This window comes from Caretta caretta, chromosome 6 (genome assembly GCF_965140235.1).
Source record: "Caretta caretta isolate rCarCar2 chromosome 6, rCarCar1.hap1, whole genome shotgun sequence".
NCBI lineage: Eukaryota > Metazoa > Chordata > Testudines > Cheloniidae > Caretta > Caretta caretta.
Genome location: NC_134211.1, coordinates 110,152,085 through 110,430,585, shown reverse-complemented (window position 1 = coordinate 110,430,585; position 278,501 = coordinate 110,152,085). Strand labels below are relative to the sequence as shown.

Below are 278,501 nucleotides of genomic sequence, written 5' to 3'. Positions count from 1 at the left end.
TTAACAATACCTCTATGCTTGAGGGACCAAAGAGTCCTCATTGAACTTCCTTAGATCTATGTTCAAACCAATTTTCAACGAGGGAACCGGCCTGTTCCTAAACTATAAAGCATTGCATCATTTTCTAACCTTTTCATATTGCTGATATTTATTAACCGCATGTGTGGGAGGATGAAAAAGACACCAACAGTGTTATCAGTGGACGCTTTGTTACAAGGGACAATTTCTCTTTTCCAAAAGGAAGCCTTGAATGTCAGCTAATCAAAGTAGCTCGAAAATGTGTTTAGGGATGGGAGGGGTAGATTTTGACCCCTCTGTCCTATGTTTTACCTTCACCAAGGCCAAGTTAATGTACCATTGTGATAAACTTTAACACTTGCTTAACGCTGTTAAGCAAACAGATGAAGCAAACAATTACCCATGGTTGTAGACCACATCTGGGCAAACTTCATTGCAGGTTAAAAAACTGCTGAATGTGCAATACTGCAATAGGGAATTCTATAGGCACAATGAGGAGTTTATTGGGGTCTGTTGCACATCAGAACCAAGCATGGTTTTTGCCTAGTTTAACGCTAACACATAGCAGTGTGTGGCAAATTGCAGTGAAGTAAGCTCACTCACTTCCCCCTTCACTTCTTGAGTTAGAGAGTACAGATGACTCTTCCGTCAGAGTGTTTTGCTTCTATGTTTTTGCCATGCCTTAGGCTTAGAGTGTTCAAACCAGATGCAATCCTGTCTGGTCTCCCTAATATGTCCAGTATAATATTTATAATAAACATGTATTTAAACTGAGGGCTATCTTTGCGCACAGAACCCAGGAGCAACCCAGTCCCTCCCTCTCCTGTCTGTTTACTTCTAGACAGACTCAAAGGGAAAACAACCCCACCCCCCACTTCTCTGTTTTAAAGAGATAAATACACTCTTGCGTCCCCTTTGACATACTGGGCTCAGTTAATCCCTGGTGTAACTCCAAGGAATTAAATGGTATTTCCAAAGGGATGAATATGGCTCATTCATTACAAGTATAGAACTCGAGACTTAACATGTACTGGACTGCAGACCTGGTCAAAATAAAGAAGAGGCAGTGAGGTGGGCTTGAGACCACTGCTGAGAGGCAGTGTTATGGCTAAACCTGAAAAATCCCCCCCACCTCTGCCCCACAGCTGGCAAGCAGGAAGCACAGTATTGACAGTCCCCACCTCATGTGATATTTTCCCTGTACCTTTTTCTGATGGATAACATGCAGGACTGGCCCTAGACCAAATGGTGCCCCAGGCAAGGAGTGTCTATGGTGCCCCCCAAATTTGTTAAACTTTTGAATACCTTATTTTTTATTGCATTTGTAGCCCATTTCACAACTTTGATGCATGATTTATCCCTGTCATATAAGACAATACATTTGCACTCTAGGATCTATAAATCTCTGTTTATTCATGCCGTATAAAAAAATGCACAAAAAATTTGTTTCCTCTAAGCTTATAGACACTTTTTAATTTTAAGAGTAACTGAAGTTGCAGTGGGGGATGTTTAGGTTGGATATTAGGAAAAACTTTTTCACTAGGAGGGTGGTGAAACACTGGAATGCGTTACCTAGGGAGGTGGTAGAATCTCCTTCCTTAGAAGTTTTTTAAGGTCAGGCTTGACAAAGCCGTGGCTGGGATGATTTAATTGGGGATTGGTCCTGCTTTGAGCAGGGGGTTGGACTAGATGACCTCCTGAGGTCCCTTCCAACCCTGATATTCTATGATTCTATGAAATGTACTAACGTCAAGAAATTATACTGTCCTCAAACATTACATGTTAAGCATGGCAAAAGAAGTAATGATATGTATTTTATATTGTTGAGTAGATAAGGGTTTGATAGATATCTCTGGCATCTTATTAAATACGTCCTTTATTAGCCACTACTTACACCCTTCAAGTCTTAAAACACAAGTACACTTTCACAGTTACACAATGAAACAAGGGTCACAATATCGCAGCTGGGCTCTCACTTCATTCTTATATCTCACTGCCTGACTGATGACGCCCTGCCCCTTATATATTTGTGAGGGCCTTGCTGACAACATTCTAAGAGGTTCAAGGACAATATAGTTCTCAGAAAGTCTGGAAGGTTCTATGATATTCTACAAAGGTCCAGAACATTCTAGATAAGTGAAAAATGAATCCACATACAGAATATCTGAAACATTTTACTTCAAATATTTTAAATTCCCTTTTGTCACTAACAACAAAAACAGCATCCCGAGCCTGGCGCCCTCCAAGCCCAGCACCTGGGTTGTCTCCGCTAAATCCAGTCCTGGGTACGTGCACCAAAAATGGGACTTGGGGGCACTTCAGAGGGGAGCTACATCTTATGGGCTTATTTAGGTTTCTCTCAGGCTTTTAGATGTGGCAGTCCTGTTCTTTGTTAAAGGAGTGGTTCAGCAACCTCACTGCTTTGGGGATAATAGGTCCCCACCTCTCAGGAATATTTTTTTTTTAGTTTTTTATAAAGTGACAGGAGATACATGAACAGAACGTGATGTAGAGTTGTAATATTTAATCATTATTACCAGTAAGTCACTTGGAATAAAAATATATGCCGTGTGGACAATAATCCTCAATAGTGATGCAACAATAGTTAATAAAATTATTTTAATTTATTCTACAATGTTAAGTTGTTCTAAACTTGCCTGTGTTGTTATTAAACTTGAATACTTGTATAAATGTGGTGCATGGAAAATGACAGCTTATATATTTGGTTTTAGTTGCTTGTTTTATTAAATGAAGTATTCAGGCTTACTAAAGAAACAGGAAACCTTTGCTTTTTCCTAATAAGTGACAGGCACAAGAAGCTTCAAGAAGAATTCCTCTTCCTTGCCCATAAATCTGTACCTCTCACCTCCAGGTCCAATTGCAGAGCCTGGAATGCAGTTTCGTAACTTTTTTGTTATATTAATTTATATTATTTACTTTATGTAATGTAAGAGAGTTTTGAACGTTAGTTATTGTGATTTGAGTTTTGTACAGAGTGTTCCAGTGGGCGTTTTTAATTATGAATTGAGTGTGAGGCTACTGTAGATTATAATCTTGAATACGGTTTGGTTAAAAGGCAGACACTCAACAGGAGTGCTTTCTCAAAGAGCCAGACACTTGCACCTTGTAAGGACTGTGAAGATATTCTTCTCTCATCTTGAAGAGAAGTGGTATATAAGCTTGTGGTTTGTTAGGGCCACAAAAAGTAGAAACAGAAGTCTCCTGCTCTCCCTTCCCACCCCTTTCTCTCTTCATAAAGAAAAAAGTCTGTTTCAAACTCACACAAAGAATTCTAGGAATATGCTTACTAGAAACTGATTTGTTGTATAAGCCCTCTAAGGTCACTTTAAGGAAAACACATGTACAGCAGAAGTGTTTATTTGCAAAATGTTTTTGTACTTATATGCAAGCCTCCTGATAACTGCCTGATACCACTGCTATATAAATAGTAAGATGTTTTGTGCACAAATATAGTAATGTCATTTAATATCCTGGTTACTTACATAAGAAGCCTTTAAGAGCAGAATGTCTATGGGCATTAATTAGTCATCTGGCAATGCCTGAGCAACTTTCTGGCTAAAAAGAGCCACCTCTCCAAGAACTGTAAAAAAATCAATGCCTTCTTTGAGGACTATTTAACTAAATACCCTTTTTAAGAATCATGTAATTTTTTTAAAAAAACTATTTTAAAGCTAAAAGGCTTTCATATAAAAAGTAATGCTGTTTGGACTGGACTTACCTGAAACCAAATTTCAACTCCTATTAAATGCTAACAAAACTAAAAGAATTTCTCGGAAAATGGACTAAATACAAGAAAAAGTTAAAACACTAAACTTTAAAGATATTCTGAGAGTTAGTTTCCTCCACGAGAATAAGGACAGTTACCACCCTGTGGCATATGCAAATAGATTCAGCTCATGAATGAGCTGAAGGTACCACCATCCCATGAAGATCTTAAGCCAAGGGGAGTATGTCTACACAGCCCAGGTCAATAGACTCAGGCTAACAGGGCTAGCACTCTAAAAGTAGCTGTGTGGACAGTGCTTTGAAGTTGTGGCTTGGGCTAGAGCTTGAGCGCTGAAGGCTAGGGAGGGGGTTGGGCTTCAAAGTGCTGTCTGTTTAGCTATTTTTTAGAGCACTAGCATGATCCCCGCTAGCCCAACTCTGTTGCCGCCGGCTGGGTAGACATACCCGGAAAGGGTAAGCAGTTAATAGTTAAACCGAGACAAGGCTTAACAGAGGTGTGTCTTGCACCGCCAGTGAAACCAAGAAAGAAGAGTGTAAGTCTCTCTGAATTAAGCAAGCAGCACACTTTGCTCCTATTTCCCAACTTCAAATGCTGATCTCAACAGTCTGACCTCGCCTGGGCCTGTACATCTCATCTCTTTCAGGCAAGCAAATAGCATAAAATAAACTGAGAAGCCACCCCACAGCATCAAGAAGAAGCAACCTTCCAGTACAGCACTGCTTCTGCCACATACTGCTGTCACCAAGATGTCACCATTCTGGGTGAGAAGAAGTTTGCCAAAGCACAGTCAAAGAGCTAATTTCAATTTTTCTGGTCATAAAGTTAATGGGATCTTGAAGTGCTACTGTAACTTAACCACTTCTCCAAAACACCACAATGATTCAGACTACATATTCCTGAAGAGAAGACATACACTAACCTTGGTAAACAGAGAAACAGCAGATTTAATTTGAATATTAATACTCATTAATTTGCCCATCTCAAGACAGCTCCTTGAATAGCTAGTTTTAAGTAATGTAATTTAAATACTTTCTTTGGTTTCGTAAGACTTAGTTAAGGTCACTTACCTTTTCCCATTTATAAACTGTTAGGTTATCCATGATAAATCAAATAGGACTCACATACCCTTAACCAAGATGCCTTTGCCCATCTACAAACTGTTTTAGTTATCTATGATACACTGCGACAGGACTCACTACTGATAATATATTTTGGTCTTGACTTATCTAGAGAAGAGCACCCCCACCAGAGATACACCTACTTTCAAGGGGGTCATCTATGTCTGTATGTGGAGAGCTTTTAACAGAGAAAAGAGATTGTAACTGAGGTGACCGTTGTTTATTTATTTGTGTTTGTCTTGCTTTTATTTTATTTTTGTTCGTTTAACAATAAAATAGTCATAGTTAACTGTGATTATTTTGCTTGTTTTTAAATTGTGGTGTCTCCTAAGGCATGGAAAAGAACACCATGTTACTATAATAGAATCATAGTGTCATGCTGGAAGGCACCACGAAAGGTCATCTAGTTCAGCCCCCCCGCACTGAGGCAGGACCAAGCAGAGACAACCTGTACCTGCTGATAGTGGGGGGGCAGAGTGAGAGCAGTGGCTTCAGCATATTTTACTGCACATAGGTGCTGGAACTAGGGGTGCTGGGCGTGCTGCAGCACCCCCTGGACTAAAGTGGTTTCCGTTATACACAGGGTTTAGTTTGGTTCAATGGCTCTCAGCACCCCCACTATAAAAATGGTTCCATCACCCGTTACTGCACATGCTTAGTCCATGTGAGCATCTTCAGGACAAGACAAACAGCAAATTTGGGGGGCATGTGACCCTGCATGCCCCCATCACATGTCATCTCTGGGACCAAGTAAACCTAAACCATCCCTGACAGGTGTTTATCTAACCTGTTCTTAAAAACCTTCACAGAAGGGGATTCCACAACCTCCTATGGTTACCTATTCCAGTGCTTAACTCTCCTTATAGTAAGAAAGTTTTCCCTAATATCTAACCTAACTTTCTCTTGCTGCAGATTAAACAGATTAAATATTAGTAAATAAACACAACTATGACATAGCTGGCATCACAGAAACCTGGTGGAATAATACACATGACTGGAATATTGGTATAAAAGGGTACAGCTTGCTCAGGAAGAACAGGCAGGGAAAAAAGGGAGGATTTATTGCCTTATATAGCAAAGACATATATGCTTGCATTGAGGTTGAGATACAAGTGGGAGGCAGACGTGTTAACAGTCTCTGGGTAAGGATGAAAGGGGTAAAAAACGAGGGTGATGGTAGGGTCTATTACAGACCACCTAACCAGGAAAAAGAGGTGAATGAGGCTTTTTTTAAACAACCAACAAAATCATCCAAAGCACAGGACTTGGTGGTGATGGGGGATTTCAATTACTCAGACATCTGTTGGGAAAATAACACAGCAGGGCATACATTATCCAGTAAGTTCTTAGAATGTATTGGAGACAATATTTTATTTCAGAAGGTGGAGAAAGCTACTAAGGCAGAGGCTGTTCTAGATTTCATTTTGACAAATAGGGAGGAACTGGTTGATAATTTGAAAGTGGAAGGCAGTTTGGGTGAAAGTGATCATGAAATGATAGAGTTCATGATTCTAAGGAATGGTAGGAGGGGGAACAGCAAAATAAAGACAATGGATTTCAAGAAGGCAGACTTTAGCAAACTCAGGGAGTTGGTAGGTAAGATCCCATGGGAAGCAAGTCTAAGGGGAAAAACAATTGAAGACAGTTGGCAATTTTTCAAAGAGACATTATTAATGGCACAAGAGCAAACTATCCTACTGCGTAGGAAAGATAGGAAGTATGGCAAGAGACCATCCTGGCTTAACCAGGAGATCTTCAATGATCTAAAAATCAAAAAAGAGTCCTACAAAACGTGGACACTGGGTCAAATTACAAAGGATCAATGTAAACAAATAACACAAGTATGTAGGGACAAAATTAGAAAGGCCAAAGCACAAAACGAGATCAAACTAGCTAGAGACATAAAGGGTAACAAGAAAACATTCTACAAATACATTAGAAGCAAGAGGAAGACCAAGTATAGGGTAGGCCCATTACTCAATGAGGAGGGAAAAATAATAACAGAAAATGTGAAAATGGCAGAGGTGCTTAATGGCTTCTTTGTTTCGGTTTTCACCAAGAAGGTTGGTAGTGACTAGGTGTCTAACATAGTGAATGTCAGTAAAAATGAGATAGGCTCAGAAGAGGCTAAAATAGGGAAAGAAGAAGTTCAAAATTACATGTCTTCAAGTCATCAGGGCCTGATGAAATGCATCCTAGAATACTCAAGGAGCTGACTGAGGAGATATCTGAGCCATTAGCGATATGAAAGTAGAATGAATTATATTGAAATTATAATTCATTAAAGAAATGCTACTTGAAGGATTTGTTGAAATATAGTTGTCAGGAAGAGAAACATTAAGGAGTGTGAGACAATGGGTCCTCAAACTAATTAACTTAGAGCTCCTACTGAGCTAGGAGATTGGTAAACGTTAGTATGCAAATAAGATATGTATGTATATTTATCAGTTTCTGCTTTCTTTTGTCTCTTATGTTAAACTGGCTTTGGCTTAGCTGTATAAATAAGTTATCTTGAGCCTCAGAGAGGGGCTCACATCTGGGTGCATTAGCAAAGCACTTTGCTAATAAACAGAGTGGTCTGACAAATTGTGTGAGTCCTGAATCTGACTTTGACAGCGATTATCTTTGAGAAGTCATGGAAGACGGGAAAGATTCCAGAAGCCTGGAAAAGGGCAAATATAGTGCCCATCTATAAAAAGGGAAATAAGGACAACCCAGGGAATTACAGACCAATCAGCTTAACTTCTGTACCCAGAAAGATAATGGAGCAAAATGGGACCGGGGGGGGGGGGGTAATAGGCTCCTATATAAGAAAAATGGGACATCTGGTCACCCTATCCATTCAGGAAGTTGGGCAGGTGGCCTAGAGAGAAGGGAAGCCAGCAGCATAAGGATGTCAGGAGTCCTGGTACAGAGAGGGGAAGGATCAGCCATGGGAGGGGGCAGGGAGATCTGCTCATTGGGGAGAGAGAGGAAACCCTTACTTGGTTTCCATCACGAGCATTCATCCTGAAACTTGGAAACTCCCTTGCTGCTTATTTCTTTCCCCATCAGAAGCCTCTGTTTGACAGCTAGTTGCTGGGGAAATGTTACAAACAAAGGCTGAGGCAGAGCACTTTCAGTGGGGAACCAGCAGCATCAACTGAGGAACTCAAACAAACAGAAATATTTCTAAAGAAAATGTTTATCTATGCTTTCCAGGAGAGGTCAGCAGCAGCTATTACTCACAGCAGCCAAATAGCACAGTCTAGGATTGTCACTATACTATTCATGTTATATAATTCACTCCCAGCTTCTATACACGGTTTAACCAAAGGAACAGGAAATCTCAAAGCCCCACCCAGTGACAGCCCACTGCCAAATGACAGCCATCATTATTATTTGTACTACAGTAGCACTTAGAGACTCAGCCAAGATCAGGGCTCATTGTGCTAGGCGCTGCCCCTATATATAGCAAGAGACCATCCCTGCCCTGAAGAGCTTACAATCTAAATAGGCAAGACAGCCAGGGAAAGTATCATTATACAGATGGGAAATTGGCAGCCAGAGAGATTAATGACTTGTCCCAGAACCAGGAACTGAACTTAAAACTCCTGTGTCCCAGTCCAGTGTTTTAACCACAGAAGCCTCTCTTGCTGGTAATAGCTCACCTTACCTGATCACTCTCGTTACAGTCTGTATGGTAACACCCATTGTTTCATGTTCTCTGTGTATATAAATCTCCCCACTGTATTTTCCACTGAATGCATCCGATGAAGTGAGCTGTAGCTCACGAAAGCATATGCTCAAATAAATTTGTTAGTCTCTAAGGTGCCACAAGTACTCCTTTTCTCTCTGCAAGCTATTTCCCTCACACAAAAAATTGATTTTGTTTACACTGGGTATTTTTATACTACCTTTGCAGCTCCAGTCTGACTAATGTATAAAGATTCCAGAAGGTATACGCATAAACAAAAATCCCACATCCAGACTACATCCCGGAGCTGTAAGGGCTTTTGGGTAAGGATCCAGGTTTTGTTGGGACTTGGGCCCAGGTCTAGTCTCCATTATGGAGTTTGATAAATGCTCAGTGGCCAATGTCCTATCCACTTGAATGCAAGGATTAGTATAAAGCACATACTGTCAAGCAGTTTTCAAAACTGAAGTATGCAAAGGGTTTATCTTCTCCTAGAAACCAATGTTAAACTTTAACAATATTCAACATGGTCATTTATAATGGTCAATTTCATGGTGTTGTTTTTAATTATATAGAATGCCATCTCCTTAATTCAATCACTGGTTAATTTGATCCCCCATTCAGTTGGATCATAACCTAAGGAACCGAATCATTTATATTAAAAGAATAACACATCTCTCCAACCTTTATTTGGATCAATTTCAATCACTTTACGCAGGTTTTATTAAATCAATGGCTAGAGAAAATTGTCATTTAACAAAGAGCCAGAATTCTGAATGAGATTGAAAAAAAAAAAGTAGCCCAAGGAAGGCACATGGTAATAAAAGATTAGCATAACTAAGGCCAGGTCTACTCTATAAATTTACATAGGTCTAACTAAATCACTCCAGGGTATGAAAAATCCACATCCCTGATTGACACAGTTATACCAACCTAACCCCCAGCATAAGCAGCGCTTTGCTGATAGGAGATCTTTTCTCATTGACAAAGCTACCGCCTCTATGAGAGGCGAATTAACTACACTGACAGAAGAAGCTCTCCCATTGGCATAGTAGCGTCTTCACTGAAGCGCTACAGTGACGTAGCTGCTCCAGTGCAGCTGCACAGCACTCTAAATGTAGACCTGCCCTAAGAGTTGTGTTATTCCAATTTAGTTACACTGATGCTATAATCACTGTCATGTGCTACGGAATCTGAGATACGCACCAAATGATCATATATGTAACAAGATCAGCTACTTAATTCAAAGTGATAAAAACAGGCTAGACTGAAATAACAAGGCAGTGTATGTGTGTGTAAAATATATATTTAACAAATTAATGATATCATGGTTTGTCACTAGAGCTGGGCAAACTATTTGCAAAAAAACAATTTGTTTGGCAAACTTAGCTCACTTTCCTGTCTGCGCATGATCAACCAACAGATTGCAATTTATAACAATGTGTTCATTATTCAAAGTAATTGGACAAATACTTTGTACAAACAGATAGCCTATGGGTTGCTTACAAACTGTTCTCGGTATTCAATAGTCTCAATTCAGTATTTCAGCTGTGTGATTGGACACCAAAGTCACATGGTATTGTTTCTTTTCCCCACCTGAGTGGATGGCTTGGCCTTTATAAAGCATCTCAGCTTCTGCTCAAAATACATTTGTTTTTACTACAAAGCAAATTCTGTTCAGTCACAAAACATATCTCTTGTCCATGGACTCAAATTTGCTTTCCACAAACAAAACTTTTGTAAAAAAAATGAGTAAAACTGGATGGGAACATGGTGCTGTCAAGGTTCCTTCCCCACTCTGAACTCTAGGGTACAGATGTGGGGACCTGCATGAAAAACCTCCTAAGCTTATCTTTACCAGCTTAGGTCAAAACTTCCCCAAGGTACAAAATATTCTACCCTTTGTCCTTGGATTGGCAACTACCACCACCAAACAAATACTGGTTACTGGGGAAGAGCTGTTTGGACACATCTTTCCCCCCAAAATACTTCCCAAAACCTTGCACCCCACTTCCTGGACAAGGTTTGGTAAAAAGCCTCACCAATTTGCCTAGGTGACTACAGACCCAGACCCTTGGATCTTAAGAACAATGAACAATCCTCCCAACACTTGCACCCCCCCTTTCCAGGGAAATGTTGGATAAAAAGCCTCACCAATTTGCATAGGTGACCACAGACCCAAACCCTTGGATCTGAGAACAATGAAAAAGCATTCAGTTTTCTTACAAGACGACTTTTAATAAAAATAGAAGTAAATAGAAATAAAGAAATCCCCCCTGTAAAATCAGGATGGTAGATACCTTACAGGGTAATTAGATTCAAAACATAGAGAACCCCACTAGGCAAAACCTTAAGTTACAAAAAAGATACACAGACAGAAATAGTTATTCTATTCAGCACAATTCTTTTCTCAGCCATTTAAAGAAATCATAATCTAACACCTACCTAGCTAGATTACTTACTAAAAGTTCTAAGACTCCATTCCTGGTCTATCCCCGGCAAAGCAGCATATAGACAGACAGACCAGACCCTTTGTTTCTCTCCCTCCTCCCAGCTTTTGAAAGTATCTTGTCTCCTCATTGGTCATTTTGGTCAGGTGCCAGTGAGGTTACCTTTAGCTTCTTAACCCTTTACAGGTGAGAGGATTTTTTTCTCTGGCCAGGAGGGATTTTAAAGGGGTTTACCCTTCCCTTTATATTTATGACAGGTGCCCCTAGTTCATGGGAGCCGGAAGGACTGCAAAAGCGGAGATGGGGAGGAAGCAACCAAAATGAGCCAAATCTGGGTGGCATTATGACCCCATGTGTCAGATTGCAACACCACTCACGCAAATTTGGCCCAGCCACCCTTCCATAATGACAGAGGGTCAACTAGGCCAAATTTCAGTGAGCTGCATTATGCCCTGGTACATGGGGTAGCAACAGCACTCACTCACATTCACTCAAATTTGGCCTAGCCACCCCTCTGTCATGCCAGCAGGGATGGGGCTACACTGTTATACCACCCAGCTCCAATCAGGGCCAGAGGAAGGGCTGGACCCCCTTTTGCACCCCTGCCAAGTTCAAGTTCTCAAAAGTGAGGGGGCATGGCCCCCTTTGTTTACAAAAAAAATGAGGGGAATGGCCCTTTGCCCCCCACCCCCATCCAGAACTCATGCCCTAGTTGTCGGTATGTTGTACACCAGAGCCACTTACAACATTGTGGCAACAACAAAGATAGAACTCTGATAGTTCTGCTTAAAAAGCAAAGGCAGTTTGCCTGATTGCAATATAGGGCCTATGAGACCCAGTTGATCAGTTCTGATTCCATCTAGCAGAGGGAAGTGATACACATTTACATTAGACAACTCATAATATATTTAATTCAAAATTGCTCAAAATAAAGGATGTAGGTTTAGCTATTTTAAAATAGTTATCATTTTGATCCTGAGCTTTTGTTCAAATTAACCAGTGACTGAATTAATAGGATTGAATTGAAATGTCAGTGCAGTGTAATTAGCAGGAAGTGTATATACACGAAACTGAATACAAGTGACGAAGGATACTCTGTGCCTCCTGAGATGCCTCTCTAGCTCCCATTTTATTATATATTACAGTGTTTATTACAGTGTTGTTAGCATACTGTGCACCTCACATACATTTTGGGATTAACATACTGTGGGCAGAGAGGCACCACCAAAATCAAATGAGTTATAGAATCATAGAATCATAGAATATCAGGGTTGGAAGGGACCCCAGAAGGTCATCTAGTCCAACCCCCTGCTCGAAGCAGGACCAATTCCCAGTTAAATCATCCCAGCCAGGGCTTTGTCAAGCCTGACCTTAAAAACCTCTAAGGAAGGAGATTCTACCACCTCCCTAGGTAACGCATTCCAGTGTTTCACCACCCTCCTAGTGAAAAAGTTTTTCCTAATATCCAACCTAAACCTCCCCCACTGCAGCTTGATTTAAATGTTATGTTATGATTTAAATGTTGCTCTCCTAGCTGCATAGAATATGGACAATAAAAGGAGCACTTGTTTTTGGCAAACTTATGTTGTTCATATGGTTTCGGGGGAGGGAATACAGAATGCAATTATCTGTTTCAGTCTGGTTTAGTTAACTGAAAGCCACAAAGAAATGGGATGTTACATCACAAACTTGGCAATACTCCCTCAAGTGTACAATACATGTATTTAATGTGGGGAAAGCTGGAAACGCCAACAATTTTTAAAGTTATGAATAGAACCAGTGCTTCCCAGGCTATGACCTCTCTGGCACCCTGAGAAGGACAGAGAAATCCCATCTGCCATCAGCAACCCCACTAGCCAAATAAGGAATGGCATTAACAGGCTCCAAGGGGACAGGGGAATCTTATCAAGTTCTTCTGGACTGCAACACAGAGACACTGGAGGTCAAACGAGCAGAGCAAAAGCAGGAAGGACCCCATAATCCTCCTTCGAGGGTAAAGAAGGAAAAGAATTCCACAAGAGCAAAAATAACGCTGGTAACCAAATATAGTAAACCCAATAATTATCTGTAATTAGCTGTAGCTCACGAAAGCTTATGCTCAAATAAAGTTGTTAGTCTCTAAGGTGCCACTAGTACTCCTTTTCTTTTTGTGAATACAGACTAACACAGCTGCTACTCTGAAACCTAATAATTATCTGCATTCATATAATGCCTGGCATCCCAGAATCTCAAAGCACTTTACAAACATCAATGAATTAAGCCTCACTACAGTCCTGGGAGACAGGCAGTGTGTCAGCATTATATACCTATAATACTGACTACTTAGCACTTTTCATCTCAAAGAGTTCTACAGAGGTGTGTAACTATTATCTCCGTAACACACACACACACACACCCCTTTATACAGCTGGCTGGAGACACCAACACTCTGACCCTCCCCCCTTGTGGGGTTCCGCCTGGGCTCCCACTAAAGCCACAGACGGGTACAGTGCGATTTTATAGAATCATAGAATATAAGGGTTGGAAGGGACCCCAGAAGGTCATCTAGTCCAACCCCCTGCTCGAAGCAGGACAACCATAGCCATGCACCCCAAAGATTTCGAGCCCCAGTCAGCTGATATGTGCCAGCCACTGATGTTTTATTGCAGTGTGAACATACCCTTGGGCTAAGGAAGTAGTCTAGGGTCACACAGCTGTGCCACACTTCCCAATACCCAGTCCCAGGGTGTATTCATCAGACCACACTTCTTCAATTTGTAACTAACAAATTACTCGCACAACCAAATGGCAACTGACTGGGCAACAATAGGGTGACCAGATAGCAAGTGTGAAAAATCAGGACACTTTTTTTTCTGGAAGGGGTATAGTTGTCTATATAAGACAAAGCCCCTAATATCGGGAAGTCTGGTCACCCTAGGCAATGACAAGATTAAAAACTTTAACTACAAGCACGTGCGCCTGCCCAGAGTTTAAAGGACATAACTGGCTCAAGGGCAGCATCAGCTATTTCCTCCGTCCCCCTTCGGGGACCCTCTCGTGCCCCTACAGGGGGGCGGGTAAATAGGCGCTTTCCTTCCCCTAACTCCCCACCTGCCTTTAAAGAGCAAAACTGGACTTTGTCAGAACGAGAAGAGTGGCAGACACCCCTTCAAAGAGACCCCGCCCTGCCCTGCGCTGCCCCCTTGCGCTGGCCAGTCCCAAACCTCCCAAGAAAGCGTTAAGGAGGGGAGAGGGCGGGGGAGGGATTTTGCTGGCCCAGCTCAGCTGCGCTCTCTCTGGACTAGACAGACACCCGGCCCGGCCCTGGCACGAGCCCTCCCGCTTCCCCACCCCTCGCCGTACAAAAAGCCGCCCGACAAGTTTCTTGGAACTTTGCCTGCCCTGACGCAAACAATGGTGCAGGGCCCCCATCCTCCCGGGGCAGCCAATAGGCAGCTGGGAGACCCGGTTGCCACCAATCAGAGGGAGCTGGACAGTTCCCCGGTCCTGACTGACCTTCAGCCGGCTGGCGTAGGGGGGGGATAAAAGAGCCCAGAGGCGGCAGCGGAGGTTTGGCTGCCGCAGCTGCCGCCCCTCCCGCCTTAGAGCCAGGCAGACCCGGCGGGGACCCGGCGCGGCCCGAGCCAAGCGGGAGGCAGCACGAGCCCCACGGGGAGCTGGCCCGGGAGCGGCCGCCGTGGCCGAGGGCTCCCGCGAAGCGCCCCCCCAGCTCATTCAGTGAAGCCGCAGCAGCGCCTGGAAGCCGGGGCTCGGCAGCGGCCCGGCCAAGCCGCAGAGCGGGCGCAGAGAGAAGCCTCCCCGCCCCCGGGTGGGCGCCGCTGCCCTGCGAGCAGCCAGAGGTGAGCGCCGAGCCACGGCTCTCCTCCGGCGCCTGCTGCCTGGGCTCGCCCGGCCGCTGCGCCGCCCACTGCGCGCCGGTCTCCCCGGCCGGGAGCGCCGGCTCGGCCAGGGGTGCCCGGGAGGAGGGACCTGAGGCGGGGAGGGGCAGATTCCGGGGAGGCTGAAGGGAGAAGATGGAGACTCGGGCAGGGAGCGGGAGGGACGGGGCAGGAGAAGGGGCTGGGCTGGGAGGGCGGGTGAGGGCACAGGAGCCGAGAGAGGGGACGCGGGGACAGGGAGAGGCAGCTTGGGGGTGGGTCAGGATCGGAGCTGGGCGAGTGGGGGGAGGGTTGGGGACGGGGCACAGGGAGCTGGGTCACGGGGGGTGAGATTTGGGGATGGGACACAGGGAGCTGGGTCACGGGGGGTGAGATTTGGGGACGGGACACAGGGAGCTGGGTCACGGGGGTTGAGATTTGGGGATGGGACACAGGGAGCTGGGTCACGGGGGGTGAGATTTGGGGATGGGACACAGGGAGCTGGGTCACGGGGGGTGAGATTTGGGGATGGGACACAGGGAGCTGGGTCACGGGGGGTGAGATTTGGGGATGGGACACAGGGAGCTGGGTTACGAGGGTGAGTGGGGGGACATTTGGGGATGGGGAATAGGGAGCTGCGGTATGGAGGTCAGTGGAGGAGATTTGGGGACAGGGCACAGGGAGCTGGGTCACAGGGGTGAATAGGGAGATTTGGGGGGTGGGGAACAGGAAGCCGGGTTATGGGCGTGAAATTTGGGGACAGGGAGCTAGGTTATGGGTGTGAGATTGGGGGGTGGGGAACAGGGAGCTGGGTTACAGGGGTGAGATTTGGGGATGGGACACAGGGAGCGGGGTGAATGGGGGGATATTTGGGGATGGGGAACAAGGAGCTGGATTACAGGTGTGAGTGGGGGGAGATTGGGGGGGAACAGTTGAGTTAGGAAGACTGAGACTTTATAAAATTATAAGTTATATTCGCCTCTGATGGACTGAAATTTCTCAGTCAGATTTATCAGCATATTGCATTTGAAAAAAGCTTGAATCCTCTGAAGCTGGTAATTTCTTGTTAAATTAGATTTGTTTGCTTGTGTTTCCAGCTCTGGACTTCCTATCTTAGCCTTGCTTTGTTTGCCTATAATTCAGACAAAGGTGAGGCGGGTTAGTGCATCTCTACCATTTTGTATATTATTGAAAATATGTGCCCTCCTGAGCCAAAAATGTACAAAGCTAGAGGAACCCCAGAACAGTTCTTTTCCACTTAGTACCTTCGTCAGGATGGCAAAACATAAGCCTTGTTTACAAGGAAAGGCACCGTCTTAGTCTCTTGGTTGCCAAAGTGAATCATTTGACACATGCCCTACCACCTTGAAGATTGCCTCAAGGCTGTTTAAACAGGACAGTGACTGTGAGGAGATCTCTGTGGCCTTGGGAAAGAACATTTCAGTTTGGACCAGATTGATAGTTCAGTTTGCTGAACTGATCAATCTGAATCAGCCTTACCCTCCACATAAAAGTTAGAAATTAACTGTGATTAAAAGCACAACCAGAGTTGCGGGAAAAAAGAACAGGGCTTTGCTGGGGAGAGGTATGTGTGTTACTGTGCTGTCCCCAGGTTCACTGGGGAAGGGGGAGTGACTGACTGACTAGCAATCATTAAATCGTGTTTTTGGTTTGTTTTTTTGGGAAGTGTTTCTGTAGGTCTTGGACCTAATGAGGCATTTTGACAACAAAGTGGGGAAAAGCCCCTCCTGAAGCCCAAGCTCAGCGATGCCCTGGAACGTCAAATGGCTGAACAGTTACAGCAGCCACAATTCCCAGTCCCAAAAGCAATGTAAGAAATCCTCCTTCGCCTTTTACCAGGCAGTGAGGGACTTGGTGCCTGTGTGGCTTCTGGAGGACATAAGGACAATGGAGGCCTTTCACTGGGAAGAAGGAGGAAAGGTGAGCACCTATTCTCCCTCTGAGGCTCTTCTCTATGCCCTGGTGCACAACCACCAACCTTACGCTCAGTACCTACTGAGTAAATTTCCTCAGAGCGCCCTGGCCATACCCAGCCAAAACTTCAGCTGCTGCCAGTCATCAGCTCCTCACCTGGCCATGGCAGTTCGCTACAACCGCACCCACATCCTCTTCAGAATACTGAAAGCCATCAGAGGCTTTCCAGAGAAAGAGAGAGCCAGCTACTTGGACCGCAGGGGATGCAGTCGCGTGGAAGGCAGCAAAACTGTCTTGCACGTGGCCTGTGAACTGTTGAGACCTGAATGTTTGCTTTTATTGCTGGGTCATGGGGCATCGCCCTGCTTACGTGATTGCACTGGGAATACCCCCTTGGACATCTTGCTCCAGCAGATTTCTCAGACCCCTGCGGTTAACATGCGCACCAAGTTCCTCTTGCTGGACTCCCTTTTCCTCTTCATGCCTCAGGAACTCCAATTTTCAATGAAACAGCAACTGCTGGACAATCCTCAACACTGGGAGGACCTTTTGGGAGAGAACAGATTCCAGTGGCTGGCAGGTTTAGCTCCTACATCTCTGTTCATCACAGCTATGCGTGTCTTAATCAGGAGCATTTCACCTGAACAATTCCCAGAGGCACTGGAAAATCTGCCTTTGCCACAGTTTCTGAAGCCTTTAGACTTGAAATTGAAGAGCTAGGGGATGTGCCCAAGAACCTCCAGCTTGTGTGGTTTCAGTATAAAGAGCTGTTAATGCAGAAGTGGGGCAATTCTCTTGTTTTAATTAGTACATGTTTTTAAAAGGATTGTATCTGGCACTTTACATATCTTTTTATTTAAAGATCATTGTGGTGAGTAATTTTCACACCACTTTTTATAAAAGTATTCTATGGTATGTGTAACTTAGGATTCATGGGTGTATATATCTGTAAATAGGTATAAATAGACCAGTGGCAGATATGACTGAAATAGAAATCTAGCAATTTTAAGCTCTGAAGTGACACATCCATGTGAGAGTGGTAGAGATAGGGCCCTTTGGTTTTGTCCTATCTTTCATTTAACCATGGCACAATTCTGGAACAAAATAATTTATTTTTACAAGTATCATAGTTGTCATGGAAGAATATAGACACATTAAGGAACAGGTGAAAAATTCTTGATCTTATACAAAAACCAAGGTATTTTTAAAATAATCTAATTAAATTAGGATGGCAGGAATATACATCTGAACAAAAATGGCCATTTGTATGAAAACTGGATTATTTTCCCATAATGTTGTGTGTTCCCTTTGTCCTTCAGTGAAATCCGAGGGGCCTAGTTGTCATTTCTTCTTTTTACTGTGGAGGGAATGGAAGGAGCAGAAAACATGCTCTCTTTGGCCAAGTTTCGGTTAGAGGGAGGAAGGGGGTAATACATCATGGTTCCATCCTCTGTCAGTCCTGCAGAAGCCCCTTCACATGAACACTCTATGTTTGAAGTGCTATCATCTTTGGGGAGTGACTAGGAAAAGAAGGAGCAGAGCTGGGCAGAGCCATTCTCCTTACTATTGTCCTCCTGCAAACCCACAGGGACTTTTTTGTGCAAACTGATGTCTGTATTCTGTCATGTGGATTCTTTGTTGTCATTCCCCATCCCTACCCCAAACATGTTGACATAGGTTGTTGAAAAGCCTATGGCATCCTTAGTCCCTGTGAGTATTTAGGGGGTAGCTTGGATGCACTGGACCTCCACCTGAATATCTTGACCCTGAGTGGATGACCAGAGATCCATGAAATATTCCCAGAGATTCTCCAGACATCTCTGCACTGGGAGGGCTATGCCCTCGTCTGCTCTGCAAGGAGCAAACCTTGCCTTCCCCCACCAGTCATTGTAATCTTCATGGCTTCCACAGAGTTTTCCACCTACCTTTGGCCCTACAGGACATTAGCTGAGCTGTCGGGTTGTTTTGCACTAAGACTCTTGCCATGGAGTCAGTTATTGCATTAGAGATTTCAGCCTCCTAGCTCCCTACAGGGTGAGCACGGAGCAGAAGTGAAAAGCCCGAGTTTGAAACATAAATCCCTTTGATCACGAACAAGTTTGGTGGGAAAAACTATGAAAAACACAGAGCAAGCAACTGTAAATTGTTCACAGTTCAGCTGAATAGATTCTAGAGAGTTTATCCAGTGTGGAACTCTCCTCTTTTTAAAAACATACAGTTCTACTGGATATATGATAAAATAGGAAATATTAGAGGGTTGGTATGCTTCAGAAATTTGAGATACAAGAGAGGGAAAAAATAGCTTGTTTTATGCTGAGGTAATGCCTTCCAGAAAAAAAACCAAGAGGGTGATTGCTCAAGCTAATTAACACAGGAAATGCAGATCCCTTGCTGGAAGGGGGGGGTCTTGAAATAACCAAAATATGCAATCTTTGATCCTTGAGACCCGCCCCTTCCCCCATTGCCTCAGGGATAACAAAATACAGCCCTGTAGTAGAATTCACTGAACTGCTCAAAACCAAGAATGCCTCTCACAGCAGTATAAAAACCTATATTACTGGATTCTTCATGCAACTATATCTTTCCCATTATTCCAGGAGCACTACTGTATAAGTTTATTGCATAAATAAACTAGAAGATAAAGCAATCAGTTTTAACTGTGCTGACACCAATCCTTTGCTGCCCACTCCATGCACACACAAAAAACTAGCCTTCATAACCATGTATCATAGGGATAATATACCATGGGCTGGGGAAATATAGGGTTTTGAAAGGATGCTTGGAAGTAAAGAACTGATTATTTTAGCACGTTTTCTATTCCACCCAAAGGTGTTTACTGATGTGAGACAGCAGAATTTGAGTGGTTTGTGCTCTCAGCAGAGCCTGTACATGCAGGCAACAGCCTCATTCTGCAGGGTTATTGTATTAAAAAAACTAGACTATTTTATTCTCTTTCCTCTCACATCTGCTTTTCCTGCTCCCCCAGCCCTCTCAAATGGTGCAGTTGCCACTTTCCACAGCAATTACTCACTGCAATGCTAGCATAAAACTTTTACTCACCTCCCTCAGCAAGAAGAGAGGGTGTATTATGCAGAACATTACACATTCTTATTGCTCCTTCCCTAGTGAAAACAAAAGAAAAGGTTAACATGAATATATTGTATCATGATCATTTCCCAGACTCCTGTAACCGTGCCTTAGTGGGTCACAACTGAGAATACCGAATTCAGGACAAACTGCTGAGAAATAGGGCAGACACACCCCAAAACTGGTGGTTATTCTCCCATAAGATATACCAAACCAGCAACAAAAGTAAACGTTCACCACTCTGGCTAACAAGGAGTCAGACAAATAGTGGATTGGATCTGTTCTTGCAGCATAATTCCTGCATGTCCTATGTGATCTTGCCATGAAGCTCTGGCAAATGTTTGGAACCCAATTAACGTCAAGTCAATGTAGATATTAATGTTCTCCATAGTGTAGGTACCTTGGCATTTAGCCATGAAAACAATATGGTGGTGTACCTCGGTTTCCCCTCTCATACAGCATATTAGGTGTGTAATGTTTTTTTTCCTGTGTACAGTTTCAAGACTGGTTACAGGCAGTAACTGTGAAACATCAGTATTACAAGGTCTTTTAACATAAAGTGTGTTGTCATGTAATGAAACAGTATAACCATAAAGGCTTCTAGCACATAGCGAGTTCTTATGTATCACTCCCAACATGTTCAAGAGTTTTTCCAAAAGATCATGCACATTGTACATTCTTACAGTTTTTGGTATCAGCAACACATTAGTCACAAAAGTTAACATTAGCATGAATATTAACATCAAATCTATTACAAGTGTACATTTACAAGCATTTTTGTTATGTCATGCCTTTGGCTCAATACCCTTGGAGTTTTGGCACTTTAGGGTTAACCTGTGGTTTCCATTTGCAGGATTAAGTTTTTCCCTTTCTGTCCTGTAGGGTCAAATCCTGAGCTCTCTTGCTTAACAGAATTCATTGGCTGGTTAGGTATGTCCTTTCTGCTAAGAGCTATGGGCAAGTCTTTCACCTCTCTCTCCTCTCCCCCCCCCCCCCCCCGCGGTCAGGTAATTTGCATCAACACAGACACTAGCTTGTTTACTAGTTTTCAGATTCTTAACTTTTAACAATTCCAAGGCTGGATTCTGTCTTAAAGAGATACCACCCATTTTCACTAGCATGTTGGACTTGAGGTTCTTTTGTCCTTCCATTACCACCCTCTGCTTCCACAGGGAATCAGATGTCAAGTCTACTAAGAGACTTACAAGACATATCCAAAGTGTCTAGAGATGAGTTTGCCTGCCATCCCCTGTATTCTCGAGAGATCAACTGAACAACTGTCCTGCTCTGTAGATTCAGCTACACAGTCGTCCCTCTGAACCTGAGACACAGACTGTTTACTTGAAGAATCAACATGGGGACATTCATGTACCAACAACATTGCCTCCCCAAAACACTGGTCAAGCACAGCCACTTGGTCATCATAGGGCTGTTCAAATTCCCTGACAATTTTCATTCCATATGAAACCTTCTCAAAGTTATCCACACTGGATCTTTCTAAAGCTGGATCAGTGGATCCATACACATCTGAAAGACTGGCAGTTAGGAACTGAAACTACCTCAATCAAATCACTTCCACACTCTTCAGTTACAGCAAACTGCGTGCAAAAACTATCAAGAGGATTCCTCTCCCTTGGAGCTTCTTTAAGCGACCACTCACCTTTACCTTGCTCCACAGAATCATTGCTCTACTGAGCCACAACCAATTCCTTCTGAAAAAAGAAAAGGAGTACTTGTGGCACCTTAGAGACTAACAAATTTATTTGAGCATATGCTTTCGTGAGCTACAGCATCCAATGAAGTGATGCTCACAAAAGCTTATGCTCAAATTTGTTAGTCTCTAAGGTGCCACAAGTACTCCTTTTCTTTTTGCGAATACAGACTAACACGGCTGCTACTCTGAAAAAAATTCCTTCCAAGTTTCACTTACACCCAGAATCATCACTGGCCCATTAGGAGGATTCTTACACAACCCCCTTTTAGGCAAGCTGCTAGACTCCACAGTTAAAATGTTAGAGGCATTCTCCTCCCCTTTGCAGTCCTTGCTGGCAACATACAGGTTACCAGGCTTAATACACACATGCTTAGGGACCATTCCCTTGTTACAAGTTTTCACACTGTCAGTGGGTAACGCAGTTAAATCACCTTCATACTCTCCTTGTGCCCTGACCATGATATCAACCTGGTTAAACAGAGTTGTCATATCTTTACTCAGCACCATACTAGCAATAGACAAAATAGAAGCACCAGAATTGCCTAGTCCTTGGGACTTTGTTATGAGACTAACTGGATGTGAGCTAGTTACAATTTCATTCTCCCTAGCAGACACAAATTTAGGAATACTTCCTTCCTGGGCTTTAGTTAAATCCAGAACCAACTCGGGCAACTGACAGATTCTCAAGTAGCATAAGCGGAGAAGCACTTTCTGTCTGCTCCACAGACAAAGAACTAGAGACACACCCTTTTGCAGCAGACACTGCTATTCTTAACAGACAAAAACTGGAGATATCCTTTCCTTTGTCCCAGCACCCATGGCTGATTTCAGACATATACTTGGAAAGTGGGACAGCTTCCTTAGTAGGCAAGTTGCCACTCCCAACAGATAAACTGCCATTCTCCACATTACAATGAGCAACTTTAAGCAAATCACTTCTACCTTGTTGTTCAGGCTTACTTTCGCAAGCTTCTCTTGCCAAGAATCCATTACCCACAAAAAACTACCCTTTTCGTCCTCAATTAGGGCTTTAACCTGACTTTAATTCAACTTTAATCTGCTCTAGAGAAACATTTTCCTGATCAATGAGTTCTCTCTATGCTTTATCTAATTCCAGATTCACTTCTGAGATATTAGACAGATATTCAGAAACTTCATTCACAAACAGCATTTTTTGCACAAACAGCTATTTTCCACCTTCCCTAGGTTAGAGACACCCTTTCCCTGGCCAGAGCAAAACTGGTTAAATACAGACAACTTCTTAGAGCCATACAACATACCAACATTGTTATAAACTGGACTTCCAAGGTGATACAGTTTCTGCTGTTCTTCCATTGCTTTTTTGATTTGGAGCTTAAGTTTGTCCACTTCTGTCTTAGCTTGCAGCACTTCCATTTGCCTCCTGTATGCTTTTTTGGTTCTTTCTTCAGCTTGCTTAGCTCTCTCTTCAGCTCTTTTTCCAGCTGGGCCAAGGCTTGCTACTCTTGCATTCGAAGTTCTGCCAGTCTTTGTTCATGTTCAAGACACAGACTCTCTCTCAGGGCTTGCAGTTTGATTGCTTCTGCAGATGCCTTCTGGCTCATGGTCACTGATCTTTAACATTTAAAATTCTCAATATCAAAATTCAAATTTTGAATAGCATGGGGTTCTGATCCAAAGCTTAACTGACTTGGTTCTGTGGATCCTAGCCAGACTACGCCACTGTAACCAGGCCTCTGTGGGTAACAACTGAGAATACCAAATTCAGGGCAAACTGCTGAGAAATAGGGCAGATACACCCCAAAATTGGTGGTTATTCTCCCATAAGATAAACCAAACCAGCAACAAAAGTAAACTTGTTTCACCACACTGGTTAACAAGAAGTCAGAAAAGATATTCCAATCCTTGCATCACCACCAAAAACACTAGGCTTAAAGATAAGGGGTTCTTTAAAACCAATTTCATCCAATAAAAGATTTTTGTGATCCCAAAGGACCAGCCACACACCCAGGTCAATATATAACTCAGATCTTACCCAATAATCATGCTGTTGCCAATCTTTTAGTATCTAAAATCTAAAGGTTTATTTATAAAAAGAAAAAGAAAGATGAGTTAAAATTGGTTAAAAGAATCAAATACATACAATAAATGCACAGTTCTTGGATCAGGCTTGTAGCAGTGATGGAATAAACTGCTGGCTTGTTAAGTCTCTGATTGCTTCCAAATCATTGGAAGGTCCTCAGTCCCTTGAATGCTCCCATCAGGAAAGTTCATAGTCCAGAGGTTTGAGCAGGAAAGAGGCAAATGGAGATGTTTCCAGGGCCTTTTAGAGCTTCTCTCAAGTGAAGAGAAACCCATTGTTCTCACTGTGGAAAATTACAGGTGACAAGATGGTGTTTGGAGTCACATGGGCAAGTCACATGCCCACGCATGATTTTGCTTAGTCATAGCAAAAGCCATTTCCCACACTCTAGTTGTTCACATGAAAGTCCATCAGCCGTGAATAGGCATCTTCCATGGTCCATTGTGAGTTAAGTGTTCATTGATGGGCCACTTAACCTGACTAGTTTCAGAGTAGCAGCCATGTTAGTCTGTATTCACAAAAAGAAAAGGAGTACTAGTGGCACCTTAGAGACTAACCAATTTATTTGAGCATAAGCTTTCGTGAGCTACAGCTCACTTCATCAGATGCATCCGATGAAGTTAGCTGTAGCTCACGAAAGCTTATGCTCAAATAAATTGGTTAGTCTCTAAGGTGCCACTAGTACTCCTTTTAACCTGACTAGTCCCTTCAAGACGTGCAGGCTAAATACCTTGTGGCCGTTACCCCAGGAGCAAACGTATTTGAAATACAGGTATAGAGCCAATTCTTATAACTTCAAATACAACGATACATGCACACAAATAGCATAATCATATTCAGCAAATCACAACCTTTCCACAGACACCTTACTTGACGTACTTTGTACAAGATTTGTTGCAATTATATAACAGTAATAGCAACAATGATTCACATGGTCATATTTTAATCAGATACCATCACAACTCTTCATTGCTCAACCAAACACCCATATGGGTCATGTCCATATTCCAGTGTATCCAATGACTGAGACCCGTCAAAATCAGCCCTTTGCTCTGTGATTATGTTTGTAGAATGTAAACAGCTGGGGGAAAATTACTATCCAAAGTTACATGAAAAATGACAATAGTAAAGCATAAATGATGGGACACACAATAAGAAGATAAAGAAAAAAGAGGGAAATTAAAAAGCCTCTCAGTGAAAGAATGGACTCAGTAATCCACCATCATTAACTAGGACATGCCACTCATAAGGCTGACCATTCATTGTCATAAAGACAGAACAGTGATCAGAACATTCACAGCTTCCATCGTGATCCCAAAAGGGTCAAATTAAGCTCGATGAAAAAGTTTACCTGTTCACTTAGATGCTGTGCAAAGAGGGTCTAAGGACAGACCCAACTCCCACGGAAGTCAATTGGAGTTCTTCTGGTGACTTTACTGGGAGTCAGATCTGACTCCTGAAAATAAATGGCAAAGGAATCCCTACTTGTGAGACTCTTCCAAATCCTATCAGAATAATCCAGTGTGCTCTAGCAGGCTGTGTTAGAAACATGGATAGCTACAGTCCTGATTCAGCTCCCATTAGCATTAATAGACTCCCATTGATTTCAGTGGGAATTGGATTGGGTCTTAGGTTGAGCCAAATACAAGTGTATGAGATATTACCAGATATAGGCCAGAAAAAAGGAAAATATTTAGCACTTATTAGACTGTGAGTACTTAGGGGCAGGGACTGTGTCTTCCAGTATTTGTGTTGAGCACCGAGCACACTTTGGGCGTTACAATTACAACTACAGCTGTGTAAGTCTCAACTTTAGTTTGATTTGCTCCCACAAGAAATTTGATTTTCACACAATTCCACCACATGCATCAGAAATCTACCCCAACACAGTCTACTAGAAAGTTCCTAATGTGTGAGACATCCTATATAGCATGTTGTAATAAGCCTGCAAAAGGTTAAAGGTCAAAGTTGCCTCTGAGAGTCCTTGTGGATGGCCCTCTCCCGGGCTGCTGGGTGATTAATTTGGGTAAACATAAAGGCTCCCATCAATGTGTTATTATGGGACTGAAGTCAGGCCCATTCCTGTGGACCTGCTGTTTTTACTCTAAGGTCACTGAGACGTTGTTGCAGCCTGTTGATGTGTCTGTAATACCTAATCTGATAAATGGAGACTTTGGGCAAACTGTACTGTTGTTATATAGTCTGATAACATACTCTAATAGAATTGGATTTTGTTCTTTTAACTGAGTCTAGTGTTTGTAGAAGATGCTGGACTGCCAGCCCTGGGAACAGAAGTCCTCTCTTTATTTACAGAATAACTACAATAGCAGCATGAGGTTTCCTCCCAATGACTTGCCTCAGCCCCACATTGGAGAAGCCTTTTGCAGCGATCAGCATGTATAGATGGTGTTCAGTCTCCACAGCCTATTCAGCCCTTGGCCTTTATGTAGAGACTGCCAACAAAAATGTCAATTAGTGCCAGTTGTCTAAAGCAAATGATGACAGTTCTATCAAGTCTCCACAGGACCAGAGGTGCCATGCAAGATTTTACAAGTCTGTTGCAGAGGCCAGGGAAAGCAGATGCACCTAGTCAATTGTAAGACCAGGGTCTTAGGCAACAGGGGATTGAGTAGGAGTAGCCTGGGTACATATTTAAGCAACTCCTTTCAGAAAGGAACAGCAAAAGGATGAGTTACTGCATCTTTGTGAAATGCTTTCAAAAGTATCAAGGGTAACACACATACCCAGCATTCCAGTTGTAGCCAGTGCCTCCAACAGGTAATTTTGACAAAGGTGGCACACAGGCCATGTACTCAGCATTTAAACAATGCTTTAGATTTCTAAAGAGCTGTACAAACCGACTATCACAGCATCTCTGTATTATCTCCATTGATCATCCTGAGAAACTGAGGCACAAACGGCCCTGTTAAATTTGTTTTTAGCCAGGAAGTTTAGCGATGCAAATGTTTGTTACTCATAACCCTGCTGGAGTCAAAAGGAATAGCACTAAAGCGCAGCACAACTAGAGGGCACTCTCCTTTCTTGGCATTGGAGTTTTATCCAGCAGGGGTGGAGTGGGGGCAGGGCTGGGACAGAGCAGGGGTGGGGGCCATGGGTGCCCCAAATTTCCTGGTGCCTTATGCAGCTGCGTACTTTGTGTATGGGTAGGGATGGCCCTGCATTTAAGTAACCCCAGCCACAGAAACACTACCTATTACTTTCTCAGAATTTATTGAGCAACCCCTTCTTGCCATACACGGTGTTTCACCAGTGGCTTAACTCTATAGTGTCGCATGGTTCCTGCTTGAAGAAGTTTGCATGTTACCTTTTTCTTTGCATTAAGTATGCACGCATATATACATCACACGAATGCACATCAGACAGAACCAGAGAATGTAACCCAAAAACATTAGCAGAAGAGACAAGTACAATGGTTTATGAAAACATTACCAGAAGTTCATTAATCCTAATAAAAGGGACCAATCCAGGTTCTACTGAAGTAAAAGGGCAACCTCTTTGGTTCCCATTTATGGATCCAGTATTTCTTTGCCAAATTAAACTTATCTGGAATATCATTATTAGTTGGAGAGACCATATACCCCAATTAAGTGCATCTTTGAAAGTGGGCAAATCTAAAAAATTAGAGGCATGTAACTTTCATAGACATTTATTTTTAAAGCTATTGTGATCATCTAGTCTGACCTGTATAACACAGGGAATAGAATATCTTCCTGTAATTCCTGCATGAAGCTGATAATTTCTGGTTGAGCTAAAGTAGCTCTTTTAAAAAAGAAATCCAGACTTGATTTAAAGACTTCAAGAGATAAAGAGCTACAATCCTTGATAAGAAGACTGTTGCAAAGCTCAGTATTGAACCCAGATCTCCTTAATCCCTGTCCCTTGAACACAAAACCAGGCTTCTCCTCCTTCCTCTGCTTATTTACACACAAAAACAAATGTTCACATTTTAATTTAATGTATTTTTTTAAGTGAAAATTAGTAGAATTGGTAGAATCAGCACAAACCAGTGAATGATCCCCATATAATAGCACATGGTCAGGAAACATATTCATGACCTCTTATCCTAAACTGGGACCTGATCCCAATTCACAATGAAATCAGTGCTAGTCATTCCATTTCAAGAATGAGATCAGGCCCTTGGGGATGATCGCATCTAGAACCAGAGATAGGCCTGAGCCAAAAACTCATATCAACATACCCCAGGACCTTGGATGAGTTAAAATATGGATCTAGCCTTTGTGGCTTGGGCCCATCTTGAACTAGGTTAATCCAAGACAAAGTCAGCATGCCTCAGAAATACATTGTAGGTCAACTCCTTTCCTTCAGTAATATCTCTTCTCATTTTGCATGGTTAATGTAGAAAAATTTAAGGGGACAAATTCATGCCTGTTATAACTCTACTAACTACTATGGAGTCAAAATGAATGAATGTGTATCCTATTCTTAATGTTTTTTGGGAGGAGGGATTATAATTATGTTTTTATGGTGTGACAAGGCTACATTGAACATGTTAATTACAGTATACAATATTGAGCTGTAGCTCACGAAAACTTATGCTCAAATAAATTTGTTAGTCTCTAAGGTGCCACAAGTCCTCCTTTTCTTTTTGCGAATACAGACTAACACTGCTGCTACTCTGAAACAAATATTAATCTTTATAACTCAGTGTAATCTCGATGAAATAATGTCCATGGCAGCATATTCAAGTGAAACCTACAACTCACAGTTACAAAGAAAGTGAAGTCACTTGAGGATCAGTCTCTTTGGATGCCTTTTTCTCCATATCTGAAAAACCATGTGTTATCGCTCTCCATGTGTGGAGCAGAAATATGCCACAGTTGTAGCCCAAAGAGAAACCTCAGCCTGGCAGGACTGAGCAATACAAAATCCAAACCCTTTGATTTCTGTCCTTTGTGAACAATGGACATAAATGTGCTAAAGGGAAATAGGGATGCGGGCTGGACAAAATAATATTATTGTATCTTTAAACCAAAACCCACATGATGTTGTAGGCTTCCGAATTGTATTCTCCTGTATTGGAGCTGTGTGGCTGGATCCGGCAAGAAGATGTGCAGGTGTCTTGTAGAGAGAAGGGTAGGCCCCTAGGTGTGGTTATGCCTGCTCTGCCATGGAGGAGATCTGGGGTTGACCCTCAGTCCATTCTGTCCCTGTTACCAGCTGGGGCCGGGAATGCCGTTAAAGCAGATCACTCCACAAGGGAAGGAATGCATTGGTTCATTCATCCACAATCTTCAGGGTCCAGGTGGAGAGCAGCACCTACAGGCTGTAAAGGAGGCCTCACCTTGTTCTGTAAGACTGTACCTTGTACATACCTGATAGAACGGGTATATCAAGAAGAGTTCATGGCAATATATATGGTCAAATAGTGATACTCTCATTTAGGAAAACTGCTGAAGTCAAATGGGAGTTTGCTGGAGTAAAAGCTGAATTGAGGACCTCAGGCCTCGAGTCTCATGCTTAAAAATCATCCTCCCCTCCAGCAGAAAAGCATTTATAAATACTAAGTATTTCTAAGATTATCAATAGCCCATGGAAGGAGGGACAGAGGCCAAATGGTTTGCCCCAAATTTTTAATTTTTCACACACAAAAATAAAATAAAATCTTATCCTATTCTATATAATCCCTGAAGTATTGTCAAGGGCTAACCCCTAGACCCACTAAAGTCAACGGCAAAGCTCCCACTGATTTCAGTCAGACCAGGATTTGCTCCATTATAGTGCACAGATTAGAATAGATCCCTGGAGGAATAGAACCCAAATGCTTCCTACTAAAGAAACAAACAATAGGATAGATAAAAATGCAGGCTGTGCATAGAGGTTTTTCAAATAACTCCTTCCATTTCCAGTGCCAGAACAGAACATTTACTTGGTTTATCGCTTAAACCTTACTGAAGAGCTTAGTGTGGAATGTGGCCTCCTGCTTGTTAAGGAGAGCATCATCCCAAGAGCATGTAACACCCGTGCTCCACAATCTGCCCAGACTGCCTGTTTGCTTCTGCCTGGAGTTTAAGGAGCTATATGTAACCTAAAAAGCCATAAATAGTCTGGCATTCAGTTCCCTCTCTCTCTGTGCAATACCCATTGCAGCTGCAATTAGCGGAGGCACATGAGCTGAACCTCCTCCCCTCACCCAGGTTAAGCTAGGTGGGGGGTTCAAAAGGGCATTCTTCTCAGCTCCAGACCAAGCTTCCTTCTGGTCTGCCAGAACCTGGATTCATTAGCGTTCAGCACAGACCACAAATCCCATTCTTTTCCTTAGGTGTTTCAGGAGGGAGCTGGCCAAGGGATATGATGTGGTGGGTTTCAGGTTAGGATGATTACCTTCCTTGTAATAGTATGTGAAGCACTAGGGAGAACTCATCACAGAGTCATGTTGATTTAATTCAGACGGTTTGCGTTGTTCACTCTTGTGAAAACACCCAGAGGAATGGATGGGCACTTTACCATCAATGGTCTGTGAAATCCATTACTGTACCCAATACAATGTTTCTAAATGGTTTCTGTTCTGCAGAACATTCACCAGTCTTCACATGGTCTAGGCCATTCTGTAAATGGAGTAATCAAATAAAGAACCACCAAAAATACTATACTGGGTAAAGTTAGGAGGATTTATACTAGTATCAACTGTACTCTTTGTATACTCGGGAGATAGAAGGAACAGATAACTTCATGATCATCTCCCCCATCAGATTCCAACATCCCAGCTCAGCTTTGACACCCTTCATCTTTCCTGTCACTAAAGATCACAGCCTGGCTGCTCTAGGACTTATTTAGCAACCGAATTATCTGGCAGAAAATCATTTTCTGAGACAGAGCCTGATGTCTGAGACAGAGCCTGATGTTGTGAGAGCTGGTGGGGGTGATTCATTGGCTTATTCATTCATTGGTTCAACCATTTTAACATTTAAAACAGATTTGTAAAAATAATCCAACTCCATAACATATTTCCACCCTCTTTCTGTATATGTTAGGTAAAACGCTCTTTGAATACCTTGACCACATGTGAGCACTCTGTGCAACAAGTGAGCTATGCAAAGTGCAGGCCTTGTTGCAGCCACAAAACCCTGCACCTGAATGTATGAAACTCGTAGTGTGTCCCCCTCTCTGTGCCCAATCCACAGAGGATAGGAGTTGTTATAGCCCTCAGCTACAGAGCTTGGCTCTTAAGAGCTAAACGCATGAACTAAAGGACCCTGGCTCAATGTCCCACTGTGCTTGGCCAAGAGGGCAGCTGTCACAATTGCACAGGCAATCACCTGATTTGCATGTGCAGGCCAACTGGCTGAGCACACAGTCAAGTGGTCTTGCAACACCCCTCTCTGTATGTGCAAACAACTTGTTTGCTTATACATATGTGGTGCCTAGTAGGTATATTTTGCACAGTTCACCGACTGCACTACTTTTAAAAACATGGTCCTGCAGGCAGCCACATAGCTTGAAAATGAAGTCAGAGTTACACTTCTGCATTAAAAGGGTATTTACCTAATCCTGTGCTCAGGCATCGTGACTTTGCATAGCTCCCATTATCTTTCCACCAGCCCTGGTGAAAAACAACATAAGGAATTAAGGGGAAAGCTTTTTTTAATTTTCCTGGTTAATGTGGGAGCATGAATTGATTTATTGCCCTTGAAAGTGAGAGAGAGTAACGCTGCTAGCTAGCACTAAGCAGGGAAGAGGATCCACAAGCTGCTATGCAGCTCTGCCGATCTTAAACCCCCAGCAGCAACACTCCAGTTATTCGAGTGCTGCACCTTTCTTCAACGGAGGCTGCCGAGCGGAACTGTGTGTTGGCTTTGTGATGTGACATGTCCTGGCTGTTACTCTGGATACCGCATTTGCTCATCTTTTTAACATTTGTAGTGTGCATGAAGGACAGGAACAGCACAGAAGTCGTAAGAAATCTTGAATTCTGAGCTGCGAGTGTACTCAGAAGTCCTTTGTTCTGGAGTCAAAAGAACCCTTGCCTGCCTTCCACTTTGGGTTTAATGCTTTCGAAGTAGTTGCCCAGATACCAACAAAATCTTATGTAGCCTCCATGCCTGTAACAATACTTCATTCAGATTGCTGCAGGCATTAGCTAAGCAGGCTAGGGCTGAGATGATTTTAGATACCAGACTTCCAAGGAAAATCCCAGATACCAATACTGATGACCCAGTAGAAGGCAGCCTTTCTGATGGGGCAGCATGCTGCTGAAAGTGCCATTTGTATGATGAGACATTGGCCTTGAGGAGCCCTGACCACTCATGGTCATTAAAGATAGTACAGCACTTTTCATTAGAAAAGGGGCATTGATGTAACGCATTAGCAAAGCATGTGCCACATCCCTCTCTACTAACCAGTCTGCTGGAGGATAACAGCCCACTACCACCTAACGGTCCTCAGCTCAGTTGGCAGAAATCTGTGCTGGGAGGCCAAAAGTTCTGACTTCAAGTCCCCTGTGCTGGTATCGTTACATTAGTTCAAGTATGCTAGTCACATTCCAATATATGTAATGGCATTTTACTCACTGCCCATTGCTTCATTTGGATAAAATAATTGTGTGTGTGTGTGGGCAGGGGGAGCGTTTAGTGTCAGGGAAGCATGCACTAGACAAGTGCCTAGATGTTGACCAAAATTGCTACAGGATGTAAACCTGACCATTTTCTGATTATAATTCTGCCACATTGTCATACTCTAGAATTAACAGAGTCCTAAATTAATCCTCCCTCCTCTTAGACTCTTAAAACCTATTAACACAGCTTGATTTTTAATTAAATTTTTGTGTGTTAACTTTTTTTAGCGTGTAACTTTCTGCCTGCTTTCATGTCTCCTCTGCTAGAGGGTCACAACTTTCATTGTGCAGCTGAAAACCATGAATGAATCACTGCCACGCGTACATTTAAACTTTACCTGAAGTCTCCATCAGGAGTCTGGGAGATGATCAGAAGTGCTGAGCACTCACAACTCCAGGTGAAGTCAATGGGAGCTGCATGTGCTGAGCTCCGCAAAAACCCAGGCCATTAGTTATCATCATTTAGACCTTACATGGAGGGGGGAAGATCCATGCTAGTACCTATCTTTAAAAAGGGAATCAAAAAACACTTGGGGAATTATAGACCAGTCAGCCCAACTCCAATATGTGGAAAGCTACTGGAACAAACTGTTAAACAATAAACTGGTAAGCACCTCCAGAGAATAATAGGGTGATAAGTAATAAGCCAACATGGATGTAAAAAACAAATAATGTCAAATCACTCTAATTTCCTTCTTTGACAGGACAACTGGCCTACTGGATAGGGGAGAAGCAGTAGACCTGATATATCTGGATGTTTGAAAGGCTTTTGACACATCATATTTATGTGATTTTCTTTTGAGACTGTCATGTGGGGTGTAGATTAAATTATGAAAATTACTATAATTTTAACTCATTGAAAAACCATACTCAAATGGCTTGGTGTTAAACTGGGAGAACACATCTAGTGGAGTCCTGCAGGGGTCAGTCCTGGGTATGGTACTAGTCAATATTTTCATTAATGATTTGGCTAATGGAGTGGAGAGTATGCCTATAAAATTTGCAACTGACACCAAGCTGGGAGAGGTTGCACACACTTTGGAGGACAGGATTAGAATTCAAAATGACCTTGCCAAGTTAGAGAATTGGTCTGAAATCAACAAGATGAAAGTCAATAAAGACAAGTGCAAAGTACTACACCCAGGAAGGAAAAATCAAATGCACATCTACAATTTGGGTAATAACTGGCTAGGTGGTAGTACTGCTCAAAAGGACCTGGGGTTATAGGAGATCACAACTTAAATATGAGTCAACAATGCGATAAGGTTACAAAAATTACTAATATCATTCTGGGGTATATCAATAGCAGCATTGGGTGTCAGATACAGGAGGTAATTGTCCCACTCTATTCAGCAGTGGTAAGGCCTCAGCTGGAATCCTGCTTTCAGTTTTGGGTGCCACACTTTAAGAAAGCTGTGGACAAATTGGAAAGATTCCAGAGGAGAGCAACAAAAATGATAAAAGTTTTAGCAAACCTGGCCTATGACGAAAGGTTAAAAAAACTTGGCATGTTTAACCTTGAGATAAGAAGACTGAGGGGGGGACCTGATAACAGTCTTCAAATCTGTTAAGGGCTGTTATAAAGAGGAAGGGGATCAATTGTTCTCCATGTTCACTGAAAGCTGGACAAGAAGTAATGGGCTTAATCTGCAGTAAAGGAGACTGAGGTTTGATATTAACGTAACCCAGGCTAATGGAGCTGATGAAAAAGAGAGCCAAGTTTGCTGCTGGGTAGAGAGATGGGGAAGACGGCAGTGTTTACCTTGCCAAAGATGTTGAGCCTTGTGATTGGGCAAACCCTGGGGGGATGGAAGGCTGACTAAGCCAATCAGAGGAATGGGATGAGAAGAGGCCAGCTCTGCCTGAGAGGAGTGTGGGCTATCCAGCACTTTCAACAAGTGTTCTTAATGCTCTTCCAAAGTGTGACCAAACACTATCAAGTCATCCAGATACACCAGAACAGCCAGAAGATTCATGCAACTGTCTGCTTCATTAATCTCTGGAATGTGGCCGGGGCCCCCCAGATATTCCCTGGGGCAGTCTCAGAAATTTGTAGAATCCAAGTGGACAGATGAAGGATGCCTTCATCATATCAACTGGTCCCATGGGTATCTGCTTCTCAGATCCAAAATAGAAAACCAACAGCTTCCTGTTAGGCAATCTAAGGCTTCATCCACTTTTGGGGTGGATTGGTCAGGGATTGTACACCTGTTCAAAGTATGATAATATATGCACTTGCATACATCTTCATTCTTTTTTATGGCCACAACAATTGGGGAGGCATAAGAACTTCCAGAGTTCCTGATGATTCCTGTGGTCTTCAACTCCTGGATATGTTTCCGAACATCTTCAACATATGATAGCCTCCTCGATCTTTCTTGGAAAGGCCCATCATTCAGCCAGATGTGGTGTTCAAATCCCTTGCCACAACCCACATCCCACTCCCAAGCAGAGAACACTTGGGCTCATTGCACTAGTTTTCATCTCTCTTTCCACACTGGAAGAATAGGGGAGTTCCCAAAGTTCAACTTATATGGGTGTAATCTTCCTGCTGGGGGCCATATGGGCCACAGTTGCAGCCAAGTATATCTGTACAACACATTTTCCTGAGGGATAGTGATTGGCTACTCAGTTTCATTAGCCACCAGCAGCTTTATTGACACTTTTGTATGAGATGAGGTTTTGGCTATACCCTTCGTCACCATCAATCCACCCAGCAGTGCATCTGTATCTGGGGCTTCAACCAGGATTAACTGATTGTTGGCCTTCTGATCCACTTGAGCAATTTCATCCACTACATGGGTTGTCCTTGCAGGAATAATAACTGGAGGCCTACATCTTAGTTTGACCATTCCCACCAATCCTCAAGTCCACACTGGTCTCACTCTCCTTCTTTAGCTTGATATGCTTCTGAACGTAGTGCATGGATATTCAGGCTGTGTGTGCACTTAAGTCCAGCAAAGATTTTGCATAGCTGAGCCAAAGCTCCAAACATGGCTGCATTTGTTCCTACAATTCAAGGCACCTGGTTTGGATGCCCAGTGGATTGACCAAAGCAATCTCTGCGTCTCTCTCTTTCTCAATTCCAACCACATCCTTTGAGACTTTAATTTCACTGGCACATATTCCAGTTATGGGTACTGGTCATCTCCTAACCCCCAACCCAGTTAGAGGTTGCAGGAGCAGATGTTGCTGTAACAATGCGGCCTCTGGCAGGGCATTACTGCGAGTATCAGTTCAGGACAAATTGCTTAGAGCAGGGCAGTTACAGCCCAAAGCTTTAGTTCCTTTACTATTAAGGCACGCCAAACCAACCAAAACAGAGAGGATTTCGGTTTTACCCCACTGGCTAACCATAAGTTAGCAATTCCCTCAGATACTCCAGTTCCCTTTTATCACCCCCAGCACCGCTCCTTATAGGGATGAATGGTTATGAAAACCAACACCGCAGTAAAAAAAAAGGTGCTCCCGATCCCAAAGGACCAAACCCCAGAGGTCAATATACCAGTCAGATCTTACCCACAAATCACGCTGTTGCCAATCCTTTAGAATCTAAAATCTAAAGCTTTATTCATAACAAGAAGAAATATAGATGAGAGCTAAAATTGGTTAAACGGAATCAATTACATACAGTAATGGCAAAGTTCTTGGTTCAGGCTTGTAGCAGTGATGGAATAAACTGCAGGTTCAAATTAAGTCTCTGGAGTACATCCCCAGCTTGGATGGGTCATTCAGTCTTTTGTTCAGAGCTTCAGTGTAGCAAAGTTCCTCCAGAGGTAAGAAGCAGGACTGAAGACAAGATGGAGGCGATGCAGCTGCCTTTTATAGTCCTTTTGCCATGTGGCTTATGCTTCCTTTGAGTCCAAACACAAGCTACCCAGCACATGGCATGGAAAAACCTTAGAGTTCTGTCCATAGGCATGTCCCTGCATGTCTTCCTGAGTCTGTATCTGCTTTCTCTCAATGGGTCAGTTGTATAGCTGATGGACCATCAAGCAGGCTTGTCAGTTCTGATGCCAAATTGTCTGGGGTGTCACATAAAAGCGTAGCACAAGTTTGAAATACAGACAGTACAGAGCCAATACTTATAACTTTAAATACAAAAATGTTACATGTTTACAGATAGCATAATCATAACCAGCAAACCACAACCTTTTCATAGACACTTTACTTGACCTCCTTTGTACAAGATTTGGTGCCACTATATGACCTTGGTTGCAACAATGATCTATACGGTCACCGTTCATGTCAATAACATCACAGTCACCATGAAAAGGATTCAAAGATTATAGTGACCAGAGCGCCACTATCTAGAACAACTGTACACTCTCTTCCCTCAATAGTCACTCCAACCTGAGACTTTGGTCCAGCCATTTCTACAGGCAAGCCAGACACAGCTGGAGGCAAAGATTCAGCCTTCACATCTTCGAGTGGAGGGGAGCAAAGGTGGTTACGGGACCCAGGGTGCTCCCTTACCTGGCCCCTCTAATGTTTCCCACTATCTTATTGACATAGAGGGCCATAAATTGTTCCTCAGTTCTCCCAGAATTTACAGATTTAGAACATCCTCATGGGCAGTGCCCATCTTCTCCACTCTAATAACAGAAACATGGGCTCCAAGAGGCAGGGATTCCACCAAGCTCTATCATTTTCTTGACCCCTGCCTCTCTAGTATAGCTGTCCAACTCGCATTTGTCTGGGAGTCGAGATACTCCACCTCTTGTCATTTGTTGGGGAAGACACTCCTGAGTGCTGTTTCACTGTCAATACTGCTACTTTCTCTTGCAACTCAGCGATCTGTTTCATCATATGGTTACTTTCAGGAGAGGTGTTACACTGAGTGGCTTCCAAAGTACACACTCATTTCAGTCCCTCAGAAAAGCTTATCTCCAGAGTCCTGAGTTTCCCTCTCCCTGATCTCTTGCCTCAGTTTAGCGAAAGACAGGGATTCCCCTCTCTGTCCTCTATATGCAACTGGAGCAACATGAATCCAGCATGTCTAACACCCTTTAACACTTGCTCCAGTCAGAGGTGATCCAAATCACCCCCTGAAACTCTCCCATAGTGGGTTCTCTGTTGGGGTCATTCTATCCATGCCAGATACTGAGATTGTTCTCTCCTGGCTCCTGATGGGTGGACAGCAATTTTAATATACCATCCTCTCCACTTTCAGTGCTTCTAACCATGCCCTCCAAAGCTGAGAGGTATTCAGCCATAGTTGCCTCTGGGTTACGGACCCAGAGTGACCGGATAGATTCAGCAGTAGGTCCTTGTGGACTTTCCACTACGCTCTTTTGTTTGTCCCTTTTGAAGCAGGTCCATTCCTGTTCCATCTGAACAATCAGACTTCAAATTCTTCCTCCTGTGCAGGGGGTAGGTTTTAGCCCTGCAGAGTTTCTTAGTCTCTGATGGCTGCCAGTTCCAGTTTCCAGGCCTGCCATTTGTCCCATGGCCTGGGTAAAGGCCTTCAGGAATGAATCTTCTGTCAGAGGGTGAGAAGATGGGGCAGGAGGACTATACACTGCCCTCAAATTGTCTTCCTTCTTTCCTGTTCTCTGGATCAAATGTTGAATTTCTCTTTGAAAATCAGATGTCTCATCTGGTGGTATCAAACCTCATGGACCCAGAACAGAAGGCATCCCATCTCTCTTCTTCCTCTCAATAGGTTTTGCTGAGGAAGGTGACCTTTCCCAAGGCCTGTACAATCTGTGCTCTGGAGATACTCTTGCTAAAGCCTCCCACCACCACAGCCTATTGTGGATCTACTTCATCCCCTTCACACAACTCTAGGACCTGTCCTCTAGCCATGCCGACTAACAGCGGGGATGTTATGGGCCACCACTTGTAACACCGATGCCCCTATGAGGAATTCAACTGGAAAATCTCTGAAGTTCAGGACACACTTCCCCTCCCAGGGGGAGTATGTAAGCCATGCCTGCTCAGGTGTGGCACTTTGTCCCCCTCCAGTGGTGGCTACGCCAGCTAGAGAAGCATATCTTTTAGCTCAGACAGTAGAGACTCATGCATTAAGATCAAGAGGTTCCAGGGATGTTGGCGTTACATTAGGAAAAACTTTCTAACTCTAAGGATAGTTAAGCGCTAGAATAGGTTGCCAAGGGAAGTTTTGGAATCCCCATCCTTTAAGGTTTTTGGAACAGATTAGCCAAACACCTGTCAGGGATGGGCTAGGTATATTTGGTCCTGCCTCAGCACTGGAAGAAGGACTAGATGACACTTGAGGTCTTTTCCAGCCCCACATTTCTATGATTCTGTTTTAATTTTACAGGCAACAAGAAAAGACAATTTGCATGGGGAAAGCAATCAACTTGTATAATTAAAGCAGCAAATCATATAAAGGAAACACTGAAAGGCCCTTTTAGATCATCTTGTCCCTTCGTGTCAGTACAGGATTGCACCTTGCGGTATATTTTCCAGTGCTCTGTCCAGTCATAAATGCCTCAAACAATGGAACTTCCACCATTTCCCATGAAAGACAATTGCAGAGTCTAATAAACCTTATTGTGAGGAAATATTTCCTGCTAGTGAGCCTGGCCTTTTCTTTACTCCGGTTCATCCCATTTCTCCTAGTTAATTCCCTTCAGGAATGTACAAACAAATGTATTCTCCTACACTCACCCCATCAGCTATGGTTTACTCAAGCCATATATATTAGGTTCTTTAAACATTTGTTCATGAGTCATTCTCTGCAACCCCTTAATCATTTAGGACAGTCTGCTCAAATTTCTTTTAGGGACTGAAGTGCCCCAAGCTGTATTGAGTGTCTTAGGTGAAGTCTCCACCATGTCACATAGAAATAGAAGCTAAAAGGCCATATAAGACAAGATGATATAAGAACATTAAGAATGGGATCATTTACTTTGCTCCAACAGAAGTTTTACTGAATGGTAAATTTCTCATGGACTTCAATGGGACTCTAGTTAAGCTAATATTAGACATTTGTTAGAAGCCCACACTAAACCCTTATCTTTCCAAATAGAAGTTATCTTTACAGCTGCTTGCTGGCTTCTATATCCTATTGTGCTGAGTCCTCGCTAACCCTTGCACATGTAAACACTCAGAGCAGGCCTCGCAGACACCAAGGGAATTACCAGATGCTGACAATGGTTGTCATTAACTCCCAAGACCTCACTTTAAACTGGTGTTGAACTCAGGTTAGCTGTTGCTGTGGACAGGACAGGACAGTTCTCTGCACCCTTCCGGGAGCATTGTAGAAATGTTGGTCCATCAGGGTTCAGTGCTGCTCCCTGAAGGGGTGATAAAAATAGTTTTGCTGCCAGAATGGCCAGGAATCTATTTCTTGTGTGGTTATGGGAAGTGTGGATGAGACCTGGAGGAACATGGTGTCCTCCCTCATGCTTTCTGTAAGGTGCTGAAATGGTTTTGTCCCACCTGCACTAGCAGCTCAATTGTTTTCAACATCACTTGAGAAAGGGCCATGGGGCACCCATTGCTAACAACCACTCTCAGCACTGGGTCACTTTATTAGTGCAAATGGGGCCTTGCTGCTTTACCAGCTCCACACCTGAGGCCCTCCTTTGCTAAGCTGAAGATGTCAGCCCACATAAGTAGCTCTTGATCATCACCTATTGAGTAATGCCAGATACACTCATCCTGCCACCAACCACTGATCAAGCTGCCTCTAAAATGGATCGCAGGGCACATCCCTTGCTTACCTGGACCATGACAGAGACATTGGAGTACAAGCTGGACAGGGATAACATCACATCTCAGAACCCAGATGGCGTGAGGCAAAGTCTTAGACTTACAAATGCACTTAAAAACAAACCCAGGACCTACAGGAATCTGAGTTTTACTATGGAAGAACATGAGAGCAGGATTTGACCCTTAAAGCTGAGATAATCCCATAATTTCCAATGCTCTACTTGTCCAATTGTGTAATAAATAATTTAAAAGCCCACATTAAACTTTGCTTCTGAGCTTTCTTACCTTTCCATTTGTTTGTTGCAATCACTATGCTAAGAATATAACCCAAGGAAATGTCAGCAATCATTAACACAAAGATGTAATCCAAGACCAAAAAAAGCTTTGCCTAGAGAATTCATTACTTGAAAAAGAACTAAACATAGTATCTGAACAGTCAGTTATACCAATGCTAATAGATAAAAATAAGTTCATGTTCATAGAAGGTGCCAGGTGGGTATCTCCTTTAAAGGCCAGGAACACAATGTGTATGTCTGTACTGCTATGTAGTGGTGTTCTCTAGAATTATTTATTCTGATGAGTAGGTGTCTTTAATGGAAACCAATACAAAGAGAGAAAACAGCCCTTTGAGGCAGTAGGAAGCAAGATTCACAATGAGCAGAGGAGTCTGGGTGCAAGCTCAGATATCATGGAAAAGCCACCCAGATACTCAGGGATGAGAACACTATAAGGCTAGGGTCCTCGCCCAGCTTTCACTGAAAGTCAATGGGATCTGGGAGCTTCACTCCTTTAAGATCCTTTGCAAATCCCTGCCTTGCTGCCTAGACAGAATAGGCCTTGCACTGCTCCCCAGTACATTTGACCTTTTAATTGAGCAATTGCACATTATGGGTGAAATTCACCAGCATGCAGAGGGCCCGCCCTGGGCCTACACACCACTACAGTTCTATTCTGAGAGATTAAGGGGGATTTAAATCGTTCAGAGCTGGCAGCTACCTTGGCTGACACCAGGCATGGAACGAGGGATGTCTAGTGGTAAAAGCATGGGCCTGTGCACCTTGAGTTAAAGAGCCGGGCTCTAGCCCTGAGAGCCATAGTAGACTCATTTCCTGTGTAGATCAGACGAAGCAGCCAAGGAACACAACATGCTGACCAGGAGGCCCTCCGCACAGGGATGAATTTCACCCAAAACGAATTTCCTTAGGGCAGATGTTGAAACCCATGGCATGATTCCCAAGGATGCTCTTCAGAGACTGTTCCTCTTTCGGTTTCTGAGCCCTGCCCTGGTCTAGAGCCCTGCCCAGCTCTAAAACTGGCTTTGAGAAATCAGCGATTGCAAAACTCAGGGATTGAATGAAGCATGGCCTTTTAAACGAAAGCTGAGTCCATTGCTCAACGCAGCTCTCTCAGTTCACATGGCGAGAAGCCTGTCTCGCCCATGCACAAACTGTCTGCCACATTTCCAGTTAAATAAAAGGTTTTAATTAAAACAGGTCCCAGTGAGTCTCCTTGTTGGCAGCACATGGGTTGCTCAAAAGTGCCATGAAGCATGAATTAGCAGAGCAAGAGCCATAGTGTCAGAGCTAACACACCAGTTCCACCCTGGCTTTAATAAAAGGGTTAACAATCTGACACCACTTTAGTGGAAGGAAACAGCTCAACTGCCTTCCGGTATCCCTTGCTGTACGGCAGTTATGAGCAGTAAGGTGGGAGGGAGGAGAGAGGGAGACAATCCTGAAAGGAAGGAGCCTGGCACACAATAATGCAGGCAGCAGCTTCTCTCAGATGATCATTTGGTTGGATGTCAGTCAGCTGGAGTACAGTTACATTCAGAGTATTCCCCCTCCTCCAGAGCGCGCTCTACATCCCTGCCATGTAATCAAGCTATTTTTTTTGGGGGGGGGGGTATCTTTCAACTAAACAAAGACTAGCATGAAAAGGAAGTGAGCTTTCTCTAAAAGGCAATGGGATTCGGCTCTGATTTCTCTGGGCAAGTTAGGTCAGCCAAATACAAGTCTTTACCAATTTATTTATTTAAGATACATACTGCATGCTGATAACATTTGAAGAAATCATCCAGCTAATTAGTGTTGAAGTGCAATAAATCTCCTACACCTGTACTTTTGGCATCCCTGTTAATAGCTGATTAGGTTAGCATTTTAGTACTATAATTACAAAATTAATTAACAGTGATTAACTTGTCATTTTAAAGAGTTACCCTGACAATTTATCATGCGCTCCACAAACTTGAGAGAATTAGACTTTCACCACATGCAAACTATAATAAGTGCAATATTGATGGACAGGTCTTTGCTGGCTTATTTCTATGTATAGGTCACACAGCAGTCTCTTATAAAGTTCAAGCTATTAAATAAATGTGGGTATGAAATTGACACAGTTGATACACAACCTTAGGGGTATTTTCTCTGAAGGGCAGCTTTCAACACAAAAGTTGCAATCTCTTTTTTTATTCAAAAGAAATGCGGAAGTAGACAGTGGAAATTTAGAAATCCATAAAACACCATCTGATATATTTCACTAGGAAGCAGCTTTCCTTTCTCTGTATCTACAAAATGGAAATCCCGCATAAGATTTCTTAAACATAATTTCACTGTATCTACTGAGAAAACTACGCTACAACAATCACTAGCTTGTTGTGAGGAGACAGACAAAGAACAGAGAATGGTGTTTGAAGGCCATATGTAAAATTTAAAGAAAAAGTCCTCATATATTACAAAAAGGTAGAATTGAGAGAGTGTCTGAAAAAATGTGATTTTTTTTTCTCCTGCAGGCCCCACTTGCTACTAGTATACAGTAGCACAGGGGTGGCCAACCTGAGCCTGAGAAGGAGCCAGAATTTACCAAACAGCCACAGTAATAAGTCAGCAGCCCCTCCATCAGCTCCCCAGCCCCACCAATCAGCGCCTCCCCCTCCCTCCCGATCAGCTGTTTCATAGCATGCAGGAGGCTCGGAGGGGGAGTGGGAGGAGCGAGGTCACGGCAGACTCACAGGAGGGAAAAGGTGGAGTGGGGCAGGCCTGTGGCAGAGCCAGGGGTTGAGCACTCCCTGACACATTGGCAGCGGTCGCTCCAGCCCCGGAGTTGGTGCCTATACAAGGAGCCACATATTAGCTTCTGAGGAGCCGCATGTGGCTCCGGAGCCACAGGTTGGCCACCCCTGCAATAGAATAAAATTGTATGGCACAATTCTTGCTTTGAGCCTGCTGACTTGCATATGAACTAGATCATGTCTTTTAGACAGACATCCTATCTTGATTTAAATGATGGGGAATCCATTACAGTCCTTAGTAAACTATTCCAATGGTAAACCTGAGAATATCACCACTCTGCAGGCTGGCTATACGGAAGATTTTCAAATCCTGTAATCATTATTACTCTTCTCTGAACCCTCTCCAATTTCTCAGCATTCCTTCTTGAACTGTATATACCAGAACTGGACGCAGTATTCCAGCAGTGGTCACACAGTGCCAAATACAGAGGTAAAATAACCTCTCTACTCCTAAGGAAATGTCAGGCCCTTTGATCAGTATCACACCGGGTGCTCATTTGCAGTTGAGCATCCACATCACCATCCCAATTTTTTCAGAATCACTGCTTCCCAGGATAGAGTACCCCCTTCCAGTAAGTATGGCCTATGTTCTTTGTTCCTAGATATATACATTTAGCCATATTAAAATGCATACTGTTTGCTTGTGTGAGCTTACCAAGCAATCCAGATCGCTCTGTCTCTGTGACCTGTCCTCTTCATTATGCCTCACCCCCAATTAGTCACTTGCAAGCCTGATCAATAATTATTTTATGTTTTCTTCACCCCGTCATTAATAAAAGCATTAAATAGCATCGTGCCAAGAACTGATGGTTACCGGACCCCACTAGAAACACACCTGTTTGAGGATGATTTCACACTTACAGTTACCTTTTGAAACCAATTGAGTAGCTAGCTTTTAATCCATTTCTTATCTTTTTAGTTTTCAATCAAAACATCATGCAGCACCATAACAAAGTCTTATAGAAGTCTATTACATCGACACTGTTTATTAACCAAACTTGTAATCTCAAAGCAGGATATCAAATTAGTTTGACATTTACCATAAACTCATGTTGATCAGCATTAGTTACATTACCCTCCTTTAACTCTTGATTAATGAAGTCCCATATCGGCAGCTCCATTATCTTACCTGCATCTATGTCAGACTGACAGGCCTATAATTACCTGAATCATCTCATATACCCTTTTTAAACATTGGCAGAACATTAGGGAAATTCCAGAAGACTGGAAGAAAGCTAGAGTTCCAAGACTTTCTGGAAATCAGTGTTCATGGTCCAGAGAGCTCTTAAGCCAGCTCTTTTAAAACTCTGGTGCAAGTTATCCAGACCTGCTGATTTAAAGATGTGCAACTTTAGTAGTTGCTGTTTAACATCCTCGGAGATATTAGTGGAGAAAATAGAATAGAGAACAGGTTTGTTAAAAAAATTGAAGGCCTTTAACTCAGAACTGGATTTGCTACAAAGCATTTTTTTTTTATGGGGTGCTCCTTAAATCAATCCAGAAACTCAAGCAGGTGCAATCTGTAGTGGGTTGTTAAGCAGTGCTTCACTCTGGAAGAAAAAGACTCTTGAGCTTCAGGATCTGCATGGGCTGCCTATTGGTTTCAGGATGATTTAAGGGGCTGATTTTAGTCTAAAGAGCCTAGGACCTTCCTATTTGGCAACGTCTACACTGGGAAAATGCATTGGTTAGAGAACAACGTTAGCGCAAATGTGAAACATGACTTAGCATCTAGAGTAGACAGAAGCAAGCCATGTTTAAAAGTGTTTTGTGGTCATGGCTGTGATCAGGAGAGGCACTTGAGTGGAATCCCCCTAGATTTAAAAGTGAGGGGACAGCATTCCCCGCCGGTATGAAATAGCCAGTCCACTAGCCTTCAGGACAATCTTCAGCATTCTTCTACTTGTTGAGCCTGATGCAGAGAAAGGAGCATGATGGGGTTGGGCATGTGTGAGGGTGGGGAGTTCCATAGGGGTGAGGTTTGTTGGCAATTGTGGGAGTTTTCTTGTTCTTGCAATGTGTGTCAAGGGTGCAAAGGGGAATAGGGAGGTGCTGCTTTTTATATTTGTATAAATATTTGTAGAAACTGAAAACAAACCTGCAATTAAAAGTTTTACTTATTTCCTTGGCATCAGAAGAACTTTTATTAGGAAACAACAACAACATACATACATAATTTATCTATTATACAATTCTCCTCAATGCTTTTGACAGTTAATCTACTTCCAACAAACATTTCTCCTTAATACAACTTATTTTCTCCTGCTGTGAAATCAATATGAAAACTAAACTATTTTCATCTGCCAAGAGCGGTAATCTATACTGCACCCATCCCTGGGCACCTGACCTGTAAACCGTGACTTGACAATTACTCCTGTGTCATAGCAATGGATTAAGGTTAGAAGCAAAAGATACAATTTCCCTGCAAGATTCCGTAGAAGCTGGGTTTTCAGGACAAAAGCTATACTGATACTTATGAATACACTAACATCTGAATCTAGGCAGGAGAGCCAGGGTGGACTTGTAGGTAGAACCTGGGAGTCAGAAGCCCTGGCTCTGATGCTAATTAACCCTTGCTGTGCCTTCCTGTGTGAATCAACCTTTCTGTGCCATAATGAAATACCATAATGTCCAATATCCCTGGGAAGTAGGTGGACTCAATATACAAGTGCTTTGAGATACTGGGATATTTATAAATGCTAAGTATAATATTGAGGGCACAGATATTGTTTGAATCCTCTTCATTTGTGTCGTTCCTATGCAAGACCTTCATCCAATGTGCAAATGAAACTTCTGTACATTAGCAAAGAAAGGAGTACCAGGATATCACAATGGCAAATGATGATAACATATGGGTCAGACCAATAGTCCATCTAGCTCAGTATCCTGTCTTCCACCAGTGACCAGTGCCAGATGCTTCAGAGGGCATGAACAGGAGGGGACAATTATTGAGTGATCCATCCCACTGACTAGTCCCAGCACCTGGCAGTCAGAAGCATACGGACACCCAGAGCATGGGATTGCCTCCCTGACTATCTTGGTTAGTTAGCCATTGATGGACCTATCCTCCATGAACTTCTCATTCCTTTTTGAAAACAGTTACTTTTGGCTGTCACAACAGGTTCCACAGGTTGACTCTGCATTGTGTGAAGTACTTCTTTATGTTTTTTTAAACCTGTTGCCTATGAATTTCATTGACTGTCTGTTGATTACCTGTTACAGAAGGCCAAGATGAAAGGCCTGAGCTGTATAAAGAAATGGGTGATCAGCCTTTGTTCAGGTTCTGAATTTAAGGCAGATAAACTTGTAACCACAGGGAAAACCCAGTTGTGGGTTTTGAAGGTGCACCTCAGTCCCTCCTATTCTCTCTCTGTAGCACATAATAGTCTAGTCTCCTGTAGGCTGTAATACTTTGGCCACATTTTGGTTTTTGGGTTTAGTGTGCGGGTGCTGGGTGGTGTCCTGTGATATACAGGAGGTCAGACTAGATGATCTAGTGGTTCCTTCTAGTCTTACACTCCAGGACTATGACTCTGCACTAAAATCTACAGAACCCTAGGCTGAAGTTGGGGGTGACCTGTTTGCAATAAGGTAATATATCTTACACTGGGAATGTCTTATGTTGTACAGTGCTCAAAGCGCTTTGATGCATGTGTATAATGCTTTGAAAACAGAAATTGTGTTCTTTAATGTACCCAGCCCCCATCATAATGTCTGGCCCTTCTGGCTGTTGCTGGGTGCTATTTCATATGTATATTTCTCCAACATCAAGAGGAGCTCCCAGGATGAACAGACTATTTGTCAGTCTATTTCTATTTCTATTTGTCAGTCATAATAATTGAGGCTCTGAATACAGTAGTTTGAAAAAAGTCTAGTTTATTGCACTCTCTCAAAGCACAACAAAAATAAAACAAAATCAAAAGTACCGAAATAAAGGAAAGTAAGGAGGTTAAAAGTGTTTCAAATTACCACCTGGGTTCAGGTGGTAATTTGAAAAAAAAAATTACACAAAAAAGTCCCAACAATTTAGAAGGGCTTTTAACACCAATTAATATTAATGAACAAAGCAAAGTACAGTATTATGTGGTGTACAAACAGCGAGCAAGCTTGAGCCATTACCAAGACGACCTGTTAAAAGTGTAAAAGTGTCAGTATTAAATAAGACCGTTGTATCTGAGCATCTGGTCCTTGACAAGGAGTGGGGAAGATGTCTTGTCCCTCCTCTGAACTGCCTGACTTGGGAGCTGCCACAAGATACTTTTAAACTGAATTTCCACTTGCCAAAGGGTTCTCCAAACATGCTTGTATAAAACAAACTATCTTCAGAAGCTGAATCCACTACAGTGCAGTGCCCGGCAGACTAAAAAAATAAACTCGGTGGCAGTCTCCATATACAGATGAGAAAGAAATCAAAACAGATCAGCTGTCAAAGGGAAACAAATCTGACCTCTCCCCAATCACCCCCGATTTAAAAATCAGACAAACCAAGTCAATAATACACATGCTATATTTAAAAAAAGTGAACCAAGTTAGTTCTCTCTCTACAGTCAGATTTACATTTAAACCTTTCACTGTGTCTATTCCAAACCAAGTGCAGAATGAGCAAGAGCTATTTTGAAAGAGAGCAGAGGTTAAAAGGAAACATGTCTTTTTCTATGCATTGACTCCCAGGTTCACAATACTGAATTCTCTCTCCACATCTCCTGAAGCTGGCTCATTTACAGCATTGGTTAGCAGCTGTTTAAACATTCTGATGATGTATGAGTTTAGAATGAACACAAAAAAAATTCTTCTGCTTACATCAGTGAACTCAAGTTCTTTTCATCTACAATTCTAGTCTTTAAAAATGAGGTATCCTTTAGAGAACATTTAGAATATAAAGAAAAATAAACAGCACTGATTAATTTATTCAGCACGTTGCCCAGTTCATTAAAAACCTCTGCTGTAACATTTGTTAAGACACTTCAAAATTTAGCTAATGTAGCTAAAAATCACAATATTGTTAAGCACCTCCCCACAATATCACAAACTTTTTATGGGAGATTAGAATTATATATAATTCTATCAATTGCCATATTTTTTTTTAAAACTGTCTGAATTTGGTACTTTAAAAAATGAGTCCACGCCATAAAGCACTGGCTACAGGCACAAATACAGTGCATCAGGTACAAGGAAAGCTGCCTCACACAATCCTGCCAATGTACCAGAAACCAGACCCACAACTTTGCTGCTATTCCAGCCCTGGGCCTCATGGAGCAGAGTCAGTCAGTTTCTTGATGGTATGTGGGGTGGACAAATGTCCACCTGAGATTAGGGCAATTTCAAATGTCTCATCTGTGAATGAAACCAGGTATTGAACCCAAATGTCCAGAGATGGAAGGCTAGTGAAGCATTGGAGATTTTGAAATAAAAATGGTCCAAACAATGTTCATGTTGACACCTGTGCTGTAGAATACATTTTCAGTTCCTATTGGGATCATCTTAAATTCATACGACACGACAGACAGACGGCATTTCTTTAACTGGAGTTTCAAGTACAAGAAGAAATTGAGAAATATTTAATGTTTCTGCTATTGAGAAATATTTAATGTAACTGAAAGCCGTCTCAAAAGAAGTACATATATATTAGTGTGCATGCTGTTGTAAAATATTCACTTTCATTGCTAATAAGGTTAACTTACAATTATATTTCCAAATGAGCTGCTAGGGTAATACAATTTAACAATTTCAGTATGCCACACTTACTGTCTCCCAAGAAATACTGGAACAAACCTATGAATGCACAGTTTGGGGTTATTTGACAGGTCAGTTTTTTAGTAAAAAAAAAAAAGTGCTAATATTGCATGTTAAATACAAGTGGCTTTAAACCCCAACATTCTCTAGGCATGTTACTGGAAATACAAGCATTGCTCTCTTGTTATTCCACCGCTTCACATGCTTGAGTGCCTTCATATCACTTCCCATTCATCTTCAAAATCATCAGGGTGAAGCAAAACAGAAGCGTCACTACTTTTTTGCAAGCTATGAGAGTGACTGAATGTTTTCGTGAGGCGCTGAAGGAGGTATCCTGAAGAACCAATCGCCCACAGTTCATCTAGAGGTGTCACTGCCAAGCAAAAGTTATCCAGATTTTAATTAAAGCAGTATGTTCCAGTTGCAAACATTCAAAAAGCAGCGTATATTTCACTAAATTTTTCTAACTGGACCCAGGGAAGATTTTCTTTTTTTCTCTTTTTTTTTTGTTTTTTTTTGGGGGGGGGAGGGTGGGAGGAAGAGAAGAAAGAGTGAAATTATAAACGCTAAATGGATGAAAGAGTCATGGTCAAATAACAAAAACAGCAGCACTTAAAAATAGTATTTATCTTTACTAATTCATTTGAGCACCATCAGGCAGAACACAATAGCTATCATAAGGCCAGTCTGTGAAGGTTTCAGATCATCATGAAGAACTGACTTGCCTGTTAAACAAGACACAGTCCCTGGAATCTTCTTCCAGTAGTCTCCTGCTGGGTTTTTGTCAGTAATGCCATACCGACGTGCTACATCTCCATTTGGACAGCATGCCCAAACAGTTCTTGTACTTATAGCCAGCTGACATGCCTGCAACCCTAAATGGAAACACATGAAGGAAATAACTAAATGCTTTCTTATATGAAACTATGTTACATACCGTTTAATAAGTAAAGCAGGTGAGATTGACGTATTTTTATATAAACCTGTAAATGTCTCATGGGAGACGTCTCTAGCATTAAAGGTACCAAGGCTGCCAAGTTTTCCACATTTCTTTCTTGACCGTCCCCTTGACTTTAAGGCGGTTGCTCAAGCGCGAGGGCAGAATTTGGTCTTAAAGAGTTAAGATGGACATGATAACTTCCTCAATATTATGAAAGTGGGAATAATCTTACGTTCATTTAACTCCCTTTAGTCAAACTGAGCTCAAAGGATTGTGCAGAATAACTATGTGGATGTATATAATTTCCCCCTTCCCTGCACAAGGGCGGATTCCCCCCCCCAGCTCGCCCTCCTCCTGACAAAAATGCAGTCATTTCTGGAGTGGAATGTGGGAACTTCTTAAAAGCACACAGCAACACTACTCAGCCATTTAGGACAGGAGGTCAGGAAGAATACTGTATCCAACTTAAACCAAACTTTTTGGCAGGCAGATGGAATTTGTCCAGGACAAGGGGATTAATACATGTAGATTTGAAAAATGAGGAAGTTTTTAATAATAATCACATGGGAGCAGGACCCTGGTTTTTAATCACATTCAAAGACAGAACTTCCAGGTGCACAGCAGGCCCAGACACCTTGCTGAGCATTGCTTTAGTACCATCTCAGAGGTAAGAGTGCACCACTCACTCCTCTGACTGCAACAACTTGGAAACGGTGCAGTGCAGCCTGTTCTACAATGGAAGCACTTCCAGAATCTGAAATTTCTCATCAAGGGGCACTTACAACATTTAGTGAAAGTGAGACCATATTTAAGAGACACGTACTCAAGTTAAGGTAAGGATTATCTGGTAACCAAATCAGTCTTGTTAATCACAACAATCTAACACGCTTGGCATTGGAACCGCTCACTAACAAAAACAGAATTAAAGTGTTTCAGGGATTGAATGTGTGGGAGGAAGCACATAGGAATATTATTGTTATTTTTACCTGGTACATGTTCCCAGTCAGTGCCTACTGGCATTTCTTCTGTAATTCCTATTCGTACATGGACATTCCATTTGCTATCAATTGCCCATAGCATCTGATCATTTGGACTTGAATGAACACTGACCAAGTTTATTCCCACTGGCTAGAAACAAAAACAGTACTTAAAGTCTCAGCCAGTACAACATTTAAAACAGGACAATTCACTCTCTTACAGAGATCTGCTATGGAAGTAATAAAATATGTCAGACTACAGACAAAACAACCAAAAACCTAAACCCTGACAGTTTTCCAAATACGGACCACACTGCATAGTTACCGTGTAAAATGTAATGTTTCCTCTACGTTAACGTGTTAAGGTTGCAAAAAAGGAAATAATTTGGGCCTACATAAATTGATGCTACTTTGTTTTCAAAATCTAATTGTTTTATTAATTAAAAATGCATATTTTAATTTGCAACATCCAAGTTCAGTAATTGCAAACCTAAACTTTATTGTTCCAATGTTCATATAAGCAAATCAGTCAGCACTGCAATTCGGATAGGGCGAGATTAAAAATTATTTGTAAATTCAGAAGGAACCTTCCTATACAGAGCAACAGATGCACCAATTCATTATTTTCTTACTGCCTTCTCAAATTCTCCCAGCACATTTACATCTTGACCTGTATTGACAAAACCACACTGGACATTTTTAAAGAGTCCAACTGTCTCCATTTGGTGACTTGCCTCCACTGCTCCTACCCTCACTATTACTGAGGGGGTCTGGCTTTGCAGGTTATGTCTACACTGTGAGCTAGGGGTGTGATTCGACACATACTCACGCTAGCTTTCATTGAGCTAGCACAAGCATAAATAGCAGTACAGGTGCAGGATGAGCCATGCCAAATACAAACTCAGTTTCAGGCAGGTATGTACTTGGCTACCGTGCTACCGCACCTACACAGCTATTTATACTTGAGATAGCACAAGTATGCATATGCAAGGAGAGGAATCACACCCCTAGCTTATAGTGTAGACATAGCTGTAGATACATCTTCTTCGGGCCGGATCACCCACATTTTCTCTAGAAGATCTGAAATCCTAGTTTCCCGGGAGCCCAAATGAAACATTTCCCTCACTCTATTCCCAGGCATCAGTCCTTACTCAGTGAAGACTCTCACTGAACTCTGGGGAACTTTGAATGAGCAGGGGGGAAACTTATCTGCCCTTCAAAACCAAATGTTTCTGACTAGAATATTTGGTGCGTATCATGTAAGGGGTTGTTTTGTAGCAAGGTAAGAGTCAGGAAGCTTAACAAATGCAAATATAATCTGAAAAAATTGCATATCAAAGCAAAAACAATGCTTCCCTCTATATGAGCTTTAAGAGGGCTTCACTGAACATGACAGATACAGCTTTAAAAAGGTCAACATCTTACAAGAAAATGAGGTATTTACTATCATGTATTTACAATAATTTGTAAGCACCTAGAGTCTAATCAGGGTAATAAGTAATAGCCAATAAGGATTTGTCAAGAACAAATAATGTGAGACCAACCTTATTTCCTTCTTTGACAGGATTACTGGCCTAGCGGATGGGGAAAAGGATGTAGATGCAATATAACTTGATTTTAGTAAGCCTTTTGACCCAGTCCCACTTGACATTCCCATCAGAAAATGAGGCAAATGTGGTCTACATTATATTACTATGAAGTGGGTGCACAACTGGTTGAAAGACCATCATACTCAGAGTATATATATCAATGGATTCCTGCCAAACTGGGAGGATGTATCACTTGGGATTCTGCAGGGGGGTGTCCTGGGTCCAGTACCAGTCAATATTTTCATTAATGACTTGGATAATGGAATGGAAAGTGTGCTTGTAAAATCTGTGAATGATACCAAGCTGAGAGGAGTTGTAAGCACTTTGGAGAACAGAATTAGAATTCAAAATAACTAAGAGAATTGGTCTGAAATCAACATGATGAAATTCAGTAAGGACATGCATAAAGTACTACATGTAGGAAGGATGAAAAAAAATCAAATGCACAACCACCAAAATGGGGAACAGGCTAGGCAGTAGTACTACCGAAAATAATCTGGGGGTTGTAGTGGGTTATAAATTGAGTCTGAGTAAACATGATGCAGTTGCAAAAAAGGCTAGTATTCTGGAGTACATTAACAGGAGTATTATATGTAAGACACAGGAGATAATTATCCGACTCTACTTGGCACTGGCAAGGCCTCAACTGGAATATTGTGTCCAGTTCTAGACACCACAGTTTAAGAAAGATGTTGCCAAATTGGAGAGAGAGTCCAGAGGAGAGCAACAAAAATGATAAAAGGTTTAGGAAACTTGACCTATAAGTAAAGATTAAAAAAACTGGGCATATTTAGTTTTGAGAAAATATGACAGGGGGGGCGGGGGTGGGGAGGGGGAAACACACCTCATAGCCCTTAACATATTTGAAGATTGTTGTTATAAAGATCAATTGCTCTCAATGTCTACTGAAGGTAGGACAAGTAGTATTGGGCTTTATCTGAAGCAAGGGTGATTTAGAAAGGCCAGATGTTAGGAAGAAACTGACTATAAAGGGAGTTAAGCTCTGGAACAGGCTTCCACCAGAGGGTGTGGAATCTCCAACACTGGAGGTTTTTAAGAACAGGTTAAACTAAGTCCATCCCTGAAAGGTGCAAGCATTCCTGGCCCTGCCTCAGCACAGGGAGCTGGACTACCTGGCCTTCCAAGGGTCCAGCCCAGTGATTCTATGTTCTCACATATGTGCTGGGCTGCATGGTCAATGTGAGATACACACAGTTGCAAGCATCTCTGCAAGTACGTAATTTAGGAGCACGCACATACACGCACAAATCTACACATAGCCCTGTGCCAAACTCAGCTCGTGCACATGTGGACTTGCCTGCTTTGCATTTAACTTTAAAATTCTGTCTGGCTCCCTCTCTCACCCCCCACTTCTTTCCTTTTCAGGCTAGCTTCATAGCGCTCTCTAAACCAGCTATGCTTTTTATCCCTGTAAAGACAGTCTCAAGGTGCCTACTATAGTATCTGCTTTTTGTGACATGATTTTCATGTAGGCTAAAAGGCCAGGGAAGATCAGGCCTACACAAAAGCATACTCTTTCTCCACTAGCTGGGAACTTGGCCTTTGCAATCTTTAGCTCCTAGGAGATATACCAGGAGAGGCAGCAGGCAGGTCTCGTGCAACATTTCACCTACCAAAGAAATTCTGTGGCGTTTCAGGAACTTAAATCAAGCTTTTTTCACTGGAGGTGACTCATCAGGGTGGACATACCATCAACTTGACCATGACGTTTTTCACACCTACATGCTATATGCTCTTAAATGCCCTTTAATCTATGCACAGAACAACACTTAACTCACCCTCTTATCCGGTCATCTGTGGTTTTGTTTTTTTTTTTAATATATATATTTCTAGAAGGCTTTGTATACTTTATACTTATGCTAAACTGTGAGCCATGCTCCCAGGGTACCTTGCTGTAATGCCAATATACTAATAGGTGAACTCAACCTCTCGTCTATGTATCTGTAGAATGTCAGAGAAGATGTATGTTGTGTTGAAGCTTGCCAGATATCAGTGTAATACGTATAGCTCACAGTGTGTACTAAAGAAGATGGATGATTTTGTTGACTCTTGACCAATATGCCTCTGTACCAACCTATTGCAGTACAGAATATCTCCAATTTTGCTGACTTTTTGTAAACTATTTTCAAAATAAGATAAGCAACTGGTAAGAACTCGTGCATAAGTCTTGGCTAATGTTTCATCAATCTTAAACAACTCCTGTATAAATACAAATAGGCTTGAACTCATACTTTTGAAGCAGCCCTACGATGCAAGGTATTATACTGAAAACTGCTTCCGGAAGTGGGTAAAGTATGGCTTCTTTTCATGTTGTGCTGTTTTAGGTTTGACTAATAAAGCTGAATGAGCCTGGATTATTTGACATCTCATCAATAATCTAAATCAAACCCTAACCGTTCATTTTACCAATTTCATCCCTGGTGGAAATCTGAGTGCTAAGATATGCACTTGGAGAGATGAGTATCTGCCCTCATAAGAACGTCTTTCCCACCTCCTATTACAGACCTGAAACACATGCTACATAATTGTGTTTGCCACAAGTTAATTACACAACTGAACTCCTGAGTAACTCCTTACCATGGACTTTAAGAGAACCATTTATGGAATCGTAATGGAGATGTAAACTTTCTAGCACATCTTGTTAAACTTTTCCATTGTGTTTGAGTGTAACAGAAAAAAAATCACAGACAAAAACATTATAAAAACCATGACACTAACATAGCATTTGCCAACCATCACTGAGTTTGTGTTGCATCCCTTTTCTCATTCTATTTATTTATGCTGTCAGCTCTTTGATACAGACTTTCATGTTTGTGTATTGTACTGCACAATGGGACCCTGATCTCTGTTGCAAACTCTAGGCAGTATTGTAATACAAATAAATAATATCCCACAACCTGTGTCTCATACTTTGTGAACAAGGGAGGGAAATTAATTTCCTAACTATGAGACTAGTCAACCCTCCATGGAGATGGGGGGAGGAAGGGAAAAAACACACCTTTCCTCATTTCTTTCCCTCCCCTCCTCTTCCATCTTTCCTTTCTCTTTCAACTATTCTCCTTTTCCAATATTGTCTTCCTCTTCCCATGACTAGTATCAATCTTTTTCTGCCTCCATTCCCTTCCTCTCCAATATTTTATTGATATACTTACCATTTTTAAGCCAACAGCCCAAGCCCTACCATCTGGGGCCAACAGCCTGAGCCCTGCCCATTTCTCCTGATTACCCACATTTTTGATCATCCAATCTGGCTCCAGTCCCAATTAGATCAGATAATTGAGGTTTTACTGTATATGTTTATTTTTCCACAAAACATAAAAACTAAAGATTGCATGGCAAATGGATTTCTGGGACTGATAATGGTAACTAGATAGTTGTGCAAGATTAGATGGTGTTCTTTTCCCATTACTACTAAGAAAAGTATCAGTGGAGGTATATAAATTGGCTTATGTTTCAAAGAGCAAAAACCTTGCAATTTTACACTAAAACAGTCAGACAATTCTCCCTAATGTTTGCTCAATTTCCATTAGCATTAATGGGATTTATACACACTTACTGATTGTAAAAGATGCCATATTTGTAATTTGTACAGTGGTTTGGTATTTTTGAAAGAGTAGCATACAAGTCTCCCAACTTTCCTGATCAACAGCAGACATGCCAAAAACTTATTTATAGGCTTTTATGTGGTGCTCATCACGATAGTCCCCAAGTCCCTCACAAACACTAATGAATTTAGCCTTATCACTCCTGTCAGGTAGGGGAGTATCATTTTTACAGATGGGGGCAACTGAGTCAAGGAGAAAATCAATCTATTTCCCAAGATTGCAAAGGAAGTCTGTATCTGAGCCAGGATCAAAAGCAATTTTCTCCCAGCTCCCAGTCTTGTGCCTTAACCACACCATCAGTATGTCTTCACCTATTGGGACGGAGGTTCTCCCACTCTTCTCAGATACTGAGACTAAAACAGACTGTGTGGTTTTCAACATTTAATCCAATGTATCTATAAACCATGAATATTTGGTTTTCTCTCTGCGCCTACAAAATCATTTTTTGAAAGCAAGATTCTGTTCTAAGCATCTAAGTGCTTGGGAAAAATCAGTGCTAATCAAACAGTTTATAAATACAAATAAATTAAAAAGGAAATACATCAACTTCCAAACATTCATTGTGAAACAACATCAAGAAATGACAAGACATAAAATAGACACAACTGAAATGTTTTTCACTAGCTCAGTAGTTCCACTTAAGTTACCAGTTATCTCAGTAAAAAAAACTGCAGAATTAATCAAACAAGCTTGAAAATTCGAAGTCTTTTTTTTTGGCTCCTCTCTCCTGTCACGGGAAGTGAAGGTAGAAAAAAGTTCTCCACATCTGTGTGTAGAGTTCTGAAGATTCCATCTGTTAGACCCTGCTACCCTTGAGGCTCTGCTTTACAGCTCTACTCATTCAGATTCAGGAGGACTGAACAGGACTCTCCTGTCAAAGCCAATCATCTTGTCAAAGCCAATCATCTTTAAGACAAATTGGTTGCTACTCAGTGGCAGAAGGCTCTCCACGACTTCTGAGGACTAATCTAGGAGTCTCTTCAGCATGTGTAGCCTAGGCTGGAATCAATCCCAAATCAGACACAAGTGTCCCACATTACCAGTAGATTGGTCTTTTTTGAGCCGTTTCTGTTACCTGGAAGTCTGAATATTGTTCTGGGTTCTATTACCCAGAAGTCTCCTACTGAGTAATGTCTATAATAAGTGTCCAAAATAAAGGAGGTAAATTAAGGAGAGATATGTGGCAGAGCTAACCAGGTGTGTATAATCCTTTCAAATAAAATTCTGCAGTGGCTAAGCACTTCTGGCATTGGAAAAAGGAAGAAAGTGTGAGATACACAATATAACAGGTCTGTCAAACTTTTTGCATTCAGGTTTTTTAGCAGCAGAGTGGACAAGAAGTTTGTTGAATTTAATGCTTATTTGTTATTTGCAGAAGAGGATCAAGCCAGATACACAATGGCAGGAAAGACTATGAAGATTTGTTCTTGGAACCCACCTGTTTTTCCTGTTAGAAAGAGCAGCACTATCAGTAATGCCAGAGAACAGTCAAAGCAACATTAACTCTATTTACAGAAGAGCTAGAGCAATCACTTATTTTCTCAGTATGGCTTGAAATCAGAGTGTTAACTAGTGTACATATGTATGTATTACACACAATATTCATATTGTGTGTATAAATGTTGGGCAATTATCCAGCTGAACTGCATTATTTTTCCCACAATGCTGTTCATTCTTGTTCCCTGGTACCTCTTAGATACCTTGGCACAGGACAACTCATAATTTGACATAAGTGGATAGGAAACAGCCAAGGGCAAAATATATTAACATTCTGCCCCTGCATAAGCAGAGGAGGTACCTTCATGACCAGTATCTAGAATGCTAGTATCCACAACAAAGATTAGAAATGCACAGAACAAGTTAAGAAACTGGTACAATCCGGTGGGTTGGATCTCAGGTGACATATACAGTACAGTGCTTTCTAACTTGTTTCTATGGGATCATTGTTTACAAGTGGCTTTGGGGGCGTATCTTTGAAGTACACCTTCTGTGTAAGGTGAACATGCTGAGAGATAAGAATTGCTTCCTGGAAGGACAGTATGTATATCTCCTTTTCATAATGTACTGTTTTACCTTTACACAATACATTTGGCTATTTGGTCAACCATTTTTCATAATGAATCACAAGTGTAGTAATACGTGTAGCCATCTGACAACAGTATGAATCGTCCTTCCTAACTCGTAAATGTACCAGATTTCTAGAATTTTTTGGCACCTAAGCTTTAAGAACTCCATATTACGTTAAACATACATCTTGGAAGGAAGATGGGCCAATACTCTTGACCTCTCCTATACCCATTTCAAACTTCAAGCTCCAAAACATATCTCTCACAAATATTTTAAGGTACAACATATGAGACCAAAAAACCCACAACAAGGTGTAGTCAGCCCAAACCCAATTAACTGTAGTCAAGTTGGTCATGCCTAAGTCTACGATTTTGGCATTGATGTTACTAATTGTGAATTTAAATCAAGTCAGTGAAATCTTGCAGAAGACTGGAGGTGGGGGAGACTTGGAGAGCAAACCCACCCCGTACTCATGCTGCAGTGGTAGCTCCCGTCCTGAGCGGCTGATCCCAGCTTTCCACATCTGCCCCTCTGTAGATTGAGACAGAAGGGCAGACAGGCCAAATCTGAGTGGCACTCAGACAGGAGCCACCACTGTAGGGTGAGTGTGGGATGAGTTCTCCAACACCCCCTGCCACTCCAGCCATTTCCAAGATTTCACAGGCTTTATTTGGGCCACTGAGAACCAAGCTACTGAGAAATGTATTTTCCTAGAGGAAATCCCCGAAGAAGCATATGGAGATCTTCAAAAAGAGCAAAGCTGCATGGCTCCTGCCAGGAAGGCTAGTGCTTGCTCTCCAATCCCTGCCCGCCCACGCACCCCTCCGCACCTTTTCATTTTTTTTCCCTGCACTTCTGCTGTGAAGTTTACTTAAGAAAAACAAAAACAAAAAACTGTGCCAAAATTGTAGTCTTCCTGCTCAACTAATCCAAAAGTTTTCTCAAGAATATTCAGTATAATATATTTCTCAAACTCTTTCCTTACAAAACCTCATCAGGACCACTTAACATGCTTTAAAAACTGTCCATACCACACATCCATGCTATTGGCTTGCTTATTTTCTATATGCTCAAGATTAAAAGTGGGGCAAAGCTAGAATAAAACCCGTTAAAGCCAAGCAAATTAAAAGGCGTGCCAAAAAAATTTTCAAATGGTTTATACTGTGTATATGTACTGGCAAAGACACTCGCACACAGCAAAATACAGCGTGGGGTAATAGAATGCTTTCAGGGGCATAGCTTCATTACTCAGCCATCACAAAGGTGAGAGTTATACAAGTCACCCTAAAGGGCTGCCAATAGAGTCCTTATACCACCACATAGCGCGTATTTCGTGTATGTTAATATTTTACAGAAAAGCCACTATGAATATTTTAGAGAGAGTTTTAAAATATTTTGCTGGTATTATATTTGAATCCTTCCACTTCTAGGTCACCTTAATGCTCTAGCGAAATAAGAGTGTTAAATGCAGGTATATGGTTGCAATAGAAATACTATTTGAATATGAAGTTGTTTTATTTAGTTTTAGTACTTGATTATCAAGGATCAATTTTCCAAAAGGTAGAGTACTTTGGCATGCAAACACACATGCATATTTGTGCATGCAGATCTACAGTGGCACATACAATGACTAAAACTGCATGCACAATTTGGGCACTAAATACCTAAAAATCTATTTGCATGCCCAAATACCAGATTTGCACCTACAATTACAGTAACTGCACTTGAAAATATAGGGATTGCAATACAGAAACTAGTTCATATGTGAACCTCAGTCCTTAGCATTTAAGCTTCTGAACCTCAATAAGATCACCTCCATAGTTTTGGAAAGTATAGGATGCCTCATTGAAAAAGGAGGTTTCAGAGTAGCAGCCGTGTTAGTCTGTATTTGCAAAAAGAAAAGTGAGCTCCAGCTCACGAAAGCTTATGCTCAAATAAATTGGTTAGTCTCTAAGGTGCCACAAGTACTCCTTTTCTTTTTGTGTAAAAAAGAGGGGATTTTTCAGAGAAGCAAGCACTCTAGATTCTAGTTTCAGCTCTGTTCTATGCTGTCTGTGGTAATGGTCATCATCAAAGCAGTTTTTAAAAGTGTTAATCCATGTTATTTAAACATTCTTAAGAAGTTTGTGCTGCAAATGCCATAATGGAGCCAGTGAACAGAACCCTGCTAATTTTACAAGCCAACACAGTAGTTTCTCACTCTCCAAACTCACCAAAGTAAATACAAGTGACCTTGCAAAGCCATTTATACAGACAGAGCAAAACTAGATATTCTATTAAAAATCACAGATTATTAAAAAAAAAAGTCTGTAGCTTGGTCTGCCGAATTAGGAACAAATGCTTTATGTCGCTGAAGTGCCTGGAATCCCACTCTGCATATAGCTAATGTTTCTAACATGGATGATTAATACACAGAAAGAACAGTGTCAGATCACATTTGGGCCAAAATACAAACTTTTAAAAATGGAGTTTTTTACTGAATATAAGGTCAACAGAAATGTTGCCATGACTATTTCATTTTCAGTTGGAAAAAAAAATCAGTAAGCATTTCTCTGGAGTGTTTGCAACACAAGCATTGAGCTAAGGCAGTACATTGAAGTCAAAAAGTGAAGTTGACTAGAAACGGACCACAAACAAAATTGGAACCAATTCATTTATGCTCATGGTTTAACAGAGAAATATAAAATGTAGATAGTATCAAATTAAAATTTTAATAGTTTTAATAATCTGAATGTTATTTATAACAAATATGCTTTTTTCAAAAAAATTTTAAACTTGCAAGCATCTTCTTTAAACAGCCATTGTTCCAGGACTGAATATAGCTCTGAATACGAGACCAGCATCATTTCCATACTTTAACCTGATTCAAATCTGAGGGGACAACCAGAAGAAGCCTCGGAGAGGGGTTTTTTGTTTTAATTTTTTTTTTTTTCATCTTAGCTGCTTGAAACAGCTCACATGTTTGAGCACAAGTCCAAGTGGAGAAGCTGAGGCATCCCTCAGGTGCACACTCGTGTTTAAGTTTAAGCACATGAATAGCCCCATTGGTTTCAGTAGGACTACTCACAAGCTCAAAGTAACAGTTATAAGTCTGTTTATAGTATTGGGGCCTTAAGGTATGTCTACACTGCAAAAAACCTCACGGAAGCAAGTCTCTTAGCCTGTCATTTGAGACCAACATGGCTACGATACCACCGCACAAAAGAAATTCTACTGTAATACACAGACACAGCAGGGCAAGGATAAGGTTCGTGTGCTGAACTTCCTGTCTTTGGTGCAACAACAAGCAAAAGACTATGTTAATGTGACTAAAGGCTGAGATTTTAAAGATTAACATTATGAAAAAAATTCCTATGTCAAAAATGTAGCATGAGTGGTGGACCTTTAAAGAAACACAAGTACTGCTGGACAGGTTTTCTTCAAACTTTCCAAAAAACAAAACTCCCCAACCCATTTCCCCTTACATGAACAGTAAAATTTTTGCAATTACCCTTTGAACTGAAAGTTATAAACCTTTAAAAACAGGACCTTATAGTAACCCTGGCATCTCTCTCAACCACAGTTAAATGCATATAAAGACAGTTGAACAGGTATAGTAAGTATTAACAATGTGTTCCACCTAGAACAGTCACAATGCCTGATCTGGCTATTGCAGAATACAGAAAGTTGGTGAGTAAAATACATTGTGATTAATCTTCCTAACAAAAACAATGAACCAGGAATCTGTGTCTGTTATTACTAGTCCGATCTGAAAACTACAAGCAAATGTTGCTCAAAAGATACTCTTATTCTACAGACTTTGTCCCTTTGAAGGTCTCTCACTTCAGGTTGACTAGATCCAGTCCTTCTTGGCCTTTAAAACCAGATGAGTTTAAGCCTACTGTGAAATGAGCTGCACTGACTCTCTCAAGCATCCAGAAACTGGTGCTACAATTACAATTTTGTGTGAATTTATGCCAGGATGAATCATTTTATATCTGTATCTCTAAATCTTGCATGAAAAGCCTCTATTCAGCAAATATTCCATCACACACCTAACTTCAAGCAGGTGAGTAGTTCCACTCAAGTCAAGGCATGTATTTAAGTACCTTGTTCTAATCATTTTATAGAAAGCTGTGCCAGAGACAAGTTAGAAGTTGAAGATTATCTTTTCAGTTACGTAACCCTGAAAAGAGAATGGTTAAGGAATATTTTTTTTAAAAAAGAGCAAGGCATAGATTTATCTGACGGGAAAAAAATATTCACAGACTATATTGGTGAAAATATGTCAAAAGATGGATGCACAGGTGGATACATTTCAAGAACCCTGATTTGATCTGAAGTAACAAGCAAATGGATATTTGAAGGAGGAATGACTCCCAAACTTCATGTTTTGAAGATATTCATTAAAAATTACTACAATGAACAAGCCTGTTGATTTCAAGGTAAACACTTGCTTTTTGGGCAAATAGCTTAAAGAGAAGAAAGTGAAAATACCAGTTTAAGATGAATGTTTTTAAAAGAAACACACAGAACAACATCATACACTACAGTAATCTAGTCCCAGAGTCTTCAGGGTATGTTGAAAACATTTTTGATACCAATAAGAGTAGCTATCAAACACATGACAGGCTGCACTTATAATTCCTGCACAGTGACAGTAGCAATAGCTTAAAACAAAAAATACTGAAAGGCTAGAATTCTTAGCAAAAGCAGCTTAGAGTATGTTAATATTGGCTTTCTTGACCAATAGGAAGAGGAAAATTCTGTGTCTCACTGGACAATGGAATCAGTTTGAAACAAAGACTTTAAACAGTTTTTATTAAAAGTGTTGAAAGTGAGAGTGTGTATGTGCGCGCACACATATATGAATGATTGCCTGCTAATTAAAATGTTTCAGTTACAAAGATGGTTTCAACAAAATAAAATCCTGATATTAAAGAAAAGCAAATACTTGAAAAGACACACTATGGAATTCTACATCATCTGAATAAGCCACTTTAGTGGGAGCCTTGATATGCTGTATTTATCCAGTTTCATTTATCTGTAACATGCACTGACTAAAACACTCATGTGGAGCATTCCCAAGTCATGGTTTGCCCTTTCAACCCCCCCAATTGAAAAAGACAGTTCTCTAAGAAAATCCTCTCCAACATTACTGCCTTGAATAGGTCCCACGTGGCTAAGGAGGGCTGGCACCAGTTCCTCCAGAGGCTATCTGGACTAGGCCGTACGTTAGTCAGACACAAGTTACTAGAGTGTACTACCTTCCTGGCAGCATTCACAGTAGCACTGGAAAACATCTCTGGGATAGTCAGGCAAAATAATCTATTCGTATTGCAAATGAAAAAATCTTAGACTTGAGATGAATACTTCTGTGCTCCACTGTAAATACTTTAAAGACTAAGTCAAAATTAAAAATCACCCCCAATACAGAAATTGTTAAAAATGACAATAATACTGTAATATTCACTTCAGAAGACCTCTTCCCAAAATTCCAATTAAAGTTCAGAGTACTCAGTAAAGGCATGACCCAAAATTAGAGTCTGATATTGTGGAGTTCTCAGCACTTCCTGCCATGTGCTGAGCATTCTCAAGACCACTGAAGTTAATGGCATTCAGTTTATTTCATGGGACTGAAAGGGAAGAAGGGAGAATTTGGCACAGACCAACAGATTTACATGCTACATGTTTAACCTTAGAGTGTCATTTTGTTTCTTTTGTCTTTTTGATAAAAAGGTCAAAATACCTGAGGATTAGTACCAGTGAGTCAATCATGTTTCTACTTCATCTGCAAAGAGACTAAACAAGAACCAATATTAAAGAACCAGGAAGGTACTTGAAAGAAATGGAATCAGCCAATGTTATTTTGTTCTGCAGAAACTTTGCAAAAATGTTGAACAGCCTTACCGGGTCAGCCCAATGGTTCATCTAGCCCAGTATCCAGTCTTCCAACAGTGGCCAGTGCCAGATACTTCAGAGGGAATGAACAGACCAGAGAAATTATTGAGTGATCCATCCCCTATTGTTCAGTTCAAGTTTCTGGCAGTCAGATGCTTAGGGACACCCAGAGCATGGCGTTGTGTCCCTGACCATCTTGATAATTGCCCTTGATGGACCTATCCTTCTTGAACTTATCCAATTCTTTTTTTAACTCAGTTATACTTTTAGCCTTCACAGCATCCCCTAGCAATGAGTTCCACTGGTTGACTGTGTATTGTATGAAAAAGTGCATCCTTATGTTTATTTTAAGCCTACTGCCTATTAATTTCATTGGGTGACCCCTGGATCTTGGGTTACGTGAAGGAGTAAACAGTCACTTTCTCCACACCATTTATGATTTTAGAGACTTCTATCATATTCCACTTTAGTCGTCTCTTTTCTAAGATGAGCAGTACCAGTATTTCTAACCTCTCCTCATATGGAAGCTGTTCCATACCCCAGTTATTTTTGTTGCCCTTCTCTGTACTTTTTCCAATTCTAATAAGTCTTTTTTGAGATGGGGTGACCAAAATTTCACAGTATTCAAGGTGTGGGCATACCATGGATCTATATAGTGGCATTATATGTTCTGTCTTATCTATTTCCTCGTGGTTCCTAACATTGTTAGCTTTATTGACTGCTGCTGCACATAAAACAGATGTTTTGAGATAACTATCTGCTATGACTCCAAGATCCCTTTCATGAGTGGTAACAGCTAATTTAGACCCAATCATTTTGTATGTATAGTTGGGATTGTGTTTTCCCATGTGCATTACTGTGTATTGATCGACACTGAATTTAATCTGCCATTTTCTTGCCCAATCACACAGCTTGAGAGACCCCTTTGTAGATCTTTGCAGTCAGCTTTTGACTCAACTATTCTGAGCAATTTTGTATCATCTGCAAACTTTACCTCTCACTGTTTACAGTAATGTTTCTTCTAAGGCAGTTTCAAGGATTGGTTACAATACACAATGAAATGTGAATGGGTCATAGATTTTAAACATTTGGCAGAAAATTATCTTAGAATTCTAACTGTGCTAAAATGGGTAAGTTTTCTGCTGGTGATAAAGTCAAGTTGAAAGACCAGACAAAAGTATGTAGATTTGTTGTTTGTTCTCCTGTGTGCTTAGGAGCCCTAATCATGGACCAGGACCCCTTTGTGCTAGGTATAGTACAAACAAAACAAAAAGCATGTGCCTGCCCCGAGGAGCTTATGATTGTTAAAAGTAGATTGCTTAGAGGAAATGAAGAAAAACCTTCAGGATTCACTAACTCAGACTACAAGAGATCATTTACAGCCAGTTACATGAACTTCAGCAGTACTCATCTGCTAATTAAAGAAAGCAGATGGCAGTTCACAAAATGGTCAAATAGTAGCCATCTAATTAGGTAAATCCTTTCCCTTCAATGATAGCCAGAGATTAAATGAAAAATTTGATTTAAACAAGGTAACTTCATTCCACCTTCTTCTTTCCATAACGTCTTTGTTATAAAGCAGAGTAGAGATTAGTAGGTGAATTGCTTCTCTCTGTTTATTTTGTAATTCTATGTCTACTTTATTATTTCTTTAGACTAGGTGTCTTTGAAACACTAAATTTGCATTTATAATTCATAAACATTCTATAACTGTATATCTGGACACATGATATAGTGTAGTGTTATCTTTGTACTGTATATAAGCAATACAATGAAAGGCTCTCTGTATTTGCTATAGTCAAATCATACCAAAAAGAGAGATTTCTGACCAGTCTAGTCAACGGCCTTATATAGCAGCTCCGTTAGGGCAAAGGTATCATTGACAGCTTTGAACATGTTTTGTAACTTTTAGAAGTGTAGAAACTACAAAATGGAACAGGCAGAAGTCTAGAAAACCACTGTTCAAGATTTTACAGCACTTAATCTAGTCTTCTCGCTGATCACAATTCTAAGGTGTTGGATAAGACAGGAAAGAATGAAACAAGTTTAGAAGAGACTACTAAGAGGGGATATGACAGTGATCTATAAAATTATGAAGGGGGAAGGGGAGTGTTATTTTCCCTTTCCCACAATACAAAAACCAGGAATCACCCTATGAAATTAACAGGCAGCAGGTTTACCACAAACAAGAGGAAGTACTTTTTCACACAACTCAAAATTAACTTTTGGGTCTCATTGTCATGGGATGTGTGATGGCCAGAAGTATAACTGGGTGGGAAAAAAAAACAAAAAACAAAACAGATAACTAGGTAAGTTCATGGAGGATAGGTCCATTGATGGCTATTAGCTAAGATGGTCAGGGATGCAACCTCAGGCTCCCAGAAGCTGGGAGGGGAAGACAGGGTTGGAACACCTCAACTGCCTTGTTCTGTACACTTCCCCTGAAGCTCTAGTACTGGCCACTGTCAGAGACAGGATACTGGGCTAGATGGACCATTAGTCTGACCCAGTACGGCAATTTTTATGTTCTTAAATTCAGACTTTTTTGGGTCCTCCATCTATCATCTTTTCAGAAAGAAAAGTGTTGAAGTTCCTTGATTTTCAAGGCAGATTGCTAAATTATCACATTTAAAAAGTTATGATTGACTGTTTTACCTGTGCAGGTGGTTCAATCATTATCCACGCAGGAAGCATCAAACTTGGGTTTAGAGGCTGAGTTCCTACACGGAAGTAAATGCCGCCACTAGTATCACAGGCCCAGATGTGCTGATTTCCACATGCCAAACTGGTCAATTTTATAGCTCCTAATGATGAAGAAAGAGACTGTTAATAATTTGGCATTATCTTTTTTAATTCAGCTAATAATCTCCACTGTAGAATTTGAAGTTTAATTTTACAGAAGTATTTCTAAAAAACTAACAGTCAGAGAAGTTATCAGTATAATCGAGAACATTTGCATACAACTCCTGCCTAACTATAAAGCAAATGGGGGGAAAATTAAGATCTTATTTACATTTCATGCATTTATTCTAGTGATTTTTTCTCATCTATCTAAAACGGCCTATTTCATGCAGTATCCTGCCATTGATCAACAACATTTTGACAGTGCATAATGTTCTATCGCTGCTGCTAGAGAACAATGCAATTCAAATGATTATCGTCAGCAGGGAGTAAGAGGCAGAAACCATATGAAATATAGTTTTTTTCTATGCTTAGAGAGACAAAACTTTCATGCGACCTAAAGTGAACTCTCTTCTGTAGCTAGTCATGCTTATACAATCTTAATGGTCTAGGTCTATAAATACATGTCAGCAATGAACATGGTAAATGTTACCAGAAAATGCAAAGGGTGGGTTAACATTTCAAGGTTAACATGCCTTCATTACTTGTGTTGAGTATAAAACCTATCTGAAAAGTATCTCCCTATTTGTGTCACACAACTTCCTTATTTTATAGTGGTCACAAGAAAACTCCTATCAATGCTTTAATCCTACGTAAAAACAAGCAACATGAAGGCATACAGCTCTGAAACAAGTGTGTTCCAGAGTTCTTAATTTTATTCTCTCTTTCACAACCGGATTACAAATACCCATCAAATTAAGCTGTGAAATGTCTGTGATTTACAAGGATGGGAAAGAAAGCCTATATGATACTGTAGACTGAAATGCTGTGATCTTGAGAATTCTTACTCTTTTATTCATTTACTTTTAAAAACATCCATACTATCCTTTACAGTTAACATTTGGATTTTTTTTCTAGTGTTAGGAAGGCATGCATAATGTTAAGTAGTGGAAGAGATGAACTAACAATGCTGTTAGGCTGTATACTGAATGCTTTGGTCAGATGCCAAATTAAAGAATCTGAGAATAAATCTCACTGGTTTATTAAATGTTCACTGTTTGGGATACCTGTTATTGGACATAATGTTCACTTGGGGGAAGTGATATCTGGCAACCAACTCTTCATAAAGCACATCACATAATAAAGTTGCATCTTCTAATCAAAGTGAAAAGTATCCCTTAAATTGTATGTGTATAGCATTTATCTGAGTACAGATACTACAAGCTTTTAGCAATACATTGTAGAAAAAAGACACTAGCTCTATACAGCTTTAACTTTTAGTTTGTTATAATGGTGAATGGATTCATTCCTATATCAAGACTATTTGGTATTTAACTGTTTTTGCTTATTGGCTCAAAGGAAAGATTTTACGGCTTATTTCTAAACTCCTTTATTTTAAAAATAATCAGAGTTCAAAATTCTATAGCAAGGAGCACAAATTTCTACAGCAGTTAGAGGTCTGACATACAGCTACAAAGTTACTATTTAAATAAAGCCTCATTACTCCTTGCAGCACAAAGTATGTCTGACAGCAATAGTTTTATGAGAGAGAAGATGGGTAAGGTAATATATTTATTGAACCAACTTCTGTTGGTGAAAAAGACAAAACTTTCAAATTCTAGAGAGCTGAAGAATAAATAAAAGATTACCTCTCCCACCTTGTGTCTCTCATTCTGGGACCAACATGGCTACAACACTACAAACAGTAATAGTTTTGTCATGTGATATCTCAGCTGTTTAAATGTTTTGATCCAAATAAGCATCAGCTCACTCAAACATGGAGTCATATGTCACTTACATGGCATTGCTGGTATTACTAACCTCTAAAGTAGAATATGACATTCCAAAATACAAACATTACGTAAACATTTTCAGCTTTTTTCCCCCTCCCCTCTTATTGCTTTTACCTTAGGGAAAGGTCATGCTAACCACCATTCATCCACAAAAGAGGACAGAGGTATCTCTATGCGTGATTCAGATACATTGTTTATTGTTGAATTGTAAAGGTCATTCTACTGTATTTAGAAACCTTGACACTGATAGTGTAAACCTTAATCAAAACAATTTACCAGATACTATTCTACAGTACATAGTATAGGGACTGGAGAAAGGTGAAACTGACATAATACAAAATATTTCAGCATTTATTCTGGGAACATGCTCATCCAATTCCAAAGTCTGCATCTCTTTTTACAACAGTTACATGAATGTTTCAAGACAGTTTACCACTTTTAAAACTTTTCCAGGAATAAAATTTGGCATCAAGATTTGACAATAATTATTTTATTATAGTTATTAAGTTTCTTGGGCCACAATGTAACAAGCTAAAGACCTGATTCAATAAATCACTGCATGTGGATGCATTGCTGTGCCTGCACAGAGCCCCACTGACTGCAGAGATGGACCTGAATACATTAAATTGAAGGACTGTGTCCCAAAATGGTAACAAGATGATGTAAGATGTTTTATTGCACCAATCAGCTACGGTCAATGATTTTTTTGCCTTTTCCCCCTCCCAATGGATAAATGATCTGTAACAGAATCATTTCTTAATCCAGTGGTCACCAACCGGTCGATCACGATCGACTGGCCGATCCTAGAGGATCTCCCAGTCGATCACGATCTCTGGTGGTGTAGTGGGGCTGCCGCTAAGGCAGGCTCTCTGCCTGCCAGCCAGCCCCACACCACATCACTCCTAGAAGTGGCCAGTGTGGCCCCACAGGCAGGGGTACAGGGGTCTCCCTCCACATGCTGCCTCTTTCTGCAAGCACTGCCCCTTCAGCTCCCACTGGCTGGGAATGGGGAGCTGCGGCCATGCAGAGCTGTGGGGGTGGTGCTTGCGGAGAGGGGCAACACACAGAGCCACATGCCCCCCGTCCCTTTCCCACAGGGGCTGCAGGGGGACGTTGGCCCCTTCCGGGAGTGGCGTGGGGCCAGGGTAGGCAGGGTGCCTGCCTTAGCTGAGCTATGCTGCATTGCCAACTGGTAGCTGCCGGAGGTAAGTGCTTCCCGGTGGGAGGCCATACCCAGGCCCTCCCGGAGCCAGCACCCCGAACCCTTGCCCCAGCCCAGAGCCAGCACCCCGTATCCCCTCCTGCACCCCAACCCCCTGCCCCAGCCCTGACGCCCTCCAAGAGCCAGCACCCTGTATCCCCTCCTCCACCCCAACACTCTGCCCCAGCCCAGAGTTCCCTCCTACACCCAAACTCCCTCCCAGAGCTTTCATCCCACACTCTCCCCTGCACCCCAAACCCCACCCCAAGCTCAGCCCAGAGCCCCCTCCCACACTGCAAACCCCTCAGTCCCAGGCCAGAGCTCGCACCCTCTCCCAAACCTCAACCCCCTACCTGAGCTCGGTGAAAGTGAGTGAGGGTATGGGAGAGCAAGCGACGGAGAGGAGGGGATGGAGTGAGCGGGGCGGGGCTTTGGAGAAGGGGTGGGGTAGATCTTGGGTTGCCCTTAAATTCAGAAAGTGATCTTGGGCTTAAAAAGTTTGGAGACCACTGTCTTAATCCTTAAACCGTATGACAACTATTTGGGAATTTTGTTTATAGAAATCAATACTAGAAGGTATTTCTGGTGATTTGAGTCAGTTAATGCACATATAGTGCATTACAACTATTGTAAGATACACTACAATAACATCTATAATTCACTGTAAAGATATAACTAATCAAATTTCTATGCAGCCACCAATGTATGTCAAGAAAGAAAAATACCAGTTTAAATACTCCTGACCCATCATGAGAATTCCTGTAGTCTTTTCAGGAGTTTACATATTGTAGCAATGACTGAAATGACTCCCAGCTCATAAGCCAATTTACATTTTACTGTCTATTCTCTAGCCCTCTCCCTGCTCACTGGCTCCCAAAGACAGGTTGCTCATGCTAGAGAATTATTTGCTTAGTATAGTCTGGAGTCTTCTACTACAAACCTCCCTGATCCCCCACCACCACCACCACATGATTTACATCTAATATGTCATTCAAGTCCTGGATATCTGAGAAGTGAGAAATGTACCAAAACAGATCAAGTGCAGCGTGGGCTACTGTATGTAGCAACAGAGTGGGACTGAGGAGACCTAAGTTCTATTCCAAGCTCTGCTCCAAGTCTGCTGGGTGATCTTGGGCAAGTTACTTCACCACTGTGTCTCAGTTTCCCTTTCTGTAAAGGGAGGATAGTGATACTTACCCCTCCTTTGTAAAGTGCTTGACATTTACTGACGGAAAAGCTATAACAGCTAGGTATTAACCATGAAATTGAAATATCATCACCTAGACTGCTAGAAAATAATAATCATGACTACAAAAGTGGTCCAAGCCCTGCTAGGCAAGTGAGGGAGCCTGTTAGTGACCTCACTCATGAACCAGTGAATGTGCAACAGCTTGAGAGGCATTCAAATTTAAGACATCTTGGCAGCTGGGAGCCAGTCCAATTTAAAAAAAAAAAAAAAAAAAGGATCATATTCCAGGCTGAAAACTTGAAGCTTTAAACATGGACAATGTTTTTTCTGTATATAACTTATGACTGATTTTTTTTTAATATGAAGATTAAAAATGTTAACTGTTTATATAATTATGTTATAGAAAATGAAGTCTGCTGCTTATGCTTGCCTAGCTTAAAGCCAGCTGAACCAATTTTGATCCAACTTTAAAAAAATTCAGCTTTGATCTTATGCCAAATGCAGAAAATTTCGTCCCAAAGGAAATGTGAAGTTAAGAGCCAATTTGGAAGTGATGTTAGAAAGGACTTCATTCAATTATGTCACTTTTGAATGAATCAATTCACTTGTCTCCAGGAGACTTGCATACAATATAGCGTGGCAGCTAATGAACAGTGCACAACATTAAAGACTTTAGGACAGGAAGTAAAGACATAGCCAACTGAGAGAGACCATCAAAGAAATATACATGTAGAATAAATTGGCTAAACTGCTAAGCAGCCAGGATACCCCATTGCTTATGGAGAGTGTCATATTGGGAGAATGTTTTAATGACCACAAGCAGTCAAGGACTAGGATTTTATGTCTTATCCAACCAAAGACAGCAACTTCAGCAGCACCACATTCCCCCAATGTCATGCTGAGGCATAAGTTCAGTATCAACTTGAACAGAAGAACATCACCAACTGAATCACTAGTGCTGCTTTCTGAAACAGGTTTCCTTGAAGGATTCCCACCCAAGTACTGACTGCTTTGCCTGATAAAAACAAAACAAAAAATACCCTTTACAAAATACCATCAAGTGAACAATGAACACTTAATACTACCTTCATAGCAAAAGGCTATCTAAAAGCATGCCAGCTATTGGAAAACCCTGGGATTTTTTCTGACATTTGATAAAGCTGGAAAATTCTACATCTTTACTAATACAGCAGTTATTTTCAGGTGTTATTAAATTCAATAAATCTTAAAATTTAAATTGGTATTTGCAAAGCCAATGAAAAATGCAGCAGAATATTTTTTAAAAACCTAAAAAGAAAAGGAGTACTTGCGGCACCACGAAAGCTTATGCTCAAATAAATTGGTTAGTCTCTAAGGTGCCACAAGTACTCCTTTTCTTTTTGCGGATACAGACTAACACGGCTGCTACTCTGAAACCTTTATAAAACCTGTTTGCTTAAAAATAAGTTGAGTCTTTTCGCTTACCACAAAAAGCCATACCTAGCTGAGAAAGGTCCAGTTTTGTCCAGTGCATCCCAGCTGGGCAACTTGGCGAAAGTGTTCTGATAAAGATCTGTCCTTGTTTATCCAAACCCCATATGGCATCCTGGCAGGCTGAATAACACACCATTTCAGCATCAGGCGGTAGCTGAACTGAAGAAGGATGGAACTGAGGATTCTGATCACTGACACAAAACAGATCCTTGTTGCTTTGGCATAGCCACAGAAAGCTTCCTATGGAGAGAACGTGTGTGTTATTGTTAAAATCACTCCTAATCTACTCTCTAATACTTACATAGTTGCTTCACTCTGTTTTTAAATGCGCTCTGCACTTAATGGTAAACTATCACTCTTCTGAAACGTATTCTTCGGTCAAGATTTTCTAACCTAAATTCCTAGATTTAGGCATCTAAAATAAGTGGCCTGATTTTCAGAAGTTTTGAGTATTTAACACTCTGAGAGTAAAAATTAGTGTTTTTACATATCCACACCCACACCCCTGCGACCACTTCTTTCTGTCATCCTACATTGCTTGCAATCTCTTCTCCCAAATTCAATTGCTGCTTTGGTTTTTCCCCTGTATGATATTAGCACTTGTTCAAAACCAGACACTCCTGCCTAAGCAAAAGTTGCTAAACAGGCCTATCCTAAACAAAGGAATGTGTGTGTGTTTACCTCAATTTACATATAAGTAGTAAACAGGTCCTCAAGATAGCAGGAGGAGGAGAAGGCAGGAAACAGAATAATTTGCATTTTAGTGAACAAGTGGGAGACCAAAGAGCACAAAACCTCCTTCACCACCAGACTGCATGTTGCCTTCCTCACTGTTTGGATAAACTTTACTTTGAGGGGTAACCTTCAGAATAATCCACTTCAAAGGTTCATTGGACTATAGAAGAAAGTGGCAGAAAACCAAGTTCTCTCTTTCACCCAAGACAACAAAGGTGCACTTTTGGGCCTCTGGGAGTGCTCCTGACCAAGGAGTGGATCAGTCACCATCTTGCTGGAAGACTGTGGGCGAAGGAGGCCATCTTAAACAAAGCCTTGAACGAAAACATGCTAGGTTAAATTTTAGACGCATGTTTTCATTTTTATTTGCTGGTAACGATTCTATCTCATACATGAATACACTTAAAATCCTACCTTCTTTCATTAATAAACTTGCTTTATTTTAAATCTAAACCAATCCAGTGCTTTATTTAAACTGAAGTGTTTGGTAACTCCAGTTAAAGCAGAAAACTCTTGAATATTAACTCCTTAAAGGGACAATGGACCTTAATATCCCTCTGACTGTTCCAGGACAGGGCTGGACATTTCAGAACTTATGTTTCTGGGAAAAGTTGGGACTGGGGAATCACTATGCCAATTGTTAACCAAGGCTGGTGGAAGCCAGTGGAAATCTGTGGTATTGCAGATAGGTTCTAGGATGGGCCTCCATCCTCCATTTTTCTTTTGGGTTAAGAAGTAATGGGAGTAAAAACCCTTCCTCATGTTGTGGAGGAACTTGTTCCACAGCACCTAAGTGTAGAAGACAGTTTACTTATTAGAAGGTGCCCATGAAAAGGGTCCCTGAACAGGGACGAGGAGGGAGGGAAGTAAAAGGAATCAAGTAGCCTGTGTGTATGATTTCTAGGGTTCACTTGTCAGTGATGATGGAAGACCACGTTGAGTAAAAGGGAGTCAGACAATCCCTGATGTGGAAGATGGATGGTGTCATCAGCTCTGTAGAGTGGGAAGTTCATTCAGATCCTTGACCAAGCCCACAAATTTGTTGCTTTGAGTATAAGATTAAGTAACTGAACTGGTAAGCTAAAACTATGCTAGTAAACAATTTTAACGCTAAGTGAGCTAACTTCATGACACTTCTGGGAACGCCATCTCAGGACGGTTGAAAAAGAACCGAGGAGGTCAGGTTGTGTGCACGCTAGATGAGGTGCCAATGGTGCTGCGAGACGGGGATCGTGCATGCTGAAATTCTCCAGTCAAAGGCACTGAGACGCACCAACACCTGAAGTGGAGTACCTCTGGGCATCACTTGAAAAAACACAAACAAACCAACCAACCAACCAACCAACTTGCACCATGGCAGTTTTCTGCTTGATATACAGTAAACTGCAAATTACAGCTTACTTAGTCTACTGGTGGCTGATCATGAATGGCGGAAACTGAGGCAAATACAGATAAGGCCTTAAGCACCTTAAATATTTCAGAAGTGTTTCCTTAACATGAATCCACCCACCTGCCTAACAATATATTGGACAGATTACTTTCAAAATGTATGCAACTAAGGGAAGGTTTATATGTTTTTTAGAGAAGTTACATTTATGCTTTAAAAATAAAATAGAATAATAGTTTTTTTCAGTCCCAGAGACAAAGAGGAAAGATGTGGTTAAGGCACTGGACCTAGAATCAGGAAATCTGGAGTTCCATTCCCAGTTCTAAACACAGGATCTTGATTGATTTGGGGCAAGTTATTCTCTCTCTCTCTCTGTTTCTCCTTGGAGATATTTCTCTCTCACAGAAGTGGTGGTGAGGCTCAGTTTATATCAGTGATGCTGTGGTGAAAAGTATATAAATAAAATACTTTTAAGAAACCACCCTATTTTATTTTTATGCCGTGCTGCAGTCTTCCAGTGATGATGATGGCAAAAACTGAAGGGGGTGTCAGTTCACTCGCTGGAGAGTGTTACTGACTCCAATAACCTAATAGGTTAGGCTACCTAGCCTCTTTCCCGCTAACTGGGTGGTGCTGCTTTAAATGAATCGACTTCCCTAGCACCAAAGAGTCATCATTAGCAGCAAGTGTACAGATTAGAAACCCAATATAGAATATGGTACTGAGGGCCAAAATTAGCATAAGAACAAATATGGTAAAATCCAAATGGTTGATGAGAAAATGTGAATTACTAAATTTCTCCCATCTTCATCCATTAAAGCACCTCAATGGGATTTGTGGATTCATCTTGTACTACAGCAATGTATGGAAAGCGTCTAGCATATTGTGGCACCACAGGACATAATAAATAAATAGGTCAGTACAAAATCTCGAGTCCTCAAATTGAGTTTTGCTACCAAAGCCTCCACTCTCCCTACCTCCCTGCCAATCTTTGGTGGTAGACCTACTGATCCCACCAACTCCTTAGCATCTATGCACACCACATCCATTACAGTAATATTTTTTTTCCCTCCACATTTAGTGGCTCAGCACCCCTCCAAATGAGGGATATATAACTTCAAAAAGACACTAAACGCTTTATTCCTTGCATGAGCCAGTAAGGATGCTCAAAAAGCAGCACACCTTATTCAAGGCCATTCCTCTGCAGTCCCACCATGATTTATCTCCAATAACTTAGACAGAAGGAAATTCTAGCTTGTTCCAAAAATATGGGATTTCTGCACACCGATAGACAAAAACTCTTGATTAGTTCTGCATTATGGAACCTGTTAGTACCATTTCAGCTATCAACTCTAATGCATGAAGTCAGTTTAATTATGGTATAAGCTTATATTGAAGATTCACTAACCTTCTTTAGTTGGAGCTGAGGAAGCTAACACAAAAGCCCATTTTGTGGCAGAAACAGTACCTCGAGGCACAACATTATTCCAATATGTTCCTGAAAAAGAGAGCAAAACAATCACCGCCATGAATCACACACTTTGCAACTTAAATGTTATGACAAAGTCTTTTGTTAGAAATATTTTTTAAAAGTTCTGAGGATTTCTGTTATAATCAACTATTAAATTTATTTGTTCTAATCAATATCTGATATTGCTGTGGCCAAAACACATTATAAAACCAAATGACTATTTATTAAGATTGATTTCCCACCAGTTCATGCTCATAGGTTTGAGAGACTTTTCTTGTTTAAAAAAACGCACACACACACACACCATTTTTCATTGAGTGCATTTATGTCACTAGACAGTTTGTTACATTATCATGGATGAACACCAAATCAGCACATAGATGAAGAAGTCATTGCAACAGGGATACTTTCAGGTTCAATGTTGAAACATTTGGCAACTGTTTATATTTGTGAATTACACCACGTAGTAACGAAATCTGAAGTCCAAAACAGAACTAAAATCTAGTGCAAAGATTGTATCTGCTGCTTCTCAGCCCTGTTTGGAGGTTCCCCTTTGTTGCAAGCTTACAAGAAATGATCCGTTAGAGGTCACCTTTTGTTCTAAGCACTAGCAGCAGTTTTGACCCAATACTTACAGCTGAAGGTTGTGCTGACTCTTCAGCAAAATACTTTGTTTAGATTTACAAAGGTCACATAGACAAAAGTGAGGAGGATGTTCTTTCCCATCAAATGCCAAGTTTGTTACTTGCAACCTTCTGCCCTTCCAGGGATACACAACTATAATTAACTTTACATGATCGGTAAGGCTAAGATTTAGTCATGGGTATTTTTAGTAAAAGTCATGGACAGGTCACGAGCAAAACACAAAAATTCACGGCCCGTGACCTGTCCATGATTTTTACTATAAACACCTATGACTAAATCGCTGCTCCTACGGCTCCACTGCTCTAGGGGACCCTTGCTCCGGCAGCAGGGGCTGACTGCCCCCAGCGGCCCACTGCTCAGGCGCTCCCTGGGGCCAACCACCCAGGGCTGTCCGAGCAGCAGCCAGTGCAGCTCACCCCAGGGCTGCTCCAACAGTGGCTGACGTGGCTGGACCTGGGGCCAGCTACTCAGGTGGCCCTGGGGTCAGCTGCACTGGATGTTGCGCAAGTCACAAAGGCTGCGGAAAGTCGTGGAATGTGTGAATTCCACGACCTCTGTGCCAGAATCACAGCCTTCGTGATCAGCAATGCCAGTCATTTATTAGTCTTGTGAAATGCAAAAGCCAGTATGTTGCCCATTCCCACTTAAATGACAAAAACAATGTTAACTTCTTGCGCTTATGGCCAAATCTCACCTAAACTGAACTGACTGGGTACCATCCACAAACTGAAAGTTCTGCAGAGCGAACAAGTCACACTTCTCATTGGGAAGACATTCTTTTTTTTATTAGACAAATACAATTCCATACAGATGTTTCCTCTTTAAAGTTGGTATAAAATATTAGGAACCCAACAAGTAAAGCATATCTAAAAGAAAAACATCTGCACAACCTGCAGAGATCTCTTCAGATGGCTTAGATGTCAACCAATAAGCTTTCCAGCATCAGTTTTCTGCAAGTCTTTTCTTATGCCTGTTTAAATACATGTCAAGCACTTCTATCTAGTTTAGTGCTTTAGGAATTATGAAAGCTACTCTTAAATCTTAATCTCACACACACACACACAGAGGGAAGGAACAGGAGTATTTTTTGACAGATTCGCTGTGTAAATACTGGGTACAGTACTACATAATCCTTCACATCATCTAATGAGAGAGAATCCTAAAGGAGTGGCTAATCTGGCATCACTTGGCTACTATGCTAATATGCTGCTATCAAGAGGCCATCAGGTAAACTTTTTTGGTAGAATAAGACGACAATTTCTATACCCAAGTTTAGTCATATAGCTTTAGGAACATCTCTCTCAAAAGGACAGAGAAAGAATACAGCTCTAAGCAGCCTCCAACAAGTCTAGAGAAATCCTTTTGAGAATTACTTTACTGTTTGATCAGGACTCTTCACCTGGTTCCTTCAAAGAGGGAAAGTCTACTTAGAGCAGTACATTGACAGAACAAATCAGAATGGCTTGAAGACACAGCTGAAAATGCACCTAGACCTGCAGATGAAGCCAGGACTGCATGAAATGAGAGCACAAAGGTTAGAGGCTTCTGGCAGTAGACCAAATCAGTCGTGAGCTACAACATTCATCAGCCAGGCTAAAGTCATTAACTTTCTTGTCTTAGTTGTCTTGTCTCAGCATGTTCTCTCATCGAATCATAAGTAAAATCTATTGCTCAGTTTCCTAGACACATTTCCCAAAGTGATCACTATATTATTATTATTACTTGTATACAGCACCATATATAGGTAACATAGTACCTAGTAGCCCTAGTTATGGACCAAAACTCCATTGTGCTAGGTGCTGTAGTGCATGATATCAATATGTAACTCTTTTTAATTCAAGATATGGGTGCATGCACTGAAAGAAGCAGTATGTTTGTGGAAAGCATAACAAGCTTGAGCAACAGGCTCCCAAACTTGCCTTCCTCACAGTACTACTTTTAAAAGGGCAATTACTCACACCAAATGTTAAGACAGCATCCCTCATTACTGTCTGCATCCCCACTCTAGTTTAAGGAAAGGAAGCTTTTGCAACTTGCTCTTTAATTTGCTGTGGCTGAATTTTACCATGGGTAGGCTAGGGGAATGGTAAGGGGTGCAGAGTGGATGTGCTAGTTAGTTTCTTTGATTTTTAAAAAAACCCAACAGGTGTAAAAATGCACCAACCTATTAGACTTCCCTTTGCTACATGGAACTCGTTTTTGCCTGAAGAGATCCAGACCCCACTACTGTTGACTCCAAGAAGGCTTGGCTGACACTGAAGCTGCTGTGACCAAAATGCCATTCGAAGTTTCTCCGCCACCTTCTCTACTGGAGCCTGGGCCGCTGTTGCCACTGTGTGGGTAGCATGGATTATCGTCTGGAAGAGGCTGCATTGGTCAAACACGACGTAATCTGTAATGCTTACCTGGAAAAAAAATGTTCTGGATAATCAGTTAAACTAGTGATGAGTTACAGGACCTTCCATAAAAAGCATGGCAAACTATATATGTTGCACAGGTGATGCATGGGGGGGAAGTGCCCATATTTTCCCCTTACCCCTGCTTCCTCCCCTGCAGAGGAACGTGCCGGACAAGAGCAGTGACTTAAGGCACTCTATGACGGTCGATGAGTTTGCCCACATAGGCTGCGTAAAGGGAGGGCAGGGGGCAGCTCCCGTTGACTCACCACACAATCCACGTGGGGAAACTGACCAGCAGGCACATAGCGCCTGGTGTTGGTGCTCACTCACTTCCGCCTCAGCACCCATGGGGGGCAAGGAGGAATGTTTTGGGGAGGGGGAGAAGCCAGGTGTTCTCTGCTAGCAGGTAAGCTTCCCCCTCATGATCAGTGTATGGGGAGGGCAAGAAAGCAGTGACCCAGGAGAGCCAGGCAGCTGAACTGCTTCCCAACCATCTGTGCAGTGTACAGCCCAGTTGAGTGACAGAGTGAATTACTCTTGGGGGGAACTGGAATTCTGCACCTGGCTCAGCTGCTGGTGGCCGGGAGGAAAGAAGGGAGAGAAGAGAAACAGGACTTCCTCTTCCCCTGGAGCAGCTGGCAGCAGGTCAGATTCACCCCAAGAAACCTCCCTGGCTGCAGGAAGCTCCGCAACCCTTCCCCGGTTCCTGTCCCTATCACTCCTCAGGCATGGGGGCAGGGAAGGGGTCACTGTCTGGGGAGCTGCCCCCCACATCTGCCCAACCCCTTTGCATTCAGACCCCTCCATGCACACACACCCAGAACTTCCTCCACTGAGCCCCCAATGCCCAGACTCCCCTGTCAAGCCGTTCCCACACACTTGAATCCCTACCCCATCTAGCCTCACCCTCCACACCTGGATCCCCCATGGAGGCCCACCCCCATACTCACCTGGATCCCCCACCAAGCCTCACTCCCCCTCACCTTGCCGCCCCAAATATAGACGTCAAACTATGCTTATGATAAAAAGATGCCTCATCTGCCTTCTGCATAGGGTTCAGGAGTATCAGAAACAACGTTCCTGAGTGAACCTCCGGAACCTCTCTACTGAGTGAGTGGAGGAAAAAACAAGCTTGATTCCTCTTGAGTTTTGATGGATTTAAGTTTTAGGAGCCTTGATTACAAACCAGAATCACATAACAGATAACAGCTTCCTATATAAATAAAACAAAAAAACAACTAACCAAAAACAAACACCTGCCCAAAATTTCTTAGTATTTTTATCTATTTCAAGTACTGCAGAACTCTGCTGCACCTGAAGTCCCCTCATCTGGGGAATGGTCAGAGAGGAAAAAAAGAATCTCTCCTCTGAAACTGTCCTGGAACCTGGCATATAGTCTTGGATCTTCATATAGCTTCATTTAGCTTCCCCAGAGGAAGACTATCCATGTGACTCACGTGAGCTGTTTGAATTCATGTTAATGGTTTTCAGCAACTGCTCCCTAGGGGCCCTCACCTTATACGGTTAATTGCCCAAGCTCCATTATAAGCAACTAAATATAACCATGCTTTGGAGCATTCCAAAAAAGGAGGCAATTCCTGCTTTTATGGGAATGTGCATGAAGGTAAGACAACTTACTGATTAAATTAGATGTCATCTCAAAATCATGTTGTCCATGCTGCTCCAATATAAGATTCCATATACATACAAAAAGAAAAGGAGTACTTGTGGCACCTTAGAGACTAACCAATTTATTTGAGCATGAGCTTTCGTGAGCTACAGCTCACTTCATCGGATGCATACCGTGGAAACTGCAGTAGACATTATATACACACAGAGACCATGAAACAATACCCCCTCCCACCCCACTGTCCTGCTGGTAATAGCTTATCTAAAGTGATCATCAAGTTGGGCCATTTCCAGCACAAATCCAGGTTTTCTCACCCTCCGCCCCCCCCCCCCCCCACACACACACACACACTCACTCTCCTGCTGGTAATAGCCCATCCAAAGTGACCACTCTCTTCACAATGTGTATGACAATCAAGGTGGGTCATTTCCAGCACAAAACGATTTGTGCTGGAAATGACCCACCTTGATTATCATACACATTGTAAAGAGAGTGGTCACTTTGGATGGGCTATTACCAGCAGGAGAGTGAGTGTGTGTGTGTGGGGGGGGGGGGGGGGGCGCGGAGGGTGAGAAAACCTGGATTTGTGCTGGAAATGGCCCAACTTGATGATCACTTTAGATAAGCTATTACCAGCAGGACAGTGGGGTGGGAGGGGGTATTGTTTCATGGTCTCTGTGTGTATATAATGTCTACTGTAGTTTCCACGGTATGCATCCGATGAAGTGAGCTGTAGCTCACGAAAGCTCATGCTCAAATAAATTGGTTAGTCTCTAAGGTGCCACAAGTACTCCTTTTCTTTTTGCAAAGACAGACTAACACGGCTGTTACTCTGAAACCTGTCATATACATACAGGGGAAGATATTTTTGACTAAATCACTCAGGAAAGACAGGCGGAGGAGTGGACAATCAGCCTCCTCCAGAGATGATCGGGGGAACAAAGACCCAGGAACATAAGTAAGGATGTAAACAACATGATCAGGGATTCTATACTGATTCCCGAGAATAAGCCCAGTAAGAATTGTTTTTGTCATCATTTTCCCTCACAGGCTCTGTGGCTGAAGAAAGCAGCCCTGTGTGCTTTGGAAATAGTTGGATTAGGTGAAAGAAGCCTCCTTGCCTTTTTTATTTTTTTAATTTGGTTAAAGGAAACTGTCCTGTCACTGTTTTAATTTTCCTCTGGCTGATACTGGAATGTTTTTAACTCCTTTCAGGGACCAGATTTAAAAGGGGCCTCAGCACCCACAGCCTGGTGGTTCCATTACATGTGGATTAATAATGCTTGTAAGCCTCCAAGCGATTATTTTTTGATATTTTTAGGTCGGGATCCCTGCAAGAAAACATCACAATGATGGAACGGTGGACTTTACTGAAAGCTGAATAAGGAGTACATACTTGCCACCAATGGTCATCATCTCCTTGTGGTTTCTTTGAAACCACACCAGTTCTGAACCACAGATTTCCATGTATGTCCAAAGCCCATAATGTCTGTTGGTCTCCAAGAGTAATACACACTGGTTCCAAAGCTTGCATTTCACTGCAAATGCAAAAGACATTTTAAAATACATAACACATTAAAACCTTCCTTAAAACCTTCAAATTGAATATGAAACTAGAGTGGAAAAGAAGTTCTTCATATGGTACTACCAACGTGTAAATTAAAACACATGTCTTTGAACACATCTCCAAGTTATCCAGTAACAAACTTTATTATACTTTGTTTCTCTCTATTGTGACTAGAACATCGAGAGCACGGACAGCATAATCTTGAACTGGTTATGACTATACAATAAAGGACAGAAGTTGACCTTGATTACAAAAGCCTCCTGTATGAAACAATCACACGTCTAAGCTCTGAGAAAACTGATCACTATAAACAGTATTTTTAAAAATCAAAAGTTAAAGTTGGCAATCCTATTCTGATAGTCACTTCCAATCTGCCTTCGAGAATAGCTCAGAAATCTCAATTTGCATTGATTTGAACGGTCCTAAAAGTCTGAGAACACGCAGGATACCTGGTTTATAAGTCAGTCTTGTGTATTTACATAAGAGACATTCAACTTTCTTCGATGTAATAATTGGATGCAAATTGTAGATTTGAACATTAGTCCCCCCCCCCCTCAAATCTTTAAAAAAAATCAATTACAAAGGTCATCTTAAAGTCTAATGTTAAAGTAATTACCTATTGGGAAAGAAATGGCATTGATTTATGCAAGAATGGACACATTTCCCTACATTTTACAATATAATACAGGATGTAACTACTCTCTGGATCAGAAAGGCATAACAAACTGGTCTGTTGCTGATAAAGCTAAAAAGCAGGAATTCTGGTGAAAATAGATACAGAAGTAAAATATACTACTACCCAGTGTATCTGAGGTGAATTTGGGGGTAAAATATCCAGTGCAACTTCTAGTCTTGTAAGTGACTGACTGACAAAGTCAACTGTAAACATATACATGTACTCTTGAAAAATAAATGATTAAATATTTGAAGAGCCAATTTAAATAATGGGAGCACCATTATTGCACAAATGAACGAACTAAACAGTATTTAGTATTAAAAAAGGCCTATTTCATTAATTCCCTGTTTTCCCTCCCATACACGCTTCTGTTAAACATCCCCCACTCACCACCAATAAATGTCTTCCAAGTAGTGTCCTTTTTTGCCCACTGACTGATTAAAGTGTGACGTAACAAGATGCACTGATAAGAGTAACATAAGGATTACAATTTGGATGCAAAATGCTTTATAAGCAAGAGATGAGTGGTTCAATTACCATAAGATGAAATACCCAGGAACGAAAGCAACGTTTTCTGTCATTCTGATTAAACACTGCCCAATTACCTGACAATATCACACTTCCATTGTTCTCCTTCAGGACAGAAGCTGCTCACTCCCTCTCGATAGAGAAGCACCCGCTGCTCAGTCAGTGCCCACACGACATTGTTTCTGGATGTAACTTGAGATAGCGGATACATGCAATCAACCTTTACTGCTCTGGCACATGGACGATCCACACTCAAGCCTGGAAACAAAATAAAGAAGAGAAGGAGTAATTAAGTTGTGTTGTCAAATCAGGTAAGTTAGAGTATAAAGGGAAAAATTCAACAAGCATGTTAACATTTCTTGTATATTCACTTTACTGTACTCTCCATTGACTATTAAGATTTACTGTAGAAAAGTTCAGTTTATACTTTGTTAACAAAGAAAACATTGTACATCAAGCTAGAATATTTAACTCAAACATTTTCAGTTTAGTAACTTCATGGAGAGCCCACCATTCTCATTCTGCAGTTTCCTCTCCTTCCCTCCTCCAAGTAGCAGAATCAGGAATCTCCATTTATAAGATGGTCATCAATAAACAGACTAGAAGTGACTTGAAATGATTCAACAGGTGAAAGATCTTGTAATATCAAAAGACGTTAGACAATTATTGTACACATTTAGACATCCATTCTTTCAGATTGCATACCTTCCTGACCAGAACTATACACAAATTTGATTTTCATGTCTGTGAGGGAAAGACTCAAGAGAGAACTAGCTTTTTCTCAAGTTCTCAGGCTTCTGAAGCAAGAGGTAGCTGACTGACTATCAGTCTAGGGGATACCAAAAAGGAAGTTATAGTAGTCAGCTTCTAACTTTGGGGCACAAGTTCCCGGTGCAACTGTTAGATGGGATGATTCTCACCCTACAATTACTGTCTTTCTTCCTGGTTGCTTTGTGTTAAAAGAGAGAGACACTGAAGGATTTACTTTAGCATCTAAGTCTATGAAATCCACAAATGATAGAATGCAAGCTGTTGTCGTTAAAGCACCATACAGCAGGAGAGGAAAATACTCATTAAAAATTCCACATAGCTCTCAGTGTATGGAACCGAACTCATTCGCTACCATCACTATCACTGCTGAATAGTAGTGCATGGTCCTGGGCAAGTTGTTTGATTTTGCTAACTAGTCAACCCCATTAACAATTTAATTTAAAAGGAGGATATCCTTGAAAATATGCTGGATATTTAAGTTTCCTCAAGTAGAGCAATTACAAAGAATTTATATATATTTAACTTTTTATTACACATACAGATTAGATATACATGAAAAAAATTGAACAAAGAATATGATCAATTTTAAGTGCAAGATAAGGCAGAATTGTGATAGCCATTTGGAAATCCTGTCATTCCGGCCCCTACCCCGGGCTTCCATGACTCTGCCCTCTTCTGGTTCCCCTCCTAACTCTCAAATAACTTCTTCAGAGTGTCCTTCTGAGGGCCCTCGTCCCCACTGCAACTTTCTGTGGTTGTTCCACAGGACTCTGTCCTTGTTCTCCCTCTTCTCCCCGTCTACACAGAGATGGGTTGTAATCTCATGTGTAAACACAAATTCAGCCACCATCTCTCTATTCCAAGCCTGTCTTCTTATGTACAAATTAAAATACAGGCCTCTTTCTGACCTCTCCCGTGGATTTCTAGCCACCAGCTCAAGCTCAATATGGCTAAAATAGAGCTCTTAGTCGTCTCCCTATTGCAAAAAGCCCCCTCTCAATCTCTGTGGACAAGCCCATAACCTGCAGGTCACCTTCATCTTGAACCTCCCTCTAGGGCCTCAAATTCAGGCGGTGTCTAAATCTTGCTATTCTCTCTGTATAGGGCCCTTCCTTTCCATCCACACAACTAGAACTCTTGCCCAGGGTCTCATCATCACATCTTGATTACTTGATTACAATATCCTTATCTCGGAGCTTGACAATGCAGTCTTACCCAACTCATATCCATTCAGAATGCTGCTGCAAAGATCATTTTCCTAGGCCATCATTTTGACCATTTCACCCTTCTCTTTGCATCCCTCTACCGGTTCCCCTTTCTCTATCAAATCAAACAAACGCCTTGTCTTTAATTTCAAAGACCTGGACAGCCTATCCACATCCTCCCTATTCTCTCTCATTTACTACCGAGAGGTCATCTCCCACCTCCGATCAGCCCATCATGCCAAACGCCACCACCCACTCATTAAATTTTCAAACATCTGCATGCTTTCTTCCTTGCTCTCTCACATGCTTAGGAGAAGCTCCCCGCAAAATGTTTGTAAAACCACCTCACTACTTACATTCACAACCGTGCTTAAAACCCGCCTTTACTTTGATGTCTACAAAAAGCCTGGCAATGGTTAAGGTGCTAGACCCCAGCCTATCATACTGACCAACACAGTGTCACATTGTTGCTTTGTTGTCCTGTCTGTCTGTCTCCATCTATTATCTCACCTTATATTCAGATTATAAAATACTGAGGGCAGGGACTGGTTTTTTTTGTTCTGTATTTGTACAGCACCTAGCACAATGGGGTGCTGGCCCACGATTTGGGCTAGTTGCTATGGTAATACAAACAATCTTTCTCTGGCTTGTATTATAACATCTCATAATTGATTCCCAAGATAAAGGATTTCTCTGCCATGAATAAGTAACAGTTTTATTCTGGATTTGGAGCATGGTTTAAACCAAATCATGATGATTTGACAGATTTACACACTTCTGATTTTCATTTACAAAAACTGTAAGGCAACAGTTTAAATACCTGTTTGCAGATACAGATCTCCATTAGTTCTGATAATCCAGGCAGTGTCATCACTTAAAGCTACGAATACTGTCTGAGGTAAAGCCTCATACCAGTGGCGCTTTCCTTTTATGGTTACTTTTCCACAGGCAAATGCTTTGTTAGTTTTCTGTTCAATCTTCCAGAGAAGAGCTCCTGTATAAAAATGAATGGTGGGTGATACCAAATATTGATTGGTTTCAGAGTAACAGCCGTGTTAGTCTGTATTCGCAAAAAGAAAAGGAGTACTTGTGGCACCTTAGAGACTAACCAATTTATTTGAGCATGAGCTTTCGTGAGCTACAGTTCACTTCATCAGATGCATACCGTGGAAACTGCAGCAGACTTTATATACACACAGAGAATATGAAACAATACCTCCTCCCACCCCACTGTCCTGCTGGTAATAGCTTATCTAAAGTGATCATCAGGTGGGCCATTTCCAGCACAAATCCAGGTTTTCTCACCCTCCACCCCCCCACCCCACAAATTCACTCTCCTGCTGGTGCTAGCCCATCCAAAGTGACAACTCTTTACATAATCAAGTCGGGCTATTTCCTGCACAAATCCAGGTTTTCTCACATCCCCCCCACCCCCATACACACACAAACTCACTCTCCTGCTGGTAATAGCTCATCTAAACTGACCACTCTCCAAGTTTAAATCCAAGTTAAACCAGAACATCGGGGGGGGGGGGGTAGGAAAAAACAAGAGGAAACAGGCTACCTTGCATAATGACTTAGCCACTCCCAGTCTCTATTTAAGCCTAAATTAATAGTATCCAATTTGCAAATGAATTCCAATTCAGCAGTTTCTCGCTGGAGTCTGGATTTGAAGTTTTTTTGTTTGTTATATCACATTGGTGGATGCGCAGGTGAACGAGCCTCTGATAGTGTGGCTGATGTTATTAGGCCCTGTGATGGTGTCCCCTGAATAGATATGTGGGCACAATTGGCAACGGGCTTTGTTGCAAGGATAAGTTTCTGGGTTAGTGGTTCTGTTGTGTGGTATGTGGTTGTTGGTGAGTATTTGCTTCAGGTTGCGGGGCTGTCTGTAGGCAAGGACTGGCCTGTCTCCCAAGACTTGTGAGAGTGTAGGGTCATCCTTTAGGATAGGTTGTAGATCCTTAATAATGCGTTGGAGGGGTTTTAGTTGGGGGCAAATATTGATTGTAACTTTATAGACAGCTGGTCTACTGTACACACAACAAAATGATTAACAGAAAAGATTAATGCCAGCCAAGTTAACAGGAAAATGCAAGATTTAGCACATCTTTATTAATCTTACATAACATTACATTTTAAAAATGTTTTAAAGGGAGACAGTTACCAGCTTTACAGAGAGTTGCTGAACCATATATATATTGCCACAGACTAGATCTTACTGAAAAATATTTTTAACTCATTCATTCTCTAGTCATGGTTATTTTCAAAATATCAAACAAACATTATCCAGTGCCAAATGAAAAATATTAAAAGGCCAAATTTACAGATGGCCCAATGCTAGCTTCTGAAACACACCTGCTACTTCTACAGATGTGTACACACACACACAGTCATACCATAACTAATCCTGTGACAAATCACAGTTGTCAGGTTAAAAAAAATTCATATGCAGCACAAGGCAAATTTCTGTAACATATATATTCTCTATTAGCTCATTAGCAGTAGTAAGGTTAAAGTTTATAATCTCGGTAGGTCAGCCACTGGTGAGTGACAGTCAAATACTTGAACAGGTGTGACATTCCACAGAGCAGAGGTCAGGGCTGCAAGCAGACAGAATTTACAGATGCAATTTCAGGGGCTAGTTTTCAAAATCTGGCCCAAACTTTGCTTTGTAAACAGTCCTATCATAAAAAGGTAACAGAGCAGTGTAATTGAATTCAAAATCTAAGTATGTCATGCTCATGAGTTCAAATGGCAATCAGTGCAGCATACGGATACATTAATAGCCTTTGCACAGAACAGAAAAGTACAATACCCAGAAATGCATTATTTGATTCTGTTTTCTCCTCTGGTCTGTTTACATATTCTTATAAATGCTATCATATCCCCATCAGGGTTCAGTCACTGACCATATGTGACAATTTAACAAGAAACTGAAGAAGTACCTCTTCCTATCCTTTAGACAGGGCAGTAAGGTCATCAGCCGCTTTAAGTGGCAAGAGACAGGAAGAGAAATCATGCTATAGTAGGAGACTAGAATGAGAAAATAGTTGAGAAACCTGCTTACAATCATGCCAACACTGGAGCCATCCGGAAAGGTGAACAGGGTACAAGTCCACATCCAAAACCTGTTAACCACGCCCCTGCCTTTCATTCCCAGCCAACCAAAAAAAAAATTTTTAGAAAGTCAGTCAAAATGTAAGAATGTGTACGCTGGGGGAGGGTTGGAGACAGGATGGAGAGAGAAGTGGGGGATGGAAAGTTCACTTTATATCAAAGCTACATTTTAATTAGAAAGTCTTCTTTAGGAGTAGGCATTTTTCTAATAAAACATGATGTTTTGTTCAGAAAATAACCTCATATTATATAGTTAAATTGTGAAATAATCTTGAATAAAAAGGTTCAATAATGCATCAGCGATAGAATTAAAACTGCTCAACAAAAACTCATATTCTGCTATTTTGAGAACAGCCATTTATGCTAGAAAACAGTACTTTAATATTCCAGGAATGCAGTCACATGAGCCAAGATTGTCTTTTAAAAGTTGTTAAAAGGCTGTTTGTGCAAGTGAATTAGGGAACTCAGTCCAGGTGTATTTCGTAAAACAAGTCAGATTACAGACAGCAGAGCAATCCTCACTGACTACTATAAACACGGACACACAAAGTACTGAGATGAGAGGGAATACACGCCACATGTAGTTATACAAAAAAGAGCTTAATTCGCACAAATTTATACATTTTAATTTTAAAGGTTAACAAAAAAGTGAAATGCAGTTTAACCAACCTGAAGGCGAGACTGCCACCTGCTGGACAGCATCTTCAAATTTTTGCCACCGCAGACCTGCACTAGGTAAAGCACTACAGAAGAGACTACCTTTGTAGTCCAGGCACCAAATATACTTTTCTGAGACAACCAGGCTGAGTATCCCATAGCCAGGGCCAGAATATCCCATCCAGCTTTCTGCAAACTAAAAACTGGAGAGTCAGAACAATGTCAGGTATCTTCAATTATACAAGAAACAGTCTTACACACATCATACAAACATAAAAACAGCAGAAGTATTTTTTAAGAATCAGAATGTAAACATTAAATTACACCGAAAGAATAAACGCCTTTGATAAAACAATCTTATCACCAGCCAGTTGATCGAGTACTTAGTGCTACATGTTGCTACCTGTATTTAGGAATAACTCATGACAGCTGGGATCTTGAGTCTCACCAAAAAATAAATTAAACAAAACCCCACACTATCATCCTCTTCCCTAGGGCAGTCCAAAGTCCATCAATATCACCCTGTTAACTGATAGAAGCAAATAAATTACTTATGTAAACAGCAACACCAAAATGGAATATGCAAAAGCTTTCCAATCCTCACTAATGTTTTAATGATCATTTAACACAGGGGAAAATGGCCCTTTTAGAATACATGCTTGTGAGTGAGGAGAGAGGATAAATTGCCTGCTTTGACACCCTTGGGTCCCTCTGCTATACAAAATAAATAAATATAACTCAAAGCTTGTTAATGGAATATTATGGATTTTACAGCCTATATTACCAAGCTTGAGTCCTGTATAATAACTAGCTCCACAGCCTGTACATCAACTAAAATACTGAAGTGCATTTCAAAACATTGCAGAAGATGAGGTTTACCCCTCCAGATTCTGAAATTCACAGCCTTCTTTCACTATTTACAGAGTGTATCACTTAAGGGAAATGAACACAGCTACATTTTTATTTAGTTTGCAGAGTATTATTTGGGACATCAAGTCAAAAATTATCCTTCATCTGAAAGTATTTTACCTGTTGATACAAGTTACACCAAAAGGTTACTGTAGCTGAAGGAGACAAGACTTATCATTTTTTTCCATTTGCTTACATTGTGTATTTAATAGCACTTTGAGCCTCACCCTGCTACAAATAAAGTCAGGGTTAAAACTCCCATCAGCAGTTCAGGATCAGGGCCTTCATAGTAAGTTTCACTCTTTCCACTGTACAGTCCATTAGTTCAAATTTGCTATTTCTGTGGCTCTCTTCCACACAGCAACAGTGAAGGGGGTGGAGGGGGGAACAGAGGAAGGAAAAAACTCAACATTTTAAATAATATGAAAACCCAGTTGTAACTGACAAGATCTCTTTCAGCATCAATGTGCTCACTGCTGTACAAAACATGAAAAAGACACACTAGTCCCTGCTCTGTCATCTTACGATTTAAGCAGGCAAAGATTAAATAGAAATGCATTAAGACCCCAAACCTGTGAGATGCTCAGCATCTTCCATTCCCACTGAAATCAATGAGAGATGAAAGTATCCAACATCTTGCAGGATTGGGCCCCGAGAAACTCAAATGATCATGCTACCTTAGAGCACTTTTTGGTATTGTACTGCATTCTGTTGGGTTAACAGCAGCATTTTTACTGACTTAGGACGAACAACTCCTTTTGAATAGGTGCTATGGGAGGAATGCCTGTTAATACACTGAAAACATAGCCCGCCGTATATTGTTTTGAAGTTTGCAATAATAATTTGCATTGTGTATTGGATATGCTTAGTCTCCTTATTTGAATTTTACTTGCTGGATCAATGAGAAGAAAACACTTCCATAAAGACCTGAAGAAAAACGTTTGTGGTTGCTTCTTCTAGAATACCGACACCTTACCTATTTTAACTATAAATAAAACACATACCTGATCTGATTTTAAGAGCATTATTTCATCTAGGCTTGTTCTGGTCATATCCTGGGAAGTAAAACTTCCCCCAATTTCTGTCACACTAGTCTCTGAAGACGAATATGGTAGTCCATGCCCATAAATATCCTCTTCATCACTGGATGCGGATTTCTCAGTCCTGGTATTGTGTGTGTTGGTTACCCATTCAGCAGCAGCACTACACTTAGCTTTGATTGCATCCTCCAAGTCCCAACCAGAAACCGCAGTCTCTTGTGAACACACATCTTGCCTAGAGATGTCAGGCTTGGGATCTGTAGGGTTTTCTGAGGTAGTATTTAATAAACAATGTGGCCACTGCTCTCCCCTGTGAACGTCATCAATTCTCTGTGTCAGTGATTTTTCAGCACCACATGTATTAAAACCTAAAGACACTTTGTCTGTGATCTTAGTTTCTTCAAAAGCATTTTCAGTATCCTTCAGACTTATTCTAGCTAAAGTTTCATCTACTTTACGTAGCATAGGAAAATTCTGTTGTTCCTCTTGGGGTAACAATTTATAATGGCATTCAGCATTTTCAGAAAGCAGGCTTGGATTACATTCTGTATCATCGCTACCCCCTATGCCTTCAGTGAGGATTAAGAGAGGGTTGGATATCAGAGTAGCTGTAACAGCTGGTGTATTCATTCCACTGTCATGGTTAGGAAGTTTTAGTAATTCAATTGTACCTCCATTTTCTTCTGAATCTGTTGCTGTACTAATGCATGGAGACTGAAGCACACTGAATGATTCCGAGCCATTATCTTCCTGCAAGACAGCATGTGACTCCACACTGAACTCACTTTCCTGATCTGGAGAACCTGTGCTCAAGTGATCTATATTATAGCTCATTAGACTAGAAGTCATAGACAATGAATCTGCATTTAGGGAATGTACACTATCACCAGAAAACTGACGCTCATAATTTGGTGTACTTTCCAGAGAACTGTGGTTTTTCCTGGTCACATTTTCTGATCTCAGAGAAAAAAGAAAAAAAAAAAGAAATATTCTTATTAACAAAATTTATCCAAGTTCTATGAAAATAAAAGAATGCAAATATTTCTACTGTTAATGAGCAAACAGGAAACTTATATTCTTAGAAGCTGGAGTTGGTCCAAATTTTGACACTAAGAATTATATCACTTCTCTGTTGGGTGGCACAAACTGACACAGTGAGAATGCAGGAGTATTGTACTCACATATAAACAGCTTGATTAAGGTTTTATTTGAATTGTCAGTGTAATCTTAAAAGGCAAGACTTCAAAATTGTAATACCAGTTCATTACTAGGAATAAGAATTGACACAAATCTAATCCATGGTACATAAAGAAATGCTTTTTATCTGGCAAAGCAGCGTTGCTTATGGGTGCTAATAATAAGAATATAAAAACAGTCAAATATTTTAAGTGTAACAAAGAAGAGATTAAACAATAAAACAGAATTGAAGCTATTAGCATCAACCCTTTTTTATACTCAAGATTTTTTTTCTGCTTTGCATAATGTTACAAATAAATGTAGAAACAAACTTAAAATTAGAATAGAAATAATAAAAAGAAAGTAGGTCTGCAGTGAGAAAAATGACACCCTCTTGTAAAGATACAAGTTTATTACTTTCTTAATGGGCTTTGATCCTCAAGTGAAAGGGCAAGACTACAGATCAATTACCATTAGGTGACAAGTAATGATGACTGAAAGACATATCATAAACGTAACACTGGTCTTTAAAACCAGACAAAAACTTATGTTTTTAGTGAAACAGATACCAAAAGGTGAAAATAATTCTAAGAAGTGGCAGAGTTAGAGCATGTGTTTTTTTTACCTTGTCTCTTCTTTTTCTTCTTTTTCACTTTGATGGGCTTTACAATGAGTTCCTGGTCAAAGTCTTCACAGCTGATTATGCTGAACCGTTGTGAAGAAGGTTGAATCTCTCTATGCACTTCAGACAACAGTTGGTCTCCACTTGTCAGGAGACTAGAGCCACTGTCCACAGAATTTACTGAACTGCTCCTGCTTCTTGATTCACTAGCTACTGAACAGCCTCTTTTTCTTGTTTCACTGCTTAAGTCCCCCACTCTATCAAGACTTTTCTCCGATACCAGCGTTATTTCCAGATCATCTTTCACTGAAGAGTAAGTGTCATTTTTATCACCAATAATTTTGGGGGAAAGAACCATTTTTATTTTTTGGTGTGTTTCCACTGAAGGGCCAGGCAATACAGATACAACAACAGATAGTGGACTCTGCAATTTGGGATTCAAATCTGGTAACGGACTCAGCAATTTTGAATTTGCATCTGAAACTGAGAAAACAAAAAAACAAACACTAAGTTGTTAAGTAATTAGAAGTATAGCTCTTGGAGAGCATCCTAAGAAAAGTAAAGTTTTAATCCCCAGAAGGTATTCTGTCTAAACCAACAACATTTCACATCAATTTTGTGCAGTAATCTTATATATCTGATCTATATTGAAATGACGTTATTTTAGCAATAGCTCAATTCATGCCCCAAAGTCTCCACAAAGCTTCCATTAATGTTATCCGAAGTTATGCCTATATATTGAAAGAGAGATATAGTCCTTTGGTTTCAGGGCCCAACTGTGTGGAGTGCTAAGAGACTCCTACACCCTCAACTCCCATTGTCTCCCCTGAGGCATTTAGCATCTTTCAAGATCATGCCCCTAAATTTAATCCCCCAGTTAAACCATTGTGATCAAAATCAAAGAAAACATGTTCCAAGAGGACTTCTTTCCCAATAGCACACAGAATTAGAGGTTGCATATTTGTCTGGATCTCTAGTCTTGCATCCAAGAGCATTTTAAGAATTTAATTTTCATGATTTTTTTTTACATTACTACTGTATCCAGAACATTTAAAAAAAAAAAAACACAAGAGGCCTGTGGGTGAAGCGCTGTTTCAATAAAGCTATTCTTGCACATCTATGCATTAAGATAAATGAGAGAGAATAAGTCTCTAGAATTTGTAGAGACACTTGTATATCCTTTTTAGTAGTATTTTGCTGGTACTGGAACAAAGATTCAAAACCACACACACAAATGGCATTAAGTAGCCCAAATGATATAACTATAAGTAATGCCTGAGAGATGTCTATTTCTCATTCTAAAGTGATATCTGCACTGCATGAGAGCATATCTGAATCTTTGTTTCCATCTGTGGACACATTTGATATTTTAAAATTGTTCAAGTGCATATTTCCTTCTGTTTTATTTTTATCCATTATTTTTCATACTGCCTTCTTCCACTACGGAAAGAGCACCACTAAGATGAACAAGTTCATTTCAACTCTGTAAGACCTTAGTCTGACACAATTTCATCCAGTGCTTACGATTGCTTCCCATACTTATGGCCACTTTTGTGAGCACAAGGAGTATAACTGTCATTATCCAACACACCTACAAGAAATTAGATAAGACTGTCAATGAAACATTACCAAGGGAAGGGATGATGCACAGCTAGAGTGTGCTCCACTCCAGCAATCACAACCTCATATGTAGTTTCTTGGGGACTGCTGCCAGATAGAGTAGGTTAGAGCAATTCCCAAGTCATGGCCAACGCAGAGCCACCCTCAGAAGCAAAGAGCTCTAACCTTTTCTCTAATGGTTACCTTTTTCAGCTACAAAAAGCAGACACTTGGCTCAGTTGAGAATCTAGGCCTTTTATAATCTTAAGAAACAGGGAGACAATTCTACAAAAGTTGCTGGAGGAAGTTTCTTTAAAAGAACAGTACAAGAACACTTTCCATGCACTACTTTCTTTAAAAAGGTACAAATTAAAGTTGACAAATCTATACAAACCTATTGATACAAGTCCTTCAGGTCTACTTGAAATTCTTATTATGTCTCTATCTCCCTTTAAGAGAAAAATCTCATTGTTGGTACATGACACAGACACAATATCACCAGATCCTTCCAAGCCACCTATCATAGCCTGTTTAAAACAAAACAAAAACCAACATGTGAAGAGCTTTAATTAAAAAATGACTACTTATACTTAGGGTCTTACCAAATTCATGGTCCATTATGGTCAATTTCACAGCCATAGCATTTGAGTATTGGTAAATTTCATGTTTTCAAATGTTTAAATCTAAAATTTCATGGTGCTGTAACCGTGGGGGTTCCAACCCAAAAGCGGATGGGGGGGGGGGTCATGGGATTGTCACCCTCATTTCTGTGCTGCTTTCAGAGCTGAACTCTGAAGGCAGCAACTGCAGAGCTTCCTGCAGCCACAGGCAGTTCCCAGAGATGGACGTGGGTCTGATCTCCCCCATGCTGCTGGGAGCGCCCCAGCCATGGGGATCCTAGCTGCTAGTCCTGGCTGGCTTGGGAGGGACAAGACTTGCTCTTCCTCTGCATGGCTGTTCTTAAGTACCTCTCCCAGCTGCGGAGAGCTCCGCACCATCCCCCCCCTCACTTCTTGCCCCCATTGCTCTGCAGCTGCAAGGGGAGGGGCCACTGTACAGGGTGCGCCCCCTCTCCCAGATGCAATTATTAGCGTATTTCAATAAAATAAAGAAAAAACATGTGAACTTGACAGAATTTATTGATTGACACTTTACAGAAGCAAACACTCAGGGCTGAACTCCCTGATTGGTAGATATGTGCATCAGACAGTTTTGTAGGATAGTGATCTCAATTGGTAGCCTCAAACTTGAGGTTTACTTAAGTAAACCACTGCCTTAAGTTAACAAAAACAAGTGAAAAAAAAAGTTCTGGTTTCAAATGTTATTAATCCAATGTCAGCATGGAGCATCCAGCAACTGTGTCTTTCTTCATTCCGTCTCTGTGCTGAACACACCTGTCCATGTTTAGACACTGCTCTCTCTGCATCCACGGAGTTGGTTGGAATTGCAAGGCTAGCTCGGCGCTGTCTGGCAAGATAGGGGATTCTGCCTCCAACTGAGTTCCAAAACTGTAGCACAGGCAAACTACAGTCTTTTTTCTTAATATTTTTGTAAGCAGGCATCTCCAATCTACAATTCTTATCAAAGCCAGGAATTGCATTAAGCGAGGTTAAACCACCATCAACAGATGCATTTGTGCAGGGTCAAAGATATGCACTGCTTTTAGGAACCCTGCTGCAGGTTGCTGAAACTTCTGTGCCATTTTTGCTACATCGGATGACTCTTCCCCATAGCACTATTGTCTGAGCTTCTTTGCCATGCAAGAAAACACTTGCCGAGTACTGGCATTTAACTCGGCATTGTCAGAGTGATTTTCATTTGACTGTGCTTCAGCCCAGAACAGTACATCCAACACTTTATTGTATGCTTGGTGGATTGTGACATGTCTCAAGATTCAAACCAAGTGGTGAAGTCCATGAGTCCTGTGGCATTTTTGGCAAACTGAACTTCCTCATTCAGCTGAGCATTGTTAGAAGGGTTGACAGTTCTGTTAAAACCTGCATTTTCAGTGTCAGTTCTTCTGAGATGAACTTAGAGTAGTACTTCAGGTGAGCTGCATGGTATTGTACAGCCCGAAACCAGGAATTCCAATGAGTAATTACTGGCTCTGGGGGAACTGCAATTTTTTGTTCTCCAAGTTCAGTTGTGTTTGCAACGTACTGCCTGTATCGAAGTTTGCAGCTAGGGCAGTGTTTAAAGATCTTTTTAATGTAGATGACCAGTTTATCAAATTTACCAAATTCACATCTCTACAGCTCACTGACAAGAGAAGTTATACATGCAATACATGTAATATAGACAGCATTTGGCATTAGACCTTGGAGAACCGATTTGAAAAATTTTATCATGTAAGTTGTATTGTCACTAATGAAAACAGAGTTTCAAAATATACTGCGAACTTTGTCAAAGTTTTAATTATTGCTTGAGAAACTGTAGTGTAGTTAGCATCCAGATAAATGCAGTCGGTGAGCACGGTTAGTACATCTGTTCCCGTCTGTACATCTTCAGCCTTGTCAGAAATAAAATCAAACTGAACATAGTTGTCTTACTCAGAGCATTCATCTGAAATAATTGCAAAAGACTCAAATGAATAATTTGAGACTGACACCTCAAAATGTGTAGCAAAAACCTTTGGAAGGTAGTTCTGTCGTAGCTTATTCACACTTGATAAGCAATCGGCATTTTGTACATTCCGTTGAATGAACTCATGCAGCTTTGGGTGATCAAATTTTTCAAATGGTGTATTAGCACTTGTAAATGCATCCACAAGTTCCATTCTAGCTAAATGATGGATCTCAGAGCTCTTTCTTAAAAAAAACTGTATTTTGTTATTTTAACTTTTTGTTTACCAGCAATGCACTACTTGCAGCCCTCTTTCTGCTTTGATAGGTTTCTGAGTCTAAGTGGCACTGAACCATTGTCCGATGTGTGTGATCCAATGAAACACTGCAGCTTGTACAAAATAGTGTGTCACCATCAGCATGTAGAATTTGGCTTCCAAATTCTTTCACACGATCCACTGCAGTAATCATTTTTGAGGTTTTTGATTTATTTTGGACACTCATTTTACAGTAATTCCACAAGTCTTCTGGTAGGCAGTCAATTGATATCACTACACTACAAAACCTCCTCAGTGTCCGTATCTATCAATCAGTGAGTTGAGCTCTGCGTGTGATTCGCTGCTGTAAAGTGTCAATCAAAAAATTCAGTCAAGTGCCTCACCTTTCTTTTTATTTTTATTGAAATAAGCTAATAATTGCACCTGGAAGCGGGGGGCAGTTTCCTGTACAATGTCCCCTCCCCAAGCAGCTGCAAAGGGAGGGGGACAGGAAGCAAGCGGGAAACAGGAGGTGAGGAGAGATTCCCTGCAGGGCTGCTCTTAGGTGAGAGCAAGTCCTGTCCTGCCCCAGCCCTGCCAGGAATAGCAGCTAGGAGCCCCCTGCTGGGGTGCTCCCAGCAGCACAGGGAAGATCGGATCCAACTCCACAAGCCTCCACCAGCTGTAGGAACCTCTGGGGCTGCTGCCCAGTCCCAGAGCGTCCTGCAGCAGGGGGAGGCACCCAGAGGTGGGTCTGGTTCCCTCCCACTCCTGCCCCCCAGAGCTGCTGTGCAGGGAATAGACAAGTCCCGTCCCTCCCCAGCCCAGCCGCAGCTAGGAGCCCACTTTGCCGAGATGCTCCTAGGAACAAGGGGACATCGGATTTCACAGGGATGGGCTTACCTCACAGTCCGTGACGCAATTTTCATGGCCATGAAATTTGTAGGGCCTTATTTATACTACTGATATGCTGGGAGGATCAGACAGGGTTTTTAGAATGCTTTTTTCTTATTATTAAAGGTTTATTGGATTTTAGGTAAGTCTATAGGTATACAAACAGAAAAAGAGGAGCCAGCACTCCAGAAAGAAAGAAAAAAAGGATCATGGAACAAAAGAAGAACAGATGGCCTCCATATGATGCTAAGTGAATGAACAGCATGTAAAGTGGAATTGCGATACAGAGTCCAATATTTTCAAAAATGGATGATTAAAAGACAGGCTTCTATGTCCATATTTAAGCACTTAAATAAGTGGCTTGATTTTCAATAGTGCTGAGCACCAGCAAAGAAGAGTTCATACTGAGATGTATGGAGACCCCAAACACAAGGAGTATTTAAAAAAATGCAAATGAAGCATACAGCTACCAGACATTATCATAATTTTATACTACTATGGATTTTGACACTCGAACCATCCGCTCATTCATTATTTCCTGTCCAAAGAGGTTTCAATCAAATCACTGAACTTCAATGAGAGTGCTTTGGGGAGGGAGAAGAGCTCTCCTGACCACAAATCGCCAATCTAATTTGTAGCCCAAATAATGGACTAGCCAATAATGGATAGCCCAATAATAATGACACTACTAAACATGTGTCTTCTCTCTCATATACACCTTTTAAATTGGAGACACCGCTTATAGCTTTCTCTTTAAAGAATGTAAGTGCAATACTTGGGGGGGGGGGGTAAGTTTTGCAAAGGGGTGATGAGGGTAATGGAAGGGAGAGGACAAACCATCTGATAATACATTATTATACATTGACAACTCCCTTTATATTTAAAGAAAAAAGTTTAAGCATAAACAATTAGAATTTTAGACATGTACATTTTCCTCAGTGTGTGGAATTCACCTTAGGCAATTAATTTCTGTACTTTGGACTGTAAACCTTAGATAGTATAAATTATTGTAGATATTAGATCTCTTATCTTTATGACAAAGTTAACTAAATCAATTGTAAAACCTTTTATTAAAAAAAGTGTAACACCTTTTCTTAGGTCACCACAACATAACAAATGCAGACAAATATGCAGATACAGACAAGAGTTAATACTGATACGTCGTCAAACTGTTAAGGAACGAAATATCCATCCATTAGATACACTTACCTGGTTCATAGTGTCAAATAAATAGATACTATATTCGTTCCAGCTCAGCACCCATCCTTCCTGGGAAAGGCAAGAAATGAGCCCAAGGTGTTTCTCTGGGAAGCTGTAACTTCCTTTGTCAGAGGACTCCAACCGAGGATACAGTTCAAAGGGCTTTATTCCTCCAGCAAATACATCTTTTAAAATAAACGTGGCCTGCACAGTTCCATGGACATCAGACTTCCAGAGGCGGAGCCCAGGCCTTGAGGCAAACAGTGTCAGGTCACTTTGCTTACACAGTCCAGGTATAAAACATGCTCCAAATTTGCCAGTGCTAAGATGTAAACAAAGATCTGTAAGAAACTTGTAAACAATTTAAAAAAACTGAAAAAAGGAGAAACGAAGGTATTTAGTCACTGAGTTTACAATCACAAATTGAACAAAACAGTATTTTCCTTTGCTTCCATCAACAAGGTATTATGGGAATCCATAGTCTGCAACACATGAGCTTGTGTTAACATGCATTAAACAAGATATAGCTTCAAAACACTGAACTGTTCTCTTTCTGTCTTCTCCAACCCACACTTTCCCTAGAGTTGAGAGAAGTGTGTCCTCCCAACATCTCACAACTGTGATGATGCCCTCCTTCCTCAACCCTTCCCACAAAAGAGATCCCTTATTGCAGTGACCCTTCCTCCAGAGGGAAAGTCTACACACTGCTCCCCTAAGAGCCAGGATATGCTGAACCTTCAGTTGACTGTAGAATCACTAGGGAATGACGATGGGTGACTTCCAGCCTCTGCAACCAGTGGGCAGAACTCAAATCTTGTATTCTGTTTCCCCACAAGCCAATGGCATTACAAGCAGTGGAATGAGTCCCCTCACTTACAGAAATAATCTAGTCACAATAGCTGTATTAGAATTACTATAGCCCAGATTGCATAGGATGCGAGAGACCCAGGTTCAATTCCCCGCTCTCCCAGGGATTTCCTGTGTGACTTTGGGCATGTCACTTATCCACTCTATGCCTCAATTCACCCATCTGTACAATGAGGGTCCCTGAAAGTGGATGGAAACCACCAGGACAAAAACTGAACATTAAAATGTCATGAAAATGATGCCCCTATGACCAAGATAGTCACGGGATACAAACACGGGCATATTCCTAACATAGGTGTATTATAAACATTCCTTCAACACTCAAATATCCTCAGGCTGTGTAAACAGATACAATTACTGACAACATCTTTCAGTTCCCAGACTGTCTTTTTTCCTTCCATATCCAATAAAGATTAAGCAACAGGACATGCCAGAAAATCATGTTACAGGATTTTTTTTAATATTATAAAAACAAAGAAAGTACTTTCAACTTAAGTCACCTTTTTAAATATTTGCTGTTTCCTTTCACTATTAAAGAATGAATCATAGCAGAAAGGTCTAACTGAGGCTATTCTATCACTTTCATGTTACACAGAAATTCTAAACGTTCACCCACAAAAATTGAACCCTCTTTGGTGACCGCTATGTTTGTATCAAGCCACAGCAGCTCCCAAGTTGGTGGGAAGAAAGTTAAACTTTTTAGTTTAAATGGAAAGAAAAATCTATGCAGGGTTGCCAGAGGGTTACACAGTCACAATCGTATTTTTCAACAAGTCAGAGTAATTTCATTGAAAAATAATAATTGAAGGACTGTATTAATTTCACTGCTCAGATCACTAGGTCTCTACAGTCTATTCTGAAAAGCTACAAATAACAATTAACCCTGCATTAAGATTTGAGAGTTACTTTTTTCTGGGTTGTGTTCCAACTTGCTTGACAGATTTTTCTTCTGTGTAAAAAAGTAGTGTTCTCTGTAAAGTAGAGACCAGCAGCACTTTCTGGCTATAATCCAATTGTACAACTGAAGATGGCTGTTCCAATACCAGACTGGAGCTGCAAATACCCTTTAAAGACACATGAAATTAAAAGTCAAGCCCTTTTCAAATTAATTAGTAATTGGTAGTAATTTTTTTTTTATTAGAAAATGTACTGGTTGCTTTAAGTACAAACTAGGGCTGTTGATTAATGGTAATTAACTCACACGATTAACTCAAAAAAATAAATTGCAATTAATCGCAGTTTTAATCACACTGTTAAACAGAATACCAATTGAAATTTATTGAATATTTTGGATGTTTTTCTACATAATCATATATATTGTATTCGGTGTTGTAATTGAAATCAAAGTGAATATCATTTTTTATTACAAATATTTGTACAGTAAAAATTATAAATCAAAGAAATAGTATTTTCCAATTCACCTCATACAAGTACTGTAGTGCAATCTTTGTCATGAAAGTGCAACTTACAAATGTAGATTTTTTTTGTTACATAACTTCACTCAAAAACAAAAAAAAACGTAAAACTTCAGAGCCTACAAATCCATTCAGTCCTACTTCTTGTTCAACCAATCACTACAAACAAGTTTGTTTACATTTACAGGAGATAATGCTGCCCTCTTCTTATTTACAATGTCATCAGAAAGCGAGAACAGGCATTTGCATGGCACTTTTGTATCTGGCATGTAAATACCTTGCAATGCCAGCTATGCTCCTTCATGCTTTGGTCACCATTCCAGAGTACATGCTTCCATGCTGATGATGCCCATGAAAAAAATAATGCATTAATTAAATTTGTGACTGAACTCTTGGGGGAGAATTGTACGTCCCCTGCTCTGTTTTACCTGCATTCTGCCATATAGTTTATGTTATAGCAGTCTTAGATGATGACCCAGCACATGTTGTTCATTTTAAGAACACTTTCACTGCAGATTTGACAAAATGTAAAGAAGGTACCAATGTGAGATTTCTAAAGATAGCTACAGCACTTGACCTAAGGTTTAAGAATCTGAAGTGCCTTCCAAAATCTGAGAGGGATGAGGTGTGGAGCATGCTTTCAAATGTCTTAAAAGAACAACACTCCAACACGGAAACTACAGAACCCGAACCACCAAAAAAGAAAATTAACCTTCTGCTGGTGGCATCTGACTCAGATAATGAAAATGAACATGAGTCAGTCCGCACTACTTTGGATTGTTATTGAGTGAAAGCCATCATCAGCATGGATGCATGTCCTCTGGAATGGTGTTTGAAGATGGAGACACATGAATCTTTAGCGCATCTGGCATGTAAGTATCTTGCGACGCCAACTACAACAGTGCCATCCAAATGCCTGTTCTCACTTTCAGGTGACATTGTAAACAAGAAGCGGGCAGCATTCTCTTTTTAATCACACAATTAATTGTGATTTTTTTTTAATTGTTTGACAGCCCTAGTACTAACAGATTGTCCCCTGAAATACATTCAAATGGATTTCAAACTCCAACATCCCACTGGTCTGTGTGAATTATACGTATAGATAGCTCCATACTATGAAGTTCAATTCTACTGGCATACTAGCTATCACATTTGTCTGAGTTCAATGGGAGCTCCACGACACATTGCCCCATCCACATTCCTCCATCCAACTGATGGAGTTCACAAGAGAATGAGATGCTGATCCAATTAGTGGCATTAAATCCTTTAGTTTCTGTCCAGACTAGAAAGAACTGAGGTTAGATTGGGAGAGTATTTCTCCCTCAAGTAGATTCAAATTAGTATCTTTATCCTCAATGTAATTGGTCAAGCTAAACCTTATGTAACACTTTACTTATACAGTCCCTCAGGAAGATTTAATTCAGTGGCAGTATTCTGCAAAGCCACCCAGTGGACCCCAGCTTCATTTTCATTGTACACTCTGGGCTACTGAGATATGAAGTGCTTCTGGAAAAGCACTGGATCACTGTGGTAAGGAAGTGCCTTGCATTGCTGAATAGTAACCTTACCAGAGAATTAAAAAGGGGCACTGGTTGGACTCTAAAGGAAGCTGCATCCAGTCCACTTCAGACAAAGTTGGTGGGCATGACTGGGTGAGAGGGAGAGAAGTAGATGCAAAAGTAGGTAAAAATGGGAGGAAACGAGTACTGTCTACATTTGTTGTAATGAAGAAACCACAGTGCTCCTCTTGCCTTACATATAAACAACTTGACTATGAAGAACTGAAGATTTACCCATCTGCTAAATATTTAAGTAACGCTCTTTCAGAAAGTCAAACCAGAATTCTAATCTCTAAAAGAAATATTTACCTGGTCTAAATCCAGAGCAGAATAAACAATTTTCCCTTTATCATCACCAGAGAATAATTTCATTCCATTGGGACTCCAAGCTAAAGCTGTGATGCTGCTTTTGTGGATTCCAGCCACATCAAATCTCCGAAGCTGCAAATTGACACCAAGGGAACACAAGAAAGAGTAATGGGGAGGGAGGAAAACAGACCCTGGGCATATTCAGTGACTCAGCTTTAAGTATTAGCTCTGAACTGACAAAGTTAAGGTTATCTTCATTCCTAATCAGCAATTTTATGTAATTGAATCATACATCAAGAATTGCATGGAAGCGTTTTTGACCAAGCACATTCTGTTTAAGAATGATACCGAAGAAAAAATTAATACTTTCATAAGATTAATACGTGATTAACAACATACTCAAGATATTTCATTATACACGGATTTCCTGATCCTCACTGTTTTAGATGTGCAAAATCATTATACAACCATTTATCAGGAAAGAACAGTTATTTGCCCTACAGTAACGGTTTCTTCAAGATGATGATGTAATTGTGGATCCCACTGTAGGTGTGCACACAAGCTCAAAACCTTTTTTCTAATAATGTCTGGTGGGATCACAACTGCACACGGGCATAAAGAGTGAAGCGGCCACAACCCTCTTTCAGTTCCCTTGCAAAATGAAGACTTTGTTAACTGATGACTCCAAAACTAGGGATGAAGGGCAAGTTGTGGAACCTACACTGACATCAACTTGAAGAACCACACCATTACTGTAGGGTAAGTAACCATTTTTCTTGGTTTGTGTGTCAGTGTGGATCCGGCAAGCAGTATCCTCTTCAGGATGGCAGGCATGAGGACTATCAGCTGCATTACTCAAACAGAGAGTGAAGTACAGCCCTCCTAAACTTTGGGGCTGATCTGGCAGCCAAATCTTGTGCACAATGCTTGACACAGACCTGAGCAGGTTGCACCACGTAGCAGCTTTTGGATATTGGTATGTTGCAAAAGCATGCTGAGGTTGCTACTTGGGCTCTCCTGGAGTGAAGATCACATCAGTCAGCTGACTGCACAGCAAGATTCAAAATGGGTAACACGGTTTAAGTCTTTGGGATAAAATGGCCTGACATTTGTACTGGCTAGCTATAGCCACGAACAGACCTGGGGACAGATTGAAAGATTTGGCCCTGTTAATAGAATACTGAAGAGCCAGAATGTTCCAAGATATGGCCTACTCCTGGATCAGAAGCTACCCTCTGAGGTTTCTCGAAGAGGAGTAGTTTGAGTCTTACATCTTGGAATTTCTGGTGCGGGATGAGAAGAAGTAGCAGGCAGCATATTTCTTGGGGATGTCTACTTCCCCAAAACAGAACAGGAATCTGCTATGTTCATCTGAGATGGGTATTACCTCATCGCAAGAAATGGCTTGAACCCAATGGGTTTTGAATCCACCACAGCTAGCAGTTAGCCTGAAGCACCTCACTCTGCTTCCCCAATCTGTCCTAACTGCTTCTTTTCCCTTTTGGGGGTGGGGGACAACAACCAATTAAAAAAAAAATCAAGTGAAGAAATTAATGAAAGGTAGAAATGAACTTGACATTTCTTCAACCAGAGAAGAATTCTGGAAATCAAAAGCAAGCGCCGTTGGACACAGTCCAGATTGCATCTCACTGCCGCCAGTGGTAAGAGGGAACTGAGGAAGAGCTTCAGCCATCCTACCCTTTACCTCCTCACATGGTAGCATGAGGCAGTACAGATGGCATGAGCAGGGCTGATGGACACTGCTAAACAAATGACTCCGAGCATACACATCTGCCATGAGAGCCACACAGACATATGGTCAAAGAAGATCATATTTAACATCAAAGAAGTTGTAACCAAATTTACTTGTTTGTTTCTTCCAGGTAACGAAGAGACAAGTTGAAAAATTGCAACCCGGCCTGAAGCTGTACCAACAGCAACAAGATCATCAAAGCAGCTCAACAACTTTACGGCAGTAATAGATTCAGTCTTCCCCTTTTGAAACAAGACAAACAAAATTACAAAATTAATTAAATAAATTTCCTGAGGGAAAGATCTGCAAGTGTTAATTTGCCACCAACATCTAAAAAAGTACTGAAAAACTTCTGATCACAAAGCCAGGCACAAAAAGTTAATTTTTACCTCAAAATTGTATTTTTTCATCTGGTTTAAATGTCTGCAGTACAGGTAAAGCATTCCAATGCTACTGCCCACAGCAATGTAGTCCCCATTGGTATCAAGTGCTGTGAGGTACACCACAATGGAGCGAAATCCCTTTTGGACCTTTGTAGGAATGGCATTGAGGAGATCGTATAGGGGACAAAACTCCTTAAATGTAACTGGTGGAGCTGCAGATGCCATGGTAAGGGTTAGTTTCCACAGTTTACAGGCTGGAATAAACACATTTACTTCACACTAAGGAAACCTGAAAAACAACAAACACCTTTAGTTAAAATGTATTCTTTCCAAAGGAGCTAACAGAATAGTTGTAGTTTGATACAAACAGCAACCAATTAAAAAAAAAAAGCCTCACTTAGTAGAACAAATCATTCTACAACAAGAAACTTCCGCTCAAATTGAGCCAATATTACCATCAGTGTCAAATGGTGTACATTGTAATTACCCAACAGATGATAAGCAATTTTCTCTCCAATCTTGACCAGCACATATCTTCCTAGACTGAGCCCAAATGCAGCATTTCACTCTCAAAAGAGAGGGAAAAGCATCAACTGACTGGTACAATTCATTCCTATTTGGTTACTGAAAGAGTAAAATCAGATTAGCATAAGATTAAAATAACTAAGTGCTCACTGCATGGCACAGAACAAAACATGCAAGTACATGCAGGAGAAAGACTCGTACAAACAATGGATCAAACCTAAAAGCACTGAGTGTTCTCAGTTTTCATGAATTATAATAAGAGCATAGGAAACTCTGCAAGCTTGGGTCCCTTGACTTTTATACTAAATGGTGTCTATATCCAATTCCTTAATCCCACCGCAGAACTGCAATTATATTAGGTATATATTTAAATTGTCTTAATATTTAGCAAGTAAATACAAGAACAAATATTTGCAAGATAATTTGTGGGAACAATGGGGCAACTGAAAAAGTGAGGAGACTCCCAATTTGACAGGCACATCCAGAGATTTGTTCAGTTATTTCATTTACAAAAGTGATGGGGAAAGCAGTAAAAAAAAATAGTGTACACAAGAGTTTGGGTTGCCAATTTCATGTTGCAATAAGAAGTTTATAGAATGTTTAGAAGAGAATGTGGTATCTTCTCAGGAATAAAGGAAAGGAAAAGCCATAGTTTGCTTCCCTTGGAGTTTAAGTGTATGATGATTTTAATGTACTAACTGCCTCAGTTGCTTTCTGAAACTGTCTCCCCATTCATGTGGTGTGTCAAGATACTAAATGATGCAATTAAAAACTGAAGCCTTTCTGCTTAAAAGATCACACAAGTTTTTTTTTTATTATTATTATTTGCAGCAACTATTCTCCTCATGGATGACTTTGAAAGATAGGAAAGAACAAAAGTCTTCAGGTTTCAAACTTTATTATACCAGAGGCTATTTTGATTAATAAGACAGTTTTGATCCAGCCAAAAATATTTGCAGCTGTTTAGGTCAGGAATTCTTGATTTCTGGGGAGAAGAAAGGTTGCTATATGATCCCAAAAACACAACTCTGAAGCTTAAAGAAAAAAATGTTAGTTCTAAGAATATAATAAAAACTGGATTTAAAAAATTCTTAAAATGTCTAAAACCTCAACTATTCTGTGAATCATTCTAGTGATAGGGACCATACACATGTACAGTATGTATCCAATTGTGTCTGTACTGTATGTTTTTTGAGGAAAGGAAATGTTATTTGTTTGGCACACTATTGGGAAGCACCATACACATTACAGTGCTATACAAACTCGGTTTTTAAAAAATACTGATCACCATTTTAACATCCCCATTACTATGAATGATTTTGGTGTCTCAATTTTCAAGATTTTATTTTGCTGATATTTTCCCACCAGAATTCAGTGTGCTATCTTTGGACCCTGAAACACTTACAAAATTCACTTTTTTTGGCTTGATTTCCATCGTTAATTCTCCATTTCAACCTTATAGCTCAAGGCCAACTATTGTTTAAAATATTATTGAAAACAAATCCATTAAAATAAAGAAGATGTGAGAAAACAGTTTATGCAACCTGTGATGGTGCACTGCATATGTTTTATGGAAATATGCTAATGAATGCGAATATAATGTAACTGAATTGTGCTTTATGCAAAACGCCTCTTGTAAAGTATCATTACAAAGTTTATAATCTACTGAGTGTGTTCATCCTACTTGTATGCACGTATCATTCTTGTATCTGAAACTACAAATATGAAGTATTACTCTGAGGTCCTATTGTAATTATGCAAAGTGTGGGCTATTAATGGTAGCTTAGACTCTTCATGGCTCCCATTAACTAGGACAATTGGTTGTCAATGGTTTATTTACCTGCAAGCCTTCTTGAGGACGTGGGGGCCAGCCTGTAGGTAAGAAAAGGAGGACTTGTGGCACCTTAGAGACTAACAAATTTATTTGAGCATAAGCTTTCGTGAGCTACAGCTCTAGTGAGCTGTAGCTCACGAAAGCTTATGCTCAAATAAATTTGTTAGTCTCTAAGGTGCCACTAGTCCTCCTTTTCTTTTTGCGGATACAGACTAACACAGCTGCTACTCTGAAACCTGTGGGTAATGTGAACATATCACATGATACTGGAATCCATCTTAAACCTGGTGCCTTTCCATTTAGAAGGAAGGGTGGGAACCCAGAGAAAGAAAGGATTCCCATCTTGTGCCAAAACTATAAAAGGGGGTGGAACAGAACAAACGGGGCTACAGTCATGAGAATCCCCCAGTTACCACCTGGGCTTGAACTAACAAGAACTGTACCAGGCGAAAGGATTAGGCCCAGACTAAGAAGGAGTCTAGTCTGTGAAAGAAACTTATTGGAACATCTCTGAGGGTGAGATTTACCTGTATTCAGTTTCTTAATGTATTAGGCTTAGACATGTGTGTTTTGTTTTATTTTGCTTGGTAACTCACTTTGTTCTGTCTGTTATTTCTTGAAACCACTTAAATCCTATTTTTTATACTTAATAAAATCACTTTTGTTTATTATTAAGCCCAGAGTAAGTGATTAATACCTAGGGGAGCAAACAGCTGTGCATCTCTCTCTGTGCATCAGTGTTATAGAGAGCAGACAATTTAGGAGTTTACCCTGTATAAGCTTTATACAGAGTAAAACAGATTTATTTGGGGTTTGGATCCCATTGGGAGCTGGGTGTCTGGGTGCTGGAGATAGGTAACCTGCTGAGTAGTTTTCAGTTAAAGCCTGCAGCTTTGGGGGTGTGGTTCAGACCTGGGTCTGTGTTGCAGCAGACTAGCATGTCTGGTTCAACAAGCCAGGGTTCTGGAGTCCCCAGCTGACAGAGAAAATGGGCTCAGAGATAGTTTCAGTACATCAGGTGACAGTCCCAAGGAGGTCTCCGTGACCGAACCCATCACACAACCTACAAAGCAACATCTCCTCCTCCTCCAACTGCTGTATTCCCATCCTGCCATGAGATTTTTACTAATTTACCCATCTACCTAAATCAAAGTCTCCTTGAGATGGGAACTGTGAGTGAAACCCCTGGCCCCACTTTAGACAATGGCATTTTACCATTGACTTCAACGGAGTCAGGATTTCACCTTGCATATTGTTATAGTTTGAATAGGGCCATACACACCCAGTGATGCCATATGAAAAATGTTATCTTACTTAAAAATACTATAAAAGTCTCCAGAGACTCTGTCATACATTCAAATATTAAACAACACTATCACAGATTATTGGGCCTTTGTGACAAACTGCTCTCATATGAGTTCTCCCACTGACTCCAGTGAAACTATTCATGAAAGTAAGGATTGGCTCAGGCACTATGTCTTAAGACAGAACTTCTGAGAATTCACTTTGGCTTTCTCCAACACAAGTCATAGTTCATTTTATAATTTAAGAAGTGTTTATAAAAAGTACATCAGCAGTGTTTGTGCTTGTGAGGTTTAGTTTATCATCTTACAATACCCTTGTGAGATATTTGAATATTATTTCCCCCCCACTTTATAGGCTGAGAATCTGAAAGTGGCCTTGATCCTGCAAGCTGTCCCACCTGAGAAGACCCCTGGGCCATCTGCATGGGTGCAGGGGTACACCTGCTTGAAATAAAGACCCCTGGGCCATCTGCATGGGTGCAGGGGTACACCTGCTTGAAATAGTTAGTACGAGCAGTGCCTAAACTAATTGTTCTGGACCATACAACAAGTAAATGGCAAAGTCAGGACTAGAAGAATTTTGGGATCCATGACTACCAGGGAAGTTTTTGTTGCTGTTTTAGTAGTGTGTGTTTATTTGTTTTTGAGCTGGAGGATAGTGGTGGCTTAATGTACACAGGAAGAAATCAGATTAGAAGTCTCCTCCTCAGTCCTTTACATGAATTCCTACCTCAACCCAAGATTGAAAAAAGTAATAGTTATCAGAAAAACAAATCTACTTTTGACTCTTTGTGCTACATTTGGCTTGCACAATTAAAAACAGTTTAGGCAGTTTCATTTTCTAGTAGTTACACAGTTCAGCTTCACTTTAAAGTACTACAGGACTTTGAGATACTCCAAAGCTGAAGAGTCCTCATTTGTTTTTTTTTAAACAATGAAAATATGTGTTTGTTTTGTAGGTTATTAAACAAATGGGTCCAATCATCACTGCCTTGCACAATCACTTACCTCTGTGAAAAATGAATGCAAAAGTATAAAACACTCCACAATCAAAATGGCCATATTTTATAACCTCTTTGCACAAACATAAAAGCTCAAGACAGAGGAGAATCAGGTTTCAAACATACAGCCTGAGTTTAAATTACTGGACAGCGATCTTTGGGCCACACATGCTTTCTTTATTGATTATTCGAGGACAGCATTTGTATCTACCGTGTATACTTGATCACAAGCCACTTTGTTTAGAAGCTGACTCTCCCCACCCCCCCATGGATAAGTAAAAATGGAAAAATTTTATGACCCATTCATAAGCCAACCCTATAATTCAGGGGTCAGCACACTTTGGCTCCCAGGCCATGAGGATAAGCCACTGGCAGGCCGAGATGGTTTGTTTATCTTGAGTGTCCGCAGGCCCGGAGGTAAACCTAAGTAAACAAAGTGTCCCAGCCTGCCAGTTCCTTACCCTGGCGGGCCGGGACAGCAAGTGGCAGGAAAATTTTTTTGGTTGTGGGGAGAAGCTGGGGGTCAGGGGAGTAACCCCTGTGACCACCCCAGGACCCCCACACTCTCCCCATCCCATCCCTTCCCACCTTATCTGGGGAGGATGTCTCTGGCCTGGATGGAGCAGCTCCAGCAGGCCAGACTGGGCGATGCGGCCGCAGTATGCTCCGGTGGGCGGGGCCAAGCAGCACAGCTGCAGCCTGCCAGCCCTGGAGCTGCAGCTGCTTCGGAGGCTGGGGGGAGAGCAGCATGGCCAGAAGCGGACAGACTCTGTTCCCACCTCTTCCCTTCTAGCTCTGCTGGCTGTGCTGCCTCTCCTTGCGCCCTCTGTTTGGGGGAGGGGCTGTGTCCCACCTCTCCCTCTCTGTACCCGTTCATAAGCCGACCCCCTTCTCTGGTGCTTCCCTTTTTTTTACTAAAAAAATTCAGCTTATGAATAAGTATACACAGTACTTTCCCCCTTCATTAATAGTAACAGGGAAACTGAAGACAAATGGTTGGCATAACCTGTTGTCCCAGACCAATTTTAGGAATGGTTCTGCATATTCAGTGGAATCAGCAATTGCCATTTTCAAGAACATGATTGCCATATGTGACAAATCAGAGCAGGGTAAATAAGAGATTTTGCAGTGGAAATATAAGAAACATGAAGTGCCTTACGATTAAGGCTGCAGGTCTGTCACGGAGGTCACAGAAGTCACAGATTCTGTGACTTTCTGGGACCTCAGTGACTTCTGCAGCCGCCGGTGCCACTGACCACAGGGCCAGCTGCACCGTTCACTGCTGGGGCAGTGTCAGGCCACCATGTGCGTCCAGAGCGCCCCTGGAGCCCCGCCTCCAGAGTACCCAAGATTTAGTCAGGGTATATATATTTTTAGTAAAAGTCATGGACAGGTCACGGGCCCTGTCCATGACTTTTACTAAAAATACCTTAACCTTACTTATGATGCATTGCACAACCCCATGAAGAAAAGGCGCTCACTCCTTTTCCATCCACAAAAACCACAGCCAGTATCTCTGGCCATTACTTCTCTACTACTACTTCTCTAGTCTCCATAATGGGGACTCTGGCTCAACAGCTGTGAAACAGTGAAAAGGAAGATATCTTGTAATTAAGACACAAGACTGGGAATCAGGAGATAAGGATTTGATTCCATGCTCTGCCACAGATTTTGGGACCGCAAGGAAATTATTGCATCTCTCTGTGCCTCAGTCCCTGTCTGTACAATAATATTTCCCCTTTTTCACCCTTTGTTTTGTCTATTTAGATTTAAGTTCTTTAGGGCATGGACCATCTCTTGTTATGTATATGCACAGCACCTAGTACAATGGGCCCTAGCCTCAACTGGGGCCTCTGTGCACTATGGAGTATAAATGGTAATAAAATAGTTTTCCAAATTATTTAAGGGGCAACTCAACTTGTGCCCCTACGCGCTCATTATTAGGTTTTCAGATTTGGCACCTACATTTTTTTTTTAAAATCAATAGTTTACATCCCATTTAAAATTAGTCTTCAAAACTCTTACAGTTCTAACATCAGGATACTGTCAATGATTTTAAAAGTGTCGCCTCAGAAAATTTCAAAAAGGTTGCAGACTTTCCATTGTTGTGTGTGTTTAAAGAGCCAGTGGAAGCTTAGATTTAGACAAAATTAATATATACAGATGTTACTAAGATTTTTATTTATGTTTGGCTTCCTAGTTATAAATCCAAACTATGTGTAAATATATTTTTATATAATACAAAATGCTCATTGACAAGAACTTTTAGAGTAGTCCACCTTGTACCCCCATAGGCAATGCATATTCACCATCTGAAACAAAGATACAGAGATTCAAAAAGCATGAAAGCGTAGAAATACTGTCCTGTTGCACAAATAACTACATCACCATCCTTTCAATTGGTTCAAAAAATGTTAACTGAAAAACTAAACTTCAAACTACTCAAGATTATTTTAATCTTAAAGAAATGAACCCTCACATTCACAAGACTGATACTGTGAATATTTGAAGGAGTCAAACAAATCACAAGTACGATTAACAGTCCCCATCTTTGGACACTTCCACAGTGTATTTAGATTCCAATCCTACTGAAACTTACAGAACGCTTAACTTTACTTACGTCAATAGCCTGACTGAACTCAGTGGAATTACTCATGAGCTTAAAGGTAAGCACATGCATAAGAGGTTGCAGGATCATGGCATTAGTTTGCAATATCACCTTTTTTCATAATCATTCATTTCTAAGGTGTTTATAAAAAAAAATAGCAACTTTAAAAACATTTCAATGTTATTGTGTTGCACGTATGATGGCAGCTGAACAAAAACTAAGCTTCCATACTTAAAATAATAAGTTACCTATAGCTCATTGTCCACTCTAATCCTCTAGCCCATGTCAAATTGCAATAGTTCTCCCCCACAAAATCTTTTTGCAGAGACACTAAGGAAAGTAACAAATGTTACTTAAAATCACTCATGTGACCTAAGAACTGGGAATTACATTTATGAAAGTGGGCATGCAAAGTTTATTTACAGTTTAGCTTAAAATAAATTTCCAATTTGTGGCTTTAACTACAGCAGCAACCTTGTTGTGATGTCCCAACCATGTTACAAGACTTTATTAACTAAATTTCTTATTTATAAAAATAAGCACAAGTCAGCACATTTTAAACTATTATTAAATAGCTTATTTATGCTCACATAAATTGGTTAGTCTCTAAGGTGCCACAAGTACTCCTTTTCTTTTTGCGAATACAGACTAACAGGGCTGCTACTCTGAAAACCTGCCATTAAATAGCTTGACATTCACTGTCCTGCCTCCATCCCCACACTCTGCAATCTGTTTTAAGACACACCGCAGAGAAATTTGGTTAGGAAGTTGATTTCATTTTCTTTGTATTTAATTCTCAAATTTAAAAAAAAGAAGTTTCCCACTCCACCCTCCAAAGAAATAAAAAGTGGGATGGGGAGCGTGAAGCTAGGCATCTTTCTAATTAGCAAGCCAAGAGAGGCGAGGTAATATCTTTACTGGACCAGCTTCTGTGAGTATTACCTCCCCCAGCTTCTCTCTAATATCCTGGGACCGACACGGTTACAACCGCGCCGCATACATCCTCCTAACGCCACCCCAGGTTTTACAATGTTTGCAGGATAAATTTACCGGATTAGCCGAATCCGGACCACCACACCGGTACCGGCCATGCGCAACAGATTCCCCATGCGGGGAGCTCGACAGGCAGCAAACCGCAGAGCAGCAGCGGCGGCTTCACAGGGCTGCTGACGGATGAAATGAAGCGGGGCTCCCAAGCGCCTCCAGGCCCTTTGCTCACCGAGGGAAGCAGAGTTCAAAGCGGGTGCAAGTATCCCCAGCCTCGCAGAGGGGCGGGCGAGCGACCCCCACCTCTTAGGCTCTTTCCAACAGCAGAGGGGAGCCCTGGGGTGGGGTGGGGAGTTTCCCTATTTCAGCCTCTGCTGGAGCCCCAGCGACAGAGCTGTAAGGGGGCAGGGGGACGTGGGGGGCACAGGAAGGGAAAAGGGGCGGCTGGGGGAAGGGCTGATGGAGAGAAGGGGTGGAGGCGTGAGGAGAAGCCCTGAGCGGCGGCTGCCTGACTCACCTCAGCAAGGGGCCGGGGCCCTCATGTCTCCCGGCCGGGCGGAGGCTGCCTCTCCGAGGCCCCCCGGAGAGGGAAGACTAAGCCGCCGGACCGGGCGCGGCTGAGCGACGGCGGCTGGGCCCAGGACGGGCGGGGCCGGACGTGAGCGCACTTCCGAGGGAAGGCGGGGCGCGGCCCGGCCGGGGGCCCTATCGCGGCGGGGCTCGGGACATGGCAGGTGAGTGAGGCCTGGAGCCCGTGGGAGGAGGGTGGGTGTCTGTCTCCAGCGCCGGGGGTCGGGTACCCGCCGCGTGCGCGCACAGGGGCGCTGCCTTCTCATGGTAAGCCCGGTTCTGGCGCCGCCCTTCCCCCCTTCCCGGGGCACCTGAGCCAGGCTGCACGCGCATTTCGTTAGTGATATTCCGTTACTACCGTTACATTTTCAAACGTGAAGGAAATCTGCCAGCGCGGGCTGCAGCTGTGGGGCCTCGATCTCGGGGAGCCGTCAGCCCGCGCAGCAGCGTGAAGCCAAGGGGATGGGACTCTTCCTATGCGTAACGTTCAGCGGGGTGGTCACACTGAAACTGGCCATTCTATTAGACTCATAGACTATCAGGGTTGGAAGGGACCTCAGGAGATTATCTAGTCCAACCCCCTGCTCAAAGCAGGGCCAATCCCCAATTATTTTTTTTTGCCCCAGAGGGATTGAACTCACAACCCTGGGTTTAGCAGGCCACTGCTCAAACCACTGAGCTATCCCTCCCCAGGCCACAGAGTCTTCAAAAATGAGGGGCCTTCTAAAAGTTTCTTCCCCCACCCCCCGCTGCTTCCTTGGCTGTTAATATTATATTTTAACAAATTACCATTAAAGCGTCAGCGTTGTTAGTTTTAATGTTCGTGAAGCACTTTGAGATCCTTCAATGAAAAATAATTTAGCTGTGTAGAGAATTAGCATCAATTGTATGTACGGTCACACTCAGTGTATGTTTATAAATAACATTATTATTACTGGTATCAGAGGAACAGCCGTGTTAGTCTGTATTCGCAAAAAGAAAAGGAGTACTTGTGGCACCTTAGAGACTAACCAATTTATTTGAGCATGAGCTTTCGTGAGCTACAGCTCACTTCATCTGATGAAGTGAGCTGTAGCTCACGAAAGCTCATGCTCAAATAAATTGGTTAGTCTCTAAGGTGCCACAAGTACTCCTTTTCTTTTTATTATTATTACTAGAGACACTACCTCTGAAATCTGAGCTTGCTTTGCTAATGTCCAGAAACTGTTTATGTGATGAACAGCAAAGTTGAGGACAGAAATAGGTTATCATTTGAATCTGCAATGATTGCAAATATGAGTAACTACATAGATGACAGGTTTCAGAGTAGCAGCCGTGTTAGTCTGTATTCGCAAAAAGAAAAGGAGTACTTGTGGCACCTTAGAGACTAACAAATTACTTTGAGCATAAGCTTTTGTGAGCTACAGCTCACTTCATCGATGAAGTGAACTGTAGCTCACGAAAGCTTATGCTCAAATAAATTTCTTAGTCTCTAAGGTGCCACAAGTACTCCTTTTTCTTTTTACAGAGATGAGTAGTTCCATCGAATCGATGTTCCATTGATGCTCACCTGTGTAAAATTAATCATGTATATAAATTTTTGCAACATCAAAGCCTTGCATTGTCATTAAAATCCTGTAAAAAATATAAGGTGACATTTTGGCCCTATTGAAGTCAATGGCAGAACTCCCATTGCCTGCAGTAGTGCCAGGATTTCACACATAGTGCTTCCTGGCCTGGGCAAACGTACTGAAATATTCATGATAGAAACCACTACGAAAAGGACTGAGTCCTAACAGAGTTAGTGACTTCTTGCCAAGAAGTGCTACATTAAAATTTGACTTCAGAAAACATAGCCATTACTTGTATTGGCAAAATACTCTAGGATTGCTTATTAGTGGTTTTACAGCATTAGTTAGGTGTTTTAATGGAATACCTCAACATGCAGTTTATTTTTTTCAATACCCTAAGAATGTGGTTATTTTACACTGATGGTGAAAGGCTAGAAACTTTATTTATGATTAAAGTTAGTAGGGTTCCTGTAAACTACATTTTACTGAGTCAGCATTCAGGAACAGAACAGCAAGGAAAATACTGCATGCAGCCACATACAGCTGTAATGACAACATAAAACAGTTAATTGATTTGTTATTGTAGATTTTTACCAGTTTGCATTTTCTCTCTCTCTCTTTCTTTTTTAAAGCAACAAAGAGTCCTGCAGCTGTTGCTCCAAAAAGACCTGTTTTATCTGTCAGTGCAAGAAAAATTAAAGATAATGCAGCAGACTGGCATAATTTAATGATGAAATGGGAGACCCTGAATAATAATGGATTTAGTACTGCAAACAAAATTGTAAACTTGAAAATTGGCACACAGTGAGTATGTTAACAGGGCTTGCAAATAATGACAATGTAGAGGTCACTTTTACTGTGAAACTAGTTTGTTTTCCTGATTGGGCAGCTTTACAAAAAAAAAACAAACCAACAGGGTGGACCGGCTTCATATTCTATACCACTAGCATTTTGTGATTGTATAAAATCAAAATATTGAAATTCAGGTAAGGCTGTTTAAGATAAAAATTGGATAACCTCATAAGAGCTGTATTTGCAGCAAAATGTTTTTATACATACAAATAATAAACAAATATTAAATATTTAAAATGCTGAATTACAAAATTAGAGCTGGAGCCTACAAACGCTTACTCGGGTGAGTTTTCTCTGACACACAAGTCAATGTTACGAGATATCACTGAGGTCAAGAGCTTTGCAGAATTAAAAAAGGGATTGGCCATTCACATGAATAACAAAATTACAATAGTAAAGTTTTTAAAAAGCCAATAACTTTGGAAGGGACATAATGCCTGCTTCAGAACGTAAGACAACCTGTAACTAATGGGCATTAGGAAGAAACTTTCCTTTTCCTGGTGGACAAACTATTCCTTAATTGCCTAAGGTAGGGTTCTTGTACTTTGAACCATCTGGTACTAGCCACAGTTGAACACTGAACTAGCTAAACCACTCATCTAATCCTGTATAGCAATTCCTTTGTACTACTCATGTGAGAAAGGGCTTGTAGTCTCAAGCCTTTTGTTAGTAGTATAGAGGATAGCATAGATTTTAAATTCCTACAGTCTATGTGAGTAAAGGTGTGCAGAGGTATTTGCACTAATATATGCTTTTGTTTAGATTTAAAGATAACAAGCTGGAGATAGAATGTGACAACATTGCCTCTGACTGTGGAAAGCTGTCTCCAGACTATAATGAAGAACTTGAGATGTTCTGTGCAGAATTGCTTGGGACCTTGGAAAACATGGTAATGTTCATTCGTTGATCTTTCAAACTGTATAGTCCCTAAAAAAATATTCTGCAAAATAATACAATGCCAATATTGTACCTATTGTCTATTCTTTCTAATCCTAAACTTTCCACATCTTCAAAACAAAACAAACATCAAGTTAGAAAGAGGATAGAACAGTTCAGACCTAAAATGATGTGGTAGCAATAAGCATATGTCTATGCAGCAATTAGAGGTGTGATTGCAGCACGTATAGGCTACCCAAGCTAGCTTTAATCTAGTTCAAGTAACAATAGCAGTACAACCCCACCTGGGACCCTGTGTACATACAGGACCAGCAATCCCATGCAGCTACAGCTTCACTGCTATTATTATTCACGCTAGCTAAATAAAGTTAGATTGGGTATGTCCACATGTTGTATTCATATTTCTGAAAGCAGTGTAAACACAACCTAAGCACTATATTTTGTTTGATTGGACATAATTCAGTTTCCAATCTTCCAGTTCTGTGTTACAGCTCCCATCTCTTTAGGGAACAGAGTGGATATTTGTTATCTAACCTACTTAATGAGTGGACACACTTATGAATGGTCACCTCAATAATTTTGGAAATAGCCGATACAGGTAAAGATAAGTGATGTTCCTACTGTAATAGTAGTTCATACCTTCAGAATGGTATAGTTAACCTAAATTAAAAATAGAGAAAAAGTAATACAAATCAAAAGAAAAAATGTACAGCCTTTTCACTTTGCAGAAATAATTTCATGTTAACTTACTCTGAATTTTATTTCTTAATTAGAATAACTTTAATATCCCTTAGCTATAAAGAAAAATGCCTATTAAAATGATATTGGTATGATGATAGATTGAGTAGCTCTGTGCAAACTTGAGAAAATTCCAGTGATTGGTATAAGCAGGAAAATACTCCAGATTCCCCATCAAGTTTGGTTCTCTGGAGAAAGTAAGAGTAATGCTTCTGTTTCTTAGTTTGAGTTACTGTCATGACTTAGCCCATTAAATGCACTGATGTAAGTAAGTTGTCGTTCCTGTTGAGCAATTAAAGTCTAAGCATCTTGTGGTGGATTGGACAATGCATATATACATTATTTTCCACTGTTTGTAATCATATGTACCATATATATTCAGGAGTTTACAGCATGACCATGATGCTACTAAATTCTTTACTGTAAGATGCTGCTACCAGCCTCAATGATGTTATTAATGGTTTCATAGATTTCAAAGCCAGATGGGACTATTGTGATCATCTACCTCCTGTATAACACTGACCATAGAACTTCCCCAAAATAATTCCTAGAGCATATCTTTTATGATTTAAAAGATCTTGATTTAATCTTGATTTAAAAAATTGTCAGTGATGGAAAATGCACTAGACCCTTAGTTAATTGTTCCAGTAGTTAATTACTCTCACCATTAAAATTTTACACCTTATTTCCAGTCTGAAGTTGTCTAGCTTCAGCTTCCAGCCACTGGGTCATGTTATACCTTTCTCTGTTACATTGAAGAGCCCTTTTAAAATATTTATTCCCTGTGTAGACACTTATAGACTATAATCAAGTCATCCTTTAACCATCTCTTTGTTAAACTAAACAGATGGACTCAAGAAGCTCAGTCACTATAAGGCAGGTTTTCTAATCATTCTTGTAGCTCTTCTCTGAACCCACTCCAATTTATCAACATTCTTCTTGAATGACATGCATCAGAACAGGACACAATATTCCAGCAACAGTCACAGCAGTACCAAATACAGAGATAAAATAACCTCTCTACTCCTCAGATTCCCCTGTTTATGCATCCCCGGATCACATTAGCTCTTTTGGCCACAGTGTCACACCGGGAGCTCACATTCAGCTGATTATCCTCTACAACCCCCAAATCTTTTTCAGTCACATCCTTCCCCCATCCTATAAGTATGGCCTACATTCTTTGTTCCTAGATGTATATACATTTAGCCATATTAAAAAGGCATAGTGTGCTTACACCCAGTTTACCAACCACTCCAGATTGCTCTGAATCAGTGACCTGTCCTCTTCATTATGTACCCCACCTCCAATTTTTGTGTCATCTGCAAACTTTATCAGTGATTATTCTATGTTTTCTTCCACATCATTGATAAAAATATTAAATAGCATAGGGTTAAGAACCTATCCCTCCAGGACCCCAGTAGAAACAGACCTACTGAATGATGATTCTCTGTTTACGGTTACATTTTGAGACTTATCGGTTAGCTCTGTCAGTTGTTACCTTTGATAATGCACAATAGTTAATTCCGTTCTACCTTTCTAATACTTCAGGACTACTAGTATGGAAAAGTGCACACACTGCAGTTAGCACTGACTATCCTAATTATTGGCAGTCTTCGGAGGGAGTAAAAGATTGAAATGGCATAGAGACTGAATTGTTTTTCCATACCTAGAGGTGGTCCTACCAGGTTAAGGCTGGGGGACGTTGGCAGAGAAGCTTGCACTTTCAGTGCCTGTGCTGTACCTGTTCTGTAGGAAAGAGCAACTTTCACTCTCAATCCAGCCCCTTTCACCAGTACTAAATTGTTATAAAGGAAGAAAAACAAGACTATTAAGATAGAGCTTTACCAACTTTCTCTGTGGTAAACTTGGATTTAGGATTGAAAAAGAAAACTAAAGTTAGGGAAATATTCAAAATAGAAGTAAAACTGTACATGCAATGTTTGAAACACCAAGTGTTTGTCACATAAAATCTCTATATTAGTCCCACTAAAAGAATCAGAATATCAGAGTTGGAAGGGACCTCAGGAGGTCATCTAGTCCACCCCCTGCTCAAAGCAGGACCAATCCCTGATTTCTTGCCCCATCCCTAAATGGCCCCCTTAAGGATTGAACTCATAACCCTGGGTTTAGCAGGCCAATGCTCAAACCACTGAGCTATCCCTCCCCCCATAATATAATAGCTATTGTTTGCAGCCATAAAAGTGAATTAGAAATTTCATGAATCTGGTTGAGGTAGTCACAAAGTGGTTTTGAACTTCATTAATAGTTAATACTTGTAAGATCTTAGTAGCATAAAATGTCCCAAATGTTTATTAACTTGAAACTCTCATCATTCTCAGGCAAAAATACAACTGAAAATGGAAAAACTATGTTCAACTACTAAAGGAATTTGTGACTTAGAAACATACCATTATGAAAGTGGAGATTGCAGGATACCACTCTTTCACACATGGCCCACTATGTACTTCTGTAAGTAGAATATTGTTTACTTGTAAGTTATCCATTAGTATTTCCCAATAAGGAGCATTTTAAAAGACATTTGATGTCATTTGAAATTGAAATAGTAATTTAGAAGAACTGAAAAATATGCCCGGTTAACTTTGATCTAGATAAGATTGTAACTTTGCCTTTTGTAGTGAGAGAGTCTGTCTTTCTAACTGAGTAAGCAATAGATAAGTTACTGCATCAATTAACTTAAAGCAGTGATTCTCAAACTATGGGGCGCACCTCCGTAGGGAGGTGTGGGAATGTGTCAAGGGAGATGTGAGTCTTTAAAAAAAAAAAAAAAAAAAAAGAACCCTGGCTGTTAGCCCCAGCCGCCTGGGGCTCCTGCAGAAGGGCTGTGCACACCTGGGAGAAGGGGATAAAGGAGCTAGATGGAGCCCCACTGTTAGAGCTCTCCTTCTCCCCTCCTCTTCCCCCCATCCCCAGCCCTCACTGGGAGGTAGCCCAGGTTCCGGCTCTCCTGCCCCTCCTCCCGCAGTCCCTCACCTGAAGATAGCAGCAGCTCCAGCTGTCAGCCCCTTGGTGAGGCAGAAGTAAGGTTGGCAATGGGGCATGAAGTCTGCCATGAAAAGTGATAGACAAATATCACTTTGCCACCTTTACTTCTGCACTGCTGCTAGCACAATGCTGCCTTCAGAGCTGGGTGCCTAGCCAGCAGCGGCTGTTCTTCATTCTCCCTGGGCAATAGTATATGTATCTAAGGGAGGGGGCACAAACAATTACAGCCACAAAGAAGGGGGCACAATCAAATAAGTTTGTGAACCACTGACTGAGGTTATCGCCGCTGACAGTTCATGTAAATTGCAAAGCAACTCTCACATTATAATTACAGTGTTAAGACATACAGACAGATCCAGTTAAAACAAGCATCTGCAGCTGCCAGAAGTGTCAAAGCTGCAATAGCTACTCCCTATACAAAGAGCGAAAATCTCTCCTGTCTGGAAGCAATGAGTCCTATTTTACAGTCCAATTTGTAGAATGGGGCTTATTCTTAGGTGAGAGATGGGAGTCCCACCTCAGTTAATTGTCAGTTACAGAAGAGTTTTAAAGGGGCTCTGATCCAGAGGATGAACAGACTGAGGAAGGAGAAGGCTCGTTGCTCTCTGTCACCAAAAATAGGGAATATAGATCCTTCCAGCATTCACTTAGTGACAAAGTATAGGTGAGGCCTTCTCTGCCCTTCCAGTTATTTAACAACCTAAAAAAACCTACCAGGCTTGAAGTGCATCTGTCTGACAAGTAGCATTACTGCAGTTTTACAACTCTTGGAACTCAGGAACTGGATGGCAACAGATGTGTTTCTCTGATTAATTGGAAGTAGTTATTTTGTGCAGTGTGTCCCCCGCTCCTCAGTTCACTGCCCTAGAATAGTGGGATTCTCATGTCTTGGTATCTGCCAACCAGAAGACTGGCAGGGGAAAGGGGATGTGCTGGACCCTCTCTTATTGAAAAAGTCCAAAGAAATGTGGTTGTAATAATTTTACCTACAATTCTGGCTGAATTCCATGGGAATTTTGGGTGAACAAGGAATGCAGCCATGGCCCCTTATTGTCAAATATTTTGTTCACTTACTGGGTTGAACAATTGAAGGGACAATAGCCAGATACATTTTAAAAAATATCCTTACCAGCATTACTAGTAACTCCGTACATTAGACAAACATTCCAGTTTCAAACTATTTTCACCATTTATTCTTCACTCTCACAAATAGTGTAGTTAGTTAAACAGATCAGTATTACTTCCTGATGCTCATGCACTCGCACTATTTGGGTTTATATAGTATGCAGATTATGGTTTAGTTGCCCAAAAATATCAAGGTATCCAGAACATTTATGCAGAATTTTTATTCAAAGTATTGTAAGACCTTTACATTTTTAAACCATGTCCCTTTAAAGAAATGGCTTAAAATAGTACCATTTTTATAGCTGGTTCTAAGACACTGCTGTTGAGATGTAGAAATAAAAGGAAATTTTATACATCTGTGTGTAGAAATATATCCAATACATGAGCAATAAATTTGGCATTTCATATTGCAATGAAAGGACTGTTAACTCTTGTTAAGATCAGGATGGCTGACTTACCTAAAGAAGAGAGGCTAGTTATAAAAGCTTGTATACTGTAATAGCTATTTTTTTAAAAAAATGATTAGTGTAACAAGTATTGATTTATTATTTTCAGAGTTGCTTATATATGATTAGAAATAGTGTGTATAATTGTTCAATCTGTTTCAGATGAGATTTCTTTCAAGCTCACTGAAATGTACAAGAAGGAACTACGACTTAAGCAAACGATTGCGCAAGAGATTGCTCATACTGCTGACCAAGATCTTATGATGGTTTATTTATCATCTTGGTTGTACCAGCCCTATATTGAAAACAGCAGTAAACTACTGCTAGAAAGCATGTTGCTGGAAACAGGACATAGACAAGTGTAGCGTTTAAGACTCCTTCTAATGATACTCATGTGACACTGAAGCAGCAACAAACTGACAGGTTAATTATATGTTGTATTTTTATAAGGTTATTAAAATCTGTTTTTCCTCTGTTTGTATTTAATTTGTTTCGTTTGTCACTCCTCCTCTTGGTTGATATAAAACAATAAGGTACTTGTATTACCTCCTTTGCTGTAGTATCTGAACACCTCACAATTTTAGATGTGCTATTATCCCCAGATTACACATAGGGCACCAAAGTAGAGAGAGGCTAAGGGCCAAATCCTCAAAGGTATTTATTTGAATTCAGTTGAAATCAATGGGAGTTAGGTGCCTAAATACCTTTGAGGATCTGTGCCTAAGTTCACATAGAAGACTGCAGTGGAACAGGGAACTGAACCTGGGTCACAGGAGCCCTAGGCTAGAGCCCTCACCCTTGGACCATCATTCGTCTGACACCAAATTTGACACCCACTGAAAGTCTTGCTACTTCTGTTTTGAACTGTCACAATACACAAAATCAAAAACAAAACATGTTCTGTATTTTCCTTGTGTACATACCACACAGATTTTCTGAAGTTTCAGGGTGGCATAGGCAATTACTAAGATCTGAAAGTGTACCACTGTGGCATGAGAGTTCTGCTGCTATTTAAACCAATGGCAGAGTCAGTTCCTTAATGAAGTAGGTTTTGGTATAGTGAATATATACAAATCTAGAAGTATCACTATATCCAGCTTATTCTCACTTTGCCCAAACAATAAAATGCCTCTGTTCTTACAATATGACTCTCCTATGTTGAAAAACTATAAGTTCTGAAACTATTACACAAATTGTAGAGCTGTTTATAAGCACCCTTAGATCTGCTTCTGCCAGCTACAATAAGATGACTGTTAGCCCAAAACTAACAGGTGAAAGAGGAGCCCTTATTCTCTGACATGCCAAAGATTGAATGATCATGGAAATATTTACTGCTTCACTCCTAAGTGGTCCCTCCAGGACAGGGATGGCCCTCCACGGGATGGGCAGGACAGCATGGAGAAGCTTCCACAGCCACTGAGCCTGCTGTGGTAACAGTTCAGTGCTCTCGAGCTGTCAAACCAGCCCCTTTCAAAAGCACTAATGTTTTAAAACTTCAAGATTATACATGACTAAGCTTTACACCAGGATTTTGATTAACCCCATTAAATAAGTAATCGGAAAACCCTTTGTGTTGACAGATATTGCTATACTAGAAATTGTGTATATTTTTCTCTTAAAGCTGCTTTGAACTTTCACTAGAGATTTCATAGTATCACTACTTCCTAGCAATAAATACAGTAAGAAGTGTAATAGGACATTTCAAGTTCTCATGGATGTTTACAATGTACTGGCAGAAAAAAAAATGGGTGTTAAATTTTCTCCTCCTACTATTTGGGCAGACGGTCTCCTTTGAACAAAGAAAAGATTGCACCTGACAGGCTTGTAAGCTACTATACTCTCACTGAAGTTCTAATAGTTAAAAAGAAATTCTAGAGCAGTAGAATGAGAAAATCAGCAATAAGTAGTTATGAATACAGTTTAGATACAAGTTAAACATGAGTCAGAGTAACACTGTTGCAAAAAAAAAAAAAAAAAAAAGCAAACATCATTCTGGGATGTATTAGCAGGAGTGTTGTAAGCAAAACACAAGAAGTAATTCTTCTGCTCTACAGCACACTGATTAGGCCTCAACTGGAGTACTGTGTCCAGTTCTGGGCACCACATTTCAGGAAAGATGGACAAATTGGAGAAAGTCCAGAGAAGAGCAACAAAAATGATTAAAGGTCTAGAAAACATTACCTATGAGGGAAGATTAAAAAATGGGTTTGGTCTGGAAAAGAGAAGACAGAGGGGTCATAACTGTTTTCAAGTACATAACAGGTTGTTACAAGGAGGAGGGAGAAAAATGGCTATTTTTAACTTCTGAGAATAGGACAAGAAGCAATGGGCTTAAATTGCAGCAAGCGAGGTTTAGGTTGGATATTAGGAAAAATTCCCTTTCGGGGGGTTAAGCACGGGGATAAATTGCCTAGGGAGGTTGTGGAATCTCCATCATTGGAGATTTTTAAGAGCAGGTTAGACAAACACCTGTCAGGGATGGTCTAGATAGTACTTAGTCCTGCCATGGGTGCAGGGGACTGGACTAGATGACCTCTCAAATTCCCTTCCAGTCCTATGATTCTAAATACAACTTACTAAAATTATGAGAGTGGATCTACGATGCTCATGGACAAATTATTGGGGGAAGTAAAGTTGAAGAAATGAGTTTTGCATGTAGTCCTGCATATGGTAAGGTCTGTAGATCGCTCTTATTTCTTGCAGCAGAAAATTCCAGAATTTAGGTCCTGTGCCTGTGGAAATAGTCTTCTGCATTCCTGAGCCGGCCTGCTGGTTAGGAGTTTTTTCTGATGGAATGCAGCCATCATGCAAGGTCACAGTTGCAATGGAAAAGGTGCTTTCTCAGGTAGCAGTCCTAACCACAAAGTCTTGACACTCAAAGTCCTCAAACTAGATGCTTTTCAATGGGGAGTTAAAGCAGAGCACAGCATAGGGGGAGAAGTTTTCATGGTGACCCAGGTTAGTAGGATACTGCATTTGGTAGTAATTGGGGCTTCTTTGAGGTATGTTTCAGCCTTAACAACTTGCAAGAATCAAACTGGAAGTCAAATACATAATTAGTGTCCAGGCCTACATCTGATAGGCTATGGCCAACCTAATTTTCTGGACAATCATAAATGAAGTGGCCATTGTGGGCATCCAAAACAGAGCCCAAAACTGCAGGCTAATCCAACAATCTGAATGATGTTAAAGAGGCAAGTTCTTCAGAGCACTTCCATCTTATTGTAATCTCTATCTTGATTGGATTCAGCTTTAGTCTGATGCTCTTCATTCAGGTGACTTTGCTGCCTTTGTATTGAGAAAGCTGAGACACAGTGCTGCTTATACTGGACTGAAGGAGAAGTCATCTACATATTGCAGGTACTTCTTTGTTCTCCATAACTCTCACCCAACTTCATACAGATGTTGAGAAACTTGGAGAGGACAGTGTCTTGCAGGCTTTAGAGGTGGAGGAACAATTACCCATTGTGACCTTCTGAGGTAAGAAAAAGAGGAAGGTCATTAGCTATTTAAGGATGTTTGTGGTCACCTAGGCAGCATTTTAGAGCAGACAGGCTTATTTGGGTGATCAATAGTAATCGGGATGAATATGAATGTACTTCACTTGTCTAGACAGGTGGTGGTCATCCACCAGAGCATTATATTTAATGCTGTGTCAGTACCAGGTCATGTTCTGAAGCCTGCCAGTGAGATAGAAGATACTAGCAGCTAATGGGCAGCAGAAACTTTGTCAGCTTCTCCCTTATCTTGCTTAGATAAGAGGTTAAAATTCAGTGCTATGTCTAGGAGAAAAACTTTTTTAAATATGATGAAGACTGGGCTGATCTAAGGGTAGAGGTCTGCTTTGTTATTAGCAAGACCAAAGCTTACTTAATAGTGACAGTCTCTGAAAGATGGTGCTTCTGTTTGGCCAAAAACATGGGGTCTTATACAAAGTTCTATCACAGAAGAAGAAGAGCCTGTGAGAGGAAGGAAATTGAAGAAAAAACTAGCTATCATATAAAAAATGCAGATTAATGTTCAGATAAGCATCTCAATTGGTTGTCATACAGCATCAGCACTATTTGACTTTACCTTGCATCTTAAACAAACCTGGTCAGATACTCTTCAGAACATTAGCAGGAATCAGATAATGCTTTGGGGTTCTACAGGACTGGTATCTTTGCCTGCTATCTTACAGAAGTCAAGCCTGGATAGTAGCCCATGCTGAGCTGTGTTGTGATCTTGGCGTTTATACTGTCACCTTTCACCGTATCATTTTTGAAAAACGAAAGTTTACTTGGAATACTGAAATGCTGATAAGTTATTTTTCCAGTTATACATTTGTGTGACAAGTCACGTGCACTAATAAAATAAGTTAACTTGAATATTCAACACACTGCAATTAAGATAAAATGCTCTAGTACAGGTAAGATAAAACCTCTAATATACAGAAAATACAGCTCCTTTTAATGTTTTTATTTTGCCCATATACAGGTTGCCAGTATACAGCAAAGCACTGACAACAGGCAGTGCAACACATTATATTGCATTTCTGTTGGGCCAAAGAGTAAAACAAAAAAGGTAACAGTGCATCAAAACTAAGGTTGACAGGTATCCACACGTCCCCTCACACACACTCAATTAAGAGCACAAGTTGAATCAAAAGTCATTCCTTAGAATTTTTGGTTGCAATACTGCTAATATAAACATAAGTTTTAAAAAAGTACATGTCATAGAAATGTTTACAAATAAGTTAATTTCAATATTCACATTAGAAAAATATACATTTGATATGATCAGTCTTTTCCAGAAGAAAGCATGTATAAATAAAACAGATGTTTATATTTATGGCTCCACTTCACTTTGCGAGAGCAAAATATCTTCGCTTTGGCCATCCGCTTCCATTGCCAGTAGTGCTTCCACAGTTTCCAAAGGAACCCCCTCAGGGGTGCGAATGTGCATTGTAGTACCATCAGCATTAGTTACAATCACAATGCCTTCTGCTTGAGACAGAACAGCAGTACCTGGATGAGATAGAATAAGCCCATCTGCAGTCTGAATAAAGATCTGTTCGTGTCCCTGAGACAAGAATTCATGGCTCTCATCAGCAATCTCAAAGGCTACAGTTTCACCTACAGTAACTGCATTCTCTAGCTCATGTTGTCCAGCATGTTGTTCCTCTAGCCCACAAGAGAATTCATTCAAGTTTTTAATTGAACTTTCAAGATTCTCCCGAATGGATATGGAGGTTTCCTGTACAGGATTCTGATGTGGGTCAGTTTGAGTCTTGTATGAATGGTCTACTGGCACAATACTTGTTGAAAAGACTTTTTCAAGCTGCTGCATCTGATCAGCAATATCAGCATCATTAAGTTGTTCAGACTGTTCACTGGTAATAGTGTAACTCTGGTTTTCTTCATCTTGAAGTTTCTGATATTTTCCATTATGATCACCTTCTTCGTTCATTGACAAGTTGGTACTCTGATTATCAATCACATCTTCTGATACCATGCAGTTACAAAATTCAGAACTTGTCAGTCCATCTGCTGTGTTCTCATTTACAAAATGTGCTTGAACAAATTCTTCTGGTGAGTTATCTGCTTCAGCATGCAACGGTACTTCAGTACATGGTGGAGATGTGTTACTTGTACTATCTGGTCCCTGTATACTTACGGGTTGAGAGCATTCCATTCTCATGGACTGAAAGATATCTGAATTTGCAGAGTTAGTTCTAGTTTCTAAATCAAATGATTTACGTTGCTCACCCGTATGCTTTGCACTTCCAGTTGTGCAAGGAGTAATACCGCGGTCTTCGGAGAGCACAGACACCCCATTTAGTGGATTAAAACCTGAACAGTTGAGGGGAAAAAAAAAAGTTACAGCATGTTGTACAACAATATGATTTTGGACTCTCAAAAGTAATTTTCTACAAGCATCTTTCTAAGATTTTATCTAGTTTTCCCTCCCATCAAGTAGTGTTGGATTCTTGGAACAGAATTATGCTATTGCCCATATGAATAACAGTACAAAAATACTTTCTAAAATATCAGAAGTATACTTCTACTCAGGTTCTAGAAGTAGCTCTGGTAGGTTCCATATTTATTCTCCCAATGGCTCCATATCAAATGATCTTAGTTTATGAGAGGGTGGTGGTTGTTTTTTTGTCAGAGTCCTGAAAACAGCCTGTGATCAAAGATATGCTGGGTTCTTTCCATCGTGCATGATACTAGTAATAAAAGATACAACAGCAGCCAAATTATGCCCCTTTTGCTTTTCCCAAAGCGTCAAGGTAATCCGCTGGCAGACTGCAAGACATTTCGTTTATGTTGACTGTCCACAGGCATGGCCGCCCACAGCTCCCACTGGCCGTGGTTCGCCATTCCTGGCCAATGGGAGCTGTGGGAAGTGGCATCCAGCATGTCCCTGCAACCCATACCACTTCCCGCAGCTCCCATTGGCAGGGAACGGTGAACCGCAGCCACTGGTTGCTCCGGGCAGCTGTGCTTGTGGACAGTTAGTGTAAAGAAAATGTCTTGCAGCCCGCCAGTGGATTACCCTGACGGGCCGCGTGCAGCCTGTGGGCCGCAGGTTGCCCACCACTGCTATAGAGGGTAGATGTTACACATACCGCATGCTGGGTAATAACATGAGAAGACTGTATGTTACTAAAATTAATCTGGCTGTTTATTAACAGAACTGTTTACAGAGATGATGCAAGTGCACCTAGCATTCTAGCTGTGTGTACGCAGACTGACTTCCTATGGCTCCTCCAAAATCTTGCCTCCTGCACCCGTGCAACTTTGTTACTTTAATAGGTTTTCACAGGTATAGTCGATTGGACCTTAGTAAAAAAAATCAAACTCAATAACAAATACTGATATGCCAACTCATTCAATTTTAGCTGTTTCCTCTTCATGGTTAACAAGAGTCAAAACTTGTTTTTGTCATTAACATATTGACTACACAGGAGACCTGTCAGGTAAGAAAGTGCCATTTTTATATAGTTAGTTTAAGGCACAGCTCCACTTTAAAACCTAACACAAACCTTAGCGGAAGTACTAATGAATCAGATACTGTTTAACTTTACTGAATTTTTAAACAAATGAAAGTACAGCAGAAAATCCTCTTGTAAATGAGCTAAGAGGAATGTGGTCTTGTGAGGGATCACAAAAAGTGAAAGGGAAGAAGGGGCAAAAATCAAATGAGCTAAAGCACAGAAGCTTGTACTAGTGGCAAAAGAACAGCTATATAAAAAGATATAGTCCTTACACTGATTTGATCTATACTCTGCCCCACATTCTGTCTTTTCGGTGTTTGTATGGTCCCTAGTACAATGGGATCCTGGTCCATGATAGGGGCTCCTAGACACTATGATAATACAAATAAATAATATTCTTAATTCAAACTTCTCAGCTAAACAATCATTTAAGGACCTACAGAAACAAGTCCAAGACTAAGTTGAAGGCATGGTCATACATCTTTAGAGACAACACAAGATAATGGAATTAACTGACATTCACCATAAACAGAACAGAGTTAGTAAGTTAAAAGTTAAATGTTACCGTCTTTTGTAGTCAGCGTAGACAAGTTCCAGCTCTTTTCCTCTTCTCCATTTTGGCTAGCATAAACATCTTTCACGTTCTCCAATATGCCTTCTACTCTGGTCCTTTTAGCTGATGGCAACAGTTCTTCATATGAACTCTGTCAATATAAAACCTAGCAGATTTGCTATCACTTGCAGAAACAGACAATTTGTAATCTTTTCTAGTATTAAGTGAAACATTACTCCCATCTACAACAGTTTTTCAAAGCTAGGAGGCCCTTAAAATAAATTCTAAACACAATCTAGAACTTTGTAAAGATGTTTTCTTGTCTTTTAGTTTTGAAATCTTTTAAGAAACCTGGCCTTGCTTCACAATTTGAGGGATGGGTCTGAGAGAAGTCTCACTAATAAGATCTGGGACAGCTCACACATAAGTAGTACCTACTATAGAAGAAAATCTCTCCTCCCTCCCCTCTTCAGCTTCAGTAAAGGGCAGTGAACTCCCTGACATGAGAAGTGCGAGTGGGGGTGGGAAGGCTGACAAGGTCATAAGTTTAAGCACAGGCAGAAAAAAGGGAAGATGCTGCCATCACTCCTCTCTATAGATAGCTCTGAGGGCTCGTCTACTGTATAAAATTAGGACGACTTATTTAGGTTGACTTATGGCCACCATGGTAATTCAGTCGGCTGTTGGTATCACATTGCCTTCCTTCAACCAGTGGAGCACATCCTCACGAGGAGCGCTTGCACTGACTAAAGTGGGGCATTGCAAGGCACTGACAGCCAACATGGCACACTAACAGCCAGGTGAGGCTCACAGCTGGAGCCCTGGCCTCGGGATAGCAGTCCCAGCTGTGAGTCCAACTGGTTCAATTTCACAACATGGAGCCTACCAGCAGGGAAATTGACATTCTTGTCCATTTCACGGCTGTTATTGTCTCTGACTCAGAGCAGTGGTGCTCTGAGAACACTGGGAGCTCAGCACTGGGCAAGGCTCCCAGCTGGAGACAAGTAATTGGCCAGGCTCAATTTCACAGAACCAAGACTACCAGCGGTGAAATTGACATTCTTGTCAATTTCACAGCTCCAAGTTATAAGCAGGTGCTGCTGACAGAATGACAGCCCAGAGGTGATGTAAGTAACAGTGTCTGCATGGACACTGCATCACCCTAACTACACCAACAGAAGTGCTGTGCCTCTCATGGAGGTGGACCTGTTATGTCGGTGTAACAGGTCACTTACTTGGGTGGAAGCAGCATTCTACTGTAGACACTGACATAATTACGTGGATATAAGCTGCCTTACATCAACCTAACTCTGTAGTACAGAGTAGACCAAGTCTGAACTGAGGCTGCTATCAGAGGAGAGGAAACTATCTGCTCACTGCTACAGCCACAGGCAACAGATTAAATATGCTAATCTGATCCTTTCAGACACAAATGGGCTGGTTTCACTCACCACTGTTAGCCTAATTAGCTGCAGCACTCACTTCTCCCCCACTACTTAAATTTGCATGCTGGCCAGCCCACTTTTTCCAACCAAGCTACTGTTCTCTTCCAACAGCATGATACTTCAGGTCAGCCTGCCAGATCCTGCTTTAGATCAGGGGTTCTCAACAAAATGTTTGGTGGCCTCAGAATGCGCCCATGAACTCTTGCTGGTGGCCACTCTGACAAATTTTCCTATAATACTTAATAATCTTTAGGAAAAACAAATAAATATGCACATACATGTCCAAATCATTGCAATTTATTTATGTAGGGGTCTTTTCTGCTGCCTCCCTTGGCCCCCCACAGATTCTCCTGGCCCTTCTCTGCCCCCAGACCTTGCTGCTTCCCCCACACCCCATTGCCCCGAGCTCCCTTCCACAGCCTTGCACCCCAGGTTCACTCAACTCCTCCTCTCCTGATCACAGCTCCCAATCAGGTCAGCCCTGCTGAAGTACCACTGCCCTGGGCTGAAGCCCAGAGCCAGAGCCCCATGGGTACAATGGAGGAGGGGGCTGAAGCCCAGAGCCCAATGCCGGAGCAGGGAGGGTGCTGAAGCCCACCCCCAGAGTCCCACAGATGAAGCTGGGCGGGGGGCAGCTGAACCCAGTCCCCAGGATTAGCGCATCCTTAATGAAAGAGTAAGGGCAGAAACACACTGAAAAGCTAAACTCTTTACCTAGCTAATTTTGATCTCTTCTTAAATACCCCCCAATCCAATATTTCAGTGTTATTGACTCAGAAAACGCAGTTATATCCGGAACCATCACTTTAATAGAAGTCAGGTAACACTGTTATAATTTATTTCTTGAATATTCACATTACCATATTTTAAAGAGGCTTTAACTTGTTTATATATTAAGTTCACAATTATTCTGTACCTCATTTGCTCGTTTTTTCCCTGATATCTCTGTAAACATTTGTTCACCAACTGTTTTAATTATACATTGTGTGGAGGAGTCTATAGCTTGTAACTTTTGTTTTCCAAGAAGCTTCTCTGTAATTCCTAGTGATTCAGCAACCTATAAAATAATTTGGGATAACAAAATATAAGTGTGGTTTCTCCAACACCAAATTTTCAATACTTATATAGTCAAATATGTCTCTAAACTGATCTAGAAAGACATTCAACACTGGGGTCCACTCTATCAGTCAAAACATATATACAGCTTCTTGAGCTATTTTAGATTACAATAACTTCTACAATTAGCCTCCATTCAGATTAAGCATCTCCTATATAACAGCTAAAAGTAAAAATCAAGAAGGTAAGCTTAGAGCAAGAACTAGGAATGTAGTGGATATGGCTCACAGTACCAGAGTAAGTTACTGAACAGCAGAGTTTAACAAAGGACACTAAAGTTTGCTCATGACTTAAAGTTCTCCCAGTCTTTATTTTTTTAAATCCCTTTGTATCTTCAGACTCCGAACACATTCTCTTACCAATTTTTGCTCTATTTTGTGAACGCATTGGTTTGTTAGTATAGGGTTTCTCATGAATGCTGGACTTTTTTTTTTTTTTTAAAAGCACATTACAGCATGTGTTTAAAAAAAAAAATCAAAGTATTATACATGGACTTTGCAAAAAGAAGCAAAAGAGGTAGGTCAAATTTTGGGCCTACCAACCTTGACAATGTCCCTTTAAATTGGTACAATTTCATTTCTCCAAAGAGGAAACATCATGATTGAGCAATTGCACGAGATAAAGTCAGATGAACACATGTAATAGTAATACAAGGCAAACTTTTGGTATATATTATGATTCTGCCACGATTTATTCTGAAAAACAAATATTCGATTAGCCAATGCTAAAACTGCATACTGTATTTCATTTTTACTGAGGATTACTCTATTTCCTTTCTTCCCTTCCTCCCCTCGATTTTCCAGTTTGTCCTGTCTTCTCTTGGTCTCACTCAATTTAAGATCTTTGGAGCAGAGACAGTCTTTTGTGCCTTGTAAAATACTGATCATGTTTTTTGTACTTTAAAAGTTTTGCCAGCAGTAATATGTACAAAATATTGTGTTATTCACTACTGAAAATTCAACAGTGATACATCATTACTTATAGAGAGTCATTTCATCCCAAGCATCAGGAACTGTAAGAGATGTGAGATTCCAATATAACTCTCTCTCTCTCACCGAATGCTAAGAAGTGAAGTAGCGTCTGGAAAAACTGAACTCTTTACACCAGCACACATTTGTATTATCATCATCTGCACAAACAAGCTTTAAAAACTGAAAAAGCTATTAAAGAACTAATCTTTGTTGTGTTACATGCCTCAGTTTGATTATGTTCTGTTAATGAGCTTGCTGAATTTATACTTTCATTGAAAAATTAAAAATAAATACATTTTCAAATGGTTCAATTATAGGGCATCTTTAAACTGTAATGTTTACTAGAAAATAAACTTTGGCAAATACAATGGATTTGTCTGCAGGAGGCTCTTTGCATCTCTGTCAGATCCTCAAATACCACTTATTTTAGCTCATCCCCAAGGGCCTCATGTCTTGGCCACTTCCTTTCTAGCCAAAGATGGGATGAGATTCTGTTAATGCTACTGTCCATCAGAGATTATGTTGAGTCACCAAAGTACCCCTGGCAGCGAAGCATAGCTTCACATTACTCTAAGCACCTGGGGTTTTGATTTGCATTTTGTAATTTGTAGTCAGATATCACCTAAGGCTGTGGTTTAATCAAATATTTTTTATTACTGATCAAATTCCAAAAGATAAATATCTTTAAATCTTTTGATATGTGTCCTTCAGTTTACACTTTATCTCCATTTTCTCTTACCAGGAAGTTGCTTTTCTGTTCACTTATGCTATATAATGCTTAGCAAGAGAGAAACATTGCTGAACATTCCCTAAAATACCTCCTCCAAAATGTGTCCTCTTACCTTGGGATCTTTTATTTCCACAGGCTGCTGATAACTCAGAAAATCAGAATTACTGAAATGGTCTTGAGACATTTTCTTTACCATATTATGTAACTCTTCAAATTCTCTATAAACATCTGGAAAAAAGGCTTTTGCTGGGTAACCTTTTTCAACCTAAACAGAAGCAAGCAAGAACATTAAATATGAAAGATAATTAATTAAATAAGCAACATATAGATTTGTTTTGCTTAGCACTTTTTTCAGTCCTCATTTTATTAACCTTACCAATCAGTCCAGAAAAGAAAGGATTGTAAAATCTTCAGAAATAGCACTGATGAAGCAGGCAGCAAAAATGAAAAGTATAATCTGGCAAACTATCAATCTTTAACTACATGAGACTCAAGCGTGAACTCTAAAATGTCTTCAGCCTTCATATGTATAACGCATGGAACTAAGATTAATTCCCAGAGAAGTTTTCATGGTGTACATGAATGATAAAATCTCCAATAATTTAATATATGTACATGATGAGAAAAGCTCACCTTCATCAGTAGAAATTCAAACACAGTAACAAGCTTTGTCAGGCGGGGAAGAGCCAGCTCCATTAAATCTTCATTGTCACATTGTTGGATTAGCTGGTAAACACCAAAATAGTTTCTTTAAGGGGAAAAAAGCCAATATATGCTAATCATCCCTTAATTCATAATGTAAAATCTTAGTTCTCCACTACAGGACCCAATAGTCACTATTACAGAAATGGCATGTGGTAAGGACCAATTCACTTTCTTTTACAGGATCAATAAAATTAAGTGGCTTTTAAGAATAAATGTGAATGTAAATATTTGACCAGAAAAGTTAAGGGTATGGTCCATTCTTTCAGCACAAGAAGTTAATGATCAGTCTCAGTAACAATTGTGTACTTATATGAAAAGAAAAGTAGACCTTAATGAATTAAGCAAATAAGCACAACCACAAGCTCAATCCACAGTGATGTGCAGGAAGCTCAGAAAAACATGACAATTACTTAGATCGTAAGAAAAGTATGTTTAGAATAAGATGGACTCATTTTTATTACACACAATTTTTATATATTAATAGACACACATAGTAGCAGTGGCACTACTAATTATTTTTCCCCAAAACAGAGCCAAGAGTGCATCAAATTACCAAGAGGTCAATAATTATTATCCACAGGGCCAGTTTCAAAAAAAAAAAAAAAAAAAAAAAAAAAATCTGTATCTTTTACCTATAACTTGATTTGTGTGTTTTGCTTAAGAACTTATTTAAAATTTAACTTTGGTATTTAAATAATCCCCAGGGCTCCTCATTTATGCACATACATGTCTAGCTATATGTCAAACATGCAGCAGCTCCTTGGAAAGCACACCCTCACTACATTTTGATTAAATTTATCAGATTTTGGCAGCAGGTGGGGGAAAAAAGGTACATATGAAATAACTGCAGAAGGGAACCGTACCTCTTTTAGTCCAGCCTTTCTTCTAAATATGATGTGTTCTGTTGCCACATTACTAAGCGACTGAGAAGGGGACCGACCAGGTCTACTAAGTCTTCCCGAACACATTGATCTTCCAGTCATCCTCGGTCGGCCACGTCTTTTAGGTCGTCTGGGTCTTCCAGGTCCATTTGGCATTCCAGGTCCCTGATGTACTAAATCAGTCTCATTTTGTTGTGCTGCCAACAAAGGTCTGTCTGCTGCAGATTTACCAGTCTTTATAAAAAAAAAAAAAAACAAGAATCATTAAAACAGTCTCCCTCCCTCAATATGCTGCTGAGAAAATCTCAGTTTAAAATATTTAGCGAAATTATTCAACCAAATGCTCTGAGTATCCCTAGCCTCTCTTTGCCAGAAGCTGGGAATGGACAACAGGACAATCACTTGATTGCCCATTCTGTTCATTCCCTGTGAAGCACCTGGCATTGGCCACTGTCGGAAAACAGGATACTGGGCTAGATGGACCATTGGTCTGACCCAGTATGGCCATTATGAAACTAACTTGAAGTTAAGAACATTTACTATGCAATTTCAGTATTATTTGATATGATAAGTATAGCTGCATTAGTATTTGCAGGATTAAATTAGGAAGAGGCTAGGGACACACCTGCTTCTGTAATTTGTTGTCACTATTTGTAATGTTAGTTCTCCTGCCGATCCATTAAATTAAGTATTATACACAACACAAAGGGAATTTGATCATAAACAAGAGTAGCCTACGGTCTTGTCAAAGTGCTTTCTGATTCAAAGATGGTATCTTTTATTTTAAAAGATGAAATAAAATGGTTTTATATTATTAATTTAGATTTAAACAATAGTATAATAGATCTAAACAAAAAGCTCTAGTTGCCCTGATGGTTAGTTTTACAATATCATAATGACCACTCAGAAGTATAGGTGCCAACTTTCCCTCTGCCTGGTGGGTGCTCGACCCTCCCCCACCCCTGGCCCCACTCATGCACTGCCCTTGCCCTGCCCCCATTCCACCCCTTCCCCAAAGTCCCTACCCCCTTCCTACCCCATTCCACCCCCTTCCCCTACCCCACCTCTTCTCCACCTCCTGCCCTGAGCGTGCTGCATCCCCACTCCTCCCCCTCCCTCCCGGAGGCTCCTAAGCACCGCCAAACAGCTGTTAGGTGGTGGGGGGCGGGAAGCGCTGGGAGGGAGGGGGAGGTGCAGGGATGCAGCACGCTCGGTGGGGGGAAGGAGGCAAGGAGGAGGGGGCTTGGCTGCCAGTGGGTGTGGAGCACCCACTAATTTTTCCCCATGGGTGCTCCAGCCCTGAAGCACCCACAGAGTCAGCGCTTATGCTCAGCAGTATTAAGTTCATATATGAATAACAGACTCAATGCAGCAGCAGCATTAAACAATCAAATGGAATGAAACAAATTAACTCAGCCAGCCAGAATACCAAAGAAACTATCTCCTATTCCAGACACTATACCTTCAGCTTTCCCTCAAAATACTGTCAAACAAACAGTTTCTGCAGTGAGCACAGGAGGTCAAGTTCAGGCTACCCTGAATCTTGTTTCCCTATTTTTAAGAACATAAGAACAGCCATACTGGGTCAGATCAAAGGTCCATCTAGCCCAGCATCCTGTCTTCTGACAGTGGCCAATCCCAGGTGCCCCAGAAGGAATGAACAGAACAGGTAATCATCAGGTGATCCATCCCGTCACCCATTCCCAGCTTCCGGCAAACAGAGGCTAGGGACACCATCCCTGCCCATTCTGGTTAATAGCCATTGTTGGACCTATCCGCCATGAATTTATCGCGTTCTTTTTTGAACCCTATTATAGTCTTGGCCTTCGCAACATCCTCTGGCAAAGAGTTCCACAGATTGACTGTGCGTTGTGTGAAGAAATACTTCCTTTTGTTTGTTTTAAACCTGCTGCCTATTAATTTCATTTGGTGACCCCTAGTTCTTGTGTTATGAGGAGTAAATAACACTTCCTTATTTACTTTCTCTACACCAGTCATGATTTTATAGACCTCTATCATATCCCCCCCCTTAGTCGTCTCTTTTCCAAGCTGAAAAGTCCCAGTCTTATTAATCTCTCCTCATACAGAAGCTGTTCCATACCCCTAATCATTTTTGTTGCCCTTTTCTAAGCCTTTTCCAATTCCAATATATCTTTTTTGAGATGGGGTGACCATATCTGCATGCAGTATTCAAGATATGGGCATACCATGTATTTATATAGAGGTAATATATTTTCTGTCTTATTATCTTAACCTTTTCTTAATGATTACCAACATTCTGTTTGACTGCCGCTGCACACTGAGTGGATGTTTTCAGAGAACTACCCACAACGACTCCAAGAGTAGTAGTAATAGCTAATTTAGACCCCCATCATTTTATATGTATAGTTGGGATTATGTTTTCCAATGCGCATTACTTTGCATTTATCAACATTGAATTTCATCTGCCATTTTGTTGCCCAGTCACCCAGTTTTGTGAGATTCCTTTGTAACTCTTCACAGTCTGCTTTGGACTTAACCATCTTCAGTAGTTTTGTATCATCTGCAAATTTTGCCACCTCACTGTTTACCCATTTTTCCAGATCATTTTTTAAAACTGTTGTTGTGGTCTCAATACAAACAAAATCAAGCTATTTAAGCAACCTATTTAACAATGGACATGCAGGACTACAATATTCACTACACCAAAAGAAGTTACAAAAATATAAATTTTAAAAAATAGTCTCAAAGCTACCATGGAAAAAAGTTGGCAAAACAGAGTCCAAGAATCTCTCACTGAAAGCCACTAGCTAGCTAGAATATTAAAATTAATGTCCCAAAGATTAATTACCATTTGAAGATATTTATAAACTGCCTGATCACATTAATGTTACAATAATTCAAGCGTCCTCTCAGTTCTATGAACGCATCTTAGTCCTAACCTTCAATACCTCTTGCTTATGCTCCAACAATATCCCCACTCTTTGCACAGATTTCGCAAATTTAGTGCAGTTTTACCTATCAAGGACTAGATGCAAATTACCAAATTCATTCGACTGCGACTGAAGTTTTTAATTTGAAGTGTGGGTCACTGGTGCTACTCTTCCTCCATAATCTACCTGTATTGATAATCCTCTTAATGTTTCTTGATAAAGATCATAACTGACAATGGCTTATGAACAAAAATAAAGTTATTTGACAAAAAAAAAAAAAAGAAAGGACAAGGGAAAAAAAGTATCTAGCCTGGTGACTGAAGCAGCAACAATAATTAAGTCAATTTATAGACTCGTAAGTCATTCAGTTACCAAGGGGAAATTTTGTGTGGCTCATATTTGTCAGATAGAAATTTCAGATTTTCTGTAGCACTATATTCAGCCAATCAACAGTCCTAAAGATTTTATGGCAAAATAAATTCAAAAGACCATTTTTAGGTTTTTCTTAAGTCCCCATCACAGGCAAATTAGATCTACATAATGAGTCAGTTGACTTCATGGAGCTTTCTGTTCTTTTAAGTTGTAGAAAACTCTGCTTTGTGTTTGTAATTATCTACTAACCTTGCTATGTCTCAGACTACCCACATTCACACTTCTGGAAGCAACATCACATTCACAAACACGCAACAAATATAACATTGCTGCATCCAAAAGAACAGTCTTCCTAAAAAGGAAGTTGTGATACAATTATACCTCCACTGTTCACAGTGGAGACTTTCTTTCGCAGCAAAAAGGTTACAAAGACCATTCATTTCTATTGACAAATGCACTTCACTATGAAATGGACAGTTTAAAACCAGTTTCTTGGAACCTCTCCAACTGAAACTACTTATTTTTCTAACTCAGGAAATTCTATTCTACCTACCCTAGATTTCCCTCTATAGTTTCAATTGCAGAAGTCATGCTTCACTTCCAACAGTACACTACACAGCATAGCTGTCCACTGACAGCTGAGTTTCAACCCAGCAGAGGCTGTATTTCAGTGATGCGTCAAACTGACTCCTGAATATAGAAGGTGGGTTTTTTTAAGCCTTTTAAAATGAAATATACATGAACTGCACAGTGTTTTTTCCTTATGTGAATGCTGGGAAATAAGTGAGGTTAGTTACAAAGTCTAAGTCTTATTCTCCCCATGCAGGTCACTACAATTTTTTGTTCATTTGTTATTTTAAACTTAACCAATGGTCATACATATTTATTGCAGTTTCAGACAAGGAGATTGCAACTTTTCCTAATTCATTCCTATTCTCTTTTGGTCACACACCTAGGCCACTAACTTCAATCTATGTAAAGAATTCCAATTGCCAGCAATAGGAATTCAGAATATGAATTAGTGTAGAATAAGGTTCTAAAACTGCAATAATATTGGAGTGAAATTGCCTTTATATTGTTTATGAAACTGCGTATTATGCAGAAAGCAAACTACTACTTTACCTGTTGCTCACTCTGTGAAGAAGCAGTTTCTTCCAAACCAATAGCTAGGGAATTTTCATTATTTAAAGTGACAGCAATTGGTTGCGAGAGCGTCAGACTCATAGTTTCATCTTCTGCTCCTCCAGAAATATCCAGAAACACACTTCTGTTAGTTTTATTCATAGAGACTTTTTGCTGTGAAGACTCCAATTGTCCGTGACCTGGATTAAGTTTATAATGTCGTGCTAATCCTCCTTTTCCTATGTAGGATTTTTCACAAGTCTGACATTTAAACATTTTGGGCTTCAGGTTATAATTCAAAGGATTGAATAATGCATCCGTTCCCTTTGCTTTCCCCTCATCGTCATCTTCTATGCTTAGTTCAGAATAGTCATCAGAATCAGACTGATGACCGTCGGCCAAATCCTCTGTTTTAATGAATTTATAATCTTTCGCTTTATATTTTGGAGGACGTGAAATCCGTCCAGAACGAGTCTTCACTTTCAAAGATTTTTTTAGCTTTAGTTCTTCTTTTTGCTTTTTCTCAAGGCTCGAGATAAGAGTATTTGCTGAACTGGCTGCCACCAAAGTAACATTTTGAGACTCAGTAGCAGACACTGCGGCACATGTAGTTTTTTGTCCATTCAATGTCTGGTGTGTGGGAATCTTATTCACTGACACTGGTCCATCAGGAGCTAACGGTCTCTGCACAAGTAGCTGAACTGGAGGCTCAGAAGAACTATGCAAGAAAAACTGTTGCTGCTCAGTTCCTGTTACAGGCTGTATCCTAATAATCTGGGGATTAATAATATTAAGTCTAGACAGACCACAATTCCTACCAACTGGCTGACTCGGTGTTATAGCTTTGGACTGGACTTCTGCAAGAGGTGGCACTGGCTTTTCATTTTCTTTCATCTGCCCCGGCTGCACTTGAACACAAATGGCTTCTAATTGCTTTAGGGGGAAAAAAGTTGAGAATGTAAAAGTACAATATTATTTATCAAGATTTTACATCTTTGTGTATAAGACCTTACAGTGAAACATGAAGAAACTAGATATATCATCCAGTTTTCTTACAACCCTCAAGGTACATATTTCCTTCCTTCCAGCTACTAAATTATGATACAGTTGCATTTGTTGCTTAGATAAGGATTTTCAGTTTACTTTGTATATCATATCATTGTTTTATTTGTAATGTCCATCAACCATGAATTTAGTTGCCAAAAACTAAAGAATAATTTCTGCAAATGGATCTGTTGGACAGAGCCCTGTTGAAGTCAATGGGGTTCACATGGGCAGATTCAGTTGCAAGCTCTAGACCTATGCTGAATTTGTAAACTGAACAAGCACATCTCACCCACAGGGCACCTACTGTCTATTAATTTTGCAGGCCAAGTATTAGGCCACAGTTATACTCTAATAAATGCACAGTTCAAAAAATCCGTAAGATGATATAAACAACTCAGGCCACCAGCCTATCACCTCCTGTCTGTCCTCTTCTCTCCATCCTATTTATTTATGGTCTTGTTTGTTTGTTTTTTTTAAATCACACCACAGGGTTAGCAAGGGACTGAGGAAGAGTCAAAGCCGGTCTATTGCTTCTTACTTGAAAAGTGTCCACTTCTCTAGCTGCAAACCACTCATCAAAGCACTTAAGCACATGCCAGAGTGCAAGCACACAAATAATCCCTCTGATGCTGTACAAACACATGCTTAAGTGCTTTGCTAGATCAAGGCTTAAATGGACAGCTCTCCATTTAAAAAAAAATTCTACAAGTTAATTGATTCTAGTTTTGTCAAATAATCCCCCCCCCCCCCCGAAATTGAGCAAATACTATTCCTCAAAGAAAAGACTCACTATTATTACTTGTATTACAGTGATGCCCAGAAACTCTAATCATGGACCAGGATCCCATTGTGCTAAGCACTGTATGAAAGGACAGAACAAAAAAATACAGTCCCTGCCCCAAAGTGCTGACAGTCTAAATTCAGTCCAGACATCTAATTTCAAACTTCAAATGTTCCTATTACAAGAAGAGTGTGAACAAAGATTTTTCTGTTTTTAAAAACAGTCTTCTGTAATACAAACACAGCTGAATGAATGTTACTCACTTTTTTTTTTTTTTTTTAAAGTTACTATTGGGCAAGAACCAAGCATGGAAAATCTTAGCCCAAAAGGAAAATATTTGGGAAAGTTAAAGAGTGCATGAAAACAAAAGTTATAATAGAAACAGCTTTAAAATCTCAAGTATAGCAGGCAGCCACTGTAATAAAAAAATCCCCATAGATCAATGGGCTAGCATGAATTAAGTACCCCAAACACTCAGTTGCCGGATACACTAGACTGACAGGTTACGTTGGCCCAGTCACTGTAAAGTAGTTCTTCCAAATCATGCTGGACACCTGTGCTTATTCTGACAGACTAGAACATAGGTCACGCTGACCAGCGCCTGTCACCTCCATTCAACAATGTACCTCTACCTTGTTACTGAGCTGCTCCCAACACCAGTCTTCCAACTAGGAGACTGGAGAAATCTAAATTCCAAAGTAGGTTAAACTGATCAGGAAATTAAGGTGAGCAGTGGAACTGGTGCACTGGCACTCACTACAGTTTCATCACTGAGAAAGGGCCATGACTATTCAATGTTCAGCACATTCTAAAGCCCAGGCCCAATTCCATATTGGGGACCACTTTCCCATTCACTTGACCCTTGGCTTTCCTAAGACATCTCCTCTTCCCCTTCGTTTACCTTGTGTACAAGGCACCTGGTGGTACCGATAGCTTTGCCCTGCTGAAGGGCAACCTGCTGGGCCACATTCTGCAACTGCTGTGCTGCATTGTGCATGATACTAGTCACTGGCTGGGACCTGGAGGCAGCAGTCAGGCTACAGCCCTGTGGGGATCTGCTGAACCCTGATGCTGGGGGCACGAGGCTAATCTCCTGGGGTAGCGAGTACCCCCCACCTCGGTGAGGAGGCAACAATAAGGACCCAATGCCAGCTCCAGAGGAAGGAAGAAGAGACGGTGGAGGCTGCTTCTGGGCCCTGCTCACTTGTTCGATGACCCTCTGCAGCTCCTCGGGGGCCAGAGGCGTCGCTGTGGCCTGCTGGCCGGGAAGCTGAGCCAGTGGCTCGGCCTGACTCTTCTCCGCCGGCAAATTCCCCGGCAGCCCAACGGCCTGGTTCTCGGTCGCCGCCACCAGCCGCTCCTCGGCGCTCAGCACAGCCCCCTGCACCAGGCTCCCACCCGGCTCCAGGTAGAGAGTGGTGCCGACAGCAGAGGAGCTGGCAGCCAGGCTCTGGGCCAGCACCTCGGTCACCGCCAGCACCTCCGCTCCCTCCTCGGTGGGAGATCCAGCCTCCGGGGGGCCCAGCAGGTCCCCGTCCTCCTCAGGCTCCAGCGGACCCAGCAAGTCAGCCCTGGCCGCGACCGCCCCGGGGAGATACCCAGGTCCCAGCAGGCCAACCCTCTCCCCGGCCGCCGCGCTGTGGAGAGCCCCGCGGGCGGCGGCCGGTCCGGGGGGCTCTCCCTCAGCAGGAGACGGCGGGGATGCCGCTGCCACGCTCTCGCCGCCCCCATCCCCGGGAGCCGCCATCTTGGCAGCTGTCGGGGGACGGGAGACGCATTCGGCCCCCAGGTCTTAAAGGTGTGGAGCGAACCTAGAGGAACCGGCAACGCAGGAACCAATGGTGGCCGTCCCTGCGGCCTGCACACGTCATCATGGAAGGGGCGTGGTCATATGGACGACGGGGGCCCAGCAGGGACAAGACACTTTCAAAAGCGTTTTCCTGTGCGATGGCACTCAGTGAACTTCAGTGTGATACAGTTGTATTCGGTATACATTCATTCAAGAGCAAAGAGTCCTGTGGCACCTTATAGACTAACAGACGTATTGGAGCATAAGCTTTTGTGGGTGAATACCCACTTTGTCGGATGCATGTAGTGGAAATTTCCAGAGGCAGGTATAAATATGCAAGCAAGAATCAGGCTAGGGATAACGAGGTTAGTTCAATCAGGGAGGATGAGGCCCTCTTCTAGCAGTTGAGGTGTGAACACCAAGGGAGGAGAAACTGCTTTTGTAGTTGGCTAGCCATTCGCAGTCTTTGTTTAATCCTGAGCGGATGGTGTCAAATTTGCAAATGAACTGAAGCTCAGCAGTTTCTCTTTGAAGTCTGGTCCTGAAGTCTTTCTGCTGCAGGGTGGCTACCTTTAAATCTGCTATTGTGGGTCCAGAGAGGTTGAAGTGTTCTCCTTCAGATTTTTGTATATTGCCATTCCTAATATCTGATTTGTGTCCATTTATCCTTTTACGTAGGGACTGTCCAGTTTGGCCGATGTACATAGCAGAGGGGCATTGTTGGCACATGATGGCGTATATTACATGAGTGGACGTGCAGGTGAATGAACCGGTGATGGTGTGGCTGATCTGGTTAGATCCTGTGATGGTGTCGCTGGTGTAGATATGTGGGCAGAGTTGGCATCCAGGTTTGTTGCATGGATTGGTTCCTGAGTTAGAGTTACTATGGTGCAGTGTGTAGTTGCTGGTGAGAATATGCTTCAGGTTGGTGGGTTGTCTGTGGGCGAGGACTGGCCTGCCTCCCAAAACCTGTGAAAGTGAGGGATCGTTGTCCAGGATGGGTTGTAGATCACTGATGATGCGGTGGACAGGTTTTAGCTGAGGACTGTACGTGATGGCCAGTGGAGTTCTGTTGGTTTCTTTCTTGGGCTTGTCTTGCAGCAGGAGGCTTCTGGATACATGTCTAGCTTTGTTGATCTGTTTCCTTATTTCCTCGTGTGGGTATCGTAGTTTTCTCAGGAAATTAGTGGTGTCACAGAGATAGCTGGCAGTGCTGGTGGCATAAGGTCTGAGTAGAGAGTCCGCATATCCGGACAGTCCTTCAGTGAGAGTGCAAATGCCCGAGATGATGGGGGGTCCAGGATTTCTGGGTCTGTGGATCTTGGGTAGTAGATAGAACAACCCCAGTCGGGGCTTTAAGGGTATGTTGATTTGTTCCTGTGTTAGTGTAGGGAGTGTCCTGAGTAGATGGTGCAGTTTCGTAGTGTATTCCTCAGTGAGATCTGAGGAAAGTGGTCTGTAGAATTTGATATTGGAGAGTTGTCTGGCAGCCTCCTTTTGGTAGTCAGACCTGTTCATGATGACAACAGCACCTCCTTTATCAGCCTCTTTGATTATAATGTCAGGGTTGTTTCTGAAGCTGTGGATGGCATTGCCCAAGAAAGACAAGCCCAAGAAAGAAACCAACAGAACTCCACTGGCCATCACGTACAATCCTCATCTAAAACCTGTCCACCGCATCATCAGTGATCTACAACCCATCCTGGACAACGATCCCTCACTTTCACAGGTTTTGGGAGGCAGGCCAGTCTTTGCCCACAGACAACCCACCAACCTGAAGCATATTCTCACCAGCAACTACACACCGCACCATAGTAACTCTAACTCAGGAACCAATCCATGCAACAAACCTGGATGCCAACTCTGCCCACATATCTACACCAGCGACACCATCACAGGATCTAACCAGATCAGCCACACCATCACCGGTTCATTCACCTGCACGTCCACTCATGTAATATACGCCATCATGTGCCAACAATGCCCCTCTGCTATGTACATCGGCCAAACTGGACAGTCCCTACGTAAAAGGATAAATGGACACAAATCAGATATTAGGAATGGCAATATACAAAAATCTGAAGGAGAACACTTCAACCTCTCTGGACCCACAATAGCAGATTTAAAGGTAGCCACCCTGCAGCAAAAAGACTTCAGGACCAGACTTCAAAGAGAAACTGCTGAGCTTCAGGTTTCAGAGTAACAGCCGTGTTAGTCTGTATTCGCAAAAAGAAAAGGAGTACTTGTGGCACCTTAGAGACTAACCAATTTATTTGAGCATGAGCTTTCGTGAGCTACAGCTCACTTCATCGGATGCATACCGTGGAAACTGCAGCAGACTTTATATATACACAGAGAATATGAAGCAATACCTCCTCCCACCCCACTGTCCTGCTGGTAATAGCTTATCTAAAGTGATCATCAGGTGGGCCATTTCCAGCACAAATCCAGGTTTTCTCACCCTCCACCCCCCCACACAAATTCACTCTCCTGCTGGTGCTAGCCCATCCAAAGTGACAACTCTTTACATAATCAAGTCGGGCTATTTCCTGCACAAATCCAGGTTTTCTCACATCCCCCCCACCCCCATACACACACAAACTCACTCTCCTGCTGGTAATAGCTCATCCAAACTGATCACTCTCCAAGTTTAAATCCAAGTTAAACCAGAACATCGGGGGGGGGGGGGGAGGAAAAAACAAGAGGAAACAGGCTACCTTGCATAATGACTTAGCCACTCCCAGTCTCTATTTAAGCCTAAATTAATAGTATCCAATTTGCAAATGAATTCCAATTCAGCAGTTTCTCGCTGGAGTCTGGATTTGAAGTTTTTTTGTTTTAAGATAGCGACCTTCATGTCTGTGATTGCGTGACCAGAGAGATTGAAGTGTTCTCCGACTGGTTTATGAATGTTATAATTCTTGACATCTGATTTGTGTCCATTTATTCTTTTACGTAGAGACTGTCCAGTTTGACCAATGTACATGGCAGAGGGGCATTGCTGGCACATGATGGCATATATCACATTGGTGGATGTGCAGGTGAACGAGCCTCTGATAGTGTGGCTGATGTTATTAGGCCCTGTGATGGTGTCCCCTGAATAGATATGTGGGCACAATTGGCAACGGGCTTTGTTGCAAGGATAAGTTCCTGGGTTAGTGGTTCTGTTGTGTGGTATGTGGTTGTTGGTGAGTATTTGCTTCAGGTTGCGGGGCTGTCTGTAGGCAAGGACTGGCCTGTCTCCCAAGACTTGTGAGAGTGTTGGGTCATCCTTTAGGATAGGTTGTAGATCCTTAATAATGCGTTGGAGGGGTTTTAGTTGGGGGCTGAAAGTGACCGCTAGTGGCGTTCTGTTATTTTCTTTGTTAGGCCTGTCCTGTAGCCTGTTTCCTCTTGTTTTTTCCTACCCCCCCCCCCAGATGTTCTGGTTTAACTTGGATTTAAACTTGGAGAGTGATCAGTTTGGATGAGCTATTAGCAGGAGAGTGAGTTTGTGTGTGTATGGGGGTGGGGGGGATGTGAGAAAACCTGGATTTGTGCAGGAAATAGCCCGACTTGATTATGTAAAGAGTTGTCACTTTGGATGGGCTAGCACCAGCAGGAGAGTGAATTTGTGGGGGGGGGGGGGGGGGGGTGGAGGGTGAGAAAACCTGGATTTGTGCTGGAAATGGCCCACCTGATGATCACTTTAGATAAGCTATTACCAGCAGGACAGTGGGGTGGGAGGAGGTATTGTTTCATATTCTCTGTGTATATATAAAGTCTGCTGCAGTTTCCACGGTATGCATCCGATGAAGTGAGCTGTAGCTCACGAAAGCTCATGCTCAAATAAATTGGTTAGTCTCTAAGGTGCCACAAATACTCCTTTTCTTTTTGCTGAGCTTCAGTTCATTTGCAAATTTGACACCATCCGCTCAGGATTAAACAAAGACTGCGAATGGCTAGCCAACTACAAAAGCAGTTTCTCCTCCCTTGGTGTTCACACCTCAACTGCTAGAAGAGGGCCTCATCCTCCCTGATTGAACTAACCTTGTTATCCCTAGCCTGATTCTTGCTTGCATATTTATACCTGCCTCTGGAAATTTCCACTACATGCATCCGACAAAGTGGGTATTCACCCACAAAAGCTTATGCTCCAATACGTCTGTTAGTCTATAAGGTGCCACAGGACTCTTTGCCACTTTTACAGATCCAGACGAACACGGCTACCCCTCTGATACTCATTCGACAGTAGTCCAGAGCGATTCAACACAACAAAGTTTAATTCAATTCAGTGCAACACCCCACAAGTAGAATTCAATACAATGCAATTCATAGGGTGTCAGTAAGTCTGTATAGATAGATTTGATACACCATGGGACAGACAAAAAGCATCTGAAACTTATTACAGTGCTTTTAAAAGTAAAAATAAGTGGTGGGGGAAGATCTCAAGCCCTTTTTTGTGAAGTAAATTGTATCCAAACCAAATGTCAGCTTGCTTTCTGAAACACACAAGATATAATCCCCCGATTAAAGGGTTTTAATGGAAATGCCAAGTCAATTTTACCCACAAAAGTATTACCTCACTGTCTTAACATTTTGGCTCTGATCCTGCAAAGATGTGTGCTTACCCTCAAATGTATGGGGTTATGTACATGCATAATTTTACAATGAGCAGCACTGAGTCTACCCTGATTTTTAATCATTTCATTAGGAATGTTTTCTTCAGTTTTTTTAATTGAAGTAGGGTAGTTTTCTCTGCATGACAATATTTTCTATAACCAGTTTTCACAGCAACATAAAATTATTCAAGAGAATCAAGAGAGACTAGTTGTCTATTTTTAAACATTCTAAAGCAAAGATAAAAAGACACTATTTGAAATTTGCGGAGGGACTATTTGACATCTACAGTTTACTTCTAAGCTCACCTAAATGTGCTGTGTTGTTACTCTTTTGCTGAATATATATTTTTAAAACTACTATTTTGTATTGCACCAAAACATGCACAAAAACATTAAAAATCAAATCTGAGTGTGCAGCTAGATGCAGGCATAATGGATACACTTGCAGAAATGGGACCACATTTCTGACAGCAGATAATGTAACTGTGGGTGCATAAAATTCTCAGGCAAAGGTTCCCCCTAAAAACTATGGTACTGCATTATCAGGTTATAGATCTTAAAAAAGCTTGATGGAGTGGTAGTTTAAACCTCTCCCTTTTGGTAGCTGATTGAAAGTAAAATAATCTCAGTCATTATTGTATAGCAACATTTTAATTTTGATGGATAAAAACGCAAATTAACGCGCTCATATTAAAACATATGAATGGAAAGTCGATGTTATATAAAAAATTGAGAATAAAAATATTACACTGTGGCCCGTACGGGGATCGAACCCGCGACCTTGGCGTTATTAGCACCACGCTCTAACCAACTGAGCTAACCGGCCACTTCTTGTTAAGATGACTGCACTGGTCTTCATAAGAATAACAGAGGAACTACTGTTGTCGTTTCTCCACCCTTCCTTTGTTGTCGTCGTTCTGAACGTTGCCTGTTCCCAAGACAAGTATTCAGTTTCCACCCAGACGGCGAGTTCCCAGGATCCATCCCTTGTAGGTTCAAGGGGCATGTTTGAGCCAGCGATTGAACAAGCCCGTTCAAAGGGTTTAGAATGGGGGCCATGAATATGCAGGAGCAGTGACGCTAAGGTACAAACAGCCACCGGCCTCATTCACTGCAGGCTGGATTCATAGCCAGTAATTTATATCCCCCCCCCAATAGCTTTTTAAAAGTGACTCCAGTTTTAATTTCATGAAATCAAAATATTTATTTTGCCATTTATTTTAATATTATTTATGTTTAATTCCCACATATTTTACATACTGCTTTTTAAACAAATATTGCATTGGTAAAATAGGAGTCACGTGTATTATTTTCGTTCTATAACGTTTGGGTTTATTGTAAATGATGTATTTATTTTACATTAAAATAAACTTGTATTATTTATAGATGGTCAGTCCAGCAGCAAATCTTGCCGTTTTCAGATGAGATTGCTACGTAAGCCATCAAACAAGAAAAAGAACCGCCAACAGGGGGAGTGCAAGTTAGTAAACCAGTAATTCTGTTTAACGTACATGCATGAAATCCACTAGTTGTTCTGCCTAATGTTATAGGTTCTCTGCAAAAGCTGATGAACTTCTAACTGGATTGTAGCCACACCACTTTTACCCCTAGTTGTTTCACAGTGAATGACAAGTTGTAAGGATCAACTGTAGGCTTAACATACCTATCTAAATATGACTCTGAAAAGAGAAGGTAATACTCACATTAGGTCTAAGAATAACAGCCGTGTTAGTCTGTATTCGCAAAAAGAAAGGGAGTACTTGTGGCACCTTAGAGACTAACCAATTTATTTGAGCATAAGCTTTCCTGAGCTACAGCTCACTTCATCGGATGCAAGTGAGCTGTAGCTCACGAAAGCTTATGCTCAAATAAATTGGTTATTCTCTAAGGTGCCACAAGTACTCCTTTTCTTTTTACATTAGGTCTAATCACTGTTGTTATATTTAATTTATGGAGTAAATATGCACCTATCTGTACAGTATTATACACTTAATATGCTACTAAAATTGTTCATTAAGCAGAAATTTTATGTGGCTGTAGCAACAATTCATAGATTCATAGGACTGGGAGGGACCCCGAGAGGTCTTCTAGTCCAGTCCCCTGTGCTCAAGGCAGAACGAAGTATCTGACCATTCCTGACAAGTGTTTGTCTAACCTGCTCTTAAAGACCTCCAATGACAGAGATTCCACAACCTCCTGAGGCAATTTATTCCAGTGCTTAACTACCTTGACAGTTAGTTTTTCCTAATGTCCAACCTAAACCTCCCTTGCTCCTTAATTCTTAGAGGTGAAGGAGTAGCATTTTTCTCCCTCCTCCTTTTAACAACCTTTTATGTACTTGAAAACTATCATGTCCCCCCTCAGTCTTCTCTTCTTCAGCCTAATCAAACTCAATGCTTTTGATCTTTCCTCATAGGTCATGTTTTCTACACCTTTAATCATTTTTGTTGCTCTTCTCTGGACTTTCCCCAATCTGTCGACCCTAATTGAACTGGCCTCATTAGCACTACAAAAAGTAATTTTCCCTCTGTTGATATTCACCCCTTCTTATCAGCTGTTGGGAATGGGCCACATCCACCCTGATTGAATTGGCCTTGTTAGCACTGACCCCCTCACTTGGTAAGGCAACTTCCATCTTTTCATTTGCTGTACATTTATACCTGCCTACTGTATTTTTCACTCAATGCATCTGAAGAAGTGGGTTATAACCCATGAAAGCTTATGCCCAAATAAACTTGTTAGTCTCTAAGGTGCCACGAGGACTCCCCATTAAAAAATATAAGTGTACTCTCTATGCCATTATCTAAATCACTGATGAAGATATTGAACAGAACTGGATGCAGAACTGATCCCTGCAGGATCCCATTTGAGATGCCCTTCCAGCTTGACTGTGAACCACTGATAACTACTCTCTGGGAACAGTTTTCCAACCAGTTATGCACTCACCTTATATTAGCACCATCTAGGTTGTATTTCCCTAGTTTGTTTATGAGGTCATGAGAGACAGTATCAAAACCTTACTAAAATCACGATATACTGTACCACATCTACCACTTCCCCCCTATCCACAATGCTTGTTTCCTTAAAACTTTTAAAACTTACTATTAAAACTTCATATTTCAAATTTGTATGAGACTTTTAAATTCTGATGTGAAAACACAATAGTGATACACTAGTACACTACTGTTAAAAAAATACAAGCCTAAGTCACTACTACCTTCTACAAGAAAATGTATGAAAGGGCCAAATAATTCTGCAAGTTCGAATATATGTAATTTCAATGGAATTCTTCCAGTAAGCCCCATTTTTCACAAACTGTTTTACAGTTACAGTGGGGGTGAGGGGTGTTTTTTATAATAGTTTATTTCTATAGCTTTGATGATTTAAAATTAAAAATATTTATTTGTACTACCACAGGCAAGCATGGTGCTTTACAAAAACACATAACAAGATGCATTTACAGTCCTGCTCCTGCAATGGGACTACTCAGGCAATTACAAATGTAAGTGTTACAGAGACAAGGTGGGTGAGGTAGTATCTTTTATTTGCCCAACTTCTGGTGGGGAGAGAGGCAAGCACTCTTGCAGCAGTCACTCCAAAGACATAATAGGAGTTTGTGTGAATGCAGGGGCCCAGGTGAATCGTGCAGGATCACAGCCTATTGTAGACACATCAGCCTACAGACAATGCGGGCATGTTGGAACACAGTTCACAACAAAGGCAGCTCAAAGAGTTTCCACTCGTGTAAGAGTACACCAAGCCAGACGATGGTGAGGTCCCAGGCTCTATTACTGCATGGTCACCTAGACTGCGTCGGCCTCAGCAAAGGACTTGACCAGGACTAGTCAACTGGTGGACCATGGGCCAAATCTGGAACACCAGACACTTTTGAAAGGACAGTGAAATCTTGTTCTTTGCTTATTATTGTTGTTATTGTAATATGAAAAAAATGTTCCTCTGGAGTCCACACCTTGACTATTCCTTGACCATGAAATTTGGACCTTGACAAAAAGTAATTCACTGCCGCTGAGCAGCGTGACCTTCCCCTTGCCCTGAGAGAACCCCCCACTGCCAGTCTAACCTCTCCCCCGCCCATACGGAGACTTCTCAGGGGCGGGGCGCCTGCCTGGCCCTCAGAGCTTCGAAACCTGAAACACAAATCCCTGCTGCGCTTGCCCATGTCACGGACCGAGGAGCAAAAGAAGTCTCTGTTGCACGTGCGCAGGCGGAGCCGTGAGGCGTACAAGGTTCTGGTTTGCCCCTGTGCATCCTTTGTCAACGACGGGTGGGGAGACGAGAGAAAGCGAGAAGGTTGCTGCGCCTGCGCAAACGGGGTCGTCAATGGCCCGGCCTAAAAACAAGCTGTACTACGCCTGCGCGACTGTGAAACTGGGTAAAGACGGGAGAGACCGTAATCTCGCGCCAAGAAGGAGACTGTGCTGTGGTTGCGTGCTGGGGGGGGGGGAGGAGGAAGCTGCGTTGCGCGTGCGCGGCTTTGTGCGGAAGCGGTGCTGACTCGGCCGTGCTCCTGGGCTGGAATCCTGAGCCTGAGCGGTTGCCAGGGTGACGGGACTACAACATGGCGCGCTGACAGTTCTGTCGGGAGGGGTGGGCGCTGCAGAGAAGGCCTCAGCCTTTCCCTCCCCGTCCTCACACCGCTGAGGAGCCGCAGGATGAACAGTAGGGGCGGAGAGGGACGGGTCCCGGTGGCGGTGTGAGGGGAGCGAGCCTCCCCATGGGCTGGGGGAGCGCGGGAGAGGGCCTCCCGCTGTGGGGAGGGTCCCGGCAGGGCGGGTGCTTCTGTGGGGAACGGGAGGGACAGTTTCTCTGTGGAGAGAGAAGGAAACGCGGAGCGGGAGGCGCTTCCGGGGTGCAGCAGGCAGGATGTGTAAGTGGGAGCGGGATCGCCGTAGGTTGGCAGTGGGTCCTGTTGCAGCGAGCAGACCCTCCTGGGGCAGGGAGAATGGAGATACAGTGTGAGGAGGAGGGTGAGCGGGTGTCTAAGTCTTGCTATGGAAGGGATGCATGAGGGGCTTGTGCCCCATTTCTGTTATGTGTGGGTGGGGCATCCTATGTGGAGGACCAGGCTCCAGTGTCAGATCCATTTGGAACAGAAATGGGCCCTGCTATTGGGTGGAATATGCATGTTGGACTATGGGTTGGTGGGAGGCGGACCAGATCCTACTCTGCAAAGATATATGAGGGAGATAAGTAGCAGGGGGAAGGACCTGCCCTCTTATTACTAATATTAGTAAAGTAGCACCAAAAGACCCCTCTCAACCTCTCGGTTGGTTTTGATGCTGTTGATCATCTTTTCCTTGACTTTTTGCCCCCTCTTCTGGTTTTCCTCCTACCCATCCAGTCATTCCTTCATCAGGTTCTGTCCTTGGCCTTTTGATTGTCTCACTTTACAGGCTGACCCTGGACAATATCTTCTCCTTACATGGTTTCAAATATCAACTGTGTGCTGATGACTTTCAAAACGTTCTCTCTACCACTGACCTGTCTCTTTCTAAACAATCCCATCTAATATCCCAAAGGAAATGTCAGAGAGATACATGCATCCGACAAAGTGGGTATTCACCCACGAAAGCTTATGCTCCAATATGTCTGTTAGTCTATAAGGTGCCACAGGACTCTTTGCCGCTTTTACAGATCCAGACTAACACGGCTACCCCTCTGATCAGAGAGATACATTATCTTCTCAATTTAAACTGAACATGGCCCAAAACAATCTCTTAAACTTTCCTCACACACCTCCTCTTCCCCTTTTTTTTATCACTGTTGGCATCACCACCACCATTCTTTTTATTACTTACACTGAACATGGGTTTTATTTTTAATTTATGCCTTTCTCTTGGCCCACACATCCAGGCCATATCCAAATCCTACAGCTTCTTCCTCCTCAACATTTCCATACTCCATCCTTTCCTTTCCATCTCCACACCCAAATTTCTGGTTGGGTTCCTCACTGTATCCCACCTTGACTACTGCAATATCCTTCTATATCATCTCCCAATTCAAACTGCAGCCACTAAAGTAATCTTCCTTGCTGTCAATTTGATCACATTACTCCCCTCTCTGAATTTCTACACTTGCTCTCCATCCACAGTTATATTTAAACTGTTGATCACTCCCTTCAAGGCTGTATTTAAATCAGCCCCTCACTACTTATCCTCGCTTGTTGAACTTTATGGCATCTCTACCCCACCAGTGTTCCCACCCTCATCTGAAGATTTGTGTGTCTTTCATATGGCCACGTCTGCATTGTTAGACCTCCCTGAATCTGCAAGACTTCTACCCTCTCGCTCTTAGAAACCTACTTCTCCCACACTACCTATAGTGTATTTTGTTGATTTGTATAGGAAATCATTTTGTTTTCCTTCCTTGACTTCTGTCTGCTTTTCTGTCTATCCTGAAATTGTGAAATTCTTGAAACAGGTTTCAGAGTAACAGCCGTGTTAGTCTGTATTCGCAAGAAGAAAAGGAGTACTTGTGGCACCTTAGAGACTAACCAATTTCTTTGAGCATAAGCTTTCGTGAGCTACAGCTCACTTCATCGATGAAGTGAGCTGTAGCTCACGAAAGCTTATGCTCAAATAAATTGGTTAGTTTCTAAGGTGCCACAAGTACTCCTTTTCTTCTTGAAACAGGGACATCCTTTCTTCTATGTCTAAAAAGTGCCTTGTTTGTTATGAAAAAAGAAAAGGAGTACTTGTGGCACCTTAGAGACTAACCAATTTATTTGAGCATGAGCTTTCGTGAGCTACAGCTCACTTCATCAGATCTTCATCACTACATCTGATGAAGGGAGCTGTAGCTCACGAAAGCTCATGCTCAAATAAATTGGTTAGTCTCTAAGGTGCCACAAGTACTCCTTTTCTTTTTGCGAATACAGACTAACACGGCTGTTCCTCTGAAACTTGTTTGTTATGGATACTACTGAAATCAATTCCTAATTAGGGATTAGGCCCTTTCTGTTCTAGATATACCTGTATACACCATTGTGGATAAAAATGATGTTTATTTAAAAATTTAAATCAAATTTTTATTTAAATGGTTGAAGTAAAAAAATCATTTAAAAAACATTTTTAGTTCTTTACTTTCTTTCCATTTTAAAGTCTTAAGTTGCTAATGTGGATGTTTTATACTTGTTTCCTAATTATTAGTAGAATTTCAGGCTTTATAGAGATTTTTTCCTACTGAAAGCTTCACACATAAAATGCGCATCTGTACTGAAAAGTCAAGTGTACATCCTCTAACATTGTTCCTTTGACACCACCATAAACTCAGATAACCAAATAGCCCTGCTGTTTGCAACCAACACCACCTTCCAACGTTATGAACTTTCACAAGTAAAGAAATGCTTTGACCAGGCTATTCTCCTCCATCAAGGCTTTCAGTTTGAAGTCAATGGGATTTGTGCTCCTAAATTGTTTAGGACTATCATCAAAGGGACTTAGGTGCTGCAATGCTCAGCATCTAACTTTCTTGGTCCCTTGCCATTCAGTGGAATCCACAGCCCTGATTTAGGTTCCTAGGCTCTCTATACAATGCATGGGGAGAGTTAAGTGTTTAAGAATGGAATCCACAAAAGCCAGCATGCTGAGCAGAGAGTCACCTAAACTAGCCAGTAGGAAATGCTGAGGAGAATAAGCTCTGGAATGAATGCTGGAATAAGCTCTGCCCCTAAAAGGGATTTAGGTGTCTAAATCAGGACTGGAACTCTCTCTCTCTTTCTTGTTGAAGCTGTTCAACTGTGTATAATTACTTAAATATTCACTGGGCCTAAGAGAGAGAGAATGACTATGTAGCCCAGGGTTAGGGCACTCATCTGGGATGTGAGCGACTCAGGTTCCACTTCTCTTCCTCCAATAAATATTTAAGTATTTATACACAGTGGAACAGCTTTGCTAGGAGAGACTGAGAGAAACCTGCCCCAGAATACCCTAGGGCCCAATGATAAGGGCACATTCCTGAGCATTGGGTGACACAAATTCAAATTTCTTCTCCATATTAGACAGAGTAGGGAACTGAGCCTGAGTCTTTCACAACCTGGGCAGTGCCCTTCCCAGAGGGCTACCAACACTCACTAAAATAGTCAGGATACACTGGGATTAGGGACCTGAGGTAGCTGTGCACATGCTCATTGGCAGATTTCTAGGCACCTGTGGGACTTCAACATAAGAAATTTAGGCATCTAAAGATTTTAGGCGCTTTCAGAGTTTGGCAGCAGCTGAATGAAGGTTTTGAAGATCTCAAAGGCACCTAAGTCTAACATTTAGGTACCAAAAGTGTCAGTTAGGTGCCAAAGTCCTTTTGTGGATCTAGGCCTTAGGTGCTTTTGAAAATCCCACTCTTTGATGCCTACATATGGGTTTATTATTGAAAATTTTGGCCTGAATTTTTGATGTAAAAAACTTCATAATGTATTTGTTAATGCACTGAAAAGAAAAGGATAACTTTTCATTAACACTGAAGCATTTTTGTTGTGAAGTGACAATTTTTAGCCACTAAGAGAAAATTTTTAATCAAAATACAATTTTAGTGCCTGATTTTGCAAACACTCATGCTTAAAGTTACACATGTGCATGAGTAGTGCCTTTGATGTAAATGAGACTTTACAGGGGCTTGATCCTGCATCATTCACATCAATGGAAGATTTTTCATTGCTTTGAATGAGAGCAGGATCAAACCTCAAAAGAGTGAAGCTTTGTATCTGCTTCAGTGTTTTCCAGGATCAGGGTCTTTCATATTTGTTTTTGCGTACAGCTCCTTTTTGTAAAATTCGAATGATACCCTAGCATAGTGGCTTTTTTAAATTATAGTTTAGTTAGATTAAAAATGTATCATCCAAGTTGCAATTAGCACACTTTTTTTTTTCCAAATCCTCACCTGATTTAAATCAGTGATAGACAAAAAGTGATTTAAATTACTCCATCCTGGTCCAGTGCTCCAGGCCTATTCTTCTGTGAGAAAAATTCTGTGGTGCGTTATAGCCAGACAAGATGTCATGGGATCAATCAGAAAGCTTTGTTTGGTGGTGGTGGGTTTTTTTTTTTAATGTATTACATGTGCTTTTTAGCCTAGGTATTTTGAGTCTTCATCACATATTGCTGATAAACTGGAAATAAAAAATGAAGATTCTATCTCTAAGGATAGCCTGGTTTGGATTTTTATCATGCCATAAAATCAACTATTTGTATATAAGAACTAGTAATTGACTGTGTAGTATAGAACTATCAAGATTGCCAATTGTTACCATTGAAGAACAGGTAGACCATTTGCTAAACTTTGCTGCAGATGCTTTATATCAGGGGTGGCCAGACTTTTTGGCCAGAGGGCCACATCGGGGTTGTGAAACGGTATGCAGGGCCGGGTAGGGAAGGCTGTGCCTCCGCAAACAGCCTGGTCCCTGCCCCCTATCCGCCCCCTCCCACTTCCCGTCCCCTGACTGCCCCCCCTCAGAAACCCTGACCCATCCAACCCCCCTGCTCCTTGTCCCCTGACCGCCCCCTCCCAGGACCCCACCCCTAATGCCCCCCCCCGCTCCCTGTCTGCCCTGACCCCTATCCACACCCCCGCTCCCTGACCGGACCCCCGACCCATCCAACCCTCCCTGGACCCCCGTCCCTAACTGCCCCCCCAGGACCCCATCCCCTATCCAACCCCCCCTGCTCCCTGTCCCCGCCTTTCTCGGGACCCCCCAACCAACTGGGATCCCACCCCCTATCCAACCCCCCCCCCCCCCCTCCGCTCCATGTCTCCTGACTGCCTCTGCCCCATCCAACTGCCCTCTGTCCCCTGACTTCCCCCCGGGACCTCCTGCCCCTTATCCAACCTCCCCCTCCATCTGCCCCCTTACCACGCTGCTCAGAGCAGCAGAACAGGCTTCTTGGAAAGGCTGGGAGGTGGGCAGGCGCAAGTCGCGCTGCCCGCGCAGTGGCGCAGATCAGCGGGGGAGGGACTGGGGGCTGGCTCCCCGGCCAGGAGCTCAAGGGCCGGGCAGGACAGTCCCCCGGGCCGGATGTGGCCCGCGGGCCATAGTTTGCCCACCTCTGCCTTATATGTTTCACAAAGAAACTGGCTCTGACAGTGTGGGGATGCATTTAAAATGTCACCCACTATGCTATCAATTATCTCCGCCGTAGTGACAGTTTATCGTTTTATTTTAAAAAGATTGTTGGGGAATGTTCTTTACAATAGTGAGGTTTGAACATGCTAAATCAATGGTTGTTAAGGATTATAAAATATTAGCAATCAGGCTTCTAAGCAGGATTCTGACACCTAGGCATATTATTCCTGATTTGGTGTTTTTGTGGTGGGTTTTGGTGCCTTCCTATATTGGTTTTTGAGATTCTGTTCCTGACTTGTAAAGTACTCCATGAGCAAGGACTGTTTATATTAATACATAGCATTAGAAAGTGTACTTGGCATTTTATAAACAGGCCTGCGTGTGCCTTGCACTGAAGATCTTACCATCTAAATCAGACAAGAAAATAATGAAAGACAATAGTTCAGGAGAGAGAGAGAGGGAGTGTGTTGGTGATGAAAAGGAAGAATAGATTTCTGGAAGAACTGGGCTTTAAAGAGGGTCTAGTTAGAGAAGTAGTGTTTCAAACATAAGAGCAGCATGAGGGAAGAAAAGGGAGAGTCTTAGACGGAACTTAAAGAGCAAATGATAAGAGTGATAGGAGAGAGTGATGATTTTATCCAAAGTGCCACTGTTAGACTGGAGAAGAGGAAAGGTTGTAAAGGGGAACGTCACAGTAATAAAGATGAGAAGTGAAAGAGAACCTTGGTAATGAGGAAAGGGCAGATTTTGAATATTAATAAGAGAAGAAGCATTAATTGCAAGAGTGGATATGAAGGTTGGCTAGTAGAAAAGAAGAACTGAAGATGACGCCTAGATGTATTACTGCTGGTAGGTATCTGAAATATAAAGATCCACCATCCAGCTTTTGGACGGTAGAAAGAGCTTTCAGTCACTCCTGCCCCTGCAAAGACTCCTGGATGCTTCAAGGAGAAAGGGGTATGTCTCCACTTCCCTACGGCCTGGTCCATACCTAAAACTTAGGTCGATCTAACTACATCACACGGGTGTGAAAGTTCCACACCCCAAGCAACGCAATTATACCAACCTAACCCCCAGTGTAGACAGCACTATGTCGATAGGAGGGCTTCTGCTACCACCTCTTACAGAGGTGGATTAACTATGCTGACAGGAGAAGCTCTTCCTCCAGCATAGTAGCATCTTCACTGAAGCACTACCATGGTGCAGCTGCACTGCTGCAACCGTATCACTGCAGCATTTGAAGTGTAGACCTGTCTGTAGTCAAGCCGACCTAAGTCCCAATGTAGCAGTGGTTCTCAAACTTTTGTATTGGTGACCCCTTTCACACAGCAAGCCTATGAGTTTGACCCCCCTATATATTAATAACACTTTTACAAATGCTGGAGGCGAAGCAGGGTTTGGGGGTGGAGGCTGATAGCTTGTGACTCCTCCCCCCCCAACCATAATAACTTCCCCACAGTTTGAGAACCCCTGCCATATAGACACCATTTGGTAGACAGAAGAATTCTTCTGTTGACCTAGCTACTGCCTCTCAAGAAGGTGGATTCATTGTAGTGATTGGAAAAAACCCTGTTGCTGTAGCATGTGTCTGTACTACAGTGTTGCTGCAGCATAGCTGCAATGCTGCAGACCCTAAGTCTCCTACAGCCTCCTTGATTGCTGTCAGGCATGAGGGTATGAGGGAGGAAAGAGGTCTTTGTTACTTTACCTCTCCCTTGGTCTCTACTTTTTGGATTCTTCTCTGTGAATAACTCCACTGCCTGCTTCCTTTGTTGTTCATAAGCTTTCCCCAGCAGTAACAGTAGCATGAAACTGACATGAATTGGTTTACCTTCAGCTCACTGGTGGAGATGGTTGTTGAACCTATAGGTGCAGATGAGATTACCAAGGACGGAATCTGGAGGGACACTAAGCAATGAGGGGACTTGAGGGGATGGATAAGACTAGCTGATGGAACAGTCAGTATTACTGGAGCAGGACCAATCAAGTACATGTAGAGAAAGCGAAGAATGAAAGAGAAATATAGTTTGCGTCAAAGACAGGATAATGATACCACCCTCATTTCTGCGCTGCCTCTGGAGATGGGTCTGATCTCCCCACCAAGAGCGGCCGTGCAGGGGAAGGACAACTCCTGTCCCTCCCCAGCACGGCCAGACTAGCAGATAGGAGCTTCGGGCTCCCAGCAGCAGGGGAGATCAGATTTCATGGAGGAGGGCTGATTTCATAGTCTGTGACATGTTTTTCATGGCTGTGAAATTCATAGGGCCCTAGCTATGACAGAAAAAAGGCCTCTTGTATGTGCAGAGGTACCATGTCACAGAGCAGGGAGGTCATAGTTTGTGCTCTGGGATTGTGTTAATGTATTATATGATCAGTAATACGAGCATTAATAGGATGGGGCAGTAAAACCCAATTTGCTCTAATTCAATTTAATTTTTTCCCAAATGATTGACATGTGAACCACAACCTAAAGCGTAATATTGAAAATCACCCAACAAAGACAGAATTTAATGAAAATCAACTAACGATAAATATAGAAATATTTACTGTTTACAACAAAACTTATTTTTAGATTTTTAAAATTTTAAATATTTTTGTTTTTAGAATATAAACCAATTGGTAAAATAGGCGAGGGAACATTTTCTGATGTTCTGAAGACACAGAGTCTTAGGGATGGAAAATACTATGCATGGAAACAAATGAAACAGCATTTTGAAAGGTAGGTATAGTTGATCATACTATTGCCCAAAATCTGAAAACTTTGTTTACATTTATTGGGGAAATAAATACAAATTTTAAGACTGAATAGAGCAGTGTTTCCCGCTTGTTCAGGGAAAGCCCCTGGTGGGCCGGGCCGGTTTGTTTACCTGCCGGACTGCTTCTTGCAGCCCCCATTGGCCTGCAACTGCGAACCGCGGTCAGTTGGAGCCCCGATCAGCCGAACCTGCGGACGCGGCAGGTAAACAAACCGGCCCAGCCCGCCAGGGGCTTTCCCTGAACAAGCAGCATCCCAAGTTTGGGAAACACTGGAATAGAGGATTCTGAATACTTGTTCAGGTGTATTGAAAAATATGTTGGCATATGTGAGAAAGGGGGAACTGAGGGCCTGATCGTATAGTGAATTATTATTTGGCATTGTGCTTACTACCAAGTAGACCCATTGATGTCACTCACTGTAGCAAATTCTATACCTGCTTGTCGACTGGATTGAGATCAGGATTAGAGAGGGAGGAGGACTGGGGTCTTTGTTCATTCCTATCTACTTTAATGAATATTTGTTCCTGTCACCACTCTGGTCTTGGTTTTACATTTGTAAATGAATTCCTACCAGAAAGGAAAAGTAGAATATGTCTGAACATGCTTGTGTCATTTTTCTTCCTGCCATAAATGAATTAGTAGTAGAAGATGGTGTAAAGAACACCCTCGTTATCCATTGTCAGTTTAAAATTTATTTTATTGTGGATCGTGTAACAGTAGTTATCTTCTCTCCCTGTATAGATTTTGTTCCTCTTTGTGTTTTGTATTTGCCTTTATTCACATTTGATTGTGTCCTCTAATAGTGGGCAACACAAGTCACAGTGGGAGCTCTTTCTTATCAGGAAAATGGCAAAGTGGGATTTACTGGACACCCACACACGGCATTCTCATCCAAATCAAGGTGCACAACCCCTAACTTTAGCATGGGGCCAAGTTCAGCTCTCAATTAGACACATTCATTTCCTATTGATTTCAGTGGGAGTTATTTTTGTAACAATTGACATTGTGTCTACGGCTTTGAAAAATTTCAGGTTTGATTCAGTGCTCTGTTTCGGCACTGATTATCAAGATCTGCAGAGATTAAGGAAGAGTGAGTTTACCAACACATCCTTTTCCTTTAAATGGAAAAAAAAATTAATCAGCCAAGGCCACTGAATATAAACTTTATACTGTAGCCACTTTGTGCTGATACATTAGTACAATGGAGCCATAAACTCAGGGGATCTGGACAGCTGGAGGAACAAGGTGTATGTAAAAGTGGTTCTGTCCTTAGTTACACTGAGTGCAGCTTGGTTACAACCCAATATTTGGTCCAGAATGTTCTGAATGCGCACACAAATTTCTTGGCTAATCAATTTTAGAAATATTAAAAACTGAGAATTTGTTTAATTAGCTGTATGTATGAGGTTTATTTGGGAAAGATGCCAGTTTGGTGGTGCTGAGTTTTGGGATTTTTTGTTTGTTAACACAAAACAGGCTGCCATTATGTCTCACTGAAGTTATGATCAGTTTGTTTTTGTTTGTCAAGATTAAATTTTATTAGATGATGAGGTAGCTGGCCCTGTCATGTAAACCAGTATTGATGAGTCGGTCAGTTTTGCACAGTGTACTCCAAGTAAAATTACTGTTATTTACAGATAGTTGAAACTGGCAGTATATCTTGTGAAACAGATTCCAGCAATGGATTTTTATCAGGGAAATTCACATGGGCAGTTCAGATCTTTTGAGTATATATTTTCCTTTTTTAATGCATATTGAAATTGATTAAAAACAAACATGAAAATTGTACTACTTTGGTTCTGAAAATAACCCTCATTGTGTGAATCAATTTACTGTGGTCATGTTTTGAATTAAAATTAGGAACATTTTATTCGGGACCATTCAGAAATGCTAACATTAAGCACTGAGACCAAAAACATATCCAGTCAATCATGTTAGTTTTCAGAGATCTGTTTTAGTTTTGTCTCTCTTTTTATTAAAAAAGAAAACTGTGTAGAGTTGAGACCAAATTAACAAAAATAAATACTAGTTATGAGATTAAGAAATTTTGAGTGTGTTCAACTCATTGCACTTAGATGTCCACCATTCCCATATTTACGAGGGATTGTGAAAGCATCTTCCCTATGATGCATTAAAGTGACCCTTAGGTCTTGGACCCTCTGATAGTTATGAATGGCTAGAGGTTACACTTTTACTGGAATGTTCACTTATAGCTATAGGTAATAGTGATATAAATTGATCTTGCTAGTACAGGATAATTTTCTTAGTTTCATAAGGATTTTGGCATTTGGTTAACTCTTGATCAGCTTGTGAAAGGAAAAGCTTATCCTGTAGTGATTTGCTATATCTAGTGTCCATGCAAGGCCATTGAAGCCCCATAAAATGGATTTTTCCCCCAACGGTTTCTGTAGCTGAACTTCTAATGGTTAATTGAGTCCCAGGCATGAATGACATAGTATTTAATTATGTTTCAACTAGCTAGTAAAATACTGTGTTTCAGTTCTTCACACTAGTGGTTATTAATTTTTAAATTGAGTTTGAACGCTAATGATTACACAGGGCTAGATTGTGCCTTTTAGGTATAGTCTTTAGCTGTAAGATGCACCAACCCAGGAGTAGCAGTGGGAGTTATTGTGACTTGGATGCACTTCTGAGTCACAGTTCCTCTCCGATTTCTTTCTTGCTGCTGTGGAGTAATAATTTACTTCTGGACTACACCAACAGTAAATTACTCCCCACTTCTCCTGGGTCAGCCAGTCTGGTCAGCAAGAAGGGGAAGTGGAGCCAGGATATTACCCATTTCCCACCCCATCCCCTTGCCCCAGGCAGTTAACTCCCCAATTACTTCTTCATTCCTGGACCCCAGATTTGGGTAGCTTGCAGAGGGACATAAGAGGAAGGGAGGTTCTTGCTCCCTTGTGTGGGGACTTAGTCACAATCTAATTCCTAAATTGTAAACTAGTTTTCCACTCTCACTTCTTTTTTAAATTACACATTAGTATCGAGCAAGTGAATAGTCTGCGAGAAATACAAGCACTGAGGCGACTGAATCCACATCCTAATATCCTTATGTTACACGAGGTGGTTTTGTAAGTACAGTGTATTTATTTCCCCTACTTCCTGTATCCTCTATTTGCAAATTTTTCAGTAGCTTTTCGAGACAAAAGACAGCTTGGAGGCATTTAACCAATTATTTATTCCATCAAAAAGGAAATCTTTGGAAGATCTGTCTGATTCTCCCAAGCCCTTATGCCTATTGTTAAGCAAAGATATGATACAGTTCTAAATTACACTTTTCAGTTTCTTTAGAGTATATTGCTGCAAAAACATGAACTACAACATCCATACTATCAAAATGGGAAAACAAGTGATCTGGGACAAGAGATATTTTTAAGCAATTAATAAATTTATGTTCTGGTTTTACGGGAAGGAGACTTAATGCCTACTGCCCTCCAAGGCTCCCTGTACTCTGTTGCACAGATAGACCAAATTCTGTAGCAAAGCTGACTTCTATTCTATTGCCTTCATCCTCCTCGCCCCTATGCAACTGCACACTATGGTTCATTGCTGAAATTAATCAAGCATAACATTTGTTGATTATTATTTACAAGGATTTTTTTTCACTATGCTCTTCAGGCTGGCTTTTGCATTCTCTGGGCCTCAGCCCTTGCAGTGTTATCCAGACAACCCAGCTTAGAAACTACTTCTCACTACAAGTGCCAGAAGAGGGAAGCTAGTATTCATCTTTAGTAGCCCATCTCCTGAGTTCCCTAGATCTAGCTACAGCCCAGATTGTCAGCCACTCTCTTGCTGCAAGATGGACTCCATTTCTGGTTCCCCAATTCCTTTTTGCCTGGCTCAACTGAACAGTGCAGGGAGCGTTCACTGTAATCAAATTATTGGGAAAGGAACATTGGAGAGCAAGAGGCATCCGTAGACAGGTCCCACCAGGGCAAGGAAAAATAAAACAAAATGTCGGTTGCCAGCTGCAGGAACATGATGAATTCCATGGCATCTTGGAAAAACATCAAGTTATTTAGCAGCAGAATTGTGAAGTCCACAGGGGCCCGTTTTGAGATAATGAGGTAGGTCACACTTCTCAGGGAGATGTTCCAGCTCCCTGTAGAGTCAAACAGGAAGCACTCTCTGTTCATATTCACAAGTTTTTCTGCAACTACAAGGTTAAACATTTAAAAAAAAAAAAAATCCCAAAATCTCAGATTCTGGAGTAAAACATTTGAGTGTCGCAATTGTGGAATAGACTGGGTCCTGCTTTTAATCATTTCACAACTCCTATTACATACATAGTGCCAGGCAAAATGAAAAAGCACAGATGGACAACAATTACCATTCTGAAGGTCATTCCCAATATAGAATTTAAGGTTGGAAGGGACCAGGACCATCATGATCATCTAGTCTAGAGGTCCCCAAACTGTGGGGTGTGAGGGGGCATGGAGGACTGTTTGGGGGGCTGCGGCTGGGGCCCGGGCCAGCCCCCAGGTGAGGTAGTGATACCTGGCCCCGGGGCCCTGACCACCGGCCCTGCACCCAGGGCTCTGCTCCCGGTCTCCCACCCCCGTACCCGAGCTGTGGCACCAGCTCTCTTACCTCTGTCCACGTCCCCCCACTCCTGGAGTCATGCCATCACTCCCGGCTCGTGGGGGGGGGGGGCGGGAGGTGCAGACAGGGGTAAGGGGGGTCGTGAGGTAAAAAGTTTGGGGATCACTGATCTAGTCTGACCTGCACATTGCAGGCCACAGAACCTCACCCACCCACTCCTGTAATAGATTCCAAACCTCTGGCTGAGTTACTGAAGTCCTCAAATCATGATTTAAAGACTTCAAGTTACAGGAAATCCCCTATCATAGAAAACTGCCACTGTTAAAATATAGAATTTAGAAAGTGACATAGCTAAAAATGTGACTTATTTTGGCCAGATGGAACAATATTGGGACCAGCTCAACTATTAAATATTTTCAGATATGGCACAATGCTTTTGTATCTCTTATCAATGTTTAGTGTATACTTTATGGCTATATTATGTCTTGCTATTTTATTGGGAGCTTCCAGACTGCATCATTGTGCCATACTTAGAGTAAAAATCCATATAGTACTTGGAAGGCTAATGAGGCTTCCTGCCAGGAGAGCCGAATGCAAAGAGTTTGGGAAAATGCCATTGTAAATTAAAATTATAAATCAATTTCAATAGGTTTCTCTAGGTAAAGGTTTGTTGAAACTGAAAACTACAAGTTGCCTTATTGATGATTAAACTGACTCTTTTGCTGAGTGGAGTACTTTTTGTCTACTTTGTATACAAATGCAAATATAATTTTATTTCTTGCTCAGAAAAAAACCCCCTATTTGTTTCTTCAGTGACAGAAAATCTGGCTCTCTTGCACTAATATGTGAACTTATGGACATGAATATTTATGAGCTAATAAGAGGTATGTAGAGCATGTTTGAGTCATTCAAAATCCTCCCTTTCACAGACCATAAAGTGGCATTAATCATACTTTTCATTTGGCTTTCATGTAATGATTATATAGTATGAAATTGAAGAGTATATTGTACAATTTTTAGGGAAATTTCTACTATTTTTTGCCTGTTTTCTATACTATATAGGCATTTTTAATTTAGAAACTTGTGCACACGTCTATTTTAAATGAGTCAGAGTAGTGACTCTATAGATATACATGATCAAACCTGAAAGGGAAACAACTCTGATACAGACTACACGACTGCTACTCTGAAACATGGAAAGTTTGTATTGCATTACGTTATACATTTTCATTATAAAAATTACCAGTTTAATGGTAAGAAAATTGTGCTCATTTTGTTTGAAAGCAGCAAATCTTTCAGTTGAAACTTAATAAAGTTTGAGAACCAAGGTAAGTCTATTCAAGAAGGGCTCATGATAGAGTAATACAAGCCTCTACAGCTTCTGCTAAACTTTATCCCCATAGAAGAAGCCTGCCAAATTACTACCTGGAACTTCCTTCATGTTCTGTAAACATTAGTTCCTAGCTTCTGATGCTAGAGCAGCTGTTTTTCAATGTAAGAATTAGGACCATGGGAGGAGTTTCCAGGAAAAGACAGTAGGATGATTTGCCAGTAACTAAAGACAATAAATTGAAGTGGAGGAAGGCTAGAGTGTGTTGGTCATTTATTTTTAGAGCTGTCTAAAGACAAAAGTTGTACTGCTTTAATTATATGACCCCCCTGCACACTGTGGACAAAGTTTCAGTGGTGCTTATATCAGTGTAGTTTATTTATGTAAGAGAAAGGGAATGAGCTATACTGGTCTATGGCACCTTTATACTTGTGTAAGTGCATCCACACAAGGGGTTGTTCTAGTATTTCTATAGCAATTTAAAGAAAAATCACATCCCTAACCAACAGTTATGCCAGTACAAAAACTATGTAGACAAGGCCACATAGACATTTTGAGAGCTGGATAATGGTTGCTGGCTGGGGCTAGGGAGGTTGTTATTGAAGTTTAATGTGCAGCGATTTCAAAATTTAAAATAGTCACTAGAAAAAACAACATGCCCAGGGTATGATATGTGGTACTTTAAAACCCAAATAAGCAAATAATTGCACGCTGAGTTACAATCTAGAGAAAAGTTCCTACTAACTTTGAGGAGACCATGCTTTCAGACCTCTGCAATGGTGAATAACCCTGTTTTTTATCTATACTTAGATCAAAAGCTGAAATTAGAATGCCGAAAAGTAGTTGAACTATGCTTGTCATTGTAAAAGTTGAGTCATGCAGTAGCTCGTGTCTTTGTTATTAAAACATAAATAATAGCCTTATAATAAGTCTAGTCTTCAGACTTGTGGTATCCTTAGTAAGTCTGAGTCAGTAATGTAAGGGGCTGTCATCTACAATGGATTAATCGGATGGATTGTAAGCAAAACTTTCTGCTTCCAGGAAACCGATTTGAGCGTTACTTATTTCAGTTCTGAAAAATTAAAATGTTTAGGTTTGTACTTCAGAACTGACTGAAGCATTTGCTGTGTCCCTTATTGTTCAGCTTAACTGTGAAGCTCACACCTATAATTTAATAAACAAAACCACCATATTAAATATTTCTTGTAAATGGAATTAACAGAATTCCAGTACTTTCAGCAATGAGTCCGTTTTCCTTACGTAGGCATACAAGACCCAGAGCTCCTCAGCTACAAAATCTTTAAAAGCCATTAGATCCTGTCAATAGGGTACTGGAGTCCAGGATTCTGCTCCCAGCGTACACTGATCTGCTGCTTGGCTTTTGGCATGTCATGTCAATTCCGTGCTTGTTTCCTCTCCCAACCTCTATCTTGTCTAATCTATTTAGATAGTAAGCTTTGTGAATAGGGACCACCTCTCACTGTGTGTGTACAGTGGCTAGGGCCTGTAGGTGTTACTGAAATAAAAGTAATGGTCTTCCATCACAGGCACTTGGGTTTCAACAACATTCATCCCCACAGGGCTTGCTGACTCCCACTTTACATACAACCCCATTAGTCACCAAAATGATGCAATCACAGCTTCCTTGGAACCCTGTTTAAGAATGGAGCCAGCTTGTTGGGAGCTAGAAGAGCTATTTGTTATAGTTTTGAGGGAGGGAAAACAGTTATAGCTTTAGGAAGCTATACAAGAGTGTGTCAAATAGTATAGATATCTGAATGCCTATAGACCAACTCTGCTTTGAGTTGGGAAGGAAAAGGTGGCCTTTCTACAACTGAAGCATATAAGTAGTTACGGTAGAAGGTAGCTATTTCAGCAGAGTAGGATCTAGTTAGCTGCAGTTGGATGGATGTCGGGAGACCTAGAATGAAAATAATAGAAAGATTAGTATTCTGAACGTCCTTCCTTAGCCTGGTGTGTGGATGGGGGTGGATTTGAATACCTGACTTAGGCTTGGTCTACACTACCAACTTATGTCGATATAACTACATCGCTCAAGGGTGTGGAAAATCCACACCCCTGAGCGACATAGTTACACCACCCTAACCCTCCCAGTGTAGACAGTGCTATGTCGATGGGAGGGTTTCTCCTTTTGACACAGCTGCCATCTCTCGGGGAGGTGGAGTACCTACACCAACAGGAGAAGCCCTTCTGTTGGTTTAGGTAGAGTCTTCACGAAGGGCATGTCTACACTTACCTCCGGAGCGATGGATCCAGTGGAGGTCGATTTATCGCATCTAGTGAGGAAGATAAATCGACTGCCGAGCGTTCTCCCGTCAACTCCGGTACTCCACTGGAGTGAGAAGCGCAGGTGGAGTCGACGGGGGAGCGTCAGCAGTCGACCTACTGCAGTGAAGTCACCACAGTAAGTAGATCTAAGTACATCCACTTCAGCTATGTGAAAGTTGCGTAACTTAGATCGATTTTTTCCCCCCGCCCCAGTGTAGACCAGGCCTAAGTTTTACAGCATTGCAGCCGAAGTGCTGTAAGTTTAGACAAGCCCTTAGTCTGGTTAGGGAGGTGAAAGTTGAATGCTATAGTCTGGATAATGGGGAGAAATCAGCATTGCTAAAAAGAGTTGTAAGTCCGTTTACAACTCACCTTTTTAAAGCGTGCTCTCTAATTTTTTTAGTAGTCATCTGGTGTTATCTTTGAATGCCTTGAAAGGGAGATGGATTTTCTGAATATAGGACCAGGATTTAAACTTGTAATTTGATGGATAACAGTTTCCAAAAATCAAAGTTTTCCACAGGAAGATTCCAAGTTTGCTGACATTTTTGATTTTCTGTTAGGAAAACCAAAATATTTCATTTCAGGTTGGGTCAACTCAAATTGAAACATTACAGTTTAGTTCGAGTTTGACATTGAACTGCATCTATCTGAGCTGCTATGAAACCTTGTGCCCGGGTTCTTCTTTATGGGCTGGGCTCCCTGGCTGGACTCATTTCCCATGATTCACCACTGTCTCATCTCTTGTTTAACTTCTGCAGTGCATTATGGGTAATGTACCATGAGGAGCCTGGGTCATAGAGGAGAATGGGATATGAGGTACCTGATCTACAGCTTCACATGAGGCAGCAAGATAACATCATTACATTTTCAAATTGAATTGTTTTGGAATTTTCTGTTCTGTGGAAAAAATATTTCAACTTTTGTCTCAATTAAACACATGTGCCAAAATATCAACATTTCCTGCGGATGGAAATTCTGATTTTGAACTAGCAATAGCCACAAACGGAGCCACCAAAAAGAAAGGGCACCTGCAAAACCCAGCCAACACTTGAGACTTGCTGTTTTAAAACCTAGAAAATGTTAAGCTCCCAACACACAGTTGAACTGGAAAATAAATGAATCCTTCTTAATTTTGAAAAGTATAGTATTCAACAACTTCAAGAATACTACCTGGATGATAGTTGCAACTAAATAAAAGGATCTCCTCCTTTTTGTAGCTGCCCTGTTCTGAAGCAGAAGGAACATATTGCTAATCTGTACATCACTCTGCTGTAGATATTATTTTATTGATGCTTTGTCAGAGAGCAGCCCTCCACAGCTGTGCACCCACACAAACTAGTTAACATCTCAGACTGTTTCACTGTGCAGAAGAGAAATGGATTACTACCGGTAAACAATATCTCTTTAGTGTTAATTATGCTTTAATTTTCTGAATAAAGTTATGAATCCTGCAAAATAAAATTTGAAAAAGGCATAAAACTACTACAAAAAGGCTTTTTTAAACTCGGTGGAGACAATGAAAGAGGGGAAGCAAATGTCTAGAACCAGCTGGTCTATACAAAGTTTTGGAATGAAGAAAATTTTCAAGCATGGGTTTGCTAAGAATAGATTTCTAATTGGAACAGGTGTGTGAGAACAGCAATGTTTACGAAAGCAGCATTTATTCGGTTTCTTAATGGCACTGGTCTTGGAAATTAATCCTATTTTTTCTGAAAAAATTCTGGTTGACAGAAATATTAACATTGGTTATGTAGATTAGGAATATTTTGAAAGTGTCTTTAAAACTACTCAAGTGGGGAAAGAATTATGACATAATCTCCTTACAAAGTTATGTTGTGAATAGAACATTTAGCGCAATAGAGTGCCTTCATTCACTATCTAGAAACTAGGCACCCAGGTCTATTCCAATTAAGTAAATGGGAATTTTGCCAGTGACTTCAGTGGAAGGAGGTTAGGACTCTTAAGATCCGGAGAAGATTCCGTGGATACAAGTGCATTGCAGCCACATACAAGGTAACATCTTCCTGTTGTGATTCTGTTCATAATTATTTATTGAGTTAAGCTTTTATAATGTTGTAATTCTGAAAGCTGAAGAGCATTGGTTCAGTCCTGAAAGGTGACTTGCAAAGGGAAAAAACAGTTGAGCTTGTACCTTGTTATGAAGATGCCTACATTTATTTTATTTTTTTTTAATTCTATTTTTAACATTAGTAATTCAGAGTTTGTCTGATGTGGAAGACTATGTAACCTTGTCTGCACTAAGAAAGTTTTTCAAAAAATCCCATTGTTGCTGACAGCACTGTTAAGAGCCCTAATGTAAATGCACCACTGTTTCAAGCATTGTTGTCTAATCTACATGGATTATGGTGATTGGGGAACTAATGTGGAATTTTGAGAAATACCTGTCACTTTGTGTGATTTGTATTCCTATGTGACTTAGGCACTTATGAATAGTTGACTATGGGTATGACTACTCTACGAAATTAGGTCGAATTTATAGAAGTCGATTTTTAGAAAGCGATTTTATACCGTCGATTGTGTATGTACCCACTAAGCGCATTAAGTTGGCGGAGTGCGTCCACAGTACCCATGCTAGCATCGACTTTCGGAGTGTTGCACTGTGGGTAGCTATCCCACAGTTCCCACAGTCTCCGCTGCCCATTGGAATTCTGGGTTAAGCTCCCAATGCCTGATGGGGCAAAAACGTTGTCGCAGATGGTTTTGGGTACATGTCGTCAGTCACCCCTTCCTCCGTGAAAGCAATGGCAGACAATCGTTTCATGCCTTTTTTCCATGCGGGTGCCATACTGCTTTCAGCAGATGGTGCAGTAGGACTGCTAACTGTTGTCTTCAAACCACCGCATTTGCTGCCACTCCGCTCTCCTGCTCTTGTCTCAATAGTGAATTTCTCTGTGTTGCCTCTTGTGGGCTCCCGCTTCCGCGGCAACTCTGCTCTCATGAATCCACCTCACAGGTCGTCAGCCACCGCTTCCGCTGCCACTCTGCTCTCCTGGTGGTCTCGCAGGGCCGCTTCCGCTGAAGCTCTGCTCGCCTGCTCTTGTCTCGCCATAACATGGCAAGTGTGCAGCCCGCTCAGCTGTTGTGTCCTGGCAGCAGACGGTGCAGTAGATTTGCAAACCATCATCATTGAACGACCGCTTCCATTGCCACTCTGCTCTCCTGCAGACGCCATATCATGGCAAGCATGGAGCTTGCTCAGATCACCGCAGCAGTTATGAGCATTGTAAACACCTCTCACATTATCATGCAGTATATGCAGAACCAGAACCTGCAAAAGCAGGCAGGGGGCGATGGCAGCGCAGTGATGAGGACATGGACACAGACTTCTCTCAAAGCATGGGCCCCTACAATTTGGCCATCCTGGTGGCAATGGGGCAGGCTTATGCCATGGAACACCGATTCTGGGCCCGTGAAACAAGCACAGACTAGTGGGACTGCATAGTGTTACAGGTCTGGGATGATTCCCAGTGGCTGTGAAACTTTCACATGCGTAAGGTCAAAGTTCCATGAAAGTGCCTTGCTTTCCCCTGCCCTGAAGCACAAGAATACCAAGAAGAGAGCAGCTCTCATGGCTCACAAGCGAGTGGCGATAGCCCTGTGGAAGCTTGCAACGCCAGACAGCTACTGGTCAGTTGGGAATCAATTTGGAGTGGGGCAAGTCTACTGTGGGGGCTGCTGTGATCCAAGTAGCCAACGCAATCACTGAGCTGCTGATATCAAGGGTAGTGACTCTGGGAAATGTGCAGGTTATAGTGGATGGCTTTGCTGCAATGGGATTCCCTAACTGTGGTGGGGCGATAGACGGAACGCATATCCCTATCTTGGGACCGGACCACCAAGGCAGCCAGTACATAAACCAAAAGGGGTACTTTTCAATGGTGCTGCAAGCATTGGTGGATCACAAGGGACGTTTCACCAACATCAACGTGGGATGGCCGGGAAAGGTACATGACGCTCGCATCTTCAGGAACTCTGGTCTGTTTCAAAAGCTGCAAGAAGGGATTTTATTCCCAGACCAGAAAATAACTGTTAGGGATGTTGAAATGCCTATAGTTATCCTTGGGGACCCAGCATACTCCTTAATGCCATGGCTCATGAAGCCATTCACAGGCAGCCTGGACAGTAGTCAGGAGCTGTTCAACTACAGGCTGAGAAAGTGCAGAGTGGTGGTAGAATGTGCATTTGGATGTTTAAAAGCGCACTGGCGCAGTTTAGTGACTCGGTTAGACCTCAGCGAAACCAGTATTCCCATTGTTATTACTGCTTGCTGTGTTCCCCACAATATCTGTGAGAGTAAGGGGGAGACATTTATGGCGGGGTGGGAAGTTGAGGCAAATCGCCTGGCTGCTGATTACTTGCAGTCAGACACCAGGGCGGTTAGAAGAGCACAGCAGGGCGTGCTGCGCATCGGAGAAGCTTTGAAAACCAGTTTCATGGCTGAGCAGGCTACGGTGTGAAAGTTCTGTTTGTTTCTCCTTGATGAAAACCCACCACCTTGGTTCACTCTACTTCCCTGTAACCCAACTGCCCTCCCATCCCACCTTCGATCACCTCTTACAGAGGCAATAAAGTCGTTGTTTCAAAATCATGCATTCTTTATTAATTCGTCACACAAATAGGGAGATAGCTGCCAAGGTAGCCCGGGAGGGGTGTGGGAGGAGGGAAGCACCGGGTGGAGTGGGGGGGTGAAGGAGCAGGGGAGGAAGGAAGGACAAGGCCACATTGCACTTTAAAACTTATTGAATGCGAGCCTTCTGTTGCTTGGGCAGTCCTCTGGGGTGGAGTGGTTGGGTGCCTGGAGGGGCACCCCCACCCCTGCGTTCTTAGGCGTCTGGGTGAGGAGACTATGGAACTTGGGGAGGAGGGCGCTTGATTACACAGGGGCTGCAGTGGCGGTCTGTGCCTTTCCTGCACCTCAACCATACGCCGGAGCATATCAGTTTGATCCTCCAGTAGCCTCAGCATTGCATTCTGCCTCCTTTATCATGCTGCCGTCACCTCTCCTGTTGCTCCAGCCATCTGTCCTCATGTTCATTTTGTGCTTTCCTGGACTCTGCCATTGTCTGCCTCCACGCATTCTGCTGGCTGTTTCAGTTTGGTTGGACTGCATGAGCTCAGAGAACATTTCATTGCGAGTGCATTTTTTTTGCTTTCTTATCTGCGCTAGCCTCTGGGACAGAGATGCTAGTAGCAGTGTTGAAACTTTTGCAGCTGTGGGAGGAAAAAAAGGGAGATTAAAATGGAAAAAGACACATTGGCCATTTAAAAGGAGGGGCTGATGTTTTTGGGTTAACGTGCAGCACAAACCCAACTAACCCCCCCCCCCACACACACACACCCCCAATTCTCTGGGATGATCGCTTCACCCCTCCCTCCACCATGTGGCTAACGGGGAGGGGATGATTTCTTTTCAGCCACAGGCAAACAGCCCAGCAGGAACGGCCACCTCTGAATGTCCCCTGAATAAAATTCCCCTGTTTCAACCAGGTGACCATGAACGATATCACTCTCCTGAGGATAACACAGAGAAATAAAGAACGGATGTTGCTTGAATGCCAGCAAACACCGGGACCACACACTGCCATGCTTTCTTATACAATGATTCCAGACTATGTGCTACTGGCCTACCATGGTAAAGTGTCCTACCGTGGAGGACGCAATAAGGCTGCCCTCCCCAGAAACCTTTTGAAAAGGCTTTGGGAGTACCTCCAGGACAGCTTCATTGAGATGTCCCAGGAGGATTTCCGCCCCATCCCCAGACACATTAACAGACTTTTCCAGTAGCTGTACTGGCCGGGAATGCATCCCAAGTCTTCAGGGCAAGGTATTCACTAAACACGCTTGCTTTGAAACTTGCTTTTAAACCATGCATTATATTTACAAAGGTACACTGACCAGAGCTTCCTTCTCCACTTTTAAGGTCCAGGAGCCCGGGTTGGGAGGGTATTGGATCCAGGGTGATAAACAGTTCCTGGCTGTCGGGGAGAACGGTTTCTCCGCTTGCCTGGTGTATGCTATCTTCAGCCTCCCCCTTCTCATCATCTTCCTTGTCCCCAAAATGTTCATCACTGTTGCATGAGACTCCCCCCTTGCAGGAGTCCACGTACAGGGGTGGGGCAGTGGTAGGGGCACCCCCTAGAATTGCATGCAGCTCATCACAGAAGCGGCATGTCTGGGGCTCTGACCCTGAGCGGGCATTTGACTCTTGGGTTTTTTGGTAGGCTTGCCTAAGCTCCTTAAGTTTCACATGATACTGTTGCGGGTCCTTGTGATAGCCTCTGTCCTTCCTGCCCTTGGAGATTTTTTTCAAATATTTTGGCATTTCATCTTTTGGAATGGAGTTCTGAAAGCACGGATTCGTCTCTCCATACAGCGATCAGATCCAGTACCTCCATTCGGTCCATGCTGGAGCTCTTTTGCGATTGTGGGACTCCATGGTCACCTCTGCTGATGAGATCTGCACGGTCACCTGTGCTGATCAGCTTGCCACACTGGCCAAACAGGAAATGAAATTCAAAAGTTCACGGGGCTTTTCCTGTCTACCTGGCCAGTGCATCCCAGTTCAGAGCGCTGTCCAGAGCAGTCACAATGGATCACTGTGGGATAGCTCCCGGAGGCCAATACCGTCGAATTGCATCCACACTAACCCAAATTTAACCCGGGGATGTCAATTTCAGCGCTAATCCCCTCATTGGGGAAGAGTACAGAAATCGATTTTAAGAGTGCATTAAGTCAACAAAAATGGCTTCATTGTGTGGACGGGTACAGGGTTAAATCGATCTAATGCTGCTAAATTCAACCTAAACTCATAATGTAGACCAGGGCTAAGGGTAGAATTATTAAACTAGAAACATCAAGGGTCAAGAGAATGAAAGCAAGCAGTTTATTGGGGAAGGAATCTTTAGTTAGTCATACTGTTTACAATTTTTTTTATTAATACATATTACCTTCAGTAATTAACATTTTGGAATTTTAAACATGTCAAAGATTTCACACCCCAGCCCTTTCAAATAAGGTGTGAGTGCTCACAATATACATGGTCAGAGATACAATAGGTCCTCTAGCAAAATCAAGGAAGACCAGATTTGACATTCCTGATACTTAATGGTAAAAAAAAAAAAAAAAAAAAAAAGGCAGAAAACAAATAAGGGAAAGTTTTCAGGCCTTTATATACATCAAAGAAGCAAAAAAGGACCCAATCTGATTTTTATTTTTTTTTAAAATCCTCTGCAGAATTCTGAAAAAAACAAATATTGCAGGTTAGTCTTAAACAAACCTGTGTTATAGCAGACTCTTACGCTAACAAGGGGATGAATCGTCTTGTGGTTCGGACAGTGGACCGAGAATCCAGAAATCTTGGTTCTGTAGCTGGCTCAGCTGTAGACTTCTTTTGAGACCTTAGGAAAGGCATTTCACCTCTAAGCTTCAGTTTCATCATCTGTCAAATGGGAGTAAGTGCTCAGATACTGTAGTAATGGGGACCATACAAATGCCATTAAAGAAAAGAATTCTTATTGTCTTACTCTTTTAGGTATAACATTTATTTTTACGTGGCAAACCGCTCTACCTGGCAAAGAATGAGTACAAATAGAAAATCCAAAGGTTGCAATAACATGTTTGGCTATATAGTTAACTAGCATTATAATCTAAAGTTAGTTTTAGTTAATGAATTGTTAAATACAGTCTAACTTTGAAGTAATTTAAAACTTGTTTAACCAGAGTCACTAAGTTTTCTAAGGAATTTGTTAATTTTCTCTTTGTACTTATTTAGAGGCACTACAGAATAGCTCAAAGCCTTAAGAAGGCCTGTAAAGGAAACAATCTGAGTGATTATCAGATGTCTTCAGGACCCTAAACAAAAATGGAGTAGTCTTGCTTGTCAGCAGTCTTACCTTTGTCAGTAACACCCACTGAAGTAAACAGGTTGTTCTGTAATTTGCATACCAAAACAGGAATAAGACACTTTGGGCAGTGCACTTGTAGAGGAATAAATCCCTTCTAAATCTTGAACTTTATGCATCATTACTTTAGTGCTTACATAGGAAATGAGGTCTACCAATATGTTTGGAATGGAATACTTCTGCTATAATTCAATTGGGGGAAAATAGATATATGATGTTACCATTCATAATACTCTCAACTTGTCTGGAGCAGAATCCCTCCCTGCACTATGAAAAATCATGCAATACCAATGCTGCCAATTTATAGGCAGTCAGATTCACAGCTGTACTTGTCAGACTATTCTGGTGTATTCTGAAATTTGGCTGTCTTCACCTTATGTCCTAGTTCAAATGAAATGCTGATTGCAATGGTGGTGGTTTTGTACGACAAGTGTAAAAATATTAATCAAATTCTTCTTATTCATGAAGAGGGGAATATGGATTCCGTATCAGAAGGTGAAAAGTGGATGTTACTTCTATTGTATACTTACTCACTGATATAAAGCATTTGTGCAACTTGAAATTTCATTTGACTGTTCCACATTCTAGGGAGGAGAAAGCCATTACCTGAAAAAAAAATAATGAACTACATGTACCAGTTGTGCAAGTCCCTTGATCACATGCACAGGTAAGACTAAATTCAGCAGTAACCTTTCAAGAAGTATGCCATACGCTTATAATTAAATATTGCCTTCAAATAATTAGAAACATAGTGAATATGCTCATATTTTCATTGAGTTGTTCTTTTTGGTATTTTTATATTGGTGCAGAAATGGAATATTTCATAGAGATGTGAAACCAGAAAATATATTAATAAAGGTAAGTAGTCTTGTGAGATGATATCATTTAACTGAAAGTGTAAGTACATATACTAGCTTCTCAGAATAAACAGAGAAATGTATATCTTTGTAAGTGTGAGGTATAATTTTCATAGTTAGAGAGAGTTGACTCTTTGGTATGTAACTTTAGTCTTGTGCCCTCTCTTCCTTGAATGGTGAATGAACAAATGTTTTCTTTTGCTATTGGATAAAAGCATAAATGGATTCTCTTGTTCTATAGCTGCAAATCTTACATCTGAGCTAAGTCTGAAAGCAAACAAACTCACTTTTTCATGTATTAATGACTTTTTCCGTTTTGTGCTATTTTTGAAACAAGTGTTGGGACTTAGTCCTGCAACCCCCTTTTCCATGTTTAACTCCTATGGTCGGCAGAAGTTGTTCACACAACTGCACAAGGAGACCTTACGTTGATTTTGTTTTTGAAAGATTCCTGTATTAAAAACTATCAAATGCTGGCAGAAGGCCTATTTTCCAGAGTTGTTTAGTAGTTTTGTTGCCAGAATTCAGCTCATTTATTTTTATGGGATAGATTTTACTGTTTCAAAGTCCTTAGTGTGTCCCAAAATGAAACCAGGAGGACGAAGAGGAACTAATACAAAGAAAAGCCAGAAAAATATCTATCATGTGACTACTAAAATGAGGACACCAAGAAAATAACCTCATCTAAATATGTCGCTTTTAGCAACGTTCCCTTCAAGACTAGCTAATACATTTTACTATTAATGGTTATCTCTAACATTTTTTGTGAAAATGTACAGAAAGATATTAGTGTGTATTATGGGACATAAATGGCCTTAAATTTCAGAAGCACTTACAATTTAAAGGACAGTTTTACAATTTGTTACCATAATGAAACATTTACCATAGCTGAGATATGCTTCATTGATAGGCTGCTGGAGTGTCACTGGAATAGGCTTTAATAACATTTAAACGCAGACATGCAATTTGACATTCCAAATCACCTTTTTTCTCTTAAACAAAACAAAAACAAAAAAACCTAAAAGTTAGTACCAAAAGCAAACTATAATTAGATTTATAATGGCTGGTTCAGGTATTTCAGAAGTCTTCCTGCCTTTGCTTCAATATTTGACCGTTTTCTAATTTATTGGACAACATAAGGTTGGTTGGTTTGTTTGTTTGTGGTTTCTTTGCAGCAGGATACCCTGAAGTTAGGAGACTTTGGATCTTGTAGGAGTGTATATTCCAAGCAGCCATATACAGAATATATCTCTACACGCTGGTACCGAGCACCTGAGTGCTTGCTCACAGATGGCTACTATAGCTACAAAATGGACATGTGGAGCTCTGGCTGCGTTTTCTATGAAATCACAAGGTACAGTGCTAAGTAGAAAGAAATTCAGAGTCTGGTTTATTCAGTGTCAAAGAAACTCCAAGTTGAGAATCAATTTATTATGTAATCAGCACGTGGCATGAGTAATATTATGTTAAAGGCATAAATGTTATTTACCATGGTTTTCTGGAACTCTTTCATGCCTCTAGTCTGGAAGTTACATTTGGCACAGATCCTTCCTTGTCTGTCACCAAACACATATAATAGCAGATTAACAATAAAGTAGCTGGATGCTTAACAGAAAGTAAGACTGTCACATGCCTTTATGTAGTTAATTCCCCCTACGTGTTTTATTGTTTGTAATATTTTTTCATGATTGAATATTTCTTAGTTTGGGAAATAGTGATTGTTTTTTCTTCCTTTCCTCACTGAGTCCTGCATGGCTCACTGGGGGTATGCTCCCAGGGGTTGCCCGCGGTGGTCAGTCCTGAGTCTGGTACTATTCAATAGTTTCATTAATGACTTGGATAATGGAGTGGAGAGTATACTTATAAAATCTGCAGATGACACTAAATTGGAAGGGGTTGCAAGTCTTTTGGAGTATAGGATTAGAATTCAAAATGACCTTGACAAAATGGAGAATTGTCTGAAATCAACAAGATAAAATTCAATATAAGTGCAAAGTACTACATTTAGGAAGGAAGAATCAAATGCACAAATACAAAATGGGGAATAATTGGTTAAGTGGTAGTACTGATGAAAAGGATCTGTGGGGTATACTGGATCAACAATGTGATACAATTGTGAAAAAAGCTATTATCATTCTGCAGTGTCATATGTAAGACATGGGAGGTAACTGTCTCTCTCTACTCAGCACTAGTGAGCCCTCAGCGGGAGTACTTTGTCCAGTTCTGGGCACCACGCTTTAGGAGAGATGTGGACAAATTGGAGAGAGCCCAGAGGAGAGCAACAAAAATGATAAAAGGTTTAGAAAACCTGTCTGATGAGGAAAAGTTAAAAAAACTGGGCATGTTTAGTCTTGAGAAACAATACTGTTGGGGGTGAGGGTCAGGGGAGAAACATCTGATACCAGTCTTCAACTATGTTGAGGGCTGTTATAAAAAGGATGGGGATCCGTTGTTTTTGGTGTCCACTGAGGGTAGGACAAGAAGTAACTGGTTTAATTTGCAGCAAGAGAGATTAGGGTTAAATATTAGGAATAACTTTCTAACTATTTGGGTAATTAAGTTCTGGAATAGGTTTCCAATGGAGGTTGTGGAATTCCCATCACTGGAGGTGTACAAGAGCAGGTTAAACAAACACCAGTCAGGGATGGTCTTGGCTTACTTGGTCCTGTCTCAGCACAGGGGGATGGACTTGATGACCTTTCAAGGTCCCTTCCAGCCCTACATTTCTATGATTCTATGCTGACAGTGCAAGTGAGATATAATTGTAGCCTACCAATGCTATTTTTAATCTATCTAGCCCGTGTGGTGTAACAACAGTAGAGTAGACATGGCGGCATGGGCTAACAACGCAGGTACATAGCAGGCTCTCCAGGAAGCTTGTACTCTGGCTGCTAGCCTATGCTGCCATGTCTTCACCACTATTATTACCAGTGCTAGATAAATTAAAGCTAGCAGGTGTATGCCTTCTTGTGCTACAGTCACACCTTCAATGGCCGTGTAAACATACCCTTGTTGTCATGAGCATAGCCGTCCTCAGTTTTGATAGTACATTTGAGATGTTAATATTTTTGCCTCCTCTGCTGATTTACTCTTTTGCAACAGCAGAGGAAATCAGTCACATGGGAGTCAACTCTGCAGTTTAATTTGTAAAAGTTTGTTAAACCACATTTTCTACAGGCTCTGTTTTGTGAAAAAAACAGACCTTACAGTTTGACTCTATGCAAAAGTGAGTTTTGCGGAAGCTGTAATAAAATTTGTTCAGCTGGTTGAGAGATGCAAGTGTGCAAGAAATTATAGAACTGGGGAGAGTCTCTGTAATTTCCATTATTATTGTAATTCATTAAAATGGTTTAAAAAGCCAGTGAATATTTCCTGAACATCCTTGTGCTCTGGAAAAGGCAGCTGTTCTGTGTTGCACTCCTCCTCTTCCTTCTCCTCCACTTGGCCTGTGTGCCCTAGCAATGGCAACAATTCTGCTCTGTCCTCCTCCTCTGCCACCTCGTTTGGTATGCAACCAGCAGCGGCAGCCTTTTTGCTTCTCTCTCTTCCTTCACCAAGGACATACAGCTGCTATTGCTCCCGCCACATGAACTGGCAGCCCTTCTGCTTTGGCTGCTTGCTGACTAGTAGAAATAACTAATTTTATGTTGGGCAGAGGCCAGTTGACACGCAAAAAACCCAAATGTGTCCTTTCTCCCACAAAATAAAACTGACTCCAAATGAACTAACTCTACAGTACTCTTACAAAATGCCACACTTTCATCCCCATAAAAACCAGCTGAGCTTTAAAGCTCTGCAAGTACGTATACTCCAGGTGAATGTTTACGACAGAGTTTAGACATTCCTTGGCAGATTGTGGGTGTGGGGGCAGGTCAGTGGTTAGAGACTGTTCTTTTGCCTGAACTGATTTGCCCAATCCCACCAGAAGCGTGGGCAATAAGCGAACACATTGTTCTCCTATTGCTGACCAATATGAAATGCAGTCTGAAAACAAAAGGAGTACTTATGGCACCTTAGAGACTAACAAATTTATTTGAGCATAAGCTTTCGTGAGCTACAGCTCGTAGTGTAGCTCATGAAAGCTTATGCTCAAATAAATTTGTTAGTCTCTAAGGTGCCACAAGTACTCCTTTTCTTTTTGCGAATACAGACTAACATGGCTGCTACTCTGAAACCAGTCTGAAAACAGTCTGTCAGTTTTCAGAGCACACCACACAGTGGCAGTCATTCCATGAGAACTAGTTTAAATCGCTTTTAATATTGCCAATTTTATTTCTTATCTTTCAGTTTCCACCCTCTCTTTCCTGGATCTAATGAATTAGACCAAATATCAAAAATCCATGATATTCTAGGCACCCCTGCTAAGAAAACTCTTAATAAGTTCAAACAGTAAGTATGTAGTACACTCCCATATTTATTAATCTAAATAAGTGAAATCTGCTATATAATCTATCAGTTTCCACAATCATTCTTTTATTGTGAACGCTTTAAATCTAAATATAGTCATTAATTAATATGTAAATACCTAAGTCTGTCTTAAGTGTAATTCCTAAATGCAATTTTCTGATCACACAAGATTTCAAGTTGAGGGGAGAGGGAACTTGAGCAGTTTTTTCTTACCCACATCAGGGATTTGTGTCCTGCAGCCTATACCAGCTGAACCATTGCTGCACAAACTTTGTGGTCAAGGGGACTTTCCTCCTCCACAAATGTAATGCTGCTTCATGCCAGTTGCCAGATAGGGGTTCTCTCCCTATCCAGAGGCAGTTCCTTTGTGATGTTCCCAGGCAGATGAGAGAGAATCAAAACTGTGTTCTAGGTCTCACCTGGCAGTTTACCTCTGCACCATCTAGCATGTCAGTGATAATTTTGTAAGGAAGGAAATTCTGACATTTGAGTGCTTCTTTAATTACTTCCCTTTTCAAAAATGTAGTAATTAATTACTGTCCCTAGTCAGATTAGGTTGACCTTTTAGGTATTTTTTTAGTAAGTTTAATATTTGGAGGCAGTTTACATGAATGTTAAGTGTTTGCTCTATTACTGGGTTTAACACAGGTCAAGAGCTATGAGTTTTGATTTCCCCTTTAAAAAAGGGACAGGACTATCTCCACTTGTGCCTAATATCTCCCCCAAGAGCCTCTCCCTTATGTATGCGATGATAGAATACGATCCTGATCAGAGAACTGGTGCCCACCAAGCACTACAGCATCCTTATTTCCGAGAGCTGAGGTAAGTTTTACACTTTCAATACAGGATTTTAAAGTTAGATCCCGAAATGCACAATGGACTGTGGAGAAAAGAACTTGGTCTTAAGTAAATCCTGAATTTATTAGGTTACAATCGCCTTGCAAATAAACATACCAGCAGTTTTCTTTATTTACTGCATTAAAACAACTGAGAAGTAAAATTCATATGGCAGTTTGTCTTTACTATCCTACTGGACTCCAAATTTCATCTGAAGGGGTGGTATTTGACTTTTTGTTCACTCTTTTCAGAATAGAAGAGAAGCAAGCTGTAACCATGCACAGAAAAATGAGATTAGCAGAAAACATAGTGGGACAAGAATCTATCAACTTGTGGTGTATTTCAAAGGATGGTAATAGGCAGGTAATATTTAAATCAAACTGGAGAACATGCAGCCTATTTAAATAAAGTCATTTGTAATGTCTAGTTTAGATACATAAACAAATATACATTAGATACATATAATCAGATAGGTCTAGTTTAGATACATAAACAAAAGTCACTTAATGGTGACTGCATGGTTTTATTCCTGAGGTAAACTAAGGCTCCAGTCCTATATAGGAATCTGCTGGCATAGACCTCCGCACCTGGGCAAAATGCTATTGAAAGGCAGGGGTCAGGGCCTAAAGGTTTGCCATAGTCCCTTAATTAGATAGTGGTATTGGTAGTAAGTCTTGCTGATAGCTTTGTGCCTTTTTGCCTTCTGTATGCATTATAAAGGACCAAGAATTTTTTTTAATTTCTATTCATGTACACTGGAAATTTTGGTCTTGTCTATCCTGTTTTTCCTGGAAGACTATAGATAACTGGAGAACTAAGGTAACATTAGATGCCAAGGATATGAAGCCTCGCTGAGAGAAGAGATTTATATGTAGACTGTTAAACTTTTATTTTGTTTATACTTATCTAAACTAACTCCAAAATGATTCCACTTCTCCGTCCCTTCATCCAAAGGCCACGTTCCTAATACGCATCTCTGGGTCCTCCAACTGAGACCTGCAGCAAAACAGGACTTGACCTTCCTAATTTAAGATAGATTTTTTTTGTTGTTGACAGAGACAAGATAGGTGAGTTAATACTTTTCATTGGACCAACTTTTGTTGGTGGAACACAGAAGCTTTCAAGCTTCTCAGAGCTCTCCCACAAGTCTCTGTAGTTGACATACACTCGGCCTTTTTTGGTTAAACACACATCATAAATTAGCAACAGAAAAAGTCACAAGCACAATTTTCTTCTATAGGTCATCTTTAAAGTATGAGTCCTTTTTCCCATTAGCGGCCATTTGTTCCACTAATTCAACTGTTGGGAATTGGTTGAAATAGGGTTTGTACACAGATGCTTGGGGAAAACCCCAAAAAGAAAATGTGCAGGTCTTTATAAGTAATCATCATTAAGGGATGTATGTTTAAGAATTCAACTGAAATGGATCTTTGGTGGGTTGGTTTTGGGGGGGGATTAAAGTTCTGTTTTTTATTTTATCCTGTTTAAGAAAAATGTCACTGTCAGCAGATTGAAACTTGTAACTTTATTTTAAAAGCACTCTCTTAGGAAAACCCAAGAGAATCCAATAAGACATCATGAACCTTCCTATGCGATAGAATTGCCAAAACTGAATGTTTCTGGAGTAACCAAGTTGACTTCTTATCCTAATCATACATTTCATTCAGTTTTTACCACACCTGCAACAAATGGTGAAGTCCCTGTGTTACAACCTATTAAATATATTGGGACAAATCAAAAGGTAGCAAACTTTAACTTGCTTATTCAGTTATACACAGAAGATAAATATAAATGTATTACAGACTATATTTCAAACTTCTATCATTTTTTCAACAGTCTGAAAAACAGAAGGAACTTAAGTCTTCTGTGAAACAATACCACTTACCCACAATAGAAAGAAGAGGTGGAGGATATTGACCATCTTGTCAAATATTTGGAATGTAAGGAAAAGCATGAGTATGCAGCGAAACAGATTCACCCATGCTTTCTATATTATTGTCAAAGGTACACCAAAAGCAATAGTGCCTTATCTTTTGTTTCCCTGAAATGCTGCAGGAAAACACTACAAGACTATTAGCACTTTATTTCCGAACAGTATCAATATTTATCTAAGCACCATTTTGGCAGCTCAAAATGCACTTTATACTTGAACCCTTTTAAACAAATTAGCTTTTTAACATTTTTTTTTAAACAAAAATGGATAATTTAGGATGTTTTAGTTTGAGTGCTAGGAATGCCATTTTGTAATTAAGTTTTATATTATATACAAAATAGTTTATGATGATATTTAAAACTTGTTAAACTTGATCTGTTCATTTTGTACCTTTTTTAACAGATGAAAATGTTAGTTGCGTAGACAATGTTGGAAAATTACCTCCTGTATTAGGTTGATAATTTCAAAGCTCAAGTCTGTTAATATTTTATGGATTATGATATAATTTGAGAAACACCTGATTTTAGTAAAATTAAACAGTTTTAATTTCTTTTGACATTTGTATATGCAAAGGATAGCTGTACAGTTACATATCTGATTCATAAGCAAATCTATCTTTATCATTTGTGTCCTTTCTTTCTTAAACCATGCTTTTGTATTAATCAAATCGCTTTTGCGATTAGTTGGTTGAAATAGCGGTAAAGAAACAGCATATGGATTTAGACCATTTTTTCACATTTCACAAATTATAGGCACTCATTTAATAAGGTTCTCAGCTTTTGTGCTGTAGAAGCCAACAAAATTCAGAAATAACATTTTGGTCATTGTAGCAGAGAGATAAGGTAATGACTAAGAGGTCATTTAAGGTAATGACTAAGAGTTCAGTGTGTTTGATTTTTAAAACTTTCATAATATCCTAGTAAGAAGGCAAATTGTCAGTTTAGCATTAGCTCTGTTACAAAGTAGCTTTACAATTTTAGAACCAAATGGAGTTCAACTATGGAAGATATTATAGCTGTGTTGGGACTGGATTTTTCAAGTTCTGGCTATTCCTAAGTGGGAAGCTTTTCCTGATATATATATATATATATATGTATGGAGGTACTTAAGATAATTTCTGTACAATGAGCTGTGCATTTAAAAAAGATTCTATCCTTTATGGTTGTAAAAGTTACTCTGTTCACATCTGGAAAGTTAATGGACATCTCTTCCTGTTTGAAAAACAGCTCCAGTGCCTCTGCTGCTCTTCAGAGCTTCTCTAGGCTGCAGCAGAGTGAAATCATTAAGAGCCCACTCAGTTTTACAGCTGCTAGTCAGAACTTAGTGGACAGCAGTTAAACTGAAGTCACTGCATGTTGGTGGTGCTGAGGCATTCATTGGAGTTGATGGGAGAACACCCCAGACTCAGTCTACACTAGAAAGTTTTGCCAGCATAGTTATGTCAGGTAGGAGAGTGGGTGGTGGGGAGAATCCCACCCCCTAATCAATATAGTTAAGCCACCCCCTTTCCTCTCCCTCCCCTTCCCCCGTAGACACATCTTATACTGACAAAAGCTATACTGGCAAAAGGACTCCTCATGTTGTTTGGGGCAGGCGGTTTAACTATACTGCCAAAAGAATCCCTTTTGCTGAGTAGGCACTGCATCTCCAGTAGGGGGCTTTGCAAGTATAGCTACACCATACGCTATAGCCTTTGTGGTGTAGAGTAGTCCCTGGAGAGATGTAGACTAGTGAAGACCTCTTTTCTCCATGTTGTATCAGACATCAACTAGCCAAAGTTCAATACAAACAATGGAGCCATTAGTCAAGATCCAGGAACAGCACCCCAGTAGAAATCCCAACAGCTCATGTGTCAGGGGCAGCAGGCTTCTCATCTAGGTGTTGCCTGTAGGCCTCACAGTGACGATGCAGTTTTAATGCCCTGATAATGCCCAGGAAATGCATGGACCTTACAGGCTTCATTTGTTAATGTATACATTGTTTTATGTGTACATATATGTAGGTAACTAATTCCTAGGTAAGTTGTGTTTGGTGGTAAGGAGTGTGCTAGTCACCCTAAATCTTTGTTACCTTATTGCTTATAGGAAGTAGAATGGCATTGTTAGTGCTAGATGGCTGGTCACTTTTTTATTAGAAAAAAACATAAGCCAAACTAAACCCAGCTTTTTCATAAAAGGACATTAAATGTGAAGATAAATTAAATCCAGTCAGACTCAGGGCTTGTCTGCAGCTATGTCGGTAGCACTTTAATGAAGATGCTACTATGCTGACAGGAGAGCTTCTCCTATCAGCATAGTTAATCCACCTCTGCAAGAGGCGGTAGCTATGTCAACAGGAGAAGCTCTCCCATCAACATAGCACTGTCTACGCCAGCAGTTAGCTCAGTAGAACTATGTCACTCGAGTGTGGATTTTTCACATCCCTGAGCAACATAGTTATACTGATGTAAGTTTGTAGGGTAGACCTGGCCTAAGAAAGTCAGTCTACATACAGCTAAAATAGTGCTGGAGTTTACTGTAACCTCCAGAATTTTTTTCACAAGTTGTTTGGTATTTGAAAGTTAGGCTGTTATAAAATCAACAAGTCTTGCTTTGTAAATAAGATGCTGAGACTAATTTTATTTTTCATTAAAATCTCAGCATGTCATTCTCTACTAACCATGTAGATGTGAGAATAGAAGTTAGTATGTTTTTATTTTTTTAAATGAATCACTGCTATGTCTTCTAAGATTGTGTGGCCTAGTGCATAGAGTACTGCACTAGGACTCAGGAGAGCTGGGTTCTGTTCCCAGCTGTACTGCTGGTCTAGTAGGTGATCTTGAACAACTCACTTTACCCTATTATGCATCAGTTTCCCTATCTCTAAAGTGGGGATACAGTACATACCTCCTTTGTAAAGCTCTTTGAGATCTACTGGTGAAAATGCTATGTAAGAGCTAGATATCATCATGGAAAGCCAGTTTTCAAAGTCTAATGTTCTGACACAGGTAAGTTCTCTCAAATTCATTGCATGGCAGGGTCTATGGCTAAGGGTACTGGTCATAGAACATGGAGTCCCACTGTTTGGCCCCCAGTTTAAATCTGACCTGATCACTACCCACATCATTATTTCATGGCTGTTCGCTGGCCTGTAAGATGTGTTTCTTACTCCAGTTCTTATTCAACAGGTGTCTCTGTCTTAAAGGTCAGAGCCTGGAGTAAATACTTTCGCAGCCCTGCAGAAATTTCCTGTAGCATAGGGCCAAGGCCCAGTAGTGGGAATCTGTGGGGTTGCTTGCAGTGCTGCCAACCACCCTACACCACTGGCTTGGATAGTGGACTTACAGCTCCTGGGGTATCATTCATCTTTCACAAACATGAAAACCTAATGAACTGGAAAACTGGGAAAAGAAGAAAGGGTTTGAAGTGATTTAGGATGATAATGATGTGTAAGTAGAAAATACCGGTAATTTAGGGAGTTTGAACAAGAATAGGTGAATGCTATATAGATGCGTACTTGTGCTATGTATTTACATGGCTACAACATTGGTATTGAGGAAATGGAAGCTAGAGACCCATATCTATGGTGCAACAGTAACCTACTTCCTTATCTCTAGAAATTTGGGACAGAGGTCCAGAAGATGGCTTTTGGGGGATGGAAGCGGTTACATTTGTATTTCTGAGCTCCCTTTTTCGGAAAGCTTGCCTCCTGGCAAATCTTCAATGTTGTGAGGGAGCAGGAGCAAAAAAAAGCACAAAATGATTTTTGTATTGCAAGATACTACACTGTAGGAGCTGGGTGACCTTCCTGTCAGGCATTCAAGTCAGATTGAAAGAATGCAGAAGTGGCAGAGGCACTTGTGTTCTCCATTAAAGATACAAGGCTTTAGGTATGTTTGAAGCAAGGAAATGAAGCATATCTAAAAACTAAAGTAGCAACAGGCCAACCCTACAGGAGTATTAATATTCTAAAAGTTGATGAGCTTATCTTGTTTGATGAATACAGTGGATAGTGTTGTTCTGTAGAGTGATGGATACAAATCCCCAGAACATTTGATCTGCTGCAAAATTTCACTACAGGCTGCTCATTAGAAGATCAAATTGAAAAATGAAGTTGATTACCATTTGACATGAACAGCACACTCTCTCCAGGTTCTAAAAGTCTTACATCTGTCCTACTTTTTCAAGCTCATGCTGTAGATTAGAGTTCACAGCAGCAGCAATCTACTAGTGTCAGCGGTAAAGTTAATTTAATCTGATTGTTTCCTAGAGCTTTCCTAAGCACTGTTTTTTCCTCAGGTTGATCCTAAATAATTCAAGTAAACCACCTACTTTCATGTAACACTCCAATTCCAAAAGAAAACATGGAATTTTACAGAAAATTATCTGTATGAGGTTTTACTATTATACCTCACAGCTAAGTATTATTACAAATGAGTAGTATGCCAAAAACCAAACTGCTTTCATGACTATCTCATAGTAGGGTTTTGTTACTTAAGTTGTGCATTTTGAAACAGACTAACTTGTTAGGACACCCTACAGCAGTGGCTTTCAACCTTTTTTCATGTGTGGACTCCTAAAAAATTTCAACTGGAAGTGCAGATCCCTTTGGGATTCTTAAACGTAGTCTGCAGACCCCCAGGGGTCCACAGACCACAGGATGAAAAACCACTGCCCTAAACATTATTCAAGGAAACTATCTGAAAAAGCCAAACTAGAGGCGGACGACTTCCAAGACGACTAACTTAAGAAAATCACTCTCTAAAGTATGTCACCTTGAAAACTTAATTTTATCACATCAGATTTTAGAAAGTGTTTCAAACTTGTACTGTCAGCTTACTAGTAGTTAACAATGAAAAACATCATTGCCTGTGACATCATTATTTCGGTGTTAAGTGGGCATGTAAGTGAAGAGGATATTCCCATATGATCCTTAACTCTATTGGACAGAGCAAATGAAATATACAACTCCTACCTGATGAACCACCAGAACAAGTAGGCCTGCTGAAAAATAGCTGCTTAAGTAACACACATCCCAAAGGGCTGGTTATGAAATAGATACAGTGCTTTACAAACATCAGAAGTTTCAGCTGAGGAAGCCAACCAATTAGCTACCTGAGTTATCTACAGCACTAATAAAACTCATACTACATTGATTTGTTAGTTAATCTTTAAACAGTTTTATTTAATTTCAGATGCATGGTAGTTGCCTTCATTAGTCTACCTGGAATTTTGTATTAACATACAGAGAGTTGTGCAAGACGTTAGTTTTACTTCTGACAATTTAATATGCAGCTCCTTTTTTAAAAAGGACCCACCTATATAAAAGTCTAACCTTGTTAATTTTGTTCAGATACAAAATTCTCATTTTCACCAATTTGTCAATGTGGCAGAGTGGCAATCACTAGCTTTAGCATGAATACTAGTTATCATAAGTGACATATTTCCAAGTGTGAAAATTTAAGTGTAGTCTCTTCAGATTTGAATATATGTAAAAAATGCAACTTTTTGATTTTGTGTATTGTCATATACTACAATATGCTTTTACCTCTTTTTAGACCCCCCCAGAACCAATAGAGCCAACAATGGGAGCTGGATTCTATTTCTAGAGCATCAACAGAACTATTTACTAAATTCCAATTAGAATCCATTATGTCACTGTAAACCTTGAAAGCACTGGGGATTGCATAAAGTTAATGAGGGCATACTTGGGCCTGCAGAACCTTTATGAAGGGTGCTAACATTTAGGGAAACCCAGCTTGAGTTTGTCAGGCTAGGAGTTAGAAAAATCTTCATTTGTAAAATAAGCAAATTGGGAATTAACTGAGAAACATGGAACCCTACAATGACATTTTATAGAGTAACCTTGCCAGGCCATAATATTAATTTCCTCTCACCCAGCATTCAGTTTGCTTTAGTGCAAAAAATGACTTGTGTTCAATATGGAACGATGCCTGTATTTTCTCCTGCTTAAAAATTTCAGGATTTTGTGTTTCCTAAAATTTTAGGAATGTCTTGTTCTGATCAGTACACTATATAAACATTTTTAAAATATTTCCATCACCTGACTTATGCAAAATACAAAATCTTCCAAACAATTAGGATAGTCACTGTTTTTATTGTGCAGTTTTAGGCCTTGCTTTGCTGTATTGCATACCAATTATCCACACTAGAGGCTGAACATATACACCCAGAAGATACATGATCTGACTTTAGAATTGCCAGTCTACCTACAGAATTCAAATATTGCTGGTCTGGCAAAACTTTGGGGGTGGTTGTTAAAAGGCAGGTGTTTTTTTTTTTTTTTTTGTATTTTAAGCTTGTCCAAAAGGGCATATTTCCTGGGATCATTCTGAATGAGGCATGCAGGACTGGGTTCCTTCTTTGGTAAGAGAGTGATGAGTGCTTTGTTGATTACCCATGCTCCAGTCTTTTCAAGTTAAGTATGCTCATAAGTGTTTTGCTGAATAAGGTCTTAAATAGGTAGATCTTTTCAAGTGACTGCACTTTCACTGAAGAATTCCTTTCATCATTCAAACTATATTCAATATTTCAGGTTTAAGACTAGTAGTCTCTGCATGCAAATGTAGAATATTCTGAATACCAGAGCACTTGGAATAGGGATATAGGACAAATTAAATAGTGACTGTATTTATGCTGTTTACTTTTTTGAATGTCAGTTTAAACCTACCGTCTATCCACTTTTATGATTTCTAGTCAATTTCACTTTCAGATTCTCAGGCAAGTAGCCCAAAGCTGCAATGTTTGGATGGAAAACCAATACATTTTCATACTCCCCATAGGATTTTTTAAATTAGATTTAAATAGTTCTGTTGGACATCTGTTTTTACAATTGCTTGATCCAACAATGTAGTATTTAAACTGTTTATTCCAGTTACTTTGCAGCAAAATGATGATCAAAATTTTGTTCAAGTATGAGTCTTACAGCTTGAAAACAGGACAGATTGACACCCTTATTTTAAGTGATTGTTGTGTTCACAGAACATGGTCACAAAAATATGTTTAGGGAAAGGATCATATTTTCAAGTCTACTTCTTACCTACAAGACTTGTGAAGGGTGCTGGAATAACAGAACTGAGAAATGAAGTCTGTTTAGCAAAAGAATTTGACTTGGGTGGCAGCCATGAAAGTTTCTAAACTTGGGGAAAGAGGAGTTTCTTCTAAACAAAGTACTTTTTGAGCCTTATTACAGAAATTGGACAGAAAGTTGGTTTCCATTCAGTGCTTTGTTTCTGTGCCAAGGGTGCCAATCAATGTTAGTCATGATAAAGACAGCTATCCACAGACCAGCACATTTTACATAGAGCAGTGAACAGCTGTTAGACGGTAACAACTTTGTCTTTTCTAATTTGGTTAGTGATCTGCATGCAACCCAGAAGGTGACTGGCTCAGAGCATTTGGTAATAGGATACTCTGTCTCCACTGTATGTTTAAAAATCAGTTTAAGAATTTAAAATATATTGCAACCAAGTGTCTCACTATTTCCATATTTACCTGAATCAAATTTGGAAACATTTAAATAAGGAAGGTAAAATTAGAATGTTAATTATTGTTAAATTGACAGTTTCAACCCAGTTTGTTTATATCCAAGGATTAAATAAACCTGAACTGCATAAATCACAGGCCTGATTATTCTTCCATTGAAGTGAACAGCAAAGTTTATCTTCAGTGGGAGCAGGAGTGAGGCTTTAATTTTTATTAAACTGATGATATGTAGAACCATGTGAGGCTTGCTACAGTTTGAGTTTCTCCAGTGTTACAAACAGATGTAGACTAAATCTCAGGAAAAACATCCTAACAATAGGACAATGAACAGATTGCCTACAGAGGTTGTGGAAGCTCCTTCAGAGGCTTTCAAAAGAAGGCTGGATAGCCATCTGTCTTGCATGGTTTAGACACAACAAACTCACCTTCCTGGCAGGTTAGACTAGATAGACCTCATAGTCCCTTCTAATGCTATGATTCTATGTATAATTATGTAGTTTATTCTAAAATGATAGAGTATTAATATCTTGCAATTAAAGATAATTCTATTCAACTATACATTTTATACAAAAATGTTGTTGGAACCTTAGATAAAGTTTGTTGGTAGTTTAGGCCCAGATCATGCCATCAGTATCAGCATTAAATTGACTTTTGGAAAGACCTTCCATTTTGAAGGATATGAATGCCAGAGCAGAGCTGAGAAAGCTGTTGCTTATATCCCCTCCTAGCTGCACATCTGCAAAGTTCAGAAAAAGCCCAACAATAGAGAGAGTCAGAAGGGGCTTAGGCCGGGCAGAGGAAGTGAGAAAATGCCACCATATTATCTCAGTCACCCTTTCTACTGGGTTTTGATCCAGAGTAGCACATTCTTCATTCCTTTCATCCCCTTGCAGAAAATACTGGAAGGGATGAAATGGCCTTTGTTTTGCTAATAAAAACCAATTTACTATCAACCACTATCAAGTAGCATTGGATTATGAAAATACTTGGATATCTCTACCTCCATAATAACTGTTTCTACCTCAAATGTTAAAGATAGCAAGGGCACCTGATATTTTTAGCACAGCAAGTTGTCCCAAAACACGTACTACTCCACTATTTTAGTATCTAATTTTAGATTGTAAAAATCAAAGTGTGCGCACTGTCATAGTTGTCTACATAAAAATCAGCTTGAAAGTCAATGCAATTCAACAATTGAGGTTTTAACCTCTAATTTTTAGACAAATACAGTATTAAACCACTAAAATGCAACTATTAAAAGGCATCAGAAGAGATCACTCTACTGCAAAAATCTGAGGCTCCTATTTTCATAAATATTGGGGTTTAATGTCTGGAAAATGTATTCAGAGGTAAGTTTTAATAGGAAGTAGTGCAGGGGAAAATTTATAATTTCTTTTCCCTAAGCCAATTAAGCAACATTAAATATGGAAGTGTTCCTGATGCAAAAGGTTGTAAGAAAGGAATATGTTCTACAAGCGTTAGTGTGTGTTTCTGTACCCAACATTTAATTCAAAAGATTGATTACATCAAAATCGATCCAATTTAAAACAGAACGTAAACAAAACTGCATATTCAAGATAGTTTAATATGTATTTTCAGAATTAGAAATTTTAGATTAAAATTACTAGTGTACTGATCCATTTTCCTCCCAATCACTGAATTACATTTATACATATAATACAGAGCTGATTGCAATTGGAAACAATATTAAAATAAATGTTTCATAGATACAAAGGATATCTTTTCTCCACAACATAGCTTTTCTGGGTGTCTGACTACCCATTTTAAAGTAATTCTCCACTAGCATTAAACTATTTAAGTGCAAACAATTCTGTTTAAAAAAAAAAAATCTACGATTGCAGCATCCATCTTCCTGAATTACATTTTTAAGCCAGAAAGTAATGACTTTCGTTTTCCATGAGTGCATTCCAGGCTGTCTTCTAACCATCTCTGGTTGAAAAAAATCAGTGCAAAAAAAACAAACAATGGTGAAGTACTAATTTATATAACCATTGAACTTACTTGGATTTAAGAAACATACTTTATTTTACACATATATATCTTTCTCTCCCCCCCCCCCATATATATATATATATATCTCAATTAAATTACACCGAACTTGAAAAGTATAAAGAAAACTGAGAAAAATTTTTTTTACTGCAACACCAAATGAAGCATTTCTTTTTTAAAAGGAAAATTCTTCTTTGGGTGAGCAGCCTAGAAGTATTAGCCAGACTAAGAATTCATTACATTATTCTTTTGCAAAGTATTATGTGATTCACATAATTCCAAGTTTACACTCTGCCATTTTATAATTTCTGATGCTCTCTGCATGAAGAACAGCTCCTGGTTCCACTGTCATTACTTCTTGTCCTGTGTTCAAAGATTCGCTAGCAGTAGTGTGATGGCTATACTACAGTTCCACTTGGAGAATTGGCCTGGTTTTGGGATGACAATAAACCCTGCAAACAAAGCAGTTTACATTAATCCAGCAAGAGAGCCTGACATTAACTTAAAATTAATCTGCAGCAGATAAATTTATCAGCACAAAGGTTTGTGTGCACAGGCACTCACTACTAACATATTGCCTTCATTCCTCAAAAATCATGTGCCAGATTTCTATAGGAAACATTTCATTTGCCCTACTTAATAATGTTCAAAACAATGTTTTTGGCACAGATTAATAGATCTGTTTAGGACACGAATTGTTGCAAATGTTTGATCTTAGTTTGCCTTGCATTTTTCTCAAGCCGCTGGCAACTTCTAGACACTTCTTTTTATACCACTCTACACAAATAGTAAGTATCCTTTGAACTAATGATTAAATATGCAGCAAATGGGCACTTCACAGACAGACAATGGGTCTATTCTGCCATAAAAAAAAGGGAAATTAGACAGTTAACCTCCATTAATGTTAACACTACTGGTGAGAATCCAAAGTTCTCATCTGCCAATGAAAAATAGTAAACAGTTTAAGAAATATTTTAACAAATATTCCTATATGTTACTTGGGAATAAGAAGCCTGGAAAAGACGATGAGTGTGTCGGGGAGACTCAGAATTCACATTAAGTTTTGCATTACCATTTAAATTTGGACTTAGGTAAGTCTATTTAAGTTAATTTTTTCATAAGTTTACCACCTTATTGAAATGCACTACAGGTCAATAGTGGCTTGCTTATATTTCAGATTTGTAGCTTAAGAATTATGCAGCATTCTTAGCTACATATGGTTCTTGTTGATAACTGGTTTGGATAGTTTAATAAAGAAGTATTTTCTTGCTTTTCACTTGTGTACTTTGGCTGCCAGTTGATCAAGCTTTCCCCTAAGTCATTGGTTGACAAGAACTGTAATGGCTGAATTTCAATTCGCACACCAGCCTTCAGATTAAAAACCAAACATCTGCACCAAAAGGCAGGTTTATTTTCTTGTACTTTGTCATTTAGTTCTTAAAGAGTGCTAACAGCCTGAACTAAATACCTGCTAAGCCTGAAGTACCCTGATTAACATGACTTCACTTTCCCTTGCTATATAGCTAAAAATCACACTTTTAGTCATTCGCAAAAAGAAAAGGAGTACTTGTGGCACCTTAGAGACTAACCAATTTATTTGAGCATAAGCTTACGTGATGCATCCGATGAAGTGAGCTGTAGCTCATGAAAGCTTATGCTCAGATAAATTGGTTAGTCTCTAAGGTGCCACAAGTACTCCTTTTCTTTTTGCGAATACAGACTAACACGGCTGTTACTCTGAAACTTTTAGTCATTGTTTCTTACCTCTAAATTATGTTCCTGTGACTCAGATCCATCAAGCTAGACAAGATCAGAAGCAATTAATAGGAATGTAGAATTATTGACATCTTCAGAGTCTATAGGAGCTCTTTCTTGCTTGGATCCAAGTATCCAGGAACCCCTACTGAAGAAACCTCCCCCCCCCCCGTTCTCTTAAACCACAAACAGAAGTGGAAGAGGTTCTGGATTGGTGGATCTGAGTCACAAAAAACCTAATTTCAGGTAAACTCACCCTCCCCTTTAAAATCTCCGATCCACCAATTCAGACATGGGATGCATCCACATGGATTGGTGGGGTTCATGGCAGAAAATAGGTACACAGAAGGTGGAACGGTGTGCTACGCCTTAGAATGCCCTCTGTAAGTAGTATCTACAAGTGTTTTGTTGTTTATGCAATGCATAACTGATTTTCATATAATGTATGCAGTGATGTAGATTTGCGGCTTAGTCATGAAATATACAAATGTGATATTCAGGCCTTACAAAGTTGCACATTTCAGAGTTCAGTATTACATGGCAGATGGAATGGTATGGTTTGCCTTCCTTCTCTAGGAGGAGGAGATGCATAGGCAGTGGAACTATACATAAAGGGTAAAATTTTGACAGCATCTAACTCATTAGGCACTTCTGAAAAAGTTACCCAAAAAGATTTTTTTTTTTTAAATAGTGAATAAAATGTGTGATGTATAAAGCAGAATGCTGAATCACATGCAGAGTTTACAGTGTGATCACATACCACATTCCAGGAGTCTGTTAATCCGAACCATGACACCAAAAGAGTTTTGCATTTTGACTGATTACCCATACTAAGTAACTTTTAAAATGCAATGGAAAAGGATATTCTGTAGTTAAACATTCCTAGGTACCAATATTCCCAATCCTGTTTATGACAAATTAATCAGAGGTCTCATGTGCATATGCAAGTAATCCCATGATTGTAAAGCATAAATTAAATCCTATAAAGATGGTGTAAAGGACAAGGTATTTCTAATAGGCTCATGACCATGGTATCCAGGTGTTATGACAAACAAGAAATAGACACTTCCTTGTGAATGTTTAGGGAGCCCCTATTTGAAATGCAGCCACATCCTGTGTTTTGCGATATACAGCTTCACTTTAAAAAGGGGCTATTCTAGGAAGCACTAATCACCATTCAATGTGATCCTATGATCTTCAGCATTCAAGTCATTAGGACCCAGACTGGGTCGATCCTCATCTCCCGGGCTATGAATACCTTCTTGTCAGAAGAAGGGCTGAATGGTTTGAATACAGGACTGGACAATAGGCATTCCCGAGTTTTAATTCCTGCTCTGAAACACTTCCTGCAGTTTTGAGCAAGGTATGGCCTGGTTCAGGTGCCCATCTATACAGTTAGGATAACTGCTTATTTTCAGAGTAGTCTGTGAAGACTAGATGTTTGTACAGCACTTTGAATGTGAAAAGCTAATATTAGCTAATACATTCTGATGAGTAACAGTTTAGTAGTATAATTCATATTAAGACCAAGAATAAAAATGAGTAGCACAGATTACATTTAACAAAACTGAAATACGTAATTTGAAGTCTTTAAATCAAGACTTGATATCTTTTGAAGTGATATGTTCGATCTCAAACAAATTATGGGTTTGATGCTGAAGTTATTAGGTAAGGTTCTTTAACCTGTGTTACATCGGAGGTCAGGCTACGTATAATTATAATGGTCCCTTCTGGCTTTAAACTATGGATATGGATGTGAATTTTGGTCTAAGGATGATCAAAATTTGGTGAGGAAAACTTATGTTCGAGAAGAAAAGAAGTGAAGATAAAGAGGCAAATGGCCTGCTGCAACAGAACCACTCTTGGATAGACCAGAGAAGATGGGACAGAACACAAATTACAGAAACATAAGTAATTCTTAAATACAAAAATTCCTGCTAATGCAACAGTAATGTTGCCCACTTCGAAGTCAAAGTCAGGAAAGTGCAAAGAAATTCAGATTCCTACAGCAACTTCAAATCTGCTATGTTGTGCACACAATGCATACTGCGCACCAAAATAAGTTTATTAAGCTATGTATTCAGCAAACAACAAGGAACAGAATACACTAAGTGTGCAACAATGGCAAATTAAAAGTGACTGCTGACATCTTAAATAACCATTAATTCTTTGTATTTATCTTTATTAAATATTTAATGAGAACAGCATTCATAGGACAACACTCAAATCAGGAATTAATTTCCAATTAAAAACCCACAATTACAAGAGGGAAAAAAGTTACCCCTGTTAAGCTTTGAAGTTCACACCGTACTCCATTCACCTTAGTGAAGTAGGAAGAAGTTCATAGTTTTGCCACTGCTTTTTTTTTTTTTTTTTTTGGAGGAAGTCTAATCTGTTCAGGTTATGTCGTCAATCTTCTTAAGTTACAGACCATAGAATGAATCAAAAATTGCAGAAAGCCCAGGGTGGGCAGATATGCAGAGTTCATGTATATTTTTTCTTGTTCCTACTGTTAAGACGGGTTTTTTTGGTGGAGGATTTTGCAGCGTTCTTTCTCTAATTCAAGTTGTTTCAGCAACGGTCCCTTGGCCTACCTTGCTAGTCAGGCCTGCCAGAACATATACTGTGATTTCATAAAGAGGCCAGGACTGAAATAATATTCATTGAACATGCTCAGACTTTAAAATCATTTAGCTTTTCATTCCCTATCCTGTAAATCTAATTCCAATCAAGTTCTGAACCAGCCATATTTGCATTTTCTATTCAGAAAAGAGACTGCCTTTAAAAAACGTTGGAGTACCACAATTCTCCGTACTGAAGGCATTTGATTTTTTTTTTTTAATTCACCTTCATGAAGAACTTGCAAAACTTCTGAAATACCTTTTGAGGCTGAAGTGATGTGTAAAGACAAAAATTTATAATGCAAAGTTTCCAGATTATAGAAGCTGAGTCTGATAGTCTGAATTGCAAAAGTGTTCAAGTGTTAAGATGAAGCACCAAGCTACATGAATTTCTTTACTAGATCACACTAAAAGAATTCCTGATGAAGTCATAAGCTCAGTTAGTGAATTGGTGTTAAAATGTTATGGTTTTTTTTTAAAAACAGCAAATCCTTTATGAACATACACCCACCATATAGCAGAAGACTTCTTGAAAAGAACTTGGAGAACCTGGGAGAAAGAGGCGTTATAGGAAAGCTGATGTTACAGTAATTTCTATTTAAAATGCTTATTTGTTTTGTTTCTTTTTAATATTTATTCACTTTATGGAAATTTTTATGTTTGGTGCTGAAGTATCTACTTACCTTTTCTTGTTTTGCTGTAGTAATGTCATATGCCTGAGTATAGTTTGTGTACTAGTAGGATAAAGTACCTTGTAAATGTGTGCAGCAGCAACACAAGTGATTCAAATGCAATTTTACTTCTGGTATATATTAGTGTAGAGGGATATATTTCATTACTGAAGTGCATTTCCATCCTTGTTTGACAAAAAGCAGACTTAAAATTCCACTATCTATATACAATCCATGTAAAAACCCTCTTTGCCTCAGACATCCACAGAGATTAGATAAATACCATACCTTAAGAGTTCTTAACACTTTGGTTTAGATATGATAGGCACCTGTATCCAAGAGGCAGACTATACTTCATGAGTTTATGTACAATGTAAATGTATAATCGCCTTGTTTATCTTCTCTAAAGCCTCCTGAAGCGCACACATGCTTTTGCTGACAGGATCCTAATTCCAGCTAGGCATGGGACCTGGGTTAGGAGGAAAGGACTCCTATAATTAAGTACACAGAATAGCTTTCTCTAACCTTTTGAAGCTAGAACTTCTGGCAAGATTTAGGTTACAGGTCAGGTAAAAAAGGTGACTTGAGAGAAACCAGGCAAATTTAACTTTGAATAGAAACTACAGCAGCCAAGAATATGCAAACTCTCAATCTCAGAAGAGTGAACTGATGGAAAATAGTGAAGATGGATGAGAGTTCAGATTTAGGTGGCCCAAGTCAGACTAGAGCACAATCACACTGACTATTTCCTTAAGGACTTTTGTGCAAGAGATATTTAAAAAGGAAAGTAAAAGCCAGATTACAACTGGGAGACATCTTTTGCCAAAGTATCCATTATGACTGTAGAATAGGGGGAAGCCAGATTGCTTTCATGTTCCCACTAATTCCTGTGGAACTTGTTTGAGCAAACAATCCTCAATTACATGGCATTTGACAATCAGATGTTCCCACAGCAAGCCATCAGGATGGATTTCACCTTGCCTCTCAGCACGCTTTCAAAAATGCTACCAGGCCCAGTCACATTAGGGTCATTCACTTCACTATTTCTTGAAGTGCCAGAAGACCATTCAGTGTTTAAATCCAATAATAGGGAAAGAAGGTTCTCCCATCATCAGAAAGCTACAGAGGAATCTCACCATCAGGGAAACTGATCTTTGCATGCCAGGGCCCACAATGACTCTAGAACTTGAACTTGAAAGCCCTGTTAGAAAAGCCCTAATCTGGGAAACAACCTCCTGAATATCATCTTTGTTGACTGGTTATGTGAATAAACCTGGAACTCTGGTTTAATGAGTTGATGAGCTGTCCCTATGTAGCTCTGATGTAAGTGAGTGGGCAGCATTTTCCATCAAAGTCAATGTCAAACTTGTTCTGTTCTGGTCTTATGATATTATTTATAGGATGGAAGCATCTGAATTCTCTTTTCTTTTGAACCACATAGTTAGGGCTGTGAACTTAATTTTTTATAGTAACCTCAAGGTCTACTTAAGGTTGTGACTGAGAAGCACAGCCTGAACTGGAATCCATAGGGGAAAGAGTTCCTGTAGAGTCCAAAGACAAAAATTCTCCATTCCAACTGCTGCTTGATGGATACACATTGACAGCTTAATTTACCCATGTCCGAATTACTAAATCTGAATTTAAAACAATTTCATGGTTCTAAAATTTAACGATTTTAAAAGAAAACGTGAACTTTACAACATAGTTCAAAGTTAGAAGTGACAGATCTAATCCCACATTTGATTTAATGTCAACTTGATAACAATTTCTGAAAGATTTATTCAAAAATTGCATGATTTAGTCAATCCCTTAAATTATAAAATGGCAGCTAAAAAGCTAGCAGTTTCACTGCAGCCATCTGTTCAGCAAGGTATGTACAGCATATAGAAAAAAAACTTTAACTTGTTACATCCCAGCTTTCAGAACTGAGATGTGAAAAGGACTATTGAAAATTATCTACATTTACAGTTCAGTCACACATTTTATTTAACGTCAGTATACAGAGGACAACCCCAGCAAATTTTGTAATGTCAAGTATTTAGTAAGGTTCTTCAGCTGTAACAGTGACAACAGAATAGCTAAAAAATAAGCAGTATGAAACAAACTTGAATTTTTAAAATTATAAATATACCAACAATACTTATTAAAGCTTAATTATTGCAACAGTTAATTTAACAATATTTCATGTTAGAAAGGCTCTATGAAATTTATTCAAGTTGTCAAGAAATTAGATGGAAGTGTAAAAAGGAAATACATATGAATTTTCTTTTGATTTGCACTAAAGATATAGTCAATACAATTTTGTACAGTATCACCTAACATATCAATCTTTAACAAACTCAAGTATACAGAATTGGTAAAAATGCAGGAAAAAAAATCTTGTTTTTAACTTTTACACCTAAGTTGTGCCACAGTAAATTAACTGACATGAAATTCGTTCTTGTAACATAAGTAGGCCAACAATTTTTTTCAGTATCAATTTAGGAGGTTTAAGCTGCTAAAGGGGCAGATGTACACACAGTCTCTTCAAGTACATAACCAAGTTTGAAAAAGGTAATAGTTCAAAACATGGGATTTCTGCAAGTATTTAGTAAAAGTCATGTTATTTCCTAATCCAGAAACCCTCACCCATAAGACCTTTTATACAGGGTTACGATCTCTCCTGGCTTCACTGAAGTCACTTTGCCACACCTCCATTGTGCACACCTTGCTATACATTATCAAACCAGTGTATTAGTTTAAATTCACTCTGCTAATGAAGGTGTACTATACGTGCAATTTTGCTACTATATGCACATTACCGGAAGCTTCAAATTGCACCTTGGTAACCTGAAATAATATAGTCATGATTCAGTTTTACTGTAGAATTTATGCAGATACCAATATCATATTGAAATAATTCTATTTGATAGTACTTCAAAATACCAGTAATTGACCTTCAGTTGTATTGGGAAAAAAATGCTCTTTTTCACTGAGGAAGAATTAATGTGTAGCCAGTCTTCCCACTCACCGAAGTATAATACATGAATATTTGTTAAGTACTTTTAGCGAAAACATTAGTCTTACTAAAACATGATACTGTACTACAACTGTAGTTAGTTGGAAGATTTAAGGATGTTATAATTTAAGATTTTCATGTACAATAAGAATCAAAAACATTCTAAATTTCATGTGCATTGTTTCACAAAATGGTAACGTATTTAGTCTGCCAGATATATACTGCCATTTCACTCTCCTTTGTAGTTTTGTCCAATCTTACCTTGAGCTCTCTCAGAAAAGAGAAATAAGTGGTAAGTTTCCCTTAAAATGAAGTGTTTGTACAAGATAAGCAGATTAAATTTATCAAACATTTAGATAGTTTATTTTGGATTGAAATAACTTTAGTAATTGAAATTTAGTAATCAAATTTGTGATTGTAATTAGCTACAGTCATGCCTAATAAAATTGTTTAAGGTAAAAGAATTATCACTAAATTCCTTTGCATGTAAATACGAAGCATTTTTACTGCATCTGTAGTATTTGCAATTTGGCTTGAAGTAACCAGCAATGTGATTCACGCGCAATTTCACGTTTCTAATTCTCAACTATTTAAGTTGTTTCAGGCAAGTTAAGGGATAAGATTAAAATTTCCATGACTCCATCTAGGTTTACCTAGGGAGCAATCCCCCTGGCCAATCTGATGACAGTTACTCAACTAAGGAGAGAAAAAACTCAAAAGTCAAACCCTCAAGAAGAGTGGGCTAAGATTATAGTTCCTAAAATGAGAGAAAGTGAAATTCACAAATGAATGGATCAGACTGAAAGGAAAAACTGTTAGTTATTTTTCAGACAGGTAAAGTATGCTTCCCCACCACCCTAGCCCAATTTGTTTTACTGCTTTTGACCAGGAGTTAGTATGATAATTTTAAAAGTGTGTTTGGGTCACATACTTTACAAGCACAATGTAGCCAATAAGAAAGCTCAAGGTATCATGGATAAACAAGTAATAATTCATAAAGCTTTTAGCATAGGTTGTATGGGGCTGGGATGGCAGTGCATCATACTGGCCTTATGAAATCAAGGTTGAAGATCCATTTCTGGATTTTCAGCCAAGGCCAGTAGAGACCAAACACTGTGGGCAAGAGATTCAATAGGTCTAAAATGAGGAAGACCACCCTGTGCCTGGTTGTCAGTGCTTTCTGTAAATTAGTGGAGAATACACGGCATACCATCTTTCAGACTGCACTGTAAGTGCTTTGATGGCTCTTCCAAAAAGGAGGCAAATGAGTGGGAAAGGTAGAGATGGCTCAGTGGCACTGATGCTTTCTACTGCAAGGTTAGTTTAATTTTCTATTCAGTCTTTCTTTGGGATGGTTATGGTTGGCACTCAACTGAGGCTGTTTGTGAGGCAATGGTGGAAGAATTTTTTAAACAGGAAAAATGGGAGGGAGGGCAGTCTTTAGGACTTTCAGGAACCCAGATGATGGGAGGAAGACAGAAGATAGCAGCTTTAAGCTACAAAGTGACAGACTTAGCCAAGGATAAAACTACTGGCAATATAGAAATGTGTGGTATATAACCCAGAAGTGACACGTTACCATCAGTGTTTTTATACTTTGACCATTCTCATTAAATATGCATAAAGTTATAATAAGTGCTCTATCCTATAAACCAAAGGATGCTTTACTTTCTGGCAGAGATACTTCCCCATCAAACTCCTGTAAACATGCCACTAAAACTTAGTTTAAATCGCAGAGTGAACTCACTGTAAATGCAAATGAAGAAATCAGAGAAACAAGTTCATTTGAAAAATATCTTTCTAGGGAAGTAAATACATCCTAAATAATATGGCATTTACATCAGTGTGCAATATATTAATTTTGAAAGATCATGATAACTTCAGCATGAAAATGACTTACCTGTAATTAAAGTTTTCCATATTAGCCAAATACTTAAATCCTGATTTTGGGTACTGCATACTCTATCTCTGAAATATTTGAGATGATGTATTCTAAATCAAAACCATCAATGCACAAAAACTGATTAAGTTATGTTCAGCAGCTTAAGGAAGCCTAATTTACAAGTTCATAGAAAGAAAACGTACAGGGGTAGTGTTTGGTAATACACATGCAATCTGGGTTAACATTTATGCAAAATAGCAATATTCCACCCTAGAAAGCTGAGACACTGATGCACATGTTTAAAGTTACTTTCATAAGAATGTTTGTGACTTTCACTAATTCACAGAAGTTAAAGTAGTTCCAGTGTTATGTAGTTTCACTATTTTGAGTTAATGATTCTCATGAACTAAGTATCTTTAAAAGGTAAAGTAATGCCCTTTCCCCCACCTCTAAGAGAAAGATTCACTATGTTTGGACGTAGTAGATCTAGCCGCTAAGTGTGCACAGATGCTGAGTGGAAGGGGTTCTCAATGTGTACATATAATATGACAGATTTGAGAACCAGACTGGAGGAGCTTTTACAAAATGTGCTTGGGGTTTCAAAGCAGCTAGAATCACCCTTTTCTTTTAAAGGAATAATTCTGATAATTCATTTTGAGAATTTCTTGCAACAGAAATCTGAAGTTAGTTGTGGTGTATTTTAGTTTTCTGGAACACAGTGGTTGCTCCAACTACAAACATGACTCTAGAGAATCAGGTAGTTTAGGATTAAGGAACTACATACATCTACATTGTCCAATTAGGAAAATATTCAAATAATTTAAGACCAATACTCCAGGAATGCAATAGCCTATGTGTGCTGCATTTTTACACAAGTAATCAGAAATAAATGAGCTCCCCCTGCTGGTTCTATGGTTTCTCAGAACTGTATTTCAACAAAGCTATCTTGGCATAGAAGGTGCTTGAGGTTATAAGATGGCAATTAGTTTTAGGCTCATTCAAAACACAGGAAAACAAATTTGCCATGCAATGGACAAAATAAATATTGTATTCAAGATTAGGAGGCTTTTACAAGGGAGTCTAAAAACCCTAGAAATGTATTACCTTAAATTGACAGAAGTGATAGCCTGAAAAAAGCCTATTAAAAATTGGTCTTGCCTGCATATTTGACTAGTAAAAATGACACTATTGGACCAAACATGAAGCTGTTTATGCAGAATTTCTTTTTAAACCATGGCCATGATTCTTCTAATGATAATGACCCCTATAAAAACAAAATCAAGATCTTTATTCAGGTTCATAAAATCTCATTAGGACTGTATTATGCATTTAGGACTGATTCACAATTTCAGGGAAGATACTGCAAATTATTCCCAATACGGTCAGCAGAGAGTTTTAAAAAATTTGCTCACAAGCTGACTGACATTTATTAATATTCCAGAAATCCATAAAAAGGTAGTGTTACACACTTAAGTTTTCAGATGGGAAACCTAAATTCTAAAAAAGCTAGCACTTCATGGTCAACTCAAAGCAGTAGTATTTCAAAACACAGGAAAACAGCAGCATAGGAAAATGTGTGAATGACTAATATTGTTACTTCAGTGATTGAACACTTTTAATCTAGTTTTTAAATCTTTGTCTTCACTATGTTGTGTTTAGATTAAAAAAAGTTTGAAAATATAGGAACACAAACTTTGGATACACAGTATTTCTCTGGTTGGAAGGCAACTAAGAAATATACCCCAAGACACTTCAAATCATTCAGAAATATGGCATGCAGTATCCAAAAGTATGGCTCTGAGGAAATAACCTTTTTACATTAAGCATAAAGAAATTTTATATCTAATAATCAGGTATATTGAGAAAACTACCTATTCAAAGTTCTAGTTCTTTGATGCAGCATTAAGGATTAAAACTTACCACTTTACCAGGCCTTGCCCATGTGCAAATAAATCCCTCCTGACAAGCAGTGACTATACAGTCTTCAAGAAAAATTAACACAGTCAGTCTTTCATGTGCTATCTTTTTACAGATAAGAGGCTCTAACAAGGGAACATCTTCCATTCTGGGACAGAGAGGTGTTCCCAAAGTTTTAGCTGGGTCCGTTTTGGTTTTAGTAACTAGGTTCAGTTTGTCACTGCTCTTGCTAGATATATGTCCCATGCTATGATTTCTCTTGTGATCTTTTTCATGGTGTCTTTCTTTCCGATCATGTAGCGATAAGGTTGCAAACTTACTAACACCAGCAGCAATGGCACCATCCATAACGCTACTTTTACTGCCAGCATTTGAGACTGCAGAATGTGGAAGGCTGTTTGACCGTGGAAGAGGAGGGGGTACTGAGTTTCCAGGTGTTGTGATACTGTTTCCATTACTTCCTGGATTAGTTCCACCACTTCCTGCAGGTGGACTTGTGGCATTCATAACATTTGTGTGTGTCCTTGCTCTTGACAGAGGTTGGTGAGGGAAGAGAATATCTTCTGTAAGGTCCCACAAACAGAGTTGAGTGTCTTGGCCTACAGAACCAAACCTGTATGTAACACTTACTGGACGACTGTCTGTAGAGTTCCTTTTTGATAACCTAGATTGTGTACTATTTGCTCGATCTCTACCAAAATGAAGGTCTTGGAAATCCTCATCACTGCCACTAAATTCCATTGGGTCACTCTCTTCTACACTAGTGGTATATGGGTCAAATGCCACAACACTAACCCATGATTTATGTCCATGGCCTCTAGCTATTACTCGACAGTCCACAAAAGACCAAACCGTTACCAAGTCATCCTCTCCACCTATTACAATGTATTTCCCATCTGGGCTCCAACACACACATAGTAGTCCCCCAAAGTAGCTTTTCATTGTACCATGCAACTCCACTGAATCAAAGTTAAACACACGAAGAAAACCATCTTGGCTCACACATGCCAAAAATTTCCCATCGGGGGAAAAGGCAAATTCATTCAGGGCACCCTCGCCTACGGTCCATTTAAGTAGAGGATTTCTTGTGGATTTACTCTTGCAAGTGTGGACTGCAAAACTTTCTCCTTGCTTAAGTAGCTGGTAGTGTGGGGCTGTGGTACCACAAGTGTGCTCCACATTATATAAGTACATATTTCCACTGGAATGAGCTACTAGGAAAAGGCTTTCCGACCCTGGTACCCATTTTACACAGGTTACTCTGGACTTGTCTATTAGTCTCTGTGAAAAACAAAGAACAAGATATGCATTAGAAGAGTGATAGTTTTACAGTTTACATCTATTAAAAGAAAATTTTATGGAATTTTGAACACTGTCAAACTCATGACAGTTTTAAAATGGTTTTATTTGCAAAAGAAGCTCCAGGCACTTTAAGATAGGCAGTTAGGAAGAGGAGGAATTACTGTTTATGGAAAAAGATGCTTTGTGAAAGTTTATTCTTTCTAATCCAATTTTTATTCAATAGTAAATCTACCTCAGTAACTAGGGCAATTTGTTATAGATCACAATTTAACACTTAGATTTACCTCTACAAGCTCAGCAAAAACAAGAGGTTTACTTAAGGAGCCAAAGAATAGGGTCTCAAAAATAGTATGCAATCTGAGTGAATGGAAGTTACTCACCTACACTCTAACAGAATATCTAATATAAAGTTAAGACCAGAGTTCAGATTAAATCCCAAAAGCCACATATGGGACTTTCCCCTCAAAAAAAAAAAAAAAAAAAAAAAGCTTTAGGAGCCCACTGGAAGTTTCTAGTTACTGAAGTCTGCAGTGAATGTGTGCCAAGATAGATACCACAGGTATATTCAGTGATTACTTCCTCTGACTTACAATAACCAAATTCCCAGAGGTGGATGGAAAATTGATGACTTTATAGTTAAGCACTGGTCAGAGACTTTAAATCAGAGCATCCCTTTTCCAAGTTACCCTTCACATATAGAAAAGGAGTACTTGTGGCACCTTAGAGACTAACAAATTTGAGCATAAGCTTTCATGAGCTACAGCTCACTTCATCGGATGCATTCAGTGCATATAGAGGAACATAGAAGTCCATTAGATCACCATCTGTACAAGAAGCAGTTTCATTTAAAGTATGAAGTACTTCCACAGATTGAGAGACAATGAGTGACCATGTGTATTAAATATGCATATTTAGGATATTTTGAGTGTCTTGTTAGTGCTGAAAAAATTGAAAGCTGCTTAGCAAATTTCACCTGGCTGCTTGAGCCTGCTAGTCCAGCCATGGTGCCCAATAGATATTTGTAAACTCTGAGCTGATCCATCACGCTGCCCACCTGACCACCCACACCTCCAATGTGATCTAGGGCAGAAACAAGCAACAGCAGTAAATAAGTGAAAGTGTTATGGGCCACAGTTTGTAGGTTGAAAGAACAGCTGAGATATACAAAAAGTCAAGATTGCAGTAAGTAAAAAAGGAGTTCCCAGGGAAACATATAGGGACTGACTGGCCATAGAGTACACTTTAATATTTGTCAGAAAAGAAATGAATTGAAGGATGAGGCAGTAGATAATTATATTCATTCTGCATATGTGTCTACCACACTGAAAAGCAGCAGTTAAATGAACATTTCAAGCTATGCTCTGAAGCACTTCTGTTGCTGTCGATCTGAGGATGGAAGCCAAAATCTGTAGGCCAACTACTTACCATTCAGTTTCTTATGCACTACGAAAGAGTGGAGCTTAAATCATTTTGTATCTGAAGATTCAGAACAGTAACTTAGTCTAGCAAATTTCTTCTGAAATAACAAGCATCTTCAAATAGCAGTTTTGCTCGGTTTTTGCGGTGAACTAAAGAGTTGGCTTCTGTGCTCATTATTTTAATTGTGGTAATTGTTTTGTTGTTGGCCAATCATGCCTCTATTGTGGCCCCAACAAAATATTAGTTAGAAAATTACCTTTACTAAAAGTATGATGCTAGGAAACTGGATCAATCCTGCCTGCCACAGGCCACATCTGTCCTCTAGCCATGGAATAAGTACTGAGATGGCACAATGGAAGCTCTCGCATTGCTCTATTAACATGGCTCAACAGTGGGCTAGAGACCCCATCTACAGGGGTGATTATTCTTCAACATTTATATTACACTAGCACCTGAAGGCCACAATCACATTAATGGAAGGTTTTGTACAGAAACAGACGACAATTCCTGCCCCCAAAAGCTTACAGTCTAAGTTGACAAGACATAATAGGTTGATGAGAAACAAGCAGATTGAGGTGGAGATGCAGATGACAAAAGGTAACAAAAATGGGAGGTGCACAAATCTTAGCAAGGTTTCAGAGTAACAGCCGTGTTAGTCTGTAGTCGCAAAAAGAAAAGGAGTACTTGTGGCACTTTGGAGACTAACCAATTTATTAAATTTATTAAATAAATTGGTTAGTCTCTAAGGTGCCACAAGTACTCCTTTTCTTTTTGCAAATCTTAGTAAGTGATCACAACTTGCCACCCGCTTAACCATCAAGGTTGCAATTTTCTGTATGCATCAGGAAGAGTAGAGTTTTGAGGAGGGGCTTGGAGAAGGTGGTGATGGGTTTATGGATTTTTGACTGAAAGCTTTTCCAATTCACAAGGTACAGCATGGGAGAAAGCACTAAAATGCTTGCTAGAGAAACAGAAACCTGTGGGTGGCAACTGGCAGAGAGACACTGCTATAAATAACAGGTTGAACAGGTAGGATGAGGCTGAACTGTGGAGGATTTTGAAAGCAAGGAAAAGTCTGCATTTGATACAGTAAATTAAGGAGTCAGTGGAGGGACTTAAGAGGGTGAAAGGTGGGAAGGTAAAACAAGAAGATAATCCTAGCAGCCATATTAACAGACTTGAAAGGGGACCCGGTTACAGGCAGAGAGGCTGGAGAAGGAGATAAAAGAATTTGCTCAGAAATTGGTGGTGTGGGTAGACAGGAGAAGTTGGATCTTGGAGATGTTGTGCGAGGAGAATCTGCAAGATTTGAGATATGGCTTTAATGTGTGGGTCAAAAGAGACAGGAGAAACAAAAATGCCTAGACCACAGGCTTCATAGTTAATAGTTCAGTTGCCCAACCAGAGGGTGCTGTAATTGGATTACAGACTTGTTCACTGGAAATAAGACCACCACCAATTTATTTCACATACAAGACAAAGTTTTCCATCACTACAAAAATGATCTGAATTTGAACAGCCAACCAGAAGCAAGAGGTTCCATAGTCTACTCCTAAGGGAATTCTGAGCCACTGTGTATGCATAAAATTAATGTCTGGTGTGGAATTTTCCCCGCATGGTAGAAAGTACTGTCTGCCCAAGAAGTGCTGCAGTTCTACCTTTTGCCCACCAGAAGCAGCTGTGCCCCAGAACAGCTGGCTGACCACCAACAAAAGCTAGTAGCCAACTGTATTCATTACAGCAGCCTGCCAGCGGAACCAGGTTAGGAGGCAGAGAGGGGAACACGGGGCTGCTGAGGGGTCACAGATTTGGGTTCAGAAGGGCTAGTGAGGGTGGGGGGAACAGATTGGGGTGTGGGCCCAGTAGCTAGTGAGGTGACAGCATTGAGCCAGGGGCTCTGGGCCACATGGGGACAGGGGAGTGCAAGGATACATGGGGACAGGGGCAGATGTGCCTGATTGAATGGGAGAGGCTCGGGGTCAGCCAGGGTCTGCATGGGAGAGGCTCCCCAACTCCTTAACAACCCCTGCCCTGCCCTCCAAAGAAAAAGTGCCATATTTCTCCCACCCACACCTAACAACCCTCCAGATTCACTCCTGAGCTCCTTCCCTCTCCCTCAGCTCCTCCATTACCCCTGACTTCCCCAAGCCTGTGCACTGCTTTTGTGGGGTGTGGAAATACATTTCTGTATTGTAGTTTAAATGAAGTACTCAAAGTTCTGCATTAACATGCCCAGGAAGGAATCTATTTGTCAAAAAAACATTTCCTGAATATATGTGTGTGTGTGCACGCGCATGCGTGCTTACAGACATACTTGCTGACAGGTATTTTGAAATAAATTACCAAAATAATTGAAACTGGCATGTTTATATTGTGTTATTTTGACAAATAAAACATGCAGATTTTAAAATATTGCATGCAGAACTTTTAATGTTTTGGCACAGAATTCCTCCCAGAGTAATAGCTTCTTGAGCCTTTCAAGTCCCTATGTCTTGCATATTCCAATGATTTTATATTTTGATCACAAAGTAATAGGACTGATTTTATCTTACTGAACTTGTTTCATTAGGCAACTATGAGTGTAAAGATCTGGGATATCAGCAGGTTACTTCGCTAATCAGATATTGGTCAGAAGGAATCTGCCATCTTCACTGCTTTAGGGCAGAAGAGATTGTCTCTTTTTTAAAAAAGGAGGCAGTCATATTTTGACCACTCCCCCAAGTGCTTTCAAATCACTGGCAACAACTGTATTTTGCAGGATACACAAGCCTGGGCAAGTTTTGAACTGGATGCAAACATTTCCTAACTCTTGCATGTGTCAAGGTCTCAATTTGTCTGCCCCTTGGTGGCTCCCAGATTTGACAGCAATAGCTGAGGAATCTATTACAATTAAAACTGTCAGGATCAGATAAGTAAAAGTCTACACTTCGATACACTGCTAGTTGCAGCCAACCACACTTCAGCTTGAAAAAATTGTGGTTAATGGTGGCAATTTTAAGATTTAAGGTTAGCACAGGCAACCAAACTTGTCACTATTAGCTGCATTTCCCATCTCTGCTACTGCTAGTATTAAGTGACCTCCTCTGCCATAAGTTTTTTGTTTTTTTCGAATACCATCTCATTTGTTAATTGCCTCAGTGTTATGAGAGTCAATTCACTTCACTTTAATGGAACCAGTTATTGTGAAATGGGGAGAGTGTCCCAAGCTGTTTGAATGCATTCATCAACTTTTATTCTATTACCACCATATATATTGGCAAAAAATAGAATTAATTCACCACCAGTGCACCTTCATCTTTTAGAAGGAGTTGTGTAGGTAGAATGCAGGCTTTGTCATAGAGTTGGCTTACTCATGGTTAGACAACATGGGTCATGTCTTCACTTGGGGTTTTTAGGAAGAAGTCTCCATTGATGTTATCACCATTTCCTCTACATCAATGGGTAAGGCTAAGATTTTATCACGGTTATTTTTAGTAAAAGTCATGAACAGATCATGGGCAATAAACAAAAATTCACAGAGTCTGTGGCCTGTGCGTGACTTTACTAAAAAATAACCAGGGGGGAGAGGGGGCAGGGCTAGGTAGGAATGGAGCCCCGTGGGAGAGGAGAGGGCAGGGCACGAACGGACAGGCTGAGCCCCTGGCCATGGAGGGGGGGAGGCAGCACAGCCCTGGCCCCAGCGTTACAGCCACAGGGGGCACATAGACCCTGCTACAGAGCTGGTCACAGCTGTGGGACAGGGGTGAGCAGCCCTGACTGAAGCCCCAGCTGCAGCTGGGGAAGGAGGGGGGTGGGTGGCACATGGCTCTGGGAAGCCGCAAGTGGGGGCACATGGTCTCCAGGTGCAGCCACCAGGCAGGGGCACACGGCCCCAGCTGCAGCCCCTGACAGAAGCCTCAGGGTTGGGGCACACGGCCCCAGCTTCAGCCCCCACCAAGCACGCAGGGCCGGCCTTTGGGGTGGGCCGTACAGGCATTTGCCCAGGGCGGCCTGCCCAAGGGGGCACTGTGCACAGGGTTTAGATTTCCACCTGACCTGCTACTGAGGCGGAAGGGGCTGATGGTGGTGTGTCTCCCTCCCCCGTGTCCCCGATTTCCACTAAGTTGGGGTGACGGGACAGGGGGAATCTGTGCGCACTGCTGCCTCTCCGGGTCCGGAGTTGTTGGCAGTTGCTTGTGTCTGAACAAGCCTAGTTCAGGCTCCTGACCCTGAGTGCTTTCATACAGAGACTGCACACTCACTCACTCCGGCACACACACACACACTCCCCTCAACACAACGCACACCACACACACACAGTCCCTCCAACACACACCAGGGCTCCCTGAATCCAGGGTAGGAGTGAAGGGGCCACACAGTGCACGGGTTGGGATGAAGGGGACAAAGTGCAGAAGTTAGGGCAGGGGTGAGCAAACTTTTTGGCCCGAGGGCCACATCGGGGTTGCAAAACTGTATGGAGGGCTGGGTAGGGAAGGCTGTGCCTCCCCAAACAGCCTGCCCCCCCCATCACTTCCCGCCCCCTGACTGCCCCCCTCAGAACCCCCAACCCACCAACCACCCCTTATCCCTGTCCCCTGACTGCCCCGACCCCTATCCACACCCCTGCCCCCCGACAAGCCCCCTGGGACTCCCACACCTATCCAACCCCCCGCTCCCTGTCCCAGCAGCCCCCCCCCCCCCCCCGACACCTCACCCCCTATCCAACCCGCCCTGTTCCCTGTCTCCTGATCGCCCCCACCCCCAAACCTCCACCCCATCCAACCACCCCGTCCCCTGACTGCCCCACGGAGCCTCCTGCTCTTTATCTCCCACCCCTTTACCCTTACCATGCCGCTCAGAGCGGCAGGACAGTCTTATTGGAAAGCCTGGGAGGTGGGCGGGCGCAAGTCGCGCTGCCTGCACAGCAACGTTGCTGCAGGGGAAGGGGGACAGCGGGGAAGGGGCCGGGGTAGCCTCCCTGGCCGGGAGCTCAGGGGCCAGGCAGGACTGTCCCACAGGCCGGATGTAGTCCGCGGGCTGTAGTTTGCCCACCCCTGGGTTAGGGGCTCAGGAGGGAGGTGCAGGGGTAGGATTGAAGGGGTGCAGAGATTGGGGCACAGGAGAGGAGTGCAGGGTGGGGTGAAGAGGGCACAATGCAGGTTAGGAGTGGAGGGATTAGGGTTGCAGGAGGGGGGAGCAGGCATTAGGGGCGAAGGGGGCACAGTGCAGGGGTTAGGGGGGAAGGGAGGATGGGGAAGCCCATGAGGGCTGGGGCAATGGGGGGGGGTCTCGCCCACAGGGGCCAGGGCACCAAAATGCAAGTTCATCCAGGGTGCCATTTTCCCTAAGGCCAGCCCTGCAAGCATGGGATGCCGCAGGGCTGGGGCGTGTGGCCCTGACTGCAGCCCCCGGCAGACGCGGGGCTGGGCATGCAGCTCCGGCTGCAGTCTCTGCCATATTCGGGATGCCACAGGGCTGGGGTGCACAGCCTCGGCTGCAGCCCCCAGAGGAAGCTGCAGGGCTTGAGCTGTAGGGTCCTGGTTCCAGTCAGCCCTAGTTGCAGGATAGAGCTGTAGTCCTGCTCCGCATCCTGAAGCCCAAGAAGCTACAAAGGTCCAGTGAATTCACAGAATCTGTGACTGCCATGACCTCTGTGATTAAATGGTAGCCTTATCAATGGGAATTCAAGTGCTGACAAGGTCACAGAAGTTTGCTATTGTGCCAAACTACCACATTTATGTGAAAGTGATAAAATTTCAGAGGCCACTTGTGCCTTGTCTAAACTACAGCTCACACCAATGCAGTTGTACCAGTGGTGAATTATAGGTCCCATTTTTTCTAGTACAGACAAAATCACAGTGAACCTTCACTCTGCTGTACTTTGGTTTCTACCAAAAGGCACCTTTAAATGTTGCATTCCAAGAAAACACAAACTCTCCCCCCTCAGCGAGACAAGGGGAATAGGGGAGAAGATAGGGGAAGTGGAAGAGGAAAGGGTAAGGAGAATTTCCCTCTCCTGATCTAGTTGTCGCTTTTCTCGGAACAGCTAAGAGGAACTAGACAGGTCTAAAGCAACACCCTACTGGGAATGAGACTGCTTTCAAGACCCTTTTCTACAGCTGTCAGGGGAGGGAGGAGAAGAGGCCTCCCGCCAATCCCAAGAGGAGTAGGCTAGGTTTGGAAGTTGAGCCAGGCTAGACCTCTTCTTTCAGGCTGTCTAGAATAAAGCTTTTGATTGCTAGAGTTAATTGCAAATTCTAAATTCAAGTCATCTGGCAATTATGCTAGTTGTGCAGCCATTCAATAACCATGTGTTACCGTGCACAAGTGTTTCTGTCTGTCACCCTTGAACACAATGTTTGTGGAGTGTCTACAGTAGCGTTTACATTCATGCTAGTTAACTCGAGTCAACTGGCAATCAACTAACTCTAGTTACAATACAACCATAACTAGTCTAGACAACACCTATACAATTTGTTTTGTGAAAAAACACCTTATAGTGCAAGAGTTCACATTTTTAGTAGCAATCTTTGAGCTTATTTACATAATAACTTTTTAAAATATGACATGTTTGCATGCAAAAAGATCAAGATTCCTACTTACTTCCTCATTAAATAATTTGCTAGTTTCTTTTTTAATAGGGTCTATAAGTTGCACCTGGCCTGCAGAGAAGCCCACTAGTAGAGAGACACTTTCTGCTGTGGCTGTTAAGTGATTGAAGTCATGACATGTAGGTTGCGTTCCTTTGTATATCCTTTTGTCTATTGGTTTACTCAAGTCAGCAGCCTGCAAAAAGAGCAATGAAAACAAAAAGATAGTCTGTTATGTATACACTTTTTATGATAAACTAAATTCTATTAGTGAACAAGTTTGCTGTATGTAGCAAGATGATCAACACAATGGTTAACAAATGTAGTGAGAAAAACCTTAAGTTACAAAGCAACTTTAAATATTAATCAATTTGGCTTTAGTAAGTTACCATTGCTGTGTGAACAAAAAGTGAGATGCTTTCAGCAATTTAACACACACCAAGAAGATTATATGTGTCTTTCAGTTTTACTAAATACTGAATAATGTCCACCAATTGTGGTTACACTACATCCCACATGAAGATTAATGACACTCAAAGAATAATATCTAGGCCCAGGCTCTACATAGTCACGTTTCCACCCGGGCTCCTTCTGAGAAGGAATGCGCGGATGGACGGGGAAAATGTCTCCTTCTCCCCACCAACTTTTCTGGCAACAGCTTTCCCACATACTTGTTGCTAGGCAGAGTTGTGTGTGGTACAGATTACAGCACAGGAAACATTTTTAGCCACCAGGTCTCTTATGTCATGTCTACAGTAGGAAACTCTGGAGCCACTTTGAACTCCTTATCTGCACTCCTTCAATATTTGCTCCTGCTATAAAATCATATAGAAGCTAGATTGCTTGTTTGAAAATTTAACACCTTCATGCTTTTTCACATTCTGCCCCACATGCTTGGGAGCAGTTCCCTGTAAACTCACTTATTACACTCCTTCAAATCCCTCCTGCGCTATGATGCCTATAAAAAACTTGACAATAGTTTCGTTGCTGCTGTGCTGAAACTACAGCTACCATGCCGACAAATAGTGTCACATTGTTTACTTGTACTCAGTCACATCTGCATTCATCTGTTGCCTCTTCTCTTACACTTAAGATTGTATGCTCTTCGGAGCAGGAACAGTCTTTGTTTCTGTGTTTCTACAGCATCTAGCACAATGGATGCAAATTGTCTGCAATTTGGGCTCTGAGGCACTACGGCAATACAAATAATTCACAGGGGTTTTTTTATAGTGCCAATACCATAAAGATATTTGTAGGAGACTATTCTCTATCATTGTTCTGTATAATAAGAAGCTCATATAGTCTATACACATGCTGCCTGGACTACTGGAAGCTTAACATTTATTCTGGAAGAAGAAATGGATCCCCCATGACCCTTGGTAAATAAAAGGGCTCAGACTGGCAAAGAAAGTTAAAGGCATGGAATAGTTTCCACGTAACAGACTGGAGACATTGAGACTATCTAATTTGTCTCCCCTAAAGTCTCTTTTCTGTCCTGGAAGACGTATTGTCATTTCATTGTTCTCTGGCTATATTACAAGAGTCAACAATGAAAGAAGAGCAGCTGAAAGAATCAATTTTAAATTGTTTTTAAAAAAAACCTTCTCTTTACACTCATTTCACTTCAAGAACTAACATTGGTCGAGCAACCATAGAACACAAATGTAAATGTGGAAGGGACCTCAAGAGCTCATCTAGTCAAGCCCCCTCTACTAAGGCAGGACCAAATATACCTCTAGACCATCCCTGACAGGTGTTTGTCCAACCTGTTCTTAAACACCTCTAATGATGGGGATTCTACAACCTCCCTTGGAAGCCTATTCTAGAACTTAACTATCCTTATAAAGTTTTTCCTAATATCAAACCTCAATTTCTCCTGAAAACTGTTACTGCACCTCGCCCTACATTCAGCAGGCATAGAGAACAATTGAGGAAGGAAGTCCATGCTAGAGATTCAGCACACCTATGCCTTCAATTAAGATGTGAAATCACACCACATTCTCAAAGTCAGATGCAGTTGGGGGCTTCAAGTTGAGAGGAAAGCAGCTGTCCCCTTACACTTGTTTCAGTGACACTCTGCTTGACTTCAGACCATGGAAAGACAGGTATTTAGAAGGTTCAGAACTTACAACTACAGGAATATTCATATTTGAATTGGCACAGGTATATGTTGTAGTTATATGACTTGCAAAGGGCTTGTACCCTTTTGATGTACGAGGCCTTAATTTTCCAATTTTACATGGAAAATCCAGCTCCAAACTTTGAGGGTGGGGTGGTGGAACAGTTTCATCAGCTCTTTAGGCCTTATAACTCAGAATAAAATTCTTATCCTCTTTCATTTACAAGGTCCATGCATCTGTTAACTGATGGCATTTTTATAGCAGCATCCCTTGGGGGGGGGGTGTTAAAATGGGTATAGTTGTGTTTAAATTCCTCCTCCTCTACTGGGAGAGGATAACTTGTAGCACCCTTCTATTGAAGGTGATACCCATATATACCTGAACATGCAGTTGTAAAATTGAGAAAGTATGAACGGACAACCAGGTGGCCACCCTGCAGAGGCCACCACCATTTTCAAGCGTCGGTTATGTTGTTGGTTATTGGAGACAGACTGATTTATAGGTTTCATAGATACACCATCTCAACCACCTGAAATAGTAGATTTCAATGCTTTTCTTTACATCCTGATAGTAGAGAATATCTAGAGCAGTGGACTTGTGAAAAGCCTGTGTGTGATTGATGTAGATATTGAGGGATCTATAAACATTCAATGTATGTCCAAGCATCTCTGCTGGATACGATGTTTTGGACAAAGAGGGAAGCACCATTTCTTGGTCTGTGAAAAAAACCTAGTTAATTTTTGGAACGAAGACCAGGTCTGTTCAGAGAACCACATCATTGTGAAATGTGCAATACTGTTCCTCAAGAGGGAAGGCCCCTACCTCCGACACCCTCCAGGTAGAAGTAACTGCTATCAAGATTTTAATCTTTTGCCTTTATTTTCCTAAAGAAAATTGATTCTCACCGGTTAGTAACCATAAAAGCCATGTTGATTTGCCTTTACACTAAATTTAGAACTTTTTACAAATTAGGATAACACTATCTTTACACATTTAAGCAATTATATAGCTTAAAGTAAAACATTATTCAGATTCTTAAATTATCTTAGAAAATGGCAAATGATAATTTCTTATTTACTAGATTAATGTACTCATGATCCATGTCAAGTTCCATTTGGATGGAAGCTGGAATTCAATCAAAACGCACAAAACAGTTATTTAAATAAAAACTACATTAAAGGTGCTGAATACAGCAGAAAAAAACTAAGTTTATAAAAACATGTTTTGTATTTAAAACTGATTTATGAAACAAAGGAAACATCTGTAGTTAGTGAATTGAACTATTTCTAGTCACCATGTCCCTTTAGGGTTTTAGACCTAGTAGATCTCATCCTCTCACACCTTTATTTTTATTCAGAGATTGGAAAAGGAAAACAAGATTTTCTGCTTTTTCATCTTCCACCTGGTTTCTCAACTTTGAATGAACTAATTATTCAATAAACGAAGAAAGTATTTTATGCACCTGCAGAAGAAGCATCTGCTGTCAAAGCTGGTTTAGCACTTCAGTAAATTCTGGTTCCAGGTGCATACTCAGCAACTTCTACCAGGTTCATTGGTTTGACTCTAATACTTTGGCATCAAGCATGTACTGCTTAACTATTTTTATTTAATTTAAATTATTGTAAAATTATAGTAAGTTTAGGTCTTAACATTGGATACAAGTTTCAAAATTAAATTTGTTATTTTCAAGAAGAAAAACATTTAAATTTAAAAATTGCAGTTTAATAAAATCAGTTTGTTTTTCTCATTAATTTTTATCCACTCAGGGTATGTCTACACTACGGAATAAGGTCGAATTTATAGAAGTCGGTTTTTTAGAAATCGGTTTTATATATTCGACTGTGTGTGTCCCCACAGAAAATGCTCTAAGTGCATTAACTCGGCGGAGCGCTTCCAAAGTACCGAGGCTAGAGTCGACTTCCGGAGCGTTGCACTGTGGGTAGCTATCCCACAGTTCCCGCAGTCTCCGCTGCCCATTGGAATTCTGGGTTGAGATCCCAATGCCTGATAGGGCTAAAACATTGTCGCGGGTGGTTCTGGGTACATATCGTCAGGCCCCCGTTCCCTCCCTCCCTCCGTGAAAGCAAGGGCAGACAATCATTTCACGCCTTTTTTCCTGAGTTACCTGTGCAGACGCCATACCACTGCAAGCATGGAGCCCGCTCAAGTAACCGTCACCCTATGTCTCCTGGGTGCTGGCAGACGTGGTACGGCATTGCTACACAGTAGCAGCAACCCCTTGCCTTGTGGCAGCAGACGGTACAGTACGACTGGTAGCCGTCATCGTCATGTCCGAGGTGCTCCTGGCCACGTCGGCTGGGAGCGCCTGGGCAGACATGGGTGCAGGGACTAAATTTGGAGTGACTTGACCAGGTCATTCTCTTTAGTCCTGCAGTCAGTCCTATTGAACCGTTTTATGGTGAGCGGGCAGGCGATAACGGACTGCTAGCAGTCATACTGTACCATCTTCTGCCGAGCAGCCATGAGATGTGGATGGCATGCAGTCCTTCTGCACCATCTGCTGCCAGCCAAAGATGTAAAAGATAGATGGAGTGGCTCAGAACAAGAAATAGACCAGATTTGTTTTGTACTCATTTGCCTCCTCCCCTGTCTAGGGGACTCATTCCTCTAGATCACACTGCAGTCACTCACAGAGAAGGTGCAGTGAGGTAAATCTAGCCATGTATCAATCAGAGGCCAGGCTAACCTTCTTGTTCCAATAAGAACAATAACTTAGGTGCACCATTTCTTTTTGGAACCCTCCGTGAAGTCCTGCCTGAAATACTCCTTGATGTAAAGACACCCCCTTTGTTGATTTTAGCTCCCTGAAGCCAACCCTGTAAGCCGTGTCGTCAGTCGCCCCTCCCTCCATCAGAGCAACGGCAGACAATCGTTCCGCGCCTTTTTTCTGTGCGGACGCCATACCAAGGCAAGCATGGAGGCCGCTCAGCTCACTTTGGCAATTAGGAGCACATTAAACACCACACGCATTATCCATCAGTATATGCAGCACCAGAACCTGGCAAAGCGATACCGGGCGAGGAGGCGACGTCAGCGCGGTCACGTGAGTGATCAGGACATGGACACAGATTTCTCTGAAAGCATGGGCCCTGCCAATGCATGCATCATGGTGCTAATGGGGCAGGTTCATGCTGAGGAACGCCGATTCTGGGCTCGGGAAACAAGCACAGACTGGTGGGACCGCATAGTGTTGCGGGTCTGGGATGATTCCCAGTGGCTGTGAAACTTTCGCATGCGTAAGGGCACTTTCATGGAACTTTGTGACTTGCTTTCCCCTGCCCTGAGGCGCATGAATACCAAGATAAGAGCAGCCCTCACAGTTGAGAAGCGAGTGGCGATAGCCCTGTGGAAGCTTGCAACGCCAGACAGCTACCGGTCAGTTGGGAATCAATTTGGAGTGGGCAAATCTACTGTGGGGGCTGCTGTGATGCAAGTAGCCCACGCAATCAAAGATCTGCTGATATCAAGTGTAGTGACCCTGGGAAATGTGCAGGTCATAGTGGATGGCTTTGCTGCAATGGGATTCCCTAACTGTGGTGGGGCTATAGACGGAACCCATATCCCTATCTTGGCACCGGAGCACCAAGCCGCCGAGTACATAAACCGCAAGGGGTACTTTTCGATAGTGCTGCAAGCTCTGGTGGATCACAAGGGACGTTTCACCAACATCAATGTGGGATGGCCGGGAAAGGTGCATGATGCTCGCATCTTCAGGAACTCTGGTCTGTTTCAAAAGCTGCAGGAAGGGACTTTATTCCCAGACCAGAAAATAACTGTTGGGGATGTTGAAATGCCTATATGTATCCTTGGGGACCCAGCCTACCCCTTAATGCCATGGCTCATGAAGCCGTACACAGGCAGCCTGGACAGTAGTCAGGAGCTGTTCAACTACAGGCTGAGAAAGTGCAGAATGGTGGTAGAATGTGCATTTGGACGTTTAAAGGCGCGCTGGCGCAGTTTACTGACTCGCTTAGACCTCAGCGAAACCAATATTCCCACTGTTATTACTGCTTGCTGTGTGCTCCACAATATCTGTGAGAGTAAGGGGGAGACGTTTATGGCGGGGTGGGAGGTTGAGGCAAATCGCCTGGCTGCTGGTTACGCGCAGCCAGACACCAGGGCGGTTAGAAGAGCACAGGAGGGCGCGGTACGCATCAGAGAAGCTTTGAAAACCAGGTTCATGACTGGCCAGGCTACGGCGTGAAAGTTCTGTTTGTTTCTCCTTGATGAAACCCCCCGCCCCTTGGTTCACTCTACTTCCCTGTAAGCTAACCACCCGCCCCTCCTCCCTTCAATCACCGCTTGCAGAGGCAATAAAGTCATTGTTGCTTCACATTCATGCATTCTTTATTCATTCATCACACAAATAGGGGGATGACTACCAAGGTAGCCCAGGAGGGGTGGTGGAGGAGGGAAGGAAAATGCCACACAGCACTTTAAGCACAGCACTTTAAAAGTTTACAACTTTAAAATTTATTGAATGCCAGCCTTCTTTTTTTGGGGCAATCCTCTGTGGTGGAGTGGCTGGTTGGCCGGAGGCCCCCCCACCGCATTCTTGGGCGTCTGGGTGTGGAGGCTATGGAACTTGGGGAGGAGGGCGGTTGGTTACAGAGGGGCTGCAGTGGCAGTCTGTGCTCCAGCTGCCTTTGCTGCAGCTCAACCATACACTGGAGCATACTGGTTTGGTCCTGCAGCAGCCTCAGCATTGAATCCTGCCTCCTCTCATCACGCTGCCGCCACATTTGAGCTTCAGCCCGCCACTTACTCTCTTCAGCCCGCCACCTCTCCTCCCGGTCATTTTGTGCTTTCCTGCACTCTGACATTATTTGCCTCCACGCATTCGTCTGTGCTCTGTCAGTGTGGGAGGACAGCATGAGCTCGGAGAACATTTCATCGTGAGTGCGTTTTTTTTTTTCTTTCTAAGCTTCACTAGCCTCTGGGAAGGAGAAGATCCTGTGATCATTGAAACACATGCAGCTGGTGGAGAAAAAAAAGGGACAGCGGTATTTAAAAAGACACATTTTATAAAACAATGGCTACACTCTTTCAGGGTAAACCTTGCTGTTAACATTACATACATAGCACATGTGCTTTCGTTACAAGGTCGCATTTTGCCTCCTCCCACCGCGTGACTACCCCCTCAACCTTCCCCCCTCCCTGTGGCTAACAGCGGGGAACATTTCTGTTTAGCCACAGGCAAACAGCCCAGCAGGAATGGGCTCCTCTGAGTGTCCCCTGAAGAAAAGCACTCTATTTCAACCAGGTGACCATGAATTATATCTCACTCTCCTGAGGATAACACAGAGAGATAAAGTACGGATGTTGTTTGAATGCCAGCAAACATACACTGCAATGCTGTGTTCTACAATGATTCCCGAGTACGTGTTACTGGCCTGGAGTGGTAAAGTGTCCTACCATGAAGGATGCAATAAGGCTGCCCTCCCCAGAAACCTTTTGCAAAGGCTTTAGGACTACATCTAGGAGAACCGCAAATGCCAGGGCAAAGTAGTCCTTTCACATGCTTGCTTTTAAACCATGTATAGTATTTTAAAAGGTACACTCACCAGAGGTCCCTTCTCCGCCTGCTGGCTCCAGGTCTAGGGTGAGAAACAGTTCCTGGCTGTCGGGAAAACCGGTTTCTCCGCTTGCTTGCTGTGAGCTATCTACAACCTTCTCCTCCTCCTCATCATCTTCTTCGTCCCCAAAACCTGCTTCCGTATTGCCTCCATCTCCATTGAAGGAGTCAAACAACACGGCTGGGGTAGTGGTGGCTGAACCCCCTAAAATGGCATGCAGCTCATCATAGAAGCGGCATGTTTGGGGCTCTGACCCAGAGCGGCTGTTCGCCTCTCTGGTTTTCTGGTAGGCTTGCCTCAGCTCCTTCAGTTTCACGCGGCACTGCTTCGGGTCCCTGTTATGGCCTCTGTCCTTCATGCCCTGGGAGATTTTCACAAAGGTTTTGGTATTTCGAAAACTGGAACGGAGTTCTGATAGCACGGATTCCTCTCCCCAAACAGTGATCAGATCCCGTACCTCCCGTTCGGTCCATGCTGGAGCTCTTTTGCGATTCTGGGACTCCATCATGGTCACCTGTGCTGATGAGCTCTGCATGGTCACCTGCAGCTTGCCACGCTGGCCAAACAGGAAATGAGATTCAAAAGTTCGCGGTTCTTTTCCTGTCTACCTGGCCAGTGCATCTGAGTTGAGAGTGCTGTCCAGAGCGGTCATAATGGAGCACTCTGGGATAGCTCCCGGAAGCCAATACCATCGAATTGTGTCCACAGTACCCCAAATTCGAGCTGGCAACGTCGATTTAAGCGCTAATCCACTTGTCAGGGGTGGAGTAAGGAAATCGATTTTAAGAGCCCTTTAAGTCGAAATAAAGGGCTTCATTGTGTGGACAGGTGCAGGTTTACATCGATTTAACGCTGCTAAATTCGACCTAAAGTCCTAGTGTAGACCAGGGCTTAGAGTAAAGCAATGTTTCTTTCACCGCCACTTGGACTTCCACCAAGTTCACAGAATAGAAGGAATTTGTGGAAGCTTTTCTAGATGGCAGCAGAGTGTAGATTACAGCTTCTGTATATCCCATGTCTCCTACAAGACCATTCAAAAGCCATACAGTTAGTCTTCTGTACTCTGACTGATACATCAATCCCATACAGAAAGCAAATCCTGTCTTAAAAGGGAGGACAGTGGGATCAGACTGAGCCATGTTGAAAGACTGGAGAACCAGGGCTGCCTCAACCAATGCAGAGCCACTATTATCTCCAGTGCACTCTCCCTCCTTGTCTTCTGGTTAGTTCTAAGTAGCGGGGGGAAACAAGTAAAGGCATACAGGAGGGCTACTGGCCACCTCAAGGAGCACCTATGCTTACTATCTTTGGATCTCTCTTTCAGGAGGGAAAGGAGGGGACCTTACAGATGTAAACAAGTTTGAAAGGACCCTGATATTCCTCACTATAAAGTGAAGCTTCTGGGTTCAGACTCTATTCTGCTTGATGTAGCTGTCCTTTGCTTAGCCAGCTGGCAACTATTTTCCTCTTTTCTCCAGTATTTAGAGCTCTGAGGGACTGTAGGTTCTTCCTCCACCCAGAATGTCAAAGATGGGCTTCATTGGGCAAGGATGACTACATTGTCCCATCCTGTTTATTGATGTAGGTGACTGTAGTAGTGTTGTCCCTCACCATTACCATATGGGACATATTCATCTATGGGGAGAGAGCTCTGAATTCATGGCACAGTTGTCCTGAATTCCAACCTGTTTACACCGTTTCTTCTCCTGTTCCATCCAAATTCCCTGCATTGAATTCATCTGTCTGTGCCCTTCATCTCTTAAACTTGGCACTGGATGCAAGTACTACTCTGTCCACCATGGCTCTGGGTAATTAATTCCTGAACCATGAGTACCATCTTAGAAAGTATTAGGCTCCAAGAATTTGGACTCTCCTAAACTAAAGTGAACTAAAGTGTGATGATACATGGACAGCAGAAACGACTGGAGATTTCTAGTGTGCAACTTCTGGCCAACTACAGCACATCCACAAGCAAGATGACAAATAGGGAAGAGGAAGTTCCCATTTTTCAAATAATGACAGAATGTCTACTTCGTTGATTGTCACCAGCGTGGACATTAAACATTTGCTTCTTGAGTCTGGGATTTTTCAGGAACTTGAAATGCTTAACAACCTTGCTTGGTCTTTTTGTTTTTTTCTGGGGATTTCCATTCCTCTTTGATCACATCTATCAAGGCCGTATTGAGGGCAATATATGGCTGTTTTGGATCTGAGGGATAACACTTCCGAGTGGTGTAGTCATTCTTCTGACCTAGTTCCTCCTCTTAGTCTTAGAGGTTTTCTCAGGAGGTAGATCTAAATTGGAAGCTGTCCTCAAGCACGGATTTGAAAAATTCTAACTGGAAGAGTTCTTCTTTTCCCCTCCTGTTTCCTCTTCTGAAGCTTGCCCTTCCCTTGCAGGAAGGCACTGAAGGACTCCTGTACCTGCAAAATCTGGATTTGTGCTTCCTTCTTAGACCTGCCCCTCCTTGGAGGGATCAGCATCAGAAGATTGAAACAAACGGGAAGGACACCTCTGCCTGGATTAGCTTTCCTGAGTAGTAGAATCTTTTTAGGAATGCTTTGTTTTTTATCCTGTGATGAGTTGGGGGACAATAGTGACCATAGGTACGTATCACTGTACTTACTTCTCATTTCCTTCTCGGTCTTTCGCTCTGTGGGTGCTTACCATTAGATTCTGAGGTTGACAGAGAAAACTATTGCTGGAAAAGGGCAGTACTCAGATTCTCTGGACTTGATACTTCATTTGCCCTGCACTGAATCCCTTGCCTACATGTCCAGACAGGGAGGCTTTGACCAAGCCTACACAGAGAGGCTCACCCCAGGAGAAAAGTTGCTCTGCGAGATCTGGGTCCATGACGATAAATCCCAGAATCTGACACTCACTACCACACTTAACTGAGACTGGCAGGAACTGAAAACTTCTCTATTTGGGAAACAACACCGGTCAGCCTGTAGTCATACTTGCTTGAAAGATGAAGAGGGTTTTCCTGCAGTATCCCCTCTCTCATGTCATTTCATGTATTCAGTCAAGTAGTAGATATCCCTCCTGTACATCTTAGCTGTATCAAAAGAGCACCAAGATGACAGTAGGGTGTATATTTCCTTTTGAGCTACAAGGTCTTAAATTTTTTTTTAAAATATATCTAAGAAAGTTTCCATGGCAGCTCCATTTACAGTCAACGCACATACCTCTAGGTTACTCAGTGGTTACCAATACCTGTCTTGGCTGGGATTGACTTTCTATGGCCTCAGGCAAAGCTGATGTTGTAACAATTAGCTCTTTGTGTGCCACCTAAACAGCCTGAGATTTACAGTAAGCAATCTCCTACCACAGCTAAAAGAAAAGGAGTACTTGTGGCACCTTAGAGACTAACCAATTTATTTGAGCATGAGCTTTCGTGAGCTACAGCTCACTTCATCGGATGCATACCGTGGAAACTGCAGCAGACTTTATATACACACAGAGAATATGAAACAATACCTCCTCCCACCCCACTGTCCTGCTGGTAATAGCTTAAGCCTTTTCTTTTTGCGAATACAGACTAACACGGCTGCTACTCTGAAACCTACCACAGCTAAGGAAATCTCTCTCAAAAGAAGGATCCCAGTCCAGAGGATTTTCTGATCTTGAATGACAGTGGGTAATATGGAGTGATCAGGTATTCACAGCTCTTGCACAAGTTGTAGAGAAAATAGGTGTATGAAAGAAGTGTCTTTATTATTATTTTAAATAAATACTTGTCAGTTCCTTAACCACAAATGAGTTAAATTTGGGGAGTATAAGTCATAAGTTACTTGTGAAAGAGAGCTGACCCTGCCCCCTGGAAGATGAACATGAGGAGACTCTGCACTTCTTGGGCCCTCTCTTGTTCATTTCATAAAATTATAGCAATATAGGGCTGACCTTGAGAGGTCATCTAGTCCACCCCCTGCAACAGTGCAGAACGAACAAAAACCTAGGCCATCCCTGAGAGAGGTCTGTCCAACACGTTCTTAAAAGCCTTCAAGGATGTGGATTCCACAACCTCCCTCAGAAGCCTATTCCAGAATTTAACTATCCTTACATTTTTTCCCTAATATCTACCTAAGGCCTTGTTTACACTGGCACTTTACAGCACTGCAACTTTCTTGCTCAGGGGTGTGAAAAAAAACACCCCGAGCGCTGCAAGTTTCAGTGCTGTAATGTGCCAGTATAGACAGTGCACCTGCGCTGGTAGCTACGCTCCTCATAGAGGTGGTTTTTTTAGAGCGCTGGGAAAGCTCTCTCCCAGCACTGTGTAAATAAGTTCCAACAGTTCATGGATTAGGGACCCAATCTCATGAGGTTCCAGGGGCTTCTGTGTAGATTTAGGTTCTCATCTACCCAATGGGACTCAGTGCTCAGTCTAGAAGATACCATCAGAGATGCTTAGTTTTGCAGTTCTCAAACTGTGAAGTTGTGTCTCCAGAAATAACATGCTTGTTAGCAAAAATGGTTTTAAATAAATAAAATAAATAAATATATAGAAGTGAGAAATGACAGACCTCATCCTTGGTGTTCCTCGCAAATTTGTGGACACAGTCAATCCCTTACCTCTCTCTAAAAGTGCAAAGTTTCAAAAAGTTCAGTGAATAGAAGATTGTTGGGGGTGGAATAGATCTGGACAAGGAGAAGAAGTCTGCAGATAAATGTGAGAAGGAAGGGACAGGCAGTAGAAACAAAAGTGAAACTGTTTGAGCAGCATATTCCAGAAGTCTTGAGATCTGAGTGTAGCCTTCATTGATTTGAGATCTACCATACCATTCTCCCACTAGAAGGGAAAACCTATAATGGCAGCAGGCCAAAGAGAGACCCAGTTTGGGAATAAAAACCATTCAAGAAAATATATGTTTGCTGATGATGTTTTAAAGGAAGTCACACCAGAGAACTGGTGGAAGTCACTTAAGCACTTGGATTCAGCGACTGTTGAAGTGATAACCTCACTTTTAACAGCAGTAGCTTCTTCTGCCGGCGTAGAAAGAATATTTTCGTCCTTTGGACTAATTCATTCCAAATTGACAGGTTTCAGAGTAACAGCCATGTTAGTCTGTATTCGCAAAAAGAAAAGGAGTACTTGTGGCACCTTACAGACTAACCAATTTATTTGAGCATAAGCTTTCGTGAGCTAGTGAACTGTAGCTCACGAAAGCTTATGCTCAAATAAATTTGTTAGTCTCTAAGGTGCCAAAAGTACTCCTTTTCTTTTTATTCCAAATTGAGAAATCGTTTGGGACCTGAAAAAGCAGGAAAGCTTGTTTTTCTTTTCCAGATTATGAACAAACAGGAAAATGAAGGTGAAGATGATTGAGTTAGCTGCAGAAGCCAATATTTTAAGTTTCTCATGTTGACCTGGCTGACTTAGTCGATCTAATTTTTGTTTTTTAAAAAAACTACTTCAGTTCAAAACAATTAACAAAAACAAACCTGATTTTAAAAAACTTGAATGTTTAACTGAATTCAAAAATTCATATTCTTGTTTTGTTAAAATATTATGTTTACTGTTGAAGAAAAAAATTCAGAATACATAACTTTGTTTTAGTTAAATAAACCAATTTAAATGTCTGTCTGGTGATGTTCTCCTCCTAATACAGCATGGCAAGAAAATCCTCCAAATATTAACGATTAACCTGTTGAATTGGAGATATTTATGAGGTCACTGGCAGTGAATATCTGCTTTAATTACCTTTGGTAAATGAAAATATCAGAAAATGAATGATTGGTTTCAGATGAGTTTTACAGCTATAAAGTTTTCAAAATAAATCACTTTAAAAACGTATCGCATGTACAGTCTAAAAATGAAACCTACATCTATCTCTGAGTTGTGAAGAATATGTATAGTAGCTCCTCACTTAACGTCTTGCCGCTTAACGTTGTTTCAAAGTTACGTCGCTGCTCAATTAGGAACATGATCATTTAAAGTTGTGCAATGCTCCCTTATAACGTCGTCTGACTGCCTGCTCTGTCCACTGCTTGTAAGATTTTGTGGAAGAGCAGCGACTTTACAAGGGAGCATTGCACAAGTTCCTCCTCTCCGCCTCCTCCCCCTCCCTCCCAATGCTTCCCCCACCTCCAAACAGCTGTTTGGCAGCGCTTAGGACTTTCTGGAAGTGAGGGGGAAGCGCAGGAAAGAGATGTGTCTTCACTCCTCCCCCTCCCTCTCAGAAAGTCCTGAGTGCAAAGCGCTGGGGAGGGAGGGGAAGCACCGCGTCTCCACTCCTCCCAGAAAGTCCTAAGCACAGCCAAAGAGCTGTTTGGCAGTGCTTAGGACTTTCCGGGAGGTGACGAGAGGTGAGGCGGAGGAGCGGGGATGCAGCATACTCCTGAGAGGAGGTGGACTGGGGGTGGGAAGAGGCGGGTGTGGAGTGGAGTGGAGACAGGAAGAGGTGGGCCAGGAGCATCCCCCGGCAAAGTCAGCGCCTGTTCTTCTCTAGGTAAGCTGCCACTGCTGCTGCAAAGGTGCTTCCTAGCATCCTTGCCTGCAGCGGGCTTTGCCTGTGTGCGGTAAGCCGGGGCACTTCCCAACCACAGTACAGTATATAATGCCTTTTTTCTGCCCAAAAAAAATTTCCTTGGAATCTAACCCCCCGCATTTACATTAGAACTTATGGGGAAAATGGATTTGTTTAATATCGTTTCACTTAAAGTTGCATTTTCCAGGAACATAACTACAACATTAAGTGAGGAGTTACTGTATTAAGGTTATAACAACCAACAAGAATGCACTTTTACGTAGAAATCCATGATTAAACCGAGTCTTCCTGACTAGTGATTTAAATCAAATTCACTCTGCAAGATACTAACAGTTTTGTGATCATCAAAACCAGATGTTTATTAATTAAATGCAGAATCAAGATATTTCAGGTGTGCTGAAAAGTTCCTGCAAAATCATATAAAAACAGGGACTGTCCCAGTAAAACTGGGAGACACGGTCACTTTCTTAATTTTATATTTCAAAATTAAGTGTCTCAGGCCATTTCATTACAAAGGCTTAGCTTGTTCATTTTTGACAAAACTAATAAGATTAGAAAAAAATTGTGTTCCCAAGTTCTCAATAAAACTTGCATAATTTTTATGTATCTCATTTTAGGTCACGTATAAAAACCATATGTGCTTTGAAAGTGAAGAGTCACTTTCAGAAGTATTTCAGTGTATAGCCTGCCGGATGAATAAGACAAAACTCAGAATGGCTCTATCATTTAAGGCCAGAATCTTGGGCACATAAATCTATAGTTAGGCATACAAATAGGAATAAGAATGGTTTAGTTTTCCAGGAGGATTGAAGCATCCATAGCCTCCACTGAAGTCAGTGGGTCTTCAACACTTCTGAAAAAAATTCAGACTACGTGCCCAATTTTATGCACCTGAAGTGAAGACTTGTGGTTTGTTTTTTAAATGTCCAAACATAACAATTCTAAATATTTTTTTCAATTTGTATAAAAATTGGAACACATTTATCCAAAGCTCTGATCAGCCTTACCAAATAGTAAGGGTACAAAAATCAAAACAACCCCTCTCCCTATAAACTGGAAGAGGAAAAAAAACACTCGGGGTATGCACAAACCTACAAACCCTTAGCTTACCCTTTTTCTCCCCTTAAAAGCTGGGAAAAGGGGAAGGGCTGTGCAGAAGAACACAAAGGTTAACAAACTTGGCTTACTTGAAATCAGGAAAAAGGGGTGAAGGAGAGTGAATTCTAAAGTTCTGAAGACCTTCACAGAAAGAGACTACCTTTTGCACTGAGAGCCAATGCTGACTGCACCTGTTGCAATATGGCACAGTGGCAGTTTCCAAAGCCATGTTTACAATAGACATTTTATCCATTTTCAGTTGAACCTTCTACAGAATCAGTTAAAGCACAAACTGTTCAGTGAATCCACACTGTTACAGCACCATTCTAGCAGTATCAGGTTCAAAGTTCTCCAGATATCTATACCACATGTCTGGGCATAGCTCAGTAAACAGTGGATTCCGGGAGATTTTAAAAGATCCCTGGTGCACTGCAGCTGGCCTTGCAGAAAGAATAGGCTGTATCTAGCCTTGGGAAGTCTTCCAAGGAATTTTTAAAAACTCCAGCTGCATTATAACCAAAGGACTTGTTTCAGAGATGAAGTCAGCAGAGCCTAATTGACAGACACCTACCAATCTTTTCAAGTTGTTTGTTTCTACATATTTAATGTAATAGAATTAAAATAATTTTTTTCTTTCTCCCAGAAAAAAGTCTCAACTCTAGTCAGCAGCCAATTCACATTAGCATTTCCATTGTTCCAAACACTAGTGGGAGACTTCCCGAGAACTGTCAGCATAGACCAGGCCAGTGTGCCCGGAAACAAATTATGTTTGGAGCCAACAAAGCCACTAACTAGTTATAAACTCAGCCTGATATTGTAGGATAGACAGTGATTTAACACAGAAGCAGAAGAATTTTAAATTAAAGAGTTACAGTTCCTACTCCTCATTGTGAAAGTATGAAACCAAAAAAGTCTGGTGTCACCTAAACGTCAAATGCACTGGATTATATAACAGCATTAATTGCTCATGCAATTGTATCAAACTATAGTGTATGGACACAAATTGAGATGAATTAACAGTTTCAGTTTCGCTTCATACACAAAAAATCCAATATCCCCAATTTTATCTCTTGAAATATTAAATAAACTACATATAGTAGCAAAGTTGTCTTATTCATAATTATAGCAGTTTCTACAGCTAAGATTGAAAGTTTCTATTACAGCCCCTGCCTCCTTTTTCACATGCTCCGAATTCTAAACCATTCATCTTTTCTATTGATGTTTTTCCACACCTAGGTTATGTCTACACTACTGCGGTAAGTCAACCTAAGTAACGCTACTCCAGCCACGTGAATAACGTAGCTGGAGTCAACGTAGCTTAGCTTAGACGTACTGTGGTGTCTACACCGCACTGGGTCAACAGGAGATGCTCTCCCATTGACTTACCTTACTCCTCTCATTCCCAATGGACTACTGGAGTTGACCAGAGAGCACTCTGCCGTTGATTTAGTGGGTCTTCACTAGACCCGCTAAATCGACTCCCGGTGCATCAATCGCAGCAGCACTGATCCTGCAGTAGTGTGGACAGCCTTAGTCTCTGCTTAAGTGATTTGATGGGAAGTCTTAAGAAAATGCCTGCAGACTTTTGAGTTACAAAGGAGTGAAGAGGTTTTTTTGTTGTTGTTTTTGCCTAAACTAGCCACTTTTTTGCTGTAGCCACATAAAAACACAGCTGAAGTAGGAAACAATCCAAATCAGAACTGTATAAAGCAAGCTACAGATTGTCATGAAATGAGAAGACAGCACTACAAATGGAATATTTACAGGTGTCAGCTGATGTTTGGAAGTATGAACTACGCTTACTAGTACTGCTTACAATTAACCACAGGTATCATTAAAATAGACTTGTGAGCATCATTCATCCATTATTTAAATACTTGGAATACACTGCAATATGTTCATTTACAATCTCCAATTAGGAAAGTATACCATTTCTGTGAGCCAATTAAGTAGATTCTGACAGATTTAGAAATTACTAGACTACTCCACAGTAATTTGATCAATAAGCTTAAATGTAATTTTAAAGTTTAAACTGCATCTTAATTCTGTTCCCTGTTACCCAAAAGCCAGAAACTTAACATGGATATTCCAGATTCTCCTCTCTGAAATAGAGAGTATTAATTCTCACCCTATTCTTATTCCCTATATTCCACCCAACCCTTCAATGGATCCTTTAGTCTCCTCCCACTCCTAAAGTCGTACCTTCTTTCATGCAACCCCCTACACTTATACCAGTCTCTCTTCCCATGGAAGAAATGCCAGCTCTCTCAAAGTATTTTGTAACAGTGAACAAGGTACTGTACAAACAAGATGAACTAGATTTATGGAAAATAAGTCAATGTAAACATGTCGAATAGATCCCAGCTAAACCAAGTATTCTGATATAGTTCTGCAAATATTCTTGACTAGTTAGTTCATTGGGTCAACAAAAGTGACATGAAAATGTTTTCATATGAAAATAAGTAGCTTAATTCCCAACATTTTAAATTGGCTCATCCTCCCCACATTAGTATGAGAGATTTACTGGTAACACAAGTAAAACTAGTTGGAAAGTTACAACTACTGTTAAGATTTGCCAATGAAGGCTGCCTTTGACAAGTTGCACTTCTGATTTAAACAAAGGCAGCTGAACTGCTTTTATATTGCCAGAAAAATATGAAGCAGTTTGGAAATGGTGCTTATTTACTTTCAGCATGACAATCATCTACCCCACAGACTGAACGCCACCAGCCTGCTTCACAAGGTATCTAGTCTATGAAGATCTCCTTCCCACACAAAAGTTACTTAACCTGTTGGACTAGTCCTCTCCTCTAAGCCACACTATTATCATCTTTGTACAGTCAATAGTTCTCCCTTTAGCTATTCTTAGCTCTCATACAAATTCTCCCTTTCATCTTCTCATGTCATTCTCAAATTTTTCCAGTCTTCTCTTTTCAATGGCGTCTGCTCATCTTTGAAATCAAATTTATGCTACATCTTCACATCAATCCCGTTGACTGAAGACCATCTGCCATCTTCTAAGAAGATTACACGCACTGCATATTTTGTATTGTACAACTTCTCTTTTGTTAAGCTCGTCATATAGTACCAAACAGCATTATATTTAGCATAATTGTGCTAAACTGAATACATACACATTTTCATTCCTGTGCTGTGCAAAGTTTAGTTAATAAACTAAGCCGTTGATAGTTACAAGCCAGTTTATTTCTTCTCTAAGACTTTAGAAAAAGTCACATTTCAATAGGAAGTGAACATGCTGTTCCCTTTCTTGGGATACCAGAAAAAGAAGGCTTTATGAAACATATGCAACCCCCCACATGGGAGGTTAGCAGTATCAGGACGTTAGAGGTTTTCAATCCTAAAGAGACAGACTGGGTATGTATTGGAGACTACGATCGAGCAGAAGCCAATAGCGAAGTATAATGAGAAATTCATATGATTCCCCCAACCGCCCCCGGCAAAACTGATTTTTTTAGTTACATATTGCATAAAATTAAGATAATTTGTTAAGGAACAATATGCATGCTAGAATGCAATTTTGGTGCTAGAAGACTTCTTGTACTCTAATTTTAAAACTATCCAGATATTAGAAATATTCTACTGGTCTGTAGCTCTTTAAAATACCTGTGGCAAACAAAACTGCAGTTCATCTGAAGTTTTTAAAAAGTAAAGAAACTGAGCAGCGTAAAGAAGAATATTTCCCTCTAAGGATATCCTGACATTTCAGAAAAAAGTAATTAAGCATTGTGTATAATTAACATTTTTAAATCCATATTAATTCATTATATCAGCCACCATAAACAAAGCTATACAGTTCACTAAAAATACATTTCAGTAGCCTCATACTAATGGGAAATCTGCAAACTGACTGCAAGACCAAATTCCTTCAAATCGGACCAAGATTAACTCCCCACAGTTGGAACTGAACTATGTATTTGTACTGAAGAAATACCTAACAGCAATCAAAGATCAAGGCCCCATTGTACTAAGCACTGTACAGACATTCAGTAAAGACAGTCCCTGCCACAAAGAGCTCATAGTTTAGGTATAAAACTTTGAGATATGATTTAAAAAAGGGAATACACAACAGAAGTTTACCAGAAAAACCAGCACTCAAGATTTCAATATTATCTAATGCTATAATAAAATATAGCATTTTAATCTGACAGTGTATTTGTGAGGGGAAAATTCTGTTACAAAGCAGCCAGCATAACTGCACCCTGTATTGCATCCGATGTTGCTATAGAAACTTATTTCACTGTAGCAGTGCTTGGTAATCACTTTATATTCTCTTCATTACAAAGCTCAGTATGAGTCAATTTCTGTTTTTGAACCAATTACTACTATCCTTAAACATGGATCCTTTCTGACTGTTAGGTCTTACTGGCCCACAGGAATGAATACCAGAGTATTTTGATGTTATCTTACACATACCCAACCCAAATAATTCCATCATGTTGCAGCATGTTAAAAAAATACTACAAGTGGTAAAAATCAGATTACTAATATTCAATAAACAAACTTTAATTTCCTGTTATTATAGAAGTTTAAAACAGTCTGATAGTAGTAGTTTGAATAAATAAAATATTTGCCAAGGCGGAGCCACTATTTCAATACCAAAAATGAGGTCCAACTGGTTTATGTTTTTACTACAAGTCATATCTGGTCATAGTCAGAAAAGATGCAATTTTGTTCACTGTGAATTGCTGTATTAATGTTACTTCACACTTCTAGTATTTTCCTTCCATGTCTCTCAAAAGGCTAACATCCCTGTGAGGCAAGTAAATATTCTAATTTTACAAGCAGGAACCTGAGGCAAACAAAGAAACTACCTGAAAAAACATGTACTGAGAACCTAGCCACAATACACATTCATCCTGTAAAGTAGATGGGACTAACCATGTCTGAGCTATGCTAGTATGTCGGACAGACCAAGTACTTCATCTAAACTGCAACCCAGAACCTTATTTCAGAAGTTCTAGGAGTGGAAGGCAGAAAGTCTCACTCAGATAAAATCCAGGTCTCCCAACATTCAGGCACAGAAGCATTGTTGTAGGCACAGAAGCATTCTTACTTTACCTTCACCCAACATGTTTGTTACTTGTAAGCAAAGCCAGAACGGCATTCAAGTTAAATAAGTTGTCTGCTGCTCTGCAATTTACAAGAGCAGCAGAAAGCATAATTTTATATATCTATTTATAAGATAACAAAACATGGCACTGGAATTATTCCTCCCCCTGCCCCCAACAGTTATGTACCTAGTGCTTAACAAATCCATTTGCCCACTCACCATTAATAAGCTGAAAGGTTTTCCTGGAAATGTGGGGAGAGGCTAAGCCAATATCTGCAAAATTAAAGCTTTAAAAATGAAGTTTAGTCCTTCAAGAAAGTCTTCCGAATAAGAACTGCATGTACACAAAGCAGTGTTGTCTTCCCAATTCTGCAAGCCAACTGCTCCAGTACCTCTGAGGCTCCTCATAGCTTTGCCAAACAGCAGCTGAGTGAAATTAATATCCAGTTCTTATCACATTTATCAGTAGATCTCAATGCACTTTGCAAAGGAGGTACCCAACTTTATCCCTATTTTACAGATGGGACAACAGAGCAGCTAAGTGACTCGCCAGAGATCACACAGGAAGTCTGTGGCAGAGCAGGGAATTGAATGCAGGTCTCCCAAGTCCAATGCTAGTGCCCTAATCGCCAAACCATCTTTCCTTTATGCCAGCAAAAGTGCTTTTATACCAGTATAATCATTTGCACTATGATTTTTGCCAGCACAGAAAGAATGCCAAAAAGAATCACACTCATAACCGACATTACTATGCCAGCAAAAGTTTCTAGTGCAGATTTAAGCCCAAGATCCTTCTCTTTCCAGCAATTAGGATATGGAGCTTTCAAATCTGTCAAACACAAAATGTGGCCTAATGCAAAAAAAAAAAAAAATTAAAAAATTTTAAAAAAAATAGAGCTCCGAAGCACAACTAAGGGACAGCACATGAGTAGACATTAAAGTATCCTCACCTTTTCGAGCACTTTATGATGGCAGGGGACTAGGCTTCTCAGAGCACTGACACAGATCTGACTACCAGCCTCCTTCACTCCACTTCATAAGGATTTGTACTAAATCCTCTAACCAACTCAGGATCAGCAAGAAGCTATCATAAAGGAAGCAGTGTTCAAAGATCTCCAGCCAGAACTAAGTTGGACCAAATACCAGATGTCACGTGGATGGACACGTGTTTAATTAGAAGACATGTCTAGAAGCCTCTGGCATACAACATCAGGACTGGGAGAAGAACTTGTTAATGAATTTTATTTTATTTTTAAACTAGATAGAGACCCCACATTAGGAAAATGGATGTGAAAGACTTAGCTCTTGTCTAACTCATCTGCGAAAGCTTCCTTCTCGCGCCAGGTAAGTGAATTTTTAAATGCCTGCACTAACAAGTCACTATTTCAAATGAAGAGCCTTTTTAGCATACACATTTTGCTTCATCCGGGTATATACAAATTTGTTCAAGGGTCAAAATTCAGCTGATGAAGTTAAGAAATGCAGGTTAACCTAATATGCTAATTTGATGTGGATATAAGTAGATGGTTTTGTATCTGAAAGTAAGAAAAAAACATATTTAATACAAACAGCTAGAATTTCCCTAAAGTCACTTGTTGAGATATAGAGCTAATACTAAACAATTACAGAATGGTAATTTCTTAAGTGTTCATCTGACTCGGTTCTCAAACCATGGGACACTTGTGGCCCAATCAGCACCCAGGGTGCATGTAACATCCTCAGGGCTGTAACTAGGACAGAGCAAGAGGGGCACCTTCCCCAGCGCAGAGCTGGGGGAGGGAGGGAGAACAGGGTGGCACAGATTGGGCCCAGAAGCATCGTCAGGAGGCCAGGGTGCTCAGTGCCCCCAAACCCCAGAGGATCTCATGTCCAGTAACCCTGGTTGGAGCATGCTCCTCAGCACTAGGACGCAGCGGCAGGTGGGCAGGGCAGGCTGCACTGCTGAGCTACATGAAGCCAAGGTGGGCTGGCGCACAGCGAGGGGATACAGCCGATGCATGGGGTACAGACTGTAGGTGCGGGGGACTGGTGGCTGGGGACGGTCCCTGGATGAGAGCTAGATACGGGGGCACAGCCCCTAGATGGGGGATTGAGTGCTGGGCAGCAGTCTTTGGGGCTCCGCAGCCATGCTCTCTGGATGCTCACCCCAGCCGCACCGCCAACAGCAGCACAGAAGTGAGGGTGGCCGTACATCATACCATGCAACCTTACAGTAAATTAATTTTAACAGGTAATGTTTTGACTTATTTTGCTAATTTAAAATGCTCTTAGACATTTGCCAGTGTTGAAATGAAAGGTGCTATATTAATTTGAATTGTATTGCTGTCATATAATAAATACTAAATGGGGCCTGATTTTGGGATAACCTTTTCTGGCATGCACCTTTCATTTTGTCAGGATGTAAGTAACTTCCTACTTCAGTGCTTTGGCTCATCCCACCATCAGAAAAGGCTCCATGTACTCAAAGAATTCTAGTACTGCAAAATGAAATCTTGGAAACGGTAAAATAAAACAAATCCATCTATGTTCATTCTAATAAACTTCTGTCCTAATCTGAAAGAGGCAGTCTAGCAACACATGTAGAGCTGCAATACTCTGTTTAATTTATTTTTATAGTTAACAATTACCCTAGTAAACCAAGCTGTTAAACACAGTGGTTCTCAAACTTTTGTATTGGTGACCCCTTTCCCAGGAAGCCTCTGAGTGCGATCCCTCATAAATTAAAAACATTTTTTTTATATTTAACACAATTATAAATGCTGGAGGTGACGCAGGGTTTGTGGTGGAGGCTGACAGCTTGTGACCCCCACGTAATAACCTCATGACCCTCTGAGAAGTCACAACCCTCAGTTCAAGAACCCCTAAAAGCATTCAGATCATTGAATTATGTAACTGAACACTTGCTAGCAACTTATGCATGAAGTCGCAATGAAATTTTTAAAGTTATTTAGCACATCTTCAGAGGACTGGTGTCCATAATGCAAAAATTAAGGGAAAAAAACTGGGAAGTGAAAAAACGTACAGAAAAATGCAGTCACAAGGTCACATTTTCAGCAAGATAACTTACTGCAAAACAGAGGCTATAAAAATGGTTTCAAACTAACAGTTTAAAACTTAAATGTAACTCTCCTACATGCACCTGGACATTTAGAACCAGACTTTACAATTCATGGGAGTGTTGCTCAGTAGATTACAAAGACCATGATTTATGAAAAATTAAGTCACATTTGTCATGGAAATGAAAAAGATGGAGCTTTGGTGGCATTCATGACTAAGGCTACGATTTAGTCACAGAAGTCACAGAAGCCATGACTTCCAGCAACCTCTGTGATTTCAGCCTGTGGTGGTTGGGAGCTGAGGGGTACCCCCACCACCTCCAGAGACGCCTGCCGCCACGGGGGAACCCCACAGTTCCCGGCCACCGTGGAGGAACCCCCGAGCTGCAGGCAGCAGGGGTACCCCACAGCTCCCAGCTGCAAGCAGAATCCCCAAGCTCCTAGTCATTGCAGGCCCCTGGAGCTGCAGGGGTACCCCGCAGCTCCTGGCTGGCAGAGGAGGCAGGGGGACCCCACAGCTCTCAGCCCTCATGGGCAGTGGGGGGACCCCCAGAGCTGCAGACGGCTGGGGTACCCTGCAGTCCCCAGCTGCTGCAAGCAGCTCCTAGCCCTTGCACAGCAGCCCCACTGCAGGCAGCGTGGGGACCCAGATCCCCATTTTGTCCCAGATATTTTTAGTAAAAGTCAGACGGGTCACAGCTTCCATTAATTTTTCTTTTTTGCCCGTGACCCGTCTGTGACTTTTACTAAAAATATCTGTGACAAAATCTTAGCCTAAATCATGACACCAAATACAGTTTCTTCAAGTTTAGTTCTGGTACAGTTAGATCTCGAGACACCCATAACAGTTTAACATACTGCAAACTCCTCAGTTAAAAAAAGTTATTAATCAGGACTTAAGTCATTTAACATTTGTATTGTGTACCCAAAATCCACTTACTCCTAGAACTAAACCAAACATTAGCTACAACTAATCAGGAGAAAGATCTTGGAGTCATCATGGATAGTTCTCTGAAGACGTCCATACAGTGTGCAGCAGCAGTCAAAAAAGCAAACGGGATGGTAGGAATCATTAAAAAAGGGATAGAGAATAAGATGGAGAATATCTTATTGCCCTTATATAAATCCATGATATGCCCACATCTTGAATACTGCATACAGATGTGGTCCCCTCATCTCAAAAAAGATATGCTGGCATTAGAAAAGGTTCAGAAAAGGGCAACTAAGATGATTAGGGGTTTGGAACTGGTCCCATGTGAGGAGAGATTAAAGAGGCTAGGACTTTTCAGCTTGGAAAAGAGGAGACTAAGGGGGGATATGACAGAGGTATATAAAATCATGAGTCGTGTGGAGAAAGTGAATAAGGAAAAGTTATTTACTTGTTCCCATAATATAAGAACAAGGGGACACCAAATGAAATTAATGGGCAGTAGGTTTAAAACAAATAAAAGGAAGTTCTTCTTCACACAGCGCATAGTCAACCTGTGGAACTTCTTGCCTGAGGAGGTTGGGAAGGCTAAGACTATAACAGGGTTTAAAAGAGAACTAGATAAATTCATGGAGGTTAAGTCCATTAATGGCTATTAGCCAGGATGGGTAAGGAATGGTGTCCCTACCCTCTGTTTGTCAGAGGATGGAGCTGGATGGTAGGAGAGAGATCACTTGATCATTACCTGTTAGGTTCACTCCCTCTGGGGCACTTGGCATTGGCCACTGTCGGCCGACAGGATACTGGGCTGGATGGACCTTTGGTCTGACCCAGTATGGCTGTTCTTATGTTCTTATCCCATGACCCTATAGCTAAGTTCCCTGTAAGCTGCACAGCCACGCAGCTGTCTATTAAGTGCTGTGCAGGCGCTCAGGGAACCCGCCCGGCCCTGCCACAGCCATGGGAGGAGCGCCCCTCTCCCAGCCCAGACCTGCTGCGGCCAGGGGACAGGCACCCCTCCCCCAGCTCCAACCCAGCCACAGTCCGAACCTGCTGCAGCTGCAGGAGAAGTGTCCCTCCCCTGGCCCCAACTCAGCCCCGGACCTGCCACGGCTGTGGGAGGGGCACCCCTCCCCCGGACCAGACCTGCCACAGCTGGGGCGTCTCTCGCCTGGCCTGAACTAAGCCCTGGCCCAGACCTGCCGCAGCCGTGGGAGGAGCGTCCTTCCCCCAGCCCAAACCAAGCCCTGGCCCAGATCTGCTGCAGCTGGGGGACAGGCGCTCTCCCCCACCCCCGGACCTGCCTCGGCGGGGAGAAGTGCCTCTCCCTCCCCCTAGCCCAGGTGCTGCTGCAGGGAGAGAAAGATGGGGGGAGTCCTCTCTCCCCACCGTAGTCTCAGGGCCCACACCTCCAGCCAGAACCCTCATCCTGGGTCCCACCCCAGAGTCTACACCCCAACCCTCTGTCCCAGCCCTGTGCCCCTCAACCCTGGCCCCACCCCAGAGCCCGCACCCCCCACTGATGCAGGGCTCTCCTGGGAACTGCAGCGGCGAAAGGAACAAAACGTGGTGCCGCCGCTCCCAGGAGACAGTGTCCCGCGCTGGCAATTCCTTCAGCACAGCTGTACCGCCCCCAGCCCTGCCATGCCATGCAGCTGTCTGTGGCTCCTGTCTGGTTGCTTGTGTGCCGCTTGCACACACTAGCACAAGCAGGGACAGCTGCCGATGAGCATGGTGCCCACGCAGTGGGCAGTGTCGGGGCAGTACAGCCATGCCAAAGGAGCCTGCACCGGCAGATCCTAGGAGCAGTGGCCCCATGTTCTGCTCCTTTTGCCGCTGTGGTTCCCAGGAGAGCCCTGCAGTTCCACGGATATCCACACCCACGGGCATAAATTTGTATCCATGCAGGGCCCTAGTGGTATGGTACTGCCACCCTTACTTCTGTGCTGCTGCCTGCACAGCTGGGCTCTTGGTAAGCAGCTGCCACTCTTTGGCCACTCAGCTCTAAAGGCAGCAGCGCAGAAATAAGGGTAGCACAGTATGGTATTGCCACCCTTACCTCTGGGCTGTTGCTGCTGCGGGGGCGCTGCCTTCAAAGCTGGCTGCCCAGCCAACAGCTGCTGCTCTCTGGCCACCCAGCTCTGAAGGTAGCGCAGAAGTAAGGGTGGCAATACCGTGATCCCCCTAAAATAACCTTGAGGCCCCCCCACAACTCCCTTTTGGGTCAGGACCCACAATTTGAAAAATGCTGGTTTCCCCCTTGAAATCTGTATAGTATAGGATAAAAGCACACAAAAGACTAGATTGCACAGAGGGAGACCAGATTTCATGGTCCCTGACGCATTTTTCATGCCCGTGAATTTGGTATGGCCCTATTTATGGTCCTAGAGCTGTGGGGCAGGGCAGATCTGAAGTTATGCAGTTCTCCCAGCCTCTGATGCATCTCACCTTTGGCCCTTGTCCCGCTGGACTAGTTTGGCACCACCGTATAGCAGTAAAACACTAACTTCATGGTAGTATGAATATACATAAATACTATTCTTAATCAGAAAGATTCTATGTACAGCTAATGTTTTACAGAACTATCTTTAAAAAGATAACATTTGAACTTCTTGGGAAAACTTCAGTCTACACTAATCCTACACAGAAATGCAGAAACAAAAAACCAATTTTCTAAAGAATAAAAACTTGACCTTCAACACAATTTAACACATTTAAAATTCCTTGTACTTTGGTTTGTCTCACCATGTTTTCTAGTACAAGACAATAACTGTTAACAGATTTACTGAATAAGAGTATTTCTTTATACTGTTTGTTGCAGGCCAAAGTGTCCTTAAGGCATCATTACATGAATTTAAAAATCCACAAATGACTCATGAAATTTTTTTAAGACATTCAGTATGTGGAGCCTTTATTAGCATCTTTTAGTGAAGAACTAGCAGTAATAGCAGAACATTGATATAAAAGGACATCTAACTTCTCTAAGTTTTACAAAGTGAAACATATCCCAAGAGACTCTCATAACTTGGTAGCTTAATGAAAGTGATTTTCTAATAGAAGTGGGTAAGAATTATGCTCTGTGTCTGGAGAATCTTCAGGGACATCGCCTCTTGCTTAATAAGGTAGGTCCATATTCTGCCACACACAGTAAATCCCATGCAATTTGTACACTGCAGTACATTTTAAGAAGTTGACACTCGTGTTCAGAATAGCATTTGGCATTATATTTCTTCATTCACTAAGTGAACCCAAATTACTTAAAATCAGACATTAGTAAGCCAAGAACTGTGTGCTGTGGCCCTTGCTGAACTCTGCAACACCATACAACCTCGAACATTAGGATTTACATTGTCAAGAGGACACACTGGTCAAGACAAAATGGTTAAGTCCAATTTGAAAAATGTCAGTCTAATTTCCACCTGGACAGTCAAAACCAAGTCTAGAAACTTGTACCTTTTAGGTTTGTAATTTAACTCCATCTTGAACCGCTTTCTTCCATAATGAAAGAACATTCTTTCCGATAACTCACACTATGTCAACTACATTTCAACTGCACAGTAAAGTCTGTTCTTCCACAACTTTTGTCCTACATTACAACTCAGTAACATCCCTAACCTTTCTGCTTTAAAACCATTTCTGCACAGGAGTTTCATGTCAATATCTGTTTTCACTATGCTGGCTATCACCCTAAACCATAACAAACAGTACAACTACAGTAATTGAGATATTTATGCAACATTTCAGATTTTAAAGTATTTCCAACATACACTTTCCAACCTTCAAACAGTTCTGAAGCTTGCCAATTGTTAATTTAAGCATTAACATTTAACATGAATCCACTGTTTCTTGAGTACAAGTACAACCATTTAAAAAAAATTGTACTGTAAATATGCTACAACAAAAGTCAGCCCAGAAGATTGAGCACACCTAACCCACACAAAAGATAATTGGGGTCACCAGTTTCAGAATTTTGGGGGTGATTGGCTTGTGTGTTGTGACACATATGACAATTTCCTGCAATGTCCTTGAAAGGCCTGTTATGGTGGGCCAGGATTATACGTAACCTCTCGAGGGAGATGTGAGATTTGGAAGTTCAAAAGACTATACAGAAAATGTGCCAGACAAGTATGGACTTTCACGATAATAAGTGTTAAGTGGACTTTCCGGGTAATCACTATGGAGACATTAATGCAACTTACCCAACTCTGGTTATACAAAACCCCAGTCTTTTAAAGTTATTCCCTCAAGGAGAGAACGTAAGAACTGCCATACTGAGCAGAACAATAGTCCATCTAGCCCAGTAACCTGTCTTCCAACAGTGGCTGATGCCAACTGCTGTAGAGGGAATGAACAAAACAGGGCAATGATCAAGTGATAATTTTGTCTAGTTCCAGCATCTGGCAGTCAAGAGACTGAGGAACATTCAAAGCATAGTGTTGTGTCCCTGACTACGTTAGCCAATAGCCAGAGATGGACCTATTCTTCATGAACTTATCTAATGCTTTTTTTAACCCAGCTACACTTTTGGCCTTCACAACATCTCCTGGCAACAAGTTCCACACGTTGACACTGCGTTGTCTTAAGTACTTCCTTTTGTTTGTTTTAAACCTGTTGCCTATTAATTTCATTGGGTGACTGTCAATTACCTGTTACAGAAGGCCAAGATCAAAGGCCTGAGCTGTATAAAGAAATGGGTGATCTGCCCAGCCTTCGTTTTGGTTCTCAATTTAAGGCAGATAAACTTGTAACCACAGGGAAAACCCAGTTGTGGGTTCTGAAGGTGCACTTCAGTCTCTCCTATGGCACATAATAGCCTAGTCTCCTGTAGGCTGTAATACTTTGGCCTCATTTCTTGTTGGGTTTAGTGTGCAGGTGCCAGATGGTGTTCGTGTCTTGTGATTTACAGGAAATCAGACTAGATGATCTAATGATCCCTTCTGGCTTTAAACTCAATGACTAAAAAGTCTAAAACCTACCAGAGCCCTAGGTCAAAGTTGGGGGTTACCTCTAGTAAGCTTTCTAACATGCATGTAGGTTCTTTTATTGATTTAATATGTTTTCTTTAATGAATTTCCCTTAGGAATAAATGTGCTTACTTAGAAGAAGTTGCAGGGTAACAAGTAACTGTGGGCAGTACACTGGTCATAGTCTTTAGAGGGAAAGGAAAACAAAGACTGTTTAGGCAGCCTAACTTGCGGGGAAGCACAGTGTAAATCAGGGAGCCGTGCAGCCTTAAAAACTCACATCAGAAAGGAGTGAGATGCAGATCTCTAACCAGGAGAAGTGACAGCTGGGAGCTGGAAACCTTTAAGCATGGTCCACCAACAGCAAGCACCAAGAAGGGGAAAAACTGGTGCAGTTACCCTGAAACTGACATGTTTGTTCAGAATACCCAATAGCTCAGTGGTTAAGGCACTTGAGACATGGGATACCCATTTTCAAATCCTTGCTCTACCTGATCTGAAGCAGGGATTTATACTCAGGTCTCCCCCAACCACCAGGCTATTGGGTATTCTGCGATAGATCTTAATCTCTCCTGTTGAAACTGTTCTACTTAGTATAATTAAATATTTATTGTGCCAAAGAGAAAGACAGACATATTCTTGGTGGTTAAGACATTTACTGGGACATAGAAGACTCAAGTCAAATTTCTTCTCCAAATCAGGCAAAGCAAGAATTTGAAAAATCAGTCTTCCACATCGCAGGCATGTGTCCTGACTACTGGCTATAAGGAGGTGAGGGAAGGGGTTTCTTCATGAGAAAGAGCTAATCTTGCTTAGGTGCCAAACTCCAGAAGGGGGTTCACAGTTGTGAACCCCAATCCAAGATAGGTGTCTCCCTCTGGTCTTGAGTTAGGCACTTAATTTCCTTTGGATGATAGGGCTTAGGCTATGCCACTCTCTTCATCATTTCCCACTAACTAGTTTAGGCATCTGTTCAGCTTGCCGGCTTTTGTGAATCTTTTTCTTAAGCACCTTACTCTCCCCATTATTATATAGGGACCCTAACTCAGAGCTGAGGATTCCACTGAGCAGCAGGGTAAGGTGTTGCAATGCCTAAGTCCCTTTGTGAGTCTAGCCTTTAAGGCCTAGCTAAATTCAGTTGTAACTTGGTAATATGTACAAAACCAGGAGAGTTAATCTATGATTAGATCATATATGGTGTTAATGTCATTCACCACTGACCTTGTAAACATGAACTGAACAACACCTTTATCAAAGAATGACCTGTGGTCCACAAATAAGATGTACCTGATGGCAAGTCTCAGTTACCTGGTCTAAGCAAGATATAATTTTTCAACTATAGTCTTCCTATGCTCACCATAAAGGTACAAAGGAACGTGCCAATCCAACCAGAACCCACCCACTATTTAACCCTTTGCCACCCTACCACAGCAACCATTGAAAAGTCATAGCTACTGCAGCCGCTAAGTGCACAAGTATAGACCTCCAAGAGAAGGGTCATCTTTTGGACAGAAATTTATTCTGAAGATGGAAACATATAAGCCAGAGCACTCCTAAGTGAGCCTCAGATAGCACTCCCCACCCAAAGAGGGGATCAATCTCAAAACAACTCTGGACTTCACCTCCAAAGCAGCTTTCACCTTAACAAGAGATTGCTATACATAACTAGCCTCATTGAGTCCAGAAGCTGAGGTGAAAACAAAAACCACAGGAACATACCAGCACTCCCAAGAATACTTAACTAGCCAAGTATTTCATTAAAATGGCCACACCTCGTTGCATCACAACCCTAGCTTCTCCTTACTAAAATACAGTTTCACCGTCCCATGCATTGGATCTAAATTTAAGACAAGGTTAGAATCTACTAACAGGTTGTTTTTTTGGGGGTTTTTTTTGAGCTTTGGATTGCTGTAACGGGACAGAAAATACAGCATAAAAGCCTCCTTATGTCAAATAGCTGGCATATAACTCATTTCTGCTCTTCTCAAGTTTCCAGTATTTCATTCTTTCCTGCTACCTTCCTCAAGTTCACTTCTAAACATATTCTGATAGAGAAAGTTTGGAAGAACCTACTTGTTTGCTATGAAAAGCCTCTAAGGCAGTTTGAAGGATTTTTTTCCCAGACAAAGTCTCTCTCTCAGCATTCCAAGCTTTGCCCACCTCTGGTCTAAGATGATGTAAAACTACTGCCAGCAGGACCCTCCTGTCTGGCCCCTGAGCTCCTGGCCCAGGAGGCTTGCCCCCGGCCCCTCCCCTGCTGTTCCCCCGCCCCCTCAGTCTCAGCGTGCTGCGCCACACTCTGGGCAGCCAGGCAGCGCAGTTGCAGAGCAGTGGCCTGACTCGGTGCTCTGGGCTGCATGGCCACCAGTGCTCCAGGAAGCACGGTAAGGGAGCATTGGATCAAGGGCAGGGGAGTTGGGGGGGGGGTCAGAGGGCAGGAAACAGGAAGGTTGGATGGGGCAGGGGTCCCAGGGGGGGCAGTCAGGGGTTCCAGGGGGTTGGATGGGACAGCGGGGGACAGTCAGGGGTTCTGGGGGGGGAAGAAGGGGTTCCAGGGGTGGTCAGGGGACAGGGCGAAGGGGTGGTTGGATGGGGCAGAGGTCCCGGGGAGCGGGCGCAAGTCAGGAAGGAGACAGGGGTTTGGATGGGATGGCGGGGGGCAGTCAGGAGTGAGGGTCTGGGGGTGGTCAAGGGACAGAGAGTGGTGGATGGGGCACCCATCAGAGGACAGGAAACGGGGAAGGGGTGGGGGGGGTTGGATGGGGCAGGAGTCCCAGGGGAGCCATCAGGGGGCAAGTTTGCCCATCCCTGTCTTAGACACTGGATCCAACTCCAGATTTTACCTTCAAGAAACCAGGTTAAGAAAGCATCACAGTGTCACATGGAACACCAATCCTTACATAGGATTCATCTCTAAAGCAACACAAACAATTCAGTGGCCTGGGTAAAGAGACTTACAACTAAAGATTAATTCACAAAACAGAAATGGCAAACAAAGCTGATTTGGGATGTGGAAGCAGTCAGATAAAGAAAAGTAACCTAAAGGAATACTCTTTAGGGATGTGATTTGGACTCACATTCAGATTGGGATTTCAAACCATTTTAACCATTTCCAAGTTCTTCCCTGGATGAATTAAGTATAGTATATACCAAAAGTTCAAAACCTGCAGAAGTTCCCAGACAGTTGTCACAGTTTCACAGTAATTGCACCTGTATGCCCCCTCCTTGGTGACTCATTTAAAGTTTTCAGCTCCCAGCCACCACATCTCTTGGGTGGAGACCTGCATTTCTCCCTCATGACCAGAATTTTAAGGCTGCAGAGCTCCGTACCTTACACTGTGATATCCCCAGCAAGCCAGTCACCTAATGGCCAGCACCTGTGCTTTGCTTTCTCTCCGAAGGCTATAAATAGTGTATTTCCATCAGTTACAAGTTACCACACAGCTCTAAGCAAGCACCTTTATTCTTAAGGCAAAAGCATTACAGAAAAAACATTAAAATCAATAAGAGTGCCTATACGCACACTAAAAGCTTACCAGAAGTCATCCATCAGTCTTACGGGGCTCTGATAGGCCGAAGTCTTTTGCAAGAGTTTAGGCTCTAGGACAGAAGGTCCTGTCTATTGGATCAGAAAGGCGGCCTTGAGTCAGTTTAAATGTAGCCTTTTAAAGCCAAATTTTCTTTGTTTTCCTCGTGTGTGGAAACTCACCTTGAACCAGTACATATGTACCTCTTTGGAGGTGTTTAAGGTGAATAACGCATATTGTAATCACTGTTTTAGTTCCTGAAGGAGTTGTGGAACCCTCTCCCACGGAGCAGAGCACAGTCACACATATGCTTGGCCCACAATAATATATAAACTTATTACAATATGTTCCCCTAAAGATACTGTGTGACACTGCAATATCTGTTTACTTTGCTAGCTCTTTCATGGTTAAATAAAGCATGGCACATACCAAATAAAAGGAATAAGACTCTGCTTTTTCTGAAGATAATGGCATTTCCTTCTCTGACTTCTGCAGGAACAGAACCTAATGGAACAAGGCTTTTTAAAGACTGCTTAAAAGGCAGGAAGAGGTAATAAAATTAGCAATTTCTTTTTAACCTAAGTTATACTGCAGCTTTAAAATACAAACCTGCATTTGCTGTAGTTAACATTTTAAAGTACCTGAAATATAATCACTGGTCTAATCTAGCTAAATTGATCAGGAGAAATAAATTTTAAGTCAGGCTTACATAATACAAGCCAAACTACACATAAACAAAACCAAGCCTCGCTTCCAAGTGTAAATTCAGAGTAACACTGTTCACAAACAGAAATTATACTGTAGTTCAACCTGCTAAAATTGAGTTAAAGGCGTTTTCCTGGCATAGACGCAGGCTAAGTACCCAAGTTTAATCAGTCTTAGCTAGCTAGTCTTGGCTAAACGTTCTCTAGTCTAGAGACAACTTTAGAAGCATGCTGTATGTGAAGTTTACAGCAGTTTATATTTATTCATTTTAAGACAGTGTTTTACACTTCTAGTTTAATCTACCATTGAGCTCTCCTTCTTTCACCTACCTTATACACCATAGCAAGAAGCAGTAGCAAGTTTTATAACCAACGGCATTTCTCTTTATGAAAATTATGTTAATCATTCTGACAGCTGTAACTGTCAGCTGACAATCTTTCCTATGCTAATGCCAATTTTCTACACAGACAAAGAGAACCAAAGCCATAGACCCCAATCTGCAGAATCACAGCCCATAATGATTTCAAGCTCATCGATGTTTCTAGATACATTCATAATGAATACAATATTCCCAATGTATGGCAGATCAACTTCCCTAGTCTCTCTCATCTATAATCTTTTCTTTAATTTGGATACATTTAATATATTTCAGCTGTTACTTTAAGGCTTTTTAAACTGAAGTTAGTAATTATGGTATTAAAAGTATCTGTTCTGAAGGTCATTGATAAGATTGGATTGCTTTGCTTTGACTAACTCAAACACAAATTCTATTCTAAACTTCTAGTATATTTTACTGTATTACTTGAAGTAAGAATAATATATTTATAATGTTTATAGTATGTCTCAAAACCCAAAACAGACATCCAGCAGGTAGGTACAGTAGGATTTTCAATTGCTGCTACACCCACAAATACAAAGTTATGTTTTATCAAAGATACTGGAAAAGCTATTAGAAGAATGCAAATAAGACTTACAAGTTGTAAGCTGGCACTTAAAAACTCCTCAGTTCCCTATTTTCATGGCATATTTTCAGCTTCTAGATTTCTCTTTACTTTAAGTGTGATAACAAATGACTAAAAAAGATTGGTAAGAGTCACATGTCCTGTAACTGGGCTGCATTAAGAGCTGCTCTAAATAAAACAGTTGCAGAAGTTTGCAATTATTCAGTACTGAAAACTAACTCAAAGATGATAAACTCCTAACAGTTACAAGGGTTGGAAGATGGACAGATTTTAACCATACGAAGTATCATCCACACTGACTCATATGTAGAAAAGGCCACTATGGATTATAAAATGGACATATTAAAAATATTTTTAACATGAATAGGCAGATAACTGTTCAATAACATCAACTACTCTAGAGTGCCTAAATACCAAATCAATATTTAAATTTAATTCACAATTACTTAAAACATCCCCAAATTATCAAGACTCATCACATGATTAAGTTAAATTATGCAAATGTCAATTCAAATGTGTGTATGAAACAAGTGCATACAATCAGACAACACATATTGGGTCTGTTCAGTTGCAAGTCATTACCAACTAATCCTTACTAGGCTTAACTCTCCTCAGCAATTAGCTAGTGCTTACATTTTACATGAATTATCAAGCAAGAGAAAGAGTGGTTTGGGCATTCATTCACCTGGAACTGTGTAAACCCAGGTCCAATTCCTTACTATGCTACTAACTTCCCAAGTGACCTTGGGCAGGTCACTAAGTCTCTTCTGTGTCTCAGATCCCATTTGTAAAGTGGGAATAACAACTCTTCCCTCCATCTCAACACTGTCAGAGGATATATACATTAAATATTGTAAGGTGCTCACATAATGTAGTAATTGGAAGGGGGTTCATACATACCCAAGCTAAACAGATAATATCTCAATAAAACTTCGAGATTGGTTATGCCTATGTTTACATATATTAAAAGTGACACCTGTTCACTTGGTGATGCAAATTATCAGAATGCCTCACTAAACACGAGGAAGTAAAGCACCATGGAGTACCAAAAAGTCAAAACAGCAATTACATATGCAGTACTTATGTAGCTACGATTTGCCCATTAATATAGCATACTAGCCATTTAATGCACAAGCTATTAGACTTTCACCACCAAATATCATTCACAGATTGGGAGACTTATTTTGCATCAGTACTTCTCTCATGATGAAAGCTTTTGCTGTCTGTTATAATCATAAATTTAAAGTTTCAGCCTTTAGAGGACTCAGCTCACTGTACTGGACACCTCTGGAGACAGACCTGGGGTTAGTTCACATTTTATAAGATTAGACCTCTAATTTTTCACTCTTAGTGACTTAGTGTGAAAAATTTCCTCCTAACCCAAATAAGAGTAAAACCCCACCCTGTCTGAGATTTGGCAGCCCCATGCTAACACCAAACACTCCTCAGAGAGAGTCCCATAATCTTCAGCCTGTAGCAGTAGGTGAGACAGGCCCAGAGTTACTATGCCATTACCAAACCTGCCCAAACGAGCCAAAGAAAGGGCTGCACAGGAACATACTTTAGCTGCTGGCGGTGACTCTCTGGGTTCTTTAACTTAACTAGCTTTTAAATGTAGCTTTATAAATGTATGAATGGATGATAGGACATAGTTGCCCACCACAGCAGGGACTCTACAACCCAAGAAGTCACTTCCAGTCCTGGGTCCTTTAGGTAGCCCAACACTAGTTCTCCTCCCTCTCAGAGCTCTCCCCCTTACACCTCTACCTCAGGCTTAGAATCCCCCTCCCCACGGTCCGGCACCATCCAAGCCCCCTGGTTCGGTGAGCAGGTACAGCTCCCGGCCATAGAGTGCCTCCATCCTTCGCCCCGAGCCTCGGGGGATCTCGCCCCCCTCGAAGAGTGCTGAGCTCACACTGAGGCAAAGCCCACTCCCCCGGCCTGGCCTCCGGCTCCCCGGCCTTCGCAGCTCGGGCTCCCGGCCCACACTGAAGCCAAGCAGGTCCCTCCTGGCACGCCCCTCGTGCTCCGAGCAGGTCGGGCCCCTGGCCTCTCCCGCCCCACTGCTGCCCCAGTACCTTGCGGACCCCCTTGTAGATGTAGAAGTAGAGCTCCCGGCCCACATTGAAGCAGAGCCGGTCGCCGTTGCCGCTCTGGTCGTTGACGTTGACGAATGAGACGCGGACTGGGTTGGAGCCCTGCGAGTTGAAGGGCACCCGGTTGGGCCGGCTGTACTCCGAGTGGCTCAGCAGCTTGTACAGCCCCTCCCGGGTGGTGAACTGGGTCTTAATCTCGTTCATCTCCTTCCCTCCTCCCTCCGCCGCCATCTTGGAAAGGAGCATTCATCCTGCCCCAGTGCCCGGATGTGCCCCCACTGCGCAGCCGCCACCGCTCGCTCTCACTACTCGAGAGCGGCACGCAAAGGCCGTAAGGGGGAGGAGCTGGCTCGCCTGTTTACTGCGCCTTTGCGCATGTGCCAGCTTGCCTGGAAATCTGGGCGGCTCCGAGTGAGGGAGAGGGAGGAGCCTTCTCTTGGGAGAAGCAAAGCCCGGGGTGGCCCTCTGGCGAGCGAGCGCGTGGCGGTGCCGCTTCGGGGGTAGAGCGGAGCTCGCGCACCTAGGGCTTTTGCAAAGGGGTGGGTCGCCAGCGCAGCAGCCGGGTGTTAGACCTCCGGGGAGGAGGGCCAGCAGCACAGCGTTTTAAGGCTAGTGGGTGCTGCGGGGAGACAGGGGGCTCAAAGCCCACGGGGTGGGGGTAGGGAGTGTTTAATGCCATGAGCTTGGGACTCTCCAGGGTAGGGTGACCAGACGTCCCGATAAAATTCCGGCCTCTTTCTTTTTTCTTTTTTTTTTTTGCTTCCCCCATGTGTCCCGATATTTTCCCGGTTAAATCTGGTCACCCTACTCGAGGGCGGGGGGAAGGGCGATTTAATTGTTCGGGGCAGGGTCTTTAACAGCATCCTGCGGCACTATGAGCTGCCATTATCGCACCCCTAGGTAACTTGTTATCACCATGCACAATTTTTGTTCCCACCTTAAAAAATTGTCAGCTGTGAGAGTCAGGAGGACTCTTGGGACCCTTGTCTGTGACCATGGACAATTACTTCATCTCCCTGGGCCTAAATTCACCTGCTGACTAGTTGTTTTCACCTACCTCACAGGGATGATGTTAGGCATAATTATTTATCAAAGAAATATACACCTTATCAAATAAAAAGCAAAGGGCCCGATTCTCATTTGCCCTACAGTCCTCTGTTGCCACTCCAGCAGCATATATAAAGGTGCCTTAAACTGGGTAGGAATGGCCCTTGGGGAAGTTCACAGCCAGCACTGGACTGATGGAATGGTTCTGTGCCACCTTCTCTCCCAGTCCTGGTTCATCTTTACACATCCTGGATTCTGGAGACACCTGGGTCTAGTTCCTGGCATAAATTAGAGCAGTTTTAATATTGTTTTAATATTCACTTCTGCAACAGCACTAAATAGCTGGGCCACGGTATGCTCCAGTCATGCCTCCTCCCACCACTAACACTTTCTTGATCCTGAGTACACACCTGTCAGGGTTCCCTCCCCATTCTGAACTGTAGGGTACAGATGTGGGGACCCGCATGAAAGTGGGGACCTGCTTATTTTTACTAGCTTAGGTTAAAAACTTTCCCAAGGCACAAATTTCGCTTTGTCCTTGAACAGTTTGCTGCCACCACCAAGTGATTTGACAAAGAACAGGGAAAGGACCACTTGGAGTTCCTATTTCCTCAAAATATCCCCCCAAGCCCTTACACCCCCTTTCCTGGGGAGACTTGAGAATAAACAAGATGAGCACAAACCAGCCTCGGATTTTTAAGACCCAAAAAACCCAATCAGATTCTTAAAAAACAGAACTTTATTAGAAGAACAAAAAAAGATAAGAGAACAACTCTGTAAGATCAGAATGGAAGATAATCTTACAGGCAGTCAGATTCAAAACATAGAGAATCCCTCTAGACAAAACCTCAAGTTACAAAAAGACACAAAAACAGGAATACACATTTCCTCCAGCACAGCGAATTTCACAAGCCAAAACAAAGGAAACCTAATGCATTTTCTAGCTAGATTACTTACTAACTTTACAGGAGTTGGAGATCTTGCATCCTTGATCTGTTCCCGGCAAAGGTATCACACAGACAGAAAAAAGCCTTTTCCCCCCCTCCAGATTTGAAAGTGTCTTGTCCCCTCATTGGTCATTTTGGGTCAGGTGCCAGCCAAGTTACCTGAGCTTCTTAACCCTTTGCAGGTAAAAGGACTTTGCCTCTGGTCAGGAGGGATTTTATAGCACTCTATACAGAAAGGTGGTTACCCTTCCCTTTATATTTATGACAACACCTATGCCATTGTCTGCAAAGAAGGGCTGTTCCACTGGCCCTACACCACTGGGGTAAACCCTCTTATGCTGAGGGATCCTCAAGGGTCTGGTTCTACCAGCTTCATGGCTCCTCTCTGCTGCCAAAGCCCAGATTCAGGGCCTGGGATCACAAAGGTGCAGGAATGCTAAGTGCAGAAACAAAGCAACTGAGAATCAAGGCCAAAAATTCCAAATAGAAAAAACACCAGTTTAAATACACGGTGAACCCAAACTGATACGTCAAATGCTTTGAGATCCTCAAATGAAAGGCACTGTAGAAGGTTATAGGATTATTATTTAAGTTCCATGATAAACTCCAACACTTATAACAAACAATGAGATTATTTTTGTGAATTACAGGATATCTTTATGAAAACACTCCCAATGGGTTATAAAATTTTGTAGAGTCTTAAAAATGGAAAGTGGATTGGTTGATAATGTATTGCTAAGGCAGCATCCTTTTTCACAGTTCTGCTGCACTAGTGCTCCCACTGCTACCACAGCATCTGAATTACTCCTCTCATCACCCTTTTTCGATAATAGTATTGTGCTGATCTTGCCCCTACATGTTAGCTCTGCTTGGAGAGTAGATTTAAAAATAACACTGTTGTGAAGGTATCAGTAATTAATATAACATCTTCTTATATGGTACATAGGGAAAGCAATCTAACATTTCACGCAATTTGTTTGGTAATAAAACTATTCTTTTAAACTTTCAAAGATTTGTTTAGTTGTCTTTTATTGGTAGGTTACAGAAGTAACAAGTTACAACTGAAACCTGCCAAAACAAAACAAAAAAATCTTAAAAGAAGTGTTTCTCTAGGAACCCATTTTACAAAATTATCTTAATTGGACTCAGATTCCCCAACTCTCTACATAAAATGTTGGTGCTGGTGTGACAATGCTGCCCAGCTGTGGTCACTCAATTAGGGTGAACTGCAAACAGAACAGGGCAGACAAACCCCAAAAGCTGATGGATATTCCAATATTTAGATTTACCAAGCCAGCACAAAACAGCTTCTATAGCACCTCACTAGTTACTCAGAAGTCCAAATAATGGAGTTCCCTTAAAGTACCCAGCCTCAGGCCTCCATCCAGACACGCATGTCAAACATACGATGATAAATTCTGAAAATCTTATTTCATCATATAAAAGAAAAGGTTCTCCTGATCCCAAAGGACCAAGCCCCAGAACCACTTGGATCTTACCCAAAATACACGCTTATAGTCAATTCTTATTAACGAAACTAAAATTTATTAAAAAAGAAAAAAGGGAGAGTGTTAGTTAAAAGATCAATATACATACAGACTTGCATTCAATTCTTGAGGTTCAGATACATAGCAGAGATGAGTTTGTAGTTGCCAAAAGTCCTTTTAGAAATAGTCCATAGGTTATAGTCAAATGTCCATGTTCAGGGTGACTCCAGTCAGTGACTGGGGATCTCAATACTTATGGCTCAAGGTTTCCCCTTCTTGAAACCCGAAGCAGATCTGAGATGAAGAAGGATTGTGTCCCAGGGTTTTTATACATTTTCAGCAGCCTTTTGACCTGAGAAAACAATAGGCTCAACTTTCCTTCTCCTACACATCATGGCAATTAGTACAGGGTAATTTATCCATTAAATAGGTCAGCTATAGGTTGCCACAACTTCAAAGAGACGTATAGACAATAATACTATTTCACTCAAGTGTCTTCCTAAATGTTAATATTCCTTTTCTGATCTTTGAATCAAAGCTATAGCAATAGACAAGACTTGTCTGCTTACATCACAAGACCTGAGCAAACACCTACCCTTCTATCTCTAACAATGCAGGCTTGCATTTCAGAGCTCTATTCATTTACATATCTTCCTAACAAGTCTTTAAAGTTCGGCCATTGGTCAGTTCAGTCTGTGAGTTAATTAACTCTTTCTGGCTCTGTCACCTTTCAATGAGATATTATATTACACTCATAACGTCACAGCTGGATCCTCCCTTCTGGTATAGCCAACATGAAGTGACTAGACTAGCCCTGTAATTAACCAGTAGCATCTCAAAGAAGAGAGCATCCATGTGTGTGCATGGAACACTTCAATGATGCATGCACTTAGTACTAGAATGCCACAGTGCTGTTCTGCCCAAGCACGTGACATTCCTCCTCCCTAGCCTCCATCTTTCTAGGGCTGAGTGCTGGTATCACAGAATTACCATGATTCACTTCCTAATGTTTATCAGTTTATTAATTTTTATTGCATTTTAAATAGGGCTGTTGATTAATCGCAGTTAATTCACACGATTAACTCAAAAAATTAATCACTATTTAAAAATTTAATTGCGATTAATCACAGTTTTAATCACACTGTTAAACAATAGAATACCACTTGAAATTTATTAAATATTTTGGATTTTTTCAACATTTTCATATATATAGTAGTCTATGTTGTAATTGAAATTGAAGTGTATATTATTTTTATTACAAATATTTGCACTGTAAAAATGATAAACAAAAGAAATATTTCTCAATTCACCTCACACAAGTACTGTAGTGAGGTGAATTGAGAAATACTATTCTCTTTGTTGTGAAAGTGCAATTTACAAAATTTGTGATTTCTATTACAACAGAATACAAAGTGTACAGTGCTCATTTTATATTTATTTTTATTACAAATATTTTTCACTTTAAAAAACAAAAGAAATAGTATTTTTCAATTCACCTAATACAAGTACTGTAGTGCAATCTCTTTATCATGAAAGTTAAACTTACAAATGTAGAATTATGTACAAAAAACCTGCATTCAGAAATAAAACAATGTAAAACTTTAGAATATCACTTGAAATTTATTAAATATTTTGAATTTTTTTTATATTTTCATATATATTGTATTCTGTGTTGTAATTGAAATCAGTGTATATTATTTTTATTACAAATATTTGCACCGTAAAAATGATAAACAAAAGAAATAGTATTTTTCAATTCACTTCATACAAGTACTGTACCGCAATCTCTTTGTTGTGAAAGTGCAATTTACAAAAGTAGATGTTTTGTGTGACATAACTGTACTCAAAAACAAAACAATGTAAAACTTCAGAGCCTACAAGTCCATTCAGTCCTACTTCTTGTTCACTCAATCGCTAAGACAAACAAGTTTGTTTACATTTACAGAAGATAATGCTGCCCTGTTCTTATTCACAATGTCACCAGAAAGTGAGAACAGGCATTTCCATGACACTTTTGTACCCAGCGCTGCAAGGTATTTATGTGCCAGATATGCTAAACATTTGTATATCCAGTGGTGAGCTGGAGCCAGATCCCACCAGTTCGCTAGAACCAGTTGTTAAATTTAGAAGCCCTTTTAGAACCGGTTGTTCCACGAGGGACAACCGGTTCTAAAAGGGCTTCTAAATTTAACTGGCCAAAAGTGGTGCCTTAGGCGCCAACTCCAGGGGTGCCCCAATGCTGGAGCACCCAAGGGGAAAATTTAGTGGGTGCAGAGCACCCACCAGCAGCTCCCCGCCCCACCCCCAGCCCCAGCTCACCTCCACTTCACCTCCGCCTCCTCCCCTGAACGCGCCGCCCCGCCCTGCTTCTCTGCCCCCCCCAAGGCTTTCCGCGAATCAGCTGTTTGCGCAGGAAGCTGGGGCGGGCTGAGAAGCAAGCGGTGGCTTCGCACTCAGGCCCAGGGAGGCGGAGGTGAGCTGGGGCGGGAGGGTGCGAGGAGGGCTGCCCACACCGCAGCATGTAACCCGGCGGAGGGGGCCGCAGGGGAACCGCTCCTTGCTCCAGCTCACCTCTGCCACCCTAATGCGGGGATCGGCAGGGCTGCTGGCTCTTTGGGGTGGTGAACCCTAGAAATAGGACTGAGTGGACTTGTAGGCTCTGAAGTTTTACATTGTTTTGTTTTTGAGTACAGTTATGTCACAAAAACAATCTACATTTGTAAATTGCACTTTCACAACAAAGAGATTGCGGTACAGTACTTGTATGAAGTGAATTGAAAAATACTATTTCTTTTGTTTATCATTTTTACGGTGCAAATATTTGTAATAAAAATAATATACACTGATTTCAATTACAACACAGAATACAATATATATGAAAATATAAAAAAAATTCAAAATATTTAATAAATTTCAAGTGATATTCTAAAGTTTTACATTGTTTTATTTCTGAATGCAGGTTTTTTGTACATAATTCTACATTTGTAAGTTTAACTTTCATGATAAAGAGATTGCACTACAGTACTTGTATTAGGTGAATTGAAAAATACTATTTCTTTTGTTTTTTAAAGTGAAAAATATTTGTAATAAAAATAAATATAAAATGAGCACTGTACACTTTGTATTCTGTTGTAATAGAAATCAATATATTTGAAAATGTAGAAAATATCCAAAAATATATTTTAACATGGTATTCAATTATTGTTTAACAGTGCGATTAATCGTGATTAATTTTTTTTAATTGCGTGATTAATCATGATTAATTTTTTTAATCGCTTGACAGCCCTAATTTTAGACAAACAGCTATAGCCATTAAAAATCAAAACATGGGCCACATGTACAGTAGGTTTCAAACATTCCCAACTGTTAACACCTTTTCAGCTCCACCAGTGGTAGCAATTGTGGTAGCCCTTAACAAAGATGCTGCAAAATGTAGTTAGTGATACTCAGACTGAGGCTCACAAGCCACAAGTGGCTTTTCAATGTCTCCCTGTCAATACCCGGCCTGGGCAAGCTGTCCAATCCAGCGGACGAAATCTGGTGATGAATCCTGGTCATGTGCCATCTGAGGAATGTTGTGCATATGCTAAGAAGAATGTGTCTCCAGCGGCTCTTTGCAGTTCATGATATTAAAATACTGAGGAGAGCCCACCTCCAGCCTCATGTTGGGCCCCAGGCTCCAGCTTGGTGCAGCTCCCTCTGCAGCTTAAGGGGCCCCTCGGATCAACAGAGGGGTTTCTTTCCTCAGGATGGGGTGGGGCAGAGCCCAACTGGTGTGGAGGACAGATGGAGCTCCATGCTGTGAGTCCCAGCACATGGTGCTCTTAGGGACAAATCCCTAATGCGGGGATCGGCAGGGCTGCTGGCTCTTTGGGGTGGTGAACCCCCTGTAGGATCTTTCAGGGAAGCCAGTTCATGGAGGAACACACTGCTATATTTGCCACTCTGTCATCCTAAAAGCGGAACTGACCAGGACAAGGGAGTCAGGAAGCTGCAGGTGTTTTGCAAAGCCGATTCAGTATTATGGACTAAAACTAGTTAAGAGAGAGGCTAGAATAGGAAGAAACAGGATTACCTATGCACTGTATGAAGAAGGAAAACCATACAAACTTGAACAACCATATAAAGATAAATGAGTTTTTAAAACTGTCAATTAGATCTTAATTTCAAGAGAGAAAAAAACATCATAACAAGAGATAAGAAAAGACTTGCTTCTCAGTTTGCCAGTTTTTATTTATGATTTAGTTGGGGATTGGTCCTGCTTTGAGCAGGGGGTTGGACTAGATGACCTCCTGAGGTCCCTTCCAACCCTGATATTCTATGATTTAAATATAATGTTTCACAGAGCAAAAATTTAAAAAAACAACAACCGAGACTAAAGAGGCTTAACATAGTTTAAAGAATTGCTCAGATGGCTGCTGACACACAGGGGAGGACAGAAATATGAACATTAGCATCAGCGGAGCTGTGGGAAGTTAAGCAGGCTTGGGTGGACAGAATAAAAAAATGTTGCATGGGAATTTTGTTGTATAGTTATGAATTTAACTAATATAAAACTATCCAAACAAGAACTTGCTGTAATGGTTTGCCAGAAAAAGATTTTTTTAACAGGGTGAAATACATCATTAAAATTGTGAAGAAACTGATGCTGTATGGTTTTGTGCAGTAGAATTAGTTTTATACCTCAGAGTTTCTTTATTTACTGTTTTAGCTCCATCTAGTGAATTCTTACTGCATTGCAAACTAGGAAGGCTTCATACTGAATTACTTTGTTCAGTTTCTTTACTTTTAAGAGGCAGTTGCACACTCTTAGAGACAGCGACCCAGATTCTTCTCTGTGCCCACAATAGCAACAGGGCAGGTACTGAAAGGAGGTGTTTTCTATCTATCTATCGTGCCTCCCATTACCATAGTAGTTGACAGGTTTCAGAGTAGCAGCTGTGTTAGTCTGTATTCTCAAAAAGAAAAGGAGGACTTGTGACACCTTAGAGACTAACAAATTTGTTTGCGCATAAGCTTTCGTGAGCTACAGCTCACTTCATCGGATGCATTCCAATTATGAGTATCTCATAATCTCTAATGTATTTATCTTGCAAAGTATGGAGTTCTAATATCCACAGAGAGAATAAGTAACTTGCCCATAGGAAACCCATGGCAGATGAGGATATTGAAGCCAGCCCTCCACAGTTGCAGGTACCTTAACTATTAGATGATCCTTCCACCATTGGTGGTTTATGCCTCCCCTATTCACGGGCTGTCACAGAACAGTGTGGGCCCTGGTACAGGCTAGGGCAGCCCTGAAGCTATCCTAACTTGCACCCCCATGTCCAATGGGCTTTTGCAGAGACACAATACACTCCAGACACTACCTCTCCCACTACCAACAGACATCCATCTGCCCCCACCTATCCCAAAACATTGCTTGTGTTGGGAGGACCGTCTGCAATGGGGCAGAGTCAGTATATCTGGCTCTGCAGCTCCCACAGAAATGAGTTTTCCCTGTTTAGGAGCTTTGTGTCCGTATGGACCTAGCTGGTACAAAGGGGGTACCGTGCACTAGTGAATTCCCTCCATGGGGACTGATTTTCCACTGCTTTGCAATTTACATAGTCATCTACACCAGTTCAAAGCGGGTGAAAACCCTTACCATTCTGATTTGGTACCAATTTACATCCATTTTGCACTCATATTGTACAAGTGTAAAAGACTACACAAGGTCCTAGGCAGTGGAATCAGACCCATAGCTCCTGGATAAGGAGGGGATAGTTACATTTTTCTGAGCAGCTCTGGTAAGGTTACCCTTTCGTGTCAGTCTCAGGGCTTGTCTGCATTTAAAACACTGCAGTTGTACTGCTGTAGTGCTTCAGTGAGGATACTATCTATGCCAATGGGAAGGATTGTCCCATTGGCATAGGTACTCCACTTTCCCGAGAGGCAGTAGCTAGCTGGTAGAATTACACCAGGGATAAGGTCAGTTAACTGAGTCACCCAGGGGTGTGGATTTTTCATACCCCTGAGCGAAATAGTTATTCCAACCTAATTTCCTAATGTAGACCAGGCCTTAACCACATATCCTTTCAATATATTAGCCTGGTGCATTGTGAATGGCTGCCTGTGAGTGGAAGCCTGACACTGGTTATGACCAGAGAAGTTTGATTGTCCCCACCCACCTTCTCCTGCTCCATATATAAAGGAGATGCTGAGGAGCAATGCTGTGTTTAGGCTGAGTTGTTAAGAAACCAACTGTCCTGCTTCTACTAGACAGAATTGCTAGCTTAGCAGGTGGCTATGCTGATCAAGGGATAAGTGACTGAATTAGTTTGGGCAGGGTGGGGGAGTAGGAGGTGGTGTGTTCTCTGCAGTTGTTTTGTCAATTGTTGTCTGTCTTTTAAGAGTGAAAACACCTAGGAGGTGCTTGGAGACTGGGGTGTGGTTGGGACACACAATTTCTTTAGCAAAGTTCACTGCTTCCTCTTGAAATGGCTATTTCATAGCATCACAAATCTCTCCTGGGACATTTTCCTACTACTTAGCCTAGACTCTTGCTTCTTCAGTTTCTTGTTACCTGCTCTCCCCAACAGCCCCCCACCTCCACAAAAAAAAAAAAGTATATCCTCCTTGAACATCTCTAAACACTTTGTCTTTGGAAGGTACATAACTATGAAGTTATTTCACAAAAGATAAAAACATTTCATCTTGTTTAAATAGTTTGTATGCTGCAGGGATTTTAGTTAGGGAGTATAGTAGGGACCTAATTTTCTTTTGGTGATCATGTGATCTAAATGATGGCTTAATCCATTATTTTCAAAATATACCCTCTCTCTACAGTCATTTGATGAACTGAGATAATCTAACTGACACAAGGAAATAAGTACAAAAGTACTATATTTTTAGAGATGGGTACATAGGAAACATCATTTTTCCTAAATGTGAACTGGGGACATAGAGTTCATGTGGATAAACTTAAACATGTAACTGGAAGATGTTTAAACATTAATTGGCATAATCTTATTTCTGATCAAGATGTAAAAACCTGACTCTTTTAAACTAGTACCTTACCAAATCCACTCTAACTGGTGCTGACAGTAAAACTCTCAAATTTAATTCTAGGGGAACCTCTGGGCCGTGGTACAAAAGGTTATCTTTCATCTTAAGGAAGACCAGACAGAGTAATTGGAGGAAAGATGAATCAAGGAAACTGTGAAGAAGCACTCTCAGTTCATTGGCTATCCAATTACACTTTGTAAGTGTTCATCTTGGAATGTTGATAGTAATTAGACTAATTTTTAAATTGCTTTAAAATGACAGTATATTACAATGTAGTGGTACAATAGATAATTTAGTCATAGTACAGAAATTCTATTCTAAAGACACTGTTTACTAATACCATAGACTAAATTAATATATTAAGGCTGACTTGAATTATGTACTTCAAATACATAAAAACTCTTGCTTAAGAATCATCTCTTCCACCCCTTGCCCTGCTATTGGGAACTCCTATGCTAATTAACAGTGCTGTCAGACCTTGGTTTTCCTAATCCATTCTGTGATTTCATGGATGATGATTTATAATCTACACAAAATTGGCACTGAGTGGCATAAGTCTCATTAAGAGGATACTGTTCACTTGACATAAACCTAATGGTTTCAATAAACTTCAATCTCTTTATAGAGCACTATGTAAAATGTCTTCAAATGACAAAATATTAAAAGCTCTCAAAGGTACTTGACTCTTTAGTGCAATCTACATCCAGCTATCTAGAATTATGCTGTCCTACTACCTTTAGTTCATTCTAGTATGCTATGTAACAGAAAACCAAATAACTACTTAAAGATTTCTACTTTCAAATAAATTTCCCCCTTCTTTTATCACATCTTCCCACTAAATGTTTAAGAAGTTAGAAAGGGCTCGGGGAGAGAAATTGGCTGCTGCAGTATACAAGATCACTTTGAAAACCAAGCCCAAAACTGTCAGTTGAGGACACTTAAAGCTTATTACCAGGGGCTTTGACTCATGTATTCTATGCTCTGACTAATGTCCATCCTCCACTTAAACTTCTAATAACATTGACAGGTGGAGAAAGAACAGGATAAGGGAGTAAGTGAGGCAGAGGAAAAGGGAAGGAAGATAGAAGACAAATCAGAGATTAAGGATGTTGGCTCTGGTGAAGAGGAGGAAAAGAGAGAAGGGGACAAGAAGAAGAAAAAGAAGATTGGCTTGGTTTTATTGACCTCTTCCTGGTCAATTTGGACTGGGAACCCAGAAGACAATGAGGAATACGGAGAATTCTACAAGAGTCTGACCAATGACTGGGAAGACCACTTAGCAGTGAAAGTAAGTAGGACTCACATCTAAAGTCTAAATAGCTCATAAGACCAATGGATCCTACTTCAGTTGTGTGCTTTGGGTGTCTAGGGTGACCAGATCGCAAGAGTGAAATATCAGGACACATTGGGCGAGCGGGGGGAGCCACAGGTGCACAGCCCTGACCGGAGCCATGAGAGGGGGCGCACAGCCCTAGGAAGCTGCAAGAGGGGTGTACGGCCCCTGCTGCAGCCCGCACCACAAGCCACGGGGCAAGGACTCATGGCTCCACCTCCAGCCCCCAGCAGAAGCCATGGGGCCAGGGCACAGGGCTCCAGCTCCAGCCCCCAGCTGAAGCCGCAGGACAGGGGTGCAGGATCCTGGTTGCAAAGTCAGACCCAGTTGCAGGGCAGGGGAGCGAAGTGTCCCAGTTCTAGCTCTGGCTCCAGTCCCAACCGCAGTCACAGAGGGGAGACCCACAGTCCTGCCTTCAGCCCCAGCTTCAGCATTACACCTGAAAAACCAAAATTGCCTGTAGATAACAGAGCGCAATCGGGTTTAATGGGACATTCCCAGTCAACTAATTTTCTATTTCACTATCGAATTTAAAATGTTACCTGAATATCGGGACAAATGGCGTCCCGATTGTACATCGAGCAGATGTCTGCCGCCAGGTGCAATTCCTGCTTGCCAATGTGGGTAAGTGAGCTGGGCAGCAGCTTAACAGTGTGCAGCCCCGGCCTGCCCTGGGTGGAATCAGCATGTGCAGAGGCAGGTGCCTCCTTTCTTGGCTCTGCCATGAGCTAGGTGGACCAGGCTGCACACACCTTGTTGGGGGAGCTCGGGCCACACTGCTGGCTCAGTCCAGCTGCACTCACCTTGGGGACCTGCCGGCCACTTCCCAGGAGCTGCCCGAGGTAAGCACTGCCGGGACCCACCCCTGTACCCCCTCCCCCTGCCTTCAGTTGAGGAGGTGAGCAGCGGGAAGGGCAGGGCCAACCAGGGGCAATGGGGGTACACTGGTCCGCCTAGCCCTGTGCTACCAGCATGCCCCTTCCTGTTGGGGGTGGGCCCATGCTGCGCCACACAGCTCCCCTGCCCTGCACCCCCTGGATCCACTATGCCCTGCACCCCCTGAACCCACTATGCCCAGAGTCCCCCCCAACCCCCCCCCATTTCCACCACAAATGCACACTGCTGTGCACACTACCACCCCTGCCCAGCGTCCCCCCACCCACATCCCCACCACAGTGGCCCAACACCCCACACAGAACCCCCCACTCGCTAGTTTCCCAATACACACAGATTTCTCCTCCCCCCTCCCTCCCAGTGCCCTTCTCCACAGCCCCACCACCACAACTAAACAATGCCCCACACAGACCCCCAGTGCCCTGACACACACAGATCCCCCCCCCACTGTCCAGCACCCCCAACAGAGCTGCTCTGCCTAGCACCCCAAAACACACAAACTTCCCCCACTGCCCAGCGCCTTCCACAACGTTCCCAGACATTCACTCCATCACACCCTGCCCCCTTCCCTGACCACACTCTCTAGCCCTGCTGGGAGGTCTCTGGCTCCTAGGGTCAGAGCGGTGAGGGGGGTCTCCAGACTCTCCACGTGCTGTGCCTGCCACAAGTGCGACTCCATGGCTCCCATTGGCCGGGAAAAGCGCCAATGGGAGCTGCTGGAGCTGCAGGGCTTGCAGGCGCCAGCAGTGTGCAGAGAGCCTCTTGCTCTCCTGCCCCAACCCTAAGAGCCAGAGGGACCTGCTGGGGGGCGAGGTGGGGAGTCCCGGCAGTGCTTACCTGGGGCAGCTCCCGGGAAGCATCCGGCAGGTCCCTCCAGCTCCTAGGGTCAGGTGGCATGGGGGGGCGGAGGGCTCTCTGTCCACTGCTGGCGCCTGCAAGCCCCACCCCTGCAGCTCTAACTGGGCAGGAGGGAGCCGGTGCAGCATGCAGAGACCCCCTTCGCCTCTGTGCCTCGTGGCCACCCGCACTGTAGGCTCCTGCCAGCGGGTGGGCACCGGGAGCTGCCCCAGAAAGCGCCGCCAGCCCCGGGACTTTGGTGCGCACAGTGACTCATGGTGAGTGGTCCCCAGTATCGGGACAAAGGGCGTCCCAACTGATGTGCGGTCAGGATGCGGGACAAATGTCTTAAAATCAGTACTGTCCTGATACTATCGGGACGTCTGGTCACCCTATGGGTGTCTGACTATTCTTGACCCAAGGAGAGAGATCTAAAAAGATGTCTGCCACCAGCAACTGAAGCTCAGATATGCCTATCCATGTGCTATATCACATAACGAAACACTGCTTTAATTTCATAGCAAAGATGATACTGTTACACACCTGGCCTGTCCTTTACTTGCAAAGTAAAAATTGTAGGTCTTAACCTTGGCTTGGTTTTTACAATGTAGGAAAGCAGCACTGCTTTGACAAATGTTTACAGTGTTGTAGTCCTATTGGTCCCAGGATAAGAAGAGCTCTGTGGTGCTTGAAAATTTGTCTCTAATAAACAGAAGTTGGTCCAACAGAGGATATTACCTCACCCACCTTGTCTCATACATATTGATAATGATATTAAGAATATCAGGGTTGGAAGGGACCACAGGAAATCTAGTCTAACTCCCTGCTCAAAGCAGGGCCAATCCCCAATTTTTGCCCCGATCCTTAAATGGCCCCCTCAAGGATTGAACTCACAACCCTGGGTTTAGCAGGCCAATGCTCAAACCACTGAGCAATCCCTCCCCCAATACCTGATTGCAAAATAGAAGTTAAGCATCACTCATCACAACTGGTAAGGAAGTAGCAGCAGTACCTGAGGCACTTCAGGAGCTCTGGCTGAGCAGGAGGGGAATCCTTGCTTGCAGAGCTTGGGAACTCTTGCAGGAGTAGGGAATTGACCTTCGCTCTCACTTACCAGGCATGCTCGTGGAAAGCAAAATAAATAGTTTAGTCTTGATAGTAGGATAGTTCTGTTTTGATGTAGGGGCTGGGAGCTAACCTCCAGCAACAGCCAGGTCACCGGCCCCCCATGACTGAATCCAATTTCTTTGTACCTTGTGGTTGCCATTCCCTCAACCTGGTTATGTCAGATGCAACATCATCTTCAGATTCAGTATCTCTCTTCAGAGTACTGCAAAAGATATGTCTTGTTTTCAGCATTAACTAGCAGGTGGAAGATCTTCATGGATAATGTTACAAATCTGACCATGAAGCCACTGAGTGACTCTCGCTGGGAGAATCACATTGACAACATAAGGCCAGTGAGGTACCAAGTGACTGAGGTGTATGATGCCCTGATGGAACTGACACAGTTGAGTAAAGCTGAGCCCGGAAAGCTGAGGTGCAAAGCCTAGCAAACCAGATCACTGACTTCACATTTCTGGTCTTAATTGTGGTTTGGCACAATATACTTATGATGGGATCACTGGGGTACAACCTGGAACTGGGGTACTGCTGTGTCCCCTTAACTCTCCAGCCTGGGTTGTCTTTCACAATGCTTTACTAGTGACAAGCAGCAAACCTCTGGCTCAGTACAACAGCATATGGAGCCCCAAACCTAGCTAAATTGCATGAATGCTCCCTAAACCACTCACTAATCACACAGAGAAAGACCAGCAAATTTCCCAAGCCCCCAGCTTTTCATCCCAGAACAGTATTGTCTTGCCCTGGTCAGAAACCTGACTAGTGTAAGTTCATTACCTAGTCCGCTCTTCCCTGGATGTGAAGAGGACACACACTAGCCTTTGTAAACTGAGCTGAGATTTCCCAAGCACTTCAATAAAAACACACTATTTTAGCTAAAGTATAAAACAGATTTATTAACTACAGAAAGATAGATTTTAAATTATTATAAATGGTAGGCATAAAAGGTCAGAGATAGTTACCAAAAAACATAAAAAGTAAGCACGCAGTCTAAATCCTGAGTCTTATTAGACTAGGCAGTATTTGGATCAAGCAGTTTTTCTCACCCCACTAGATGTTGAAGGTAGGTTACAGTTCTTAATACACAGGATTCCCCTTTAAGTCTAGGACCAGTCTCCTCAGTTCAAGTCTTTGTTTTCCCTGAGTTCTTGTTGCTTCCAGCATAGGTGGGGGAAGAGTAAGGCAAAAGCATGATGCCACTATCTCCTATTGTACACCCTCAGTCCATGTGCCTGGAAAACCTAACCAAGCAATGTCCTGGTGGGCTTTGCTGAGTCTGAGTTGAGCAATCCCCCATTGTGTGATACTTGCACAGCCCTCTTACAGAATTGTAAATCCCTTGTTTATAACTCCTCTGCTGATTAATGGCCCTTTAACACCCTCCTGGAGGTGGATCACTTCGTTTGTTGTCATTGGAGAACTAGTGGATGACTCTTAAATTTACAGCATATTTCAGTAACAAACATATAGCAAAATCTCAAAACTTTATACACACTAACGGTATGCATATTTTGACAGAACAATGGGTTTCAGCTGATTATGACTTTTCATATGGTGTCTTACATGGCATGTTTTGTATGAAATATATCATCATAATTATGACGAGGGAATATGGAGGTTCCAGGGTGCTTCTTTGAGGTACAGAGTGCCACAATCCTGTTCCAAGTAAATGTTGTAAGCAAGGCATTACAAACTCAGTAGATGGACATAGTTAAGAAGTTTATGAAACTGTTATACACAAACAGTGAATTACTATCAACCAAAATATGGTAAAAAGAGGTAGCTGCCAAATGAACTTTGCACTGATAAGTAACATGACTGGTCAAGTGTAGACAAGTATAATTGCCGAAGCTGTCAGGAAAAGGGACTGCGGATAACCCTGCCCTCTGTCTGAAATAGAAGATCTAGAGACAGAGGAAAACATATCAACACCTCACTGGACAACTGAAGCAGAATTGTAAACCACTACTGACACTGATTCAACCCAGGGAATCAGAGCCATATTTGCCCTGCCCTAACATGTTCCTTATCAGAGCCATCTTTGCCCTGCCCTGACATGTTCCTTATCACCCTCTGGATTAATGGAAAGGGAGAAAAAGCATACAGAAGATCCTTTCCCCAATGCAGAAGGAAAGCATTTGAGATGGTTTGACTATGCCTTCCTGCTCTCAAGCAGAAGAGGTGACGTTGTTGAATCTCATAGCAACCAGGTCGATGTCTGGCTGACCCCAACTGGAAAAGATGCTCTTCTGCTTTTCAGCTGATCTTTCAGGGACCATTCCACGCTTGAGAACTGTTCCTGTTGAGGCTATCTGCAATTGTTTTCTCCTGCTAAATGCAGGGTCACTGGATACATGTTGTGGAGAATGCAGTCACATAATCTGACTACCTCTGCATATAGCCAAGTGGCATGAGTGCCTCTCTTTGTTAACACAGAAGTATGTAGCAGATGCTTTGTTTGCTACCACTTGCACAACCCTCCTGTGTAAGTGAGGGAGGAACAATCTGAGGAACAGATAAATGGCTCTTAACTTCAACTTGTTTGGTGTGCAAGCCTCTCTCCTGAGAAGCCAGTGACCTCCGAGCGTAAGATGACTGAGATGCACTGCCTCCCCTCCCCGCAACCGCAATCATTGTTTGATGCATCCAAAGTTACATTTACCAATGAAGGAGGATTGAACTGGACACTTCAGAGAACACTTGCTCTGACCACCAAGTCAATGAGTCTAGGATATTTTGAGGCATGCTGACTAACATCTGAAGAGGTTTCCAGTTTTGGTCTGGAGACCTCAGACAGCTAATGCTGTACTGGTCTCATTCTGAGATGCACAGATGGAGTCATGTACGTAGCAGCTTCTTTGAGACCCAGAAAGATTACTTTCTGATTTATTTATTTTTACATATTTGAATATTTTTTGTTTTTTTTTTAAATCTGCCCTCTGCAGAAAGGCTTTCCCTGATAACTGAGTCACATATGGAGCCCCAAAATAAAAGTCTGAATGGGACAGATTTGACTTTTTGACAGTCAGTAGTTGTCCCAGGCATGAAAACAATGACTTATAGATCCTTCTGATTGGCAGCCTTTAATGGCCAATTGTACAAATATTGTTAGACAAAAATACCCTGCCTTCTCAAATAAGCCACTACCCCAGAAAGGCACTCTGTGTAAACTCTTGGAGCTGTGGAGTCTGGACCAGCCAAATGGAAGCACTTTGTATTGAAAATGGCATCCTGCCACAGTAAAACAAAGGTACTTTTGATCTCTGTCAAATAGAGATGAAAATATGCATCCTTTTAAATCAAGAGTCATGAACCAATACGTAGCTGAAAGCAAAGGGATTATAGAAGCCAGGGTTAACATATGGAACCAAAACTTCTGAATGTACTTGTTCAGATGTCTTCAATTTAAAACCCATCCTTTTCACACCAGAAAGCATCTTGAATAGAACCCCTGGCCCCTCAGTTTCTGATAGGGGCTGCTAAGGTATTTTTCAGATTCTGAAAGTAGAATTGCCTTGTGAAAAGATTCCCTAAAAAGGCAATGTTGGGGGGAATAGAAAGATGATGGTTTCTCAAACTGAATGGCATAGCCCTCTAACTTCAGGGCCCCATTTGTCCAATGTAACAAGCCTCCATTTGCTGATAAAATGAAGCTAGCCTGTCTCCAAACAGAGGAAGGGAAGGGTCCTTGCTGATAGGATCGAGAGTTGAGAACCACACACAAAATCAGAGACCTGGTGTTCAACAAAGATGACGGAGGGAACAGCTTGGTTAGATTTAGGCCTCTAAGACTTTTGGGTGTCCCTCCTACCCCACCCCCCCAGGCGTAGCCTGCTGGAGTTGTTGTAGACATTTTTTTTCATTTGATGAAAAATAAGCCAAGGAAGACTGCAGATTATCCCATTTGATAATGGAAAAGAAGTAGAAGGTCTCCTAGAAGAAATCAAGCCCACAAAGCAGGCAGTTGATCGGTTCTTTTTCCTGCTATCCACAGTGCACAGGCTCACAGACCAACTCTTGAGATGAAGAGGTATGTTGTTTGTTTCCTGCTTCGGTGAGTGATCAGTCCACCGAAACAGGCCATAGAATAGTATTAAATGCAAGTGCACACTCACATTCAGGAGTTTGCCTTAAATACATAGTTACAAAGTTGTTCATTATTTATTGTAAAAACACTTCTGGTTAGCACTAAGATTAGTTTGGTTTCAGAGTAACAGCCGTGTTAGTCTATATTCGCAAAAAGAAAAGGAGTACTTGTGGCACCTTAGAGACTAACCAATTTATTTGAGCATGAGCTTTCGTGAGCTACAGCTCACTTCATCAGATGCATACCGTGGAAACTGCAGCAGACTTTATATACACACAGAGATCATAAAACAATACCTCCTCCCACCCCACTGTCCTGCTGGTAATAGCTTATCTAAAGTGATCATCAAGTTGGGCCATTTCCAGCACAAATCCAAGTTTTCTCACCCTCCACCCCCCCACACACAAATTCACTCTCCTGCTGGTAATAGCCCATCCAAAGTGACAACTCTCTACACAATGTGCATGATAATCAAGGTGGGCCATTTCCTGCACAAATCCAGGTTCTCTCACCCCCTCACCGCCCTCCAAAAAACACACACACAAACTCACTATCCTGCTGGTAATAGCTCATCCAAAGTGACCACTCTCCCTACAATGTGCATGATAATCAAGGTGGGCCATTTCCAGCACAAATCCAGGTTTTCTCACCCCCCCATCCCCATACACACACAAACTCACTCTCCTGCTGGCAATAGCTCATCCAAACTGACCACTCTCCAAGTTTAAATCCAAGTTTAATCGGAATGTCCGGGGCGGGGGGGAAGTTAGGAAAAAACAGGGGGAAATAGGCTACCTTGCATAATGACTTAGCCACTCCCAGTCTCTATTTAAGCCTAAATTAATAGTATCCAATTTGCAAATGAATTCCAATTCAGCAGTTTCTCGCTGGAGTCTGGATTTGAAGTTTTTTTGTTTTAAGATAGCGACCTTCATGTCTGTGATTGCGTGACCAGACAGATTGAAGTGTTCTCCGACTGGTTTATGAATGTTATAATTCTTGACATCTGATTTGTGTCCATTTATTCTTTTACGTAGAGACAGTCCAGTTTGACCAATGTAAATGGCAGAGGGGCATTGCTGGCACATGATGGCATATATCACATTGGTGGATGTGCAGGTGAACGAGCCTCTGATAGTGTGGCTGATGTTATTAGGCCCTGTGATGGTGTCCCCTGAATAGATATGTGGGCACAGTTGGCAACGGGCTTTGTTGCAAGGATAAGTTCCTGGGTTAGTGGTTCTGTTGTGTGGTATGTGGTTGTTGGTGAGTATTTGCTGCAGGTTGCGGGGCTGTCTGTAGGCAAGGACTGGCCTGTCTCCCAAGATTTGTGAGAGTGTTGGGTCATCCTTTAGGATAGGTTGTAGATCCTTAATAATGCGTTGGAGGGGTTTTAGTTGGGGGCTGAAGGTGACGGCTAGTGGCGTTCTGTTATTTTCTTTGTTAGGCCTGTCCTGTAGTAGGTAACTTCTGGGAACTCTTCTGGCTCTATCAATCTGTTTCTTCACTTCCACAGGTGGGTATTGTAGTTGTAAGAAAGCTTGACAGAGATCTTGTAGCTCCCCCATCAGCCACACTATCAGAGGCTCGTTCACCTGCACATCCACCAATGTGATATATGCCATCATGTGCCAGCAATGCCCCTCTGCCATTTACATTGGTCAAACTGGACTGTCTCTACGTAAAAGAATAAATGGACACAAATCAGATGTCAAGAATTATAACATTCATAAACCAGTCGGAGAACACTTCAATCTGTCTGGTCACGCAATCACAGACATGAAGGTCGCTATCTTAAAACAAAAAAACTTCAAATCCAGACTCCAGCGAGAAACTGCTGAATTGGAATTCATTTGCAAATTGGATACTATTAATTTAGGCTTAAATAGAGACTGGGAGTGACTAAGTCATTATGCAAGGTAGCCTATTTCCCCTTGTTTTTTCCTAACTCCCCGCCCCCCCCCCCCAGACGTTCTGGTTAAACTTGGATTTAAACTTGGAGAGTGGTCAGTTTGGATGAGCTATTGCCAGCAGGAGAGTGAGTTTGTGTGTGTATGGGGATGGGGGGGTGAGAAAACCTGGATTTGTGCTGGAAATGGCCCACCTTGATTATCATGCACATTGTAGGGAGAGTGGTCACTTTGGATGAGCTATTACCAGCAGGATAGTGAGTTTGTGTGTGTGTTTTTTGGAGGGCGGTGAGGGGGTGAGAGAACCTGGATTTGTGCAGGAAATGGCCCACCTTGATTATCATGCACATTGTGTAGAGAGTTGTCACTTTGGATGGGCTATTACCAGCAGGAGAGTGAATTTGTGTGTGTGGGGGTGGAGGGTGAGAAAACCTGGATTTGTGCTGGAAATGGCCCAACTTGATGATCACTTTAGATAAGCTATTACCAGCAGGACAGTGGGGTGGGAGGAGGTATTGTTTTATGATCTCTGTGTGTATATAAAGTCTGCTGCAGTTTCCACGGTATGCATCCGATGAAGTGAGCTGTAGCTCACGAAAGCTCATGCTCAAATAAATTGGTTAGTCTCTAAGGTGCCACAAGTACTCCTTTTCTTTTTAAGATTAGTTTGCTAACTCAGTTGGATTGCTGATCAGGTTGCTGGCTCAGCTTTTTACCTGGCTGTTCTCTTTCCTTCCCAGACAAGCAGGCATCTTCTCACATGTCCCAACACCTAAAATGTACATTCTACATATTACATCCTACAGCCATCAATCATGTCTCCTTCAGCTTTTCCAGCAACTCTGTCATCTTTTCACTGAAAAGACCATGCCCTTTTAATTCTAGTATCCAAAGCCAGAGAAGAGGAAACTTCAGAAACCAGCACTCTAGTAGAAGAGTCTGAGGTGTCAAACGAAGCCCTAAGGGTGCTTTGCCACACTTCAACCCTCCATTAGGATTAAATTTACTAATCTCCTTTTGTTGCCTAGCAAATACCACACAAACAGTGCCATCTTTTCTCACATCTGGAACTGATAACAGGCCCTCACTGCTTGGTAACTTTCCATCCTAATATCCATAGAGAAAGAAAACACCCTTCTCTCCAGGGAATCAATCCTTTTCTCTTCTCCATCAGCAGGAGTAGAATGTGTTTGTCCAGACTTCCATCTGCTACTGGCAGTAGCCACTGCTGGTGAATTGGGTACAGGGTGTGTGTGTGTGAAAACATGAGAACCCCTCTAAGCGTATCAACATCCTGTTCTTGAAGGTAGCCCCAAGACTATTAAATGCTGGATGGGAGGTTTCCACCACACTTACCTTCAGTAAGGTCAACGTGGATGCCATGTGATCCACCAGCTCACGAAACTGCAGAGAATCCTCAGGGGGAGAGACAGAAGCCACTTCCACATGGCCATCTGGTGACTAATAAGGATCATAATCTGTCAAGATGCTCCTCTTCAAAAAGAGGTGCTATTGCCTCATCTTCCAACAGAGTATCAGGCAGCCCCGTCTCCTGAGAGGTTGATGGAGGTGGCTCTGAGGATTTCTCCACCCTCAGACTGATTACAGATGAAACATCTCCCACCCATCCGTACAGAGGACAACTGAAAAATTCCTGTAGCAGCCCCCAGTAAGCCCCGGGAACTCAGGACTGCCATCCTCTCCAGCAGCTAGGATTCAGGAACATATCTGCAGGAGGACCACCACAAGGAGGCACAAACTGGGCAGAAACAGGTCTCTTCATTCTTCCCTTATTCTCATTCAAATATGGATCTGGCATCATATATGCAACAGAACACAATGGAAACCGCAACAGACCCAGAGGGAGGACAAACAGAGCTTTGTGGAGACCCTGTAGGAATCTTAAGAGGCAACACAGATCAGGAGAAGCTAATCTCCTTTGCTCTTTTTTCAGATGAAGAGGATGCAGACCTCAGATGGGCTTTGCCAGTTCCTTCTTGAGACCCTCTATTTCTCACTTGATCCAAGGAACTCTCAGGAGCTGGCTGGTGCATATCAGCCACCAAAATAAGTTCTCTTTGGATCCAAAGATAGACCTGGAGCCAGGGTCAAGGCCAGAGCAAAAGCCACTGGCACAAGTTCTAGTGAAATATTCAAATCTACACCCTTGGTTCTTGAAACTGGAATCCGCCTTGGTTCTAGAGGCCCTATCAGAATCAGATAGATCTGAGGAAAATGATAAAACTTACACAGGAAAATAAGACAAACAACCCATCACCTGTGAGTGAACACGTTTCACAAAGTGATCACTCTATCAGTCATCATCCTCAAAGGAAACCTGAACAACACTTTCAAAAGACAAACCTGGGAACTTGAATTCATAACTTTGCTAGACACTGGCTTATTACAACAATCATTAACCCCCTCTTTTTGTCCTATGTCTGCAGCAGTGTGAATAGGCCACACTACCTTGAATGGTCTCTTAGAACATGTGCTAACTACTTATGCTAAACAATTGGTTCCACCTGCATTTTGCTGTGATGCAACTGGGAGTATTTTTACCAGACCTGACTAGAGTGCTGTGTCACTGTGACATTATCTGATTAAAATATGACCATTTAGATCATTGTTGCAACCACTGTTATATATTTGCTACAAATCTTGTACAAAGGTTGTCAAGTGAGGTGTCTATGAAAAGGTTATGATTTGCTGGTTATGATTATGCTATTTGTATACATGTATCATTTTTGTATTTGAAGTTATGAATGTTGGCTCTATACGTGGATTTCAAATGTTTGCTCCTGGGGTAACGCCCACAAGGTAGTTAGACAGCAGATCTTGGAGGGACTATTCAAATTAAGTGACTCATCAAGAAATACTTGACTGACAATGGACCATCTACACTGAATGGACTGTCCTGCAAATATGCTATTTGAGGTATAGGAATGCCTTCCTGCAATGACTAGGTGAAATGCATGGACATGTGACTTGTCCATGTGACTCCAACCACCACCTTGTTACTGTCTTCTTCCACAGTAAGAACAATGGGATTCCCTCCACCTGGCAGAAGATATAAAAAGCTCTGGAAACTCCTCCATTTTTGCCTCTATCCTGCGCCAGCCTCTTTTCTGCACAAACCTCTGGAATATGGACTTATACTAATGGAAGCATTCTAACCAATGGACCGAGTACCTTTCAATGATTTGGAAGCAGCCAGAGGGTTGACTTAAGCCAGCAGTTTATTCCATCACTGCTACAAGCCTGAACCAAGAACTTTGCAATTATTCTATGTATTTGTTTCCTTTAACCAGTTTTAACTCTCACTCTTCTTTCTTTTTATAAACAATCCTTTAGATTTAGATACTAAAGAATTGGGATCAACGTGATTCTTGGGTAAGATCTAAGTTATATATTGACCTGGGTATGCGGCTAGTCCTTTGAGATCAGAAGAACCTTTTATTTGATGAGACTGGTTGCAAAGAACCACTCACTTTTAAATCCAGTGTTTTTGGTGGTAATACCAGGCCTGGGATGCCCAAGGAAACTGCTTTTATGACTTCTTGTTTAGCCAGTGTGGTGAAACAGAAGTTTACTTTTGTTGCTGGTTTGGTATATCCTCTGGCCCATGGAGGATTAGCCACCAGTCTTGGGGTGTATCTGCCCTATTTCTCAGCAATTTGTCCTGAATTTGGCATCCTCAGTTGTGACCCTCTAAGGCATGGTTACAGTGGCGTAGTTGGCAGGATCCATAGAACCAGGTTAATTAAGCTTTGGATCAGAACCCCACGCTATTCAAAATTTTAATTTTGATATTGAGAGTTTTAAAGATTAAAGAGCAGTGACCATGAGCCAGATGGCATCAGCAGAAGCAAAGAAACTGCAAACCCTGAGAGAGAGCCTGTCTTGAACCTGAACAGAAAATGGCTGAAATAAAGAAACTGCTGAAAGAGAAGTTTCAGAGTAACAGCCGTGTTAGTCTGTATTCGTAAAAAGCAAAGGAGTACTTGTGGCACCTTAGAGACTAACCAATTTATTTGAGCTTAAGCTTTTGTGAGCTACAGCTCACTTCATCGGATGCATACTTTTTGCTGAAAGAGAGAGAGCCGTGGAGATGGTTGCCAGACTTAAGCTCCAGATCAAAAAAGCAATGGAAGAACAGCAGAAACTGTATCATCTTCAAAGTCCAGTTTATAACAATGTTGGTATGTTGTTTGACTCTAAGAAGTTGTCTGTGTTTGCCCTGTTTCTTGGCAGTTTTCAGGGCCGTCCTTAGGCATACTCAGCATACACGCTACCTCGGGCACCCGAAAATTTGGGGCACCACCCTTGCTGGCTGCGGCGCGGACTCCTCTCCAGCGCCTGTGCTGGGCCGGTGTGACCCCTCTGGCCCCTCCCCTCCGCCCACTCACTCCTCAGCAGGCTGGCTGAGGGCTCTGGCTTGGGTGGAGCCTCACGGGGCCAGGAGTGAAAGTTTGCA

General features: G+C 41.4%; 7 protein-coding genes, 1 long non-coding RNA gene and 1 other non-coding gene across 28 annotated transcripts; 3 read left to right on the top strand and 6 right to left on the bottom strand.

Annotated features, from left to right (window-relative positions):
• The first annotated feature begins 14,294 nt into the window (after positions 1-14,294).
• Positions 14,295-20,499, top strand: ANKRD9 (ankyrin repeat domain 9). 2 transcript variants are annotated; one of them, XM_048852936.2, is made up of 2 exons: positions 14,295-14,849; positions 16,566-20,499. In XM_048852936.2, exon 2 carries the CDS (start codon positions 16,635-16,637, stop codon positions 17,520-17,522), a length of 888 nt encoding a protein of 295 aa, XP_048708893.1. In that variant the 5' UTR covers positions 14,295-14,849; positions 16,566-16,634; the 3' UTR covers positions 17,523-20,499. The 2 variants fall into 2 exon arrangements, with proteins under 2 accessions (XP_048708893.1, XP_048708892.1); XM_048852935.2 differs by having other exon boundaries at positions 14,296-14,849; positions 16,555-20,499.
• Positions 20,500-46,870: 26,371 nt separating this feature from the next.
• TECPR2 (tectonin beta-propeller repeat containing 2) lies at positions 46,871-114,562 on the bottom strand. Of its 6 annotated transcripts, none has more exons than XM_048854883.2 (20): positions 114,432-114,562; positions 105,662-105,944; positions 105,386-105,514; positions 103,520-103,651; positions 101,143-101,300; positions 99,379-99,691; positions 94,852-94,984; positions 92,862-93,341; positions 91,025-92,013; positions 89,124-89,307; positions 86,155-86,328; positions 83,436-83,616; positions 81,984-82,125; positions 78,723-78,963; positions 75,851-75,940; positions 72,312-72,560; positions 66,479-66,627; positions 50,671-50,812; positions 49,470-49,619; positions 46,871-49,117 (listed from the first exon to the last, which is right to left on the bottom strand). In XM_048854883.2, exons 2-20 carry the CDS (start codon positions 105,878-105,880, stop codon positions 48,960-48,962), a joined length of 4,413 nt encoding a protein of 1,470 aa, XP_048710840.2. In that variant the 5' UTR covers positions 105,881-105,944; positions 114,432-114,562; the 3' UTR covers positions 46,871-48,959. The 6 variants fall into 6 exon arrangements, 5 of the variants coding, with proteins under 5 accessions (XP_048710840.2, XP_048710844.2, XP_048710843.2 ...); XM_048854887.2 differs by having other exon boundaries at positions 72,327-72,560; XM_048854886.2 differs by lacking the exon at positions 114,432-114,562 and adding an exon at positions 106,143-106,260.
• A 4-nt stretch (positions 114,563-114,566) lies between these two features.
• Positions 114,567-123,570, top strand: CINP (cyclin dependent kinase 2 interacting protein). The gene is made up of 5 exons (XM_075129886.1): positions 114,567-114,648; positions 116,667-116,838; positions 117,649-117,775; positions 120,861-120,990; positions 123,258-123,570. Exons 1-5 carry the CDS (start codon positions 114,642-114,644, stop codon positions 123,458-123,460), a joined length of 639 nt encoding a protein of 212 aa, XP_074985987.1. The 5' UTR covers positions 114,567-114,641; the 3' UTR covers positions 123,461-123,570.
• A 3,962-nt stretch (positions 123,571-127,532) lies between these two features.
• On the bottom strand, positions 127,533-144,575 carry ZNF839 (zinc finger protein 839). Its single transcript, XM_048854891.2, has 8 exons — positions 143,611-144,575; positions 140,882-141,814; positions 136,458-136,709; positions 135,523-135,615; positions 135,002-135,154; positions 132,989-133,129; positions 130,640-130,778; positions 127,533-128,926 (listed from the first exon to the last, which is right to left on the bottom strand). The coding sequence occupies exons 1-8, from the start codon at positions 144,454-144,456 to the stop codon at positions 127,923-127,925; spliced, it is 3,561 nt and encodes a 1,186-aa protein (XP_048710848.2). The 5' UTR covers positions 144,457-144,575; the 3' UTR covers positions 127,533-127,922.
• Positions 144,576-149,851: 5,276 nt separating this feature from the next.
• TRNAI-AAU (transfer RNA isoleucine (anticodon AAU)) lies at positions 149,852-149,925 on the bottom strand. The gene has a single exon. It is a non-coding gene; the product is annotated as a tRNA-Ile (tRNA).
• Positions 149,926-150,052: 127 nt separating this feature from the next.
• MOK (MOK protein kinase) lies at positions 150,053-196,839 on the top strand. 14 transcript variants are annotated; one of them, XM_075129883.1, is made up of 14 exons: positions 150,053-150,184; positions 150,486-150,579; positions 152,517-152,601; positions 161,779-161,893; positions 164,931-165,020; positions 167,278-167,375; positions 178,624-178,702; positions 178,845-178,893; positions 180,068-180,246; positions 183,180-183,281; positions 183,948-184,121; positions 184,388-184,499; positions 185,674-185,877; positions 185,973-196,839. In XM_075129883.1, the coding sequence occupies exons 4-14, from the start codon at positions 161,874-161,876 to the stop codon at positions 186,051-186,053; spliced, it is 1,188 nt and encodes a 395-aa protein (XP_074985984.1). In that variant the 5' UTR covers positions 150,053-150,184; positions 150,486-150,579; positions 152,517-152,601; positions 161,779-161,873; the 3' UTR covers positions 186,054-196,839. The 14 variants fall into 14 exon arrangements, with proteins under 14 accessions (XP_074985984.1, XP_074985985.1, XP_048711664.2 ...); XM_075129884.1 differs by lacking the exons at positions 164,931-165,020; positions 167,278-167,375 and having other exon boundaries at positions 150,056-150,184; positions 185,973-196,044; XM_048855707.2 differs by lacking the exons at positions 150,053-150,184; positions 150,486-150,579; positions 152,517-152,601 and adding an exon at positions 153,389-153,492 and having other exon boundaries at positions 180,071-180,246.
• Positions 177,411-253,615, bottom strand: WDR20 (WD repeat domain 20). The gene is given in 6 exon segments (XM_048855721.2): positions 177,411-177,572; positions 207,411-208,688; positions 209,683-209,769; positions 209,772-209,789; positions 216,711-216,893; positions 253,296-253,615. Coding segments are annotated over 6 exon segments (1,974 nt in total). The 5' UTR covers positions 253,560-253,615; the 3' UTR covers positions 177,411-177,428.
• On the bottom strand, positions 178,566-184,376 carry LOC142072585 (uncharacterized). The gene is made up of 3 exons (XR_012669076.1): positions 184,254-184,376; positions 180,382-180,448; positions 178,566-178,641 (listed from the first exon to the last, which is right to left on the bottom strand). It is a non-coding gene; the product is annotated as an uncharacterized LOC142072585 (long non-coding RNA).
• LOC125639144 (uncharacterized) lies at positions 223,246-225,034 on the bottom strand. The gene is made up of 2 exons (XM_048855720.2): positions 224,403-225,034; positions 223,246-223,815 (listed from the first exon to the last, which is right to left on the bottom strand). The coding sequence occupies exons 1-2, from the start codon at positions 224,947-224,949 to the stop codon at positions 223,661-223,663; spliced, it is 702 nt and encodes a 233-aa protein (XP_048711677.1). The 5' UTR covers positions 224,950-225,034; the 3' UTR covers positions 223,246-223,660.
• Positions 253,616-278,501: the final 24,886 nt, after the last annotated feature.

Coding starts and splice junctions, on each gene's coding strand:
- LOC125639144 (XM_048855720.2), bottom strand. CDS start 224,949: ATGCAGAGCTCATCAGCACAGGTGACCATGATGGAGTCCCAGAATCGC. Junction 223,816..224,402: donor AGGCGGAGAAGGGACCTCTG/GTGAGTGTACCT, acceptor TTTCTCCACCAG/CTGCATGTGTTTCAATGATC.
- ANKRD9 (XM_048852936.2), top strand. CDS start 16,635: ATGCCCTGGAACGTCAAATGGCTGAACAGTTACAGCAGCCACAATTCC.
- TECPR2 (XM_048854883.2), bottom strand. CDS start 105,880: ATGGCATCTGCAGCTCCACCAGTTACATTTAAGGAGTTTTGTCCCCTA. Junction 89,308..91,024: donor TGCTCTTAAAATCAGATCAG/GTATGTGTTTTA, acceptor TCCAGTTTTTAG/TTTGCAGAAAGCTGGATGGG. Junction 78,964..81,983: donor ATGATGACCATTGGTGGCAA/GTATGTACTCCT, acceptor TTTTTTTTCCAG/GTAAGCATTACAGATTACGT.
- ZNF839 (XM_048854891.2), bottom strand. CDS start 144,456: ATGGCGGCTCCCGGGGATGGGGGCGGCGAGAGCGTGGCAGCGGCATCC. Junction 133,130..135,001: donor TGGAAATAAAAGATCCCAAG/GTAAGAGGACAC, acceptor ATTATTTTATAG/GTTGCTGAATCACTAGGAAT. Junction 128,927..130,639: donor TACGCTGACTACAAAAGACG/GTAACATTTAAC, acceptor TCAACTGTTCAG/GTTTTAATCCACTAAATGGG.
- CINP (XM_075129886.1), top strand. Junction 116,839..117,648: donor AACTTGAAAATTGGCACACA/GTGAGTATGTTA, acceptor GCTTTTGTTTAG/ATTTAAAGATAACAAGCTGG. Junction 117,776..120,860: donor TTGGGACCTTGGAAAACATG/GTAATGTTCATT, acceptor CATCATTCTCAG/GCAAAAATACAACTGAAAAT.
- MOK (XM_048855706.2), top strand. CDS start 153,441: ATGGCCCGGCCTAAAAACAAGCTGTACTACGCCTGCGCGACTGTGAAA. Junction 167,376..178,623: donor TATTTATGAGCTAATAAGAG/GTATGTAGAGCA, acceptor TCCACATTCTAG/GGAGGAGAAAGCCATTACCT. Junction 185,878..185,972: donor ATATTGGGACAAATCAAAAG/GTAGCAAACTTT, acceptor TTTTTTCAACAG/TCTGAAAAACAGAAGGAACT.